This window comes from Saccopteryx bilineata, chromosome 4 (assembly GCF_036850765.1).
Source record: "Saccopteryx bilineata isolate mSacBil1 chromosome 4, mSacBil1_pri_phased_curated, whole genome shotgun sequence".
NCBI classification, from domain to species: domain Eukaryota; kingdom Metazoa; phylum Chordata; class Mammalia; order Chiroptera; family Emballonuridae; genus Saccopteryx; species Saccopteryx bilineata.
The window spans coordinates 224,848,454-225,111,145 of NC_089493.1; the positions used below are offsets into that span (position 1 = coordinate 224,848,454).

A 262,692-nucleotide genomic window follows, 5' to 3' on the forward strand; every position below is an offset into this window, starting at 1 on the left:
TATACAATGGAATGGAATACTACTGAGCCATACGAAATGATGACACAGTGAGGAGTGACGTCACGGAAATGGCGCCGTGAGCAGCGCGTCCGACAGCTCTCCCCTAAATCACAACAAATTTATCAACTAGAAACAGAAAAATTTATCCTCGGAGCATTCCGGAGTTCCACACAAACTGATAGCGAAAGGACTGTTATCACTTGAATCTGAGAGACGAGGGTGTGGAAGAATCTACCACAGGGACGTTCTTTCAAACCGCAAGGAAGTGCGCCTGTGGTGAGTCAGCCCATATACTTGGGAACCGCGAGCGACCGCCGCGAGCCGCTGCGAGCAGCCCCGCGCGCACCCGGTCCGGTTGAGCACCGCTGACGTTCCCAGCGGCCCGCACACTGCGAGTGGGGGTCGCCGGCCACCCGTGCCCGGAGCGCCCCATTCGCGCGCGTGCCTTGGGCATTCCACGCGCCCAGGGCGCCCTGCTGGCCCGCACACCCAGGGGGCTCCATTATCCTGCGCCTGGTGCGGTCCAGCCACCAGCGGCGGGGCGAGCGGGAGAGGCTTGGGAGATTCTCTCCGTGGGCGGGGCACCTCACCCAGCCATTCAAGCTAACAATCAAGCGTTGGGGGAGGGGCGCGCGCAGGCAGCCTAAAATACCTTCGGAAGCACAGCTGCAACCCAATCACTGAAATTAGCTTAACCCATAAAATCTGCGCACCCTCGGTTCCAATTGATAAGATCTCTCTCAGTTCAGCGATCCAAGACAAGAGGCGTGATATTTTTTAGTGCCTCTCGCTAAAGGGGCGGGGGCAACTTCTGATTGATAGAGCCTCCATATTCAGGAATAAACGCTAACAAGAAGGACTTGGCAGATAATAAGGTCTATACTACACTAGTCGTAAGCAGAGACTAGTGCCTCTTCTTCCCTGCAAAAACAGGCTACAAAGTGTGGAAAGCCTGGGTTGAGAGGTCCAACTAAATGATAGGCGCTGAACAGTCACCTTGACAACAATTGACTCCCACCCCCGCCTGATTACACTGGAGGCCCTGACTCTCAGAGCCTTTCCCAAAGCCTTGCACTGAGTGGGGATAGAGTGGGGATTTCCCAGCTCTTTGAGCCTCTTACTCCCCAGGCAGAAGCAGTTGCAGCCTTATAGCTGGATCACCAGGCTGCTAATTCAGAAAGGGGGGACTAGGAGAGAGAATCCAGGAAAGCAAACTCTCTCATCGTTGGACCCTGCAAACGCCAATAAGCCTTTACTTCCAGCAAGACTAAAGCCAATTATATGACATTGCCATAGAATCCCACCAACTGCAAATCCCTACCTAAGAGTGACACAGGGGCAGAGCCTGGGGTACAGAGTCACCGACCAGGAAGAGGGAGAGAAAAGAAAAAGGAAGAAGTTAACCTCTCAAAATCAAGAAAAACCCACAGACTTTACAACTTAATCCACTAATTTTTTTTTTTGTTGTTGTTGTTGTTTGTTTCTTCTATCTTTTTGCCTTTATTTCCTCCACCTCGGTCCTTCTATTCTCTGCCCATCTTATGCTTCCCCTTTCTTGAACTACACTACCCATGAGTGTTGCATTTTATTTTTCTTCTTCATCCTCACCCTCCTTTAAGGTTATACTCCAAAACACTTAACTCTCACTCTCTCCTCTTTTGTTTTTTGTTTTTTTGTCTTGCTTTATTTTGTTTTTTTCTCTTCCTATTTTATTTCTTCCTTTGTTTTTCTCTTTTTCTTATTTTTTCCTTTCTATTCGTTTTTTCTTTTCTCATTTTACTTTCCTCCTATATAATCCTCAATCACGAACAAATTAGTTAATTTGGGACTCAAGGCTTTTTTTTGGCTTTATTTCTCTTTTTTGCTTTTGTTTTTATTTTTTTTCTTGTTTGTTTATTTTTGTGGCATTTTGGGTCCTCCCAACCCAAGGTCTCCATTGTATTTAGTCTTCGCTCCACTTAATACAACAGATTTTTACTTATTATTTTTATTTTTTCTTCTTTATTATTCTTTTTTGGTCCTTTTTTCTGGTTCCCTCTTATCCCTCTCATTATATCTCTTAGTTGACCATCACTTACAAGCAAATCATCTTATGCTTGTCTAAGATTTTCTTCCTTTTTTTTTTTGCATTTAGTAGGTCCCTACTCCCTTTTTTTGCCCCTTGAACTCTTCACCCCAAATCAGGCCCTCCATTATAGGCATGATATTTCCCTGAGGAGGGGAGAGGAGGGAAAGAGAAGAGAGAAAAAAAGGGGGAAATAATAAATTATTACTGTTTTTTTTTGTGGGGTGTTTTACCTTTTTTTTTTTACTTTTTACTCTTTATTAATTCTAATTAGTGCTATCAATAAGATAAGACCACCCTCAGATGCCAATAAGAAAGAGGAAATCAAATATTATGGATATAAAAGAAAGAGAGGTAACACAAATAGATGTGGAAAAATCTATGGAGAAAAGACTTAACATATTGGAAGCCTTGGAGCTAAATGACAGAGAATTTAAAATAGAAATCTTAAAAATACTCAGAGATATACAAGAAAACACAGAAAGGCAATTTAGGGAGCTCAGAAAACAACTCAATGAACACAAAGAATATATGTCCAAGGAAATTGAAACTATAAAAACAAATCAAACAGAAATGAAAAACTCAATTCATGAGCTGAAAAACGAGGTAACAAGCTTAGCTAACAGAACAACCCAGATTGAAGATAGGATTAGTGAAATAGAAGACAAACAACTTGAGGTACAACAGAGAGAAGAAGAAAGAGACTCAAAAATAATAAAAAACGAGAAAGCCCTACAGGAATTGTCTGACTCCATCAGAAAGAATAACATAAGAATAATAGGTATATCAGAGGGAGAAGAGAAAGAAAATGGAATGGAGAATATACTCAAACAAATAATAGACGAGAACTTCCCAAGCCTGTGGAAGGAACTAAAGCCTCAAATTCAAGAAGCAAAAAGAACACCAAGTTTTCTTAACCCCAACAAACCCACTCCAAGGCACATCATAATAAAGATGACACAAACCAATGACAAAGAAAAAATTCTCAAGGCAGCCAGGGAAAAGAAGAGTACAACATATAAAGGAAGGCCTATTAGATTATCATCAGATTTCTCAGCAGAAACTCTACAAGCTAGAAGAGAGTGGACCCCAATATTTAAAGCCCTGAAAGAGAGGAACTTTCAGCCAAGAATACTATGCCCATCAAAGCTATCCTTCAAGTGTGAAGGAGATATAAAAACATTCACAAATACAGAAAAGATGAGAGAATTTATCAACAGAAAGCCCCCACTCCAGGAAATACTAAAGGGGGTTTTCCAACCAGATTCAAAGAACAAAAGAAAACAACACCACAAGTAACAGCTCCACCAAGAACACAATAAAACCAAACTTAAACTGTGACAACAAAGGAAAAAAAGGGGGGAGAGGATGGAGATTAACAGTAGCAAAGGATGATGAAGTGCAGAAATACTTATAAGATAGGGTACTACAATGAATATGGTAGGTACCCTTTTCATTACTTAATGGTAACCACCCTTAAAAAAAACCACCACAAAAACACTTGACTTAATAAAGGTAGCAACAGAGGAAAGAAGTATGGAACACAAACAAACAAAAACAAATGATAGAAAAACAAAAGAGAAGAATCAAACTAGATACAAAACTAACAGAAAGCAATTTATAAAATGGCAGTAGGGAACCCACAAGTGTCAATAATTACACTAAATGTAAATGGATTAAACTTACCAATAAAAAGACACAGAGTAGCAGAATGAATTAAAAAAGAAAATCCAACTATATGCTGCCTACAAGAAACACATCTAAGCAACAAGGATAAAAACAAATTCAAAGTGAAAGGCTGGAAAACAATACTCCAAGCAAACAACACCCAAAAAAAAAAGCAGGCGTAGCAATACTCATATCTAATAATGCTGACTACAAGACAGAAAAAGTACTCAGAGACAAAAATGGTCATTTCATAATGATTAAGGGGAAGTTGAATCAAGAAGACATAACAATCCTTAATATATATGCACCAAACCAAGGAGCACCAAAATATATAAGACAGCTACTTATTGACCTTAAAACAAAAACTAACAAAAATACAATCATACTTGGAGACCTCAATACACCGCTGACGGCTCTAGATCAGTCATCCAAACAGAGAATCAATAAAGATATAGTCGCCTTAAATGAAATACTAGAACACCTGGATATGATAGACATCTACAGGACACTTCATCCCAAAGCGACAGAGTATACATTTTTCTCTAGTGTACATGGAACATTCTCAAGAATTGACCATATGTTGGGCCACAAAGACAATATCAGCAAATTTAGAAAAATTGAAATTGTACCAAGCATATTTTCTGATCATAAAGCCTTGAAACTAGAATTCAACTGCAAAAAAGAGGGGGAAAAACCCACAAAAATGTGGAAACTAAACAACATACTTCTAAAAAATGAATGGGTCAAAGAAGAAATAAGCGCAGAAATCAAAAGATATATACAGACAAATGAAAATGAAAATACGACATATCAGAATCTCTGGGATGCAGCAAAAGCAGTAATAAGAGGAAAGTTCATATCACTTCAGGTCTATATGAACAAACAAGAGAGAGCCGAAGTAAACCACTTAACTTCACACCTTAAGGAACTAGAAAAAGAAAAACAAAGACAACCCAAAACTAGCCGAAGAAAGGAGATAATAAAAATCAGAGCAGAAATAAATGAAATAGAGAACAGAAAAACTATAAAAAAAATCAATAAAACAAGGAGCTGGTTCTTTGAAAAGATCAACAAAATTGACAAACCCTTGGCAAGACTCACCAAGGAAAAAAGACACAGGACTCAAATAAATAAAATCCAAAATGAAAGAGGAGAGATCACCACAGACATCATAGATATACAAAGAATTATTGTAGAATACTATGAAAAATTATATGCCTCCAAATACAACAATCTAGAAGAAATGGATAAATTCCTAGAACAATACAACCTTCCTAGACTGAGTCATGAAGAAGCAGAAAGCCTAAACAGACCAATCAGCAGGGAGGAAATAGAAAAAACTATGAAAAACCTCCCCAAAAATAAAAGTCCAGGCCCAGACGGTTATACTAGTGAATTCTATCAAACATTCAAAGACTTAGTTCCTATTCTACTCAAAGTCTTCCAAAAAATTGAAGAAGAAGCAATACTTCCAAACACATTTTATGAGGCCAACATAACCCTCATACCAAAACCTGGCAAGGATGGCACAAAGAAAGAAAACTATAGACCAATATCTCTAATGAATACAGATGCTAAAATACTAAACAAAATACTGGCAAACCGAATACAACAACATATTAAAAAAATAATACATCATGATCAAGTGGGATTCATCCCAGAATCTCAAGGATGGTTCAACATACGCAAAACGGTTAACGTAATACACCATATCAACAAAACAAAGAACAAAAACCACATGATCTTATCAATAGATGCAGAAAAGGCTTTTGATAAAATACAACACAATTTTATGTTTAAGACTCTCAACAAAATGGGTATAGAAGGAAAATATCTCAACATGATAAAGGCCATATATGATAAACCATCAGCCAACATCCTATTAAACGGCATAAAACTGAGGACTTTCTACCTTAAATCAGGAACAAGACAGGGTTGTCCACTCTCTCCACTCTTATTCAACGTGGTGCTAGAAGTTCTGGCCAGAGCAATCAGACAAGACAAAGAAATAAAAGGCATCCATATCGGAAAAGAAGAAGTAAAGCTATCACTTTTTGCTGATGATATGATCCTATACATCGAAAACCCGAAGGACTCCACAAAAAGATTATTAGAAACAATAAACCAATACAGTAAGGTCGCAGGATACAAAATTAACATACAAAAGTCCATAGCCTTTCTATATGCCAACAATGAAATATTAGAAAACGAACTCAAAAAAATAATCCCCTTCACGATTGCAACAAAAAAAATAAAATACCTAGGAATAAACATAACAAAGAACGTAAAGGACCTATATAATGAAAATTACAAAGCATTGTTAAGGGAAATCGAAAAAGATACAATGAGATGGAAAAATATTCCTTGTTCTTGGATAGGAAGAATAAATATAATCAAAATGGCCATATTACCCAAAGCAATATACAAATTTAATGCAATTCCCATCAAAATCCCTATGAGATTTTTTAAAGAAATGGAACAAAAAATCATCAGATTTATATGGAACTATAAAAAACCCCGAATAGCCAAAACAATCCTAAGGAAAAAGAATGAAGCTGGGGGCATTACAATACCTGACTTTAAACTATATTATAGGGCCACGATAATCAAAACAGCATGGTATTGGCAAAAAAATAGACACTCAGACCAATGGAACAGAATAGAAAGCCCAGAAACAAAACCACATATATATGGTCAAATAATCTTTGATAAAGGGGCCAACAACACACAATGGAGAAAAGAAAGCCTCTTCAACAAATGGTGTTGGGAAAACTGGAAAGCCACATGCAAAAGAATGAAACTCGACTACAGCCTGTCCCCGTGTACTAAAATTAATTCAAAATGGATCAAAGACCTAAATATAAGACCTGAAACAATAAAGTACATAGAAGAAGACATAGGTACTAAAATCATGGACCTGGGTTTTAAAGAACATTTTATGAACTTGACTCCAATGGCAAGAGAAGTGAAGGCAAAGATAAATGAATGGGACTACATCAGAATTAAAAGTTTTTGCTCAGCAAGAGAAACTGATATCAAAATAAACAGACAGCCAACTATATGGGAACTGATATTTTCAAACGACAGCTCAGATAAGGGCCTAATATCCAAAATTTACAAAGAACTCATAAAACTCAACAACAAACAAACAAACAATCCAACAAAAAAATGGGAAGAGGACATGAACAGACACTTCTCCCAGGAAGAGATACAAATGGCCAACAGATATATGAAAAGATGCTCAGCTTCATTAGTTATTAGAGAAATGCAAATCAAAACTACAATGAGATACCACCTCACTCCTGTTAGATTAGCTATTATCAACAAGACGGGTAATAGCAAATGTTGGAGAGGCTGTGGAGAAAAAGGAACCCTCATTCACTGTTGGTGGGACTGTAAAGTAGTACAACCATTATGGAGGAAAGTATGGTGGTTCCTCAAAAAACTGCAAATAGAACTACCTTATGACCCAGCAATCCCTCTACTGGATATATACCCCAAAACCTCAGAAACATTGATACGTGAAGACACATGTAGCCCCATGTTCATTGCAGCACTGTTCACAGTGGCCAAGACATGGAAACAACCAAAAAGCCCTTCAATAGAAGACTGGATAAAGAAGATGTGGCACATATATACTATGGAATACTACTCAGCCATAAGAAATGATGACATCAGATCATTTACAGCAAAATGGTGGGATCTTGATAACATTATAAGGAGTGAAATAAGTAAATCAGAAAAAAACAAGAACTACATGATTCCATACATTGGTGGAACCTAAAAATGAGACTAAGAGACATGGACAAGAGTGTGGTGGTTACCAAGGGTGGGGGGGGGAGGGAGGACATGGGAGGGAGGGAGGGGGAGAGTTAGGGGGAGGGGGAGGGGCACAGAGAACTAGATAGAGGGTGACGGAGGACAATCTGACTTTGGGCGAGGGGTTTGCAAAATAATTTGATGACAAAATAACCTAGACATGTTTTCTTTGAATATATGTACCCTGATTTATTAATGTCATCCCATTACCATTAATAAAAATTTATTTAAAAAAAAAAAAAAAAAGAAATGATGACACAGTATCATTTACGACATGGATGGAGCTTGAAAACATTATACTGAATGAAACAAGTAAGTCAGAAAAAACTAAGAACTGTATGATTCCATACATAGGTGGGGCACAAAATTGAGACTCGTGGACATAGATAAGAGTGCAGTGGTTACCAGGGGGAGGGGAAGGGAGGAGAGGGAGAGGGAGGGGCATAAAGAGAAACAAATATAAGTGACAGGAGACAATTTGACTTCGGTGATGGGTATACAACATAATCAATTGTCCAAATAATGTGGAGATGTTTTCTCTAAATCTATGTACTCTAGTCAACCAATGTAACCCTGTTAAATTTATCTAAATAAAATTTAAAAAAAAGAAAGTTTATCTTACAGCTGGGAAGAACAGAACTGTACAAACTGCATAAATTAATAACTGTAAAGACAATTTTGAGGATAAGTGTTGGAGAATTGTCCAATTATTAAATTGAATATCAAATTCCAAGTCATAATTTATGATTTCCAGATGCAAAGAGAAAACTATTAATATATTTACTTCCAGAAGCATTACACGAGTCAGGATAGGAGAGGCTGTGCCGTGCTAACTGAAAATCAGGAGCTTCAGTGGCACATCCTGGGAAAACACAGCTCCTTCTCATGCAGAATCCACAGCAGGGCCAGCGGCTCCCGGGCAGCTTGCTGCCAAGTGATCTGGGCTGTTTCCCTCTCACACGGTCATCATTCTAACCTGAGGCGTGCCGCAGAGCAAGGGAGATTGTTTGGAAAATGCATACACACTCCTGAATGCTTCAGCCTGGAAGTTAACCACATCAGTTGCACTTCCAGTCCAGGGGTCAGAACTTACATAGCTATGGGAAAGATAAGACTTGGCTTAACAGGTTCTCTGTATTGAGTGTGATTCCCAGAACCAGGGTATAGGGCCAGTTTAACCTATAATGAATTTCTGGCTCTGTGTCAATGTGAACAAATATCCCTCTGTCTCTTTCTCTCTCTCTTACATATTACATATACACTCACACACATACATACATATATATGTACATATTCACAGTGCAGAAGCACAGAATAAATATTCTATAAATTGTAACTGTTTCATTTATTAGCACTTGTTGAAGTTATCCTTTCCTTCACAGATTTTATCATTTAAAGGAAAGTAACATACAAATACACTAATTTAAGTGCTAAAACTTCAACAAACAGAGGGAAATAAATAGGTTTGTGAAAACAGGAGTGACTGTAAACTTGACATCACAGAGAATTCACAGGTGTTGCTAAGACACCATCCTGAAAGGTTGGACTGGAAAACCAGTGAGGAAGTGAAACTTCAGACATGTTCTGCAGGTGGGTTTTGAAAGAGGGGCAGGAGAAGCAACTTGAATAGAGGATCCAAACCCTCATGAGAAATATAACCTAAAAGGTAGATTAGTCCACTCAGAGAGAAAGAATATTATAGCCTTTCTTCCTAAGAGTGTTGGGGAAACACAACCCAAGTGAAAATGTAGTTACTCTTTCTAGACAAAATGCCTAAATCAGATTTCAAATTCACAAGGGGCATTTCGTAGTATAGGGAAAAAATGGAGGAGGTCTGAGCTCATTTTGAACTGGAGTCTTTTATGCTTGTGTCTAAGTATTCCCTATCCTGAGTGTAATAGTTTGCTAGGGCTGCCATAATAACAGATTAGGGCTGGCTTAGAACAATAAATTTATTCTGTCATGGTTCTGGAAGCTCCAAGTCTAGAGGCAGTGTCGGCCAGGCCAGGGGACGGTCTGGCCCCATCGCTCTTCCACTTCTGATGGTTCCTCGGCTTCCGGCAGCTGACGTCCATCTGCACCTGGTGTTCTCCCTGTGCGTACAGCTCGGTCCCAACATCTCCTTTTTATAAGGACACCTATAATACTGAACCAGGACCCACTCTAAGGACCTCGTTATTAAGTTGGTTGTCTCTGTAAAACCCTGTCTTCAAATAAGGTGCCGGTTTAAGACTCCAACTAATCTTTCTTGAAGGGACACAGTGAAATCCATAACACTAAGAAAAAGGAAAGTGATCTAATCATAAAAGTGGTAAAAAGTGATACTGGCTAGGCAGATTGATACATCTTGGAAAATAATCCAAAATTCATATAAGTAAAAAATCCAATTAAAGCAAAAACAGTTTTACAAAGCAAAGAAACTTCTTTGCAAGAAAGTTGTTTTCACCCTGAAACTGTGTTATGTTGGTGTGAATAACAAGCCACCCTCAGTGTATGATCTTGTACAATCAATGCCTTTGGAGTCTGAACTGGATCTAATAAACAAATATAATGAAACTAAGAGTGTGCCGTTGACCCTGCAGATCTGGAGAACGGAGCTGTTGTTTTTTCTTCACTGTTCTGTATGTCACCCAACCATCTCTATCACACACAGGACAATTGTCCCCAGGAAAAAACTAAGCCACTCATAGAAACAAAAAAGTCTTGTCTCAAAATTATTTCAGAAGACTATGAATGGACAGTATGTTCAATAAAACTTTTTTCTTTTTCTGGTTCACAGCGAGAGGCTGGGTATCAGTTCAGCTTTCCCTTCACTTCCTATAATACTGATAAGTGATTTCTAGAAGCACAGTTTGCTTCAACAAAGCAAAGCTGGAAATTCTGGGAATTTTAAGTGATAAAGTTTAACCTATCAGATATACATACATTTGGTATACATTTCTTTATTGGTTATCTAGAATTACAATTGATAAAAATACTGTGCACTTTTTTAATAAGTTGAAAATAAAAAGGAATAGACAATGAAAGTTATCTTCCTCTCCCTTGCCATCCCCAGCCTCCCAAGGTCCTCCCTAAAATAATCACTACTTAAAATTTTTATGTCTCATTCCAGAAATTGCCAGAACAAGCAATATGTACTATGTGATTATGTAGAGAATTTATAAAATGTATACTCCTTTTTTATTTTTATTTAATACTAGAATGCTATATATATCCTCCACACTGCCTTTTTTAGTTAACATACATCTTGAGCATCCACATCAGTTTCTAGAAATCTATCGTTAAGTGGTGGTGTCATATTGTATGGTTGGTCCACACTGCATTTAATTGTTCCCTACTGGTGGCTATTTAGCTGGTTGCCAGTTTTTTACTATTTTATTTTATTTTTAATTAATTAATTTATTTTTAACAGAGACAGAGAGAGAGTCAGAGAGAGGGATAGACAGGGACAGACAGACAGGAATGGAGAGATGAGAAGCATCAATCATTAGTTTTTCGTTGCGCATTGCGACACCTTAGTTGTTCATTGATTGCTTTCTCATATGTGCCTTGACCATGGACCTTCAGCAGACCGAGTAACCCCTTGCTCGAGCCAGCAACCTTGGGTCCAAGTTGGTGAGTTTTTTGCTCAAACCAGATGAGCCCACATTCAAGCTGGCAACCTCGGGGTCTCGAACCTGGGTCCTCGGCATCCCAGTCTGACGCTCTATCCACTGCGCCACCGCCTGGTCGGGCAGTTTTTTACTATTTTAAACAGTGTTGTAATGAACAGTTCTGTATGGCTTTCTGTATTGGTTGGAGAAATTCCCCAAAGTGGAATCACTAGAGAAAAGACACATTCAATTACATTTTCAACAAATATTTGTCAAATTGCTAACAAAATTTTTGCATCTATTTATATTCCAATCAACAATGTGAAATAGTACCTATTTCTCTTCATTATTGCCAGCTCTGTGTATTGTTAGTCTCTTTTTGTCTTTCCCCATCTAATAGGACAAAAATGGTATTTGAATGAAGTTTTAATAAGTGTGTATCTTGTTTTGAATCAGAGTGGAGTGTCTTTTCACATGTTAATGATCCACTTACTTTCCTTTTTCTGTAAGTTCTCTGGTTAGGTCCTTTGCAATGTGATGTTTCTATTGAATTGTTGGTTCTATTACTGGGGAATAGTAATTTTTATGTTGTCTTTATTTATATACTTATTTTCTTTTTATTATTATTAATTTTAATTTATTGTGTTAACATAGATTCAACTGTCCCACTCAATATAACCCTCTCACCCCTCAACTATGTGTCTCCCATTACAACCCCTTTGTCCCCCTCCCCCTGACTCCCTCCCCCTTTTCCCTCTGGGATTTGCTGTCCTATTATCTGTATATGTATATATAATTTATGTATATATAATTATGTGTTATGTATATATAATTTCACTAATCCCTTCACCTTCTCTGATCCCATCCCCTCATCCCCCTTTCCTCTGACTGCTGTCCCTCTGGTCCCTATGACCCCACCTCTGCCTCTCTTCAGTTCCTCAGTTCACTTTCTTCATTAGATTTCACATATAAGTGAGATCATATGATATTTTTCTTTCTCTGCCTGATTTGTTCATTTAGCATAATAATCTCCAGGTTCATCCATGCCATTGCAAAAGGTAAGATTTCCTTATTTTTCGTGGCTGCATAGTATTCCATTGTGTATATGTACCACCGCTTTTTTATCCACTCATCCACTGATGGACACTTGGGCTGTTTCCAGATCTTGGCTATTGTAAACAATGCTGCAATAAACATGGAGGTGGATATCTTCTCTTGAATCAATGATTTTGAATTCTTAGGATATATTCCTAAAAGTGTGATAGCTGGGTCAAAAGGCAATTCCATTTTCTATTTTTTGGAGAAATTTCATATTGTTTTTTCACAAGTCTGCATTCCCACCAGCAGTGCAGGAGAGTTCCCTTTTCTTCACACTCTTGCCAGCATTTATTGTGTGTTGATTTGTTAATGAGCTCCATTCTGACAGGTGTGAAGTGGTATCTCATTGTGGTTTTAATTTCCATTTCTCTGATAATTAGTGAGCTGAACATTTTTTTCATATGCCTATTGGCCATCTGTATGTCCTCTTGGGAGAAGTGTCTATTCAGTTCCTTTGACTATTTTTTCATTGGATTGTTTACCTTCCTGGTGTTGAGTTTTAGAAGTTCTTTATAAATTTTGGTTATTAACCCCTTATCAGATGTATTGGTGAATATATTCTCCCAGTGTGTGGATTGTCTTTTTATTTTGTTCATGGTCTCTTTTACTGTGCAAAAACTTTTTAATTTGATATAGTCCCATTTGTTTATTTTGTCCTTTATTTCCCTTGCCCCTGGAGATACATTGACAAAAATATTGCTACATGAGATATCAGAGAGTTTACTGCCTATGTTTTCTTCCAAGATGTTTATGGTTTTGCAACTTATATTTAAGTCTTTTATCCTCTTTAAGTGTATTGTTGGCACCTAGGAGCCACCAAGAACTGAAAAAGTTCAAGAGGGATGGTTCTCACAGTGCTAGCAAGTTGTTGGCCTGCAGGTTGTACCAACTCTGAGGATTGAGCTCCTTTCCTGAGACTGTGCAGACAGAAAGTTGCAGACCTGAGGGAAACTAGCACTGAAAACGGAAGGTAGCTGAGGGCTCTGAGAGCTTCCTGGCAAATGGGGGGGATCTTGTCCCAACCTCCTTGGCCTGCTGCCAGACCTTATAAAGCAATCTTTTTTCTTTTTGTTTTAATATCACTAGATAAAACAAGAAAATCAAACATTTTATTTTTATTTCCAACCATTTTTAACAGACACTATTGTAAAATTGTTATTTCTCTTTGTTTAATCATATTAACAGCTTGGCTACTCTGAACATTTGAACAATTTGAAACAAATTGTTCTTTAGTGACCCCTCTTGAAAGCAAAAGTCATTAAAACAGGGAGGGAAATTTAATTGAATGGGTAATATTTTCAAACCTAATGTTCTGTTAAATAGCAATTTCACAACATGTTTTTGCAATATTCATTCCCTCCTCCATTCTATTTGCAAAATCTTATGATGTTACATAGCACTGAGGAGTATAGCGGATGTGATAAGCTACCTGAGTTCCCTTTGGGAATAGCAGAGCCCTTATGTCAGCTTCTGAGAGTGCCACCAACAGAGAGCACTCATCTTTTCCTTCCCTTTGGGGATTGTCACAACTTTCAGAAGTCACCCTCCTCCCCTAAAGCTGTATTTCCTCCCCCCCAACCACATCCAGGGACTGGTTGATTTGGGCTTAGAAAGGCCCAGCCCTCTCTGCCACGCCCGCCATCTCTCAGGGCATCCTGTCCTCATCACTCCCTGCAGGGTTATCTGAGGCTGCCCCTGGGTCTGCAGGGCCGCTCAGCTTCTGCCCATTCCTACCTCAGTTCCTCGGACATTCAACCCCAAGGGCACTCTCTACCAAAGCCCTGAAAAGGAAATGTCATTTCAGTCCTCCTTGAACCACGCAGACAAGAAGCAGGAAATGTTTTCATACTGAAGAATAGGCCTGAAGGTATTTTACAGGTGCTTTACTATCTGAAGAGACCTAAAGGATGAGACATAAAATGTGAGGGCCTGACTATAAGTATGTGGTGACTCAAGATCTTGTCTGGTAGCAATGAAAATTTAAAATTACTTCCTCTGCTGTTTATACTTTTTCCTCTTTTGCCTCCCTCCACCCTCCCATCTGCATTCTTTCTCCCTCCATCTCCCCGTCCCGTCTGTTATCCATGCACAAGCCCATGTGATCTGAGAAGCACAGAGACTCAGTCCAGTTGGGATGCTCTAACAAAATACTATGGACTAGGGAGCTCAGAAACAACAGAAATGTATTTCTCTCAGTTCTGGAGGCTGGATGTCCAAGATCAGAGTGCCAGCATGCTTGAGTGAGGGCCCTCTTCTGAGTCGCAGACTTCTTCTTGTTTCCTCATATGACAGAAGGGGCAAGGGAGCTCTCTTGAGCATCTTTAATAAGATCATTAGGCTCTGCCCTTGTGACCTAATCACCTTCCAGAGGCCCCTACCTACTAACGCCATAACGATGGGCATTGGGATTTCAACATATGAATTTCAGGGGGACACAAACATTCAGACCATAGCTACTAGCAAGGCTCCTGTGGTTAAACATATTCTCCAACTGACTAGCACCTTCCTCTCCTTTGTGCATGGAACCTCACCACTGAAGCTGTTTTTTTGTAGACTGTATCATTCTACAGTCAGAAGCATGAAGTTCCTAGTCAGACACATGCAGATTACAAGGGAAAGGAGGCTGAGGGCTTTGCATATTGCTAATTGGTCTTTGCCTATTCACAAGGATTCCTTATGTATTTACTTTTTCTGGTTTACTAAGGAAAATATCACTATGGAGAGGAGCAAACTTGACTGAGAGTCTCGAGATAGCAGATAGGACAAGTCAGTTTCAGTGGAACTGGAGGACACTGGGCAGCAACCAGAAGTTTCATGTTTCTGCAGGTAACTTTCCTTCCTGGGTGCCCGGTGGTGTAGAAAGATATACCCCCAAACTGGGAGCACCTCAGAGAAACACTTTGTGTCCTTGATTTTACCCACTGGCTGTTACCCAAAACTCCCAGCTCTCAGATTAAAAGGACACTCTTCATACATTTGTCACCCAATCTTTGAGTGACATTTCCATTGTGACCATGCCTCCCTTTAGTGGGCCTTTGGCACCCACTCCTCTGTGAACTTCCTTCTGCCCCACTGAAGCTCTCTCTTTGGCTCCACATCTTTTTCTCATATTATATGCTTCCTGATGAGAAGTGATAAAATCCTGAACAATTATGAGGATCAAGAGGAAGAGACAAAATATGGAGATTCCTTGGAGGGGGCTTCAATTCACTCAAGTCAAACACAGGAGAAAGAAGTGGGCACCCCTGAGCTCACGCACCCCTAGGTCAGAATGAAAGCCCCTCCTCAGGATCCGGCGGCACTCTTGAAATAGCTCTGCTGCCCATAGTCCTTATCCCACAGTCACATGCTTGTGAATTTGTCTTTCCTACTGGACTGTGACATCCTTGAGGTAAGAGGTCTATGGTATCTCCACAGAGTCCGGCACAGCAGGTGTTCTGTTACTGAGTAAATAAAGGAATGAAATTCTCATAATATGTGCCAATAAAACTGTAGCAACAGTACTATACGTATATTTAAAATGAGCTTCCCCAAGATGCTAAAAGCTAGTGCTGGTATTGAAGCTTCAGATTCCTTATTGATTACAAGAGAAAGTAAGATTATCACCTTCTTCTTCAACTTTTTTGAAATTTTTTCTTACCCATAGTCTTCACATCAATGCATTGTTTGGCCTGCAAATGTTCTGCTAGTATGAGTTCTAATTCTTAAGCAAAGCCTGAGACTATGGTTATTATCTCTTACAGATTCTGGTATCAACTATATCACAAACATGGTGTGGCTGCTTAATAAGAAGTTGATAAATGGATGGATTACTCCTGAACTTGGACCAGCAACTCCAGTCAGGTGGATGGGCACCTTTCTATTTCCTGAACTGGCCCAGCCGTTTCTTCTCCTGTACACACCCCACCAGCTGGTCATGCTACTCAGGCCTCCTTTTTCTTCCTATAATCACCCAAACCCACAAAACCCCAAGCTCCCAAAGCACATTTGTACGTACTTAACATTGTATGTCTCTCACTGTGATTGTGTGTTAAAATTATTATAGGACCTCAGCTAAACTGTAAGTCTCGAGGAGCAGGAAATGTGTATTTAAATCTTATTGCCTCCATTATTCCTTTCACAGTGATAAACATGGAAGACTTTCAGAAAATATAAACTAACGGGTTTAAATTCTATTTTAAATATTCCGTTAGAAAACACCTCAAACTTTAATAGGAACCATTCTTCCAGAGTTAGAATAATGTACTCAGGGATCCGAAACCTGACTCTAGGGCCTCTAGTCTCCCGAGTTAGAAAACAGTTCCGTTCCTGGGCTGGAGGTGCAGCTGCCTGTCACTTCACCTTAGAGCTTTCGTGTTCTCTTAATTACTGTAGTTGTTTGGTCACAGTAGTAAAGGTATTTTTTTCAGGCTTATGACATTTTCCCCAATTAGGCATGTAACTGATGCCATCAATCTATTTTTTCTTGAAATGACAATCACAGATCCCACATCCAAGTTGTTTCATTTTTTATGTATATGTACAAATTATTTTTATGTACGAATTCCAACAAACTGTAGCCTGTTTGTTGGAAATACTACATACCTAGAGAGTAACTAGAACCCTTTAAGAGGAAATGCATTGAAATCATTCCTCCATGCTCCCTCCATTAAGAATGAGGCTAGCCAGTCTCTTGAGTAAAGGGAAGTCACAATCCCTAAAAATGAGGGAAAAAAGCAAAGAATTCCATTCTGCCAATGTCCTAGTAGCATGACAAGTCTTTTCCTATAATCTGACCTAACACTGTAGAGAGTGGTGACCCTAAGGCCCAAAGTGTCCATGCCACCGCAGGGTAAGAGGTTTTTCAGTTAGGTCTGCTCACAAACCAGCAGCAACCGCAGGCTGACAGTGTTCTAGGCAGGCTTGTTACATTTCACTTCCACCCCCAAACCAGGAAGTGCTTTTTAAGATGAGGGAAAGACAAAAGCAATCCAGCCTCAGAAGGAAACGCGCCCGGCTCCAGTAAGGCTACTGGGGTTTAAACTTGGGACTGTTCTTCGGTTTGGATTGGGACCTATATATAGCTTCTTCCCCCAAAACGTTATTAAACTTCCAATTTGCCCCACCCCCAAAGTAAAATGACATAAAACATGCACAGGCACGCGCACACACATACACAAACACACAAAGAAAGTGATCCGCTTTCTTTTCTAGACGGTCCAGGCTTGGGCCAGATTCGAGCTGGTAAAACCTTCTAGCTAAGTGAGGGCAGGCTTCAGAGATGTCTATTCTCGGGTTCTTGGGAGGCAGCGTCTGGGGAGACCAGCCACGCCCGGGTCCCGCTCTCCCTTTGCACAGCTGCACGAGGAGTCTGAGCAAGTCGATGAAGGAACCTGGCGACCTCAGCTCGTCTCCGTGTGACCTACAGGGAACCGAGCAGCCCTGGGAGAGGAGGGCGGGGAGGGCCACCGAGGGAAGACGCGGGGCCGAGGGTGTTAAGCTTCAGGCCCGACCGCGACGGCCCGCAGCCCGCAGCCAGCAGCGTGCAGGAAGGGGAGGGCCCAGCGGGGCAGGGGCAGCCCCTGCACGGGCTCGGAGCTGGGTCGGAAAAGCTGCCTCACGGGCGCGCCCGCCGGCCCTGCCCCGCCCCGGCCTCCCTTCCAGTCTCTGCTGCGCCCTCCCGGAGGCAGCGCCTGTCTCGGCCTCGCCATGTCCCAGCCGGGCCCGGAGCCGGCCGCCTCCGCGCGGCCCCGAGCTGCAGCGGCCCGCCACACCCCGGAGGTGAGTGGCTCCCTTCCAGATCGCGGGGCTGTGCCCGGGAGGACCCCGGCCCTGAGCCGTGGGCCGCCTCCTCTGGCACGGCTGGCCTGGCCTGCTACCCGGGTGCCCCTCCCGTTATTGGGAAGGGGCGCCCACCGCAGGGCAGGTGGCGGGGGTGGCCCCGGGGTCCCCCGGCCTGGGCTGAGCGCACTGGGCGTGGCTCGCGCACGGGTGGGCCGCTCCGGGAAAAGTTGGTTGGTGAGACCCAAGTGAAATGATAGTGATGAAAGGGGACCAGAGTGGGTGGGGTCGCTCAGCTGGACCGCAGGAACCTGTCCTCCGTGTCAGGTTGGACTGCAGGGTGTGGCTGCCTGGAGAAATAACACATCTTCCCTAACTAGCCCGGAGCTAGTGGGGGGAGGGGCCAGCCCGTTCGGGGCGGGGTCGCACCAGGCCCTGCCCAGGTGCCCGCCCCCCTGATAACTGCCGGACTATCCGAGCTCGGTGCCAGCCAAGCCCAGGGCAGGTGGAGCGCCAGCCTCGCGCCTCAGCACCTCACCCGGAGTCCCCGTCGGGTCTGCGCCGCTCGGCCCAGAGCGAACCACCATGGCGTTCGCGAGCTGGTGGTACAAGACGGTAAATAGAAGTGGTCATTCCTAGGCAGGACCGGGAAGGGAGTGTGTTCACATTGTCTTTCTGGGCGTGAGGACGAAGCATTGTCCGGGTTTGCCAGGGAGAGGGTGGGGACCGGGTGCGACCTCCTCTCGGATCCTCAGGTTGGGTTCCGGGAGAGGCCGAGACTCACCCTGCAGTGGTATGTGGGAGCGCACTCGGGCGTGCGAGTCTGTGCGCAGAACCGGGTTCGGCGCGCGCTCAGAAGTTGAATGAAACAGGAATTACTGCTGGAGGAATTCTGCCTCAGGATGCTGATTCCTGGATGAACTCAGATTTAGCTCTTAAGAGCTAATATCTAGTGTTTTTTTTAACCCATGATGAGTAAGGTTAATACTTTTAGAGTAGTTTCGTTGGTCGTGCAATATCCTACGCAAAGGAGAAGAGGCAGCTGGGATGGGGGCAAGGAGAAAAACCAAAACTCCAAGGAGCAGAAGCAAATGAGTGAGGTTAAGACCCTTGCGTGTGTGTGGGCGGGGGGGGGGGTGTGAAGTGGAAGGGGAGTAGTGCTGCTCTGTATTTTATTACTTTGGATGAGGGAGAAAGATGTCCCATTTGTTTAGTGCTTTGAATGCCAGGCCAACCAATTTGGCGTGCTATCCAGTCAAGCTGGCACTTGTAATGTGTAGGAACCAGGAAGCATGATTTAACATTAGATTGCTTTACAAAAAAAAAAAAAAAAAAAAAATACACTAAAGTTTTATTAACCAAGAGAGTGAATATATTTATGTCCCACCGATTTATGGTAAAGATTTCTTTTTAAATTAGTTAAGTACACCACTCTGCCAGCACTGTGGTACTGGAACAAGCAAGAATGTTGTAATTAGACACTCTTTAGGAGATATATTGTTTTGGAATTAGTAAACTGTTACTTATTAGCCAGTGGTCATTTTACTGAGCATCTACTATGTGCCAGGCAAAGTGCTAGCCTCCAAGTACACAATGGAGAACAAGATAGAATTCTTGTTCTCAAAGAGCAATGAGTCAACCCATTTGAACCTGTTTCCATAGCTATAAAATGGAAGTGATAATAGGCACCACTTAAAAGACTAATTAGATTCATAAATCAAAGTACCATAGGATATATACCTTTAATATTTGGAATTCCAGTTTCCCCTGATATATATTTTCATGAATGTTTTCCATTATGTATTCTGGGCTTTTAAAATTTAGCATCTTATTGCTGTACTAAAAGCAAAAGTTTTCTTTGAGTCATTATTGTTCTGAGGTTCTTATCAAAATGCACCACATTAATTATCTGCAAATATGGATGTCATTGGTTCAGAGTTAATAGCAGAATTTTTCCAAATTCATGATTCTCTTCAGGAAATTATGTGGGAATATCTGGATGAAAGTAGTTTAAATCTATGCTTTCACTCTTGTTACTTTTAAGAGTGATGTGCATTTTTGCTAAAACCTCTCAGAATCCAGTTTTGGAACTATAGCGTTATAGGAATTGTTTGCTAGTAGCAATCTCCTAAAATCAGCAATATGCCTGTGGCCAAACTTGGACTTCTTTCTAAACCAGTGTTGTCTAATAGAAATATAGTGAGCCACGTATGTAATTTAAAATTTTTCAGTAGCCACATAAAAAAAGCAAAAAGAAACAGATAAAATTAATAATATATTTTATTTAACACACTATATCACAAACATTATTTCAACATGTGACCTTTGGGAAAATCATTTATTTTATATCTTCTTTTTCATATTCTCTTTTTTAAGTGAAAGAGAGAGAGAGAGAGAGAGAGAGAGAGAGAGAGAGGGGAAGGGAAAGAGATGAGAAGTATCAACTGATAATTGCATCACTTTAGTTGTTCATTGATTGCTTTCTCATATGTGCCTTGACCGGAGGTCACAGCCAAGCTAGTGACCCCTTGATCAAGCCTGAGATCTTGGGCTCAAGCCAGAGACCTTGGGCTTCAAACCTAGGTGCTCAGCGTCCCAGGTCAAAGCTATATCCTCTGCGCCACCACCTGGTCAGGCTTATATTAATTCTTCAAAATTCAATTCTCACTTACCACATTTCAAGTGCTCAAAGCTATATATCATATATATATAAGCTATATATATCATATATATATATAAATATATGCATGTATATGTTACAAATTGTCTGCATAGACCTTTAGGAGATTTACTGGTGGGCTTCTATGTATGCATATGTATATTTTGTTATAGAAAAATGATCCTTAACTTTCATTTAATTCTCAAAATGGTCTGGTCTGTGATCACCCCTCATAACCACTGTACAAAACTTGAAAGAGAGGTGTGATATATATAGCTTTTGGTAAATCCTATAACTAAAATATCTTTAGTAGGTTCCTTTAAATACTGAAAAAATTGTGCATGAACTAACTTAAAAAAATTTAGGAAAAATAAAATAATTAAAAGGTATGTCTGTGATATGTTTACTTAAGGGAATGCCACCTGTAGTCATTCAATGAAACATTACAATGTATGTTTCCATATTGTATGACATCAATATCATTAATCTTCTGAAGAATTATGTAAAAAGTTAGAGTTGAAAAACATCTGATGAGCACCATAATGATGAAGAGTAAATATGGTTTACCCCAGTAATCATATTCCTGAGTCCCCAGTTGACTTAATTAGGCCATGTTAATTAAAGGTGTTCCTTAGCCTAATTAGACCTATGGGCCCTGTGGCAGCGTAAGCAAGGAGCCCAGTCACGTAAAACGCTCATCATTGCAGCCACCTTAGGGAGAGTGTCTGTCACAAGACTTCTGTGGCTGGACAGACCACTTTGCTGCAGTGATGTTTAGGAGTAGGAATGCAAATTATAGTGTCTGCTAAAAGAGCATGGGCTTTAAGGTATCAAGAGAATGGAGGTCAGACACGTTAGTCTTTAGGTGGCAATTTCTAAATCAGTTTGCTTCCCATTGCAGATAAGACTTTTAAACTAAGAGTGATGTCTGCTGATAATTTTCTTTAATCATTTTTGAGACTTCCCAGGAAGTTAATTATATTTTACAAGTGCTTTTTAAAGAATGTCAAAGCTTGCTAGAGGTAGAAACATTGGGTGGTCATTTGAGATGCAGAGATGAATTAGTTCTGAGTAGGTTGTCTCAGTGGAATATAAGACTTCTCTAAGCAACCCATCTTTATTCTATTTTTCCTTGACTTTTTTTATTGTGGTAAAATACACATAACATAGAATTTACCACCTTAACCATTTTTAATGTAAAATTCAGTTGAATTAAATATATTCATATTCTTATGAAACCATCCCTACCACCTCTCTCCAGAACTTTAAAAAATTGAAAGTCTATACCCACTAAACAATACATCCCCATTTGCTTTACATACATACGTACAGTCAGATATATAGCATTATATTCATGTATCGGTGTTCTTTACCATTTTCCTTTTTAAATTCTATTGTATGACCATTTAACATAAGATCTACCTTCTTAACAACTTTTTAAGTATACAGTGCATTATTGTTGACTATAGGTACAAGGTTATACAACAAGTATCTAGAGTTATTCATCTTGTTTGACTGAAACTTTATGCCCTTTGATTATTAACTTGCCATTTCTCTATCTGCTCAGTCCCTGGCAGCCACCATTGTGCTTTCTGTCTCTACGATTTTGACTACTCTAGGAATATCATATAATGAAATCATGCAGTATGTGTCTTTTTGTGGCTGGCTTACTTCATAGCATAATGTCCTCAAGATTCATCCATTATAGCATAAGTTAGAATTTTATTCCTTTTTAAAGATGAATAATATCCCATTGTGTATATGTATATGACATTTTGTTTATCCATTCATCTGAGAATAGACACTTCGACTGCTTTCATTTTAGTTATTTTTTGAGGAACCACCTTACTGTTTTCCAAAGCAGTTGTACCATTTAACATTCCCACCACCAGTACACAGGGTTTCCAACTTATTCACATGCTCACCCAATACTTCGCCCACTGAATTCTGACTTTTAATGCTTCTGAGGAAATATCTGCGGTCTTATTGAATATGCCTTGTATGTGACAAGTCATTTTCTCTTACTGATTTTGAGACTTCCTTTCTCAAACTGTTTTTCAACAGTTTGATTATAATGTGGATTTCTTTGAGGTTATCTTACTTGAAGTTGTTGAGCTTCTTTTTTATATTCATATCTTTCGTCAAATATAGGAATTTTTAGACTGTTACTTCTTTAAATAATCTACTGCCTCTTTTTCTCTCCTTCTCCTTCTGGGACTCCTGCAGAGGTCCCTTAGACCCAGTTCACTTTTCTGGAATCATTTTTGTTTCTGTTCCTTAGACTCGATCACTTCAGTTGTCTTATCTTCCAGTTATTATTATATTTCACCTACCTGTTCAAATCTTCCTTTGAAAATGCCTCTAGTGAATTTTTCATTTTAGTTATTACATGTATTTCTCTGCTCTAGAATTTCTTTTTGCTTTCTTTTTACATTATCTATATTTTTACTGACACTGCCATTTATTATATACCATTTTCTTGACTTTCTGCACTCTGATTTTTTTAAAACATACTATACCTCTCAAACTAGCCTTCTCTATGAGTTGGGGTTTTCAGTATTAAAACCAAGTAAAATGACTAGGATATTGCCTTTGGGTGACTAGTGTCCTTGAGATAAGAGGACACAAAATTTTTCATGAGTTTTTATGAAAGAGGAAGAGAGACTAATATAAAGAACTTCTCATGTGCCTGGCACCTGGCTTCAATAATTTTCAGTGTTGTCACATTGTGCCAGTCTTGCTTCATCTATGCAACTTGCAGCCCTACCAACACACACACGTACACATGCCCACACACCAACACACACATACACACATGCCACACACCAAATACACACATACACACATGCCAACACACACATGTACACATGCCCACACATCAACACACACATACACACATGCCCACACCAAACACACACATACACACATGCCCACACACCAACACACACACATACACATGCCCACACATCAACACACACATACACACATGCCAACACACACACATGCCCACACATCAACACACACATACACACATGCCCCCAAACCAACACACATACACACATGCCCACACACCAACACACACATACACACATGCCCACATACCAACACACACACGTACACATGCCCACACACCAAACACACACATACATACACACATGCCCACACACCAACACACACGTACACATGCCCACACATCAACACACACATACACACATGCCCATACACCAACACACACACATGCCCACACATCAACACACATATCACACATGCCCCCACACCAACACACACATACACACATGCCAACACACACATGTACACATGCCCACACATCAACACACACACACATGCCCACACCAAACACACACATACACACATGCCCACACACCAACACACACACATACACATGCCCACACACCAACACACACATACACATGCCCACACATCAACACACACATACACACATGCCAACACACACACACATGCCCACACACCAACACACACATACACACATGCCCACATACCAACACACACACGTACACATGCCCACACACCAAACACACACATACACACATGCCCACACACCAACACACACGTACACATGCCCACACATCAACACACACATACACACATGCCCATACACCAACACACACACACATGCCCACACATCAACACACATATACACACATGCCCCCACACCAACACACACATACACACATGCCCACACACCAACACACACACATACACACATCCCCACACACCAACACACACATACACATGCCCCCACACCAACACACACACGCACATACACATACACACATGCCCACACACCAACACACACACACATACGCATGCCCCCACACCAACACACACACACATACCCACACACCAACACACACATACACATGCCACACACCAACACACACACATGCAACCCACACCAACACACACACACATGCCCACACACCAACACACACACATACACATGCCCCCACACCAACACACACACACACATGCCCACACACCAACACACACATACACATGCCCACACACCACACACACACACACATACACACACCATACCCTTCCAAAGTGCTTTAAAGCATGGAAATCGCACATTTAAATTTCATCCCTGTCACCATTGGAAATGCCTTCTCTATTCCCTGTGTACTTCATTTTCTTATGGAAATGTGAGACTAATATAATATACAGTCATGAGATAGACAAAGTAGTAAACATAAACTTATCAGATGGACCTAGTTCCATCTTTTTAAAAATAAAACCTTTTAACTTTGTTTACATTTCATATTCATTTTGCTGTCTAATAGTTTACCACAATCAGATTGGTGCCAGAGAAAAAGAAGGGAGGGGAATAACTTTTATTGTATTCTTAAAATGAAGCAGGCAATGGGCCAGGTTCCTCATCAACATCAGCTCATTTCATAAACATGCCAGCCCCTGGGAGTAGGGACCATTAGCTCCATTTTACAAGGGGGGAAAAAAAACACAGAAAGGTTAAATTATTAGCCCAAGGTCATATAGCCTTTCAGATCCATGTTCTTTCTGTCCTCTTAGAATTTATCAGGAATGGAATGCAAGGAATTGTTAACCCAGTTATGGAAGATTCTGGGAAGCTAGCTGGAATGGCTGAGGCAAACCAGAGATTAGAAATTGCAGGAAGCTACTACCATTCCTAGGCTGGAAAGATGGAAGGAAGAACTGGATCACCTGGCAGAAGTAAGAACTGCCATTGACCTGTCCTTCAAGAGACCCTACTGCAGAGGCTCCCAGAGGCAGAGAGGATGGGGAAATACCACCTACCCACCACATCCAGTCTCCTGCCAGTGCCTCCCCCTGACCAAAGCCAGCCTGAGGCCATCCATCCAGGCAGCAACATCCCTGCTACCCAACAGGGAAGGCTCAGGGTAGGATGTCGCCTTGAGGTGACTGGCCCACATCTGCTCTAAGGAGACCGTGTTAAAGCAAAACCAGCTTTACATCTTGGTCCTGCTTATTTGCTGAACAATCTTGTTTTAGCAAGCAAAATACATACAGGAATATATTTATTTTTATTTTATTTTATTTTATTTTTGAAAGAGAGAGAGAGAGAGAGAGAGGGAGGAAGGGAGAGAAAGGGTGAGAAGCATCAACTTGTAGTTGATTTCACTGATTGCTTCTTGTATGTACCTTGCTGGAACTGAGCCAGTATCCCCTGCTCAACTTGAACTTTTCATGCCCACAATTTTGGGGCTCAAACAGGCAAGCTTTGGGATTGTGTGAACGATCCTTTCTGCTCACACCAGCGACCCTGTGCTGACGAGCCTGAGTTCAGAGTCGGCAAACTTGGGGTTTCGAAACCGGCGACCTCAGCATTATGGATCAACCCTTTATCCACTGCACCACCACCAGTAAGCATACAGGAATAGATTTTACGAGATTTGGAAGGAAATATCAATTTGCACATTGTCTCTTAGTTTTTCAACTTCTTTTTTTCAGCTTTTGGTCCTTTTATCTAATTTACTGACCTGAGAAGAGCAGAAGTTCTTCACGGGGAACATCTAGAGGTGTGTGGAAGTGTAGTCATTTAATCAAGAATTCTGTCACACCCCCACCGCAGGACTAGGAAAAAAAGAATAAAATTTACCATGTGTTTAGGAAGGCAAAATATATGTTTATGAAGTAATCAGTAAGCAAGAGAGTCTACAATAAAGTGCTAATTTGTTTGCTGTACTGAGAAAATGGAAACGTGCTGATATGAAGATATGATATACCATGCCTAGGGCAAGGTTGTCAGTCAGGAAATGCCGGTGTGAACGTGAGGCCGGTGCGCCTCCATTGAGCAATCAGAGCTTCCCTGGGAGGCCCAGAGCTGCCCAGCCGGCTTGACCCGGAGAAACCCCCATGCAGGCTGACTCAGCTGGGGTGCCGGGGGGAGCAGAAACTTCCACTTCCAGTCGTGGTGCCACAAATCTCCCCGCAACACCAGTGAGTTCCAACCCTAGCTACACATGAAGATCAGCTGGAGAGTTTTAGAAGAATATATCCCTGCCCTGGACCCGCCCTAAACAAACTAACTCCAAATCCCTGGGCTCTGGCGTGTTTCCAAACGTGCCGCAGGTGCACGTGGCCCTCAGGGAAGGAAGGGACCCGCTGCTGACCGGAGGCTTCCCGATGCTTCGCCCCGCCCCGCCCCGCCCCTCCCCTCTGAAACAAGCCTTCCTCCGTAGGTGCAGTGGTAGTGAAGCAGGGGAGCTGAGCTCTGGGCGCTGACAAAGTCCAGAGGGCACCACGATAACTTGCGTCATGGTTTTGACACAGCTGTCGCTGGACATGCAGATATTGATCTCCATGCTTGTCTCCAAGTTGAAGAAGGAAAATTTTTGAGTTCTCAAATAACCTTTATTGTTTTCCTAAACTTCTTTTTTTTGGGGGGGTGGAATAATTCACAAACCATAAATTCACACATGAAAACATACAATTTCATATTTTTTAATATATTCGCAAAATGGTGCAAGCATCACCTCGGTTTAATTTTAGAATGTTTTTGTCACCCCCCCCCAAAAAAAAATCTGTATTTTTTTTTATTATAAAGCAAGGACATTGTAAGGTATTTTTCCCCACCGAGATGGAAGGAAGGGGCCATAGCCATGAAGTGTGGAATAGCAAGGCTTTATTTAGTACAGCGTGCATCCCGCCTGAGGAGGTCCTCGGTGGAGGGACAGAGGCCAGAGGAGTCGCAGGGATTAAACCATGTGAGGGGTATTTAAAGGGGTCCTCTAGGGTGGGCGGGCTAATATGACGTGGTCAAATCTCACTGGCTGACAGACGGTCGCTCTTTTCCCAAGGACTTCTGGGAAGTTTCTTTTGGCGCCCTTTTTGCAGGCAGCCCTAGCCAAAGTTCCCGGGTCTGAGTTCCTCACTGACCGTCCCCCATTTCCGACCACCCCACAGACATTTCGGAAACCAACTAATATTGCATCCTCTTTCACAGCTGCCTTGGACTTGGGGAAGCTCATTTGCCTTCTCTCTTTTACATGTGTAGAAGTTTGTTTGGTTTTATCTTATTCTGTGCAAGGTATAGCCTGGGCTGTGCATGGTACAGGGTGTGTCTGGGTAACAGTCGGGAGGGTGCCCGGGTGCTGGAAGGTCCCTGGCGGTGAGAGCACAGGCTCCGGGCCTGTTGCTCTTGCCTCTTGTGGATTTCCTCACAGGTTTACAGTTTGCTGTGGTAGAAGATTTATCATATAAATGCTACCTCCAAATGAAGACAAACACAGCTGTCTTTGTCAAATATATGGATAGCAGAAGCTGGAAATAGTTTGGAAACTTACTCCTTTTTGAAGGTGAAAGGAAAGCCCTCTGTCTGGTTTGTTTCCCTGCCTCTGGACTCCTGGTGCTCACCCTGTCTCTACCTGCGTCTTTGCGCCATGTCCTCCGTGGCCTGTCTTCCCGGTGAGTTTTGTCCTGCTTTAGGGATGGCCTTCTGTTCTTCCCGTCTTTGGCTTCATCCCCAGCTGTTCGTATCAGCTGAAATTTATAAGTATTGTGTGTCTGATTAGTTTTATAAAACAACCAGTTTTAAAACAGAAAGTTTTGTTTTGCTTTTGTGTTTTGTTGTTGTTGTTGTTGTTGTTGTTGTTGGTGGTGGTGGTGTGTGTGTGTGTGTGTGTGTGTGTGTGTTTTCACTTTAATGCATTGGATTGAGACTTTCTTGATGTGACTCGCACTCTCAGCGTCTCAGCTAGCCTTTAACTAGATGCTGCACAGCTCCTCTCTAGCCAAAGACTGCAGATGTGTTGTGTGACCAAGGAAAACCTCACCTCAGATCCTCTGGTTTTTTGGTTTTTTTTTTTTTAGATCCTCTGTTTCTTTATCCATAGAATGAAGTGGCAGTGTATACCCCAACAGTTGCCATAGGAAGTAAAGGTGACCACATAGGGGGATATCTAGCACCATCTTGGCACAGAGTAGATGCTTAGAACAGGTTAGTTTCTTTTTTCTCATATAGAAAATTCAGATTTATCAGGTTGGTGGTTCAGTTCTCTTTCCTGACCTGTCTCTCCCCACTCATGCTTCTGCCCTCCCACCACACCAGCCTCACATGTAGCAGTAGACTAAGTTTCCACTCGTTGCTCCTATAAAGCCTTCCTGCAGGTTCCTAAACTGGATCAAATTTGACATAGATCCTTCCCAAATATTTCTTCTCACCATCTTAATTTTGTTGAAAGTGCTTGATTATTCTATGAATTAAAACATCAGGCACTTGGAACCTCTCTCAGTGAAAACCTATAACTGATTTTATATCATTAATACAATGCTGAGTGTTGAAAAAAGCCCCAGGAAGTGGTCAGGGCAATGATTCATGTATAAAGTTGCTGTTGGCTGGGAATTGAATGGCATTGTAATTCTTGTTAATCCTCTGAGAGTGGAGACAGTGTTGGAGTTATATATAAAAAAAAAGCCCTCAATTTAAGGATATGCTTGGTCAAGTATTTAGGGGTAAAGTTTCAGGATATTTTTATTTTACTTTCAAATGCAGGTACATATACAAATACAGATAGATCTGTCTATAAAATAATAAGATAGGGGGATGTGATCAGAACAGGGCACCTGAAGCATGACTCCTCTGTTTACAACACATCCAATAGGAACTTGGGTTTACTACTCACAGGCGTCCGAACACTGTGACCTTCCTGTGACATGATACCCTATACATGGAAAAAAATAATAATAAGATAATGCATCTGTCTTCTATATGAAAGTAAGGCAAAATATGGTAACAATGTTAATAGTTCTGGAATCCAAGTGGTAGGAATATTGGAATTCAATGTATTATTCTTTCAACATTTTGTATGTTAGAAAAATTTTAAACTAAAAAACCAGATTAGAAAAACAAAATGAGCCCTGGCCGGTTGGCTCAGTGGTAGAGCATTGGCCTGGCATGCAGGAGTCTCAGGTTCGATTCTCGGCCAGGGCACACAGGAGAAGTGCCCATCTGCTTCTCCACCCCTCCCCCTCCCCTTCCTCTCTGTCTCTCTCTTCCCCTCCCACATCCAAGGCTCCATTGGAGCAAAGTTGGCCTGGGCACTGAGGATGGCTCCATGGCCTTTGCCTCAGGCGCTTGAATGGCTCTGGTTGCAACAGAGCAACACCCCAGATGGGCAGAGCATCGCCCCCTGGTGGGCATGCCGGGTGGATCCTGGTCAGGCGCATGCGAGAGTCTGACTGCCTCCCTGTTTCTATTAATAACTTCAGAAAATACAAAAAAAAAAAAAAAAAAAAAAAAAAAAAAGAAAAGAAAAAATATAATCCATATAGTTCCTAAAAAAACTTTGCCACTTGGTTATGTGATTTTTATTTATGTCATTATACTTTTGAGTATTAAAAAAGCTTCCTATTGAGAGCAAGTTTTTTTGAAATGACAAAATACCAATTTTAAAATACATAATTTTTTATAAATTGTCATCGTAACTCTACCTTTAAAAAATATTGGTTATATATATCCCTCCCAAACTAGTATTTGGAACCAATGTAACTTTGAGGGACTTTGAGTGTTTCAGTGGAAGAAAGTAACTGATATTATTGGTTAATCTGGCAGACTGCAATTTTTAAACACCATCAGGAAGCAACTTTCTAAAAATTGCTAAAGAAAAAATACCTGTATGTCAATATTTTAGAGAGAAAAGGCTGTATTTACTGTAGGGTAATAAATCACAATGTGTATTTGGTACCTGACAGAAAGCAGGATGAGACCTTGTGGAGAACATGGAACCTTGTACTAGACAAGAGCAAACTGCCTCTTGAAGTTTTCTCATTTGTAAACTGGGATAATAATTCCTCTTGGCAAGTAAATGAGACACTAAACCAATGGTAGTCAACCTGGTTCCTACGCCCACTAGTGGGCGTTCCAGCTTTCATGGTGGGTGGTAGCGGAGCAACCAAAGTATTCAATATAAATAAAAAGATAGATTTAACTATAGTAAGTTTTTTAATAAAGATTTATTCTGCCAAACTTAGTGAAAATCCGACATAAAGTACTTGGTAAGTAATTATTATTATATGCTTTAACTTGCTGTAACTCTGCTTTATAAATTTTATAAAGTAAAGTTCCTTCCCTACTTTATAAATCACCATTACTGTGGAACCGGTGGGCAGTTAGAAAATTTTACTACTAACAGATACAAAAGTGGACGGTAGGTATAAAAAGGTTGACTACCCCTGCTCTAAACAGTATGCTCAGTAAAACAGTGGATATTATTGTGTTATTACCTATATTTAATCTGACAAAGATACAGAATTGGAAATAATAAATGAATGTGCTATCACAGTTCTAAATTACCAGTTCTGGAAGAAGACAGATTGGGTAAATATTGCAGATCTGTCTCTCTCATATTCTGTCTTTAAATGTTGAATAATTCTTCCTATTAGTCTGGCCTTTAGGAATCTTTTGGTCACCAGTTATTCTAAAATGTATCAATTCCCACCTTGCTCTGATATATGTGAGCTTTTAAATGGCTTTTTTCTTTCCTCCCCAAGATTCACTACTCAGAACTGATTGCTCCGAACTGTGGACAACAAACTCTGAGCGGGGCGAGTAGATAAAACAAGCCCTGTGGAGGGCTTCATCCACCGAGCTACTGCAGCGGTCGCCTGCTTTTCTGGGAATTCTACTCACAAGTCCTGAGAGCCTTTCTTTTAAGGAAGAAATTTCTATTCATGAAAGGGACTTCTTTCTAGTATTTCACCCAAAAAGACCATTGAAAAGTTTTACCCATGTGTCTGGCATTCCTTGGCCGGCTTTGTTGTTTACTAAAATATCTGTTGATATGATTAAAGGAAATATTATTCCATTTAACCTGGTATAGTGACATACACCAGATTTCAAGTCAGAAGACTTACTTTGTAAACTTTTCTCATTTACTAGGTGTATGCCTTTGGAAAAGCACACCAAATGACTCTTATTCTTAGTTTTTTTTAATCTACAAAATCACATGAATCTCTTTTGTCAAATAAGAATGTATATGAAAGTGCCTTGTAAATAATGGTAATATAAATTATTGTTACTGCGACGCCCCAGAGGGGCAGAGCATCGCCCCCTGGTGGGCAGAGCGTCGCCCCATGGTGGGCAGAGCGTCGCCCCATGGTGGGCGTGCCGGGTGGATCCCGGTCGGGCGCATGCGGGAGTCTGTCTGACTGTCTCTCCCTGTTTCCAGCTTCAGAAAAATGAAAAGAAAAGAAAAATAAAAAAATAAAATAAAAATAAATAAATTATTGTTACTGTTCTTGCCACTCTTCTTATTTTGAATAATTTTAATTACCTACATATCTATGTTATTATTCTGCTCTAGGGAATGTGATGGAATTTTATATTTTGATTTAACTCAAGCTGATTGGGATTAAAGCCAATGATGAGCTTTTATTTATTTATTTATTTTTTATTTTTTTGTATTTTTCCAAAGTTGGAATCAGGGAGGCAGTCAGACTCCCACATGCGCCCGACTGGAATCCACCCGGCACGCCCACCAGGGGGCAATGCTCTGCCCATCTTGGGGCGTCGCTCTACCACAGTCAGAGCCATTCTAACACCTGAGGCAGAGGCCACAGAGCCATCCTCAGCGCCCGGGCCAACTTTACTCCAATGGAGCCTTGGCTGTGGAAGGGGAAGAGAGAGACAGAGAGGAAGGAGAGGGGAAGGGGTGGAGAAGCAGATGGGCGCTTCTCCTGTGTGCCCTGGCCAGGAATCAAACCCGAGACTCCTGCACGCCAAGGCTCCTGCTCTACCACTGAGCCAACCAGCAGGGCTTTTTTTTTTTTTATATGTAGTATTCCTATTCCCACTTTTTGCATATCTCACAGTGTATATAAAATAAAATTATTCTTTGTACACTCTTTTCAGGAACACAAAACTTTTTTTTCAAAAAAAATCAATAAATGACCTTAGCATGAAAGTCAAGTGCCCTCTGGAAGGCCATGTAAATTACTTGAAACTTTTAGGTACGACATATAAATACTTATTTTCATTCCCAGTGTCCTAGTGAGAAAAATAATTCTGTTTCTGGACATAATGAAATTGTAAAGCCATTATAAATGGAAGCTGCAGATATGGTCTTTCTACTTCAGGGTTTATCTTTCTGTATAGGTGACTATTTAACAAGAACTGTAGGGGATTCCCAAGAGCTGTCAGAAGTGATGGTTTACTTGGAAGCTGTGGTCCTCCCTCTTATCCATACTGAATTGAGGCCTAAGTATGGTTTTAGCATGGTCCTTAGACACGTCATCTCCATAAGGAACCAGATATCTCCTTTGTTGGCAATTTGGGCTTTAAAAGTCCATGAGGCATTTTGTAGGAGATGAGATGCCACCTTGGCATCACCATCAGATCTGTGTCGGATTAATTACAGACTGCCTTTCAACATCTCAAATCCATGTCTGAAGTGTCCCTTGATTTTGAAAGCCACCCACATTGGTGGGTGTAGAATTATCAACATTATCAGGAAGAAGATTAAAGAGGTCCCTGTTCTTAACAGTCTGTATATTTAGCCCTTTGGGATTAAAGTCACTAGTATAATATATATTATCTTGTATCATCTCCCTTTATTAAACATTATCTTTTTTTTTCTTATAGCAAGTCTATGACAAAAACAGTGGATCACCTTCCAAATCAGGAGAAAATAAAAGAGAAGATGAGGTAATTTCCACAATACTAGGTTTTTATTTTCTCATGCTTTTAAATTGTGAATTCTGTCTTTTTCTTTCATTCATTTTTTTCTTTTCTTTTTGGAGAGAGAGAGATGAGAAGCATCAACTTGTAGTTGCATCACTTTAGTTTTCATTGACTGCTTCTCATATGTGCCCTTACCTGAGGCTCCAGCTAAGCCAGTGACCCCTTGCTCAAGCCAGGGACCTTGGATTCAAGCTAGAGACTGTGGGGTCATGTCTACGATCCTACTCTCAAGCCAACAGCCCTGTACTTAATTAAGCTGGTGAGCATGTACTCAAGCCAGATGAGCTCATGCTCAAGCCAGTGGCCTCAGGGGTTTCAAACCTGGGACCTCAGCATCCCAGGTCAATAATCTATCCATTGTGCTGCCACCAATCAGGTGTGAACTCTATATTGAAACAAATAATGAGGTAGCAAAGTGCTCCTATGGGAATATTGGTAAATTTAGTTATAACTAAGATGTGATTCAAGAGTATAAGTGGAAATCAGTAAGAAATAAATAAAAAATAAAGCACTCCAGGAAAAAGAACCTTTAGAAATAGAACTAAGTGATTTAGGGTATTTCCCTGTAGGTATTGTAAATTGTAAATGTTTTGTTGTGAACATGGCAGATTGAGAAAGGGAAACCAAATGTTGCAGTGGAAGAGGAAAATTTTTTTATTTTATTTTAATATTTGTTTTTCAACTGTGGTTTATGTTCAGTATTATTTTGTATGAGTTTCAGGTGTACAGCATAGTGGTTAGACAGTCATGTACTTTGCAACCTGATTCCCCCCGATACTTCAGTTGCCTGCCTGTCAGCATCCGCAATTATAATATCATTGACTATATTCCCTGTGCTGTACTTTATGTTCCCCATGACTATTTTGTAACTACCAATCTGTACCTCTCAATTCCTGGCCTTTTTTCACCCAGCCCCCCAATTCCCCTCCACTTTGCAACCAAAAATCTGTTCTCCGTATCTATGAGTCTGTTTCTATTTTGTTTGTTTGTTTCTATTATTCTTAGATTCCACATGAGGACATCTTTTTTCATTAGAGCTCATGGAAGGACAGTGTTGGCCTAGATTAACCGGTCATTCAAGTTCCTAAACAAAAGGAAGAGAGAAAGAACTATTTTTATTTAGACTGAGTCTGTGGAAATACTAGTAAAACCAAATCTCACCACTTTGTGATGGGTTTTCTGTGAGCCTGTGCTTTGTCCTTTCACTGATTGATGCACCACTGTGTGCAGCGTCAACACTGGCCGGCTTCTCCAGGGAGGGTCATGTGGCAGTGCTGGCCTTCCAGAGGGCACTGGACCTGCCTCCCATTTGCTGCCTTTTACCTTTGAAATCTCAGTAAATATGTTCATCTTCATTCAATAGAAATTGTTTCATTTCCAACTTTTAAAATAGCTCCTGAAAGGAACATGCAAATATAGAAAGCATAAAGTGAGATCATTTTATTTTTCTCTATTTTATCAATAGATTTACAGAAAGTTAGCTCCTCTTTCTGCTTATTTTCTGCAGTTTGAACTATTCAATGTATTTCAATATATTCAATATATAAGGACGATGTAGTGGCTGGAACCTGTCGGGAATTCTGCACTAAGGTTTAATTCTCTGCTTTCCAGTACCAATACCCATGAAAATATAATTTTGATTATTTATTAATAATTAAAGATTAGTAGTGAATATTTGTACCCATGGCAAATGTGTCTTGAAAAAGTAAAAGTAAATTTTTACTAATATTTTATCCTATATCTTGCTTAAATTATTAAAAAATAAATTTCTATATGAAAATCTACATTTTTGCTTTTTACAAGCATTAACATCTATATATGCCCGTTTCCGTAGTATAGTGGTTATCATGTTCACCTAACATCTATATAATATCATTGTTTCTTTATCAATCCTACTCTTAAATGTATTCTCAAATAAGTTTTTTATCAAATAATTTTTTGTTTAAAAACTAGTGTTTCTTTATTCTCCAAATCAGAAAATGTTTTTTAGATTTTTTATTCTTTATTAATATTAATCAAGATTAAACCATTCATACAAAAGAGGAAATCTTTTTTGAATAGTCAAGTGGCTAGTAGGCTAGTTCTTTTATTTTTTTCTTTGCTAGAAAGAGAGAGAAAGGGAGGGAAGGAGAGAGACAGGAAGGGAAGAGATGAGAAGTATCAACTCATTGTTGTGTTACTTTAGTTCCTTGGTTGCTTTCTCATATGTGTCTTGACTGGGGGGGGGGCTCCAGGTGAGCCAGTGACCCCTTGCTCAAGCCAGCAACCTTGAGCTTCAAGCCAGCTACCTTTGGGCTCAGGTCAGTGACCATGGGATCACATTGACGATCCCATGCTCAAGCCAGCCACCCTGTGCTCAAGCCAGATGAGTCCATGCTCAAATAGGTGACTTTGAGGTTTTGAACCTCAGTGCCCTAGGTTGATGCTCTATCCACTGTGCCATACCAGTCAGGCAGTAGGCTAGTTCTTATAGGCTCATTCTTACCAATTATGTTATTATTATATGGAAGCTTAAGTATTACATCTGGAGTGTACAGGCATTGTGGGTTTAGCCAACAACTGTTAGCCCAGTGTTAGGACTTCGTCTTCTTTTTATTCTGTAATACCTGCACTATAACATACCTTATCTTCATTTTTATAAAGGGTTTGGCAAAACTGATAAGAAACCTTGTTAGAAATGCAGCCAGAGCAAAATTTGAGATTTCTGTGTCAGTAGAGGGAGATTGTACTTTCCGTTTCAAACCAAAAAGCTGAATGAACTTCTACCCCAAGGAATGGAAAGAGAAGTTTTTCTTCTCTTTATCAGGAATTCAAGCAATTCTGCCATTGATTCATAACATTTTTGAGAAATTCAGATTTACAACTCCTGTCCTGGTGCAAAGTCTGGACATATCAGTCTGTCCTTCTTGTCCTGGCCAAGAGAAGCAAAGATGTGCCAGAGGCTTTTCCCTGCACCCATGGTGTAAATCACTGGAAGATTTATAGAGTCAGAGGTTGAAAACTATTATGTCACCAAATTATGCCCGCATCTATTTAATAGGGTGGACAGACCTGTGGGCAGGATGATTTGGTATTCAAGGTATGTTTCCAGTATGGTCTGTCCCAAGGAATCTCTAATTGTTTATGCCTCTACTTCTTTATGTTATGGGTAAAGAAGTCATTGAGGAGATATTGTGGCTCTGGAAACAGCTCAAGGAAATCCTGCATTAGGCATACTTTTAGCTTTTTTGATTACAGTTATGAGATCATGTACACTGTAGTTGCTTACCATTCTGTTTTCTTCTCAGGATTACCAGAGAAAGACCTCCCAAAATTGATTCTTCATCCTAAATATTTTTCTTACCTACTGTTCTGTCGAACAAGAGGTAAGATTAGGAAGCTTAGTTTGGGTTTTGGTGATCCATTTTCACGCCAGTATTTACCCCAAAGGTGAATACTGTGTTGTCCTCAACACATGTAAACATACCGCTCAGGCTTCCAAGGGCAGACCCAGGCCTTTCAAGCAAAGTCAGTTTGAAAATTTTCTTTCTATGCTCAGGGGTACATCTTGGCACTTCTCTCTCCTCCTTTATTTACTCTGCTGCATTTCATTTGGAGATATAAGAAAAGCAGCACAGAGGAGGACTTTGGGAAGTTACAGCCAGGAGAAAAAACACTGGGTTGAGTAAGAACCACTACCATATTGCTGTTTGTACAGACATCTGGGGATGAATGCAGCTCTGTGAATTTCGGAGCCCCTTCTCTTCTGCTATCATAAATAGGTCTTATTGTTTGGAATATGACCCCTAGTCAGCCACTAAGTGGTCCTTGGGTGTCTTCACCAATTTTAAATTTTTATTTATTGATCTTAGCAAGAGAGGAAGGGAGGGAGGGAGGGAGAGAGAGGCACATTGATCTGTTCCTGTATGCAGCCTGACCAGGGATTGAACTGGCTCCCGGACGACGCTCTAAGCAGCTGAGCTATCTGGGCAACCGAGCTATCTGGACAAGACTCTACATCAATTTTAATAGAATCTTGCAACTAAAATAGCATTGATTATGCCGCATTTGTAATGCAAATGCTTGAGATTGGAGTAGAGTAAATATCTATGAGAATATATTTGTTTGGGGTTTTTTTGTTTTGTTTTGTTTTATTAATTTTACTAGGGTGACATCAATAAATCAGGGCACAAATGTTCAAAGAAAACATGTCCAGGTAATCTTGTCAAACAATTATGTTGCTTACCCATCACCCAAAGTCAGATTGTCCTCTGTCACCTTCTATCTAGTTTTCTTTGTGCCCCTCCTCCTCCCCCTTTCCCTCTCCCTCTCCCCCCACCCCGCGTAACCACCACACTCTTATCAATGTCTCTTAGTCTCGCTTTTATATCCCACCTCCGTATGGAATAATGCAGTTCCTGGTTTTTTCTGATTTACTTATTTCACTTTGTATAATGTTATTAAGATCCCACCATTTTGCTGTAAATGATCCGATGTCATCATTCCTTATGGCTGAGTAGTATTCCATAGTATATATGTGCCACATCTTCTTTATCCAGTCATCTATTGAAGGGCTTTTTGGTTGTTTCCATGTCCTGGCCACTGTGAACAATGCTGCAATAAACATGGGGCTGCATGTGTCTTTACGTATCAATTTTTCTGAGTTTTGGGGGTATATACACAGTAGAGGGATTGCTGGGTCATAAGGTAGTTCTATTTTTAGTTTTTTGAGGAACCACCATACTTTCTTCCATAATGGTTGTACTACTTTACAGTCCTACCAACAGTGAATGAGGGTTCCTTTTTCTCCACAGCCTCTCCAACATTTGCTATTACCTGTCTTGTTAATAATAGCTAATCTAACAGGTGTGAGGTGGTATCTCATTGCAGTTTTGATTTGCATTTCTCTAATAACTAAAGAAGATGAGCATCTTTTCATATATCTGTTGGCCATTTGTATTTCTTCCTGGGCGAAGTGTCTGTTCATGTCCTCTTCTCATTTTTTTTATTGGATTGTTTGTTTGTTTGTTGTTGAGTTTTATGAGTTCTTTATATATTTTGGATATTAGGCCCTTATCTGAGCTGTTGTTTGAAAATATCATTTCCCATTTAGTTGGCTTTCTGTTTATTTTATTATCAGTTTCTCTTGCTGAGCAAAAACTTCTTAGTCTGATGTAGTCCCATTCATTAATTTTTGCCTTCACTTCTCTTGTTTGTTTTTATAATCATTGTGAATGTGTTAAGTCCTTTTTGGTGTAGAGGAATGATAAGACCAAAAGTTGTAAGGATTAACAAGCCAAAGATCAAATGACTTAGAAAGAAAGAAAAAGAAGAATGAAAAGATTTAACATCAGCCCCTTTAAATACAGTGGAACAGGAAGTCTTTTCAAATTTTCAATTGAATCTATTAAAGTGTTTGACTAACACGTCTGGCCACCCTGGGGGCGTGTGAGCATTTTAGGCAGTATACTTCAATGAAGACCTATGCTGTGTTGAAGCATGAGACTGGTACCATTATACAGAGCCAATTTTAAGAATGCAGACTTGCCTGACCAGGCAATAGCACAGTGGATAGAGCGTCGGACTGGTAGTTGGAGGACCTAGGTTTGAAACTCGAGGTCACTGGCTGGGGCACAGGCTCACCGGCTTGAGCACAGGTTCACCGGCTTGAGCATGGGGTCCCTGGCTTGAGCGTGGGATCACAGACATGACCCCATGGTCACTGGCTTGAGCCCAATGTCGCTGGCTTGAGCAAGGATCACTCACTCTGCTGTAGCCCCACCTCCACCCCCATTAAGGCACATATGAGAAAGCAATCATTAACAACTAAGGAGCCACAACAAAGAATTTATGCTTCTTGCTTCTCATCTCTCTCCCTTCCTGTCTGTCTGTCCCTATTGGTCCCTCTCTCTGACTCTCTCTGTAAAAAAAAAAAAAAAAAGAATTCAAACTTAATAATAGATATATATTTATATGTAAGGAAAAAGAAATAGAAATTGAAAAGAATAGAAATTGTGCCTTAAAGGAAAAGGTATTTGATATTTCCATTAAGAAAAATATTTTTTCTATTAATAACATTAGTCTTTTTTAAATTAAAAAATATGTACTTGTGGGGAAAAAAACAGTATTATCTAAAACCAGTATTGTCTTACCACCTAGTTATAACTACTGAGATGATATTATATGTTCATACTTATTATATATACCGACTTTAGCAGCTTACCTGAAGTTCCAGACTCGAGCAGCCAAGCCGGAATCCACTGGCTGGTTTGGAAGGATAAACTGACTAAGGGAAGTTCCAAAATTCTCTTGTACTTCTGTTTCCCTGGTTTTTGTTTGCTTGTTTGTTATGGTAAATTTTGATTTATTTTTCCATTGACTAGAATACTTTTTAAGATAATTTTTTCAGAGAAGGAGGACAAAAGGTGAGTCTGTGTGGATGTAAGCATGTTTTTCTGTTTGCTTTGTGTAAAAAGAAAAAGAAGTCGAAAATTGTATAACATTCTTGGATAACAGTTTTATTCCCTCAAAAGTTCTGTACCTGTTGCTCCATGATTTGCCAGCTTTTTGTGCTACAGAGAAAACACCTGGGAAAGTCTACTTCTAATTTATTTTAAGAAAGCTTGTTTTCTCTGCCTTGGTGCATACATGGTTTTTTGTTGTTGTTGTTCTTACCATTTAAAAATATTGCCAGGATGTGTCTATGCATGGATTTTATCAGTGTCTATTTAATTATTGCTCTTGTTTTAATTTATCTGCCTCACAATTTTCTCTCTGACCTTTACCTTTGTATTCTGGGAGAATTTCTGAACTTTAGCCCCCCTATTTTTACGTCTATCATCTAAATTCTGCTCTTTGAAACACACTACAGGCTTAAATTTTGCCTTTTTAACTTCTGGGGTTTATTTGTACTCTTCTCTAGTGTTCCCTTATCTTTCTTTTTGTCTCACTCTGTCATCTTTCCATCTCAGTCTGCTCTACATCTGTACTTCTCTACTCGGGTTCCCTGGAGGTAATACCATCTTGTCTCTTATTAAAAATGCAGACCTTCTTCTAAAATTTTCTTCTTGTAGCATATCATTTTGTGAGAGCTATTATCTTTTCCAGTCTTCAGGAAATGATGCTCCCTTTCTTTCTCTGCAGTGCTTTTTAAAGACCAGGTCTCTTTGTTCGTTCATTTCTACGTAGAGCTTTGTCTACATCTCGAGCTTGTCAGTAGTCAGGGCTTGCCATCCACAGCCCTGCCTGGCCGTGTTCAGGCTAGCTGAACTGCCTCAGATCTACGTCTGTTTGGCAGGTAGATGTGTACACTACCGGTAAAATCCCCATTATCTAACAGGCTTTCATTCAGCACAGAACAATATTATCTACATGAAATGAAATGCATAGAAATGCTTCACTCCTTAGCGTGTAATGCTAATGGGGCTCTTCTTATCCCGCCCCAATAAGACTGTTGACCTAGGACAACTACTCCCCCAGGTTGCAACATACCACCTCCACACCCTTTCCACAACCCCCCACACCCTGTGCCGCTCCACTGAACTGCTTAGTTGCTGCTAAATTGGTCCTCAGATTTTGTGACCTTGGTTTAGTTTAGAAAGAAGAAACAATGGTGTACAAAGAGAGGCACCAACAGGGAGTAAAGGTAGAGTGCCTCATGAGGAAGGTTTTCTAGATTGTTGCATTTCTGAATAAAAGGTCTTCCAGGTGTGTAGGCTTGCTCTGTTTCACAACTCAAGTCACAAATGCTTCACCAATTGTGTTTTTCAATACAGTTCCATTGGCTTTCATTAGAGTAGAGATTTTGGCTGTCAGTTGACTGTTCTGGTGTTCAGTGAAGTTCTTTCCTCTTGTCTGAGAAGAGTAGAAACTGCTAGCAAGAGTATTTTATACTAGAAGCCTTGGGGTTTTCCAGAATGGTACCGTTTAGCTTCTTGAATCAAGTCTTCTCTGGTTTCCTTTGGTGAAAACCATTAACCTGTAAAATGGGTTTTACTTTTAGACTCTGTTCTGTTGTGTTTAATTGTTCCTGAATTGCAGCCGAGGTACTTGGGGTTTCTGAGTTTGGAGATATTTAACCATCACAGCATTTCACGTCTCCTCTTTTCTGGAGTCTGTGCATGGTTTCTCGTGCATTCACCTTCTTCTATCTGTATTTTGTGAAATAAGTTAGGTTGCTGCTTACCTTCCTGGGATTGAAACTTGTATGCATAGATGCTAGAATTATTTCTTATGTGGAACCTGTCTAATAGGTCTTCATGAGCAGTCCATAAATTTAGGTTCAAAATGAACAATCAAAATACAAGGTATTATGTCGACATTCAAACAGCCTATTTATCCTAAGATGATACATAATCAGGTTGAATTCTGAGAAAAACTCAGGAAATCTATGAAATTCAGGAAAAAATATTTTGTGCCCTTCTGAGACCAGAGAGACAGCACCTTCTCTGTCATCTGTGGAAGTGTTGAAGAGCCACAGACACCACTCAGTGTGTCAGCCAGCAGTCTGTGATGTCCATGTAGTCAGCCTCTTACAGCTGTTGAGTGCAAGCTCCAGAGTCCAACTGCCTAGATTTAAATCACAGCTCTGTCCCCTCGTAGCTCTGTGTCTGTAAGCAAATTACTTTGTCTCACTAAGGGCACTTTTCCTCAACTGTAAAATGGAGATACTAATAGCTCTACATGAGTTAATGTGAAGATCAATGAGACCATTTATTCAAAGTGTTTAGAACAAGGCCTGGGATATACAAAGGGCTCTGTAAATGTTAGCTGCTATTGTTGTTATTATTATTACTATTACTTTATTATTATTACTATTCACTGGGGCAGTAATTGTTTCTGTGAAGATTGTGAGGGTGCAAAGTAAGTAGAGATCCTACCCAGATGGCTCTTCTTTCACTGTCATACGTGGATTTATCTAATGACCTCAGACTAAAAAATAAAGAAGTTGAAATCAGTGTTTATATACAAAAAGAGATAAGTGTGTCTAGGATGCATCACATGTTAGATTTCTTCATCCGTTGTCCAGTTGTTTATAGGTAAATGGTTTTATTAACTAACTGAACAGTTGCAAATAAGCAAGGCATTATTTGGAAAGAACTCATGAATTAATTCTAATGATCCCAAACTTTAGGGCTCTGGACTTCTGGGTGGGTGATTCACATTAATGGCGCATCCCCGAGCCTTTTCTTTTGCAGATGGAGCCTCTGATTCCTAAGTGGTCTAATGTGAGCTCAAGGAGAGAATTTTTGGACTTGAGTACAGTCCAGAACTATATCACTCTGAAGTCTGCCAATATAGTTTTGAAGAAAAACATTTCTCTTATAGGAAATTGAGAGCTGAAATGATATCATATTCACATTTCAGTTTTAGTTTCACTTAGTGCTTGAAGAAAAATTGCTTCTCTGAATATAATTTTGTTATTCATTTTCTTTTTCTGTTTCCTTTCTTAAAACAGAGTTAGACTCAGTAAATCTGAAGCCATGCATCCATTTCCCTTAATAGCTAAAGCTGAACAGAAGCTGAATGACTAATGAATTTTTAAAATAATGCATTTAAAAGATAACAAAGGTTCTTACCCAGCTACATAGATGAGAGGTTGCTGAAATACTTCTTAGATATGATATGGTGTATCTCTCTGCTCAAATGCTAACCATATTGTTCAGGGGACACCCTGAGGTTAAGAAGAAGAAATTCCTTGCTGTGGTACAGTGTTAAAAAACTGTTAGGCTCTGGCCGGTTGGCTCAGTGCTAGAGTGTTGGCCTGGTGTGCGGGAGTTCCGGGTTCGATTCCCGGCCAGGGCACACCGGAGAAGCACCCATCTGCTTCTCCACCCCTCCCCCTCTCCTTCCTCTCTGTCTCTCTCTTCCCCTCCCGCAGCCGAGGCTCCATTGGAGCAAAGTTTGCCCGGGTGCTGAGGATGGCTCTGTGGCCTCTGCCTCAGGCGCTAGAATGGCTCTGGTTGCGGTAGAGCGACGCCCCAGATGGGCAGAGCATCGCCCCCTGGTGGGCGTGCCGGGTGGATCCCGGTCTGGCACATGCGGGAGTCTGTCTGACTGCCTCCCCGTTTCCAACTTAAAAATACAAAAAAACCCCAAAAAACTGATAGAATAAAGTATTTCTAGCCACCGCACAGGTAATGCACTGTTGATTTTGTCTTTCTGAATTAGCATATGTTGGGGGATGTGTATTTTAAGAAAAAGGTTTGATTTTGACTTCTTATGTAAAATTTCTTTAAATATTTGAAAATTTATACATTATAAGATTGAAATGTTAGAAATAAGACTAAACTTTTCTTTAATAAAAAGATAAATCATCTTTAGAAATGTGAAGGAACTGAGAATCATGCATAAAAAATAATTAAACCTTTTGAGCCCGAAATTCTAATTCTAGGAATTTGTTCTAAGTACATAATCAGAAATGCATTTGATGGCTATATACAAGTATGTTTATCATAGCCTTATTTACCATAATAAAAAACTAAGGGAGAAACAATTATACAGCAGTAACGAATTGGTGAATTTCTGGCACAGACATTGTGACTGAGACATCTTTTAATACCATGCATTAAAAACATTTAGTGACAAAGGAAAATGTTTATGTTTACTTAAAAAAATGAAAGACTTACAATTTATATAATATTTATAACATTGTGCATATTTTTATTTGCATAAAATAGTTGTCTTTTTTAAAGTATTTAAATGATTTTATTTATTGATTTTTAGAGAGAGGAGAGAGAGAGAGAAAGAAGGGGGTGAGGAGAAGTGGGAAGCATCAACTAGCAGTCGTCGCTTCCCATATGTGCCTTACCTGGGCAAACCCACAGTTTCAAACTAGCGACCTCAAGTCAGGCAATAGTTGTCTTGAATGGCAAGATTTTAAGTGATTTACATTTTCTTCTTTCCACTTTTCTCTTTATTATAAATGTATTTTTTTAATCAGAGGGAAAGAGCAATAAATAATATAGTAATAAAACAATAATAGGAGAGAGTGTTTTAACAGTTACCAGAACTACACCTATGTCTTTGTCTTCTTAGACCTTAAAAGGGAGAAGTATTTTATATGTGAGCCATTTTCCCTGGGAACTCCGAGGAGACAAATTCCAGAGCAAGGCTGCCGCCACTGCTGCTGCTGTGTGTGTGCACATTTGAACGTTAAGTGCATCTCTTAGATACGAATAGAGAATAAGCATTTAAACACACTACGGCAGCTTAGGAGGCAAGGATTCTGAAATAGTTTTAGTGCATGCTCCCTTTGACAGCTGATGAAAACTGTCATCTTTCCCTCTGAAAAGTACAGATATATGTGAATGCAAAAAGAAATACCCCCTAAACGTGACCGTAATTTAAAGAGGCTTACAAGTACAGTCCCACCCCTGAAGGGGCAATCTTATCAAGTAGAGATATTTAGGAGGCACCATAAAATAATATTTTCCCTGTTGGCTTGTTGTTCATGTCTGACATTCCACCATTAGCAACTTCCTTAACCTTTGAGTTGAAACATCACCTTCCCCTGGGTCCTCTTTTAAATTGTCACTATTCCTAGAAGGGTTAATATTACATTAATTATTCATACCTTGGTAAGAAGTTGGCAAGATAGAGGAGAATTATGTAAATAAACACTATTTTCTATAGGTTTGGCAAAGGTAGTTGAGAAGTAGAAATTATTTGTTGAGAACTAGAAATTAAGAATAGCTAACACATATATAGGCATACACACACTCTTCAACAATTGCATTCTTCTGAATAGGAAATTGAGGTAGAGTTTGATTAAGTAACTTGTCTAAGGTCACAGTTACTTAGTAGCAGAGCCCAGAATTTACTGACTTTACAGAGTCTGTGCTTTTAACTAGTATCTGATACTATTACATAATGTTACCTATTTAAAGAATTCTACCTAAGGCCAACTCCATAGATTTTCTTTTTTTACTACTGTTGCCCTGGCTGGTTGCTCAGTCGGTTAGAGCATCATTTCAAAACACCAAGGTTGCAGGTTTGAGTCTCAGTCAGGGCACATACAAGAGGTGACCAGTGAAATGCTCAACTAAGTGGAAAAACAAAATGAATACTTCCCTCTCTTTTTCTCTCTTCTTCTCTCTGTGTCTCTAAAATCAATCAATAAATTTTTTTTTTTTAAAAAGCTATTGTCAATTTTTATAACTCCCTTCTCTAATTCTTCTTTCTTACTTCCTTGTTTTCATTCAAAAGATCATAAAGCAAAATTAAGTCATCCCAATTCCCGGGAATGTACAATGTAAGAAAGTGTACAGACATTCCCTCTTTGTAGCTAGAAAACATAGCATGGAGGAAGGCAAGTCACAGCAGAGGCAGAAGGATAGCATTCTTCTGCTCCATCAATGCAGCCACCGTGAGACTAGAGAGATTTGGCCTGGGTTGGAGACGAATGAGCACTGAGTAAGCAGAAGAAGAAAACTTCACTGAAGTGTAGCTACCATAGTGTGTGTCATTAAGGCATATATTTCATTTAATAGGTTTCTGTGTAACTTACTTGTTATGACTTATTTATCAGTGTTTCCGAGGGACAAAATATCCAATTTATTGCATTGCAATTGTGGTAGTAAACACAATTTGTACTTATTTGTAGATTATTTACAACCATGGTGTACAGGAACATTTGAAAATAAGAGTCACAGATTTATAATTGCTGGGAAATCTGCTCACCATTTGGCAAGACGATCTATTTCTAGCTACTGGTCTCCAATAAAGCATGTGTTTTCATGTGGAAAAAAACCTTGTCATTTTTATAGGAGGACTATTAAGTAATGGAGCTGATTTGTTAACAAATATGTCAAAATATGTATTTTAATGAGAGCTTTTATCCTGAAAACTGCTACATTTCATCAGGCCTAAGATATCACTGACCTAAAAATATACTGATTAGAAAATGCTAAGAAAGAAAAAAAATTATCAATTAATCTCTGACCAAAGCTTTCTTATACTGATTTTAAGATGCATCTGTATGTAAGAAGTGTGAAAGGAGAGAGAAAAGTGATTTTTTTTTCTCTTTTTTTCTGAGAGAGTCAGAGAGAGGGATAGACAGACAGGAACTGAGAGAGATGAGAAGCATCAATCATTAGTTTTTCATTGCGACACCTTAGTTGTTCATTGATTGCTTTCTCATATGTGCCTTGACCGTGGGGCTACAGCAGACCAAGTAACTCCTTGCTCAAGCCAGGGACCTTGGGTCCAAGCTGGTGAGCTTTTACTCAAACCAGATGAGCCTGCGCTCAAGCTGGAGACCTTGGTGTCTCAAACCTGGGTCCTCGGCATCCCAGTCCAACGCTCTATCCACTGTGCCACTGCCTGGTCAGGCAAAAGAAAAGTGATTTTAAGTCAATAAAATAAAATTCAGTAGTAATCTGAAATTTCACAGAGTTAAGGTGTTATCTATTGTTCAAATAATTTTGAAACTAATTACACTTTTACATTCAAAATACAAAAGAGTTTTATCTTCCCATCAACATTTTTTTCACTAAAATCAACATTACTCAATTTAATAGTCTTGCCATATTTATCAGGTATGAGTCTGGTTAACTTTTGGTAGTTTCAAAAAAATGTAATCTTCATTTAGAGGGTAAATATTTGTTTTCCCTCTAAGGATAATAAACTAATATGCTGAAGTTTTTGAAGACAGTTAAACAAACAGGGTTTCAAAAATATCTTGAGCAATTATTTGAGCATGCCTGCTGCCAAGTTGAACCTTTGAGGCTTTCAACACTAATTGAATGCAGAAATGCAGAAGTTGTATATTCGTGTGCTCAAATATCTTGCCACATGTAACATCTGCTCTGTTACTTATAGGTCATTGCCCGCAGAGAATCCCTTGGCCTGCCTGCTCTTGAGAGCTCTGTAGGGAATATTTGCTAGTACTCTGATGGAAAAGTGGACTAGCTCCTTTCCCTGCACTTTGGGGTGGATAAAAACAGCCACTGGATTGGCGGCTGCTGTCTCTGCCTACCCTCATGGCAGAGAAAGATACCATATCTTACCTGGGGCAGGAGAAGGAGCTCTCACCCCACAGATGGATATTTCATTGTCCCTGGAAGTCTTTAAATGGGGATCTAAAAACCAAATTTAGCCCTTTCTTTATACTCAGACCCTTACTCTTACTTGGGATTTGTTGAGCTTCTTAGATTGGTGGGTTTATAGTTTTCATCAGATTTGGTAACTGTTTCATTTCCTCAGCTGTCTCCTCTTCTTTGGAGGCTGCAGTTATATACATATTAGCTGCTGGAAGCTGTCCGACTGCCCACTGATGCTCTGCTCCCAACTCTGTTTCATTCTGAGTAGTTTCTATTGCTCTGGCTCCAAGTTCATTGGTCTTTTCTATTTCAGGGTCTCATCAGTTCTTTATCTCATTGTAGTTTTCATCTCAGATCTTGCACTTATTTAATCTTTAGAAGTCTGGTTTGGGTGTTGTTGTTTTTTTAAGTACCATCTATATCTCTCCTTAACAAACTTTTTTTTAAATTTTATTTTATTTATTCATTTTTTTTAGAGAGGACAGAGAGAGGGAGAGAGAGAGACAGAGAGAGAGAAGGGGGGAGGAGCTGGAAGCATCAACTCCCATATGTGCCTTGACCAGGCAAGCCCAGGGTTTTGAACCGGCGACCTCAGCATTTCCAGGTCGATGCTTTATCCACTGTGCCACCACAGATTAGGCTTAACAAACTTTTAAAAAGCTTTTAATTTTGAAAAATTTCCAGGACATTGCAAAGATATTATGGAATGTTCCATGAGCCCTTCATCCAGTTTCCCCATCAGTTGTACCTAACGTAATTACAGTACAATATCAAAACTAGGAAATTGACATTGATAAGTGTATGTAAGTTCTGTGCCTTTTTTTTTTTTTTTTTTTTTTTGTATTTTTCCAAAGTGAGAAGCGGTAAAGAGACAGACTTCCACATGCGCCCAACCATGATCCACCTGGCATGCCTACCAGGGGGTGATGCTTGACCCCTGTGGGGCATTGCTCCACTGCAATAGGAGCCATTCTAGTGCCTGAGGCAGAGGCCATAGAGCCATCCTCAGCGCCCGGGCCAACTTTGCTCCAATGGAGCCTTGGCTGTGGGAGGAGAAGAGAGAGACAGAGAGGAAGGAGAGGGGGAAGGGTGGAGAAGCAGATGGGCGCTTCTCCTGTGTGCCTTGGCGGGGAATCGAACCTGGGACTTCCACATGCCGAGCCATCGCTCTACCGCTGAGCCAACTGGCCAGGGCCATGTGCTATTTTCTTACCTGTGTAGATTCAGGTGGGCAGCCCTGCAACACAATCCAAATACTATAGTTTTTGAACATTGTATTTTCCTGCATATGAAAAATAAAGTTGTATTTTCCTGCTTCTATGCATGCCTTGAAATTTTTTATTAGATGCCAAACAGATGTGAATTTCATCCTGTTGGGTGCTTGTTATTGTTGTTGCCTTAAGTTCTCTTGAGCTTTGTTCTGGGATATAGTTGGGTTATCTGAAAACAGTCTGATCCTATGGGGTTCTCTTTGAAGCTTTGTTTGGCTGGACCGGAGCAGCCCTTAGAGGAGGACTGTTTTCTGTCTGTGTATTCCACCTGGTAACTCTGACTGCTGGAAGCGTGGCCCCTTCCGGGCCTTGGGGGGCCCCAGGGATTGTGCCTCTGCTCCCTCGGGGTTCTCTCCCCAGACGCAGGGCAGGCCTGTGCAATCTCGGAGCTCTTTCTGCAGCCTTCCTCCTGGTGCTTGGCCTCCCCCTGGCCTGAGGAGCCCCACGTAGCCTGGAAGCCCTCCAAGCAGTGGGCCGTGACAGTCCGCACTCCCTTGCTTGTTTCCCTCTGGGGATCACTGGCCTCTGCTGCCTGGCTTTCCCGTGTCTGAAAACCACTGTTTCATATCATTGTCTGGGTGTTTTTAGTTGTTTAAGGGAGGAACACTTCTCACTTTTGAAACTAAGTGTCCTGACGTAAGAACATCATTAATATAACAGAGGAACAAACCTGTGCTTGAAAGAAGGATGTGGCCAGCTTGCAAATATAAGCTCCTTCATTTACTTTTACAGAGGTTTGAAAATAGTTGTGGAGTTGGGTTATTAAATTTTTCTCAGGCATAGCCTGTTCATTGACTTACTTTTTTGTTCATATACTTATGAGTTTTATTGCTTTCCAGATAGTGTGCTAATGTTTAAACGTGCCACAAACTGTTGAAATCACCTCCGCAATATACTGACCTGGCACTCTGTGTACCTCAGAAGAGCACTTGCAACTCACAGGAAACACTGAGGTCATGTCTATTCTTGTAGATTGTAATGGCCCTGAGACACCCCCCACCCCCACCCCAGACCTGTGTGACAATGTTGGCACCTAGGGGACCCACCCGAGCAAGGTTCAGAAAGCCATCATCTTTGCCATCCAGGGCAGGACCCCCAGGACCAGCTGCTCTGCCCAACAGGCCACGCTCATCATTACTCCTCTGAGTGGTTCTGGGCTCCCCTTAGCCAGGATGTATTGAACGATCACACTAGGTCTGTCTGTGGGCTGCGTCGATCGCAGCTGTCGCGTTATACTGTGAGGTAATCTCCAGAGCTCTCCTAGGGCTAGGACAGGCTGTGTCCCCACTAGTCAGAATCACTGGGGAGAGGACTCAGACGGAAATCCTCTCTGTCTTGGAAGGAAGGTACTCCTAGTCTGAAAGCCGCTCTTATTCAATTTAACAAGACTAAAGAGCAACCCTCAAAAGGATCAAATCGTTTCCAAGGAACTGAACTGTGTCCCTTCTTAGAATCATGGTTTATCCTAAGTAAAAATAATTTTTTTCTTCCAGTGGAAAAACAATGATTTTTTTTTTCTAACTATGGAAATAATAAAATCTCATAGAAAATTCTCCACATCCACTAAGACTCCTCATGTACTCCTGGGCAGGTCAGTCTCTGTTCCATTGATGTCAAGGACTTTGGGCCTCTCTCTTTAAAGTGGGGATTTCCAACCTGAGGGCCACACCCCCTCTCATTTCATCCTCATATTTTCCCTCTGAGATCTAGGTAGGGCCATTCCATTTTTCAGGTGAGAAAGTTAGTGTTTAGACATGTTCAGAAACTTGTCCAAACTTTCATAGCTGACATTTGGTGGAGCCAGGATTCTGGCCACATAGATGGGACCATTATTCTAGAGAATGCGGTACTTGTCTTTGCAGTCTCTAAGTCTCAGGATGACGAGAGGCTGCACTCTGGGGACCTTTCCCGAGATTTTTAGATAATAGCAATACAGCAACTCTCTGCCTGGCTCTTGGAACGTCACTGTTACTTTGAAAACAATTTTTTAAGATTTGAATTCTCTTCATTTAATAAAAAATTTTTTATTATGAACTACAACGAACATACAAAAAGAACGCAATTAAATTCTTTTCATGCCTTTCTGTAACTTCAGATAGAATCGATCTAATCTAGGCCTCTTTTGCGGATCGCTTGGCTGTCGGCCTGAACCACCGTTGTGAGGGTGTGGCTGCCAACAGAAGGTGTGGTTTCACAGCCCGTGGAACCAGGGCCTCTGTACACTCCGTCTGTGCCTAAGGAGGGGAGATGACACATGGTCTCTGTAAATGGACCAGACTTGGTGTCCTGGAGTTTGAGTCCAGTAGAGGCAAATAGGGTGTGGAGGATTGGACTTCTGTCCCTGTCAATCAGTAGGACTGAGGCCCTGTGACATGATAAACTGCTAGGAGGACATGACTCAGCCAGGCCTGTGACTTTACATGTAGGAATGAGAGGCAGGCTGATCCTATTTCCTTTCTACAAAACTTCAGTTAAACAAAGAAGACCTAATAATAAAACGGAATATAATTGGTTGGCAAGGAAAAATCTGTTCCATAAGTTTTAGTCTATAGGTTTATGGAAAACTGATTTAACTCAGAATTTGAATTATCATAGTGTTGGCATCCTCACTTAACATTTTAATCTTTTAGAGTCTAGAGTTAATCTGTATGTTAGGACAAATGCAGAGTCATGGAAAAATGAGTTTACTTTAAGAGTTTCTACCTTCTGTCAGTAAATTAATCAATTCTGTTCTGAGGTAGATCCAGCCCCATTACTAGTTAGTGAATATGCATACCTGGCTAAGTGAGAGATGTGTCCGGGCCAGAGGGGGACTTCTAAGGACCTATGATGACAGTAAGGAGTTGGGGGAGTGAGGATGAGGAAGACACTTGCAGAACTTAGCAGGAGGTGACAGAAAGCCCGAGGACTTGGAGAACTTTTCACTTGGAGACCAGGGAGGACTCACGAGGGCTAGATGGCACCCAGAAGAGATCAGGAAGCCAGCGTAAGCTAGAAGAAACTGATGATCTCAAACACACTAGACTGTGGGGCCATCCTAAACCTCGGTCACTTCAAACTAAATATCTTGATCCAGCGCCCTGCTTGGTCTCATACCATATGCTTGTGCCCAACATGCTATACCTGTACTAACTTCTGTTTCTTCCTCCATCCTGCCAAGCTCATTCTCACCTCAGGGCCTTTGTACATGCTACAGGGGTCTACCTAGAATGCCTCCCCTCCCTGATCCCATGTTTACATGATTGGTCTGTTTGCAGTCAGTCTCAGTCAAATAGCACTTTTGTCTATCCTGTCTGAAGCAACCCTCAGCCAATCACTCTGTTATATTTCCCTGTTTTAGTGTTTTTGCAGCACTCATGATTTACTGAAATCATCTTGTTTGTTGTTGACTTACTTAGAGTCCTCTGACTGGAGTGTAAGCACTATAAGAGTAGGAACTTTTTCTGTTTAAATGTTCCTTATATTCCTACTACCTGGAGTAGGACCAGGCTTATAGCCAGGGTTCAGTACATGTCTGTCCAATGAGTTAGTGAATAAATGAAGGAATGCATGAAGTCAGACACAACTGGAGAAAGAGAACAAAGTCTTATATATCAGCCAACCAATCAATCTATAATTAAATTGTTACTAACCTGAGAATAAAGAGTTTGTGCTCTGGCATTTGTTTTTATTTCTAAGCTTTTCTATTGTCTTTTAAGTGCCTGACATTGACTAAGGGCTTACTAAATACTAGAAAGTCCAGCGGTCATACAAAATGACTGCTGTTCTAGATATTATAAATTGTAATTAAAATGATTTGTGCAAAGGTGTCTGCTAATTCAAATTGAATTACCCAGGGCAGGCGGCGTGGACGCCCCTTTGCTTAGTGCCCCACGGGGTTTCCCCCTTCTACTTGCTATCCATGTACTCTTTGCTATTTGGATGCTGATTAGTCAATAATTTATTCAAGAGTGGTAGATAATTCTCAATTAGTGGAACTACAAGGTTTCCGTACTTGCAACATTGAGAAAATCCTTTCTTGCCACGGTCAAATCGATTAGTTTCTAACTTGAAGTTTAAGGACTGACAGTGTTCACATTTAATATTCATGTCACCAGAGGAATGCTCAAAAATTAAAGTTTCTCCGTTTGAAACTGTTTTAATCCTTTTTGCGTTTCGGTCAGCATTACTCTGTCATTTTTTTGCATTTCTCTCCTGCCTTTGTTCAAGGGACTCATTTTGTCGAGACAAGCTTTTTTGTCTTGCATCTGAGGCAAGCCTTGTTTCTCTATGCTCATCAGTCTCATTTTGCCGAGAAAGACGCATTTGCTCTGCGACTGAAGCAAGCCTTGTCTTTCTCTGCTCAGTGGTTTCTTTTTGTCGAGAAAGCCGTTTTTGTGCAGCTTTAGCACCTTTTCTCTCCTCTTCAGTGCTGTATTTTCTAGGAGGCATTCTTAAAAGAAATTACGTTAAGACGTAGTTTTTATGTAAAACAGATGATTGCCAATGCAAACAAATGTTCACCTTCCCCCTGACCCGCTCAATTTGTGTTTAGCCGTGGCAACTTCACCGCATTGGCTAGTACAGTTACGCAAGCAACCAATAAGCTATCAGCATATAATAAAGCTTCATATAATAAAGATTTGCTAGACAAAAATTTAATGAAAAATCATTTTTACAAATTCTACCCTTGTTTCCGCTAAATTAAATCAGTCCTTTGTAGACTAGGTAATCCAGGTGGCTCAGAGGACAAGGCAGACTTTGGGGTGATAGGTCATACCCATAGGAAAGCTGAGAGAACTTCAACTTCTGAGTTAATAGACATTAAACTTTTTAGTAAATCATTTTTTTTAAAATACAGTTTGAGTTGATTATAGAGGTAAAATAAAAATCAGCATGTGTTTAATAGTTATTATTTTTAACTTAATAGTTCTATAACTCAACTAAAAGGCAAGTTTTTTCATTCTCCTGTGTGGCAGTGGAATTCATGCACAGATGAGCCAGGGCTCAGTATGTGGGCTTGGATGCAATGAATGGGAGCTGTAGTTAGCACAGCATAGGAATGTGACCTTACTTGATTGTTGCTGAGACCAAACACTGGTGATAGCTGGAGTGAAGGGCAGCTGGGGCACCCTGGGCAGTGATGTGACCCCTCTGAGTTTCAGCCTCTTCCCTGGAAAATGAGGAGGTTGAAAGGGTAGCAGAGTTAAGATGAACAACCCCATTGCTGTGTTCTTGTCTTTACTTCTTATGTTTGGTCCCTTACACCGAATCCATGTATACAGTGTGGTTATCAGAAGCTATTTGCTAATAATACACTTTACATTTTGAAAAGAGACTTGTGATATAGGTAAAATTTAGGCTATTCCCTCTTTTCACCATCTCCCATATCACATCTGCATTATAGCTTTTTAGCAGCCTCTTTTATTGCTATCACATTTATCTAGGATTTTTCTTCCCTTGGGTGATGATGGTGCGCATGTGCTTGGAGAGACCAGTTAGCCTGCTGGCGATGCCCAGGAGCCTGAGAGTCCTGCAGATGCCCCTGAGGTCCCTGGATACCCATTTTATAACAGGTGCCACTCTGCCGTTTCGGAGATCTCTCTTCCCGAAGTGCTCTGAGAATGGTCAGCCAGTGGACACGTAGAGATTATACTGTGAGGACAGCCAGCTAAGGTCTGGCTTTTCTTCTTGCTAAGGCAGCATTTACCCTGAGGGAAAGAAGGCTTCCACTCAAGCTTCCATGGCAAGCATTTTCAAAAAAATTAAGCACTGTAAATTTTGCTAAATATTTTCATTCCTCAGTCTTCTCACCCATAAAATGGAGATAACAATAGTACCAGCTTTATAGCCAGTAATGTGATGATGAAATAAGTTATATGTAGTATTTAAAACACTTAGAGCACTTATAATAATTCTCTCATAGGTTCTATTATTAGAGCATTATTATTCTGGTATTATCTACAATTTTATTATTATAATAAAATAATTACCTGGCAAGTGGAAGGTATTCAACAAGCATTCATTATCATCTATATTGTTTTCAAATTTCTGATGTTGTAATACTGTGATGCATATCTTGGAATAAAAAAAGGTTTTTGGCATTTTTATAATATTTTCCTAAGATAAATTTTTAGAAATAGAATTATTGAATACATCTTTGCTACTTCCTGCTAAATCACCCTCCATAGAGGGTATACTTTCTATAGCACTGATTTTCAACAGGTATGCCACAGGAATTTTTAAAACATGTAATACCTGAGTATTTCAGGGGCACTGACCTCTTTTCCCTTAGATTGTCATATAAAATAATGACAACATCCTACACAACAAGAGACAAAATTATACCTTTTTATTTTTATTTTTTTGTCAGACCGGAATGCTGCAAAAATTTTAGTGATTAGTTTATGTGTGCCATGAGATGAAAACGGTTGAAAACACTGCTCTATAGCACAGTAGAGAGAGCGACTGCCCCTTCGTTTCTGGAAATGCATTGTGGGAGAAAATGGCAAAGGCCTGCGTGAGGATTTTTGCTGTTCTCCAAAATCATTGAACAATTGACATTTATTCAACTTACTCTTCCTTTTCAATATTGATATATGATTTAGTCTTCAGGCAAAGATATCACAAATTAAAAGACTAAAATTTTTGTGTACTTAGTACCATATTTCCCCATGTATAAGATGCACCTTAATTTTGGGGCCTGAAATTAAAAAAAAAAGTATTACATACACTTTTTGTGTGTGTGTGTGGCAGAGACAGAGTCAGAGAGAGGGATGGACAGACAGGAAGGGAGAGAGATGAGAAACATCCATTCTTCGTTGCGGCTCCTTTAGTTGTTCATTGATTGATTTCTCATATGTGCTTTGACCATGGGGCTACAGCAGACTGAGTGACCCCTTGCTGAGCCAGCGACCTTGGGCTCAAGCTGGTGAGCCTTGCTCAAACCAGATGAGCCCACGCTCAAGCTGGCGACCTCAGAGTCTCGAACCTGAGTCCTCCACATCCCAGTCCGACATTTTATCCATTGTGCCACTGCCTGGTCAGGCTACATAAAGTTATTGAACTCAAGTTCTACTCATCATAAAATTCATACAACTCCTCATCACTGTCAGAACTCCCATCTATTAGCTTGTCCTCATCTGTGTCTGATGAAAATTCACTGTTTTCATATATTGCCTTGTCCTCAGTTTCACATATGGTATTTGAAATGCCACAACCACTGTATAAGATGCACTCAGTTTTAGACCCCAAATTTTTCCAAAAAAGGTGCATCTTATACATGGGGGAATACGGTATGTTATAATCTGATTTTTACTTGAGAGGATATTTTATTGGTATGAAAATTTGCAGTTGGTTACATTGTTGTTTCCCCCACCTTGAAACAAATACTTTTATTTTCTAGAAAAAAGCAACAAGCCACGGAAGCAGTCAACCCTCCAGAATTCATGCTGTTGGAACAGCCTCGGCCGCCAAGGTCAGTCATTTCCTAAACACCAGGAAAGACCTCTCTGCCAAGGTGTATCGTTCGTGGCTGGGGTCTACAGGGAACACAGATGCCATCAGCATATCGCTGAAAGGTTTTGAACAATCATTTCTGTGCTGAGGGGATGTGATTTCTTAATGATTTGGTATAATACTTAGAAAATCCATTTATCTATAATTTTTACTGGCATGTATTAATATGTACAATTAATGTTATTTTCATAAATATCTCTAAATAATATTAGACATTTGAACACACTTTGAATAGAAATATAGTTCTCCCACTTCAGAAAATAATTCAAATTGTCTTACTGAGCATTAACCATAGCAGGCTATCTGCTAAGTATGCTATATAATTATTTTCTGTAATCCTTGCATAACCTTATAATTATTATTCCTTTGTACCTGAGGAAATCAGGGTTCAGAGAGGTTAAATAACTTTGACAAGATCACAAAGCCAGTAAAATGGAGGTAGAGTTTGAATTCAGTTTTTCCATTCACACAAGGTCTGGGCACTGCTTGCTGAGCCTCATAAGATCTGATGGAGCATTCTTTGGTAATATATCACTTCAGAGCTTTGCAACTTATAAAAATTGCTGAAATGTCACCTTTCAAGACAAAAAACTACAATTTTAGATAGTTTTTAATAATATATAAAATAGTTCTGTTCTGCCCATTTCATCTTGTGTTCTTTCAGTATGTCCAAGATTATTAAAAATCTTAACCTGTTTCAAGACTGTTCATACAACTTGTTTTTTCTTAAGTAAGAGGAAGGGAGATAGAGAGATAGACTCCCATATGCACCCTGACTGGGGTCCACCTGGCTCAAATCAACTGAGCTATTCTCAGCACCCAGGGTCACACTCTAACCAATTGAGACACTGGCTGCGGGAGAGGAAGAGAGAGAAGGGGGAGAGGGTGGGGAAGAGAAGCAATGGTTGCTTCTCATGTGTGCCCTGACTGGGAATCGAACCCGGGATGACTGCACACCGGACCAATGTTCTAGCCATTGAGCAAACCGTCCAGGGCCTACAACTTTTTAAATAAACATTTTTCCATTGGAACTGGTGGCTCTCCTAAGGAGGTCTGTGGACTTTCTCATGTAGATTACTTACTTGGTGAAGAATTAGTATTTTATTACCTCTCAGAACCCTGGCTGCTTTCCAGGCCCCTAAAAGGTACCAAAATGAAAACTCAGCTGAGAAGTGAGAAGAGGCCACACACAGTTGAACACCATCTAACTAAAGATTTTCCTAGACATACTCTGTCTTTTATGGTATTAGGACCTTTATTTAACCTTTATTTAAATTATGCCTCTAAAACTGAGAAGCCTCATTGGCAAAACCATACGCCACTGAGATTTAGTAAATCATTTGTAAATGGTTTCCAGAATTATTAATTCCTAAACTCTTGGAAGGTATGTACAGTTTCTCTCTTGAACTTAGTCATAAGAAGTCGCCCCTTTCCATCTTTTTTTTATTTTATTTATTTATTTATTTTATTTTTTATTTTTTGTATCTTTCTGAAGCTGGAAATGGGGAGGCAGTCAGACAGACTCCCGCATGCGCCCAACCGGGATCCACCCGGCATCCCCACCAGGGGGCGATGCTCTGCCCATCTGGGGCGTCACTCTGTTGCGACCAGAGCCACTGTAGCGCCTGTGGCAAAGGCCATGGAGCCATCCCCAGCACCTGGGCCATCTTTGCTCCAATGGAGCCTGGGCTGAGAGAGGAGAAGAGAGAGACAGAGAGGAAGGAGAGGGGAGGTGGAGGGGTGGAGAAGCAGATAGGCACCTCTCCTGTGTGCCCTGGCCGGGAATCGAACCCAGGACTCCTGCACGCCAGGCCAAGGCTCTACCACTGAGCCAACCAGCCAGGGCCTTTTTTTAATTTTTTACACAGAAAGTTATCATTTAACCATTCTGAGGTGGAATGGTTATAAAGAATTTGGATGTGCCCCCCAAAGCCAGCTCTATCTCAGGAATATGGGGGAGGGTCTTAGCTGGGAAGTAGAGACATTTTAGCCATGTGTTTGTTGTTTTAGCATTTAATGGCAAACTTGGCAGTCTTTTCTTGGCTTCTGAAACACTGTCCTCTCCCACCTCCGTTCTTCTCTTCCTGTTACTCTTTCTCACTGTGGTTTCCTGACTCACTTTGCTTCACCAGTTTCCTGAATATTGGTTTTCCCTGGGTTTAATTCTTTACTCCTTCCTTTCTCATATCTTTAACTCTTATACAGATTGGAAGAAAAATATATATAATATACTTTCTCATTTCTTCTTTTGATCCAAGATTAAAATGGCTTTGACTCTGTGTCATCATCAAGAAAAAAATCAATCCCATGCCTCATTTAGAGAAATTGGGAATAATAGTATTTGTGACCAGTTGAAGCCTTTATTACACAAGTAATTATTATAACTCACAGGCAAAAATAATATTTTCTCAACACATTCAAAAAAGTATGACAAAATAGTAGATATAATTGGCAGTGAGAATTAATCCTGGTTTTCTTGGTTCTGAACATATTCTACTTGAAAGTTAAAATAAGTGGTAACTTTACAATTATTAAGAAAACCCAGTTTGTCTGAAATATTAAATATTTAATTTGAAGCTTATGCAAAAGTGTATTATACAATATGTATTGCAGGATTGTTTTATAAGAATTCTTACAAAATAAATAATTACATGCACAAATCTTATCACTTCTGCCATGGAGTGCTGGTTTTGGAAGATTCGCAGCACTAAGTGGCATAACTATTTCTAACTCAAAATAATTATTGCAAGATGTTTAGGGTTTAAAATTCAATTTTTGAAAAATTAATAATGAGTACTAGTGAGGCTGCAGAAATTATCTAGGCTCTTACTAAAGCCCATATGAAAATAGTTGTGATATATAATGTCATGCAATTTTATTGCTGGAATAGTTCTCAGGCATCTTCTGCCATAACGACCTCCCTGGTCAAGTGAGGAAGTCAAGGTGAAGCTGCATTAGGAATCTCTGTAGAAGACCACAGCTATTGAGAAGATGTATCTGTTAAGGTTATTAATTTCAACTGGAATCCACTCTGACTGACTAATTCAAGCCAAAAAAGAAATTTTTAAGGATAGCAGGTAGCTTGTAGAGAAATCTAAAAAGCTCCTGCAGAAGGAACCTAAAGTTTTGCAGCCAGAAACTATGCCCAGACACATCATGGGAGCGTCTCCTGCTGCTCCACAGCTCAGAACTTGTCAGCTTTCAGACCAGAGGCCAGAAACTCTGCCATTGCCCGCCTGTCTTGAAGACTGACAAGGCTTATAGTAACACAGATTTACTGGTGGGCCCTCGCATCCTTACACTGCTTTCCTCCAAGCACATTCTTTTTGGCACATCTGATTGGCTAACACACGTCACGTGCCTCAGCCTTCTAGACGGAATCTGGGATTGTGAGTTGTCTGGATTCTACTTTGGGAAGGCATGGATTGATTAGGTGGGAAATTATCAATCACTGTATAGTGAGGGTTTGTAAAGGTCTGGTCAGCTGCCATCTGACAGATACATACTACAGATACCCACTACCAAAAAGAAAACAGAGAATTACCTAATTGAAGGAAATCACTGGTGATAGTTTGGTTAGTAACATTAGGCCTTTGAGATATAAGGTAGAAACAGCTATTCTCCCAGCTAGAGGGGAGAAAAATCTAATAAGCCTCCTACAAAGGAACACTTTGTGATTTTGGCCCTGGGTCTGCCAAAAATACCGTGTTAACTTTGTCAGCACAGCTGTCCTCTCAGAAGCGCTGACTTTTACCTTTGTCACCTAGATTCACATGAGTGAGAGGCTGGATGCACACTGTGTGTTGTATAAGGTGTTCCACCTTCACATCAGCCTCACCCTCAGCACTTAGTGACATGACTGTGTGTGTTAAATATGCAAACATTTTTATTTTAATAATTATGCATATATTTTAATGTACTATCAAAAGTAAACTAGAACTTCAAACTCATGATCCCTTGACTAGTTTTGCTTAAGACAAGGCTAAATTAAAAGTTAAAAAGTATATCTCTTTTTCTAAATACTAAGTAAATATAGTATACTAATTATAGATTGAAAATATGTATTATAAGTAACATACAAATAACAAGAGCTTGAGAAACATGAATGAGAGCAGTAATTCCCATATTTTAATGTGCTTATTGACTCATTGGGGTTTTTAATTAAATGAAGATTCTGATTCAGGAAGTCTGGGGTGGAGCTAAGATTCTGCTTTTCTAATAAGCTTCTGGTTGATGTTGAGGCTGCTGGTCTAGCAACCACACTTGAGGAGCAAGGATGCTTAGTTGTGCTGAAAGTGGGTAGTTTAGAGTACCTATACTTCAGATTACCTCAACATTGACTGGAGAATCTGGTTAAAACACAGATTCTCAGGTCCCAAGCCAAGGTATTCCGATTCACCAGGGCGGGGTAAGGCCCCGGATTTTATATAGTTAGTATGTTCCCATTAGGTGTTTCAGATGCAGATGCTATGCGGACCACACTGGGAGAAAGGATGAGCCTTGGGGACTGGATAGCCACATAATATCAGGGTACACTAATGCCCTCTTCATCTCTTAGGAAAGGAGCCACTACCCTCCTGTTTTATAGGATATGAATCTTTGGAAAATTTACTACATACATGTAATTACTCATCTGTACTCTGCAGGAGCACAGGAATACTGTCCTCCATTGTAGGAGATACGCTGCCTGTCACTGGGGACTGTGACAGAGTTCATCCCGATTGGGGTGTGGCCCAGATAATCACTGTGTGCTGCTTTTGTCACAGGAGAAAAGAATATCAGTGAAACCCAGATGAGCTGAGATTTAGTTAAAAAAAAGAAGAAAGAAAGAAAGAAAGAAAGAAAGAAAGAAAGAAAGAAAGAGAAAGTTAAATAGAAAAGGAGTTTTTAAGCTATATCTTGATTAAAAATATTGTAAGGACAAGGTCTTATGCTCAGAGAGTTATAAAATATTAGAGCTAGAAGGGCTTTTACTCCACCAGCTTTATTTTCCAGAAGCAAATGAAAAATGAAAAGAAGTAAGTGGCCATGAGGCCTCGTAGGTGAGTCAGAGGGACCCAGATGCTCTGACTACCTGGTAGGTGTTGGGTACAGAGCTGTGCAGTGAGCTCTCTGTCTTCTGGATGCCAGCTGACGGTCACCGGTCACCTCTGCCTCGGCTGAATGCAGCACTGAGTCACTGCTCAGCTGTCGCTAGGCGGGTCTGTGGCCTTTGCTCCTCAGCCACTGACCACCACCTCCTCCACTCACTCCCAGAGCTGAGTGGCCATAGTCTTTATTGTCATTGGTTTATGGTTTTGGAAAAAGGTGACTTTCCATTTCTTTTGATAGTGCATAGCTCTTTTCTCTAACCCCATCATTCAGTCTATATTTATTCATTGGCATTCTTCTCTAAGAAAGAGCATTTATTTACCCCCTATTTACTTAGTCATTTATTCATAAATTCGTATTTTATTCAATAGATTTAATTTTTTTTTAGTCATATATATAATTTAGGAAAATTCTGACTGTTAAACTGCTCATTTAAAAAAATCTATTATACAATTTGAAATGTATTTTCAAATCCCTGGTGGTGGTCGTTACTAATGCGCTTTATTATTTAAAAAGATAAAGACTGAGTGTTTTTGCAAAGAGCACCCACTGGTTTTCCTTTACTTCGGTAGAATCAAAGTGACAGCTTAGGAGCGGCAGGCCTCTGCCATCAGCCTGCAGTAGGGCCTGCACCTCAGGCCCAGTTAGTTACTCAGTTAGCCAACCCCCCCCACCCCCGCCCCCCGCCCGAGATGAGTCACCGAGGGGCGGGGGAGGGCAGAGAGCAGCTGGTACCGCCCCTTCGCTCTCTGCGGGCTCCCGGCCGGCCGCCAGATCTCCCAACTGAAACCGCGGGGGCGAGCCCAGGCAGGAATGCAAACATCCGGAAACCCCAGCTGAAGCCTCTGGGTTCGGGGGCTGGACGCAGAGTGAGTACTGCTTGCAGGCCCTTCCCTCCAAGGCTGCGTCCGCTTCCCAGCGGGCAGCCTGGACGCCGCCTCCGCTGCTGCCGGCTGGGCCGCGCGTCCCGGCTTCAGCCCTGCCCCTGGCTTCCCTGGGCTTGGATATGCGCTCGTCCTAGTCTCCTGACCCTAAAGAGACGTACTTCTCCCAATGGGTTCTAAGTAAAAGTGTGCTACTTGACCCTCCTTTCAGTCGGTAACACGGCTGCTTGCTCTTCAGCTGGGAATGCCTGGTAACCAGACTCAGCTGGGTTACAGTTACAAAACCAGGGATTTGGGTGATCTGGGAAGAACGCTGAAAGAATTAAAACAGCAGCTATGCCTATTTGGTTTGGCACTTTTACTTCTAGAGGTTGACACCCCCCCCCCCCCCCGTCCGTCTCCCCCTACCTGCCCGCACCACTGTGATGACCTCGGTTGTAGAGAAGGAGTTCACAGTCAGTGTAAACTCTGCGTGTACTGATACATGCTGGGTGTGGCATATATGCTGCAACACGTCTCTGTTCTACTTCCTTGAACACAACCTGAGACTGTGATCAGATAACATCACTGAGGGTTCCTTTATATCTATCTTTCAAGAATGCTAGTGTTTTTGTTTTTTTCATTTCCATTTTTTCAGTCAACTGAATGTGTTGGGATGGCACTGGTTCACAAAACAAGAATGCTGAATGCTTTCATTAGAGATGTAACAATCTCTTCTGTACTTTTAGGGTCTCAGCATTTCTCAGTTATAAATGCGTGAGACGCAAGTTCTTTATTCCCATTTTATATCCTGAGAAAATGAGGCACAGTTTAGGAAGCTTCCTTAAAATGCGGGTCCTCAGGACCTCTGCCTAGTAATGTAGGAACGCACTTACACAGCAGAGGAACAGTAGTGCTTAGTCAGCAGCTCCGTCAAGTTTTGCCTTATTGAGATTGCTTTCAAGAGCGAAACCTCTGCATTGCAGGGCAGATCAATAAGGAGTGGCCTCCACTTTTCAAAGAGGGAAATTTTGTTTTCTGATGAATAACTGTAGAGTGACTCATCCTAATGTTTTGTTTGTGGGCACCGAATTCAACTTTTGCACACTGATTTCGCAACATCTATAAGGATAGTTGTTGCTGGGAATGTAGTGGGAAGGGAGTGCTGTGTGGGTTCTGGGAGACAGTATATGATTAAAACAAATTAGTGACATTTAGCAAAATCATGAGGTGCTAGGAAGGGCCACCTTAGCTGACTGATGGAGAAGGTGTAGGCGACCAAATGCAATGAGGACACGTGTAGCCATGATCTGTGTATGCAGCAAAGGCTCTTGGTGTCTGTTATAAACAAGTAAGCTTTGCATAGTGCACAACAATATTTATAAAGCAGCACATTAAAGTTTAAATGTTGGTTGTGGTTCAGTTCACAGGCTTTGAGAGAAGATCCAGGAATTGATTACATAGTATTACTCCTGAGCTCATTTCCTTCATTGTCTCTGAATTGACTGAGTATAATTCCTCTCTGATAAGAAGAGAACAGTTGGAAAGAATGAAACTAAGAGAAAGAGAGGGAGCCAAGGAGAGAGAGAGAGAGAGAGAGAGAGAGAGAGAGAGAGAAAGTGAGAAAGCCATTAGGAAAACTTGAGGAATTTGAACTAACTTCTTAAAATCAGTCAAATATATGTGTTCCTATTCATTGTATATAACACATATCTTTTTTTTTTACCTCTACCCAAGTCTTTATAGCAGTTTTATTAATAACAGCTACAGCCAAATGATCATCAACTAATAGTTGGATAAAAATCCAGGGCACATCCATAGAATGGCATACTACTACCTAGGTAAAAAGAAGCTACTAACATATGCAAAACATGTACAAAATCTAAAAATCAGATAGCAAAGATCAAAAACTGTAAGATTACATTTACTTGAGTTTCTGGGGAAGAAAAAAACTGTTGAGACAGAAATCAGATGAGGGATATTTGAGGTGGGGATGAGGCTAGGAGACAGAAAATTATAAAGGAAATTGGGAGGTGATGGTAGTGGTTGCACAGTTACATGCATTTGTCAAAAGAGTATCCTTTTAAAAATCTACGTTTTTATATTGCTGCCAGTACTGAGAAATAGAATTGATTTTTGTATATTTATCCTAGATCAAGCAAACTTAATGAACATTGCTCTTAGTATTAATGATTCCTATGGAGAGAATTATATAATTTGTGAATTATATAAAAATTGTATCTTTTCATTTCTGATATTTTATTTATTCTTATTTAATTATTCTAGCTAAGCTATTTAATAAAATGTTATCCCTGAACTAAATAGGAATGTTTCTAAGATTTTTACCATTAATTATAACATTTGCTATACTTTTTCAGAATATCAGGTTCATAATGTTTTTCTTATATTCCTAGTTTGCTTTGAATTTATATTATAAGTGGTTGTTAAAATTTTATTTTAGTTTTATTTTTTAGTTACAGTTTACATTCAATATTATTTTGTGTTAGTTTCAGGTGTACAGCATAGTGATTAGGAAATTATATGCAAAGTGACCCTCTCTGATATTTCAGTTACCCACCTGGCATTGTACATAGTTCCTACATTATTGCGATTATTCCCTATGCTGGACTTCACATCCCCGTGACTATTTTTGACTCTCAATATGTAGTTCCTATTCTCTTCATTTTTTTCACTCAGCCTCCAAACTCGCCCCCCTCTTGCAATCATCAATCTTCCCTCTGGCAACTGTCTCTGTATCTATGAATCTGTTTCTATTTCATTTGTTTATTTATTTCACTCTTTAGGGTCCACATATAAGTGAAATCATATGGTATTTGTCATTCTCTGACTTATTTTACTTAGCATAGGTCCATCCACGCTGTCATAAATGGTAAGGTTTTCTTCTTTTTTATTATCAAGTAATATTTCATTGTATATATGTACCACCATGTTTTTACCCACTGGTCTGTTGATTGTTTCAGTTTCTTGGCTATTGTAACAATCCATGAGCACATGGATTGTTTCATTTTCTTGTCTATTGTAACTAATGCTGCAATGAACTTAGGGATGCATATTTTCTTTCAAATTAGTGTTTTGGGACTCTTTTGATATATTCCCAGAAAGTGAAATTGTTGGGTCATAAGGCAGTTACATTTTTTAATTTTTTTGAGGAATCTCCATACTGTTTTCCACAGTGGCTGCACCAGTCTGCATTCCCACCAGCAGCGCAGGAGGGTTCCCTTTTCTCCACATCCTCGCCAGCACTTCTTACATGTTGAATTTATTGATGATAGCCATTCTGACAGGTGTGAGGTGATGTCTTATTGTGGTTTTAATTTGCATCTCTCTGATGATTAGTGATTTTGAACATCTTTTCATATGTCTGTTGGCCATCTGTATATCCTCTTTGGAGAAATGTCTTTTCAGGTCCTTTGCTAACTTTTTAATTCCATTGTTTGTTTTTTTGGTATTGAGTTTTGTAAGTTCTTTATAAATTTTGGATATTAGCCCCTTATCAATGTACCAGCAAATATGTTTTTTATTCAGTAGTTGGTGTTTTCATTTTGTTGATGGTTTCCTTTACTGTGCAAAAACTTATTAGTTTGATATAGTCCCATTTGTTTATTTTTCTTTTTACCCTTGCCTGAGGAGATATATCAGAAAAAAATATTGCTACAGGAAATGTCTGAGATTTTACTGCCTATGTTTTCTTCTAGGATTTTTATGGTTTTGAGCCTAACATTTAAGTCTTTAATTTATCGAGTTTATTTATGTTTATGGTGTGAGAAGGTGGTCTAGTTTCATTTTTTGCATGCATCTCCAATTTTCCCAGCACCATTTATTAAATAGGTGTTCTTTACCCCTTTCTATGTTTTTGCCTTCTCTGTCAAATATTGACTATAAAGGTGTGGGTTTATTTTTGAGCTTTCTATTCTGTTTCATTGATCTATATGCCAGTATCACGTTGTTTGGATTACTATAGCCATTTAGTATTGGTTAATATTCGGTAGTGTGATTCCTCCAGCTATGTGTTGTTGTTTTTTTCTCAAGGTTGCAGTGGCTATTTGGGTTGTTTTTTGTTTTTTGGTGGTTCCATATAAATTTTTGGAATATTTATTCTAGTTCTATAAAATGTGCCATTGGTATTTTGATAAGAATAACATTAAATTTATAGCTAGCCTTGGGTAGTATTGACATTTTAAAGATTTTAATTCTTTCTAGCTATGGACATAGTATATATATGCTTGCACTTATTTGTATCTTCCTCAGTTTCTTTTTTCATTGTCTTATTTTCTGAGTACAGATCGTTTACCATCTTGGTTAAATATATTCTTAGGTATTTTATTCTTTTTGAAGTAATTGTAAATGGGATTATTTTCTTAGTTTCCCTTCCTGATAGTTTATTATTGGTATATAAAAGTGCAACTGATTTCTGTATATTTATTTTGTATCCTGCTACTTTACTGAATTCATTTATCAGTTCTAGTAGTATTTAGTGAAATCTTTTGGGTTCTCAATATACTGTATCAGGTCATCTGCAAATAATGACAGTTTGCTTCTTCCTTTCCAATTTGGATGCCTTTTATTTCTTCTTCTTGTCTAATTGCTATGGCGAGGACTTCTAGTACTATGTTGAGTAAGGGTGGTGAAAGCAGACATCCCTGTCTTGTTCTCAATCTTAAGGGAAACACTTGTCATTTTTGCCCATTGAATATGATGTTGGTTGTGGATTTATTACATATGGCCTTTATTATTCTGAGGTATGTTCCCTCTATTCCTACTCTGCTGATGGTATTTATTATAAATAGGTGCTGGATTTTATTAAATACTTTTTCTGCATCTATTGATATGATCATGTAGTTTTTATCCTTCATTTTGTTTGAGTGGTGTATCACATTTATTCATTTATGAATATTGTGCCAATTTTGCATCCCCAGAATGATCTTTTTAATGTATTGCTGGATTAGGTTTGCTAATATTTTGTTAAGGATTTTAGCATCTATCAACCTGGAGAGCATTATGCCAAGTAAAATAAGCCAGTCAGAAAAAGACAAGTACCATATGATTTCACTTATATGTGGGATCTAATGAACAAAATGAACTAACCAGCAAAATAGAGACCAGTTCATTGATAGAAATCAGGCTGACAGCTGTTGGAGAACCTGGGAAAATGTGGGGGGATTAAGAAAAGATTTTAAAAAGCTCATGGATACAGACAATGGTGTGGTGAGTGCTGTGTGGAGAGGTCGAGGGAAGGGAGGAGGGTATAGGGGGAATAAATGGTGATGGATAGAGACATGACTCCCGGTGCTGACCACACAATACAGTGTACAGGTGATGTGTTGTAGAATTGTGCACCTGAAACTCACATAATTTTGTTAACCAATATAATCACAATAAATTCAATAAAAAGGGAAAAAATAAAGTGACTATTGATAGGTACGTATTTTTTTTTGTACTTTTATTATACATATCTATGTTCCTCTTCTTTGTTCTAAAAGATATCCATTTAACATTTTCTATTTATTTATTTATTTATTTATTTCATTTTTCTGAAGCTGGAAACAGGGAGAGACAGTCAGACAGACTCCTGCATGCGCCCAACCGGGATCCACCCGGCACGTCCACCAGGGGGCGATGCTCTGCCCATCCTGGGCGTCGCTATATTGCGACCAGAGCCACTCTAGCGCCTGAGGCAGAGGCCACAGAGCCATCCCCAGCGCCCGGGCCATCTTTGCTCCAATGGAGCCTTGGCTGCGGGAGGGGAAAAGAGAGACAGAGAGGAAAGCGCGGCGGAGGGGTGGAGAAGCAAATGGGCGCTTCTCCTGTGTGCCCTGGCCGGGAATCGAACCCGGATCCTCTGCACGCTAGGCCGACGCTCTACCGCTGAGCCAACCGGCCAGGGCACATTTTCTTGTAATACTGGTTTGTTGGTGGTGAGCTTCTTTAGCTTTTTCTTGTCTGGGGAGCTTTTTATTTCTCCTTCAATTTTAAATGATAGCCTTGCTGAGTAAAGTAGTCTTGGTTGTAGGTCCTTGTTTTTCTTATTTTGAATGTTTAATACCAATCCCTTCTGGCCTGAAATGTTTCTGTTGGGAAATCAGCTGACAGTTCCTTGTGGGTAACTAACTGTCTTTTTCTTGGTGCTTTTAAGATCTCTTTTTGTCTTTAACCTTTGCCATTTTAATTATGATGTGTTTTGGTGTAGGCCTCTTTAGGTTCATCTTTTTGGGGACTTTCTGTGCTTCTTGGACTTGTTTGTCTTTTTATCACCAAGTTAGGTAAGCTTTCAGTTATTATTTTTTTCAAATAGGTTCTCAATCCCTTGCTCTTTCTCTCCTCCTCGTGGTACCTGTATGATACAGATGTTGTTATGCTTGATGTTATCCCAGAGGTCCCTTTAACTGTCCTCATTTTAATTTTTTTTTTCCTGCTCTGGTTGGGTGCTTTCTGCTACCTTGTCTTCCAAATTGCTGATTTGAACCTCTACTTCATCTAGTCTGCTGTTGATTCCTTCTATGTATTCTTCATTTTTGACTTGTTCTTTTTTATGGTTTCTATGTCCTTTTTTATGCTTACTATTCTTTATTGAAGTTCTCACTGAGTTTATCCATTCTTCCCCTAAGTTTCTTAAGCATCCTTAAAAGCCTTGTTTCAAACTCTGTATCTGGTAGTTTGCTTGCCCCCATTTCATTTAGTTCTTTTTCTGGGGATTTCTCCTGTTCTTTCATTTAGGACATGTTTCTTTGTCTCCCCATTTTGGCTACCTCTGTGTATTTGTCTCCATGTATTCGTTAGATGCTATCTCTCACAGTCTTATACCAAGGGTGTACTTTGGGACTCTGGTGTAGTCCCTTTGAACACCTGAGCTATGTGTTCCAGGGATTTTCCTTGTGTGGGTTATGTGAGCCCTCCTATTATAGTTGAGTTTTGATTGCTACTGGCCCTCAGGCTGATTGCCTGTGAGGAGTGACCCCAACCACAGTGTATGAGTTGCTGTGTGGGGACTGATCCCATGAAGCAGAATTTGCCCCAGCAGCTTCTGGTGCCTGCTGATACCTCCCTTTGGCTATGCCACTCTGGAACTAATTGAGCCATGCTCTGATGTGGTCTGCAGTGAGCCACCTATTGTGTTGATTTTGTTGCCGCTTGGGAGGGACTCTGGTGCTGGGCAATGTCAGATACTGCCTGTGACAGGCCTGGCTGTGTCTGCTGGACCCGGTGTGTGGGGGAGAACACAGCTGCATATTGAGGCCAACTTTCACCTGTACTGAGCCTGGAGCATGTCTGCAAAAGGCCCAAAGCACATGGGATTGCCTCCACCTGCAAGCTACCTCTTAAGTTCAGTCAGTGAAAGAGACTTTGGCGGTATGTGACTTGTATAAACAGGTTCTCAGTGAGTCATCTTGTAGGGGCAAGTGGTGTACACCAGGTTGATACAGATTTAAACTCTGCACCAGTGCTGGGTTTGAGTCTAATGGGAAAAAGTCTTTGGATATACCAAGACCAGCTTCCACTCACCTGGGGGATTGCTGATATTTGCAGTGGGTCAGGGTGTCAAAGAGTCATCGGAATGAGGCCAGTGGAGTTCATCAGGCTAAAACAGATTAAAATTTGGCCATGTGAAGAAAGACTGCACAGGAATGGTGATGCTGGCTGGGGCACTCAGGAAAAATGGCCCTTGCCCTAGAGCCACACAACTCAGTCTTTCCCTGTGTGTCTCTTAGTTTGCCTGGATTTCCTCACAGGTTTTTCAAGAAAGACTGCCACACAAGTCCAGGCAGGTCATAGCCAGCATATCCCTCCACAGGATGTGAGCTTGGCTGGTGGGACCTTAGGAAGTCAGCTTGGTGTAGCGAGTGTATCTCCTTAGGCCAGTGCTGTGGGGATGGGGGCAGTGCTGCTGGTATGCATGGGGAGGGGGAAATGGCCCTCTCCCTAAACCTACCTAACTCAGTCTTTCCCTGCTTTCCCTGTGTGTCTCTGACACCCCAGGTCTGTCTGGATCTCCTCAAGAATCCCTCAAGAAAGAAGGCCTCAGGGAGTTAGGAATGTGGGGGTGGCAGGGCCGGGTCACAGGAGTGAGGCAGGAGGGGCTGTTGCATTCTCCTAGGTTGATGTCTGTGGAGGAGAGTACTCACCCAAGAAAGACAGCATCTGTAGGCAGAGTGGGAGAGGGCCTCTGCACAGGGACACTGGTGGCTATCCCTCCAGCCCTGTCCCCAGGACCATACAACACAATCTCTCCCTGTATGACTTTCGTCCCCTCTGAGCTGCTTTCCCTCCACTGGAGCTCAGGCTGAGTGCCCATGAATGAAGTTTTGTGCACTGGTCTTTTAAAGGGTGCGTAGGTTTCTAGCAGTCTGCTTCACCCTGGCGGATGGAATCTCCTCTGATTTTCACAGTCGGATGTCATGTGGACTCCTCTTCCCAGAACAGTGCTCTGGGCTGGAGATTCTGGCCTGGGGTTGAGACCCCTCTCTCCTTGGTGGGTTATTGCAGCGGAGTTATCCCTCCAGACTTTCAACAACCTCACATGGGTGAGGAGCCAGCCCTTTTCATGTCTCTGCCTCTCCAACCAGTCTTGGTGTGGCTTCTTCTATATAGCCTTAGTTATAGGAGTTCAGTTAGGCTGTCTTCACTTGACTATTCAGGTTGATTGCTCTATAATTTAATTATAATTTTAGTTTGATCCTGTGGGGAGGTGAGTATAACTTCCACCTTCTCTGCCACCATCTTGGATTGCTTGATTTTTTTACTATTTTTTATTTTTAATTATATCTGCAAGGCACCACTACTTTGTAAGTAGAACTATTTACTTTTCCCAAAAAACTAACTAATTGGTAGTCCTGTTTAAATAAAAACCCCACAACCCATGTTCCCCTATATACATGTATAGCAGTTTGTATCTCTTCTTTCATTATATCTTACAGTGTCCTCATTTTAGAGACTGTATGAATCTGGAATATATGCACCAATGTGCCTGACCTTATAAGAGGAGCATATTTTATCCTATGCTTTTTCTGATATACTGAGTTAACAATCTGCATACTGGGACAGTACAATGGGTTTCCACAAACAATTGCATTTTAGTTTTTCTCTGTGAATAGCTTTTAACTTAAAAATGTCAGCTATTCAATGTTTCCCAACAGGGTATTAGTGGGTGTTACTGACATCTGGGGTGACCGTTCTTAATTGGGCAGGTCTGTCTTGCTCCCACTGAATGCCAGAGCGTGACCAAAAGTAATCTCACACATTTGTAAATACTTTTAGATGGATGGACCCTCCCCTGGGTGAGAACAAATGAGCTACACTATTTTTATGCAAAGTCATAAAAATAATTCCTCAGTCCCATTATTTCTAATTTTTAAGGGCACTTTACAACATCTTTAGAACATGCTGACTTCTGAGTGAGTCCATTTATTTAGACCCTGGAGATTCAGGTGGAGGTTCTGTGTAATCCCGCTAGCAGGTGACGTTGCTACTCCTGTTCTCTCCTCTCTAGGCTAGGCAATAGTAGTAAATTATTAGAAAGTGACTGAAAAAGAACAGCTCACCAGAATCTGTGTCAGAACCGAGTATTAATGATTATAGCTTCATTTACTGAAAATGACTGTATTCTTGGCATTTGCTGATCACTTAGCGTGATATGATGATAATGCAGTGATGAGGTAGGTACATACTCTTATTATAAGTCTATTTTACAGATTAAGAAAGAGCCTAATCTCTTAACTACCACACTGAATTGTTTCTTGGGACATATTTAATAGCTCTCCATCAAATATTTCCCCTCAAAATGACCTTCAGTGCATGAAATGTTATTACATACTAAAAGTCTCATTTGCTTACATAGTCTCATTTAGCTATGATTGTTTTTGTTCTTAGAGTGCCAGCTTTTTACTACACTGTGAGCCTCTTAAAAACAGAATCCACATCTTTGTACCTTTACCCTATAGCCCTAAGATGTTATTGCATTAGTATAGAGGTTTGACCTGGGTAGGTAGAGAAGGTAGAATTATATTTATTTTTATTCTCTGGAATTGACAAGTAGAGTTTTGAAGCTTAATATCTGTTTGTCCTTTGGACAAAGATTAAAGCGTGGATAATTAAAAACAATCAGTGAGGAACACTTTTTGTTCTTTCATTTTTTTGTGGGGTGCTTAGACAATGGGTGCTAGTGATATAGTCCTATCCCTTGTATATGGATTGGATTTCCATCAAGGGTCAGATGTATCTGAGATTTCAATTTTGACTGGGGCTCTATACCATTTAATTAGACTCCCACAACTGACTGGTTTATGTTGACAGTCCTCCATGCCAAATATAAAAACATTGTGGAAAGTGCTAAATAGTATTGCTATCAAGGTGCTATATAAGAGCACAGGACAAGGTTGAGGGAAAGGGAATGAGGTTAAGCTTGGGGACTTGTTTTTATGGCAGTAAACATTGGATATATGAGTCCCTTAAAGGAGAGCTACAACCAGGGGGCCAGTCTAAAGCAAAAAATAGCAAAGGCCAGACCCCAGGGACTGGGATATTATCCAAGTGGAATACAGGTAGTCAGAGGCAGGACGCTTACAAGTCTGATACACATCCAACTTCTCAAACACTGCCTTTTCTCACTTATTATTTTCTTAATCTCTTCCTTCTATACTTGTGTTGAACTACCAGTTGAGACATTATAGCAGGGGTTGGGAACCTATGTCTCGTGAGCCAAATGTGGCTCTTTTGATGGCTGCATCTGGCTCGCAGACAAAACTTTAATAAAAAAAATAATGTTAAAAATATAAAACATTCTGATGTATTACAATCCATTCATTTCCTACCGCTCATGTTCATGGTTGCGGGTGGTTGGAGCCAATCACAGCTGTCCTCCAGGACAACACAAAATTTTTATTGGGTAATGTGTAACGTACATGGGTTGTTGTGAGGTCAGGAAGTAAACTTCCCTCCTTTTAATCAAGTAGTCAGCTAGCTAATTGCAGAAACCCTTTTGATGAAGAAGATGGCTAAAAGAAAAAAAGATGAGGAGTATAGTACTTTTCAGCAGGAATGGACAGAGGAATTTGCCTTTGTGGAGAGGACAGGTTCTGCAGTGTGTCTAATATGCAATGATAAAATTGCATCAATGAAACAGTCAAATATAAAGCAGTACTTCAACACATACCATACTACATTTGCATCGAAATATCTAGTGGGGATCAGCAGGAAGAAAGCATGTCAAGAGCTACTGTGCAGAGTGCAAACCAGTCAGCAGCAACTCTGTGTTTGAACCCAACAAGGTGACTGGAATTCGGCTAGCTTTGCTGGTGCTTTAGCAATTGTGAGAAATGGAAAGCCATTCACAGATGGGGAGTATGCCAAAACATTCATGCTTGATGTTGCCAGTGAACTTTTCGGATAAAGACAAGATAATCAAACAAACGACATGTCTCTGTCGGCAAGAACTGTTCATGATTGTACCATCATGATGGCAAATCAAATTGAGGCAACACAAGTGAAGGACATAAATGCAGCACCATTCTTTTCTCTCGCTTTGGATGAGTCAACAGATGTAAGCCATTTATTCCAGTTCAGCATGATTGCAAGGTATGCTGTCGGTGACACACTATGTGAAGAAAGTCTTGCTGTTTTTCCTATGAAAGAGACAAGAGGGGAGGATTTATTCAAGTCTTTCACTGAGTTCGCTAAAGAAAAAAATCTACCGATGTATAAACTTATTTCAGTATGTACTGATGGTGCTCCGTGCATGGTGGGGAAAAACAGGATTTGTAGCACTTCTTCGTGAACATGAAAAGAGACCCATCCTAAGTTTTCACTGCATCCTACATCAGGAGGCGCTTTGTGCTCAGATGTGTGGCAAGCAGCTTGGTGAGGTGATGTTGCTGGTCATTCGGGTGGTCAACTTTATTGTTGCCCGAGCTTTAAATGATCGCCAGTTTAAAACACTGCTGGATGAAGTTGGGAATAACTATCCTGGTCTGCTTCTGCACAGCAATGTGCGTTGGTTGTCAAGAGGGAAGGTGCTCAGCTGTTTCGCGGTTTGAGCGAAATCTGGACTTTTCTTGAAATGAAAAATGTCGAGCATCCTGAGTTAGCTAACATTGAGTGGCTCCTGAAGTTCTACTATCTTATGGACACGACGGAACATCTGAACCAGCTCAGTGTGAAAATGCAAGGCATTGGAAATACAGTCTTATCCCTCCAACAAGCAGTGTTTGCATTTGAAAACAGGCTGAAACTCTTCATCGCTGACATTGAAACAGGTCGTTTACTACACTTTGAAAAACTGGGAGAGTTTAAAGATGCATGCACAGCAAGTGACCCTGCTCAACATCTTGATCTCCAGCAGCTAGCGGGCTTCACATCTAATCTCCTGCAGTCATTCAAAGCTCACTTTGGAGAATTTAGTGAGTGCACTCATCTTTTTAAGTTCATCACCCATCCACATGAGTGTGCAGTGGACAGCGCTGACCTGAGTTACATCCCCGGTGTCTTTGTCAGAGGTTTTGAGCTACAAGCTGCTGACCTGAAGGCCAGCACTGCAGCGTGTGAGTATTGCTGTACTGACATTGTTTGGCTCTGTGTATGCATGTGAGCAGTCTTTCTCACATCTAAAGAACATTAAGACCAACCTACGATCACGTTTAACGGATGGAAGTCTCAACGCTTGCATGAAGCTTAATCTGACCACATATCAACCAGACTACAAAGCCATCAGCAAAACCATGTAGCACCAGAAGTCGCATTAATGGTAAAAAGTACTGTATTCATCATTGGTTAGCAACAGCATACAATGTCATTAAAAAGAATTCAGAGACTTATTGTACTTTAAAAGTGTTGGTCTTACATAAAATGCACACATTTACTTGTATTTAGTGTTAAACATATTGTATGGCTCTCACGGAATTACATTTTAAAATATGTGGCATTCATGGCTCTCTCAACCAAAAAGGTTCCCGACCCCTGCACTATAATCTCCCCCCCACTTCTACATGTGCTGTTATTTGGGATTGAGAGTTCTGATTAATTCTCACTTTCTCTGATGACGTGTTCTTGACCACTATCCCTTGTATATGGACTGGATTTCCATCAAGAGTCAGGTGTACCTGAGATTTCAATTTTGTCATGGGCTCTGCACCATTTTACTGGAGACCCCCACAGGTGACTGGTTTATGCTGTTAGTCCTCCATGCCAGCTTTGAGGGGACAGTTTCCTGCTGCTCACCTTCCTGTGTGTTTCTTTACTGCCCAACCCCAGGTGCAAGAGAGAATAGGCAAGCTCATCAACATTCAGAATAACCTTCCCCTCAACTCCAGGCACTTGGTATCTCTAAGCCGCATTTGTCTCAATCTAGTTTGTTACTGCGTGTTTGGCAGCTGTCACCTGGTGATTACATATCTGTAGCAAGACAGGAAGAACCTCAGATTCCAGTGTCCTCATCTTTCATCATTTTCACTGGCTCCTCTCACGGGAGTGATTGGCACGCCTTAGTTACCAAGTTGCTGCTTGGTCTGTTTGTTTGTGGTGTTTTATTTCCCTATAGATCTCTTTTCAACACTTAAACCCTAACATTTAATTTGTGGGGGGGACATTTCTTATATGTTGGAAAGAGGATATGGGTCTGCATTTATTGATTAATGAAGTTAACTTTGGTAAACATTTTAAAAAATATTTATATATTATCAACACAGTTTTTCTTGGTACTGGAGGCTCTACTGGTACTTACTGTTCATAATGGATGAGATGTTGGTAAGCAGTGACTAGAGTACTTGTTAACATTGACCAGAGTTTTCCACCGAGTCTTGTCATCGGATTCCTAAGGAATGAAGACTAACTGTATTCTAAGCAAGGCCTCCTAATTGCAGATAATAAGCTTTAACAGTTGGGGTCTCTTTAGAAAAGAGAAGGTTCTCGGTCCTCGAATAGAGAATGTTGGCCAGTAGGGTAATTCCAGACTAACCCACGGCCCTGGGCTCTCCCTGTATCTCTTTGGGATTCTCCAAGACAGTGTTTGATGATGTGTAGTCTGGATAGCATCTGCATCAAATTCACCCGGGATACTTATTCAAACATGGAGATTTCCCAAGTGCTACCTCAGACCTACCCAAAAAGAATCAGTGAAAAATCCATGGCTGAAGCAGCTCTCTAGATAAATTCTTACACTTGTCCAAGTCTGACAACCACTGCTGTACAAAGTGACTTGGACTATACAGAGCCTATCTGCAAGTCGTCTTCATCTGGCCTCGGACGTGCAGTGCAATCTTGGGGAGAACTCTGGCCCTGCGGGGGCGCAGGCTGCGGAAGCGTGCTGCGGGCGCCTGGGGGACGGAATGACTGACGTTCACAGCCACTTCTGAGCAAGGCCTGCCACTCCCCTTCCACTCAGAGTGGCCGTAAGAGGGTGAGACCAGCTTAGTATGCAAGCATGCTGTCTGGACTCTGGAATGGATTGACGTCCCCTGCACAATTCATTATATTTAAATATAAATAAAGACCTAATGAAGCGTCTAGAGTTGCCCACAATAGAGGTGTTCCGGGAGGGATGAGAGAGACTTTGCTCCTACAGAGAAACCAGGCTCAGCCTCCTGCTTTATTAGCTATTATTCTAAGAGAGTGGTCAGAAAAAATCACAGAGAATAGAATTGTTTGTACATTTTTCAGTTACATATGCTTTTTAAATTTCCTCATTATTATGAACATGGAAAACTGTTAATGTCCAACAGGAAAAAATCCTTTTATCTAATTCCATTGCTATGGCTAGTCATCTTCAGAGTCCTAGGATATAAATAGTCTCAGGCTAACAATTTATCTGAACCAGTGCCTCACTGGCTTTTAGACTTTCATCATTTCATAATATTGTGTTTACAAAGATATATCAGGTTCAGAGGGCTTGGTCTACAGCAGAAAATTGAAACTAGTAGCGAGAATATTTTATCTTCTAGGATTCTTAGCCTCTCTTATAATCATCATCTCTTGAATCATTTATTTATTTAAATTTTTATGTTAAATTTTATGCAGTGTTTCTATGTGTCTAGAAAAGAGTAGAGTACTTCCATCAGTGTTCAAGCTAATTGTGTTGGGCCTGCATTATGCAGTAATACATTTGAAAGCCTTCAGATGAAGAATGCATGCTCAGCTTTGTCACAAAGCCCCTTCGTACTGGCCTAATATACTTCTCACATCACCCAACACGTATTTCCATTTTCATTTTAGACTCCTGACCTACACAGATAGACAGATACTATTTTCTGAAAGTTCAGTTATACTTGATGTGTGTAGCATTACATGTTTCTTTAATGGTCCACACTACTATATCTGCCCATAAAATAACAGCAGTGTTGGAATTGGTGATGTCTATGATATACTGTTTCCTTATGGTGTAAAAACGATGTGGGCTACAGGCATAACCACAAATATCAAGAGCCTCGGATTTTAGGGCCATCAGTCTGGAGAAGACAGATATTCTAGAGGCACTGCAGGAATATCTTTTTAGGGAACACCTGGGCCGGCAATATTAGCACTGGAAAAACTGGCCTGAAAGTACAGGTACTTTTGAAAAGTAGTTTTGTGAATTTATCCTAATGTCTTATGTGGTCTGGTTCCTTCCTTTTGACAAATGAAAGTGTGAAGAGCCTGAGTTTGTCACCAGGAGGAAAGTGCTAATGGATGACAATAGATGGCAGAAACCAGCTGTCATTCCATTGACCCACTGTAAGGCCGTCTTGTTTAAACTACCAAAAGCAGTGCTTCTTAGTGTCAGGGAGTTTCAGATGATGGGAGGGGCTTATAACTTGTCAGGCTTCAATGCTTCCTCTTCCTCCAGCCCGTTCTCCTTTGTATGTTTCTAAGTGTCCCACACACTGCCTGTGACTGACTATTCCTTGGCCAACAGCCATTGAGCTAAGGTGTTAATGCTTGGCCAGTCACATTGCCCACTGGCATGATATAACATTCATTGTCAAATCATTATGTACATTTTTATTGTAAAATGTTTAAATAATCATCAATTTATGAATATTTTGCTTATAATTTCAATGATTAGAATTAATGACATTTTTTCCCTAGCAGTGTTAGAAAACTAAACTGTCTTCGATGGAATGAAATTTTACTCCACCTTGATTTTTAAGTCAATCAATCAATTAATTAATCATTAATTATTTGGAATTTTTGCCACGTCGCTAAGAAACAATGTACCCAATCCCTTGCTAAATATTCAGAGACCAAAAAAGAAAGGTTAACCTCTTCTGGCTATTGAGTTTGAATCTTCCCGTGGTTGGTTTTTTGGTTTTTTTACAGAGACAGAGAGAGAGTCAAAGAGAGGGATAGATAGGGACAGACAGACAGGAATGGGGAGAGATGAGAAGCACCAATCATTAGTTTTTCGTTATGACACCTTAGTTGTTCATTGATTGCTTTCTCACATGTGCCTTGACTGCGGGCCTTCAGCAGACTGAGTAACCCCTTGCTCGAGCCAGCGACCTTGGGTTCAAGCCAGTGAGCTTTGCTCAAACCAAATGAGCCTGCGCTCAAGCTGGTGACCTTGGGGTCTCGAACCTGGGTCCTTTGCATCCCAGTCCAGCGGTCTATCCACTGCGCCACCGCCTGATCAGGCAAGTCTTCCCTTAGTTTTAAGAATTTTTTAAAATTATTGCAGTAAGAGTGCTGAGTTAGTCTCAATGTTTTGTGGTAGGCCAGTATTCCTAGTCCAGCAAATTAGAATTTTCTTTTTCAGTCATTCTGACAATCATATTCTTATACATCTCCACATGTTTCTAAAAATTGGATATGATGAACACTGATCTACATATATGCAATTAAAATCTTGGCAAAATGTACCAGTTAATTTCCAGTTGAACCAATGGTCAAGTATATCTTCTCTGTGTATGTGTAATTTCTCCATATTCTCTAGAGGCCAATGCACTGACGATTTGGTTACTATTCAAAATGGAAAGACAGCCAATAGGAAGCAAATCAAACTTGACAAAGGACATTCTAGCTAGTTCTGATAATCTGAAAGTAACCATGGAAGCTCTGGGAGACGGAGGTCCAGATGCATGCTCGTAGTTTGGATAAGCTCTCCGGGACCCAGATATTTGAAAATACATGGAAAGAAGAAAAAGAAACCAACCATTTATTAATTCATTACACAACTGCTGTGCTAAGTGATATACATAGAATTTTATTTAATCCTTTTAAGGGATGAATATTTTGCAACTAGGTAGGTATTAGGACAATTTTATAAATGAGAGGACTGAGGTCCAGAGAGATTAAATAATGCACTCTGGCTCACACAGCAAGGTTCTATTTAATTCAAAAGCTCTTTTCAGTAGACTGGTCTTATAAAATCCTCCACTCAGTAATTTATATCTAGGCAGTTTAAATAACTGAGAGAGGAATTTGTATCTAATTAAAAAGGGCACTGGAAACCAATATTGTGCTCTCTATTGTTATGCTTAATATCTTCATACTGTTGGAATTCTTCTCTCTGATGGATGAGGTTTCCTGCTGTGTGAAAGAGAGTATTGTACACTGATTGGAATTTACAGATAATAGTTTCACTGACGAAGTTTTAAAAGATATTTTAATAGGCAGTAGAGACAGGATAAATTAACCATCCTTGATTATGGGGAAATTTTCAAATAGCAGGATCAAATAGTAAATAATGAAAAACTCCCTTATCACATAGAAATATGGAACTTTTGCTTAGATTGAAGGATAAATGGCAATGTTCAGATTTTATATCAATTTCAAATAAAGTGTACTTTAAAATCAATTATTCTATTCCATTGTATTTTTATCCTAGAGGAAAGTGGAATGAAATGCAATGGATAATACTATTATTGCTCCCATTTTACAGAAGAAACTGCGGCACAGAGCAGTTAAGGAATTTGCTCAAGGTCACACAACTGGCAGCAGGGTCGGAATTCAAACCTAAGTGGTCTGGCTCCACAGCCATTCTCTTTAACGACCACAGAACACTACCTCTTTAATATTTGCAAAGATTAAACTTGCTATTAATATACATTTGTGAATTTGTTATTCTTATATGGTTTCTGGGATGAGATTTTATTTCACTCCATATTTTCATTTTGATTATTTAAAGATCAGCTTGGACAAGGGAGCCTTGTTTTAATTCCTGTCATGTAAGCCTTCTTATTAAGACATGCTTCACGGAGAAGCTGGCTGCAAGAATGGGCAGCCGAAAGGCCTCTGTCTCAACCACCGCTTCACTGGCTGTATCCCAGTATTTCCTTGTAAATTCCCCCTCGCTTTTTGTTAGACACTTTGAGTCTGTCTTCCCGGCAGAGATTAGGCTGGCAGTTGGCGATAGCACAGGACTGTAAGAGTTCTCATGTTCTCTCACTGTCCATTAGGTCTGCACCAAAGAAAAGAATTTGAATGTACCATGGAAGCCAAGCTGAATGGCTCTGAGACAGGTGTTCACCAGAGCTCAGAATTTTTTATTCCTATGCAGTCACATACCAAGCATATCAATAACCATGTATGCTCTAGGTAAGCTCATAATTTTTTAGGATTTGTACAAAACTGCTGCTGCCAAGATTTCTGTTCCCATATTCACTGGAACCTAGCCCTAAGGAAGCCATGCATTTGAATCCAAAGAAAATGAAATAATGTTGCCCTTTTTTCTTTAGTTAGAAGTTAGTGTGTAACTTCTCAAAGCAGTGACCACTACAGAACTGCTCTTCCACTCGCAAACTGAGGAAAACTTTTGAGGCTGTTGGTATTCATAAAATAAAAAGCACTGCCGTTCATTGATTTACCACATGCCAGGCACTGAGCCAAACACTTTAGAAACACGCCCTCACTTAATCCTTGCTGCCATCTTAAGAGGTGGCATCACTTTTATACCCATTCAGCCCATATAAAAACTCAAATTCAGAAGAGGTAAACAGGTTGCCTGAAGTTACGTAGCTAAAATTAGACCCCAGGTCTGTGGGATTCCAGAGGCTAATCTCCTGTGTTTACTATTTGAATATGTATCATTGGGTACCTTATTTAATAAGCTTCACATAGTTACAACACATAATATTAGAGGTGCAGAACTACAGAATTCTCAAGCCTGACTGTTGACAGATGAGGAAGCTCATCTGTAAATCCAGAGAGGTTAAGACTCAAGGGCACATTGCTTGTCAGAAGCCATCTTCTTCATTGTTCATTATGTATCCTCTCTTATGCTGAAATTGCTTAACTCACAGGCTTAAGTAGATCCTCACTGTACAAACTTTTTCTAGGGGAAAAACCAGAAGAGGAAAGTAGGCTCTTTCCCAGGTCTAACTTCTCTCTGTTGCTTTATCTTGGGTAGTCGACGTCAGACATAGTTTGAATTATTTCACGTGTCAAGAAAAGCAACCAGGATCCTTAGAGGCAGGAACATAACTTCATGAAAATAGCTGTTTTTCTCCTCTTTGATGACTAATCCAGGCTGTGGCTTTCTCTTTAAGTTGCCCACAAAATAATTGTCAGCCCAGAAAACCAAACCAAAACGCTGGAATCCTGGAGTTGGCAAAGCCATGAAAGTGAAGCAGTTGCCAGTAGTTCCAGAAGTTCATCCTTATGCCTTCCGTGGGTTCTTTCTAAGCAGCTAGGGTGGCCCAGTGTCAGAGCTCATAAACAGACACTCACAGGGTGTGGGAACGAGCTGCAGCCTCTCTGGCTTGGGTTGAATTTACAGATCAGCTGTGGTTGTTGTCCCGTTTGCCAGGCAACGTTTGGATGCTTAGTTTGAGGTCTGCCCACATGTTGCATCAGAGGCCAAAGCTTCCTGTGCTTTCCACTTGCCAGAGCAAGCAGAGCCTAGGCACTCTATTTTTAACTTGCGTGTGTGTCCCTTTTAATTGTATTTGATGAATGCACAGCATACTCGGCTGAGACAGAATCAGCCATCTTCCCTTCCCTCAGCTGCTGCTCCGGGCGGCTCATTGGGCAGGGTTCTTCATCAGCCAGCTGTACTCTGGACTGTGTCTCTGAGACTTCCCTACCCTACGTCTAGCTCACCTGGAATGACAAACCCATCTTGGCCTTCATCTCCATTGTTTTTTTTTTTTAATCCAAATATTTTGTTTCAGTTTTTGAAGGTAGGGGAGTCAATTTGTTATAGCAAAAAGTGCATGAGCATTATTGTCATATGTGTTCACATCCAGGCTCCACTGCTTCTTAATGGTGAGATCTTCTCTGTCACATTCTATGGAACATGGAAGGTTCTATAGTCCCCACCCCTCTGTTATCACACAATGAATAAAAATACTAAATAAACAGTTCCCATCTCCTCTGGGAAATCATTCCTAACCATCCTCCAGACCAGCATCTCAGAAAATCTCCCTCTTCTGATCTCCTATAACATCATATTGCACTTAAGATCCTATTGTAATCAACCTTATCTCATATTTCGTTTCGTACGTGCTAAGGTGCATATTGCTGCCCGAACTGGATCTGCTGGCACAGAGCCGTGTTCTCCCTGAAAGGGATGACTCAGCTTCATTTATAGACGGTCCATTGTTTATCTTTCATCAGAACCATGTCTTTGTTATGACACATATGATATTTTGTTAGGTGACTGTATTGTAGTTCTCTTTGAAAGCACCCTTATTATGTCATGTTAATGATGGAAGACATTACAAGAATATGTATCATGGTGTCACAGCATGAAACCATGGACAAACCCAAATATCTGAATATTTATTTCCTGAACTGAATAATTCATCGTTACAATAGAGAAGGTAAACCTGTATTTACTGGGTCCATGAATGGTGTTTGGGAAGAACAACAGTGCTTTCCTTAGAAAGCCCTCAGCCAACCACCTATTCTTTGTTCCCGGTGTCTTAGCGGGAGCAGCTGGGGTGCGGATGGAGTGGTATATATGTATTTCTTTAAGTTGTACTACTACCAGATTGATGACCATAAGAAAATAAGTGGCTAGATATTCAGACTGTTATCCTAACCAGTTGTGCTTTGAACAAAAATTTTGATGATTGTAAACTCATAATGTTGTTTTTGAGTTAACTTAGATAATACTTTTGTATTTATTCATGCACAAATTTACTCATTTATTTAACAAGTACTTGTTAAGGTCCGTTGCGTGCCAGGCTCGTGGATGAGCAGCAGCTGACACAGGTTGACTCCTGTCCTCATAGAGTTCTGCTCCTGTAAGAAAGGAACTCAAAACAAAATTCATGATTTCCTGTTTTTCATTATTTGAGGTGCATTATTAAATAAGAATCTTATTATGATTCAGAGATAAATTATTTGTTTTTCTCTTGTGCATCCAGCAGAGCTCGTTTTAAAAGTTAAAATTCAGTTATTAATTTGTCAGGTGTTTTTAATTTAGAAAAATTTTACTACTCATTTTGTGTTTTGCCCATATTGCCCAATTATTTGGTATCTAATCAGATTCTCACAATAATTCTGTAGGGTGCACGCTGTAACCATTGTAGGACACTAGATGCTTATCAGATTTAATCAAGTTGCTTGTGGACTCGTGGCCCCTAAGAAACAATCAGATTGAAGCTTAAGCATTCTGATTTATTACCTATATCCTTGAGTCTACCTTTTAAAAAAATAGGTATTAAAATGATACTTCATTCTTTGTTTAAAAGAAATTTTAATCGATGATTAGAAAGTGGAAACAAAGATTTGGATCACCAGTGATTTTAGAGCTCCTTGCTGCCACAGTACACTCAGCACCATGGTAGGCACTGTGGGGTGTACAAAGGGCCCCCGTCTCTTGATCAATTTATAGCCCATTGACAAGGCATGACATACATACTCAGTGACCCTCCAACACAACATATACAATTAAGTGTTCAAGGGAGAAGTATGAACATATATGAGTTGAGAAGATAATACGAGCCAAAGCAGATACAGCTGTTGTATCTTGAGCTAAATCCTCAAGGGGAGGGGTAGGTGGGACATGAACAGGAAAAGAGCTTCGGAGGTAGGAATGGCAAGATGAAGGGCTCAGAGGTGGGAGGTGGTATGATGGTGATGGTGGTAACACTAGCTGTTGCTTAGCATATATCATTTGCCAGCACTGTTATAATTGGTTCATTACATGAACTTATTCTTTAAACAACTCTGTAAAGTAAGAATTGTTACTCTCCCCATTTTACAGATGAGGACACTGAGGCACAGAGAGCTTAAGTACCTTGTTTGGGGTTATGCATGAATTCAGTGTTGGCTGGAATTCCACCAGACAGTCTTGAGTCCAGACCCCTCTGACACTCTTAACCAGTGAGTTATGCTGTCCGCTGAGGTTCCCACAAGACGGGAAGACCCTGTGACTGAAGGGGATTGTGGTATGGGCAGTACCAGGAGAGCTAGTGGGATAAATAGATTAGGTCAAGTAATAAAAAGTCTAAAGTTCAGGCGGAAGACATTGGACCTTATCTAGGACACAGTGCAAAACCACAGAGTTTAGTACAGTGGTCCTCAAACTTTTTGAAGTTGGGGCGCATTTAAAATCCTACAAATAATTGTAGGCGCACTATATACAAATTTCTGAGAAATATGTTATAATAATTAAGTCAAATAATAAAGAAAAAAATATAAAGACCAAGCATACTTTTATGGTAATTAAACAAAATAAACATGACAAAATTAAATTTATTCTGACATTAAAAAACATTTTTATGTTACATTTTTTGAGTTATGCTTTTTAGAATTCATAAAAAAGAGGGCTTAAAAAATAAAAACACAACAAAAAAGTTATCTTTTTATATATAGATACATTCTTAGTAAGATTTAGTAACTTTGGCACGTCCCAGCGCAGATATGTTGTTTTTTCATTCTTGTGTTTATGAGAAAAATGAGCCTGATGTGTCCTAGCAATTTCTTCAGTGTTTGGGCATATATTTGAAAGGCAAACTCTCATTTCTTTGTCAATACATTGAAGAATGTCTCTCTTTTTACTCTTAATTCTTAACTGTGTTGAGTGCAGAAAACCTCCACCATACATATCATCTTAACTTGACACCAAAGAAAGGATAGAAGAAACTTCCCTCCAGTCTTTGGGGGTGGCTGGGATAGTGTAAATAATCCAGCACAGGGGTCGGGAACCTATGGCTCGCCTCCTGAGCCAGATGTGGCTCTTTTGATGGCTGCATCTGGCTCACCGACAAATCTTTAATAATAAAAAAATAATAACATTAAAAATATAAAACATTCTCCTGTATTACAATCCATTCATTTCCTACCGCTCATGTTCATGGTTGCAGGTGGCTGGAGTCAATCACAGCTGTCCTCCGGGACAATTCCAAATTTTTATTGGATAATGCGTAACATGCACAGGTTGTTGTATGGCTCTCACGGAATTACATTGTAAAATATGTGGCGTTCATGGCTCTCTCAGCCAAGAAGGTTCCCGACCCCTGATCCAGCACCACAACCTAACAGCCTTTTGCAACCTAATCAGGCAAGAGAGGTGGCGGGCTGGGCAGACTGTCAGCTTACAGCTAATTCCCCACAGCTAATTCCCCACAGCTCTGTCCTCCAAAAATCTAAACTCCAAAAGCCCTACTGGTTTTTTGGTCCCCAACAGGCACATATTTCTCTGGAATACCGTAGGGCGCACCTGGAAATCTTCTAGGGCACACCAGTGCGCCCTGGCGCACACTTTGAGAACCACTGGTTTACTATTTCCTGAGAATGGGAACATGGTAGAGATTTATTTCAGATAAATTAGACAGCCACAGACAGAAAGACTTGGGAGCTAGAGATGGGTGTTCAAATGGAGGTGGGAAAGAACCAGACATGGAAACTATTAGAAGGGCCCTGGTGTAATGAGGTGTGGGAGATACATGATTAGACCGGGAGTGGCATGGTGATGCAGACAAGAACTGGCACTGTGCCCAACTCCAGGTGCTTCAGGGCCAGTGAGTTCCCCACATTTAGTCATTTGAGCCATGCCTCAACTCCAGAGGGAGGTGGTGTTACTCCCAGTTTAAAGGAGCGGAGGCTCCAGGGGTTAGTTAATGTGGACTGGTAAGTACTGGACAAGGGATATGAGCTGCATCTGTCTTTCTTGGCTTCCTCACTTTAAGGTAAAATAATGTAGTCTGGTGATAAAGTAGGGCTGTTAATAAGGTATGGAGAATTATTCACATAAGGGATTGAGTCATGGGGAGAAATCAGCTTTTTGAGGATACAAGAGAGAAGGAGAATGTTCATGACCAAATAGTAAAGAACACAGAGAAGAATGAGGCAGGTGGAAGAGGCTTCCAGAAGGAAACGGGGTAGAGGGCTGGGGAAGAGCCTGTAGTTCCTAGTGTCACTGTAGCCACTGGGAGAGGGTGTTCTGTGATTCACACTGAAACTGCTGATGGATTGTCAGGTGGAAAAGGTGAGTGTATGAACACAGTTGGTGTTTCTAGTAACCCTCCATAAACACAGGCTGATGTGTGTGTGTGTGTGTGTGTGTGAGAGAGAGAGAGAGAGAGAGAGAGAGAGAGAGAGAGAGAGAGAGAGGAGGTGATTGCACTGCAGGTGGGAGGACCCGGGAATGCTGCCGGTGATGTGCAGGGAGAACACAGGTCTGGCTGAGAAGGAGCGGCTCTGCCTCACGGCCTGCTCTGTCTGAACAGGGCGGCCCATGGCACGCGGAGAGCCCAGGTGAGGCTGCCGCGGGTCTGGAGGGGAGGAGTGTGGATTCCTGTCAACCAGATGGAAGTTCCCAGAAAGAAGCTGAAAGTCATCTGCAGGACCAGGCGAGTAAGGGGCTCTATTATGTGGAAGACATAATCCTATCTGTGGCAGGAGCTGAGGGAATGACTCTTGTCAGCCAGATTTACTGGCAGCAGAATGGATGAGTAAGCCCTCTAGGACCCCACCCTTTCTAAGGGAGCCTTTAGCTCTCCCCCCTTGGCTGTTCACCAGGACCCATGTGTGAGCTCACGCTCTCTCCACTCACACCCAGGGTGGTGGCATGGTGGAGGGTGGTCCTAGGTCTTCTATCTCTTTTTGTGAAGCCTGACAAGACACCCTGTATGAAGAAGAAAAAGCCCCAGATGGAGGCCTGCTGTAGGAGTGGGCAGTGAGCAGATTGGTGTACCCAATAGCTCTTTAAAGGGATCCCATCAGGTAGAGACCATTCACGATGACCTGCCTGTATATGGCACCAAGAGTGAGTGAGCTGGGGGGTGGGGAAGGAGGATGCCCGTTAAACACTGATTGCAGTGGTTCAGCTGTTACAATGCCAGGGCGGAAGGTAGTGGGATTCTCCTGAAAGGAAGGGCATATAGGATTGGGCTATTTGGGGAAGAGAAGCCTCTCAAGCAGTGTCACTTGTGTGGCAACAATATAAGGGATAAGGTGAGCTCTGAGACAGGGCTGGGGAGTTGCATGGAGCAGCTGTTCTGAATTGGGAGATGGGGCGGGATTGGAGCCTGAGATCTTTAAAGGCAAGAGAGTATTTTTGTGCGATACTGTGGGCAATGGGAGTCGTCATCTCTGGGTTCTACTTCAGAGAGAGACATGTGCGTGAGAATGACATGTGGGAAAATTAATCTGGCCACAAAGGGTAAGAGAGTTAGAAGGCTGTTGTCTGGGAGACCTTTGCAAAATGTATGTAGAAAAAGAGAGCTGTTTCTATTTCCCAAGGGTCTTGAAAGTATACCATCTTTCCCTCATACCTCTAATCATTTATGAAATAAACTTCCAAATTCTTCCTGTAGCAAATAACCACATTTAAAGAGATTGTGTTGAATAATGCCAGAAAATAAGATGCTACATTGAGTAAGTGCAGGATTAAATATTAATTTTTTCTAACTGTAGTTCTGTTTTATCAATATTGATTTCTCTTTTATGTAACTTGATAATACAGCAAGATTATTTGAGGTGGGCCTGAAACTGATTTAGGACTCAAACATTTGCTTTGTCACATAGGATTCTCTTTATATCTCTGTTAGAGCTCTTCAGTTGTAAAGTAAACCTGCTTGGTGTCTATTTATCTCAGTGAGCCATGAACTCTCTCAAGGCTGTGATGGTATCTCATTCATTGTGTGTCCTCAGCCCCTAGCTCATTGCCTTTCAAATAGCAATTGCCAGATGGGTGTGTGAGTACAAAAGGTAGGATTTTTTTGTTTTGTTGTTGCTTTTTACTTTGGCTTATGCCTTAATTCCAGTTTATAAATGACAAACAATACTCTGAATGTTAAGAGATTTGCACAGGTCATTTGGAAAGGAAAGTATTGTTATAGCTGCAATTCAGTCTGATTTATATCTGTAATCCCAGGAGAGCTATTTTCTTACATAGAAGTGTTAATGGTTATGTTTTAAAATTGGCTGCATCTTGTTAACAGGACCAGTCAAGCAGGCAGCAGAGGCACTGGTTCAGAAATCAGGCAGCCTCGGCCCCAGCCTTGGCCTTCTGCCTGGGTGATGCGTCCTTGTCCTTCAGTTGCCATATTAACCGTCACTTCCTCAGCATCACTGCCCCTACTACCTCCTGAACTAACTCTGGTTGCCTAGTTTGTGTTCTTGTGGGACACTTTATAGTACTAACCACAAGTAGGTAATTATTGAAGTGATTATTCTATTAATGTTATCTCCAACGAGGCAACGACTTTTGCAAGGCTAGGGACCCGTCTATCAGTGTCACCTGTGTTTTCATCACTAAACATAGTACCTGGCACTACATTTGTATTAACTCTTCAGAATTTTTAAGTTATTCACACTCATGATTAGAAATTCAGTACAAAAGTTTTAAAATGAAAGTTAGGCCCTGGCAGTTGGCTCAGTGGTAGAGTGTCAGCTGGGTGTGTGGAAGTCCCGAGTTCAATTCCCAGTCAGGGCACACAGGAGAAGTGTCCATCTGCTTCTCCACCCCTTCTCCTCTTCTCTCTCTCTCTCTTTCTCTTTCTCTCTCTCTCTCTCTCTCTCTCTCTCTCTCTCTTTCTCTCTCTCTCTCTCTCTCTCTCTCTTCCTCTCCTGCAGCCATGGCTCTATTGGAGCAAGTTGGCCCCAAGCACTGGGAATGGCTCCATGGCCTCCACCTCAGGTACTAAGAAGGGCTCGGTTACTGAGCAACAGAACAATGCCCCAGATGGGCAGAGCATCACCCCCAATTGGGCTTGCCGGGTGGATCCTGGTCTGGGCACATGTGGGAGTTGTCTCTGCCTCCCTTGCTCTCACTGAATAATTATAAAAAGGAAAGTACAGTATATTCAATCCCTCACTAGAGGTACCAAGTATTAGAAGTTCCTGGTCTTTGCAAACGGAAGAAAAATCGAACAAACTACAGTTGGCAGAAGTTGAGTGAGTTTACAGTGGGATGGATTACTTTCCTTACTTCCACACCCCATGAAGCAGCCTGCCTACTTCAGTGTCAAAATATTTAGTGCCCTAGTGACGGGGTGAAACTTCTGTGGAGGAATCTGTGCTGGGAACAGCTGGGCTAGGGCCTGAGCTGAATTCCCATGATAAGCTGCTCCCTGCTTTTCATACTATTCCTTGTAGGTTTTCGTGTTCTTGGTGGGCCTGTGACAGTCTTTTTGTAGGAACAGAGGACTACATCCAGCTATTGCTCAGTAAAGGAAGAAGGCATGTCGGAAACCCAGTGGTATGGGAAATGTTTGAATAAATTTGGATGTTTAGAAAGTAAATTCATGTTCACTTGAAAGTTTGCAGCTTAAAAAGTATTTCCTGTGGAGTATTTGGTCTTGGGTGGTTTTGTGTGGTGAGGGAATTCACTGAAGGAGTGGGATATATAGCAAAGTGGAACTTCCTGAGTTTGGGAATTTGTTCAACCAATTCTAATTGTAGTGAGACAGAATTTTATACATAAAGGAATATTAATCCTCACAAATTAAAAAAACTCTCAAGGAAAAATGAGTATACATATATTTATTCATCAATTCAGTAGGGGGATTTATCTTCACACATCTAGTTTTTTATCCCAAAGAGAATGTGAGAGAAACCACTCCCTGCCCTGCTGCAGAACCAGGTGTCTGTGTGTGTATGCGGGGAGGTGCTTAGTCGGTGCCTCAGGAATAAATTCATATGATTATTTTATACAATCAGTATATTAAAGCTGTAGGCTCTTATCTGTAAATTGTAACAACGGATAGCCAACATGTTGTAAATTAATGGAGATCCATAGGGAAGGTTATCGTGTTCATGGGCCATGGGTTGTAGTGGTAGTGTGTGGAGGTGGATGAGGGCGACCAGCAGGGACGGGCTCATCCTGCTCTGGATCGCAGCCTCCGAACTTGCCTCTGGCCAGACATCAGAGATGGGGTTCTGGGTGTCTTTGGCAGGGCAGCAGCTGCCAGATGGAACGCCTGGGCTCTAATCCTAATGGACTCAAATGTGAAGGAGGTTTAACGAACCTGGGTTGGAACTCCCAAGGATAGTAATTGTCTATTTAATATTAACCAGTGTATTGAAAAATAAGTACCTACTAGAGTAGGACTCAACCCCATGCACATATCACTGCACAGCCCACAGCTTGGTGATAAGATTGCAGGAGCAGATTCCACCACCTCCTTGCTTCCCTAGGAAAGGCGTTTCAGTTACCATTCATTTTGTCTTTCAGGGAGGAGCCTACGTGAGACAGATATTAGAGCAATATTCCCTCTGCAACCCTGTCCCCCACCTTCTCTTCCTCACATGGCACTGCAAGGACAGTTCTGATCTCCCCAAGTCTATTTCCTAGAGTTATGTCCTGTTCCTTCCATCTTGTATAATATAAATAACGCACGAGCAATTTAATAAGTGGCTACAATGTGCCAGACATTTTACACATATGATCTCAAATGCAACCCTATAAAACTGACGTTACAGGCCCCAGTGTATATCCTTGGGAAACTGAGACTCAAAGTCACAGAGCTAGTAATCGGCAGGCCTGGCATTGAACAGTTCTTTCCACTTTCAAAGTCCATACTTTTTCTAAAGAGAACACAAACAATACTTATAATAATATTTTCTGAGCCCTTATGTACTAGTCAGTAATAAACTTAGAAGGTTAGTTGTTACTTATTGAAGAAAAATTGAGAACGGGAAAACTAAAGATCAAAAAATGTAAATAACTTGCCCAAGATTATTTAGTAAGTAGCAAATCCAAACTTTGAACCCATTGGTTTTGGTTACAAAGGGTTTTACCCACTGGGCAAAACCACCTACTGGACTTTTATGGGGGTGATACTCTAGATGAGGTAAAAACAGGTAAGTAAGAGCAAGGTGTGTTTAAGAGGAGCTAGGATGAAGTAGGTCGTGGGTTAACTAGAATCAGACTTTCTGTTTCTTTCTCTCCTAGGTGTCTGCTACCTCCATGTCCACCAGCAAGTCTTCCAGTATGAATCCCACAGAAACCAAGGTATGAAGAGTCTTCCAGGGTGAACTTGGGTGAATGCCTTTAAGTTGATTAATGTAAAGCAAAACAAATGTAGACGAATACATACTGGTGTTGTATGTCCTAGGAAGCTTATGTTATAGAAATAAAATACAGTGTGTCCGTGAAGTCATGGTGCACTTTTGACAGGTCACAGGAAAGCAACAAAAGACGATAGAAATGTGAAATCTGCACCAAATAAAAGGAAAACCCTCCCAGTTTCTTTAGGATGATGTGGCAGCATGTTCGCATGTGCAGATGATGACGTAACATCATGTATACAGCGGAGCAGCCCACGGCCATGCCAGTCGAGATGTGGACAGTACAGAGGAAAGTTCAGTGTGTTCTGTGGCTCGCTAAATTCGAATCCGTGACCGAAGCACAACATGAATATCGGCGCGTTTATAACGAAGCACCACCACATAGGAATAACATTACTTGGTGGGATAAGCAGTTGAAAGAAACCGGCAGGTTGGTGGAGAAACCCCAGTCTGGTAGGCCATCAGTCAGTGATGAGTCTGTAGAGGCTATACGGGATAGCTACCTAAGGAGCCCTAAAAAATCTGTGCGTGAGCCCACATTGAACTGCACTGAATAGGTATGAAACTGGGAGAGTTTTCCTTTTATTTGGTGCAGATTTCACATTTCTATCGTCTTTTGTTGCTTTCCTGTGACTGGTCAAAAGTGCACACTATGACTTTACGGACACACTGTATTTCTTCCTAATTTATAGAGGTCATTCAAACTCAGCTTTTCTTTCAATATTTACCTCCAACATCATCTATATACTTCTACATCATTTTAGAATGTCTAGAAAAGAGTGGTCACCCAGAGTGCTTTTGGTCCTAGACTTGAGTGAGTTTTGTTTGTTAGATAATCTAAGTGCACTTCTCTGGCTCTAAATAAAAATATGAATTCTTAACTTCTTACTAAACTTGTTCGATTATTACAGTCATTTAAAACTAAATATAAGAATAAGAAATGAATTGAGTGAACATAGAAGTACAACAGATACTGGTTATTTTTAGGTGCTTTCTGAAGTTTCTTTCTGGAGTTTGAGTCACGTGGGACATCATACTATTGACAAACCTTTGTTGAGCTCTATTCGGGATTTATCCTATTAATCATTTCTTGTAATTTCAGAAGAATGCCCTCTAGTGGGATTGCCACCTAGAATAAGCCTATTTCTGAGGAGCAGCCAAAGCTGCCTCAAACCCTCTTCCTTAGTGACCACGTCTCAAGCTCTGTTTCTCAGGAATATTCCTGAGTGGAGGCTTAGAGGGAGTCTTTGCAAGAGCTTCTCAGCAAATTCTCATTAGGCAATATTCTTTAGTGCCTCTAAGAGCTACTCCAGCTCTATTATTATTATTAAGTTGCCTTTGTTTAAAGTCTCAGACATAGTGTTGCTTTCTCTCTTCCATGTTGCTTTGCCATCCCAGTGGGATCCTATACAATAATTTAACACTGCACCGTAACTTAGTCCTGTTGGGGGAACTCATGGCCTCTTTTTGAACTGTTTTTAAAGGACTTTGCAATATCTTAAAACACACTGTCTAATCTAAGGTCTTATAAATGTCATTTAGCATTCATTTTAATTTTAAAATCTACTGATCTAAAATTCTTAAATAATATTTCACATTTGCACAAATTTTTTATTTTCAAATTATATACTATCAAACTCTCATGATAAATCTATTAGCTGTCACTACTTATTTATATCAAGCTTAATCTTAAAAAAATCTGATCTTAATCTTAAAATAATCTTAAAACCATAGTAGCATCTACCAAAAAACAATTTTAATTGGCCTCAAGAGTCCATGAAAACTTAAAGTGAATAGAAAGCAGAACCAGAAATGAAGGATTTCCTTTGTATTATATTGGTTTGCATTTGACCCATTGCCTGATTCTAATCTATTCCCCGTCACTCTCAACTTGAAGACCAATGCTTCTTCCACATGTGCCTGTTTTCCAGGGCAAGTATCAGCAAACTCTTCAGCCATCAGTAACATTAAACATGAGGTAGCTGGCACTGATGGAACTGGAGGAAGGGAGAGGAAGGACAGGAGGAGAGGGAGAGACAGAAATGGAGGTGCACGTGATGGAGTATCGCAGTAGCTGACGCAGGACCACCTCTGGTCTCTGTTCTCTCCCTGGTGGCTTTCAGGCACACTGTACTCGTGAATCATCCTTGTGTGCTTCTGATGTTTGGCTCATGACATTTTTACTAACCTCCTCTGAGAAAATTTTGTGAACTTGATGAGCATATTTTTCCAAATTTATGAGCTTTTAGAGAAAAGGTCTTAATTCAAGATAATACCTATACCAAATCCTTGTCATATTGTACAGCTTTCAAATAAAAGTCAGCCTAGCTGTGAAGGGGGGCAGTATGTCTAGACTGAAGTTGTCTCTCTCTCTTGCTCCTGGCACATTAGAATTGGTAGCCACACTGCTATGTATGAGATTGAAGGTCAGATTATTTCTAATCAAATCATCAGGATGAGCTACCTCAGAGGATATGCAGTGTGGACACTGGAGCCAGATGGTCTCACTTGGAATCCTGGTTCCACACCAGCTGTGTTTCTGGACAACTCTGCTTTGCTTTGGTTTCCTTATTCTGTAGGAATACACAGATATCACTGGAGGAGAATGATAATAGGACCTATCTCACGAGACTGAGGAAGGAATCAAACATAGAAGGGTATTGGACAGTGCCTGTCCTAGGAAGCTTGGGTTAGAAAACTTACTTCTCCTGGTGCCCAGTAGGAACTGCAGGCACTCCAGAGAGGATGCATTAATCAAGAACACTGTGGATGTCTTCAGGGAGTTATTTAACTTCTCTGTGCCTCAATTTCTCATCCCTGAAATGGGGATGGTGGTGATAATACTTATCTCACAGGACTATTACTGGGACCAAATGAGTTGGCACTTGTGAAATTTAGAATAGTCCCTGGGACTAAAGGTGATTAGGAAACATTACTTATTATATTCATCATTATTTTGTTCAGCATCACCACCACCACCAAAAAATAAATTTAGGAAATGTATTAGTGATTACTGATTAAAATGTACATTTTATTATAAGCTGCTTGCATCTGTGACTGTACGTTCTTTATTGTAGAGTTCTTTTGTGCAAAATCTTTATTGCCAAAATAGAAGCTATTAATAGATTCAAACTGCTACAATACCAGCTGGCTTATTTTCCTTGTTAATCATTAAAAATATTAAATTTGCGCCCTGGCCGGTTGGCTCAGTGGTAGAGCATCGGCATGGCGTGCAGGAGTCCCGGGTTCGATTCCCGGCCAAGGCACACAGGAGAAGTGCCCATCTGCTTCTCCACTCCTCTCCCTTTCCTTCCTCTCTGTCTCTCTCTTCCCCTCCCGCAGCCAAGGCTCCATTGGAGCAAAGTTGGGCCAGGCATTGAGGATGGTTCTATGGCCTCTGCCTCAGGCACTAGAATGACTCTGGTTGCAACAGAGCGATGCCCCAGATGGGCAGAGCATCGCTTCCTGGTGGGCGTGCCCGGTAGTTCCCGGTTGGGTGCATGCGGGAGTCTGTCTGACTGCCTCCCCGTTTCCAACCTCAGAAAAATAAAAAAATTAAAAAATATATATTAAATTTGCATAAACACAGAGAAGCATAGTAACACATATGGAAACTCATTAATAAAAGATCCAGTTTGAAAGGATCCAAACTTTAAAATTTATTTAAAATATTTCTTTGAACATAAACTTGTTTCCTTCCCAAAACCATAAGTGTGTCAGCATAACAAGGGTGCCTTGTGCGAGCAATATATATATATATATATATATATATATATATATCTTCATTATTGATGTAGCACAAGACATGATAAATTAAGAGGATGTTTGGCTTTACCCTTTTCAGAAAATAAAATAAAAAATAAAAGTTTGTGCCAAACAATTAAAAAGAAAAAAAGATGACAAGAAGCATCAGGCCTAATTTTTAATCTCTTTCTTTGAAAAGTTCATAAAATGTTGAATGATGTTTTATTCCTGTTTCCATTTCATGTCTATACTGAGTATGCACGTGTGGACAGAAGGGGCCTATTTCGAAATATGAAAGCAGTGAACTCCAGTGTAATTGAGATTTTATCTTTTGAAATTGACAGCTACCTGAGGTTCATGAGAAGAAAACTCCAGAACTAAAACCAAAGGAACACATAGAGGTAAATGATCGTCACTAGGACTTGATATCATAAGGTGAAGCCTTTTGTGTGTGTGAGGGATAATATACTAAACTCTTCATCACTCAAGACTTAAGCCTCCCGGGGGGATCAATTTGTAAGTTATATGAATGTCTGCCCACTATGCTGTATGCCTGAAACTAATATAAAATAATATTGAATGCCAACAGTAATTGAAAAAGTTTTAAATGTAAATTGCTATAGAAACAAGTCCTATGAGGATGGCTAGTGTTTGGCTTTTTTGTTTTGTTTTGTTTTGGTTAAAATGACACCACCTTGTGGCAACAGAAGGATTTGCAATTTTCTTGTGATTCTTGTTAAATTTGGGGGGAAGGATTTGCGTTATTTAAAATTTTGTACCTAAGGTGAAATTTTATCACATTTATACCACACTAATTTAAATTTGCACAATTTAAAAATACATGAAATGCAACTGATGTGAACACTTTCTACTCTATTGAGAAAAGTATCTGTATGTGCCATCTTGTTAACAGTGTGGTGTGTGTGTGTTTTCAGCCAAAAAGCCTACCCAAACATGCTTCAGATACAGGAAGCAAGCATGCTCATAAAGAAAAAGCAGTTTCCAGCTCAAGTGAGCAGCCAACAGCAGGGAAATCAACCAAACCGAAGGTAAGTAAATCAGAGTAATAGTTAGGAAAGCACTAAACTCAACTAGGGAGTTAAATACAGGTACAGGGCTTCTACCTCACTGGCACCTGCAGACCTATGCTGAATGTATCTTGTATTGTAATGTATCTTGTGTTGCTATCATTTTGCTGGTTTTACAAATAGCCTTGTGGAAATGTAGGCCTATGAAAGGCCTGAGAAGAGTACCAGATGGGCCTAGAGATGTTCCATTCAGCCTTCTGCTACTGCCCAGCAGTGCCCAGTCATGACAGCAGGGCAGCCGGCTCTGGTGCCTCCCAGACAGGAAGTGTGGGATTAAAGCTGCCTCCTGGACCCCTCTCCATGGGTTAGGGGAGCATCAATGCCCTACATGACCTGCTGTTTACATGGAAGTCTTATAGAGTTTTGAGAGTCTTGTTCTAGAAGAGATGGACTTATAGAGCCAAAAATCAGAAATAGAGTCCATATTTCTAGAGCTGCTAGAGACCATCTATTAGAAGAGTAAACAAATAGGAGAGGAACTTTTCCATTGAGAGCTCTTAGAAGACAAGAACTAGGCCTGCTTAACAATGTGCTTTCTATCAGAGGTTGCACATTGGTGGCCCACCAGTTAAATGCAGCTCATGTGTGTTTTGTTCAAATATATTTTGTTTGGCTTATAATATTATTTAAATTCTTTTTAACTAGCCACCAACCGTTAAGGTCACAATATTTCACATTAAATCAAAATGTCTAGTTTCTGTTGAATGTCTGGCAGCAGTGGGCTCACATGGCGAGAACTGACTCGGCTTTCCACCTGGTGTGTGTGCTCTAATTTACCACAGCCCCAGCTGGCCCCCTTCACTATTTGTGTTGCCTGCACAGACCGTGGACGCTCTTAAGACTAGCCTTATGTGGAGCTCCGTGTTGCATTATGTTCAGCAGAAGCTAGTGACCATTTCTACACAAGATGCCCACAGGGAAAACTGCCTCAGTAGTGGCATTAAAAATGCATAATCTCGAGAACAGTTATTCAAAGAGACTTAGTCTTGTTCATCTTTTATCCCCACCCTTAGACTAAATCACAGGACGTGGATTCTGCTGCAGGAAAGAGTGCTGTTGCTGGTGTAGCTGTGGTATCCGACAAGTCGAATGACAAGGTGAGCACGCGGCAGACACGGAGTGCGTGTGGGCGCGGGCCTCTCCGCTCTCACGAGGAGTGTATGCTCAGCGGAGCCCCATGCTAGCTGGGCTTCACACCTGGTTCTCATTAACCACTTAGGGTTTCAGTGCTACTGCACTCAAAACTGAACACTGTTCATATATAAAAATGTGTGAAGAGGTTCATGTAGCTAAAAGATATAGAGTGAGCAAGATACCAGAAGTGATTTTAAAATCCATTTATTCAATAAATATTTATTGATCACCTGCCATGTACAGGGGATCCTAGGGTTACAACAAATGACGTTTCGAGTTTACAGTGCTCATTCCCATAAAAACTTTAAAAAATTTAGATGTGAGTGTTTCAGCTTACGCCGTTGGCGTTGTACTTATTATGGACTACATGGGCGAGCTAGTTTGGTTGGTTGTGTGCAGAGGAAGAATACGCAGTATTCTTTGTCTGTGGCTTAGTTGTGTTTTATGTTCTAGAACTTTACAACTGTGTTAGGATAGGTAAGTGGCTTAGGCTAGTGTGTGTTTTGACTTACATCAAAATGTATATCACTGTCATAGGAATGAGACTGTGTCGTAACCTGAGGACCCCCTGTGTGAGGCCCAGTATCAGTGTTAGGGAAATTAACATGTGAGTTGACTGAAACCCTGTCTTCAAGATATGGGTTTGAAATAAAGCAAATAAAGTTCCTGTGAGCATTTGACTAAGCATTACTCTCAGCTTTCAACAAGTTTGCTACTAGTAAACCATGAACAGTTGTGACGTCTAATGAACTGATGTGGGAGGTTTTCAAAGGAGACATCACAAACCCCTTCAGAAGAGAGTATACGGTATATGCCCTTCTGGCAAATTATGGGCAATTAAGTCTTCCATAGATTCTTTGATGAGTCAGTGAAGAGTCTAGCCTGGAAATGTGAGATGAGCAGTTTGTTCCGACCCATAGCAATGCAGAGTGAGTCTCAGTCTGGAGCCACGGCTCCTTAGAACTGCTAGTACTTCTTCTCTGGAAGCCACAAGGAAGTCACCGAAGCAATCATGAGAAGATGGGCATGAAAATAGAAGTAGCACGTACGTGTCTGTTTTCCTGCTTCTCAGGATGGGAAAGTATCCTCCTGCAGGCTAGGCAGTAAGGAAAGTCATAGGATCAATTATGGTACCGCTCCCTGAAACATCTGATTTTTTTCTGATTTCCTGAGAAAATGTATATTGTTTTTCTTCAAACTAATGCAGACACCTTATGGAGTAATGGTAAATTTTATATAAATCTTTAAAGAAAATACTCAACATTAGTTAAAAAAAATATTTCCTTGCAGCAGACTGCTTGAGACCCGCACCCCACCCACCCCACCCCATTACTCTCTTGTGTTAATGAAATGAGTGTATTTAAGATAGAGGGTTAGGGCCCTGGCCGGTTGGCTCAGTGGTAGAATGTCGGCCTGGCGTGCAGAAGTCCCGGGTTCGATTCCCGGCCAGGGCACACAGGAGAAGCGCCCATCTGCTTCTCCACCCCTCCCCCTCTCCTTCCTCTCTGTTTCTCTCTTCCCCTCCTGCAGCCGAGGCTCCACTGGAGCAAAGATGGCCCGGGCGCTGGGGATGGCTCCTTGGCCTCTGCCCCAGGCACTAGAGTGGCTCTGGTCGCAACAGAGCGATGCCCCGAGGGGCAGAGCATCGCCCCCTGCTGGACAGAGCGTCGCCCCCTGGTGGGTGTGCCGGGTGGATCCTGGTCGGGCGCATGCGGGAGTCTCTGACTGTGTCTGTCTGTCTCTCCCCGTTTCCGGCTTCAGAAAAATACAGAAAAAAAAAAAAAAGATAGAGGGTTAGCTCTGTTAGAATCAATATTAAAATGTATCAAAATTTGAAATTTTATAATAGGTATAAAGTAGGTTTATCAATGCAAGCAGAATAGTAAAATTAGGACAGGCTTACATGGAATTCTGGTTTGTGTTGACTTGAGCTAGAAATGGTGGCAAATGCCTTACTTTTTCTTTGCCTCTGATTTGTTTCCCATAAAATGGGATTGCTCAGATCTGCATTTTTCTACGTAAATCCCTGTGTCTGATTCTCCCAGCCACCCAGGCTGCAGGCTGGCTCCCTAGGGCTGGGAAGAAGACACTGCATGCACCTCAGCTGCAATTCACTAAGAAAGGGAACTGTCTGGTGAGGAAAGGCTTCTGTCTGCTTGCGGGATCCACAAGGACTTTGAGTAGATAAGTTTGAGGCATGGAAGGATAGCTTGGATCACAGGCTTGCAAAGGCATCAAAGTGAAAAAGTGTAAAGTGTGTCCTGGCCACGAAGTGCATTCCAGTGGTGGGCGAAGCACAGGAAGGTGAGTGTGGGTCTATGACACCAGAAAGAAGGGCTGAGACATTGCTGTGGTGACTGCTAAGGTGAGTTTAGTGATTCAACAAGCAGAGGATAGTCGCTGAAGGTTAGAGAACAGATGGAGTGGTGCGAATAAAACCAGTCTGCGGAAGGGTTATTAAAGTGACTGCAGGAAGTAGGATAAAATAGAAAGGAGATAGAAAGGTAGGAGGTTGGTCAGGGGCTGTTCTAGTAGTCCTGGTGAGTCCTGATTTAGTGTCGATTAGAGCTGAGATGGAATAAGCCAGTGGGGAGCAATGGAGGAGCCATTGCAGAGGGAAAGCCTTCAGGTTTGGGGAAACAAGTGGCAAAGGTATACGTGAAATCTCAACAACCTGGGGCTTGAGTCTGAATGAATGAGGTTGGTAACCCTAAGGTGCAGGCTCATGCCAGTGTGGGGCTGGCACCCGTCAGAGAGCAGGTACTCGTCAGAGAGCAGGCCTCCATAAATTGTGAGCTCAGTGCCCGGTAGCAGCTGGCAGGTGCACAGAAGTCACAGGAGGAGTTGTTTGAGGAGGAAAAGTGGTGTCTGATTCTGGACAGGCTCAATTTAAGTGTTTAAGGTGTCCTCGAGGAAGGTGTGTAGCAAGGCAATGAGAATGTTGTTTTGGAGTACTGAAAAATGGGGAGAGAGAATTGGGGGGGAAGGGTAGAGGGAATGTGAATGAATTTCTGCATAAGGTTGTGGTTCAATCAGGGCAATAAATTGAATTGCCCAGACTCAGGCTCACACCTTGGTGACCCCCACAGTATTGTCAACATAATTGCACTGTCATTTGTTGCCACTTACTTATACATGAAGTACTTACAAAGGGCTCAGTGTGTACCAAACACTGGCTTTCATGCTTTCATAGAATCATCGATCTGACCCTCCCCACCCCTGGGGTCGGTGCAGTCCCCCTCCCAGCCCACACGTGAGGATGCCAAGGTGCGGCGACATGACCGGAAGTCTTGTGCAGCCGCTGTCAGTGTACAGATCCAGGAGCCCGAGTCTGACTCTCTGTCTCCAGGCTCTGCTGCCCAGACGGTGGGGGCCTGCAAGGGGAATGTGGTGTTGTATTGTTTCAATCCTGGCACTTTTACCCACCGAGTTGCTGCCCGACCCTGAAAGCGCTTGGCCTCTGGCCCTAGAGAATAATTTCGAATAGGACCACCAGCACGTGGCAGAGTGTGTAGTGTGTGTGCAGCTGGGGCAAAGCTGGAGAGCTGCCAGAGGCAGCAGAGGGCAGAGGGCACACGCGTGAGCAGAACCGACGGTGCTCAGTCGTGGCTGCTGTGGGAGGTGTGAGTCGGGAGGGATCCTCCCGAGGTCTGGGTAAAGACATGAAACCACAACCAGGAAGTTATTGGCAATCTTTGCTAGAGCAACTGGAGCAGTGGTAGGAAGGAAACTTGTTTTAGGTAAGTAAAGAAAAGAGTGTGTGATGGGCCCTGGGAGAGGCAACCAAGAGTAGTGAAGAAAAGAGATGGGCAGTTCTTGATTCAAATCTTGGTTCTCTTTTTTGCTGTGTGACCTGGGAAAAGTTACTTAACCTCTATGAGCCTTGCTCACTAATGTATTATTTTTGAATATTATTTATGTTGTTCTGAAAAGGTGTAAACACATAGAACACAGAGCAGATTCAATATATAATCAATGCTATTAGTATTATAATGAGTTCATTTTAATATATGTAACATTACTGAATTTTATAAATGTATGTGAGTTTTTATTTCTTTCTAAACCCCGCCAGAGAGAAAAGAAAATAAATTATTAACATTGGCTGTACCAGTTGAGCTCAAGTGGGTAAATCACCTGGAAAGTATTTGAAGAGAGCAGTGCATTTCTGCATGAAATATTGTTCATAGTCTCTATCATGATCTGATTTCTTAAACACAAACAATGTAAGGTGGGGGTAATGAAAAGGGCCTTTTGATTGATTTGTACCTAATTTGAACCTAATTTAACTGGGTTGAAAGTGTGATTTTCCTGAAAACTTCACTTACATCCCATGAAGTTTACATCCCAGTTTCTCTCCTGCAAACACACCATCCTTAACTAGAGGTGTCAGTAAAGAATGTCAGGTACTTCTTTATTCTAAAAGTCCCAACTGAATTAGTCTAAAGCTAGCAGGCCCCAAATTCTATTAAATTAACAAGGGAGTTCCTAAAATTGTGGTGTGAATATGGTAGATGGAAAAAAAATCACTTTTAATCAGAGTTAAATAGTAAAAGGTCTTTCCCCAAATGGTTGTTTCCCCTTGTAAATTCAGTGTATTTTTCAGAATGAGTCATTCTTAACCTCAGAGATAGGATGGCAGCATTCTTTCATTAAACTGATTTAAGCCCATATTGACAATCTGTCACATCTTGTAAGTTTAACATCCCTTTCAGGTAATTTCTGTTTGTGAACATCTTTTGGAAAACAAGTGAACAGAAAAATGCCACAAATGAATGAAGAACACAGGGCGATCCATTTTTGACATAGATTTTATTTGAAAGAGCTGTTATATTGTTGGGATTCTTTGTATACTTAACTTTGGAAACCTGGTCAGCAATAAAACAAACATTTCTTCTGTTGTACCTAGCAGCATGGTCATACTTTTTGGTACTTTGTTTATTCTTTTTTTCATGTTCAGGACATTGTTCTGACAGCTTTAATGAACCCTACATTTGTTGATGTAGTCAATGTCTTCAGACTTAAGAAAATTGCAACTCTAACCAGAATATGGCTTTTTATCTTTCCAACCTAGAATCTGTACTCTGAGGCTTTAAATAATAAAGTTTAACTGAGACCAGATTTTAACTATTTTGATATTTGAAGAACTTTTAGTGTTTGATATTTTTCTACACAGAAATGGTGCTTTAATAGTTTTAAAAGATCCAAAGTGAAGTATGTATAACAAAGCGCATTTACACATCTGCTCTGTTTTCTCTCCAGTCAGACCTGGATGCTGCTCTGGATGACTTAATAGACACTCTAGGAGAACCTGAGGAAACGGAACAAGATAACAGACCATATACTGGACCTGAAGTTTCGGTGTGTGATCTTAATATCTGCAAAGATTCATTCTTGATGGGTAGAAGAGCAAAATAAGGTCACAATGCACAAAAGTCAAACTAGTGTTCTGTTGTTTAGAGAGAAACAGGATGATGTCCGTATCAACAGCAGTGACTGAAATTAGTGCTGGGGATGGATTGGTTTCTCCTGTGGTGTGCTGTTCCCTTGGTGCAGGAAACACTGATGGTCTGTGCTGAGATTCCTGCTGGCATACAGCTGATTGGGTCACAAAGACTCTTCTGTCCTTGAGATTTGAGTCCTGTAAATTTGAACTTATTTTAATTACTAGATATTTACCATCCTCAGTTCATCCATATTCCTAATTCCTTAAAAGCAAAAAAAGTTGTATGATTTAAAGAAAAAAAAAGAAAGAAAGAAAAAGACGTGCCATAAACTGGAAGGAAATACTTGCAATAGGCACAATAAAGGACTTGTGTCAGAATTTATGAAGAATTCTAAAAAGTGAGAAAAGAACCCAATAGAAAATTAGGAGAAAAGTTAGTGGACTAATAAACAATGCAAGTTTCCCAAGTAATTAGGAAAGTGGTATTAAATCATGGAGAGGTATCCCTTCACACTGATCTAATTGGCAGCAGTTATAAAAGTCTGACAACTCGCCCGAGCTTGTGGATGTTGAAGACTTACATCCCCTTCAGCCAGCAATTCCACGTCTGCACAGGTCCCGCGGGAGCCTTGCAAACCTGTACAGGAGTTGTAAGAACAGTGAAACATTTGGAAACAACTGCGTTCAACAGCAGACGAGATAATAAATGGGAGACTTTACAGTGATTAAAACAGATTATTCATATATAAACATGGATACATTACAAACACATAATTTTGAATTAAAACACATTACAGAATGATATCTGGAATATGCCATTTATCTAACATTTGAAAATATGCAAAGTAATGGTATATATTGTTTGTGGATACCTACATGCAGAATAACCGTTTTAAAATATGCTTAGCTTTAAATGGGTGGATATGATAAAGTTGGTCGCTTCCTCTGGTTAACAAGCAAGGGGATGGGATTGAAAAGGGCTAAACAGGAGACATCACTCTATTTCATTCTTTTTGTAGAAATTACAAGAAATAACTATAGATCTGATAGAGTTGGGTATTGGGTTATATACAAATTTATTGTTATTAATTACACATTTTTGTGAATTGGTAACATCAGATGATGAAAAACATTTAATAAAGGAATCAATTTTAATATAGTAATTTGAGTGTTTTCTAGCATTACATATAGGTTAAGCTGATTAAGGGAAAGCATTTGTGTAAACTTAGAATTTCAGAGTTGTGTAAAGCAGTGGTCCCCAAACCCCGGGCCGCGGACTGGTACCGGTCCGTGGGCCATTTGGTACCAGTCTGCAGAGAAAGAATAAGTAACTTACATTATTTCCATTTTATTTATATTTAAGTCTGAACAATGTTTTATTTGTTTTTTAAATGACCAGATTTTCTCTGTTACATCTGTCTAAGACTCACTCTTGACGCTTGTCTCGTAAGTTCGACGATTATATTTAAAAATACCACAGTTTTTACACCGGTCGCATAATTTTATTTTATGCATTTATCCGTCCCACCCTAAAGGCCGGTCCGTGAAAATATTTTCTGATATTAAACTGGTCCATGGCCCAAAAAAAGTTGGGGACCACTGGTGTAAAGTATTGGCTTTTTAGTGATTTACAGTTTATTTCAATAGTTTCATAAATTACTATGGAATAGTACTCTGGTTTCAGACTATGCATATAATATTCTTAGCTAATTAATTACATAATATTTATATATGTGTGATTTTATTACAGGATCCCATGAGTTCTATCTACATTGAAGAATTGGGTAAAAGAGAATCCACAATCCCTCCAAAATATAGGGAGCTTTTGGCTGTAAGTTAAATAACCATTTACTTTCACTTCACTGTTTCCTTTTTGGAATGTAATCTTGATCACATCAATATAGTCACAGTTTTTGAAATTTAGGCAATGAAATGAGTCACAGGAAATAGCCATTACGGTGGTGCTCACTGTGTCAACTTGCCAGGGCTGCTATAACAAAGAATCTCAGACCCCGCAGCTTAAAAACAGAAATGCACTGTCTCTGTTCTGGAAGCTAGAATACTGGGATCAAGGTGTAGGCAGGGTTAGTTCCTTTTGAAGGCCTGAGGGAAGGCCTGTTCCCAGCCCTTCTCCTTGGTTTGTAGATAGCTATCTTCTCCCTTATCTCTTCTCATGGTCTTCCCCCTCTGTGTATTTCTGGTCCGTATTTCCCCACTTTATAAGAATACCAATTATATTGGAGTAGGGCACATTGTCATGTCCTCATGTAACCTTAATTACCTCTCTGAAGGCCCTGTCTCCAAATATAGTCACATTCTGAGATAGTAGGTGTTAGGACATCAACAGTAGGATTTGGGGAAGGACATTAATTCAGCCCCTAATAGTCACCAAGTAATACATTTTGCTGCTTGTCAGGATAAACTGTGCCTTCTCAACAATATCAAATTAACATTTGTTTCAGAAACAAGAAGGGGTCACCGGGCCTCCTCCAGACTCTTCGGTGAGTTTACATAAATGTCTTCTAAGATCCAAATGGAACATGTTTTATATCTTTCCTTGGCAGATAGGATGTCAGTGCTGTGTTATAGCAAAAGTAATCTCCAAATCAGATGTTTTCATGTGCTCAGAGAAGGGGGTGGACATGAGAGTTGTCTCTGTGCTCGTTGGTTTATATGGAGTTTTTTTGAGAGGAAAAAAAATGGAGCCAAGAAAGTTCTAGGATAAAATAAGTTTTAGTAAGAATAGAATAGGATTATCCTAAGGTCATACATTTGGAAGAGGGAACAGAAAAACATTGCAAAACCCATTCCCTAGCAAACACAGGCTTTCATCTGAGTTACTTGAACATCTCATCTGGTAGTAGAGGAACAGCTTCCTCCCTTTGCTGGGTTTATGATCTGCTCTTCCGTTTCAATGATTCCCACATGGCGCCATCGCGGTGCCTGTTTCTTTAGAAACCCGCGGGGCCTGACGATGCCATCGACGCCTTGTCATCTGACTTCACCTGCAGTTCTCCTACCGCTGCTGGAAAGAAAACTGAGGAAGAGGTATTGTTTCCAAGGTTATTAGGGGAACTTGTTAAGAACCCTGTCAAATTTAAGAACAACTTTCTAGCCTGACCAGGCAGTGGCGCAGTGGATAGAGCATCGGACTGGGATGTTGAGGACCCAGGTTCAAAACCCCGAGGTCACGGTCTCAACTGGTTTGAGCAAAGCTCACCAGCTTGGACCCAAGGTCACTGGCTTGAGCAAGGGGTTGCTCGGTCTGCTGAAGGCCCACAGTCAAGGCACATATGAGAAAGCAATCAGTGAACAACTAAGGTGTCTCCACGCGCAACAAATAACTAATGATTGATGCTTCTCATTACTCCATTCCTGTCTGTCTGTCCATGTCTATTCCTCTCTCTGACTCTCTCTGTAAAAAACAACAAAAAAACAACAAAAAAACCTTTCTAGTTCTGATTGTTATCTTTCTCTCATCTATAAGTTTAATCATTTTTTTCCCCCCAGAAATCTACAGGAGAAGTTTTAAACGCTCAGTCAGCCAGGGTAATCAAAAGTGCGGCTCCACCCCATGAGAACAGAAGAAAGGAGAAGGAGGTATAATTACTTTTTTGAAAATACCCATGGTCCCTGGACAGCGGTTGCTTTCCTAAGGCTGATCTGGCCGATTGTGGAGGACTGTCCCAGCCACACACCACACACCCTGAGGACCCCCTTCCAGCCACACACCACACACCCGGAGGACCCCCTTCCAGCCACACACCACACACCCGGAGGACCCCCTTCCAGCCACACACCACACACCCGGAGGGCCCCCTTCCAGCCACACACCACACACCCGGAGGGCCCCCTTCCAGCCACACACCACACACCCGGAGGGCCCCCTTCCAGCCACACACCACACACCCGGAGGACCCCCTTCCCCCCGAGGTCCTGTGGGGTAGTGGACCAGTCAGGGAGATGCAGTCATCTCCAGGCAGCTCTGTTTCTCAGATGCTTATGGGAGACTTCAGCCCAGCCTGCTGGGCTGTGAAGTCAGACTGTCTCAGCATTACAATGTAGGGGGCAGGACGCCAGAGAAATTACACTCTTGGAACATAAAATTTTCAGCATGGTTTCCTTTCCGTAGGGAGTTTGAGCCCTGTGAAATCACCAGAGGGGTGTTGTTTTAGGGGCTTTTCTCCACGTGTCTTAACCACAGTCAGCTCTAATTCTCACAAATCCGAAAAGGTGGCCCTCCAGGTCTGGGCTGGAAGAGGAAACAGGGCCCCTCTGGCAAATGGTCCAGATAATACAAGGAGCACTTACTGTGAGGGCTGCCCTGCCTCTCCCTCCTGAGCAGAGCAGACGGTTTATTTTTATCTGCTGGCTGGGGTAGTCTAAGAGCACCACACCCCTGAGAGTGGGAGTTCCTGCAGGAACAGCCTTTGCGCCTTCAGAGAAGAAGGCAGCGGGGCCCCCTCAGGTTTTCCTGCTTCCTGGGCTGAGCGGGTTTGCTAAAGAACAGGGTTGCCAGAAGTCATTTTTAGAAAAAGAAAAACAGGGTGGTGGAAGTTTTACTTCTTGCAGCTTTATTTTGATATATTTTATAATGCATAGTTAGGATAATAGTTATACTTCTAGCTTACTACACAATAGTTGCCATGTGCCCTGGGAGCTCTGTCACTGCAGAAACGTGTCTGAGCCCCACTGTCCCTCACTGGTAAGTTCTTTATTAGTTCTCTCTTGCTAGCTTCCAGATAAAATTGTCTTCCTTGAGTCCTTCCCCAATCTGTTGATTCATCTTGGAGATGTAACATTTGTATTTGACAAAGAAGTGGGTGGATTGTTCAGGCTGAGGGGATACTCTCTTTCCTAATGGACAGGATTTTTCCTTCCTAACAGGACACAATGAGCGACCAGGCGCTGGAGATGCTGTCAGCCTCTCTGGGCAGCCGGAAGTCAGAGCCGGAGCTCGACCTCAGCTCCATTCAGGAAGTCGACGAGGTACTGACCTTGGGGCTCACATACAAAGCATGGTAGTCTTCGGGTTATAAAACTAAATGTGTTGTGCATTTTAGAATTTTTGCACAACTTTTGTTTTATTGGAGATTTAAAATCTTCATTCTGCCTTATTTACTCTCGGGGTCGCTGGTTGATTTAGGTACTTATTGCCGGAGGGTTGGCAACCAAGAAGAATATTTGAGTTTTTCTTATAAACTATCTAGAATTTTAGTATTTAAAATGAACACTAATCTCCTTTGCCAGCACTTAAATAACACCTGACTAAACAAGATAACACGGAAGCAGTGGCCTGGGGAGAAATAGGTTTGTCTTCTCCTCGGGAAACTGGAAATTCTATTTTCAGAAGGGTTTAGGGTGCTATTTATAAGGAAAGAAGGAGATGACTGTAGGTGGGTGGGGAGATTCTTCTTTTTATAACTATGGGGAAAGATGTTGAAAATTTGTCTCAAATTAGAATATAATCCAGCAACAATTACTCTGTAACCGAAGCTGCCACATGTTTAGAGCTGATGCCTGGGAGTTTTTTCCCATTGCACTTAAAAGGAGTTTTACAAGCCAAGCTTGTGTTTGGTGGCTTTACAGTTTTTAAGGAAATTTTTAACGGAATCCTCTGGAGGAGGAAAAAGGAAGGAAAGAAGAGAGGTGCCAGGGACATTCCCAGCAAGGTAGTGAAGGGAGAGGTAAATGCGGCCGGGCGCCACCAGAGCCGTGCCCTCTCAGCTCGGGCTGAGAGCTGGCAGGTGCTGCTGTCACAGTGCCACTGCCTCCTGTTCTGAGTCACCGGGAAAGGTGAGTGTCACTGACTCCCAGGACCCTTCCTGAGACTTGGTCCAAGATGGGCCAGTTTCTATCTTCGACTTTTCTCGAGGGCTCACCAGATGCGATGTGGCACAGCTGGCTTTGCGAAGGCGAGCACCAGGGAGCAGGGGAGCGGCCCTTGTCCTCCAGGACCAAGTGATGTATTGGGAAGAAAGGGACTTTGATGAAAACACAATGCGAGATGCACATACCTGAGAGCAGCCAGGTGGAAGCCGATCTAAAGGGAGGAGTGGCCCTGGCAGACCCCGGGAGGGTGGCAGTGGACCGAGAGGGCCTGCGTCCCACCACCAGACAGCCACACAGTGGGGTCCAGCTGCACCTCCCCTCAGGCTTTTTACAGATAATTGAGGTGATTTAGTGAGATAGTAATTAGGGGAGGGAAGGTAGAAACATAAATTCCAGGACAAAAAATAATCTTAGAGTAACTAAAATCAGATAAGTAGATATAAAAATTTAAATAAAATAGCTTATTCTGCTGAATTTTTACCATCTGATGGGAAAGTCATTACTTCCTGGATAGTCTGATATGATGAGACTGACAAAGGTCAGATTCTATAGAAGTTCACAGCCACTCCAGTGCATTCTATGCTAGATAGACAGCTCTCTGAGAAAAAATTACACGCTGCTTCATTTTTATAAAGGTATCATAAACATAAAATAATATTTATAATGATACCTCATTAGTAATCTCTCCCATTTCTCTGTGTAGCTATCTAGTCTGGTGCTATTTCAATTAGTAGACATTTACTCCCAAGGCCTACAGCACAGGAATTAAAGAATGGAATAGAAAGGCTCTAGCTGTGCGTGTCACTCTCATTGTGGGCAGGTCTGAGTGGGATGGAGAGCACAGTCTTATCAAACAGGTGACCTTAACTTTTATGAAGGCTAGTGTCTGGGCAGAGACCTCACAAATCTATGAGTTGAGGAATACCACTACATAATACAGCTTTCTCCATACTGGCAGTAGAATATAACTGGAAATGTTAAAAAAAAATTTCATTCCTCAATGAGAGTTGTTATTCTATAAAACAAAAAACTAATTCCAAAGCCTAGACAAGTGCCTGGTGCACTAACATTCTTAGTAAGTATTTTTTTAACTAATGAATTATCCAACTGAGAACTACAAACTTAGGCTGAGATGTGGGTGGGAGCAGTGGGTTGGGTTGGGATTTGCTAGGGGACCCTGGCCCACCCTTGGTGCCCAGGAGTTCCCTGGTTTAGGACAGGGGTTGGGAACCTATGGCTCACGAACCAGATGTGGCTCTTTTGATGGCTGCATCTGGCTCGCAGACAAATCTTTAATAAAAAAAAAATAATAATGGCCCTGGCTGGTTGGCTCAGTGGTAGAGCATCATCCTGGCGTGCAGGAGTCCTGGGTTCGATTCCCAGCCAGGGCACACAGGAGAAGCACCCATCTGCTTCTCCACCTCTCCCCCTCTCCTTCCTCTCTGTCTCTTCCCCTCCTGCAGCCAAGGCTCCACTGGAGCAAAGTTGGCCCGGGCGCTGAGGATGGCTCCATGGCCTCTGCCTCAGGTGCTAGAGTGGCTCTGGTTGCAACAGAGCGACTCCCCAGATGGGCAGAGCATTGGCCCCTGGTGGGCATGCCGGGTGGATCCCGGTCGGGCGCGTGCGGGAGTCTGACTGCCTCCCCGTTTCCAACTTCAGAAAAATACCAAAAAAAAAAAATAATAATAACATTAAAAATATAAAACATTCTCATGTATTTCCTACTGCTCATTTCCTACTGCTCATGTTCATGGTTGTGGGAGGCTGGAGCCAATCACAGCTGTCCTCCGGGACAACAACAAATTTTTATTGGATAATGCTTAACATACATGGGTCATTGTATGGCTCTCATGGAATTACATTTTAAAATATGTGGTCTTCATGGCTCTCTCAGCCAAAAAGGTTCCCGACCCCTGGTTTAGGATTTAAATCTATGCCTTGATACAGGTACAAGCTGTTACATAAGGAACTCTGCATTACATGCCAAGCATTTAAAATGAAAATGTTATATCCTAGAAGCCAGAGGTCTATTACAGATTTACTGTACATTTTTACTTTTTTTTTAAAAGATTTTATTTATTGATTTTAGAGAGAGAAAGTCAGGGTGGGGTGTTGTGTGGCAGGAGGAGCAGGCAGCATCAACTCATAGTTTCTTTTCATATGTGCCTTGACTGGGCAAGCCCAGGTTTAAACCAGAAACCTCAGCATTCCAGGTCGACGCTCTATCCACTGTGCCGCCACAGGTCAGACACACTTTTATTTCTAGTGGAGTTGGTTGTTCATGGTTCACCAATCCAGTGAAGTCCCTGTGTTACTGAAGGGGGTCCTTATAAAAGAGGTAAAGCCAGCTGTCTGTGGGTCAGCCAGGATTTGTGACAGGTGGCTTCTCCCATTTCTGCTTGTGGTTAACATCCATGAGAATTGGTTTTCTCTCTCATAGATAACTGCCTTGTTGAGTCAGAGGGATGAGGCTGTTAAAATAATTGCTACTAACTTCTGTATGGTGCTTCACTATCTCACGGGATAGTTTATGTACCTTTCTGTGGTGATCCTTACAAGTCAGTAACTTGGTAAGGTTTATTAGTAACCCCATTTTGTAGCTGAAGAAACTGAGCCAAAGAGAGGACAGATGGTCTTCCCAAGGTCGTAGGGAGCCGGGGAGCTGGGCCAGGCACCTCCGCAGGCCTGGCTGTGTCGTTTTCCTCCATCACCCGCTTCCACTCCTCAAAGCCAGTCTGTGGTTTACAGAACCCAGGCAGACACACTCATCTGGTCCAGTCTTTACAACACCCATGCGGCGCACGAAGTGATACCACCTTATTTTACGTGTATTATCCAAATATTAATTAATTTTTTTCTCCACTTTCATCAGGCAAAAGCCAAAGAAGAGAGACTGAAGAAGTGTGGTGAGGATGAGGAAACGGTCCCGTCGGAATACAGATTAGAACCGGCCACGGTACTTTGTTAGCCGCAGTGCGGAGTGCAGCGCACACCCCTGGCCTTCCATCCTGCTTTGGGTGTCCGCCTCCATGGGACATAGGGACATGTCCGCCCCAGTTTATATACTAACTCTGCAAACCCTGCACCCTTTCTCCTCTGCTTGCTACCATTGGACCCTGTAAGGGATGCTTTCCTAAGTCATGACCAGGTGGTTATTGAAATTCCCACAAATTCAAGTGTTTCTACTCTTAACAAGGCTTGACTTTATCCTTACCCTTAAAGCAGAAGAAACAATTCGGGAATAATTCTTTTTCTCTAACTGCTCAGTGGAGAGGAGCACCACAGAGCTAAGTGGGCGATGGGCACGTGCGCTGTTGATCAGCATCCTTAGTTAAGGTTGTTGGTTTGGGTTTGAGATGAGGATGGTAGACTAACTTCCTGTAATTACATCTGTAATTTATCTTAAAGAGTAAGCTACATAAACATGTGATGGAAAGTAGTCATGATTCTCATATATAGGCATAGATAGAAAGTTTTTCATTTTTAGAAATATTCTAAATTGTGAAACCTCATATTCAAAAATATCAAAACTGTATTTTAGGAATAATATCTATGTCTTCACCCTGGGTTGGATAATCAAAACTTAAAAAAAAAGCTTTTATTGTAGCTGTACTTTTCTTGCCAAAGATATTATAAAATTCTATTTTCCTACTGATTAGATGCAATTTTTAAAGTAACTTTTACAGAAGAGTAAAAGTGCATTATATTTGATAGTTGGTCTCTTGATGTTTTTTTCAGCCCGATCCTTTATTCTAATACTGTAGAAAAGATAAATCTGAAATAGAAATTTGCGCACACATAAGGAGGAGAAAAGCTCTCCTCTCATATTTTGGAATTCCCCAAGACAAACTTAATGAGACATGAAAGCAAATTTTTCTATTTCATTTTCAATGAATTTTTTAATTCTGTTTACAGGATAAAGATGGAAAACCACTGTTGCCAGAGCCTGAAGAAAAACCCAAGGTTGGGAAATAAGTTCTCTCCTGTTACTTACAAACAGTAGAATCAGAACTGTAAAGCATACCAGTATATTGAGGAAACTTTGACAGACAGGCTTTCACCATGGAGACTTTGACACACCAACCTGGTATTAAGGGGAGGGGAAACTTCGGACAGCAACACTTTTCACATAGTTTACTTACTTTCCTCATGGATTAACACTAGACTATTATAAGTTTCTAGATGACATTCAGTGAGCATTGAGAGCTAATGCCAAGAGGGAATTAAATTAGATTGGTAACACTTAGAGTTTGGTTCTAAAAACAGGAACAAGTTTTCTAATGATTCTACACTGCCATGTCTTCAATTGGTATTAACCAGTACAGTCACCTGTCATGATAATTCTAAGCAACATTTATGAATCACTTCCTGTGTGCCTGACACTGCACTGGATGCCTTTTGCATGCTGTCTTTTTGAGTCTTCACTGAATGAGGAAGGTGCTGTTATTCCCATTTTACAAGTGAGGAAACAGACACAGAAGCATTATGTAAATAGCCAAAGGTTATACCGCCAGCAAATACGAAAGCAGGAACTCCAGTCAGGCTGCCCACACTGGGGCCCAGCTTTGGAATCACATGTGATCTGTCATAGGCTCCTGGTATTAGTCCAAATCTCCAAAAGCGCTAAACAAATAACCCAGTTCACCTGAGGGAACTAGGGGTAACAGACATTTCCTGCCAAAACTCCATGTAGTTATAGGAGTACATGATCTGTTCTCTGACTTAGTCAGAAGGGAGTAGAAAAAACAGTCACAAAAGAAAAAAACTATACACATCTTCATTGGAAAGAACAATTTTATTTAAACATAATTGCTCTGTAATTGAAGTATCAGGAAAACTTTAAATAAACCATTAACATTTGTGTGGTACTGAAGTGTTTATTTAATATTTCTTATTTGTTATATAACATTTATCTTACATTGATGAATGAAATGCCCCGTATAAATTAGCTATTGGTTTTAGATCCTCAAATATAGGGGTGAGCAAAAGTAGGTTTGCAGTTGCGAGTAGAAGAAAAACAGAGTTTGGCTCTGGCCGGTTGGCTCAGTGGTGGAGCATCGGCCTGGCGTGCGGAAGTCCCGGGTTCGATTCCCGGCACACAGGAGAAGTGCCCATCTGCTTCTCCACCCCTCCCCCTCTCCTTCCTCTCTGTCTCTCTCTTCCCCTCCCGCAGCCAAGGCTCCATTGGAGCAAGGATGGCCCGGACGCTGGGGATGGCTCCGTGGCCTCTGCTTCAGGCACTAGAGTGGCTCTAGTCACAGCAGAGCGACGCCCCAGATGGGCAGAACATCGTCCCCTGGTGGGCATGCTGGGTGGATCCGGTCGGGCGCATGCGGGAGTCTCTCTGACTGCCTCCCCGTTTCCAGCTTCAGAAAAAATACAAAAACAAACAAACAAAAACCAGAGTTTATTCTTGTATTATTAGTTATGAATTATTGTATTCTCCATAGAAACAACTGTAAACCTACTTTTGCCCACTCCTGTATGGCCTAATATGTATTATCCAGAAAACATTATGAAAACTTTTTTTAACAAAGTAGAACATAACCACTTCATAATACACAATCTCTCTTCTATTTCTATTACAGTCCCTGAGTGAATCAGAACTCATTGACGAGCTTTCAGAAGATTTTGACCAGGCTAAATGTAAAGAAAAACAATCTAAGCCAAGTGAAAAAACAAAGGTATGTTTCTAAAAATAAGTCTCTAGTTTTGCTTGGTTTTCTGTTTGTTTTTTGTTTTAATGTTTTTCTATGGTCCTAACAGTGTGAGACCAAAAGTATTTTAGCATGAAGTGGTTGATAAAAAGGCCCCTTAGGCTGTCTTTTTCTACACGCAGGTTGGTTTTGCCTTTTTCTGCACGGTCTTTCTTTCCCCAAGCTGACCCTGACTTTCCTGCAATCCAAGCCCTAGAGTTACTCCTTCAGGGAAGCATTCCCACGCACGCTGTCCTTCCACTCCCGCCTGTGACTGACCGAGGGAAGGTGGGCATCACCACTCACCTCAGGACGGCAGTGGCCTGTCTCCAGGCTCCTTCCAGGCCATCCTGTATGTCCCCGGAAGTACTCATTCTTAAAAATGCTTCATTCCCCTGCTCCAGTGGCTCGGGCTTCCTGTTTCCCGCTAATGTGTTCCGGCCCCAGCTTCCTTTCCTACCGAGGCATGTCCCCACACCACTGAGCTGTGACACTGTGTGTCTCCATGCTCCTCTCATGTGCTTCCTCTGCCTGGAATGACCTTCCCACCTAGTTCTGGATGAGCTAAAATCTTAGTCACTCTTTAGGACTGTGCTAAAATATGCCTCTGTTCCTGCTCTTTCCTCTCCAAACCTGATCACTTTTCCAACTCTGATTAAGCAGAATATAAAATGCCTGGAGGTCTGTGGTCTTTGCTTATATATCCCTGTTAAGGTGTTTGCTGCAAACAAGTTTTTAGCTCTTAGTCATTTCCATCATACATTTATATGTTGTTTTAAATAGTATGTTCCTTGAAAGAAGAAATCATACCCTGTTAATGATCATCTGGTAAACACCTTGCATATAGGATAGACTTCCATAAATACCTGGATTAAAAAGAGTTTATTTGAAAATTTACCTTGTGATGAAATAAGATGGTACAGTGGTTCTCAAACTTGAGCATGCCTCGGGGTCACCTGAGGTTTGTTAGAACAGAATGCTGAGCACTACTCCAGAATTCTGATTTAGTGTGTTGGCCTGGGCACCAAGGGTCTGCATCTCTAAGAATCTCTGGTGGTGCTGAGGCTGCTGGTCCAGGGACCACACTTGAGAGTTCCTGGGATGGTCTTCCTACTCTGCATTTGTACACAGCTATTTACAATGTACTCTTAGATATATAAAAATGATGCATTTATATAAAACATTACATTGCATTATGTAATTGATATAAGAAATGAACATAATAAGAAATAAGAAATAAATAATAGTTACTAAAATTTATTGAGTGTACTATTTCTAGGTACTGTGCAAAACACTTCACATTTTATATCATTAACGGCCCATCAACCCTTGAGATGTAGGAACTATTATTGTTCTCATTTTTCAGCCATGGAAGCTGAGTCTCCGAGAGGTTATGTAAGCTACCTAAGGTAAGAGGTAAAACTAGGTGGAAGTCGTGGTAGCCGCAGAGTTTTAATATGCCTTGACTTATTTATTATTCAGCAATGTTAGGCGTCAGAGAAAATCCTGCTCACAGCGTGTAACATGGCAGGGTGTACTGCTGATCCATCCTTATTCAGTGTTTCTAACCAGATATTTTTTAAAATTCTCCACTGTGCCCGCTTCTTTCCACAGGAGTCTCAGGCGGCCACCCCGGACCCTGCGGGAGAGGACGTGCCTCAGGCCTCCGCGTGTAGTATTCAGGCCGCGCCCCCCGCACTGGCGGCGGCTGTGGTGAGTGACCCACTGGCCCCTGGGAACTGCCTCAGTAAAGTAATACTCTTTCTCCCGTGCACTTTCTGCTCTGTGCACCAACGTATTATTTTATTCTGACAGAATAATTAAATCTTACAGAGCTGGAATGTCTACTATTTTGGGACTTCAGGGTATGCTAGAAATCAGGCTATATTTACATTTTTAATTAAATTACTACAAGCTGTGTTTTTCTTTCACTTTCTGAAGTTCTTTCTGGTTCCTGAGCTATTGTGCATAATCATGCTTTTTCACATTCCTGCGTTTTTCCAGTCTCTTTGGAGTTCCCCCAGCAGCCCTGCGTTTCCTTTTCTGGCCTCCTGGGGGAGTGTTCTGCACAGTCATCACGGCCAGCCCCAGCCCCGCTGAAGTGGAAGGGGTTTACTCAGTTCCTTTCCCTTCTTCATTTCTTGCCTTTCTTTTACTTTGTTTTTTTTGGGGGGGTGGGGGGGTCAATTATGATATTTAACTGGTTGAATCTTTGTTTCCTTTTGAGTTCATTAGCCAATAGAATCTGACTTAGAGAATAACATCAGTGGAATATGTTTCATTACTACAGACTTGGTGACTCTATACTCAGAATCAATAACTTGTTCTAGATGCCTTACAGTATATTCTCATTAAATTTTCATAGGAACACATTAAAATCTGATCATCTCTCTATTTTAGATGAGGCAAATGAACCTCTAAATTGACCTTGAACAATTTACTTAACCTTTGAGAGCCTCAGCTGAAATGAAAATATGGCTCGTACCGCTACCTTTGAGTCTAGGATAGCTATAGGTCAGCTCTCAAGCTTACAGCACAACTTGATCACTCATGGAAGACGGGCAGAGGGACTGTGGGTGCCTCCAGGGGGAATTAGGAGGAATTAGGAGAAGCTTGCCGGTGATGGACAGGATCACACTGAGAAGTAGGAGTAGCACTGTTTTCATGGGGAGACCTGTGAGCCAAGGACAGGCTAAGCACAGAGGTGTGGGGCACTTGGTGTACCTGGTGTATGTGCTTTTAGTTGTTTGAGAAAAAGCAGCCTTGAAGAAGGTGGAAGACCAGTGTCCTGGGTGCCCTGAGGTAGCTGCTCCCTGCCAGGGAAGTCCATGGTGCCAACTACAAATCCCCTCCAAGTCCAGGTCTCTGCCTTACCTGACACAGGACCTGACCCCCTTTTCTGAGGTTTCAGGGTATTCTCAGAAGCTCTTATATGTGGAAGCCAGGCCACAGGCCACAGCGGCCACGCCCAGGAGAGAGGCAAGAACCTGTGAAAAGAATGGTGGAGGAAGTAGGAACAGAGGCAGTGATTGAAATAAAAAAGATAATAGCCAACATTCCAGGGCAAAACTCTTGTGACCTAAGTAGGTGTCATCTACTTCTCATGCCAAGTGTGGCTGCCAGGGCCTTAGAGGGCTCAGTTAGTTCCTTCCAACTTACCCTGACCAGAGAGAGTCAAGCATTGGATATTCAGTGGGCAGAAAAAAAGAGCTCTGGCTTCCCATTCTCTGACCTCCATTCCTGGGCTTCTGCCCCACCAACTCTGCTTACCACGGTTGCCAAGATTACAGGCACTGAGATTAGTAGGAATGTCTAGGATTGTGACACCCTGCAAAACCCAAGAGAATAGTTTTAGAGTGTGATGAAGGTCACCGAACTCAAAAAAGGCTTGAGGATTAGTAAGCAAAAGGTAACAGAGACCAGAGTCAGGAGGCAAATAATGCTCTTGTTTGTATAAAACGAAAGTTTATTGAGAAAATTCAGAGACCTGTGTCCTAATTCTGATTTTGACATGAAATACTAGAGAAATAATTTTTAATCCTTTGTCCTATTTCCTGATCCCTTGGTTTTTAAGACTGCTGCTGCTTTTCCGAGCTCTTCTGTTTCTTTTTTTTTTATTAGATTTATTAAGGTTACATTGGTTAATAAAATTGTATAGGTTTCTAAGTGTACAATTCTGTGATATATCATCTGTATATTGCATTGCGTTTACTGCCCAAAGCCAAGTCTTCCATCACCATCTGTTTGACCCCCTCTACCCTTTCCCACCCACCCCGCCCCTTCCCTCTGGCAACCACCATACTGTTGTCTGTGTCTGTTTTTGTTTGTTCATTTGTTGCTTTCAGTTTTATATCCCACATATAAGTGAAATCACATGGTTTTTGACTGTTCCTGATTTATTTCACCTTAGCATGATATCCATCCATGTTGTTGCAAATGGCATTGTTTCACTTTGTTTCTATCGCTGGAAATCACTTATTTCTTAAGCCAAAAGGTACAGGCTTGGGAGGCAGTGCTTTCCCAAGATCCCCAGCAGAGAGGAGTAGAACACAGAAGCAGAGTGTCAGAAGGGGTCTGGGATCAGGTAGCGACTCGGATTACTTGGCTAAGATTTAGGGATCACTGCAGCTCTTGCAATTTAAATATAACCCCAAACAAATTAGATACATCAGAGTTTTTTGTTGCTCTTGGTGTCCCAGTAGAGCCCAAGCTCTATGTCGATCAGGCGTCCCTGATTCGACTTCCCCGAGCAGTGGGACACTCCTGCTTATCAGCAGGAGGGCAGCCTCTTCGAGACTACTCTTGAGGCGGCTATGAGGATGCTATTGTTAAGTGCCACCAGAGGAAAGACAAGACTGACACACAAATTAGTTGCAATAATCACACAGGCAATTTATTACTCACAAATTCTTTTGGCGTACCTGGGTACAGCTTAAGGGGGCCCCGTCGGCGTGCTCCTCTCGGCTGTCTTTGGTCAGAGCTCAGAGTGGCTGGAGACAGTCCACATCAACGTTGGAGTCTGGCTGACTACTGCAGCAGGGGTCCCTCAGCTTTAGTACCTTTTCTGACCAACGACTTCTAACAGGTGTCAATCCACAGGATTATCACCAGGTTGCTGGTCAACCTGGTCCCTACTGCCCACTAGTGGGCGGTCCAGCTTTCATGGTGGGCCAATCGCAGCGCTGTTTGGTTGCGGGGTAGGGACTAGGTTGACCAGCACTGCAAAAGTGGGCGGTTTTTATAAAAAGTTTGAAGACCCCTGCATGCTCGGTGTTTATCCAGTGTCTTTCTAAATACTAGCGTGGCCAGAGCCCACTACATCACGAGGGGAGCACATGTCATTTTGAACAACTGCACTGCAGGATGTCACTGTGCCCCTCAGGTTAGTCAGCCACAGGCATCCACCTGAATCAGTGAGACCCACTTCAACCGGTAGACGCCAGTTAACTCAGGCTCCTGTGCTCAGTAGACAAGGCGCTGCTGAGCCACCTGTAGGACGGGCCAGGCTGTTCCACAGAGTACTGGGAAGCACGTCCTTGCCTGGCCTTTTCTGGAAGCCTTCCCTTTGCCACCTCGAGAACAATCACCAGAAGATCCCTTCTTCCTTCTTGCGTCTTTCCTGGCTCTCGGCTTCTCTGCGCTACATGCATTCCTTTGCCTCCCTGTGTCCAAACCAAAGCCCTGGGTTAGATCTTGTAAGTTACACAGGGTTACTGTATCAATTGCACACACTTAATGCTTAATATAAGAAACTTGCTCTAATTTTTAACATTTTAGGTTTTTTAAACATAGATTCTAATTCAGTTGATAATCAGATTATAAAAAGATAACACGTGCTTCTTATCTAGACCTGAAATTAGGATATGCTTTTGTGAGTTGTTGGGTGCAGTCCCTCGAAAAGGAGGCACGCACCACCCACTGAGCCTGTCCCCTGCTCTGCTCTCAGCAGGGCCGGGGGCCCGAGGATGCTTTGGAAGCTCTGGCCGGCAGCCTGGGCACACGGGAAGCGGACCCAGAGGACAGAAAACCTGTGGAGGACAAAGTCAAGGTAATGGCAGCTCAGGTCCTTCTAGAAAGGAACTGTCATTGATCGCCCGAAGTCCCCAAATAAGTTAGTTGGGGTTTATGTAATTATTATTTTTTTAAATTTACCACAATACATGACCAACTGGCTGTCCCTATTACTGAGCTAAACTGGAGTGAGGGTCAGGTCGGAGCACAGCAGAGCGTGGACGGCTTACACGTGTCCGAGTTCTGAGTCTCCTCTTGTCCACCTGCACTCCTGTGGCTGAGACCTCAGGAGAGAGTGCCCATTGCCTACTGCTTCTCGGGACTTACTTTTAGCCCCACAGGCTTAGTGCTGGGGTCTGAGCCTGCTAACCTAGGACATAGTGTTCAAGATTACGGTGCTGTAGGACCGCTACACATGCGGTCATATGTACATTCTGACCTGACAATGGATATACCTGTAGTTACCTCAACTTTAGTCATTCAGGACGAAAGAGGCACTAACAATGAAAATCATATAATTTCTATTTAGGAGAGAGCCAAAGAAGAGGGTCGTGAAAAGCTTGGTGAAAAAGAAGAAACAATTCCTCCAGACTATAGATTAGAAGAGGTCAAGGTAAATAGGCTGGGGCCTTTTTCTACTCTGCTTTAATTCACACAGAATTCTAGCTACATAAGGAAGGGGCACGAGAGCAGACCTGGAATATAAAGATCTTGTCTCTTAATGTATTAGACACCAGATAGTGTGAGTCCACTAGTCGCCTGTCAGTGCACCTGCTAGGAAGCTAAAGTATTCCCAACTGGCTTTTTATTCCTCCCTGGAGTGAAAAAAATCTAATATCTATAAACTACTTAATTTTTCCCATCTAATACATGGCTTGTTTCAATGCCAGAAATTAGAAATCCTTTATATAGACAGGAAAATGAAAATGGAGAACAGTTGTTTTCAATAAGGAAAAATGTGCAACTTTTAGACTTAAAGAAAAATTAAGAGCACTCTTTTCTTTATTTTGACTGTATGATTGTTCAGAACAAGTGACATGGGGGAGACCCCGTTAGGAACCTTGAAGTTACAGGACGGCCCCTGAACCGCAGCAGAGGCACGGGCAGTAGAACGAGGCCAGCCATCTTCGTAGTGTGCCAATACTTAAAGGGTATTAAACTAAACAATTCAGGAAAAGCAAACTGATAGTCCTCTTACTCCTCCATGTGCCCTGGTCCATTTGTCTGGCAAAGATGGGAATTGAGCTCTCCCAGAACAAAAGTTTATTATTCCTCTTGCTTCTGCATTCCCAGTTCAGTCCATGGCATTTCTATTAATTTGGGCCTTTGTGTATGCTATTGAAAGTTTTCAGAGAGCTTCCATTTCTCTTTAATCTTTACTTTTAATTTATTGTGTAGACATGGTTTCAAGTGTCCCACTCAATATAACACCCTCCACCAGTGGTAGTCAACCTGGCCCCTACTGCCCACTAGTGAGCGTTCCAGCTTTCATGGTGGGCGGTAGCGGAGCAACCAAAGTATAAATAAAAAGATAGATTTAACTATAGTAAGTTGTTTTATAAAGATTTATTCTGCCAAACTTAGCAAAAATCCAACATAAAGTACTTGGTAAGTAATTATTATTGTATGCTTTAACTTGCTGTAACTCTGCTTTATAAATTTTATAAAGTAAAGTTACTTCCCTACTTTATAAATCACCATTACTGTGGAACCAGTGGGCGGTTAGAAAATTGTACTACTAACAGAGATACAAAAGTGGGCGGTAGGTATAAAAAGGTTGACTACCCCAGCTCTGCACCCTGCGTTCTGCCCCTCCCCCCCCCCGTGCCCCAGGCAGAGTCTCTTTCCCCCCATCTCCCCCGTCCCACCTTCTCTTCCACCCCCTTCCCTCTCTCTGGGTATGGCTACCCTGTTGTCTGTATATACATGTGTTATGTATATATGTTTTTGACTACTCCCTTCACCTTCTTTGACCTAGTCCCCTTCAGAGAGCTTCTTAAGTGCCATAGTGTTTTGCCATTACTAACTGCCCTCCCACCCCCATTTCGTGAAGGCAGGGGACTCTCTTCCTAGTAGGATGCTGGTTGCTTCCTCGCTCCCATTGCTGAATTTTAGTAGCAGTTTTGAAGGAAGCAGTCAATTGGCTTCCCCTGACTTTACTCTGGCAGATCCATCCTCTTCTGGACTTGTTGATCTCCCATCTGAGTGCCGATCACTTTATGACATTTTCATGGGGGTTGGCTCGATCTCTGTTTAGACCCAGTACAGCTGTTCGTCAGCTGTGCTCTCATCAGGCCTCTTCAGTGAGCTTCCGCTCCGAGGGGAGCACGTGTTCCCCCTCCAGATGCGGGTGATGGCAGTTTGAATGTGGAACCAGTGGTCCCATGTGTCACCTGGGTAATTTGCTGCCTTTGCAGCTAAGAGATGGTGGACAACAAGCCCAGGATGTGCTTTTTCCCTCCAAACTGAAGACTAGTCAGAAGGTACAAGTGAACCTGGGAAAGGGGAAAAGGAGCTTTCCAGTCAAGGGCAAGCAGGTGATACTCTAACCCGTCACCTCTTCACACTTTATGTAAACAAAACAACCAAAAGTCACCTTGACCAGTATATCAGGAGAAATACATATAGGTAGCCTTGCGCTTGTTTTTGTGTATGTGGATATATAGGATTTACCTTTTATTTATAAACCTTCTTTTACTAAAGAGCCACAACAGCTTTACTGATTTTGTCCTGTTACCAGAGTGACACTTAGAGTCATTAGAAGCTTGGCATCATCTCAGCAGTAAGTTTCAGAGCATCCCGTCCACAGGCTCAGCTGCCAGTGGGCAGGGGCTTTTTGTCCACGCCAGATTCTGTGGTCCTACCATGTCTGCTGCAGGGCTCTGGGCACAGGATCAGTGCGTATTGATTGGACGTGTCACCTGTAAAGTAAACCAGCCTTATCCAAGTAACTTCTGCAAAGTCCCCAGCCCCAGGCTCATCCCCATGCTCCCTCAGTGTCCTTCACGTGTCCTGCCACGGCCCCGTGTGCCGCACACCAGGCGCTGTTCTCGTGTGTTTGTCTGGCACTAGTTTGTAGGCTTCTGACGTCACAAGCAGCTCTGCAGCCAGTGTGCCTCGGGACTGCCCGGTAGATGGGAGCTGTCTGTTCACATGAACTAATTAGGACACATTCTCCAGTGAGAGACTCTGTTTCCTGAAGTGATGACTCTAATTAATAATGTATAGTAACATCAGCTATAACCTGGTTCATATCGAGGATAAATGTGAAATGACTCAATGCCATGTCTTTCTGCCCCTGGATAGGACAAAGATGGAAAACCACTCCTGACAAAAGAATCCAAGGAATCACTTCTAGTAAGCAAGCCAGCTTTCTCTGAGTCTTTCCTTCTTGTGTGCCCTGATGGTAATTCAGTAAGGACAAAGCTTTCTTTCTGATAAGTTGATCAGCATATGAACAATGACAATGCTTTGAAGAGGAGACAGATGGGGTGAGGTTTGATACATTTCCTGTTTTTTGCAGCCCCTGAGTGAAGACCTCCTTCTTGATGCCTTGGCTCAGGACTTTACTGGATCCTCAAGCACTTCATCATTTGTAAGTCTGAAACTCCTGGTTTTATTTCCTTACTTTTAGAGTGAAGAAATAAATGGAAACTTGTGATGTAGAATCTGACTTGGGAGCTAAGGAAACAATCACAAAATTAATGGCCCTAAACTCATTGTAGGTATTAAAAATGTGCTGCATCATGAAATACTAAGTACTGTTCCAGCACAGTGAGTAGCTTCAGCAGTATACCTCATTAAAATCAGTGCGCATGTACTCTACCAAGTACACCTATGAGAGGAGAGGTTAAAACTGAGTTTATCTAAAACTACTTCTTAGACAACTTTACCAGTTGTTATTCTAAAATTTGGTCATTTTCCAAATTACCTCAAGGGACACTTAGCTTCCTGTGGAATAGATAGTCCCTTAAAGGGAATTCTGTTCGCAGAGAGTTTGGAAACTGTTGAGTAACAGTAAGTGGATTTCTCAACTGTAAGTCTGTTGGAGTTCCCAAACCTATATAATAGCAGAACCTTTTTGTGGGGTCTGAGATATTTAGTCCTATGTGGACAATGGCATGGAAAATATGTATCTGTTGAGAAATAAAACAAATGGCAAGTAGAAAAAAATAATGATTCCTTGGAGTTGCCTGAAGTTATATATACTACATTATGTAGAACATTACATATATAACATTATATATACTACATGTTAGTAATAGGATAGAAAATATAATTGTAGGCCCAGAAGGCGCGGCCATCACAGCCAGGCAGGTGCAGGTGCCCATTAGATTCAGATAGATGGTAGAGAAACAGCGGAGCCAAAAAATGCTGGGCATTCCTTCACTCTAGCCTCGCAACCAGCAGGTGAGAAACACACAGGGCACCTGTAAAGCCAGTAGCCATGGCCACCATCACAGCCGCCTGGCCTTTGCAGGTTCACATTGGATTCGGACAGACGGTAATGGAACAACGGAGCCAAGAACTGGTGGGCCATTAGCTTTAATCCTAGCTTGCACCCAGTGGGCAAGAAATACACACAGTGAGAAGTCACTTCCCTTTCCATTCAGGGCTCCCAAAGCCACTGACTCATCCGAGTTTCCTAGAATCAAAGGTTTCTAGCTCACTAGCCTTTTTCACCTCTGTTCCCCATCTCCTTCCTTCCCTCTGTACAAACTGGCTTCTCTTTCAGCACTCTGCCATCCTGGCTGCTTCTCCTGGCCTCCTCCACGTGGCCTTTTTCTGCTCTCCTATAGCATGGGCTTCTCCTAGAATGTAATCACTCTTTTTTTTTTAAACCTTTTGGCGCGAAAGCCCTCCCCCAACACATATTAACATAACCACGCCCATCCCAAGCAATCACCTGGGCAACGGGCTTCCACAGGGACAGCACCATCTTTAACAAAGTGAGCATAATATATTTTATCTGCCCAACAGCACCAAAACCTACTCACACATTCTCCAGTTCCACAGCCAGAAGAATCTTTTCTGGTTTTGCCTAGAATCAAAGGCCCCCACCAGCTCAGTCACCTCTGGTCCCCCATCTGCCAACCTTCTCCCTTCTCATCTCTGCACAAACTGGCTTCTCCTTCCGCACCCTGCCATCTTGGCTGCTTCTTCCTTCTCCTTCTTCCTCACAAACTTTCCTTTGCGTGAAAACCCCTCCTCCAGCACACATTAGCATAAAAAAGCCCCTTCCCACCAGGAAGGTAATTAGCAGTCTCACCTGGCAGCACCATTTATGTGGGCAGTGGCCATTTTTAACAATAAAAGTGAGCAAAGTGAAATAACACACATTTTACAAACTTATTTGCCCAACAATAATTATCTAATGAGATGTCAGGCTTATGTAAAGAAGACTGCAATAAAAGAAACAACTAGATAAACAAGAACATGAAATTAAAACCCACAAAACTAAGACAGTTTGACTAAATGTCTTTGACAATTATTTCCACTCATTTTATGCTATTGTTATTAAATAGCAATGTTACTTTATATAACTCAAAATTATTCTGAAATATATTTGCAAAATGAGTGCATAAAAATAACAATGAAAAGCACTTTTCTCTCTTTTTTTTATTTTTATTTATTTATTTTTTTTTCATTTTTCTGAAGCTGGAAACAGGGAGAGACAGACAGACAGACTCCTGCATGCGCCCGACCGGGATCCACCCGGAACGCCCACCAGGGGCGATGCTCTGCCCACCAGGGGGCGATGCTCTGCCCCTCCGGGGGGTTGCCATGTTGGGACCAGAGCCACTCTAGCGCCTGAGGCAGAGGCCACAGAGCCATCCCCAGCGCCCGGGCCATCTTTGCTCCAATGGAGCCTTGGCTGCGGGAGGGGAAGAGAGAGACAGAGAGGAAAGCGCGGCGGAGGGGTGGAGAAGCAAATGGGCGCTTCTCCTGTGTGCCCTGGCCGGGAATCGAACCCGGGTCCTCCGCACGCTAGGCCGACGCTCTACCGCTGAGCCAACCGGCCAGGGCCTCTTTTTAAGGAAGATAAACCTAACTAGAACACTAAGCCTTATTATACAATAATGGTAAAAATATACAGTTCTGATTGAGAAAGCAAAGCCACAGGTCAATGGAAAAAGAAATCGAGAAGTGAATATAAATGACTGGTTTAGTATATTTTTTAAATGAGAGAAGAAATTATTTAAATTATTTCATAAGTATTCTGGAATAATATTCTATTTAACATTAAGCAAAAATAAAACTGAAACCTCATACCATATAGCAAGTAACAGTAGTATATGATTATACCTAATATATTATCAGAATTTAAAATATGTGTTAAATACCCAATTTAAGTGAGCAAGGCCATAGGAAACAGGCATGCTCATTTATTGCTTTTAGCAATATGAATCCCTAGCCACTTTTGAGAGGGCAGTTTGACAGAATATAGCTAACACCATGAAAAGAACCTTCTAGAATTCTGATTGAGGGCAACTAATTACAAAGAAGAAAGCTGAAAACTGCAAGCAACCTAAATATACAAGAAATGTTTAAACAAATCATGAAGCTAAGTCATTAGATTATTGAACAATATTTAAAATAAGAAATAAGAACAGGAAATTGTGGAGATTACCATGGAGTAAGAAAGAGAATAAAAATTGCTCTTAAGAGTCTGTGTTCCCTGTGCATCTATTTGGGTTAAGAGAAGTAACAATCATAAAACTATATTAAAAATTGTATTTGCTGATCAAACTTTCTCTCTCTCTCTCTCTCTTTTCTTTTTTACAAAAGCCATTTGAAGATGCTAAACTTTCAGCTGCTGTCTCTGAACTGGTTTCCCAAACCCCAGCTCGAGCCACTCACTCCTCAGGTCCTCCCCCTGACACTGCGGTAAGTAACATATTTATAGTATTTTATAAACATTTTTACAGCAGCAACAAGAAAATAGGATTCCTGTTTAGGGTAAGTGGAAATAAACAAAAATTGTTAGGAAGACTGGGCACCTTCAGAAGACGTAAGATGGGCGATAGGGAGATGACAAGAGGACTGAAAATGACTAAAAGACACTACATGTAAACTTCACATACAGTACAGTTATAGGAGTTCAGCTGTTGCTTTATTAGAATTGAAAGTGCAGTATGCATTGTGTATATATTTGAAATACTAGATTTTAAAAATTAATTTTTCTCATAATTTTTTGTTATATTTTTCTTAACAGTGCTATAAATGCTATCCATTATTTAACCTCTGGTTTATTTTATGGAATTGTTCAGTGTTTCAGCTTCTCCCACCAAAATATTAACAAACATGTCATGGAATAGAATTGTCTCCCTCCCATTCACACCAGTAAAAATTTGTCATTTTCATGCTAGCAATGGAAAACCCTCAGCATCAATATTGTTTTAATTATTTACTTGTTCTGAGGCAAGGCTGTGGGATCAAAGTTCTTCCAGACTTCCTTGATTAATTTTCTATGCATTACCAAATGTGAAATTATGGAGGAGACCACGGCACATCAAAAGATAGAGCTTGCCCTAAACCAGACCCCCGTCTCCTTTGGTGCAGAAGTGTCTGGTTTGCTAGATGGAGATGAAGTAGCTTTAGTGAAGTCAGCGATGCTTCCTTTCCTTTTGATGTAGCATCAAAGCTTACTTAGTGCTGCAGTCAGAGATTCTGAATGAATTTTTATCATGTTGGGTCAGCCTCAGGAGCACCTGAAAATATCCAGAGGCACAAATGACAAAGCCCAGACCCGGCTGTGGGCAGCTCCACCATTAGCCACTATAACCCTGGGCTCTCCTGAGCACTTAAAACTAGGAAAATGCTGCAGGTGTGTGTCACCCACAGTGATGAAAGCCCCTGTGCGACAGAAAAGAAGGGTCATTAATAACCCAGGCTGCAGCTTACTCTTCATTTATTAATACTCAGGTGAGGGGCTCTGCCCAGCTTGAGGCTCTTAGTAGACATCCTCAATCAAAAGCCTTTTTTTTAAATCAGAAGTTCCTGATTTTTTTCAATTACAGTTTACATTTAATATTATTTTGTATTAGTTTCAGGTGTACGGCAGCGTGGTTAGACAACCCTATACAGCAGTGGTCCCCAACCTTTTTTGGGCCACGGACCGGTTTAATGTCAGAAAATATTTTCACGGACCGGCCTTTAGGGTGGGACAGATAAATGTATCACGTGACTGAGACAAGCATCAAGAGTGAGTCTTAGACGGATGTAACAGAGGGAATCTGGTCATTTTTTAAAAATAAAACATCAGGCCCTGCCCAGTTGGCTCAGTGGTAGAGTGTCGGCCTGGTGTGCAGGAGTCCCAAGTTCGATTTCTGGCCAAGGCACACAGGAGAAGTGCCCATCTGCTTCTCCATCCCTTCCCCTCTCCTTCCTCTCTGTCTCTCTCTTCTCCTCCCGCAGCCAAGGCTCCATTGGAGCAAAGTTGGCCCGGGCACTGGGGGTGGCTCTATGGCCTCTGCCTCAGGCGCTAGAATGGATCTGGATGCAACAGAGCGATACCCCAAATGGGCAGAGAGCATCGCCCCCTGGTGGGCATGCCGGGTGTATCCTGGTCGGGTGCAGGCGGGAGTCTGTCTGACTGCCTCCCCGTTTCCAACTTCAGAAAAAATACAAAAAATAAAATAAAAATAATAAAAAATAAAAATAAAACATCGTTCAGATTTAAATATAAATAAATGGAAATAATGTAAGTTATTTATTCTTTCTCTGTGGACCAGTACCAAATGGCCCATGGACCAGTACCAGTCCGCAACCTGGGGCTTGAGGACCACTGCTTTACAGTACTTTACAAAGTGTTCCCCAGGATATTTCCAGTACCCACCTGGCACCTGACACAGTCATTACAATATTATTGACTATTCTCTATGCTGTCCTTGACATCCCCATAACTACTTTGTGACTACAAGCTCTACTTCTCAATCCCTTCACCTTGCACCAGCCCCCAGGGCTCCTCCCCTCTGGCAGCCGTCAGTCTGCTCTCCGCATCTGAGTCTGTTTCAATTTTGTTCATTTATTTTGTTCCCTGGATTCTGCATATGAGTAAAATCACACAGTACTCGTCTTTCTCTGGCCCCTTTCACTTAGCCTCGTCCCCTGTAGGTCCGTCCGTGCCGTCACAAATGGTAAGATTTTGCTCTTGTGATGGGCACTTTTGCTGCTTATGTGTCTTGACTATTTAACATAAAGCTGCAATGAACAAAAGGTGCATATGTCCTTAAAATTAGTGTTTCAGGTTTCTTCAGATAAATTCCCAGAAGTGGAATTCCTGGGTCATAAGGCAGTTCTATTTTAAATTTTTTGAGGAACCCCATACTGTTTTCCACAGTAGCTACACCAATCTGCAGTCCCAACAACAGTGCACGAGAGTTCACTTTTCCCCACGTTTGTTTGTTGACTTATTGATAGCCATTCTGACAGGTGTGAGATAGTATCTTTGTGGTTTAGTTTGCATTTCTCTGAAGATTAGTGATGTTGAGCATCTTTTTATGTCTATTGGCCATCTGTATGTCCTCTGTGGAGCAGTATCTTTTCAGATCCTTTACCCAGTTTTAAACTGGATTGTTTCTCTGCTGTTGATTTGAATGAATTCTGTATAAAACTTTAATATTAACCCCTTATCAGATGTATCATTGGCAAATATGTTCTCCCATTCTGTAGGTTGGTTCCTCGTTTTGTTGATGGTTCCCTTTGTTGTGCAAAAGCTTTCAGTTTGCTGTAGTCCCATTTGTTTTTCTTTTGTTTCTCTTTGCCCTATGAGCTGTATCTGAAAAAATACTGCTAAGAGAACTGTCCAAGATTTTACTATCTATATTTCATTCTGGGAGATATATGGTTTTGAGTCTTACATTTAAGTCCAGTGTAAAAAGGTGGTCTAGTTTCATTTTTTTTTGCATGTATCTGCCTTTCAGAAGTATGTTTTAGAATGATACCTTTCTTATCAATTTTTCCACCAGAGGGTCTAGTTTTATTTAATATTTTATTTAGGGTCTAGTTTTAGTTAATATTTTATTTAGAGCCATCACTAAATCTAGGCATAACCTTTATTTAAATGAATATACTGTGGAATCAAAGAGTAAACTAAGCTGTAATAATTCATGTGAGCTCTCATTGCTGGGGACATTAGACTGCCACCAGTAGTGTTACATACACTGAAAGCATCTGATGATATATTTCCCAGCAAATCAAACCAGGGAACCCCATCATTTTATGAGGAACCTGTTTTCCTGGAAGTTGAAAGACATCTGTGGATGGGCAGGAGTGACAGGTGCAGAGAGGCACTGAGAGCCACAGACGGGGAGGAAAAGCACCGACCAAGGGTTGGCAGGCCAGTGCTTCCCACCCACCCCGTCCATCTCCCCAGGAAAATCCCTATGCAAGTCTTAGTGGCAGTATCGGGGTTCACTCTCCAACAGGTTGACCTGATTTGGCCAACCAGTGACTAATTCAGGTTTACTTTTTTAACAGAGTAACGACAAAGAAGTCGATGATGCCCTCGATCAACTTTCTGACCGTCTAGGGCACAGGCAGCCTGATCCAGATGAGAACAAACCAATGAAGGACAAAGTCAAGGTAAAGGGGAAAAAATTAGTGAAAATTTAAGATTTTTTTCTCTATAGCATAGTATACCGTACCCTCCACACAAGAAGACAAAACCACTTCCGCCGTTGTCTGGAGGTCATGAACAGTTGGATAACTCGTCTCGTTTTCTCCTGTATTGTACGTCCTTGGTGAGGACTAGGCTTTGTCAGAGATTCAGGCAAATGTCCTGTTTGTGAGACCAAACCCTGTTATGATGCAAAAGCACAGCTCTGCTTTGTTCATTTTATTCTCTTCCCTCACTGACTTTTCTTGGTTTTGTCTGGTAGGAAAGACAGCAGATATGTGATACCCTTAGACAAGCACTTTTTAGGTTGACACGTTCTGTGCATGCAGGGGCAGGGTTTCCCCAGCAGCCTCCTCTGCTGCCCTCACTGTGTGCAAACTCAGCCTTCTCTGCTGCCCACACTATGTGCAAACTCAGCCTTCTCTGCTGCCCTCACTGTGTGCAAACTCAGCCTCCTCTGCTGCCCTCACTGTGTGCAAATTCAGCCTCCTCTGCTGTCCTCACTGTGTGCAAACTCAGCCTCCTCTGCTGCCCTCACTGTGTGCAAACTCAGCCTCCTCTGCTGCCCTCACTGTGTGCAAACTCAGCCTCCTCTGCTGCCCTCACTGTGTGCAAACTCAGCCTCCTCTGCTGCCCTCACTGTGTGCAAACTCAGCCTCCTCTGCTGCCCTCACTGTGTGCAAACTCAGCCTTCTCTGCTGCCCTCACTATGTGAAAACTCAGCCTCCTCTGCTGTCCTCACTGTGTGCAGACTCCCACGAAAGAGAGCTTTGGCCTGGGAGTCAGCACTGTGCAGAGCTGTGTCTCCCGGGCAGCCACGGCAACCTCCGTGTCTTATACAACACGTAGAGGTACTTGTTTACACCTCACAGTCCCTCCAGCTTGGAACCAGGAAGTCGTGACTGACCGTCCAGACTGGTGTGCGGACAGGGCATGACAAAGAACCATTCCTGAGTCTGCCGTTGTCATAAGAATATTGATGTGAACTTAACCCATATTTGAAAAATGATATCTAAAGCAATTAATCGCTGGTTGGGGGAGAGTTAGTGTCACTGAATTTGTGAGAGAGGGAGACTAGCCCCGCCTCCTGAGGGTGGTGGGCGCTGCTCACCGAACAGCAGGTGTCTCGTCCCTGCAACTCCAGCACTGGGCATGTCCATTCAGATTCGCTGTGTGTCCTGGTCGTTCAGGGTTGCTTAGAAATAGTGCTTGCTATTATTACATCTCTAACTGCCAAAGTATACTGACTTGATTCTTTTATTTGAAAATTGAAACTCAAAGAAAAAGATGTTTTCTGTCCTTGGGTTTTATCTCTTTACATGGTTTCTGAGGATAATTAATCATTTATTTCACTTTAAAATACAAGTAGAAATAAAATAAAATACAGGTAAAAAACTTACTGATGTAAACTGACCTATAGAAGCAGGTGGGGTTTTTTTCCTTAAACTAATAGTCTGTTCAAGTCATCGATTTTGTTGTTCTCTTGCTTAAAAAGTAAATAGACCTGGGGTGACGTCACGGAAATGGAGCCGTGAGCAGCACGTCCGACAGCTCTCCCCTAAATCACAACAAATTTATCAACTAGAAACAGAAAAATTTATCCTCGGAGCATTCCGGAGTTCCACACAAACTGATAGCGAAAGGACTGTTATCACTTGAATCTGAGAGACGAGGGTGTGGAGGAATCTACCACAGGGACGTTCTTTCAAACCGCAAGGAAGTGTGCCTGTGGTGAGTCAGCCCATATACTTGGGAACCGCGAGCCGCCGCGAGCGGCCGACACAAGCCGCCGCCGAGAGCGGCCGCCGAGAACCGCTGCCGCGAGCCGCCGCGAGCAGCCGCGCGCGCGCCCGGTCCGGTTGAGCACCGCTGACGTTCCCAGCGGCCCGCACACTGCGAGTGGGGATCGCCGGCCACCGGTGCCCGGAGCACCCCATTCGCGCGCGTGCCTTGGGCATTCCACGCAACCAGGGCGCCCTGCTGGCCCGCACACCCAGGGGGCTCCATTATCCTGCGCCTGGTGCGGTCCAGCCGCCAGCGGCGGGGCGAGCGGGAGAGGCTTGGGAGATTCTCTCCATGGGCGGGGCACCTCACCCAGCCATTCAAGCTAACAATCAAGCGTTGGGGGAGGGGCGCGCGCAGGCAGCCTAAAATACCTTCGGAAACACAGCTGCGACCCAATCACTGAAATTAGCTTAACCCATGAAATCTGCGCACCCTCGGTTCTAATTGATAAGATCTCTCTCAGTTCAGCGATCCAAGACAAGAGGCGTGATATTTTTTAGTGCCTCTCGCTAAAGGGGCGGGGGCAACTTCTGATTGATAGAGCCTCCATATTCAGGGATAAACGCTAACAAGAAGGACTTGGCAGATAATAAGGTCTATACTACACTAATCGTAAGCAGAGACTAGTGCCTCTTCTTCCCTGCAAAAACAGGCTACAAAGTGTGGAAAGCCTGGGTTGAGAGGTCCAACTGAATGCTAGGCGCTGAACAGTCACCTTGACAACAATTGACTCCCACCCCCGCCTGATTACACTGGAGGCCCTGACTGTCAGAGCCTTTCCCAAAGCCTTGCACTGAGTGGGGATAGAGTGGGGATTTCCCAGCTCTTTGAGCCTCTTACTCCCCAGGCAGAAGCAGTTGCAGCCTTATAGCTGGATCACCAGGCTGCTAATTCAGAAAGGGGGGACTAGGAGAGAGAATCCAGGAAAGCAAACTCTCTCATCGTTGGACCCTGCAAACGCCAACAAGCCTTTACTTCCAGCAAGACTAAAGCCAGTTATATGACATTGCCATAGAATCCCATCAACTGCAAATCCCTACGTAAGAGTGACACAGGGGCAGAGCCTGGGGTACAGAGTCACCGACCAGGAAGAGGGAGAGAAAAGAAAAAGGAAGAAGTTAACCTCTCAAAATCAAGAAAAACCCACAGACTTTACAACTTGATCCACTAATTTTTTTTGTTGTTGTTGTTGTTGTTTGTTTCTTCTATCTTTTTGCCTTTATTTCCTCCACCTCGGTCCTTCTATTCTCTGCCCATCTTATGCTTCCCCTTTCTTGAACTACACTACTCATGAGTGTTGCATTTTATTTTTCTTCTTCATCCTCACCCTCCTTTAAGGTTATACTCCAAAACACTTAACTCTCACTCTCTCCTCTTTTGTTTTGTTTTTTTTTGTCTTGCTTTATTTTGTTTTTTTCTCTTCCTATTTTATTTCTTCCTTCGTTTTTTTCTTTTTCTTATTTTTTCCTTTCTATTCGTTTTTTCTTTTCTCATTTTACTTTCCTCTCATATAATCTTCAATCACGAACTAATTAGTTAATTTGGGACTCAAGGCTTTTTTTTGGCTTTATTTCTCTTTTTGCTTTTGTTTTTATTTTTTTTTCTTGTTTGTTTATTTTTGTGGCATTTTGGGTCCTCCCAACCCAAGGTCTCCATTGTATTTAGTCTTCGCTCCACTTAATACAACAGATTTTTACTTATTATTTTTATTTTTTCTTCTTTATTATTCTTTTTTGGTCCTTTTTTCTGGTTCCCTCTTACCCCTCTCATTATATCTCTTAGTTGACCATCACTTACAAGCAAATCATCTTATGCTTGTCTAAGATTTTCTTCCTTTTTTTTTTTTTTTGCATTTAGTAGGTCCCTACTCCCTTTTTTTTGCCCCTTGAACTCTTCACCCCAAATCAGGCCCTCCATTATAGGCACGATATTTCCCTGAGGAGGGGAGAGGAGGGAAAGAGAAGAGAGAGAAAAAAAAGGGGGAAATAATAAATTATTACTGTTTTTTTTTTTGTGGGGTGTTTTACCCTTTTTTTTTTTTACTTTTTACTCTTTATTCTAATTAGTGCTATCAATAAGACCACCCTCAGATGCCGATAAGAAAGAGGAAATCGAATATTATGGATACAAAAGAAAGAGAGGTAACACAAATAGATGTGGAAAAATCTATGGAGAAAAGACTTAACATATTGGAAGCCTTGGAGCTAAATGACAGAGAATTTAAAATAGAAATCTTAAAAATACTCAGAGATATACAAGAAAACACAGAAAGGCAATATAGGGAGATCAGAAAACAAATCAATGAACACAAAGAATATATTACCAAGGAAATTGAAACTATAAAAACAAATCAAACAGAAATGAAAAACTCAATTCACGAGCTGAAAAACGAGGTAACAAGCTTAGCTAACAGAACAGCCCAGATTGAAGATAGGATTAGTGAAATAGAAGACAAACAACTTGAGGCACAACAGAGAGAAGAAGAAAGAGACTCAAAAATAATAAAAAACGAGAAAGCCCTACAGGAATTGTCTGACTCCATCAGAAAGAATAACATAAGAATAATAGGTATATCAGAGGGAGAAGAGAAAGAAAATGGAATGGAGAATATACTCAAACAAATAATAGACGAGAACTTCCCAAGCCTGTGGAAGGAACTAAAGCCTCAAATTCAAGAAGCAAACAGAACACCAAGTTTTCTTAACCCCAACAAACCCACTCCAAGGCACATCATAATAAAGATGACACAAACCAATGACAAAGAAAAAATTCTCAAGGCAGCCAGGGAAAAGAAGAGTACAACATATAAAGGAAGGCCTATTAGATTATCATCAGATTTCTCAGCAGAAACTCTACAAGCTAGAAGAGAGTGGACCCCAATATTTAAAGCCCTGAAAGAGAGGAACTTTCAGCCAAGAATACTATACCCATCAAAGCTATCCTTCAAGTATGAAGGAGATATAAAAACATTCACAAATACAGAAAAGATGAGAGAATTTATCAACAGAAAGCCCCCACTCCAGGAAATACTAAAGGGGGTTTTCCAACCAGATTCAAAGAACAAAAGAAAACAACACCACAAGTAACAGCTCCACCAAGAACACAATAAAACCAAACTTAAACTGTGACAACAAAGGAAAAAAAGGGGGGAGAGGATGGAGATTAACAGTAGCAAAGGATGATGAAGTGCAGAAATACTTATAAGATAGGGTACTACAATGAATATGGTAGGTACCCTTTTCATTACTTAATGGTAACCACCCTTAAAAAAACCACCACAAAAACACTTGACTTAAAAAAGGTAGCAACAGAGGAAAGAAGTATGGAACACAAACAAACAAAAACAAATGATAGAAAAACAAAAGAGAAGAATCAAACTAGATACAAAACTAACAGAAAGCAATTTATAAAATGGCAGTAGGGAACCCACAAGTGTCAATAACTACACTAAATGTAAATGGATTAAACTTACCAATAAAAAGACACAGAGTAGCAGAATGGATTAAAAAAGAAAATCCAACTATATGCTGCCTACAAGAAACACATCTAAGCAACAAGGATAAAAACAAATTCAAAGTGAAAGGCTGGAAAACAATACTCCAAGCAAACAACACCCAAAAAAAAGCAGGCATAGCAATACTCATATCTAATAATGCTGACTACAAGACAGAAAAAGTACTCAGAGACAAAAATGGTCATTTCATAATGATTAAGGGGAAGTTGAATCAAGAAGACATAACAATCCTTAATATATATGCACCAAACCAAGGAGCACCAAAATATATAAGACAGCTACTTATTGACCTTAAAACAAAAACTAACAAAAATACAATCATACTTGGAGACCTCAATACACCGCTGACGGCTCTAGATCGGTCATCCAAACAGAGAATCAATAAAGATATAGTGGCCTTAAACGAAATACTAGAACACCTGGATATGATAGACATCTACAGGACACTTCATCCCAAAGCGACAGAGTATACATTTTTCTCTAGTGTACATGGAACATTCTCAAGAATTGACCATATGTTGGGCCACAAAGACAATATCAGCAAATTTAGAAAAATTGAAATTGTACCAAGCATATTTTCTGATCATAAAGCCTTGAAACTAGAATTCAACTGCAAAAAAGAGGGGGAAAAACCCACAAAAATGTGGAAACTAAACAACATACTTCTAAAAAATGAATGGGTCAAAGAAGAAATAAGCGCAGAAATCAAAAGATATATACAGACAAATGAAAATGAAAATACGACATATCAGAATCTCTGGGATGCAGCAAAAGCAGTAATAAGAGGAAAGTTCATATCACTTCAGGCCTATATGAACAAACAAGAGAGAGCCGAAGTAAACCACTTAACTTCACACCTTAAGGAACTAGAAAAAGAAGAACAAAGACAACCCAAAACCAGCCGAAGAAAGGAGATAATAAAAATCAGAGCAGAAATAAATGAAATAGAGAACAGAAAAACTATAGAAAAAATCAATAAAACAAGGAGCTGGTTCTTTGAAAAGATCAACAAAATTGACAAACCCTTGGCAAGACTCACCAAGGAAAAAAGACACAGGACTCAAATAAATAAAATCCAAAATGAAAGAGGAGAGATCACCACAGACATCATAGATATACAAAGAATTATTGTAGAATACTATGAAAAATTATATGCCACCAAATACAACAATCTAGAAGAAATGGATAAATTCCTAGAACAATACAACCTTCCTAGACTGAGTCATGAAGAAGCAGAAAGCCTAAACAGACCAATCAGCAGGGAGGAAATAGAAAAAACTATTAAAAACCTCCCCAAAAATAAAAGTCCAGGCCCAGACGGTTATACCAGTGAATTCTATCAAACATTCAAAGAAGACTTGTTCCTATTCTACTCAAAGTCTTCCAAAAAATTGAAGAAGAAGCAATACTTCCAAACACATTTTATGAGGCCAACATAACCCTCATACCAAAACCTGGCAAGGATGGCACAAAGAAAGAAAACTACAGACCAATATCTCTAATGAATACAGATGCTAAAATACTAAACAAAATACTGGCAAACCGAATACAACAACATATTAAAAAAATAATACATCATGATCAAGTGGGATTCATCCCAGAATCTCAAGGATGGTTCAACATACGCAAAAACAGTCAACGTAATACACCATATCAACAAAACAAAGAACAAAAACCACATGATCTTATCAATAGATGCAGAAAAGGCTTTTGATAAAATACAACACAATTTTATGTTTAAGACTCTCAACAAAATGGGTATAGAAGGAAAATATCTCAACATGATAAAGGCCATATATGATAAACCATCAGCCAACATCCTATTAAATGGCATAAAACTGAGGACTTTCTACCTTAAATCAGGAACAAGACAGGGTTGTCCACTCTCTCCACTCTTATTCAACGTGGTGCTAGAAGTTCTGGCCAGAGCAATCAGACAAGACAAAGAAATAAAAGGCATCCATATCGGAAAAGAAGAAGTAAAGCTATCACTTTTTGCTGATGATATGATCCTATACATCGAAAACCCGAAGGACTCCACAAAAAGATTATTAGAAACAATAAACCAATACAGTAAGGTCGCAGGATACAAAATTAACATACAAAAGTCCATAGCCTTTCTATATGCCAACAATGAAATATTAGAAAACGAACTCAAAAAAATAATCCCCTTCACGATTGCAACAAAAAAAATAAAATACCTAGGAATAAACATAACAAAGAACGTAAAGGACCTATATAATGAAAATTACAAAGCATTGTTAAGGGAAATTGAAAAAGATACAATGAGATGGAAAAATATTCCTTGTTCTTGGATAGGAAGAATAAATATAATCAAAATGGCCATATTACCCAAAGCAATATACAAATTTAATGCAATTCCCATCAAAATCCCTATGAGATTTTTTAAAGAACTGGAACAAAAAATCATCACATTTATATGGAACTATAAAAAACCCCGAATAGCCAAAACAATCCTAAGGAAAAAGAATGAAGCTGGGGGCATTACAATACCTGACTTTAAACTATATTATAGGGCCATGATAATCAAAACAGCATGGTATTGGCAAAAAAATAGACACTCAGACCAATGGAACAGAATAGAAAGCCCAGAAATAAAACCACATATATATGGTCAAATAATTTTTGATAAAGGGGCCAACAACACACAATGGAGAAAAGAAAGCCTCTTCAACAAATGGTGTTGGGAAAACTGGAAAGCCACATGCAAAAGAATGAAACTCAACTACAGCCTGTCCCCGTGTACTAAAATTAATTCAAAATGGATCAAAGACCTAAATATAAGACCTGAAACAATAAAGTACATAGAAGAAGACATAGGTACTAAAATCATGGACCTGGGTTTTAAAGAACATTTTATGAACTTGACTCCAATGGCAAGAGAAGTGAAGGCAAAGATAAATGAATGGGACTACATCAGAATTAAAAGTTTTTGCTCAGCAAGAGAAACTGATATCAAAATAAACAGACAGCCAACTATATGGGAACTGATATTTTCAAACGACAGCTCAGATAAGGGCCTAATATCCAAAATTTACAAAGAACTCATAAAACTCAACAACAAACAAACAAACAATCCAATAAAAAAATGGGAAGAGGACATGAACAGACACTTCTCCCAGGAAGAGATACAAATGGCCAACAGATATATGAAAAGATGCTCAGCTTCATTAGTTATTAGAGAAATGCAAATCAAAACTACAATGAGATACCACCTCACTCCTGTTAGATTAGCTATTATCAACAAGACGGGTAATAGCAAATGTTGGAGAGGCTGTGGAGAAAAAGGAACCCTCATTCACTGTTGGTGGGACTGTAAAGTAGTACAACCATTATGGAGGAAAGTATGGTGGTTCCTCAAAAAACTGCAAATAGAACTACCTTATGACCCAGCAATCCCTCTACTGGGTATATACCCCAAAACCTCAGAAACATTGATACGTGAAGACACATGTAGCCCCATGTTCATTGCAGCACTGTTCACAGTGGCCAAGACATGGAAACAACCAAAAAGCCCTTCAATAGAAGACTGGATAAAGAAGATGTGGCACATATACACTATGGAATACTACTCAGCCATAAGAAATGATGACATCAGATCATTTACAGCAAAATGGTGGGATCTTGATAACATTATAAAGAGTGAAATAAGCAAATCAGAAAAAAACAAGAAATACATTATTCCATACATTGGTGGAACATAAAAATGAGACTAAGAGACATGGACAAGAGTGTGGTGGTTACCAAGGGTGGGGGGGGGGGGGGGGAGGGAGGACATGGGAGGGAGGGAGGGAGAGAGTTAGGGAAATGGGGAGGGGCACAGAGAACTAGATAGAGGGTGACGGAGGACAATCTGACTTTGGGCGAGGGGTTTGCAACATAATTTGATGACAAAATAACCTAGACATGTTTTCTTTGAATATATGTACCCTGATTTATTAATGTCATCCCATTACCATTAATAAAAATTTATTAAAAAAAAAAAAAAAAAAAGGAACCCAGATGATATCAATGTGCAGCAAAATTGGGATCCTCTGGTATAGAAATTTCTGAAACATGGAAACTGTTATATTTTGATAATCCTTACTTCATTAAAAATGTTCCAAACTAAAAAAAAAAAAAAAAGGAAATAGACCTTATGTTTTGCCTCAGGACAGGACAGTAAATGCCGAATGCTGCATCTCAGAATGTATTCTATAAACAAAGGACAAAAGGAATATTAATTACATCTATTCACTGTTTCTAGGAAAAGGCTAAAGCTGAACACCGAGACAAGCTGGGAGAGAGGGACGACACCATCCCCCCCGAATACAGACACCTCTTGGATAACAATGACAAGGTAAAAGAACTAACGTCTAGGCAGGATAGATATGACAGGGCTCTTTAAATTCAAACCTCGTTTAAAATGATCCAGAGGTGCACTTTAACAATGGCATATACATGAAATGTGACTATTTTTAATGTGCCCCGTCAAGCAGGTTGTCTAGGATTCTATTTAATATTTATTTGAGCCAATATCATTTGATACCACCATGGCATAAAGAGAGCTGAAAAATGTTCAGTCACTCACTGATGCCCAACAGTGATTTCAAGGCAGGTACACAGATGAATTCTTTTTATAAGAAAAGGCTATAAAAATGATATTTGTAATCCTAACGGAAGCAGAGCCTCTCTGTTTAAGGAGAACAGTAAAGGAGCTAGTATTGGGCAAATAAGCCACATCCAGTCCCTGAGGGTTCCCCTCTCCTCCACCACCACTGGCGCTGCCGAGACTGACGACAGCAAACCGTGTTCTCAGTCACAAGTCCTGTTTCTGTAGCTAAAGATACTCTGTCAAGAGGGCTCTGCCTTTTGTCTCCAACCCTGAAGCCAGTTATTTATGGGTCAGCCTGGCCTGTACCTCGCCCCTTCTTCATTGGTTCCTAGTTGTAAGCCAATTAGGTTATAAGTAACCCTTTCCAGGCCTGTTCATCAAATAAACACCTGGAAGTCCAAATTATATCCTTCTTTCTGTGTTGCTTCATTTGGTTCAAAGGGAGTTGTTACCAGCTTGAGTGTCTCTTGCAGGAACCAACTCTCCTTCCTCAAGGTAGCGACTCTGAACCTTGCTAGACTCCACCCTGCTGGTATTCTTTGGGAAATGTATTATTTCAAGTCCTTGCCTTTGTAGATGGAAAAAATCCCTGATAAGCTGTACTCATAATTCTGACTGAAAAAGACCTAATATATCTGTAGACTGTCCCAGTGCCTCAAATCCATCTGAAATATAATAAGCTAGAGTAAGACATAAATCCACAAGTTACTTTTTTGTAACATTTTAAGTAGAATTATAACACATGATGGCAGAAAGTTCTGGTTAGTGTTTCTTTCACTTCCAGGGACAGACTCTCACTCTTGCATTTTCCCTAAGGATAATTATGCAAAACTGACAGAGCAATAGTAGGGACCCAGGTTAATCAGTTGTTGCAAATACATACCCTGTTTTTCCAAGTCAAGTCATTGGATAGTATAGATTATATAAATGCTGATTACACCTAAGTAAACCTTTGCAAAAATTGTTTTCTAACCAATAGTCTGCTTTGTTTTTAAGAGCAAACCAGCAAAGCCACCTGCCAAGAAACCAAAGGTAAATACCAGAGCTGCATGTTTCTATTAAATTTCTTTTTTTAATTCTAGCTGCAACTTCTGCAGTTTAGAAATCAAGAATTTATTGAATGCCTACCTTGTGCTTAGTATGATGCAAAGCATATTTAAGAGTGTATTATTTCTCTTTCAGTCTTTCTAAGAACACTTTAAAATATGCAGTTCCTGTTAGAAAAATCAAGGCTCAGAGAATACTAAGCATCCTGTATAAAAGAGTAGAATAAAGTAAAGCTGTCAATATTTTCCTGGGTTTTTTTTTTTGTTTTTTTTGTTTTGTTTTGTTTTGTTTGTATTTTTCCGAAGCTGGAAACAAGGATAGACAGTCAGACAGACTCCCGCATGCGCCCTACCGGGATCCACCTGGCACGCCCATCAGGGGCAACGCTCTGCCCACCAGGAGACGATGCTCTGCCCCTCCAGGACGTCGCTTTGTCGCAACCACAGCCACTCTAGCTCCTGGGGCAGAGGCCAAGGAGCCATCCCCAGCGCCCGGGCCATCTTTGCTCCAATGGAGCCCTGGCTGCAGGAGGGGAAGAGAGAGACAGAGAGGAAGGAGAGGGGGAGGGGTGGAGCAGATGGGCGCTTCTCCTGTGTGCCCTGGCCGGGAATCGAACCCGGGACTTCTGCACGCCAGGCTGACGCTCTACCACTGAGCCAACCGGCCAGGGCCTTTTTTTTTTTGACAAAGACAGAGAGAGATTCAGAGAGAGGGACAGACAGGAAGGGAGAGAGATAAGAAGCATTAATTCTTTGTTGCCATACCTTAATTGTTCAATGATTGCTTCCTCATATGTGTCTTGACTTGGGGAAGGGGGGAGGGGCTACAGCAGAGCTAGTGACCCCTTGCTCAAGCCAGTGACCATGGGGTCATGTCTGTAATCCCACACTCAAGCCGGCGACCTTGGGGTTTCGAACCTGGCTCCTCCGCGTCCTAGTCCGACACTCTTATCCACTGCACCACTGCCTGGTCAGGCAATATTTTCCTGTTTTAATAGCTCTATAACACATTACTTCATTAGGAAAAGAATGCAAGTTTTAAAATAAACATTTTTTATTTTCAGTGATGTGGTAAAAGGCACCATATAGCATTTTTGCCTTGCATTCTTCACTAATGGTTCTTTCTACTAATATCTCAGAAACCTGCAGATGGTAAGGATCCCATTGACGCCCTCTCAGGGGACTTCGACAGCTGTCCTTCAACCACAGAAAGCTCAGAGAACACAGCAAAGGTACTGTGCTTTTTCATATTGACTTTGAATGTGTGTTCATATAATTTTAGACTATAGTGAATTGAATGATGCCATAGAGAACTTAAAAATAGAGAATATACAATAATTATACTACCGAGCAAACACTATTTTGTACATTTTTTGTCTTTTTTTCCATATGTATATGTTTTATGCAATTATACTTAGAGTCCATATAGTACATTGCTTAACATTATTTCATAAATGCTTTCCCTGTTGCTTCTCCGTTGCCGTCTTTTGATTGCCGCACCATAATGCTTTGTCTGTGTTCATTTAAAATGAAAGCAACCCTTGACTATACCTCGTCCTCTCATGCCCAGTGTCCTGAGATATCCTCCCCAGCTGCTGACTGTTCTTGTCCTTCAGAAAGCCCTCCCTTACCGCCTTTCCCTCCCCAGGCCGCAGCTGGAAGCCTCTCCTTCCCTGCCATCTGGGCTATATAGTCACATGTGTATACCACCACCAAGCTGTGGACTTTATGTAATAGTGATGTGTCTTTTACCTCTGTGTTCAGCATTAGCAAGATGTCTGGCATATAGCAGATGCTCAAAAGGTGATTATTATTGAATGAAAAAAGCAATGTGTAAAAAAAGTGTGTGTATGTTGCATTTTACCTATAAATGACAGCCTTCCATAAATCAAATAAAAGAAAAAGTAAATGGCTGTCCTTCCTTGTCCTTTTCAGAAGAATTAATACTGTAGATCTCAGTTTGCTGTTGCTTTGGCTGTTATTCAGCTTGTTTCTCAGTCATTGCACTGTCAGGCCGTCCCCCACTGGCTGACTTAATTTCTTGTCTGCCCAGCATCCGATTTCTCACTCCTGGAAACTCACAATTCCTTTTTGGTGAGTGGACTGGATTTTTCTGTATGTCTTGCCCCAGCTGTCTGTTGTTGTCTCCAGTGTTACCTTCTCTTCCATAACACTGAAAACAATGTCCTGTTCTTATTCTATGGCACATAAAAACTAATCCCAAGAGAAGCAAGCTCTGTTTTGATGAAGGAAATAAGGTCTGGGTGAATCATGAATCGTGGAAATCGGCAGAGCATCAGAGTGACCCACATTTTCCTCATTTTTATCCTTTTTACCTCCTACCTTAATCACATCTGTGTACATTCACCATGGTTCAAAAGATCATGACTGAAACACCCGAACTTTTTCCTTATTTAATTAAATTGGAGATCTCCAGGCTACTACAAAGAATAGTTTGAATTGATTTAATTGCAGCCAATACTTAATTGCTAGGTAGATTAATGACAGCAATAGCCTCATTACCTTTCCTTTGCTTTAGGACAAAGACAAGAAGAGTGCTTCCAATGCCAAAGCAGTCAAGCATGGAGGGAAAGCAAAGGATTCTGCAAAGGTAAACAGAGCAATTAAATATACTGCAGATTCATTTAGCAATTATATGAAGTGGTATTTATCCTTATAGCCATTTAATTTCTGATTGGAATCTATTTAGAATAAAATAATTTAAGTGTTAAACACTATCATTTAGCCTGTCTTGGTAAAGAAATTGAAGTTTTAAAGACTTATTTTTTTTTAAACTAACTGCTACTTAGGAATCTAAATGAACATTTATTATTAATACAATTGTTAAAACACAAGCAGAGTCTGTGCTTTGGAGAAAAACTGCACAAAAAGCCATCCGTGCTGGCTTGAATCAGGGGCCTGCAGAGACCTTCTTCGCCTCCGTCACCAAAGCTCACAGTCTTCACACCCACTTCCAGCCACATTCCCCCACACTCTGCAGATGATGGCCTTGCCTTCTACTTCAAAGAGAAAAATTGAGGCCACCCTGCAGAAAATCCCTAAGGCCCTCTTCCCACTTTCCCAGTGACAAGCCTTCTCCCCACTCCTTACCCTTCAGCCTCTTCCTTTCTCTCATTGGTCAGAAATCAACTCTCTCCAAAATCTTTAATCTCTTCATCTTAATTTTTTCTCCTTATAGTAAATGGGTTTAAGTTCTTTCACCACTTTGAAAGCAATATTCAAACTCAGTAGCCCTTCTGCCTATTTCCCTTCATCCTTGAAAGAGCTAAGATCGCTGCTTCCTCTTCTTGAGCTCTGCCTGAGATCAGCAACTACATGCTGGTTGCCACAGCACTAATTCCTCCCTACTTTAGTTGCTCTCTCAGTAGTATGCTTTGGGGCCTTAGAATTGGTGCTGTACCATGACAGCATTGGGGAATGCTGGGACGGGTGAATGTGTCGTGCACCTTCACCTGTCTTAAAGATCCAGACCGCCACTTCCAACTGAACGTTTCCATTTGGAAAACACATTGACAGTACAGGTGCATATACTCATTTCATTAAATCATCAATTACACAATAAACTATTACTTTGTATGTCATTAAGGAAAAAAGTCAATTTGATATGCTATTCATTATAGGAATCACTGCAAATTGAGATATTTTAAAAGGCGGTGGAGACCACCACCAAAGAATGTGGTTTATGTCAGTTTTAGAATTCATAAGTAGTGAATGGAATTAGAAAGAATCTTAGAGTTTCTGTGTTGAAAATATTAACTAGACACCAGCTGAAGGGAAAGACTATTAGCACATAATTTTCCATGCTGCTCTAGAAAGCAGTACTAAGGCTAATGAAAGAAAGCTATAGGTTCCAGTTTCTTAGAATTAGGCATTAATGACAGAACAACTGGGAGCTTCTCCTTTTATTAAAATTATTCAAACTGTGGTCACGAAAGGAATAGAAGTTAGATTAGACAGCTTTCAGATGGATCCTTCCAATTCCTAGAATGTATGATTCAGATGGTTATTACTATGATCTTCTAACTAATGATAAATTAAAGGTAAAGCTTTAAAAATAGTCCAGCTGAATCAAAACTCCTTAAAACAAGAGAGTTCCAATTCAAGATGGCATTACAGGAAGAGTCTGAACTCACCTCCTTCCAGGGACATAGTGAATCTCTGGCTCCAGGTGAAACAAACTAGCTGAGTGACTCTTACTTATGAGGCAACTTAAAAAAAATAAACCCACATCAAAGCAGGTGGGAGAGGTTGAGACACAATCTTGCCATAAGGCATACCCCCAGTGTGGCAACCCTCAAGTGGGGGTACTCAAAACCCAGAGCTTCTCCCTAAAGAATGAAGTTTATAGCCCACATCTGGCACCTCAACCTTAGAGAACTGCACCTGAGAAATAAGGCCCCAAAACATGTAGCTTTGAAAGCCAACAAGGCTCACATCCACCAGACCAACAAAGCTATAGTGAACAGATCAAGTGGTCCTTAAAGGGTTAGCACGCATGGACTCAACACCCAGAGCCCAGCACAGAGGCAGCCAATTGAGAGACTCCAAGGCTTTCTATGAAAGAGGCTTAAACAGCTGAAGTGCCAAGCCTGAAGGACAGGCATCTAATTTAGGACACAGTAGGGGCCTGCTGAATTACTTACCAGGAACAAAGGCTGATGGTGGCACCTCTGCTCTAGCCAGCGGGTGCCATCTTTGCGCTTACCTGCTGCATCACTCCAGTATGCTGGCACCCCAGAAAGGAGCTTGTACCCTCTTCTGGTGCCTCAGTCTTTGCAGCTCCCAGGGGACAACCTAGATTACCTGGTTCTGGTGGCCAGTGGGACTTAACCCCTGTGGTCCCACATAACTATATATTTACATACTTTAAAAGCTTCCAGTTGCCCTGGCTGGCTTGCTCAGTGGTAGAGCGTCAGCCCGGCGTGTGGAAGTCCCGGGTTCGATTCCCGGCCAGGGCACATAGGAGAAGCGCCCATCTGCTTTTCTACCCTTCCCCCTCCTTTCTATCTCTCTCTCTTCCCCTCCCACAGCCAAGGCTCCATTGGAGCAAAGTTGGCCCAGGCACTGAGGACAGCTCCATGGCCGCCTCCTCAGGTGCTAGAATGGCTCCGATTGCAATGGAGCAACGCCCCAGATGAGCAGAGCATTGCCCCCTAGTGGGGTTGCCGGGTGGATCCAGGTCTGGCGCATATGGGAGTCTGTCTCTCTGCCTCCCCACTTCTTACTTTAGAAAAAAAAAAAAAAAAAAAGCTTCCAGTCAGCCTGAACCGATGTGCTGAGCCCTCCCGACTTTGGAACACTGAAAGATCTCAGCACACCAACAACTACTTGGAGCCACTACAATTAAATAACTGCTTGGACAATCACAGAGGTTTCAGACACCCGAGAGCTAAGACAAGGTTGAATGATAAGCTTCATCTCCTCCATAAGTCCACTCCTTCAAGACTGAAAGAGGTGGCTGTTTTAGCTAAAGCCTAGAAACCAGCACAAAGTATCAAAAGCAGTAAGAAAAAACAACTTATGTACAAGGGAACCCCCATAAGACTATCAGATTTTTTAAAGAAACTTTATGGGCCAGAAGGTACATTATATTCAAAGTGCTGAAAGAAAATCAAACTTCCAACAAAGAATACTCAGCCAAGTTGTCATTCAGAATTGAAGGAGAACCTGACCTGTGGTGGCGCAGTGGATAAAGCGTCGACCTGGAACGCTGAGGAGAGCCTGACCTATGGTGGTGCAGTGGATAAAGCGTGGACCTGGAAATGCTGAGGTCGCCGGTTCGAAACCCTGGGCTTGCCTGGTCAAGGCACATACGGGAGTTGATGCTTCCTGCTTTTCCCCCTTCTCTTTTTTTCTCTTTCTCCCCTATAATAAATAAGTAAGATCTTTAAAAAAATAAAATTTAAAATAAAAATGAAAGAGAGATAGCTTCCCAGACAAACAAAAGCTAAAGAAGTCAATCACCACTAAACTTGCCTTGCAAGGAATGTTAAAGGGACTTTTTAAAGATGAAATGAAAGGGTGCTAGTTAATATCAGGAAAACATATGAAAGTACAAATCACTGGTAAAAGTATCTAGTAAAATTCAGAGTAATCTAATATAACATTTATAGATTAGTTGCTTAAACTAGTATAAAGGTTAAAAGACAAAAGATAAAAAATAACTATAGCTGGATAATTATAGGATATACAATATAAAAGAATATAAAATATAACATCAAAAATATAAATGGGTTGGGGGTATAGAACTTAGGAATGGACCGAAATTTAAGTTACCAAATTAAAGCACTTTTATAAAGGTAGGTTGCTATTTGTAAGCCTCTTGGTGAATATAAAACTAATTGGTATAGTAGAAACACAAAAGATAAAGGAATCTGAGCATACCACTACAGAAAATCAGAAAATCACAAATGAGATCAATAGAAAGAACAGAAGAAATGCAAAACAACCAGAAAACAATTTAAAAAATAGCCATAAATACAAACCCATCAGTAATTCAAGAAAATATATATTCTCCAATCAAAAGACAGAGTGGCTGAATGGGAAAAAAGGAAAAAAAAAAACCCCCATCAATATCCCGCCTACAAGTCTCTTCACATCTAAGGATACACACAGACTGAGAAGTGAAGGGATGGAAAAAGATACTCCGGGCGGCGGAAACCAAAAGAAATACGGGTAGCTATCTTTAGAACAATCGGCTTTAAAACAAACTGTGCCTGAGAGTGGTGTCAGCACCATGGAAGCTTGGGGTGTTTTTTTCTCTCCCCCTCATTTACAACTATTCAGACTTCTAAAACTGAGCACAGGTGACTTTGCACAGCACAGTAGGGTGCCTGTGGGAGCCTACTGTCTGTGCATCTGAAAAGTGGGTACAGTGGACCTCAGAGGAGGTGCAGAGCTGGGAGAATGGTGAGAGAGGCAGTGGCGACTTCGTTGACAGAGGAGGTGAGTGGCCATCTTCCCAGCCACGTGCGTTGTAGCTAGAAGACCCAATGCTCTTTGAGATGAGACTGAAGTGACTGGAGGAAGGGAAAGAAAAAGGGAAAGGGGCAGAGAGCGAAATGAGAGAAATCATTTCTGTCCAGTGATTACAGTAAGAAGTCCACCAACAGACATCTGAGACTCCCCAACCCGAAGATCCCCCTACTGGGCCATGGGCACACCCAGAGCCCCATGTGCAAAGCACACGTCTCTCCCCACACTGCCACCAGCTGTTTTATTTTAAAGACAGCTTGTTTATACAGGCACGCTCCCAACTTTAGCAAATCATCTCCCGTATGAGAATCCAAAAACTTGTGCTATACCACTACCATCTGGAAAAGTAAAAGTATTCTAGTTGCCAACCTGTTAAACAGAATCACAATAAACAAAGCCTTACCTAAATAAGGAAGGCATTTGCTACTTCAAGGGCAATGGCAGACACATATTGCAGCAAACACTATGAAAAATCATAGTACAGTACTACAGGCACAAAAAGAAAACCACAATTTTGGAGTAACCAAACTCAAAGACATATGGAATATTACCACCTGATAAAGAATTCAAAATAGCTGCTATGAAGAAATTCAATAACGGACAAGAAAATTCATGCAATTCAGTGAATCAGGAATGAAACTAATGAACAAAAGAATACTTTACCAAATAGATAAAAATTATAAAAAAGAACCAAACTAATTCTGGAGCTAAAAGAATTCAATAAATGAGATGTAGAATGCAATAGAAAAGCACTGCATATTGAGCAGATGAGACTGAAGAAAGATTAAGCAGTCTGGAGGATAGGAGTCTGGTAATAATTCTAGTGGAAAAGGAGAGAGAACTAAGGCTTCTTAAAAGTGAAGAAACCCTCTGAGAGCTATCAGACTTCATTGTAAACACCAATGGAAGAATAATGGGCAAAGCAGAAGGAGAAGAGGGCACAGTTCACTTAAAGAAATAATAGCTGAGACTTCCCAAACCTGGACAAAGAACTAGATATAGTTTGATAAATATAGATGCAAAAATTTTCAACAAAATATTAGTACTGAATTCAAGAATGCATTAAAAAAATTACACACCATGACCAACTGGGATTTATCCCTGGAATGTAAGGAAAGTTCAACATATGCAAACATAAATGTAATGTGTCACAAATAAAATGAAAAATAAAAATCACATATTCATCTCAATAGATACAGAGAAAACATTTGACAAAATACAGTATCCTTTCATGATGAAACATTTAAAATATAGGGTATAGAAGGAACATACTTCAACATAATAAAGGCCATATACAACAAAACTAGAGCAAATGTTATATTCAACTGAAAAAAAATTAAAAGTTTTTCTTGTAAGACTAGGAACAAGACAAGGATGCCTACTCTCAATACCCTTATACACTGTAGTAGCGTAAGTCCTGATGAGAACAACTAGGCAAGACAGGTAAATAAAAGACATGCAAATTGGAAGGGAAAAAAAAAAATTATTGCTATTTGCAGGTATGATTTTGTATATGGGAAATCCCAAAGAGTCAACAAAACAGTGTTGGAACTAATTAACAACTTCAGTTAACTTGCAGAATAAAAGATCAGCATACAGAAATCAATGGCATTCCTTTACACTAATGATGACACATCTGAAATAGAAAGTATCTCATTCACAATAGCATCAAATACTTAGGAATAAATTTAACCAAGAAAGTGAAAGATTTGGAGCCTGAAAACTATGAGACTGCTGAAAGGTATCAAAAAACAGCATAAACAAATGGAGAGACATTCTGTTTATGGATCAGAAGAATTCACATTATTAGAATGTCTACACTACTCAAAGCCATCTATAAATTTGATGCAAATTCTATCAAAATTTCAATGGCATTTTTCACAGAAATCGAACAATCTTGAAATTTGTATGGAATCACAAAAGATCCTGATTAGCCGAAGCAATACTGAGAAAGAAGAACAAAGCTGGAGGCATCACATGACCTAATTTCAAATTATACTACAAAGCTTTAGCAATCAAAACAGTATGCTACTGGCATTAAAATAAGTCATATAGACCAATGGGACAGAATCAAGAGCCCAGAAATAAACCCCCAAATATATGGTCAACTAATATTCCAGAAGGGAACCCAAAATACCCAGTGGGGATCCCAGAACACCCAAAGGGTCTCTAAAAATTGGTGCTGAGAAACTGGAGAAATATATGCAGAACAATGAAATTGGACCCCTATCTCACCCCACTCACAAAAATTAACTTGAAATAAGTCAAACACTTAAACATAAGACTTAATACCATAAAACATCTAGAAGAAAATGTAGGGAAGAAGCAGTTACTTCACATTGGTCTGGGCCATAATTTCTTTTTATATGCCAAAACTCAAGTAACAAAAGCAAAACTCAACAAATGGGACTACATCAAACTCAAAAGCTTCCACACAGCAAAAGAAACAAAAGACAACCTATACAATGGGAGAACATTTTTGTAAACCATATATCAGATAAATGGTTAATACCCAAAATATATAAAGAATTCATATAAAACTTAATGAGAAAAACAAACAATATGACTAAAAAATGGGCAAAAGAGCTAAATAGGCATTTTCTCAAGATGACATCAGTATAGTCAATGAGTACATAAAACAATCACTAATCATCAGGAAAATGCAAATCAAAATCACGAGATACCACCTTACACCTATTAGAATGGCTGTTATTGAAAAGACAAGACAGCAGATGATGGTGAAGATGTGATGTAAAGGGAACTCTTATATACTACCGGTGGGAATGTAAATTGGTCCAAATACTATGGAAAACAATATGATAGTCCTCAAACAATTAAAAATAGATCAACCATATGGTCCAGCATTTCCTTTTTTGGGGTATTACCCAAAGGAAATGAAAATAGGATTTCAAAGAAATAGCTGCACTCCCATGTTTACTGCATCATTATTCACAATAGTCAAGATGACCCAAAATACCCCATGGTATAACCTAAATGCCTATCAATGGAGGAATGGATAAAGAAGTGGTACATATAAACAATAGAATATTATTCAGGCATGAGAAAGGATGATATCCTGCCACTTTACTACATGAATTGGCTTTTAACACATTATACTAATTCAGGCAAGTCAGAGAAAGATAAGTTCTGTATGATATCACTGATATGTGGAATCTAAAAAAGTCAGAGTTGTTAAAAAGAGTAAGCTGGTGGTTACTGAGGATATGAGGATAAGATTGATGATATTTAAGGGTACAGCTGGCAGAGTAGTAAATAAGACAAAGATCTAATTTACAGTTTAATGAATATAGACAATATTGTAATGTAATTATGCAATGTGACTGAGATCCAGTATTGTTACAGTAACAGTCATACTTCAATAAATAAATGTATTAATATATAAAGTGTGACATATATACCTTAAATTTACACAATGTTGTAAGTTATATATTGAGTAAAAATAAAACAAAAACTTATAAAAGACAAAGGACATTAATTTCATAATGATAAAGGGGTCGATCCAGCAAGACTATATAACATTTATAAATATTTATACTCCAAAAACAAGAGTATGTAAATATATAAAGCAAATATTACCAGACCTAAAGGGATAAATATACAGCAATACAATAATAGTAGAGGACTTGAATATCCTACTTTCATAAATGGGTAGATCACCAAGACAAAATCAGTAAGAAAACATCGCCCTTAACTGACACATTTAGTAAGATGGAATTAACACATGTCTTTATTCAAGAGCATTCCATCCAAAAAACAATAGAATATACATTCTTCTCAATCACATATGAAACTTCCTCCAGGATAGATCATATGTTAGGCCACGAAACAAGTCTTAATAAATTTAAGAAGACTGAAACTTACTGTCTTCTTCAACCACAATGGTAGGAAACTAGAAATAGTTATAAGAAGAAAACTTGGAAATTAACAAATATGAAATTAACACTCTACTGGAAAAACCAATGGTAAAAAATATATTAAAAGAAAAATTAAAAATACCATGAGACGAGGGAAAATGGAAATGAAATATACCAAAGCTTATGGATGCAGCAAAAGCAGTTCTGAGATTTACAGTGATAAATGCCAACATGAAGAAACAAGAAAAGGCTCAAATAACATTATACCTCAAGGAACTAGAAAAAAATAAAAATCCCAAAGTTAGTAGAAGAAAGGAAATAATCTCTATTGCATTTATTTCTGCAATAGAGATTAGAAATAATCTAAATGCAATAGAGATTAGAAAGACAATAGGAAAGATCAATGATACTAAGAGCTGGTGTTTTGAAAAGATAAATGAAATTGAGAAAGCTTTAGCTAGACTCACCGAGATAGGACTCAAAATCCGAAATGAAAGTGTAGACAATACCACAGAAACAGTTGGATCATAAGAGACTACTAGGAACGAAGAAATTGGAAAATCTAGTATAAAAAGATAAATTCCTACAAACATATACTCTTCCAAAACTGAATCGACTGATTATTAATAAGGAAAAATCACTAACCAAAAACCTCCCAACAAACCAAGGCCCAGGACCAGAGAGCTTCAATAGTGAATTCTACCAAATATTTAAGGAAAAACTCATACCAGTCCTTCTCAAACGCTTCCAAAAACTAGAAGAGGAGGGAACATTTCCAAACTCATCTTACAAGGCCAGCATTACCCTTGCACCGAAACCAAACAAGGATACCACAAGAAAATAAATGACAGGCCAATGTCTCAGATGAATAGAGATGCAAAAATACTCAACAAATTGTTAGCAAGCTGACTTTAACAGTACATTAAAAGGACCATACACCATGATCAAGTGTGATTTATTCCAGGGATGCAAGTTTGGTTTGACATCTGCATACTAATAAAATGAAAGATTAAAACTATATGTTCATTTCAATAGATGTGGAAAAGCATTTGACAAAATTCAACATCTATTTATTATAAAAACTCTCAACAAAGAAGGTATGGAGGGAATGAACCTGAACATAATGACAATATATGACAAGCCTACAAGCTAACATCATACTCAGTTGTGAAAAACAGAAAGCTTTCTCACTAAGGTCTGGGACAAGACAAGGGTGCCCCCTCTCACTGTTTTAATCCCACATAGCACTGGGAGTTCTAGCCAGGACATTAGGCAAGAAAAAGAAAAAAAAGTTATCCACATGGAAAGGAAGAAGTAAAACTACTATTTGCAGATGACATATTTATAGAAAATCCTTAATACTCCACCAAGTACTATTAGAATAAATGCATTAAATTTGCAGCATACAAAATTAATGCACAAAAATTTGTTGCATTCTACACACTAATAAACTATCAGAAAGAGAAATTAAGACAATTCTACATATTTACAAGTACATCAAAAAGCATAAAATACCTAGGAATAAATTTAACTAAGGAGGTAAAAGACTTGTACACTACAAGACATTAATGAAAGAAATAGAAGAAAACACAAATAAATGGAGATTTCACACTCATGGATTAGAAGAAATAACATTAAAATGTCCATACTAGCCAAAACAGTCTACACATTCAATGTAATCCTTATAAAAATGGGGATTTTTCACAGAAATAGAACAAACAATCCTACATTTTGTGTGGAACCACGAAATACTCCAAATAGCCATAGCAATCTTGCAAAAGAAGAACAAAGCTAGAGGCATCAGACTCCCTGATTTAAAATTTTAGTGCCAAGGTATAGAAATCAAAACAGTCTAGTAACTAAACAAAAATTAAAATGGATTCTAGAATTAAATCAAAAATTAAAACTAGAGTATAAGACTTGAAACAAAATACATAGAAGAAAACATAGCTAATAAACTTACACACCTTGGTTTCAGAGAGTGTTTTGTGAACTTGATCCCAAACACAAGGGAAGTAAAAATAAACTTAAATGAGTGAAACTATATCAAACTAAAAAGCTTTTGCACAGCAACCCCCCCCCCCCAAAGTGCAATAAATCAAATAGGAGAGAAAATACTTGCAAACCACACTTCTGATAAGGGGCTAATATCCAATATATATTAAGACCTCATGCAACTCAACAATAAATAATCCAATTTAAAAATGGGCAGAGGAGCCTGAGCAGGTGGTAGCACAGTGGATAGAGTGTCGGACTGGGACACAGAGGACCCAGGTTCAAAGCCCTGAGGTCGCTGGCTTGAGCACAGGCTCACCAGCTTGAGCACAGGGTCACTGGCTTGAGCCCAAGCTCACTGGTTTGAGCCCAAGGTCACTCACTTTGCTGTTACTCCCCCCACCCTATCAAGGCACGTATGAGAAAGTAGTCAGTGAACAACTAAGGAGCTGCAGGGAAGAACTGGTGCTTCTCAGTTCTCTCCCTTCCTGTCTGTCCCTATCTGTCCCTCTCTCTGACTCTCTCTCTCTGTAACAAAACAAAACAAAAAAATGGGCAGAGCACCTGAACAGATTCTTTTCCCAAGAAGACATACAGAGAGCCAACAGATATATGAAAAGATGTTCAACTTCACCAGCTGCAATGTAAATCAAATCAAAACCACATGAGACACCCACCTCATACCTGTTAGAATGGCTATTATCAATAAGACAAATAATAACAAGTATTAGAGAGGATGTGGAGAAAATACCAGTAAAACCCTCATGCACTGCTGGTGGGAATATAAATGGATGTGCCTTCTATGGAAAACGGTATGGAAATATTTCAAAAAATTTAGAGCTACCATATGGCCTTAAAATCCCTCTTCTGAGTATCTACTCCAAAAAAATTGAGAACACTTATTTGTAAAGATATATGTACCTTATGTTTATTATTCACAATAGCCAAGACATAGAAACAACCTAAGTGTTCTTTGACTCACACACACACACTAAAGTATTATTCAGCTATAAAAAAGATGAAATATTGCCATTTGCAACAACATGAATGGATCTTGAGTATCATGTTAAGTGAAATAAGTCAGAGAAGAACCATATGATTTCACTCATGTGTGGTGTATAAAAGGAAAGAAAACCCTCATCAACACAGACAACAGTACGGTCATTACTAGAGGGGAAGGGAAACAGAGGGAGTATGAAGATGGCAAAGGGGATCAAATATATGGTCAAGGAAGAAGACTAGACTTGGGTAGTGAGCACACAGTGGAATATTCAGATGATATATTATAAAGTTATACACCTGAAACTTACATAATGTTATTAACCAGTTACCCCAATAAATTTAATTTAAAGAAACAGTATGCTATTAAAATAAGCAGACACATAGATCAATGTAACACAACACAGAGCCCAGAAATAAACCCTCGAATATATGCTCAATTTGTGACTCAAGAGGTAGGAATATACAACAGGGAAGCATAGTCTCTTCAATAAACATTGCTAAGAAAACTAGACACCCATTCTCAAAAGGAAACTGAACTACTATGTTATATCATAAAAAATTAATTCAAAATGGATTATACTTGAATGTAAGACCTGAACCATAAAACTCCTAGAAGAAAATATAGGCAGTAAATTCCTTGACGGTGGTCTTTGTGATGACTTTATGTATTTGGCACCAAAAGCAAAAATAAACAAGTGGGACTACATCAAACTAAAAAGCTGCACAGCAAAGTAAACTATCAACAAGTAAAAAAGACAACCTACTGAATAGGAGAAAATAGTAGCAAATCATGTATCTGATAATGAGTTTATAGCCAAAATACATAAAGAACTCAGCTCAATAGCAAAAACTAACCATTTGACAAATGGACAAAGGATGTGCATGGACATTTTTTCAAAAAGACATACAGATGGCTAACAGGTACAGGAAAAAGTTCTCAACATCACTAATCATCGTGGAAATGCAAGTCAAAACCACAGTGAGGTATATCACATTACACATGTTAAAATGGCTATTAAAAAGACAAGAAATAACAAGTGTTGGCCAGGAGAAAAGAAAACCTTTATACATTCATGGGAATATATATTGGTGTACTCACGTTGGAAAACAGTATGGTAGTTCTTCCGAAAATCAGAAAGAGCCTGACCAGGCGATGGTGCAGTGGATAGAGCATCAGACTGGGATGCGGAGAACCCAGGTTCGAGACCCTGAAGTCACCAGCTTGAGCACGGGCTCATCTGGTTTGAGCAAAGTCCACCAGCTTGGACCGAAGGTCACTGGCTTGAACAAGGGGTTACTTGGTCTGCTGTAGCCCCCCCTCATCAAGGCACATATGAGAAAGCAATCAATAAGCAACTAAAGTGCCGCAAGGAAAAGTTGATGCTTCTCATCTCTCTCCCTTCCTGTCTGTCTGTCCCTATCTGTCCCTCTCTCTGACTCTCTCTCTGTCTCTGTCAAAAAAAAAAAAAAAAAAAAATCAGAAAGAGACCTACCATATGATACAGCAATGTAACTTCTGGGTATTTATCCAAAGAAAATGAATGCACTCAAAAAGATATATGCACCCCTATGTTCACTGAAGCATTATTTATAATAGCCAAGATTTGGAAACAACCTGTGTTCATCTGTGGATGAATCGATTTTTGAAAACTGATGCATAACACAATGGAATACTACATGGCCATAAAAAGGAAATAAATCTTACCTTTTGTGACAGCATGGATGGACCTGGAGAGTATTACCGTATGCTAAATGAAGTAAGCCACTCAGAGAAGGACAAATATCATTTAGTCCCATTTATGGAATCTAATGAACAAATTAAACTGACAAAACAGAGACATGGATACATGGGACAGACTGACAGCTGTCAGAAGGGAGGAGGATTGGGGGACTGGATGATAGAGGGTGAAGGGATTAAGCTAAAAACAAAAAAGCAACACTCTATCTGTGTATAACAGGGAGACACAGACAGCAGTGTGGTGCTAGCCAGAAGGGAAGGGCGTGGAGGGTACCCGGGGGCGGGGCAGCGGGGATGAAGAGACACTGCTTGGGGCGGTGGGCCCACGAGACTGTGCAGAGGGTGTTCCAATGAGTTGCATGCCTGAACCTGTACCACAATAAATTTAAAGAAAATATAAATTAAAAATTTTTTAAACTGATTTATATATATATACAGTGAAATATTATTCAGCCATAAAAAAGAATGAAATCTTGCCATCAGCATCATGGGTGGACTTTGAAGTCATTAATGTTAAATGAAATAAATCAGAGAAAGAAAAATAACATATGATTTCATGTGGGATTTTTTTTAAAAAAGCAAAAAAAAATTAAGCTCATATATTAAAGGTGCTAAGAGAATAGATCTTAAAAGTTGTCATCACAAGAAAAAATTTTGTAATTATGTATAGTGACAGATGTTAACTAATCGTGATGATTGTCTCGTAATATCATATATACAAATATTGAACCATTATGTTGTATATCCGAAACTAATATACAATATCAATTATATGTCAATAAAAAAGGTAAAATACACAAAGAATACAAGAAACCAGACTGATAATTAGGTGTTCATACTATTGTATCTCAAAGAGATTAATTGGCTTATTATTTAACTTGTTATATAAAGTACATGACCAACCCTTTCACGTAAAGGAGAAACCGTAATAACCTGTGAACTGAGTGGATTAGCTAGCCAGCAGTGCCCCATTACAGGGAAAGAAAGCACCGTAGAATGAATGAACAATACCAATACCATTCAAGAACACCTCTGTATTTCTTTTTTTCAATTACCTTGACCTTAAAAAAAAAGTCTAGAGTAAAAAGGATAGAATCATTTAAAGTTATTTTTAGTTTATAAATTTGAAGGGGAAGCTAACCAATTGACGAATGGACAAAGGATCTACATGGACATTTTATTCATAGTGTTTAGAAAAAAAATCTTATTTTCCACAACTGGCTACCAAGCATCTTTTGCCCCTTTAATTCTGAGAGCCCACCTCCTCATAAGAATCTTCTGGGTGATCAGTTTCATGATACTTAATCCAGAGAAGAAAGCTCATTAATGGTTTTGCTTTCCCTTTTAGGCAAAGGAAGAAACTTCCAAGCCAAAAGCTAATGAAAAAAAAAAAAGTTAAAGTTCACACTGTTCGGTAAGTTGGGTGTTTGTTGTAAATGAAGGCCGCCGTACCTTCTAGCAACCTGTGTGTTAACGGCAAGAGGAACTAAGTCTGCTCCTTGAGTACAGTATTTCACGTTCTCTCCATACTATTGGTATGAAACGCACACTGCAAAACCTATAGAGCAACTCCCTGAAAGCACTGAATGTGGGATGATTGTGCTATTGGAATGTTAAAAAACATTAATCTTATAATTAAGAGCTCTTTAAATTATTAGGCCAGGCTTTTCAAGAAAATGACCATGTAAATCTAGTTGACTCTCTGAAACCCAAATGCTCATAATTGCAGGTTACTGCAGCAAAGCAAAATTAGCATGTTGTGTTACCTCTAATAGTGAAATGTCCTTATGTTATTGCTACCAACACATGGTAGGCACAGAGAAGTACCCCTTATGGTCTAGTAGTGGAAAGTACAGAGGTTTTGGAACCAAGGGCAAAGCAAAAGATTGACCACTTTTGTCCACTTCAGTTTGGGAAATGAAGTACTATGTCAGATTTTATTTTATGTGACTTAAGAGCTCACATGGATAAAGGAATTTCTAAGATCTATCTTGAAAGCTGGGTCCTTGTTAACTTCAGAAAGAAAAGAGATCTTATTCTAAGCCATAAAAGCTTGTAACTGTTTGCCAACCAAAGCCTAAAGGAAATCCAATGAAGGCTACATTGGGTTATCCTCTCTCACTATGGTCCACTTCTATTTCCTAAAGAGGGAGGTATGCTGATTAGAACTGCTCTAAAGATGTTTCCCCAAATTAAAAACATTAATAATCCACTCTCAAATTTACTTATAGGAAGTAAATTCTTATCTGTTATACAATGCTTTTGCTAAATGTTACACTTACCTTTATGCCTTATAACAACAAAAATTTTACATACCAAAGTAGTTCACTTTTTGTTTCTTTGAATTTTTTAAGATATCTGCAAATAAAATCTTCAGCTGGTGGATGGTGACTTTTGAAGAACATGAGGCTTGACAACAAATTTTTCTGGGTGGCTTCAGACAGTGGTCTTTGTTGAGTTTTTTGACATCCTAAACATTGGTTTGTTATTCTTTTCCCGGAAAGAAATTGAATTTATCTGGTTCACCTGTGCTATTGTATTGAGTATTGATGAACTTTAAATTTTTAAAAATTGCCTTCACTTGGGAGAGATAGGAACTTTATATTTTTAAGAGATGTATTTGATAGTTTCTTAAAGCAACACATACAAAAAAGAAACTTTGCAAACTTTTGCACATTCTACACACAGTGCCTGTAAATCTCAATAATATTTTTATTTTGCACTTAATTTTTTGTTGTTGTTAGCATTTGGAAAACAATGCTTTAAATGCTCTTCAATGTTCTGATTTTGCATTACCCCTTCCTCTTGGGCTTTCGAATTGTATTTGATGTTTCTTTGGGTTGTTTATAAGTCCAACATAAAACATTGTACATTGGACACATATCTCCTTTGGGGCTGCTAATATTAATAGGTAACCTGGACAGACCAGGAAGCACCAAACCCCTTTTCAGATTAAACTCTTCTTTACCAGAGGTTAGGACTTCTGTACCTTACAGCCAGCACAAAACATATTGAGACTTGAATCCAGTCAGAAGAACAAGGTACAGACTTAGATGTCACTGCATAGCAAGTTGCAAGAATAAACTCTACTTACAATATTCACATGGCTTGACTTCTGTTGTTTACTGTGTTGAGCTGTGCTTTCCGTTCACTCTGTATAAAACCTGAGCAGCAATTGTTTTCTCAGCCTCAGAGCATTGCCAGGGCAGCACTGGTCTTGCACTGTCTAGTACCCGGCTTTATGGAAGTTAGGTTTACCAAACACAAAACCAAACTACTGCTTTAAAAAACAAGTCTAGAATTTAAAAATGTGCTTCCCTCCTCCTCACAGCAATTTAAGAACTAGGCTTTGACGTCCTGTAACTTTGAATGGTTCCTCAGATCCTTCTGAATGAATTGTTTATGAACCTAGCACTGATGTCGTTGATATGATTGATAAATATTTCATTTCATCTTTACTTCCTGGTAATGAATTCAGGGGAAAATATCAGGCACATATCATAAACTAATTTGGAATTTCGTTTTAGAGAGCATACCTTCCTTAGCATCTGTTTGAAGGTTTTATTTATTAGGACTTTGCTGACTTCACTAAATCTAGTATCACCAAGCCTGTCTAATGTGGGGGGAGGGGCAGGCAAAAATAATAATACTGCTTATAATGGGTCTCAAAGTTTGTTAGTACTCTCTACAAATTTTCTTTAACAGTCATGCCTATACTCATGGATTTCAAACATCACCCACTTTCAAGGCTCTGTCTATCCCATCAGAGATGGCAGGCGTTTTTCTGTTATTCTGAGTCTGGGAAATATAAGCCAGTGTTATGATTACGAAACAGACCTTTTCAAGGCACTGACAAGAAAATAAAACACACAGTTCCTGGGGGATTTTAACTATGTATCTAATTCTTCCATTTGGGTACTATAAAGTTGGGGGTGTTTCTTAAAAAGGTAAAGTGTTGGACATTAACAGATGTGTTTGCAGTATGTGGCTGCAGTATTACTGACTTCCGTGCATATACAGTATTTTTAATGCCATACCAGAATCCAGAGATCTAAGAAATGCCTATAAAAATAAACATTTATTTAAGGTGCTCGGAATATGCCTTTTTGTTTATTAGAAATGTCTTTAAGACTTGGGTATTTGCTAGAAATTAATGATGACGAGTAAACTACAGGATCAAAATCAGCCCTTTTTCACCCTTCTAATGAGGAAGAAATAAGTGCAAATACTTGCTTAGAGGTAAATTATCAGACAACTTTTATTACCAGAAAGGGTTTGCACATGGTTATGACAATACTGCATCTATTCAGAAAATGGATTTCTTCAAAGAGCAAACAAAAATAGGATCCTTGGGTGACCAAAACTGAAAATCACTATTTCCATGTACATTAATCAAGATATAAAATACAATTAAAGGAAAATATTTTACATTAAAATCTTGACTCTGTATGTTTTTTAGAAAGAAAATACATGGGGGTGGAAATTACCAGTGATTTCTGTTTGTTTTTATTTCTCAAACCATTAAACCATGCATTGTATATAAAAATGGAATTGTAAACACATTAATGTCCAAAAAAAGTCACTATTCCTAGTGTATCAGAACACATTTTGACATTTTTCATACTTTAGCTTAAAAATTCTGCAATATGTTAAAAACTTCTTAAACGACTTCTCACATAGAATAATAGAAAGAAATATTATCCGTTTCACAATACATTATCAAGTACTGGAGACTGCAATGACATTGGCAATAGGTGCCAATGAGTTACGGAGGAATCACAAGGCAGCCAGATAAGAAGCAGGGAGAGGTGCTGCACTACCTACCTACGGGTCAGCAGCTGTCAGGTTCAGCTTCACACGAAAGGTTTCTCCTCTAGACCTAAATGTACTCTGCTGTTCCAGAAGGGACGCTCTGTTAGTCAGGGTCCCTGAAGAAATAGATGCCACACTCAAATTAGGATTATCTGAGGAGGGTTGCATAAAAGGTGGGGTTTTTTGTTTGTTTTAATTATTATTTATGGATTTCAGCAAGACAGCAAGTGAGAGAGAGAGACAGGAACATTGAGCCATTTCTGTATGTACCCTGACCAGGGATCGAACCAGCAACCTCTGCGCTTCGGAACAACGCTCCAACCAACAGAGTTATCCGGCCAGGGCATGTTTTTTAAAAAAAAAGTAGGGGCAGGAATGCATGGAAACCACAAGTACAGCCAGGACGAGTAAGAGCCAGGCTGCCATTCCACCCTGGTCCTAACGGAGAGAGAAGGAAGCAGGTGACTAGAACGCAGAGACAGGGACAGCTAGGTGGGAAAGAGAACCACCCCTCCAGAGCTGAGCCCTTCAGCGGAGGCCAGCCCGAGGCAACAGGCAGAGGAGCTCAGGGAATCAACACCGCCCCTCCTCTCCTCGGGCCCAGCTCCAACCCGCCCTCCTGGGGGCTGACAGCAAGCAGAGGACCGGGCAGCCTGAGGCGTGGCTGGACAAGGTGGCCGGCCCCAGAGCCCGCAGCAAGGAGGAGAAGGTAGAAACTGACTAGGCTGTCCTGGCTTAGTCAGAGACGCCCAAAACACTCCGAATGACAAACACATGGGGAGGAGGGTTTGGAGACTGGGCTGACATATAAACTATAAAATGAGAAGACTAAGGTACTTGACTCCTCGGTAGTGGGGAACCCACCACTTGGGTTCACACTGAGGGATAACACCTGTAAATGAAACATGACAGCAGTACCCATTCAGTTCAGTGACCCAGAACACTTGGCAACAAAAAGCCTAGTCAGGCACACACACTTTAGACCTCAGTAAAGGAGGCCAACCCATAAAATGAATAATAGTCCAATTATTTGTCCCTAAATTTTTCCTGAAAAAAATTAACAGCCAAGCTTTCCACAGGACTGGTCAAATGAGTAAGAAGTCCAAGGAAAAGGAAGGATCTTCAGTGGGAGCCAAAACAGCCATCTCTAATTTGAAAATATTCACACTCGGCACGCTTTGGAGACGGCAGACTGCAGGGGCCCACGAGGCGCCAGTTGTCACGGCAGCCCCAGCTGTTCGCTCTGAAGCCACACTCTGATCTTATCAAAATTCTTGTCCATCCAGCGGATGTTTTCCTCAATGGTTTCAATCGTTTGTTGGACACAGCGGAGCTGAGAACCATTTTCTTTCAAAGAGCTGAAGAACCCTTTTACCTTTTGAGGAAAAAAAATGGGTTTTAAAAATTTCGCTTTACTACATTATACAAATTAAGTTCAGGCTAGTTAAAAGAAAACTGAAGCCAAAATTCCAACATTTGTCAAAATTCTGTATGAAAAGTAGTGCCAGGTGTCTGGATACGATTATGTACACAAACTTAAGCTATATGAAATGAGCTCATGCCTCATTATGTCAGGTTTTGTGTTTTTTCTCTGCTTTTTAATGTATTCACAGTTGCCAGATTCTAAAAGACTTCACTGTTTACCACTTTATAATCAAGGTTTAATTGAGTGTGTCTATTCAATGTGTATTCTGTTATACACACACAGATGCAAACTTAATTTTTTTAAAACATGATATCTAAAAAGAAGAATATGCTGCAGAGTATCTTCTTTGCCAAGCAAAACAGTTTCAACCGTGTCAGTGTAGTTTTCCTCCGTGGACCTGGCCTGTGTGTTACAGAAACACTGCGGGAAATGGGGCTCTTAGCAGGTCATGGTGATAACACTCCACACTCGGCCAAGGGTTTGTTATCCTAATCCATAATTCAGGTATTTTATTCCCTCAAGATAAAAGCCACAGAAAGTTCCCCATGTTTTGAGATAAGAAACTCTTGGCTATCTCCTCGAAAATAATTTTGTTGTTGCTGGATATCTTAACCCCTTTGAGTTCACATGAGGAATGGGCCGGCTTTGCCACGGCATTGATCGTTGTGCTGCTGCTCTGTGTCACTTTAAAGAGTTCTTAACCTTTTCCCATAAATTTTCACAGCATTAATCCATCAATTTTTGATTCTGTAGACAGGAAGCAAGTCTAAGCCAAGATGTATTATTTATTCAGCATGGATTCCATACAGTTAATTCCATTTAAAAAATCCATAGCATGTTATGAGATTTAAAATAAGAGGGGGGTAAGAATAGGTTTTTGAAAGACCAAATTCCAATTTTAAATGACACAAGGTAGTTTTAAAATTATACCTTGGTGCAGCTTAGAGGCAGGCCCTCCTGCTGCAGCAACCTAGGAAATATTATTCTGCTTCTCCACCCCATCCTAAGTTGTAGGATGGGACCAGGAACTTCTTGCATCCTCAGAACCCAACATTAATTGATATTCAATTAAAAATAACTCAGGGTGGCCCTGGCCGGTTGGCTCAGTGGTAGAGCATCGGCCTGGCGTGCAGAAGTCCCGGGTTCGATTCCCAGCCAGGGCACACAGGAGAAACGCCCATCTGCTTCTCCACCCCTCCCCCTCTCCTTCCTCTCTGTCTCTCTCTTCCCCTCCCGCAGCCAAGGCTCCACTGGAGCAAAGTTGGCCCAGGTGCTGAGGATGGCTCCATGGCCTCTGCCTCAGGCGCTAGAATGGCTCTGGTTGCAGCAGAGCAACGCCCCAGATGGGCAGAGCATCGCCCCCTGGTGGGCATGCAGGGTGGATCCCGGTCGGGCGCATGCAGGAGTCTGTCTGGCTGCCTCCCCGTTTCCAACTTCAGAAAAATACAAAAAAAATAAATAACTCAGGGCATTTTTCAACAATCAAACCACATAATAATTTTACCAGTTGGTCAAACTGTCTAATCCTAAAGGAGCCCATCATGACAGTACCTCTAAAAAACAAACCTACCAGACTTGAGAAAAGCTGGTTGTAAGCCCTTGCCCTTACATTTTTCCGGCACCAAATCTCACTCCTATACTATCTGCCTCGGGAAACGCAGCATGTCATCCAAGTATTTGATTCAAAACTGGCTCCTTGAGAACACTTTCTATGCCACAAGCAGCACGGCACAGGGATAGAAAAACAGGTTTACCCTACTGACGTGTTTGACCTTGAGCAAATGATGCAACTTCTGTGGGACTGTCTCCTCACGTGGTAAGTGAGGGTCTTCCCTACATTGCAGGGGGGAGGGAGGGATGTGGGACTCTCTCCTCACGTGGTGAGGGTCTTCCCTACATTGCTGAGGGGAGGTAAAGATGTAGTTATACAGTGTGGGTGAGGTGCACAACCTACAACCCAACAGGTAGCAGGGTCTGAACTTCATCCCCTTATTCGGGACATTTACACTAGCCCTTAATTCCTCCCCAACTTAGTCGCTGCACTTGAACTGAGGATGAGGCAGTGAAGCAAGCCAGCAGTCTATGCTCCTGGAGCTTACAGGCCACCTGGGAAGGCAGACAGTAAACTGATTACTGTAACTAGACTGCTGTGAAAACAAATCAGGGCCACAGCAGTAAGGGGGGTGGCCTGCTGTACACAGAGTGGTCTGGTAAGGTGGCCCTGGCGCTGGAACCCTAAGGGATAGTGAGCCTTCCCAGCAAAAAGCTGAGGAGGAAGCCCAGCCGAGGAGAATGTGCAGGGGCTTCGAGAGCAGGGAAACAGCTGGTGGCCCAGGAGCAGGAGGAGGCTGAATGGCCGTAGTGTTGACAGAACAGGGAGAGTGAGCATTGGCCAGAGGGGTGGGCAGGAGCCCGGCCCTCACTGTCTCGTGTACCCGGGAAGGAAAGGTCTGGGATCTACTGCGAGAATAGGCAGGCTTTCAAGACGCGTCAATCATGGGCTGATATTTAGTTTTAAATGTGGGAAATGGTTTGGTTAATGGCAAAGAGGTAGAAGGGAGGCCAGATCAAAGGCTTTTGGTAGAGACCAGGCAAGAAAATAAGAAAGACTTGGATAGGGTAAGGGGGCAGGGAGAAACACACAGATGTGGTGCAGACGCCAAAGACAGGCTGACAGCGGTCGGGATGAATCGTGGGAGGGCAAGGGCGGGCTCAGGATGACTCCTGTGTTTGAAATGTCTGTAGGATGCTCTCCAGGATGACAACATCTCAGGCTCCTTCATTTCCATGTCTGCCTCAGAGTTTTTACATCCGACGTTTCCTATGCACAGAATATTCTAGATATCTATCTGCATTTCCAAGCCTGCCATATTCTAAGAATAGAATGTCTTGAATGAATTAGTGAGAAAACAAATGAATGAACAAGTGAGTGAGTGAAATGTTTTATTTCTACCAATCCAGTCTGTGGAGAGCTACCCAGCTAGTCACAGCCTTGGACTACTCTGCTGTGGGCCTCACTGGCGTTCAAGCTTGAGATACTATGTGCAAGTTAATTTTACAAGCCTGTGTGAGAATACTGAGAATTGAACAAACACTAAGGGACATGACAATTCTTTTGCATTTTCAAAGCACTCTTCCTCTATCAAGCTAGATCATGGTGTAACCAGACTACACATGAAACTGTTCCTTTAAAAATTAATACCTGTCCTGAAAAAGGGGCTCCAAGAAAATTGATTTGGCTCCTCTGATTTTGCCAATTGGATTTTAAAAAAAATAGGTCAAGAATGCCCTGAAATGGAACTAACAATACATGGGCATAAATTTAAAGGACGTTTAGATACTGGAGCTGATGTATCTGTTACTGCTAAGCTACATTGGCCTCCTTCCTGGCCCACTCATGCAGCAGCCACAGAATTACAAGGTATGGGGCAGAGTAAATCCCCTCAACAAAGTTCTAGTTTTTTACATTAGGAGGATTAAGAAGGTCATTCTGGATTTTTTTTAAGCCTTATGTGCTCCCTGGATGGCCAGTTAATTTGTGGGATAGAGATGTTTTGAAAAATATGGGAGTGTTGCTTGTCAGTTCTAAGTACTCAGATGCTTGATAGGGGGGTTTTGCCCACCAAGGGACTAGGGAAAGAACAGCGAGGAATTCTCACCCCCATAGAAGTGGCACCCAATACCAGAAGGTGTGGATTAGGATATCAAAATTTAGCATACGGGCCTTGGTAGCTCCTGCTACCCCAATAATGCATTGTGCAGACCCAATTACTTGGAAATCAGATAATCCTGTATGGGTAGACCAATGGCCCCTTTCTCAGGAGAAACTTAGGGCAGCTGCTCAATTGGTACAAGAGCAGCTACAGCTTGGGCACATTGAACCATCTAATAGCCCATGGAATACACTTCCCTATTTTGATCTTGTTGCCTCCTGGATTATCAAGGGGCATAGACGACCCTTACAGCTTATAGGTTTTGAGCCTCAAAATTATTGTTGTTTCTTTTTTCAAAGGATCACCAACAATACTCTGGGAAACTGCCACTAAATGGCAAATCGTTCTTGCAAATCAATGGACAACTTTATACTGAAGCAGTCAACTTAAATCAGCTCAAAGACTAGAATTATATGCCGTTATCATGGCTTTTCAGCATTTTCCATATTCCCCCTTTAATCTATACACAGATAGCAAATATTTACTTATGGTGTTTCCACTATAAAGACTGCTGTCTTAGGGACAACTGCTGATGAACTATTTCAGCAGTTCCTCCTTCTTCGAAGACTTGTATGTCAACATAGAGCTCCATGTTTTATAGGACATACTCGAGCTCACTCCCTGCTCTCTGGAGCTTTAGCACAAGGGAATGCCCTTGTTGATCAAGCTACTCAAAAGAAAATTATTTGGAGCAACCATGACAGATGGAGCAAGTCAGTCTCATACTATTTATCACCAGAACGCTGCAGCCCTGTGTAAACAGCTTCAACTTTCTCAGGAAGCAGCACGGCAGATTGGGAAATCCTGTCCAAGGGGTCCTATACTATAATCTGTCCCTTCATTTGGAATTAACCCTCAAGGACTCCTACCAAGACAACCTTGGCAAATGGATGTTACTCATATACCTTCATTTGGCAAACAGTCCTATGTCCACGTTACAGTGGATACCTATTCTGGATTTATAGATCAGGAGATCCCTCTGTCAGAACAGGAGAGGCTGCTAAGCATGTTACAGCTCATTGTCTGTATGCATTTTTCTATTATTGGATTTCCTAAACTGGTTAAACTGACAATGCTCCTGCATATGTAGCAAAAGCATTTACTGTATTTTGTCAAACCTTTCGAATTATGGGTATTTCTTACAATTGTTAAAGTCAAGGTATTATTAAAGTGTACCCAGCAAATATTTTAAGGTCAATTTAAAAAAATTTAAAAGAGGGGAGTCATATCCTGGAACTCCTATGGGTCTACCATATCATGCTTTTTACTTAAAAAATTTTAAATTTCTTTTGTATGCTGATGAACAGGAGATGCCAAATCTTTTTCTCCTGCAAACTTCTACCTTCTTTTATTTGATCCAGCTAATAACACTGTTTTGTCTTTTTCCAAATAGCTCCACATATATGGAAAAGGTTTATATAGGCGGATGGGGATCCTTAAACCCCTCAGTGAGATCTTCTGAGCATGGCTTTTAAGGTACCTAGAGGCAGAAAAAGCCCAATATAGATCAGGTGAACTACCAGCTTTTAGGATATGCCCTTAAAGGCTCCAATGCCCCAAAGGGGTCTCATAGGATTCCATCTGGGTCCTGCTTCAATAGTGAATAGGAAGGTCATTGAGCTAAAGCCTGCCAGGCTTACATGCCTCTGCTGTGAGGAAAAAGGGACACTGGAAGGTAGGCTTCCCCCTCGCTCCTCTAAGGGAGGGTTCAGTCTCTTCTAGCCCTGCTCCAGCCACCTATGACCCAACCTTGCCTAGAATGCTGGGGTTTGCCACTGAAGGCTGAAGGTGCCCAGGGCCGTCGGCCCCATCTACGACACTGTGGACAAGCCTAGGGTATTTATTCCAAGAAGCAGGTAAACTGATCTCATTTGCACAAGGGCCACTTAACTATGTCTTGCCTGAATAGTCAGGTTTTTATTCTTCCCTCAAAGATCTCTGTTGTGGGTGTTCATAGTCCTATTTTCTGCTGCTTTGTTTAATATATAATGTTTCCTTTATTCCTCCTACCTCAATGCCCCACTCATATTTCAGGCTGGGACCTACTCCTAATTTAGAGCTCTCTTTCCCCTTTTTGCCAACTTCTATTATGAATCTACCTTTGCCACCCAGCTTAGTGTATCCCAAGGTTCTCTTTACCACGCCACAGTCACAGAGCTCCAGGGAAAAGCACCCTGGTCTCATCTCTCCAGGCAGAGGAGAACAGAGGCTCCATCTCCACACATGCTGCAGACGGCTTTTCCAGTCTACCTGAATCATTACCAGCTATGGAAAAGTTGTATAGTTCCCTCTTATCCGACAACAAGAATAATTCGTACTGTTTCTCATTTTTCCTTAACCGCAATAAATTTTCCTCTTTCTATTATGCAGTTTTCTGTCCTTTATTTTAAAATTTATTTTATATATGACCTTATAAGTTGCCTAAAATTCTTCCTGCAAGGAGATGGCACATTGATAAGTACCAGGAAACCAGACCTTGGGTAGTCAAGAGCCTTGATTCCAGACTCCCTCTTTCACAACAGCTAGGTGATCACTGCAGTCATTCTTATCTCTAGTGATCACTTTTAACATCTGAAAACAGGCATTAAGTCTCTAAAGTAATTTTTAAGCTCTAAAATTTGTAATGACAAGGCTAAGGCTTCTTAATGTGTTTGGGAAGAGGTCGTTTTTACTAGTTCATATATAACTGATCTTATGTTAAAAAACACCACAGTGTCCAAAAAGAACATCTAAGTGACAAAATCTATTTCTAACTTATCACACCTTTAAAATGTTTTATCTACCCCATATTTATCAGCTAATTGTCACTTAAGCTTAAAAAGACTTTTTTTGGGTTTTTTTTTACCTCTTCAAGCTGTGCTCTTGTGGAGAATTGATTCGTTGTTCCCATTACCATGAAGGCTATAGACGGTGAGCCAAGTTCAAACCTAGAAACGGAAACTGTCGCGTTTATACTGTGAAATATTTATTTTTTCAACATATATTTTTAAGTGCCTCATATGTTATACCATTCAACTAAAAACTGGTTAGGCATGAAAAACATAAACATGATCTCTACCCTCCAAAGGGTTAAGATCTAGTTGCAAAAACCATATAGCAATAGCTGAATAAAAGAGGAAGTGCCCCCCCCCCAAAATAATAGCGGTAGTAATTCTTTACGAGTTAGACAAAGGCCGATGCAAACCGGCAAAAGTGCCAAGCAGGAAGACTTCAAGTAGGTCAGTGGTGCCGGAAGCGGTTATTCCGGTGGACTGGCGCACCTGTCTCTCCAGATTCATAAGCTAGCAATCCAAGTTTTGTATTTCTTAAGGATATTTTAAGGACCTCTACTTCCTACCTTCAATCAAAAACCTAGAATGATCAGTCAATGATCACTGTTGTTTCACAAACAAAGCAACCCATAGCAAGCTTCCGGAACTTTTTCCGTCACAGCACAATTTTTGGCACTACTTACTTTTGTACAATTTTATTCCAATTTTTCCTCAGAAACTGCCAGGCCAATTGATATCCCACTGGATTCCTGCCAACAGCTCTAAGAATACCTGGAAACTCTTGAGTCTTTATTATATCTCCCTTTAAACTTTGGTCCAGGAGCCTAGAATGATTAAGAGAAGAAATGTTAGCAATTAATAGGCCCTGAAAGAGTTATGAGAAAGTTATTTCAAAAAATTATTTGTGAAAGAAAGCCAGTCTGCCAATAACAAAGGCAGAAAAGATAAATAGGTAAACCAGAGCCCTCATAAATTCACTATAGCTCTGCAATAATAAAACTAACATAGTATTTACAACACACATTCTCACATATTCTTTCATTTGTTCATTAGAGGAGCTGAGAGGGTATATATTTCTCAATTTGGTTTTTTTGTTGTTTTTTAGTTTTTGTATTTTTCTGAAGTGAAAAGTGGGGAGGCAGAGAGACAGACTCCCACAGCGCCTGACCGGGATCCACCTGGCATGCCCACTAGGGGGCGATGCTCTGCCCACCTGGGCTGCTGCTCTATTGCCACTAGAGCCATTCCAGCACCTGAGGCAGAGGCAATAGAACCCTTCTCAGCGCCCAGGACAACTTTGCTCCAATGGAGCCTTGATTTCAGGAGGGGAAGAGAGAGATAGAGAGAAAGGAGAAGGGGAAGGGTGGAGAAGCAGATGGACGCTTCTCCTGTGTGCCCTGACCGGGAATCAAACCTGGGACTCCTACATGCTGGGCTGACGCTCTACCACTGAGCCAACCGGCTAGGGCCTCATTTGTTTTTTTTTCTTTTTTGTATTTTTCTGAAGTTGGAAACGGGGAGGCAGTCAGACAGACTCCCACATGCCCCCGACCAGGATCCACCCGGCACACCCACCAGGGGGCGATGCTCTGCCCATCTGGGGCGTTGCTCTGCTGCAACCAGAGCCACTCTAGCGCCTGAGGCAGAGGCCACAGAGCCATCCTCAGCGCCCGGGCCAACTTTGCTCCAATGGAGCCTCGGCTGCGGGAGGGGAAGAGAGAGACAGAGAGGAAGGAGAGGGGGAGGGGTGGAGAAGCAGATGGGCGCTTCTCCTGTGTGCCCTGGCCGGGAATCGAACCCGGGACTCCTGCACGCCAGGCCAACGCTCTACCACTGAGCCAACCGGCCAGGGCCTCATTTGTTATTTTTAAGATACTCAAATATATACTCCTTTAAATATTGTTCCTAACACCTGTTTCCCTAGAATTATTTACTCTATACCCGTTAGATGTGTGCCCACTAGTGTATATGTTCCCAGCAGAATAGGCAATTCCTGGCCAAAAGAACAAAAATAGATTCTAGAGGATCTGATCTAATTCAATTCCCTTTGGTCACATGAATGTATTTGAAGTACTCACCACTGAAGCTTTTCCTTATTTTGGCTAGTACAGAGGGCAAATTCAATTTGTTCTTTCTCAGTACTGGACAAAGAAGACTGATATTTACTATAAAGATAGTCCCATCCTTCAGTGGTCTGGGCCCCCACAGCAAACACTGCCGAGGTCACGTCATTGGGCAGCCTGTGGAAAGGAGCACGCGGTGAGAGTCTGAAATGTAGGGACTGTGTCTGCATACAGAATGATAACCAGTTAGGAACCGATAAACTGACTCCATGGTCAGAGAAGCATGCCTGGAAATCTAGACAAAAATAACCTCTTTAGTTAAATTTTTTGAAGAAGGCAAGAGAAAATACTTAAAATTAGTTGTGAGTATCCTTCTCAGAAATGTACTGTGAAATGCTACTTTTATAAATACATATGTATCTAACACACTTTAATGATGCTGGGTGACTCACTAGGTGGTCACATTCCAAGTCAAAACAGGTTCAACCTAGGCTCCAGATGTAGTCCCTGAACAAACGTCAGAAGTCCAAGAGGACCACCGTTTAGAAGCACTTCTTTAAAGGGAAAGATTTATTCCACTGGCTTAATATTTCCCAGAGGGGATTAAGCCCCCAAAATATCTCTATATAGCAAGAATTAAATTTACAAAAACAGGAAGATCCTACTTTACTTATACAGCATCAGCAACTACTATGCACCCCTGTCAGGGACACTGGACACCAAGGAGCTACTGTATCCCTGTCCAGGGCAGCTGTCTCAGTTCTGATAAGGTTTAGTATCCTTGGCTGCACAAAGTGGGAATTATTCTAATCCAATTCTAACTCTCCAGATATCTGACTTCTACATATAGAAGTAGAAGTTCCCTCCTAGGATTACCTCAAGTTAAAAGATATAGATAAATTTTAAAAAGTAATTTATTCTCCTAAAAAGGGAGGCAGGGGAGATTCATCTGTCATTGGTTTAGCAGGGATTGGTTTTACTCCCAACATTTAGCACTGATGATAAGAGAAAAGGTACCCCACCCCTTCCATGAACAGACTGGTTGTTTGTGAAGGACTGACCTCAGGTTTTCATCGGCTTCCCTCCAGTCTCTGAAGTAGCCTTCTGCCCTCTGCACACAGGGCTGATACTTGCGCACACAGGCAAGGAGCAGCAACTGGCTCCGCAACATTCGCTCTGAGATGGAGCCCTCGTCGTTCCAAGTCTGCTTGTCAATCAGGTCCCTCAACAGCCTGATAAGAAAGGCCTGAGGGAGAGCCACAGTGTTACCAGGGCTGCCCCAGGTCCTCTCGTGTTTTACATGACCCAGTACACACTCAGGTAATGGGGAATAGATGTATATTTGTGTGTGTGTAACAGAGAGAGAGGGACAGATAGGGACAGACAGGAAGGGAGAGAGATGAGAAGCATCAATTCTTTGTTGTGGCACCTTAGTTGTTGTTCATTGATTGCTTTCTCATATGTGCCTTGATCGGGGCTACAGCAGAGCGAGTGACCCCTTGCTCAGGCCAGCGACCTTGGGCTCAAGCCAGCGACCTCTCATAGTGCCATGTCTGTGTTCAGTGCTAAAATAAGCCCAATATCTTTGCTAGCCAATCCAAATACTGACTTAATTTTGATTTACTTTTTTTTAATATATATACCAAGACACACACACACACAAACACATAACCATACACACACAAAATGGTAAGAACTCTTCCATAGCCAAACAAGCAAACCATGTATATAACTACTCAATTTATTTCAGGCTTTTACCTTGAATTGAGTTTCTACTTCATTCATATCTCTTTTCTCCATTAACTTATACATAGGTATCAGCTCATTCAAAACTTGGAACACGGGCATAATTTCAGTTTCATGTTTCAAGTAGAGGGTTAAGTCCAAGGCTTTTTCAATCGGTAGCTTTCCAATGCTGGTCAGGAGACACCACAGTTAGCAGTTTAAAAGGAAATCAACTTTTTGTTTCAAAAAATATTTTAACAAATATCTTATGTTATTTTAGATATTTGTTAAAAAGATATTTTAACAAATACCTATTTGTCCAGCAAAAAATATCAATCGGTTATTAATGCCCCTGATAAACAACGATCTTTATATTAGTATCTTTCCGTGAGATATCACACAACATTTGGTATGAAGTTTCTCAAATAACAACAGAGCTAGGGCTAACTTGTGTTAAGACATAGTGGAAGCGTGTCAGTATCCCCCTATGAGACCTCGGATTGTGTCTGGAACTTCCAGGGTAAGATGGGGATTTTGATCAAAGATCCTTCAGAAAGCCTAGTCAGAAAGACTGGTACTCAGTCAACTGTATGAGTTTCTGGAGTCAGCACATCCTATTCTCCATTCCAGAAAGAAACTGAATATAGATATACACCCTTCATTATGGAGTGTTGAGGTTAAAAGCCTCCGTGGTGAAGTATCTGCTCATATAAACACAAGCCCTCTAACATTTAAGCAGTATGCTATAGAGGGGGTATTTTTAGGCATGCAGAAACAACTAGCTAAGCAATGCCTTTCTTTATTCACCCATTGCTTTTTGTCACCTCAGAGGCCCAGAAAAGGAAGAACTTGACACTTAGAGCAGAGGGGCATGGATATGAGGAAAATTATAGATTATTCCTTTTGGCTCTGGCCAGTTTGTTCAGTGGTAGAGCATCAGCCCAGTGTGTGGATGTCCTGGGGTTTCATTCCCAGTCAGGGCACACAGAAGTGACCATCTGCTTCTCCATCCCTCCTCCTCCCCTTCTTGCTCTCTGTCTGTCTCTCTCTTCCCCTCTTGCAGCCATGGCTCAAATGGTTCGAGTGAGTTGGCCCCAGACACTGAGAATGGCTCCCCTCCACCTCAGGCACTAAAAAAAATGGCTTGGTTGCTGATCAGCGATCCCAGAAGGGCAGAGCATTGCCCCCAGCAGGCTAGCTGGGTGGATCCCGGTCAGGCACGTGTGGGAGTCTATCTCTCTGCTTCCCTACCTCTCACTTAAAAAAAAAAAAAATTATTCCTTTCAACCTGGGTGATTCCCCTTAGGACACCTGTTCTGCCAAAACACTAAGGAAGTATAAGTTTTTGAGTTGTGGACCATTTCCTTAAAAACCATTGTCACAGGGCAAAAAATGAAAGTAAAAGTTACCCTCAAGGTTATTTGTTTGGGCAGCATTTTATGAGCAGTATTCCATAAAGCTGCTGTGACATTCAGGGATCCTTTTGGGGCTGCGAGGTTGGCGTAGGGGGAAACCCTCTTTTAATCCAAAAGATGTAGTGAGCAGCTTAGGCCTGGGCCACTCACTCTGCGAAAGAACAATATGTGTAAAGGCCTGGCGGGAGACCCCCGACCCGCCAGAGCCGCCAGAGAAGGGGCAAGGCTTCCAACTGGGCCAGGGGCTTCTCCGGGGTGGTCTCCTTATTCTCTACACTTTGCTTCCATGTGATCATAGCTGCTAACGGAAAAGATTAAAATACAGTTCTTTCCTTTACCTTACTTAGCAGACACAGACAGGAGGTTAACCATAAGGCTAAAAGCAACCTTGGGCTGTGAGAAGAACTTAGGGGAAAGCACCCTTCCACTTATTAGCAATCAATCATTTTCATCTTTGGAAATCACGAATTTGAGTGATAACAGCTGCTTTCAGAAATAAACCAAGACTCTGAGGAGCCTGTATTACCTGACAAGCTGAAATGCATTGTTAATGAGACTGGCCCGATCATTACTGCTGATTGCTGTGTGTGTTCCTTTTAAAAGGTCAGTCAGAGACTCCCATCCATCATCCTCATAATGCACAATGTAATAGCCATTCATTCCCACATTAAACTTGATCCATTCCACCTCTTCTGGGAGGATGAGCACATCTAGAGCAAATAAAATAAATCAGAGCTCCATTTTCACTCTTGACTGATGAAAGTTTTCCCGATCAGAGACTAGGCCACGAAACTAAAGGCAAGTTTAATACCAAACAATTTTAATACTGAAATGAGTTTCATATTAAACACATTTCTTTTAGAAACCAGAAAATAGCATCACAATAGGCAAAGCCAACACTAGTTTTAGACACCAATTTTATGAGATTTACAGTCTGTGAGAAGAACGCAGCCACACTTCAGGCCGTGCGTACGACATAGCCAGCGATGTTAACCAAGTAGTGGGGAACTGTCACTAATAATCCCTTCATTCTTAGCTTTACATAGCTCAGCAGTTTTCATCTATCAGGCAAGATACTGGCCTTTTTTTGCCACTGGACAGTATTTTCAAACCTCCAGTCTTCACTAGAAAATGAAAGCCTGAGATTTGCCGAAGATTAAGAGTGACCTGATCCTTTTAGTTTTAACCAAGATAAACAGCAAAAGAAAGGTGATATTTAAATCCTGCACATTCCCATAGTTCCTTCTTGCATTAACCGAGTCACTTCCGCAACAACTTACCTGTTTTTGTCTTCAGCAAAAATCTCTGGGCCCAGTCCGATTTGCTGGTGATGTACGTCAACGGAACATGCCACAGGTACCTGAAAGAAGGGGAGCTGCTCATTGTTGATGCAACCGAACAAGCAGTACCAAACCACCTATCATGTGCTAGGCACGGGCTAGTTTAAGAAAGGAAGAAGGCTCCAGAGCTGCTCTAGCCAAGAGCTCAGAACACCCCATCCTGCTTTTTCAGGCACCCTTCCTCCATCTTAGGCTCCTCAGGTAGTGAGAAACCTGGGCTCAGTGAGCACTGACAGCCTTTCCCGAGCTCGGCTGGGAGCTCAGAGGGCCGAATGCCGACACTGCGACCACTAGTAATGGCGCAAATTGACATCATGTGCCTGCTATCATACTAAGAACACGTCGCTCTTAAGGAATCCCTACTAATGATGCATAACCTGAATCTGATCTGAAGAAACAGCATAAAACACAAACTGGAAGACATTTCATAAAATAACCGGCCAATTCTCTTAAAAAAATATCAAGGTCAGGAGAGACAAGACTGAGGAGCAGTTTCAGAGAAAAAGGACTAAAAAGAAGTGACAGTTAATACAATGTGATCCTAATATTGAATCCTGCCTGAACCAAAAAAAAATTTTTTTTCTTTTACTACAAAGACATTATTAGGACAACTGGAAAAATCTGAAAAAAGTTTTGTTTTGTTTTTTGTAACAGAAACAGGGAGAGGAACAGATAGAGACAGACAGACAGGAAGGGAGAGAGATGAGAAGCATCAATTCTTTGCTGCAGCTCCTTAATTGTTCATTGATTGCTTTCTCATATGTGCCTTGACCGGGGGTCTGTAGCAGAGTAAGTGACCCTCGCTCAAGCCAGTGACCTGGTCTCAAGCCAGCTTCCTTGGGCTTCAGGCCAGCAACCTTGGGCTCAAGCCAGCGACCATGGGGTCATGTCTATGATCCCACGTTCAAGCCAGTGACCCCGTGCTCAAGCCGGATTAGCCAGCGCTCAAGCTGGTGACCTCGGGGTTTCAAACCTGGGTCCTCTGCAACCCAGTCCGATGCTCTATCCACTGTGCCACTGCCTGGTCAGGCTGAATAAAGTTTTAGATTAGATAATAGCATTGTATCAAGTTTATTTCATAAGTTTGATAATTGTGCTATGGTTATATAAGTGAATATTCTTACTTTTTAGGAAATACCACACTAAAGTATTTTGGGTAAAAAAGCATCAAGTCTCCAAATCACTTTCAAACAGTTAAAAAATATATAGTATATATATAGAGAAAAAACAGATACAGAGAAAGCATATCTTATTGAACTCTGATATATATATTATCAAAGAGATTATATATGTAACAAATACATATAACTGATGTGTGTGTGTGTGTGTGTGTGTGTGTGTAGAGAGAGAGAGAGAGAAAGCAAATGTAAACCGTTACATAGCTGGTAAACAATATATGGGAATTCTCTGCACTCTTCTTGCGACTTCTCCATCAAGTCCAAAATTCTTTAGAAATAAAAAATTTTTATATAGTGTTCACCTAGGGTCAATCAGGTTGTAGTGTGTCATTTCCAGTGATGTCCTTCTGTAGTGTTAAGCTGACAAACAAGTTACAGGATCTAACTCATATTGACAAAAGAACTGAATCTCATTAATTCCCAAAAATCATAATTTCCAAGGCCTATTGTAATTTAGTGAAGGTTACTTAGATCGGAGCTTATTTTAAGCCAATAACTGGAAATCAGCATCCAGCAAACTACAAAACATAAGAATGCCAAAATAATCATATATCATCAGCTTTACTGAGATGAACCAAGGTGCAGGCATCCCCAAACTACAGCCCGTGGGCCGCATGAGGCCCCCTGAGGCCATTTATTTGGCCCCATGCCGTACCTCCGGAAGGGAAGGGGCACCTCTTTCATTGGTGGTCAGTGAGAGGAGCACTGTATGTGGCGGCCCTCCAACGGTCTGAGGAACAGTGAACTGGCCCCCTGTGTAAAAAGTTTGGGGACCCCTGGAACTTAGAGCCACCTCAGCCTCTTGGGGAGATGATGATATGTAAGTTAATTTCCTAGGATATGTCAATTTGATTGAAATATTGTAGCAATAAAGGTAAGGGCACTATTTCAAAAATAAGGTTTTGTCCTACAAGGCTGATGTTACCGAGGCAACAAAACGAGTTTTTCTCAATGAGCCTTACCCAGTTTCTGGGGAGTCGTCTGTCCCTTTCATATAGTGCTCTTGCTTCATATGTACGTTCCTCCCCCTCACTGTGACGGTTATCAGGGGGAAGCCCTTCTGCAGTGTCCAGGTGTTCATCATGGCTCTCACATCAAGGCCTTCCTGTTTCCAGTGCTGTTTTATACAGAAGAAGACAGGTGCATGACCCCCTTAAACCCAGCGCTAAGACGGAACCCAGACTTGAGCGCACAGAGCCGCAACAGTGACCACCACCTCTGTAAAGCTCTTCCTCATCCTGTCCTCTGCTCCCCAGCCCCTGACCCCCCCTACTGTCTCCAACCACAGCAGGCTGTCCATTAAAGCATGGACTGTTCACTTTCTATTCTCTTTTTTAACACATGGTGCCTTGAGAACAGAGACTATATCTCATTCTACTGGGCATACCTTGGGCTTGGCACTGGGCACAAAGTGGGCATGTGATAAAATGAAAGTTGCAAAGGAAAAGTGGCCAGATGTTCAACATTTACATAATTATGCTGGCTCTCAGACAGGCAAGGGGGGCAAAAGTGTTCATTCAAGAGCCTGTACTTCCAAAGTGATAATACCCAGATGGCCCACACCTGACAGGCAATCATGACCTCTAAAGAGGATACAGTCTTTGATACTAAAAAAAGCTTTTAAGAAATATTTAAAAGCTAGTAAAAAGAATAAAATATGCTACTGAACAAATCTACAAACTACTGAATAAAGCCATTTCTAAAAACAAAAATTCCAATAAAATAAAAATATGATGGATAAAATTCTGGCCCTGGCTGGTTGGCTCAGCGGTAGAGCATCCACCTAGTGTGTGGAAGTCCTGGGTTCAATTCCCGGCCAGGGCACACAGGAGAAGCGCCCATCTGCTTCTCCACCAACCCCCTTTCTCTCTGTCTTTTTCTTCCCCTCCCGCAGCCAGGGCTCCCTTGGAGCAAAGTTGGCCCGGGCGCAGAGAATGGCTCTGTGGCAACCGCCTCAGGCGCTAGAATGGCTCTGATTGCAGCGGAGCAACGCCCCCTGGTGGGCATGCTGGGTCAAACCTGGTCGGGCACATGCGGGAGTTTGCCTCTCCCCTGCTTCTCACTTCAGAAAAATAAAAAATAAAAAATTCTGTTAAATCTCCAGACTAATCCACAGCTGCCTTTGAAAATAGTTCACAAGTCCAGATAAACAGAACATAGATTGTTTTGTGATTCAGATGTTATGAATTTTTTATAGCTTGTTAGTTAAAAACATGAGTTATATCTAGATTCAACTCCCGGCTCTGCAATTTATATACTAACAATATGCCGTTGGATTGCATATTCCCACCTGTAAAAATAGGGGTAGGAGTGCCCCACTCATAGCTTTACTGTGAAGAGTAAAGGTGATCATACACATGAGTGCTTAGCACGTTCCTGACATGTAGTAAGTGCTCAGGAATGCTCACTGCCATTATTTGCTTCCTTACAAATGGAGAGCTATAGAGATGATCGACATTGCCTGCCTGGTAAAGCCCTGCTCTCCTTCTCTCCTTCAGAAACCTGTCATAAATTTACTGCTTTACAGAGAGTCAAGCTGAAGAAATCAGTATCAGTGAGATGTGTTACCAAAGAAGGCTGGGCAACTCCCTTGTGTAGATAATTTTTTAAAAATTGTAAAAGGCTGTCACAGTCTAGCATAGTTTAAATGCAGTCTTATCAAGAGTGAGAGTGATATAATCAAGGAACTCGGGAAGCTTGGAGCAGAGCCAACCTTCAAGGGCTATGGTGTTACAGAATGTGCAGAGGGGTAATGCGTACAGATGTAAAAACTTACTGAGGATGAAAATGAATGTTGACCCCTAGCGCAAAAGCCATCCATCCTTTGTGGGCCATCTGAAGGGCAAATCTAAAAACCAAAAATATACACATCACTCTCAGTTCTGTGGAAAACACTCATGATTCTTCTTAGAGGGATTAATATAATACAGAAAAAACAAAAACCTAAAACGATAAGCCTGTCAATCCCAAATGTAAAGACACACAAAAATATACTTACATTTGCCATACTATTCCACAGGTCCTCATTTTGTGTGTTTTTATAACTATACTTCTGGAGATATTGTACAATACCACTTTTAAATGCATCAGCACCAAGATAATCCCTGAGCATATTCAGAATACAAGCTCCCTGGAAAGACAACACAAATAAGCATTAGGTATACTTTGGCCTCAATCTAATAATCAACCATCACTTTATTATGAAATATGTCTTTTAAAAGTCACCTTTTTCCCTGGCCAGCTGGTTCAGTGACAGAGCATTGGCCCAGTGTGTGGAAGTCCCGGGTTCAATTCCCAGCCAGGGCACACAGGAGAAGCACCCATCTGTTTCTCCACCCTTCCCCTCCCTTTTCCCTCTGTCCCTCTCTTCCCCTCCCACAGCCAAGGCTCCATTGGAGCAAAGGTGGCCCAGGCACTGAGAATGGCTCCATGGTCTCCACCTCAGGCGCTAGAATGGCTCCAGTTGCAACAGAGCAACTCCCCAGACAGGCAGAGCATCGCCCCCTAGTGGGCATGCTGGGTGGATCCCAGTCGGGCGCATGCAGGAGTCTGTCTCTTTGCCTCCCCACTTCTCACTTCAGAAAAATACAAAAAAAAAAAGTCACCGTTTTTGAAAGAATTTTTTAGGTTCCTTCAAGGTAGGGGTAGTCTTCCTCTCTCTTTGGCTCTAGGGGATGGTGGGGTCACAAGATGGGCAAAGCCTGGATCCCTGAATGTTTAAAGTGCATATCCCTGCCAACAGGACTAATACTTCTTTATTTTATTGAGATATAACTGACATAGCATTTTATGAGTTTCAGGTGTACAACATAATTCAATATTTGTATATAGTAAGTCCCTAAGTTACAAACATGGACTTACATACAACTCATACTTATGAACGGAGCACCATAAGGGCTATTGGTAATCAGCTGCAGTTGGACATCAGTAAAAATGATATCATAGTTATTGGACTCCCATGGCAAAGAACTAACCAATGAAGACCTTATGGAACCAGAGCAGCAGATGATAGCATTTAGGGAAGAAAACAGGGTCCTAGAAACTCCAGAACCAAAAAAGTTTTCTACAAAAGAGCTGATGCCTTTCATCTCACTGAAGCAAGAATGGCAGTTAGTGGAGCAAGATCCTGACATAGAGAGGTTCACCAAAGTTTACAACACAGTTACCAAAGCCCGAGATGGAACTGAACATTTATGAGAAAAAGAAAAGCTCTGTACAAACCTCCCTTGATGCCTCTTTCAAGAAGAGGACTCCAACCCTGGCCAGTTTGATCAGTGGTAGAGCACTGGATCAGCATGTGGATGTCCTGGGTTTGATTCCTGGCCAGGGCACACAGGAGAAGTGCCCATCTGCTTCTCTACCCTTCCCCTTCTCCCTTCTCTCTTTCTTTTCCCCTCCCTCATCCATGGCTCCACTGGAGCGAGTTAGTCTGGGTGAGAGGATGGCACCATAGCCTCACCTCAGGCACTAAAATGTCTCTGGTTGCAACAGCACAATGGCCCCAGATGGGCAGAGCATCGCCCCCTAGTGGGCTTGTGGGGTGGTTCTTGGTTGGGTGCATGCAGGAGTCTGTCTCTCTGCCTCCCTGCTTCTCACTTCAGAAAAATACCAAAAAAAAAAGCTGACTCCAGCAGCAGAATCAAATGCTGACTCGAACATCAGCCATCCTCTCCAACAAGTCCATCATCTTCTGCATCATCCAAAATAGTTTAAGGCTGTAGTTGAAAATGTTGAAGTATTTATATGCACAGAAAGGTAAAAATACAGAATATACTATGTTAAGACAAACATCTGTCTAAGTTGCATTTAATAGATAAATGCACCTGTTCCAATACATACACAAATTCAACTTAGGAGCAATCCTACAGAACTGGTCTCATAACCTGGGAATTTCCTGTACATACAAAATAATCATAGTAAATCTACTCAACATTTCATTGCTATAGTTAAAAAAATGTTTGTGTGATGAAGACTGTTAGGATCTATTCTTGGCAACTTTCAAATATGCATTATGTTATTAACTACAGTCACCATGTTGTATATTATATCCCATGACTTTTTTCGAGAGGAGAGAGAAGCATCAACTCATTCCACTTTAGTTGTGCCACTGACTGCTTCTCATATATGCTCTAACTGGGGCTCAAACCGGTGACCTCGGTGGTTGAATAGGGGCCCTCAGTGCGCTAGGGCTGTGCTCCATCCACTGGCCTGTGACTATTTTTATAATCAGAGGTTTGTACCTTCTGACCCCCTTCATCCATTCTGCCCACCTCCCATCCCCTCCCTCTGGCAACCACCAATCTGTTCCCTATGAACTTGTTTTTCGATTTTGTTTTTTTAAAAGACTGCACATATAAGTAAGATAATATATTTGTCATTCTCTTGCTTTGCTTACCATAAAGACCTCAAAGTCCATCCATGTTGTCACAAATGGCAAGATTTTTTTAATGGCTGAATAATATTCCAGTGTGTGTGTGTGTGTGAGAGAGAGAGAGAGAGAGAGAGAGAAAGAGAGAGAGAGAGAGAGAGAGAGGGAGAGGGAGAGGGAGAGGGAGAAAGGAAAAGAGAGGAAGACAGAGAGGGAGAGAGAGAGAGATCACACACACACACTTTATTCATTCATCCATCAATGGACGTTTAGGTTGTGTCCATATCATGGCTATTGCAAGTAATGCTGTAGCGAACATGGGAGTGCATAAATCTTTCAGTCAGTGTTTTCATTTTCTTTGGATAAATATATAAAAGTAAAATTACTGAGCATAGGATAGTTCCATTTTTAATTTTTTTGAGGGACCTCTACACTGTTTTCCGTAGTGGCTGCACCAATCAACACTCCCACCAACAGTGCACAGGGGTCCCTTTTCTCCACATCCTTGCCAACACATTATTTCTTGTCTTTTTCATAGTAGCCATTACAAGGGGTATGAGATGATACCTCTCTGTGGTTTCTGATTTGTATTTCCCTGATGATTAATGGATTAATGTACCTGTTAGCCATCTGTACATCTCTGTAAAATTTCTATTTAGTTTCTGTGCCCATTTTGTAATCAGATTAATTTTGTTAAGTTGTATGAATCCTTTACATATTTTGGATATAAACCCTTTATTAGATATGTGATATGCAAATAATTTTTCCCAGGCCATCTGTGGTCTCTTCATTGTGTTTCTTTTGCTCTGCAGAAGCTTTTTAGTTTACTGTAGTCCCACTTGTTTGTTTTTCCTTCGCTGCCTGTACTTTTGCTATCATGTACAAAAACCCATTGCCAAGACCCATGTCAAGCAGTTTTCCCCTATATTTTTCTTTAAGGATTTTTACAGTTTCTAGTCTTACATTTAAGTCTTTAATCCATTTTTAGTTAATTTTTGTGAATGTTTTAAGATAGGGGTCCAGTGTTCCCAGCACCATTTGTTGCCATTTCCTAATTGTATATTCTTGGCTCCTTTATCGTAAATTGACTATCTATGTGTATATTTATTTCTGTACTCTCTATTCTTCTCCATTGATCTATGTGTTTGTTTATATCTGTTCTCTCCAGTACTATTACAAAAACACCCAAGTAAGAAATACTTTTCTGTTTGCTGCAAATAAAACAATAGCCAAGCACAATGGTAAATGACACATTCTATGCCTCAATGCGAAGACAATAGAAATGGTTGACATTGGAAGGGGAAGTGGAAAAGCAGAAACTTGATCTCTTAAAGGAGCCATTACTTAGCTCCAGCCTATGTTGTCAAGGAAACACAGGCCCACTGTGACCAGAAGCCTCCCCCCTTTCCCCAAGAGAAGTCAGAAATCTGGATTTCTCTGTAAAATCTCCCAATCATTAAATGTTGGCAACAATTTTCAATTCTGTTATTAAACACATTGTGCAGGACAATACTTTGCAGTTCAACAATGCAAACCATTCCTAATGGCACTGGAAGTTAAGCTGTACAAGGACAGGAATTTTTCCTTATACAAAGTGAATGTTCAATCAAGGCCTATTTGTTAACTACGAAATAAATGGCAGAGTTTTGGTAGGCCATGAATTTTCAGCTTACAACAGAATAAATGAAAAATGTACCAAAATTTTATCTAGGGTTACGAGACACCTTGCAAGTTTGACCTAAAAGAGTGAACTCCAGCCACCACAGGTCAGAATAGAAGGTATTCAGTCTGGCATGCTCCCTATGGAGACAGAGTCAACCCATAACCCTACCTATAACCTCTCCACCCCAGTATTTGTAAGTTTTAGTGTCCAAACTGTACCCTTATAATCCATTTTACCTTGTCATAAGAAACATCATCAAACATCTCCCGAATCTGAGCAGGATTCTCCACAGGTGTGGATACGGGGTGTGAGGAATTCAATGCATCTACCTCCATTGCATTAAAACACTTTTCAAAGAAATAATCTTCCTATTGAGACAAAAAAAAAAGACAACATCACTTATAATTGATATGTAGATGAAAAACAAAGAAGGAAAGTTTTATCTGGGACAACAGGTTTATACTTCAAAATTCTAGTTCAATATATTCCATATTTATAGAATTGACAAAATAAAACAGAATTACTATCTCCTAAAGAACATCCAAGAAACTGATTTTCGATAAACATTCTATATTTCTTTCATCTTAAATGTTTACTTATCACTTTAGAATAAAGAAAATTTCATATGAACTTAAAACAAAATTATTATGCCTATAGCCAAACAGCAACAAAACAAGAAACTAAAATGTACAGTCATTTCAACATTTCCAATCATCATTTATACTATTTTAAAGCAAAGAAATTTAGCTTTAAAACAATGTAGTGAAAGAGAAAATTAATGAAGGACAAATTCCAACTATAACCTGATTTATTAAGGCCTATTAACCAATAGAATAATACACTGACATAATCATTTTTAAAGATTATGTGGGAACATAGAAAAATATTTATGATCTATTATAATATAATAATTATATATACAATTATAACTATATATAAATTGTGTACAGGTAGATGAAAATAGAAAATGAGTATGAACAAATGAAATTATAGAAGAGTAAAGGACTTTTTCTTACATAATGTTTACATAGTTTCTTTTAAATTTGACTGCATGGGATTTTCACAAGTTAAACACATGACTTCTAAAGTAAATCTATAGAGGTTCCAAAGCATTAAATCTGTAACCTATGCATCTAGGTTCATATACAATCAAATGCAATTACCTTAAGCATAATTCATTTGATTTAGCAAATAGAAGTCTACTGAAATAATAGCAGTTTGTACCTAATACCTCTTCAGTGAGCGATCTGATGGTTGGAGAAATGATATAGAACAAACAAGCTATCATTATTTGTATTTCTTTGATATTAAGGAAGGAAAAAATTTAATGAATTTTACAACAATCATAGATTCACAATTTTGTTTGGAAATAAGCCTTTGTAATATATATCTTTAAAGTTCACTAACATTTTGGGAACATGATTCACATCTAAATCCCCAAAGAAGTTATTAGTCTATGAATTCTGTAATCAAAATTCAGTAAATATTTTCCAGAAACACTGAACTTTAACCTAAAATGTACAAAGTAAATAAATAAGTAAATACTTCTTACAACTTTCAGTTCTGGATGAGTCTCACGGACAGACACGAACTCCATAAACTTGGCAAATCCCTCATTTAGCCAAAGATCATTCCACCATTCCATAGTGACCAGGTTCCCGAACCACTGCAAGGAAACCATCGCTCAGATTATTCACACATTTCTATGGAGACTGGATGACTATAAAGCCGTAAACATGAGGCTTTCCGAAGGAAGTATATTTTATACATGTAATGTCAGTTACATGAATGTTAATATTTTATATAATATTTTATCAAAATAAAAGAAAAACCTTTTAATATGAATTATAAAACATGGTACCTAATGCTTTAAAGAAATCATTTTTCCTATAGAAAAGAAGACAGTAGAAATTATCAATGCAACATGTGAATAGCCTTGTATGTCCCATAAAAGCAATACAAATGCAGTTTATGCTTTTTAAGAAGAGTGACTGAGCTTTTATACCTGGTGTGCGAGTTCGTGGGACACGGTCATCGTGATACCAAGCTTACTTGATGCAGAAGACTTTTCAGCATCAAACAATAGAGAAGATTCCCTATATGTTGTCAGTCCCCAGTTTTCCATAGCACCAGACTGAAAGTCAGGAATAGCAGCAAGATCTTGGGAAAGAAACAATTAAAATAAATTAACCAATCTCTAAACTACACATTGCCCAAACATACTTTCAGAATGGATAGATTTAGTAATCAAAGAAAATCTTAGCTGCCCATGCAGTCATGGAATTGTAGACTGGAAGAACCTTCTACAATGGAGAAAAGGTGCTTGGTGACTCACTCATTCAGCGTCACTTTACTACTGTGTAACCAAGCCAGACTTGGGTCTCAGGCCTCTGACTCCATTTATAACATTCTGATGAGTTAAGGATTGAATCATTTTAACAACTGCCTCAATAATCCACTCTACTTTGAATACCCAAGACCCTCACACACTTAAAAACCTCAAACGCAAAATAGTTTTAACGAGTCTTATAAGAAAAAGCAGATTTTCTTCTGTGTTGTTGGGCAGATAAAATATACAGTGTGTCCATAAAGTCATGGTGCACTTTTGACCGGTCACAGGAAAGCAACAAAAGACGACAGAAATGTGAAATCTGCACCAAATAAAAGGAAAACCCTCCCAGTTTCTGGAGGATGATGTGGCAGCATTTGCGCATGCACAGATGATGACGTAACACCGTGTATACAGAGGAGCAGCCCACGGCCATGCCAGTCGAGATGTGGACGGTACAGAGGAAAGTTCAGTGTGTTCTGTGGCTCGCTAAATTCAAATCCATGACTGAAGCACAACATGAATATTGGCACGTTTATAACGAAGCGCCACCACATAGGAATAACATTATTCGGTGGGATAAGCAGTTGAAGGAAACCGACAGTTTGGTGGGGAAACCCTGTCCTGGTAGGCCATCAGTCAGTGATGAGTCTGTAGAGGCTATACGGGATAGCTACCTAAGGAGCCCTAAAAAATCTGTGCGTGAGCCCACATCGAACTGCACTAAATAGGTATGAAACTGGGAGAGTTTTCCTTTTATTTGGTGCAGATTTCACATTTATATCGTCTTTTGCTTTCCTGTGACCGGTCAAAAGTGCACCATGACTTGACAGACACACTGTATTATGCTCGCTTTGTTAAAGATGGTGCTGCCCACATGGAAGCCCGTCGCCCAGGTGATAATATTAATTGCCCTTCTTGCTTGGGATAGACGTGATTATATTAATGTGTGTTGGGGTCAGGCTGTGGGCAGGCAGGATCCTTGTAGCCTGGGGCTTGGTTTGGGGACTAAGCCTTTCCCACCCTTTTTGATGTGGGGTGGTGCACTCTCATGAGGAATCCCATTATGCCTCAGATAAGTGACTGTGTCAGAGACTCCCTTGTTTGTATACTGGATTAAAGGTTTTGGTTTCTACACTATAAAGTGAGGCAGACCGGGTGCTTGCTCTCTCTCAGTTCCTGAGATTAGCATTAGAGGAGAGAGCAGAGAAAGGAGAGGAGGGAAAGGCCATGTGGAGGAGGCCAGGAGAAGCAGCCAAGATGGTGGAGTGCTGACGGAGAAGCTAGTTTGTGCAGAGTTTGTGCAGAGAGAAGGAAGGAGATGGAGAACAGAGGTGAATAAGTCTGGTGAGTTAGAAACCTTTGATTCTAGGAAACTCGGATAAGTCCATAGTTTTGTGAGCACTGAATGAGTGGGTTTTGGAGCCCAGTGTGTGTTTTTACTTGCCTGCCGGGTGCAAGCTAGGATTAAAGGTGATGGCCCACCAGTTCTTGGCTCTCTGTTGTTTCATTACCATCTGTCCGAATCCAATGCGAACCTGCATGAGCCAGGCAGCTGTGATGGTGGCCATGACTACTGGTTTGACATGTGTAATTAAAAAAGTATATTTGAATATCTTCTCTGTTCCTATCAAGTATGTGTCAATAATGAAAAAAAATGCACCATCTGTCCTTTGCTGTCTGCCCACAAATATAGTTGGTTTTCTCTTTGAAGTCCAAAGGTAAAATGATTTCCATGCCATGTGCCTCAAGAACTGTATCAAGATCTGCTTTTATTATCAGCAGATGTTTATTGAACAGATCAGTAGTGAGTAGGATCAACCCAATGGTTGACACCTGCCAGGGTTTCAAAGACGAGGGGCTGGTGCAAGAACCATGGGGATGCTAATCAGGGGAGCAGAATCTAGGGCCGGGGTCATCAAGTGCCACAATTTGTAATATCTGTGCAAAATCTCTACCTTGTTTGGGTAAGGGATATGGAATGCTAAAATAATCCTCATAAAATTCTAGAAGAGTCACTGCAGCATCCAGTGCATAATCTGCCTGATTGATCTTGTCTGGCACAGCATACACGGAAACCTGAAGAGAAAAGCACAAGAAAGTTATTCAGAGGCCGCGGAGGCTTCTCTGCACAGCTGCAAAGACCGATGTAACAGCTGCATTGTGTGGAACACGTGGTGGCCAATATTAAAGAAGGCAACTGGACGATGTAGTTCTTGTATTAATATTGACTGTTCCTGATCAACTCCCCCTCTGAAAACAACTACAAATGCTGGATAACGTATACAAAAATGTCCTCTTTAAACATTTTCATGAGATAATGATAAAGGCAGTTTAGAGGCAGAAATGAAGTGACATAGTAGGATGCTCAGAAGTGAGTAGAACAATGCAGCCAGCCTTTGCCCTGAGGACACTAGCCCAATACACTTAGACTGGAGCTTTGGTTTTTTCATGGCATTGAAAGACTAAGGGATAGGGGACAAAGTGCAAAGCCTGCTTACGACAGGCAGTGTAATAGGACAGGCACCTAGGCCAAAGGCTGGGCCCCAATGGACCCTGCCATTATAGTATGGGAACCAGAAATAACCACCCTGATGGGCAAAGAGGTTTGTAACAGGTTTGCTCACCTATATTTTACCTAATTGTTGCATTGGGCGCTGCCCTGTGTATGCAGTCTGTGAAAGGCTTTGGTTGCTGCCCTCAAGGTGGCAGACTGCAAATTGTGGATTACCTGCCTCAGTGGTGAGGGGAGATTGTTATTGTTTGCTGGAGAGGGTTTTTCCCCCCAATCTGTTTTGCAAGAGGGGAAGAAGAGGGGAAGGAACAGTGGGGAGGAGAGAGTGGGGCGGGGGAGAATGGGGAGAGGGGAGAGTAGGGAGAGGAGAGTGGAGAGAGGAGAGTGGGGAAGGGGAGAGTGGGGAAGGGGAGAGTGGGGAAGGGGAGAGTGGGGAGAGGTGAGTGGGAAAGGGGAGAGTGGGGAGAGGAGAGTGAGGAGGGGGAGAGTGGGGAGAGGGGAGAGTGGGGACGAGGAGAGTGGGGAAGGGGAGAGTGGGGAGAGGAGAGTGGGGAAGGGGAGAGTGGGGAGAGGAGAGTGAGGAGGGGGAGAGTGGGGAGAAGGGAGAGTGGGGAAGGGGAGAGTGGGGAGAGGTGAGTGGGGAAGGGGAGAGTGGGGAAGGGGAGAGTGGGGAAGGGGAGAGTGGGGAAGGGGAGAGTGGGGAGAGGAGAGTGAGGAGGGGGAGAGTGGGGAGAAGGGAGAGTGGGGAAGGGGAGAGTGGGGAGAGGTGAGTGGGGAAGGGGAGAGTGGGGAAGGGGAGAGTGGGGAAGGGGAGAGTGGGGAAGGGGAGAGTGGGGAGAGGGGAAGGGGAGAGTGGGGAAGGGGAGAGTGGGGAGAGGAGAGTGAGGAGGGGGAGAGTGGGGAGAGGAGAGTGGGGAAGGGGAGAGTGGGGAAGGGGAGAGTGGGGAAGGGGAGAGTGGGGAGAGGGGAGAGTGGGGAAGGGGAGAGTGGGGAGAGGTGAGTGGGGAAGGGGAGAGTGGGGAAGGGGAGAGTAGGGAAGGGGAGAGTGGGGAGAGGAGAGTGGGGAGAGGTGAGTGGGGAAGGGGAAAGTGGGGAGAGGAGAGTGGGGAAGGGGAGAGTGGGGAGAGGAGAGTGGGGAAGGGGAGAGTGGGGAGAGGAGAGTGGGGAAGGGGAGAGTGGGGAGAGGAGAGTGGGGAAGGGGAGAGTGGGGAGAGGAGAGTGGGGAAGGGGAGAGTGAGGAGGGGGAGAGTGAGGAGGGGGAGAGTGGGGAGAGGAGAGTGGGGAGAGGAGAGTGTGGAAGGGGAGAGTGGGGAAGAGGAGAGTGGGGAAGAGGAGAGTGGGGAAGAGGAGAGTGAGGAAGGGGAGAGTGGGGAGAGGAGAGTGGGGAAGGGGAGAGTGGGGAAGGGGAGAGTGAGGAGGGGGAGAGGAGAGTGGGGAAGAGGAGAGTGGGGAAGGGGAGAGTGGGGAAGGGGAGAGTGGGGAGAGGAGAGTGGGGAACGGGAGAGTGGGGAGAGGAGAGTGGGGAAGGGGAGAGTGGGGAAGGGGAGAGTGAGGAGGGGGAGAGTAGGAAGAGGAGAGTGGGGAAGGGGAGAGTGGGGAGAGGAGAGTGGGGAAGGGGAAGTGGGGAAGGGGAGAGTGGGGAAGGGGAGAGTGAGGAGGGGGAGAGTGAAGAGGGGGAGAGTGTGGAGGGGGAGAATAGGGAGAGGAGAGTGGGGAAGGGGAGAGTGAGGAGGGGGAGAGTGAAGAGGGGGAGAGTGAGGAGGGGGAGAGTAGGAAGAGGAGAGTGGGGAAGGGGAGAGTGGGGAGAGGAGAGTGGGGAAGGGGAAAGTGAGGAGGGGGAGAGTGAAGAGGGGGAGAGTGGGGAGAGTGAAGAGGGGGAGAGTGGGGAGGGGGAGTATAGGGAGAGGAGAGTGGGGAAGGGGAGAGTGAGGAGGGGGAGAATGAAGAGGGGGAGAGTGGGGAGAGGGGGAGAGGGGGAGAGTGGGGAGAGGAGAGAGTGGGGAGGGGGACAGTGGGGAGAGGGAGAGCTGAGGGCCTTGGGAGCCCAGAGATTTCAGCCAGGCCTATTTGGCTGAGCCCTGCTAAGGCTGTTGGAGGACCTGGGAGTTGGTGTTGTCCAACCAGAGACCAAGTCGGGGCTTAGGAGCCCTGAGAGAAAGGGAAACAGATTTCCCTTCCTGATTGCTCGACTGCCATTATGAGACTCTAATAAAGGAATGGCCCATCATTTTCTGGCTCCACTGTTCCTTTACCACCTCCCTGAATTCAATGGGGACCTGCATGGCCACGGTGGTGGCCCCTGGCCCGACACCCCCCCTTCTGCAAGAAGACTGCATTAAAAAATGTGCTTTTCAAACTCAGGTACTACATAGGGAAGAATGGAAGACCTCCTCAGAGAATTTGTAACTAAAAGCTAACCTTCATGCTATTTAGCAGTTGGAATTGCAATAACCAGGCGGTCCAGAACCCAAAGTCAGTAATTTGATTTAAAGTGGTATCTGGGCTGCTAAATGCTTCCAGTCACCTGACAAGAGCAAATGCCAATTCTCTCTGGAAGAACCCACTCTCAACTCAGGTGATACCAGTTCACAGACATAATTCCAGTACAAGAAGTCCCCAGCTTATGAATGAGATAGTTTCCGTAGGTTTAAAAACATTTTAGTATTCCTATGCACGGAAAGGTAAAATAAATACTAATGTTAAGACAAATGTGTCTAAGTTGCATTTAATAGGTAAAGGTACCTGAGGAGCCATGAGAAGCCACTGCGCCACCTCACCTGCAGGTGTTGTAAAGTAACAAAAGCTAAAGAATCAATATTTTAAGAGGCTTAAAGAACATTTTATTAATTTGGGTTAAGGTGTGCAGAGAGATTTTGTGAATAATCTCTGTACGTGTGATTGGCATAACCAGGATGGCCCTTGGCATTGTATTGTAAATGCAAAGGGAAGGAAAACATGGATTCCCAGACATTCCACCACACCTGTGGGGAAAGGGGTGAGTGGCTAGCCAGGTGCAGGAAGAGAAAAGCCAAAATAAACCTTTTCTTATAGCAATGAGCCATTTGCGGGCATTTGTCCCCACGGAAACTACCTCTCCCATATGAATGCATATAGTTAATGTGTGTGACTCTGGACAGTGAGATGGCGGATAAACACTAAAAAATATAGGAATGTCTCTTAATATGTAAAGAGACATCTTTCTACCATTGTGTTGACTTATAAATTTTGTTTTCTCCAAAATGATGTATGGCTTGAAAATTGAACATGGTCCTATCATGTTAAAGGGCATATGACTATAATCAATAGTGGTAAAGGGCACTTAATTGCAATTTTTGTTTCTATACTTCCCGCTTGCAAAACTATAAAAACTAGGTAGAACAAAGGGCCAGCACGCTCTCCCTCAGATTTCTGTCGGAGTTGCCGCCGCTTGGCCAAGCTAGACAATAAAGCTTTGGTGTGTAATCGACAGATTTTGTTCGTGTCTTCAATGTTTCGAGTTCCTCCGGATTAGGCTTAACAGTACCTACAATAGTCCATCTTACATACCAATTCAACTTAAGAACCTACAGAATCAGCCTCATTCAGAACCTGGGTACTGCCTGTATACACAAGACACTGAGCAAGAGCCAGCAGAAACCAAAACCACACAACAGACAGACACTCAAAGACCTTAGCCACAACAGTTACTAAACATAGAATATAAAATGTATGTTTAATATGTTTAAAGAAATAAAAGGACTAAAAATATGAGTATGTAACGGAGTTCTGGCCCCGGTGGTGGTGTGCTGCGGGGGAGTTTCCCCTCATCACCAAGCCCTTCTCCAACACCAGCTGGGCGCCCTGCAGTCTAACTCAATCCTACACTATGCAACTGAGAAAGGGGCCGATTCCACAGGATAAGGTTTCATCCTAAAGACTGCTCCCTTCGCTACTTCAAATGCCATTCCCAAGTTCAGACTGTCACCTGTGCTTCTGAACAAGCAGATATAAATGAGAGATTTCAACACCCCTTCCTGGGGTTTGAGTAATTTGCTGGAGTGGTTCACAACCCCAGAAGTTCACTTACTAGATCACCAGCTCACTATAAAAGGATAGGACTCACGAACATGGGACAGATTCGTAGGACCAGCATGGGAAGAAGGTGCAGCCCTCTGGTGCCCTCTCCTAGCACGCCACGGCCCAGCATCTCCACCTGTTCACCCACCTGGGAGCTCTCTGAGCCTGTCCTTTGGGTTTTCACGGAGGCACAGACTCAGGCACGGTTGGTTAAATCATCAGCTATTGGTGATGGGACTCGACTCAATCTCCAGCAGAAGTCAGGGATTGGTACTGCAAGTTCCAGCCCTCCAATCACCTGCTTGATTCCTGGCAACTAGGCCCCATCCTCAGACTGCTGAAGCTTTCCAAAGGTCACCTCATCAACAAAACAAGAGGCACCTTTATCACTCCCTTTGCTTCAGCAACTTGAAGGGTGTTGGGAGCTGCATGCCAGAATCAGGAGGAAGCCCAAACATGTATTCCTTATCAATCACAATATCACAGTATGGAAGAGACATCATAAAGAGACTCATTCATAAAGGAATCACAGAAAGGGGAAATCAATGAGTGGGTGTGCTTGTGGCTAGTTTCACTGCTGCGTTTAGATTGCTCCCTATAGTCAAGTCGCAGGCATCACCTCCAAATCCCCAGGTAAGGAGCTGATAGCACCACAAGGATAAGAAGCCTCAGCCCTATAGAACAAAAGGCAATTAGCAGAGAAACCCTCAGGATTCAGGCCTCGGTGAAAACCAGTGAAAATAAATGAAGTATCTCAAAGTGAAGTGTACTGTAGCTCCTTGCCAGACACTTCCTCGCGTTCAAAGCCAGAGCACACAGTTGTACAGGCTGTTCGCTCCACAATGGAGCTCCTTGGAACAAGATTTTTCTCTCCAGTATCTCAGTGGTATTCCCTGACCCAAAGGCTCTCCATACAGCCACTGAATACTCCAAACCAGGGGTCCCCAAACTATGGGCCTGCAGCTGCATGCAGCCCCTGAGGCCGTTTATCTGTCCCCACTGCACTTCCGGAAGGGGCACCTCTTTCATTGGTGGTCAGTGAGAGGAGCACATTGACCATCTCATTAGCCAAAAGCAGGCCCATAGTTCCCATTGAAATACTGGTCAGTTTGTTGATTTAAATTTACTTGTTCTTTATTTTAAATATTATATTTGTTCCCGTTTTGTTTTTTTACTTTAAAATAAGATATGTGCAGTGTGCATAGGATTGTTCATAGTTTTTTTTTATAGTCCGGCCCTCCAACGGTCTGAGGGACAGTGAACTGGCCCCCTGTGTAAAGAGTTTGGGGACCCCCTGCTCCAAGCAGACCGCTCTATCTCACACCTCTTATCCAGGGCCAGAAATCCCCTGCTCAGAAAGTAGGTGGCATTTGTTTCCAATTGCAGAAAATTATAGCCAGAAACAACCTTAGAAACCAGTGTGGGATCGTGTCCACTTATACATTGTAAAGAAGCATAAACAAGTTCCAAAGAGAGGGTGCAAGGCCAAGGTTAGACGCTTCTCCACATGTCTTTGTTATTAGACCCTCACTATAAATACGAGCATCTGTGACAGCAGGGTCACCAGCCCTGGTCTGCCTGTGACTGAGGGGGTTCCCAGGAGGTGGACTTGCAGTTTTAAAACCAGGACAGTCCCATGCAGACCAGGACAAGTTGGCCACCCTATGCGACAATCACAGGTTCACCTTGACTCCGCTCTTGGTCATCTTGCTGATAGACTTAAAATCTGAAATAATGAAGGCCACCAGGTAGGTGCTCATCTTGAGAGTGACATCAAACTGGTCTTCTATGAGTCCTTCAGCAATGGCCACAGAGTTAACCTAAAATCAGAATAACTTATATCATCAAATAATCCACATTGAAAACACTTTATAAAGAGAAATTTCCTACCATATTATTGAAAGTATATGGCATGACATTTGCATAATTGTTTTAAAATTTCTCTAATAGCTGGTTGTAATACAGATATAAAGGCCAAACCATTCTATTCAATTTCTTTTTAATTGAGATATAATTCATATACCATAAAATTCACAATTTTAAAGTATAAAATTCAGTGGGTTTTTAAAATTATATTCACAGAGTTGTGCAATTATCACCACTTAATTTCTTATACGTAATCGAGACGACCACAGGCTGACTCATATTTGGTACATGAAGACAGTAACAAGGAGGGACAAAGCAAAACCGAGACTGCTCGTTTTGCCAAGACATAATCCACTTGTCCTTAAACACAGGTAGGAGAATTATCTGGAAATGCGATGTCTCATTTATTTTCTATACTGGGCAAGAATTTTAAAAACATGCAATACCTGACTATTTAGTCAGGAGCACTGACCTCTTTTCCCTTAGATTGTCAAATAAAAAGTGACAACAGCCAACACAATAGCCATCTAGTGTGATTGAATCAAAATTATACCTATATTTTTTTGTCACATTTGCAAAAAATATATTTTTTGGTATGTTGCAGAATTTTAGCAATTAGTTTATGTGCCATGACATGAAAGAGGTTGAAAATCACTGCATTAGAGTTTCCTATGCTCAACAAGTAGGTCTGGGATATCCCTGGATTTAGACTCCAGCATCTTCACAAAGCCTCAGGGACTCCAGGCCTTCTGTTGGGTAAACACGATTTAAGTTTGCTCACTTGTATTTTGCATTGTGTGGGGGCAGCTGCCCTGGGTGTACATAGTCTATGGAAGGCTGCCAGTGCTTGGCCTCAGGCTGCAGATGGCAAATTGCGGATGGCCTACCACCCCTGCCCTAGGGGGCGGCGATTGTTTATATTGTGTGCTAGAGAAGGGTTTCTTCCCCCAGCAAGTTTTTGCAGGAGTGGAGAGAGAGAGAGGAGAGAAGAGAGGGAGGGAGGGAGGAAGAGAGAGCGCGCGCGTGTGCAGGAGTGCAATGAGATTTCGGCCGGCCTGTTTGGCAAAGCCCTGCTGAGGCTGGTGGAGGCCTATGAGTCTGGAAGAGTCCGGAGAATATGCTGGGGCTTTGGAAGCCCTGTGTGAGAGGGCCACGGTCTTCCCTGCCTGTTTGCTCGTCCACCGTTAGGAGACTTTAATAAACGGAATGGCCCACCATTTTCTGGCTCCACAGTTCCTTTACCGACTGCCCGAATCCAACGGTAACCCACATGGCCACAGCTAAGACCTTACATCTTCCTACTGTAAGCCTACGGATTTCTCCACCAACCTTGCTAAATCAGTCTCTCCCTGTTTCTTTATTCTCCTGAAGCTACGATTCTCTATTTAGTGAACGCATTCCCATCCTGGGAGTAATACCATAATAATAATGGAAAGAGAACTGTAATTTGAAAAAGCATATTCTCTACCTCAAATTTATATAAGTAAAAGGACAATGTTTTCCTGTTTTCATATATGAATGTGAGGAGCAGGAAGACAATTCTTGGCGGGCAGGGATTTTCAGAAGAACGCTTTTCACAGAGGACAGTCCTCTAGACGGGGCTGCCAGAAACTTGTCTGAGGAAGAGATCCTTAAGGTATTTAGGGGGGTATATAGTTTTAAAGGTTGAGAAATATTGTACTAGAGATTGGTCTGTGGCACTCTGAGTCTCTTCATGGGAAGATACTGCACAGGGATGAGGCGGAACACACTTCAAGACTTGGAGCAAAGCTTTGTCACTCTGAGTCTGATCCTCAATGAGCCTCCAGACAAAGGAAGGGTGCTCCAGAGCTGGTGTGTATCTGCTACGGAATGACAGCTTCACCTGTGTTCTAAGCTACCAGAACCATAGGCTGGTGGCACTTACGGAGTAGTTTTAGTCATTTGGCATAGTCATCTTCACAGCCACTATATAGCCAGTATCTGCAGCCACCATCAAAGCCGCCTGGCCAATGCAGGGTCAGGTTTGATTTGGACCAATGGTATTGAAGCACAGAGCCGAAAACTGGTGGTTCATTTTTCCTTAATCCTAGCTCGCACTCAGCAAGCGAGTAAAAACAAACACACTGGGCTCCAAAACCCACTCATTCAGCGCTCACAAAGCTACTGACTCATCCGAGTTTCCTAGACTCAAAGGCTTCCACCTCACCAGCCTTATTCACCTCTGTTCCCCATTTTCTTTTCCTCCACAAACTGGCTTCTCCTTCCCCCATTCCACCATTTGGGCTGCTTCCTCCACGTGGCTTCCCTGCCCTGCTCCAGCCTGTGCTGCTCCTCCCTACAAGAACGTGGTCTCCTAGCTCCTCCTTTTAAGACCTTTTGGCATGAAAGCCCTCCCCCAATACATATTAGCATAACCACACCTCTTCCCAAGCATGAAGACAATATCACCACCTAGGCAATGGCAATCCACGTGGGCAGCTCCATCTTTAACAAAGTGAGCAAAATATATCTTTTCTGAGCAACTGCCTCTTTGGAAAGTCAGATGAAACACTGTTGGCATCAGCTCTGAAATTGAAGGCTAATGGTTTCTTTAAAGGAGACCGAACCACCTATCATTACTACCTTCAGTATTGTAATACTCTAGAAAGATTACTTTTTCCTTTTTTGTCTACCCAGTTTTGTGCACATTGTTACAAAGTATTTAGTTAATATTAGTATATATGAACTATATCAAGCTAAAAAGCTTCTGCACAGCAAAAGACAATATGAAAAAAATAAAAAGACAACCCACACAATGGGAAAACATATTCACCAATATGACTGATATGTGGTTAATAACAAAAATTTATAAAGAACTAAACTAAAACTCAACACCAGGAAGCTAAACAATCCAATTAAAAAATGGGAGAAACGCCTGACTGGGCAGTGGCGCAGTGGATGGAGCGTCAGACTGGGATGCAGAGGGACCCAGGTTCGAGACCCCGAGGTCGCCAGCTTGAGCATGGGCTCATCTGGCTTGAGCAAAAAGAGCTCACCAGCTTGGACTTAGGGTCGCTGGCTTGAGCAGGGGGGGGTGTTTGCTCGGTCTGCTGAAGGTCCGCGGTCAAGGCACATATGAGAAAGCAATCAATGAACAACTAGGGTGTCGCAGTGAGAAACTGATGATTTATGCTTCTCATCTCTCTCCGTTCCTGTCTGTCTGTCCCTATCTATCTCTCTATCTGACTCTCTCTCTCTGTCCCTGTAAAAAAAAAAAATGGGAGAAAGAACTGAACAGACACTTCTCCAAAGAGGACATACCGATGGCCAATAGGCATATAGAAAAATGTTCAACATCACTAATCATTAGAGAAATGCAAATTAAAAACACAATGAGATACCACCTCTTACCTGTCAGAATGGCGCTCATTAACAAAACAACACACAATAAGTGCTGGAGAGGGTGTGGAGAAAAGGGAACCCTCCTGCACTGCTGGTGGGAATGCAGACTGGTGCAGCCACTGTGCAGAACCGTATGGGGTTTCCTCAAAAAATTAAAAATGGAACTACCTTTTGACCCAGCTAACTTTTAGGAATCTATCCTAAGAACACCAAATCACTGATTCAAAAGAAGAAATGCACCCCCATGTTGATCGCAACATAGTTTACAATAGCCAAGATCTGGAAACTGCCCAAGTGTCTGCCAGAGGACGAGTGGATTAAAAAGCTGTGGTACATATACACAATGGAATATTATGCAGCTGTGAAAAAGGACATCTTTCCTTTTGTGATGGCATGGATGGACCTGGAGACTATTATGCTAAGTGAAATAAGCCAGGCAGAGAAAGACAAATATCATATGATCTCACTTATATATGGAATCTAATGAACAAAGTGAACTGAGGAACGAAATAGAGGCAAAGGAGGGATCATAGGGACCAGAGGAATAGTGTTCAGAGGAAAGAGGGATGAGGGGATGGGATCAGAAAAGGTAAAGGGATTTGTAAAACTACATATACATAACACAGAGATATAGGTAGCAGGACAGCAAATCCTAGAAAGAAGGGGGGAGAATGTTGATGGGAGGGGGGCAGAGGGGGTATAAAGGGGGTGGGGGTGAGGGAGTTATATTCAGTGGGACACTTGAATCCATGTAAATACAATAAATTAAAATTAATAATAAAAAAGACAAAGATGTTAGAAAAAATATTAGTACATATTATATAGAAATTATAAAAAAAGAAGTATATACTAGAAATGTGGCCTTATTCAACAAAGCATTCTCCCTAAAACCCTTTTAAAAGATCATGTGAAAAAATGAACATGTGTGTGAAGGGCCTGGCCCTGTCAGTGCTGATTTCCTCCTCCCTGCACTGATGACCTCACATGTCATTCTTATTGAAATCCTGCATGTTTTAAGGAATAATTTTTTCTATGACTAAAAATAAATTGTTGCTTGAAACAAAAGCATAGATTGGAAAGAAAAAAAAAAGTTAGCTGTCTGGCAATAAAACAAACAAAACAGGTGACCCGAATTACAGCTACCATTGGGGTGAAGCCAGTCCCAGTGACACCCTGGCTGTGAAGCCTGACCTGAACAGGGGACCTGAGTAACAGCTACCATTGGGCTGAAGCCTGTCCCAGAGAAGCCCTGGGTGTGAAGCAGGGGTTTTCCCATAAGCAGAGGTGGTGGAGTGCAGACTCACCAATGGCATGTTGGAGAGAGCGAGGTGCCGTGGCTCCCTTCTGACCTTGATTGAAAAAGTCGCTTTGAAGGCAGGTTCATCAAAACAGGGAAAGGCCATTCTGGCTGCAGTGGGTTCAAATTGTGTAGATGCAAGTATCCTAAAAATACAACAAGCAAAATAAAAACACAGCATGAAGGACCAGGGACTCTAAAGTGTGTGTGTGTGTGTGTGTGTGTGTGTGTGTTTAATTTTTAATGTTACTATAAGATTGATGAATTTCACCACTAAAAAAAATCTTTCATATGACAAAAGCTATCATAAACTAAGTGAAAATACAAGTAAAAAACTGAGAAAACTGACTGAAAGGTATTTGACAAGAGTTTAATAGCCTGAACGAATATGAGCTCTTAAAATAAGTAAGAATATACCCAGCAACCTAGTGGAACAGCAGACACAGGTCATAAATAGGCAATTCACAAAAGAAGATCCTGCAAATAGTACATATATCGAAAGCTGCTCATCTTCCTCAATTACCAATGTAATTTAAATTAAAAGGAGATAGCTGTTGGCTTTTTGGCTCAAAAACGATTGCTGATACACAGGGTTAGTTAGAGGTGAGCAATATGGCAAGAGAATCAAATGTATGTAGACCCTGTGACTTAGCATTATTTTTTAAGTGAGAGGCAGGGAGGCAAACAGAATCCTGCATGCGCCCCAGGATCCACCAGGGAGGCCCCTATGGGAATAGGGAGGTCTTCCTATTTGGGGTCACTGCTCCATTGCTCAGGCAACTGAGCTGTTTTAGCACCTGAAGTAAAGCCACAGACCCATCCTCAGCTCCCAGGGCCAACCTGCTGGAACCATTCAGTCATGGCTGTGGGAGGAAAAGAGAGAGTGAAAGAGAGATGGGAAGAGGGAGGGGTGGAGAAGCAGATGGTTGCTTCTCCTGTGTGCCCTGACCAGGAATAGAACCCAGGACTTCCACATGCTGATGCTCTACCACTGAGCCAACCGGCGTGGGCCATTAGCCATTTTAATTCTAGGTATTTATTGCAAAGAAATAATTTACAGTTGTTCACCCAAGTGTTGCTGATGCTGTGAAGTTGGAAACAACCCAATCTCCATCAATGAGGGATTAGTAAATAAATCAGTGCACAAACATACAGTTTAATAGTCATTAAAATGATGTATAGTTACAGCTATCCATATAAAACATCTTCTCAACACATTTTAAAAACTCTTCTAAAGCAGAAAATATAATGTAGCTCCACTTACATAAAATATGAATATATATATATATAAAGTCAGAAAAGTAAATTATTATAATCTACTGAAACATAAAACTTAATTTTAAAATTCAGCATAAAATCTTCCAAAATAAATTTTCTCCTAAAAAAAAGAACCAAAGCAAGACAGGTAAGGATCCTCTTAAAGTTTTAACTGAGAGAAAAGTATTCCCTCTAATAGACTGTAACGGGTTGAATTGTGTCCTCTAAAAAAGAGATACAAATCCCTAGTATCTGTTAATGTGACTTTATTTGAAAACAGGGCCTTTGCAGATGTAATCCAGTTAATATGAAACCATCAGGTCAGGCCCTAACCCAACAGGTCCTTAGAAGAGGGAAGTTTGGAGAAAGGCCATGTGACACGAGGACAAAGCTGGGGTTGCCGCTGCTCCAGTCCAAGGAGTGCTGAGGACCACGGCCACGAGCGAGGAAGGGAGAGAACCCTCCTTAGGACAGAGACTTGGCGCACAGGCCACTGACTCCCCAATTTTGAACTCTCAGCCTTCAGAAAGTAAACTACTGTTGTTTTAAGTCACACAGTTTTTGGTACTTTGTTATAGCTACCCTGAAAAGCTAATGCATAGACCAAGAGAATTAAAGATGTTTATTATATCCTTGAAATCTAATTAAATAAACAAACAGGTATTTACTCTGATAGAGCTGAAACCAAAAAGTTGTTTGAAACAGAATAAAAAACAAAATCCAAAAAACAAAGAAAACAAACTATTGCCAGTTTTAACTCTACCAAGAAGATGTAAAAGCCAAACCAAAGAGATAATTCAACATTCAAGGGAATTTTAAAAGACAATCAATTTGAAATAATAAATGTAGTGTGGGCAGCACTTGAAGCTTAAGAAAAAATAGAAAAAAAATACCTCACTTCCCCTTCTTTGGTTCTGTAGCTACTTTTATAAAATCCGTGGAAGTTCTCAGAAAGATTGCCGGCATACTCAATGACCACCGTGTATAGGATCCCAACCACCAGAGGCTCGGAAGCCAGAAGTGCGATCTGCTCATGAGCTGAGTGTTCCAGGATTCTCATCGGCTTTTCCGACAGCCTCTCCCCAGTTCCCTTCCTGAGGGTGGCCTTGGATACTTGCAAGTGCTGACTATGCAGGATGATGGCACTGGTGGGCAGGAGGGCTATGATGTCTATTGCTGTGCTCCCCTCAAAAGTCAGAGTGCTGAGATTTGCATGGATCATGAGATCATAATGAATTGGGATGATGTTCTCAGGAAGTCTCATTTTAGTCCAAGGAAACGGTGTCCCTGTCCCGTCATTAGCTTTAGGAGATGTAGTTTCACTGCCCTGACACCAGGAAAGAGTTGACACAATTAAGAGAATCAACAGTGAGGAAGGTCGAAATGACATGGTTCCAAATGGCCATGTGCTGAACAGCGATATCATCCTTTTAGCTCAAATTACCCTTTAAAAAAGAAAAAGAAAAAAGTCATTAAAATATTATCAAGACAGCATGACTTTGAAATGTATCCACCCAGAATTGGCAAATGTAGATATAAACTTTCAAAAGTACTAGATCTTTTCCTAAAAATAAAATTACCTTACTGCTGTTACTGATTCATAGAAGGAAAAAGATTATGGTTTAGCAACAATCATTAACGCCTTCTTAAAACCATCACCTGGTTTCAAAGTTTAAATTAATTTTATCACTAGGGTTCTTGGCTGAAAGCAACAGAACAAGCTCTGGCTGAGGCGCTTGAATAGCTCACTACACAGGCTGCAGCGCTACCGGACATTTGGAAACCAGGCTCACTGACGGGCAAAGAGGGATGACAAGAACCACATCAGAGAAGCACCTGACCAGATGACCACTCCCCACTCACACTGGGCCTCGGAGGAAGCTGCCCTGCTGCCCTGGACACAGCTGCAGCCACCACTACATGAGTTCCCCACCGCCCTGTGCTGTGCACTACTTCTTTCAGCGTCAAAGACGATGGTCAGAGCTGAGGTGAGGTGTCCACACTACCAGGCAAGGAGGCGGAGAAAGCAAGAATCAGGACTTTGCAGCTTCTGCAGTGGGAAATAAGTTTTACTTCCCACAAAGCTTACAAAGTAGAGAGTTCAGAAAACATAGGAAGCACAGGAAGTAGATGTAGATACTGAGTAGCAAGGAGGAGAAAGGCAAGTATCCATAACAGTAACTTTTAATAACATTGGTATCTTTATCAAATTGTCTGCCAAAAGTTAACTTTATATTTATTTAGCCAGAAATTTCTTCAAGAGTTTATGGTGAGTTTCACCATAGTGTGTGGCAAACAGAACAGTCAGGTGGATTCTTACAATCAACCCAACAAATATATGTTGAATGCCAGCTACATAGGTCATGTGCTGAGCACTGTGTGGAACATAAGAATACACAAGACACAAACCCCGTAATCAAGGATCTCTGCCCTGTAAGGGCAGAAAACACTGATACACAAATAATGAAGCACAGCAGGAAGTGTGGAGTGCTACAAGCATAATAAAAGAGGGTGCTGGGAAGAATGGAGTTGTTTCTAATGGAAGAGTGTTGGGCAAATGAGTTTGTAAGATTTGTGTTTTTTGAGTGTGCTCACTTTTCTTGTTAAAAATGGCTGGGCAGCGCCAGGTATGTGATCTGTGACATTGCAAATTACCTTCCTGCTTGGGAAGGGCCATTGTTATGCTAGTGAGCGCTGGAGAAGCAGAGTTTGTACTGAGAGAAGGGAGAAGGTGTGCAGATGGGGAACCAGAGAGGTGAGGGGCTTTGCGAGCTCCACTGAGACTGGTGAGGCCTTTGATTCTAGGAGAAACCGGAGAAGATTCTCCTGGTTGTGGGACCAGATAATGGATCAGTAGCTTTGTGAGCTCTGAGTAAAGAGGGAAGTGTTTTTCCCTCTGTGTGTTGCTCATCAGCTGGTAAGAATCTTGAATAAAGGAATGGCCCATCATTTTTTGGCTCCACTGTTTCTTTACCATCTGTCCAAATCTTATAGGAACCTGCATGTGCATGGCCGCAATGGCGGTGATTTCTGGCCCTACAAAGAGTGACCCAGCTGCAGTGAGTCTGGAACGCCTCCATGCAAAACCAGCTTTGCAGTGTGGTCTGAAAGGTTAGGTCAGATCTGGAAATGCAGGGAGGGTATTAAAAGCATTCACTGCCTGTGGGGCAAGCCAAGGCAGGAGCTAAAGCACAAAGGGAGAAAGTAGAGGGATGTTTTTAGGGCAACTGATGTGGACCAAGGGAGCCCCAGGAGAGTTGATGGAGAATGATCTGATTTTTCCCAAGCAAGGAAGAGAGTGACTCCAAGATTATGCTCTGAGCATCCTGGGAGTCGTGTTGCAGACCATATTTTGTACTTTATTTTAAAAGCCATAAAACACAAAAGGAATGTGAATCTTAAGGGAGTTGGCAATCCATGTCCTAAGAACCCAGTATACTTTTCTCTTTAGACAAAGACATCTCTCTGATGGGTGCTTCCAGGGAGGGGTCCCTGCCAGGTGAGCCCAGGTAATTGGCTCTAATTCATTCAAACCCCTCTGTCTCTAAAACATTTGGATCAGATGAGAAATGCAGTAATGATGTAATGTGAATCCCCCAAAATGGTCATAGCGCACAGGATTCTCCCTACATGTCAGGGTCTTCAGCTCTGGCTGTGTATTAGCATCACCCTGGAAACTTCTAAATTAACTGTTGACTGTGTCCCTATCTAAAACAATTAAACTAGAATCTAGGCTGATGAGGTCAAGGCAGCAGAATTTTTAACTTCCCGGAAATTCTACTGAAGAGCCAGGTAGAAAAGCTCCTACATAATCCTTGCCAAACTCTGGTCCTATCCCTTGAACTGTACATGAGGGGTACTAGTTCAAGGTAATCACTCATGTGCTCTCTCCCACCCCTCACCTCCATCCTGTTCCTTTCCCAAACACACAGCTAAAGGCACCTACCTCCCCTTCTCCATGAGCAGATCTTCAGGATAAACAGAAAAGATACCAACACAATAGATAGTCAACCATGAAAACACCATAATCCCAGTTCAAAAGGCACCACCCAAATAAGACAAAAGATATGTAAAGAGAAAAAACAGGTGTCTTTCTTTCCTTTCTTTCTTTCTTTCTCTTTCTTTCTTTCTTTCTTTCTTTCTTTCTTTCTTTCTTTCTTTGTTCTTTCTTTCCCTCTTTCTCTCTCTCCCCCTCCCTCCCTTCTTTCTTTCTCTCTCTCTCTTTTTCTTTCTCTCTTTCTCCCTCCCTCCCTTCTTTCTTTCTCTCTCTCTCTTTTTCTCTCTCTCTCTCTTTCTTTCTTTCGGTCTAAGAACCAACTAAACGATGCTTCCAGCCACAGAGGACTGGAGAAATTTGGAAAACAATAAAAATTAAATACCCAATTATGAAGAGTCCTTGCCCCTATATCCTTGGCAGAATCCCTGGGAGGGAGGGAAATAATGAATTTCCCTTAAAGTCTGGGTCCCAGAAGTAAAGGGAATTTCTGATGGCAATAGATTAGAGAGTGTGGCCAGTGACCGAAGATGGTAGAGAGTGCAGTGAATGCAGCAAGTTCAGGCCTGTGAGGACTCTGGAAATCCCCAAGTGTTCTCCAGCTAAGAGGAACTGTGAAAGTTCCAGCTGGTTCTGAGTTACAGCAAAGCCCACGGACTGCTAAAAAGGTTGGCAGTGGGAATGCACACCAAAGCATTTGCAGGGTTGAGTCCATGAGAGGTGGGGGCCAAAGAGAGGCTGCATCCCAAAAAGGATGCAGTGCCAGGAAACCAAAATGAAATAGGTAATACAGACAGTTTTAAACATCAGAATACACACCTACATATACAGGGTGGGCCAAAAGTAGGTTCATAGTGAGTATGTGAAACAGAGTGTATTCTTATATTATTATGTATTCATTATTGTATTATTTTCCATACAAACAACTATAAACCTACCTTGCCCACCCCCATACATATATAATTATAGCTATATTAGTAATATATATATTAGGCTTACAGTCAGAAAATAAAACCTGGCTTTGAGGTCCTGCTCTGCCACTTCCTATGTGACCTTGGGCAGGTGATTTAATCCCAGTTTCATTTTCTTCATGTGTAATATGAAATTACAGGTAGTTGTGAAGATTAAATGAGTTAAAATATTTTCAATCATACATTCCAAAAATATTTATTGAGGCGCTATTATGTGTCAGGGGTTTTGCTACAGTGTAAAGATAGCACATGTCCCTGACCTTAAAGAGCTTACAGTGTGTGTGTGTGTGGGGGGGTAACAAGTTGACACAAAAATATATATAGTTTCCAACAGTGATTACATATGAAGGAAGAAGCACACACACACTGAAAGAGAACAGAGCAGCCCAATTTACACTGGGTCTCTGATATTTTTAGCTGAGATTTAATGGACCAATCATGTTGGCTAAACAAAGGAAAGTGAGATTCCCAAACAGAGGGAACAGAATCATATCTGCAGGCTTGGAGGTAGTAGAGCGCTGCTTACAAAGGCCACTGTACAGCAGGGGAGATGCAAGTTGGAGAGGTGGGCAGAAGCCAGACCACTACACAGTCTTGTAGGCTGAAGAATTTTAAATCCTAAATGCAATGAGAAGCCTCTGGGTTTTGAGCTAGAAGGTCTTAGGATCCAATTCACACTTTAAGAAAATCAACCTGATTGCTGTGTGAAGCAGGGAGGACTAGAAAGGAGCAAGACTGAGTGCCAAGAAACCAGTTAGAAAGCAGTCTAGACAAGGTAAGCTAGTGGGTTATACTGGGGTGGTGTCCACTAGGAGAGAGAGGAAGGGGCTGGGGGAGGGGAGACACACAGAGACACTGGGAAATGGATAGATTCAACATTCTGAGTCCAGGATAAGGGAAAGGATGCATTAGGATTGCTGCCAGGTTTCTAGAATGAACATCTGAGTAGCCATAGCTGCCCTTTGCTGAGATAGAGGAGAGGTGGAATAGATTTAAACGTGAGGAAAGGAATCAAGGTTCATTTTTAAGTTGGTTTAATGTGTGATGTCTATGAGATAGGAAATACCAAGAAGGCAGTTGTGTATACAACTTTGGGGCACAGAGAGAAGGGTGTAAGGGACTTTGTGCTGGACTCTACCCCTTAAAGTTTTTTTTTCCCCCCTTTGGCATCTGATTTTACTACAGAATCTTTCACAGCCAATGTTGTCAATGGAAACGCAGCAGTAAGAGTGCCTAACCTGACTTGCAGTCAAGAAAAGTTCAAGCTACTTCAGGAACTTCGTTCAGGCTCCCGTTAGTGATTCTGCCTTTTCCCACTCACACAGCAAGGCAAGTCAGAGGTGACTGGTTCTGGGTTCCTCGCCCTGTCCTTTAATGCTAAGTCAATCTTCAAGAGGTAACAGATTTTCTTCCCAAGTGTTCCAAACAAGAAGTTAACTAGCGTGCGGGTAAACAATAAAAACGTAGAATTTGACTTTTTTTTAAAAACATATTAGAATTTTTTTCTCACTCGAAAATATGCCAGGTGTTAGTACAATTCCAACTCCTTATAATAAATAGTTATGGCCAATTTTTTTAAAAGTATTTTTTTTTATTGTTGCCCACATGCTGAGTTGAGTTAAAAGCAAAAATATTTGACAGAAAACAGCTTTTCTTTCAGAACCTGGCCTACACAGGGTACCCCAATGAAATCAGGAAGGAAGTGTCTGCTATCTTCCTTCCTCATGAAATTATTTTGCAGGCCCACGTGGCGAGTAAGTCACCCAGGCAGAAAACGTGAATTTACTCCAACACCAGAGCTTTATCTGAATAGAAGCCAAAGAAGCCAGTGTGAAGTGAGGACACGCAACTGCTGGCAAGAGGACAGGAGAAGGACGGGGCTTGACCCTTGAGACAGTTACGCACGCTGATCCCGTCCGGCCACCCTGCAGTAAACCCAAAGCCACGTCCGCTCCCCGGCAACTAACCGCCAAGTGCCCTCGTCGCCCTCACCCCGCCACCCACCCGCCCCTCCATCTGGCCCTAGGCGCAGCCTGGCGGGCGCGCGGCTGGCAGGAACCCAACTGCGGGGCGGAGCGCGCCGGGAGGCTCCGGCCTGCCGCGAAGTGGCCGCGACCCGGGAGCGCGCGGAGGACGCGCGCCGGCCTGCGCCTCCTGCCTTCTCCGGATGGACAGAGGCCCAACGGGGCTGGGCCGGCCGCCGCCCCGCCGCCCCACCGCCCTCCCCGGCGACCGGGGCCCAGGCTCCATGACTACCCGCGCCCCGCGTCTCAGGCCGCGGCCGCCCTCCTCCCGCTGTCGGGGCCTTCGCGGGGGCCTAGCGAGGGCGCCGGGATCGCGCCTCTCCCGCCACGCAGCCCTCTCCCCGGGGACGGGCCCGCAGTACCTGGGGGTCTGGGACCAGCTGGCTCTCCCTCGCGCCGCCGCCGCCGCCCGCGTGGCCCGCCCCCAGACCGAAAGTGAAAGCGGAGCCTCGGAGCGGCAGGCGGCGCCGGCCTTGCGCGCCGGAACCCTCGCAGCCGGCGCGGGGGAGCCCGGGACTGATGCCGGAGCCGGGGAAGGGAGACCCGGGTGACGCGCGAGGGAGACTGGGTACCCAGGCGGGGTTGACCAACGCGTGTCAGGGAAGCAGTGGGGTTACAGCACAGGGGATGAGGGGGGAGGAGCACCCTTTCTGAGCGGGGACCATCTCTGCGTGTGTCTTTGGAGGTATTTTTCCATTGGTAGTCTTTGTCGCAGCCGGGTTTGGGGCGGAAGGAGGGGACAAGTGCTCCTTTAGTTTAGGAGATTGTGGCCAGAGGGGAGATGACTTCTGCACACGGCCTGGACCGGCTCTACCTCCCTCCGTTGGACTCAAGGGGTGTCGATCATCTCCTCTCTGCAAATGGGCTGAGAGCTTGGCCCGCCTCAAAAGAATTGGAACCCAGGCCAACTCTGCTCCAAATTGCTAAACCTTCTGGACTTTCAGTGGAGAGGGCACCCGGTAGGAGGCGCCTCAAAAAGGAAGGTTATGGGAAAACAGCTGTGTTAGACTTGCTCACTGGTTTACTGGCTGCAAAGCACTTTGTGCCATTGGTGCATGAGCCCTTGACAGCACTATCATAAGGATATACTGTAAGTGCTTTCCCCTCAGGGGGGTTAAGGTCAGATTGTGCTCAGGTGATATGGTTTGTTTCCTGATCCCTTGCCCTCCACTGGGAAAAGCAGGTTTTCCTTTGGTTTTTGGTTTTTTTCTCCCTTTCTTTTGGCTTGTCTGTCTTAGCTTCCAATAAATAGGTATGGCTCACCGCTTCCTGGCTCCACAGTTCCTTTAGCATCTACCCGAATTCAATGTGAACCTGCATGGCCACAACCACCAGCCTTACAAGGTGATACAGATGGCTGCTGAAACCTCCCCCTCTACCCAGGGGGACTTGGCCCCAAAGATTTGCTGCTCCCCTCGTTAAAATGTCTCCCTTGCTGTTTAAAACCAAATAACTATTCTTATGTTCCCCTTAAAACATTAAGAATGGATGAAATGTCCCCCACAAAAAGGCCATGGGCTAACATAAATGTTTGTACTGGGCCCTGGCAGGTGGCTCAGTAGATAAGTGTCTGCTAGGAGTGGGGACAGTGTGCAAAGCTCCTGGGTTCTCACCATCTGTCCCCCCCCCCCCCTTCTTTTCCCACAGCCAGCAGTTAGTTTAGGAGATTGTGGCCATAGAGGAGATGACTTCTGCACACATTGGTTGACTGGTCAGAGCATTTAGCCTGGGCCCCGGTGCTTCTGCTTGTAAGGACCAAGAAAAGATCAAAATGTTAGATTCAGGAAAGTGTACTGGGATTGCCAGAGTGTAAGAGCAGAGACAGGGAGGTAATGATAGGGACCTTGTAAAGGCTGAGAACAAAGGAAGACAAACGTTTGCATTCCATTGGTTAGAGACCCTTATCAGAAGTTTATGTTTGAAATTCGCCAATAAGCTAGACCCAGCCCCTGTTGCTATGCTGTGTGCGCCCCCCTTAGCGAATAGGTAATTGCCACATCTGCTTCTGTACAATGCTTGCTTACTTAGGATATATAAGGACCTAGCTGTAAGCACCAGGCATGATTCCCGTTTGTAGCTCCTTGTGGGTACGGTGTCTCTGGACACCTGGGAATTCGCCCCTGCGCAGGTTAAACTGGCCAATAAAGAAACATCTATACTCCTGAAAGTCTCAGACGTCTGTTCTCGTACCCGGTGCATGCTACACTGCTGATTAACAGGTGGACCCATCTGGGTGTATGGAGAAGTCTGTCTCACTATCTCTCATCTTCTAAAAAAAAGAAAAAAAGGTTATACTTACCAAATGCTACAAGTTGGTGAGGGTACTGTACCACTGTGTCTCTGGGTCCTTTTTCTTACTACACTCGGCGTTCTCCCTCTTAGCCTCCTTACCTTTCACAATTAGTCACTGAAGCAATAAATCTCAAACCTTTTTCTCTAATCTTATGTATCTTTTTGAAAAATATATTTTGTTCTGCTTATTCTCTCCAGTCAGTGGCATTTTGTAATATAAAATTAACACCCTGTCCCCAGGTCCCGCCAGGATCAAAGGATTTTTTTCATTAATGTTCAACAAGAAACAGGGCTTCCAGATCGGGTAATTTTACAGTTACAGCAGCAACCTCAGTACATAGCTATAGCCTCCAAGGCCGCCAGGTGTCAGTGGTGATCCCAATTTGCTCAGATGAAAGCTTCTATCTCTGTATTCCTTTGCTTTTGTATTTACATTTTTGTATTTAATGGTTCCTCTTTAGTTTTGAATACGGTTTCTTGAGAAATCTTTCTTGAAGGTCAGGATGGAAGGAGCTAAATGCACCAAAGAGACTGAAGGCTGTTATAAATTACAGCTGAAAAGGCAAGAACAAGGCGGTGCCTTTCTATGGACATGGGCAGAAGGGAGCCTAAGTGTTAGTCAGGAGAGCACTTCACTGCCATGGGCCTCTAGTCTCTTTTCTCACCAGCTCTCTCTGGCTCAGACTTTAGACTCAGTTATATCAGCCATGTTTCCTGTTCAGAATCCAAGGGCACTACAAATAAAGCAATAAGACAGACAATTTTGCAGCATTCCCTTCTAACATCAAAGCTCTAGCAGGGATATGAGGGATGCAGACCTTGCAGTGAGGACTTGAAACTTGAAGGAGTCCCAGTTGTAGAACCTGTGAAACTGAAACAGCATCTAGCAAGCTTAGCAATGCAGTGGTCCCTCGTCTGTCGCCTGGCTTAGGTTTCAGAAATAGGCAAAAATCGTGAAGTATGACCTTATATTTATTTTATTGTTATATATTTTTAAGGCTTTATAAACCCTTCTCACACTCTTATAAACCTTTCCCACAGTTATTAGCCTTTCCCATATTTATTTTGCTTATTTTTACCAAAATAATAATTAAAATAATAAATCTATAAAAATACCTGTATACTGCCAAATCCCGCAATATAATGAAAAATCCACAATACAAAATTAGATATATACAATTTAAAAATCCGCAATACAGTGAAACCACAAAAAGTGAACCGCAATATGGCGAGGGACAACCGTAGCTTTAGGGGAAAGCAGACTAAGAGAAGGGGCACCTAAGTTTATTGATTACTTGCTATGTGTTACATACTGTGTTAACTGCTAGCCATAGGCATCTATGTATATAAGTTACTGTGTTTTTTGCTTCATAAGACACACCTGACCATAAGACACACCTAGGCTTTTAAGGAGAAAAATAAGAAAAAAATATTCTGAACCAAATGGTGTGTTAAAATATTTAATAAAATATACCACAATAATATTTCAACAATGTAAACTCAACAGCAGTATTAACAACCATTAACGCTGCTATTAACAAATCAGAAGAGACTTTAATGTTCTACTTGTCAGGGAATCCGCAGCAGCTAAAAAAAAATGAACATTCGCTCCATAAGATGCACAGGCATTTCCCCTCTACTTTTTTTGTAATGTAGCTATTCTGCTTTATAAGTAAGAAAAGTGAGAGACATTGGCAACGTGGCCAAAGGCAAAGAGAAAATAAAAAGTGAAACCTAAACATGAACCCTATTTGATTCCAAAGTGCATGCTTTTTCCACTGAATCACATGGCTTCCTCAGCTAGTTTCTCCCTTGCTCCCCTCTCTGCCTCACTCTGTGTCTCTGTGCACTCCCAGCTCTGCTCTTTTTCAGCCTGAAAACTCTTCCTAGAGCCTCCAGATTTCTTCTCAGAGGGTATTAGGTTCTGCTGCTGTAACAGCAACCCTGAGATATCGGTGAGTGAAAAGCACAAAGCTTTCTTGCTCTCTCAGGGCACACAGCCCTTGTAGATAGACAGGGTACTCCGTCCTGCATGGCCACTGGAGTCTCAGGGTGACTGACTCATTATCTTATAGGTGCATCCATCTAAAACTATTGGCCTTCTAGATCACCATGGCAGGAAAGAGAAAGTCCTCAGCTCTTTGCCACCTCAGCACTGAATAACACATCACCTCCACTCACGTTTCACTGGACAGAACTATGAAGGCCATAACTGCTAGTAATAATGTCTACCACACAGTGTAGAAGTGTCACTGGAGCTCATCTATTACCAAAGTCTCTCAGAGTCCTTAGTTCTGGATGTGAGCAAAGAGAAAGAGGGAGAGTCCCTTAGGCTTAAGCCATTTAAGCATGAACAACCTTGGGCTATTACTAATCAATTTTTTTTATACTGGATTCCAAATGTGATAAGTGGGGTTTAATTTTGCTTGGATTGATTGAATCAGTTCTGGCTTCATTAGCTTTTAGTCAATTAATGTCAGCATTTGGCTCATTTCTTCACTTTTGCGCCAAAGCTGTTGTCCTTTCAATCATACTACTTACACTCCTTTTCCATGTAAAATCTTTCCGAGAATCATGATGCAGAAACACACGAGAGCACAGCTGCTCTGATTAAGTGGGACAGCCCCACCCATTCAGTCCTTGCCAGCTGCCTCCCAGCCCCCTGCCCTCCCCGTTTACACTGTGGGCCCTGAGACACCGCCACAGGCTCCTAGGGCCCCGAACTCAATTTCTAAAATGTCAATTTATAAAGAAATAGTAATGTCTTTCATTCTTGGTTAAGAGAATGATACTTTCCCCCCATGTGCCAAACTGCAGGACAGTCCTGCTCAATAAAACCTATGCTGTTTTATTAATACTCAGAAACCGGGAAGAAGGTATAGCTGCTGAGTTAAAAGACTGACTGTTCTTGCCTGACCAGGCGGTAGCGCAGTGGATAGAGCGTCGGACTGGGATGCAGAGGACCCGGGTTCGAGACCCCGAGGTCGCCAGCTTGAGTGCAGGCTCATCTGGTTTGAGGAAAGCCCACCAGCTTGAACCCAAGGTCGCTGGCTCCAGCAAGGGGTTACTCGGTCTGCTGAAGGCCCGCGGTCAAGGCACATATGAGAAAGCAATCAATGAACAACTAAGGTGTTGCAACGCACAACAAAAAACTAATGATTGATGCTTCTCATCTCTCTCCGTTCCTGTCTGTCTGTCCCTGTCTATCCCTCTCTCTGACTCACTCTCTGTCTCTGTAAAAAATAAATAAATAAATAAATAAAAAAAAAAAAAAAAAAAAAGACTGACTGTTCTAAAGTGGACCACTGAGCTCAGAACGACGAGTGAATTCCTCTAAAATGTTTCATTTGAAAGCATTTACATATGCTCCATCTCCCTGGGTCCTTGTGTAGGTGGCTTGTAGCTCCACTTCTCTGGAATAAGGAAACAGGATTTGAGATAGTAAGGGACCTACGGGGCCACCACATGAAGAGAGCCTGCTCTAAGCCATTCACAGGAACACAGAGGTGACAGAGACAGAATAACCCCTGAAGGCCCTCATACCCAGGTACCCTTAGCAAACCCTGATCTCAGGCTTTCCAGTCAAGAGAACCAACAAACTACTTTCTTGATTCAGCCAGTTTGAATCAGGCTTTGAGAAGAGTCCTGAGTTACCATTATGAAAAGCACTAGAGGAGGGAGCAATGGATCCCAGCTTCTGTGGGAACAACCTAAGTTCTTACCAGGTGACCCAAACTGCTGTTAGACCACTAAGACAGCGAGGTCCTGAAGAACATTCTGGATGACTTGAATACTGATTACATTTCCTGGTTTCCCTCTCTTCTCAGACATCTATTCAATCAAGTCGTGCCACCTAAGGTAACCTGAGCATGTCTCCAGGTGTGCAGTCTGGTGGACCCCTGGGGACGCATGCCCCTTCTCCTCTTCAGCAGGTGAGAGGCCCACCCCTGCCCTCTTGCAGGCACTCTGTATTCCCAGTGCTTTCCCTTTGCTCATTTCAGCAAGGAGGGAAATCACCATAATGCTTTTTTAAAAATTTGCATCTTTTTCATTAGTAATAAGACTGAACACACACACTGAATATATGTTGATTAGATGTTTTTACTTATGGCATTTCCTCTTTTGAGAATTATATGGTTATGCTCATTGTCCATTTATCTACTGGAAAACCATTGCTTAGTTACATAAAAATTATCTATAATACACAGGAGAAATTCATAAATTCTATTAAAAATGTAAAATATCACAGTCAGCAAAGCTCTATTGTTTCAAAGCAATCCCACAAATACATTTAGATGACTCATGTCAATTTCTTAAGAATCCAGACATAAGCCTGATAGGTTATGTTGGAGTTTACCTAATATTGTCGATTGGAACAATTCATCTATTCATTGAATGCAACAAATAATGCCAGCCTCACTTCATGTTTTGCATCTCTATAAATACAAAGATGGAAAAGAAAAACAAAAAGGCCAATGACATTTAAAGAAACAACAACTAATTTCTGTGTTGTATCAGTCAGGGTTCAATCACAGAGGACAGAATTCATTCAAGCCATTTAATCAGAAAAGGATTAATTGGGTAGGCTTAAAAAAATACATGCTAGAGGGAGCTTCCAGGAACAATTCCCAAAGCCATGATGTAGAACTTGGCCACCAGTGAAGCTGCTTCTCTTGCCACAACTCAGGAGCTATCTGCTAAATTGGGCACATGCTATCACAGCTGCTGGCTTCAGATGTAGTCACGGTTGCGCAATCTGTCCGAACAGAATGAATAACTCAAGCCCTGCCTCTCTCTCCACTTAACTCAGTTCCAAATTCAAGTCTCCCACCAGTGCTTCTGTTCAGCAGAGCCTAACTCCCATCCCGAACGAAGGAGCAAAGGAGTCTGGAAAGTGGAGTATTTGTTTCCCAGACTGCAGTGGAGTGAAGAGTGCTGACAGGAGGTGGGCAGATGTACTGAGGGAGCCAATCACAATGTCCACCACAGATGTTACACTGTATTAAAGCTGAAGAAATAAAACAATTATGAAGAGGCCTGGAGTAATTTTGAATGTTTTCATGCACAGAAAATAACAACTGGGAGGTGGACTATAGATTTAGATTATGGGAGGCATGGGGTGCTTGCAAGTGTAGGAATATTTAACTTTGTGACATAGGTACATTGCAAAGCAGCATGGTATTGTTGAAAGGTCTCTAGGGGCTCTTCGCCCACACCGAAGTGAGAAGGGGGTGTGGGAGTGGAGAGGCAGAAGGACAGACTCCCGCATGCGCCTGACCAGGATTGACCTGGCATGCCCACCAGGGGGCGATGCTCGGCCCCTCTGGGGTGTTGCTCTGCTGCAACTGGAGCCATTCTAGGGCCTGAGGCAGAGGCCATAGAGCCGTTCTCAGCACCCGGGCCAACTGTGCTCCCATGGAGTCTTGGCTGTGGGAGGGGAAGAGAGAGATAGAGAGAAGGGAGAGGGGGGAGGGCGGAGAAGCAGATCGGTGCTTCTCCTGTGTGCCCTGCGGGGAATTGAACCCAGGACTTCCACACGCGGGCCAACACTCTACCGCTGAGCCAACCGGCCAGGGCCTAGGGGCTCTTTTTTCTCGTTGCCTGTTCAGCACCCCTTCTTCACAACCATGGTAAATGCATAGTCACATAACTCAATCTCAGTCTTGATGAACACAGCATCCCCATTCTCAGGCTGCAGTGATCCAGCCATGGACTGGTACACAGGCAAAGCCAGGACCGAGGCCTCGCCTGGATTACTCTGGCTGAAGCTGATAGGAAAGCCTCTTTTTTTCTTTTTCTTTTTATAATAGTATCTTTTTTATTTTATTTATTCATTTTAGAGGAGAGAGAGAGAGAGAAGGAGGGAAGAGCAGGAAGCATCAACTCCCATATGTGCCTTGACCAGGCAAGCCCAGGGCTTTGAACCGGCGACCTCAGTGTTCCAGGTCGATGCCTAGTCCACAGCACCACCGCAGGTCAGGCCTTCTTTTCTTTTCTTGTGTGTGTGCGTGTGTTCCCAATACTGTAAGCTGTGGCTTTAGAGTTCATGGGCACGCTCCCACTCTGGGCAATGCCTAGGAAAGTGAAAGTGAGACCAACACCACAGAGGGGAGAAGAAACGAGAGGCAGAGCTGGAGAGACTCCCGTGTTCAGAGATTTTCTGATTTCATCTTCAGGGACCACAGCTGCCTCCTCTCTGCAGTTATTTCTTCAGTTTCTATCCAGCATCCTTCCAATAAATATTCCCTTTTGGGTTAAAATCGTTAGATTGAGTTGGGTATTAGTCACGTGCACTTTCACGACTCCATAACAAATTACAGTCTCAATTTTATAACCTCCTAGTTCCACTAGTCACTTGAAGGAAGGTGGTGTCCTTTGTCTAACGGGGAAAATGAGAATTTATTTTTTTGCTTCACATACATGGTTTGAGATTGACCTAAACATGAACTACATTTCTAATCAATCAACTAGATGTAAGTAGTATTGATAACGTCACTCCACTTCAGATAAGCAGACTCTCAGAACTACTTCATTTTTAAAAAGATTCATTGATCACCGCTGCAGCACAATCCCCATATCTTTTCTCTGTAGTCACCAGCTGTGTAGTCTGGAGAGCCCCACAAATTTCACTGGCAATGGGGACGAGCCAAAGAAAAACCACTGTGAGAGCAAGAAAGGAGAGAGCTCATGTCTCCACAGGGCAGGCTTTGTGAGTGGTGTGTGTGTGTGTGTATGTGTGTGTGTGTGTGTGTGTGTGTGCGCGCGCGCGCGCGTGACAGAGGAGAAGAAAGAGAAATCAAAAACTTTTCCTACCAATAACACTCACGTATGTGTGTGTGTGTGTGCGTGCGTGTATACATGCTTTTAAGCTTCCTCAAAGCTCTGTTATACTCTAAGTTTGAAATGAGTAAAACCTGTCCTATATTTGTCTTTTCAAATACTACAGGACCAAATTAGGTGGGCATTAGAAATATGGCACACAAAATAATCACTCTCAAGGAAGGTTTAATTAGGTTGAGTGCTCAGGATTAATGTGCACCTCTCCAAGCACTGTGTTTGTTTGGCATAATATTCTAATATTTTGTGGACGATATAGTCACCTTCTAGTACATCATCAAAAAATTGACCATATGTCGACTTTAATCAGTCATGGATTTAATATCCACATTTTTTACTATTTGGGTATGACCTGACTGTCTAGACCTTGAGTAGTATGTAATTTTTCTGAGGCATACATTAGAATTCCTCAAACCGATGAGACAGAAGGAGCCACTTGATCCTTGAATGGGCCTTCCCAGCAATTCAGAATCCACACCCCAAACCAACTCTGTTGTTCTCTGTTCATCATCACAGGCACAGTCAATTTCTCAAGTGATAAAACCTAAAAAAGATGTAGTTGCACTTCTAGAATTTTATTAAGAATCTTGAAAGGGTCACTTAAAGATTTCTTTTTTTTGTATTTTTCTGAAGTTGGAAACGGGGAGTCAGTCAGAGAGACTCCCGCATGCGCCCGACCAGGATCCACACGGCATACCCACCAGGGGGTGATGCTCTGCCCATCTGGGCATTGCTCTGTTGCAACCAGAGCCATTCTAGCGCCTGAGTCAGAGGCCATAGAGCCATCCTCAGCGCCCGGGCCAACTTTGCTCCAGTGGAGCCTTGGCTGCAGGAGGGGAAGAGAGAGACAGAGAGGAAAGAGAGGAGGAGGGGTGGAGAAACAGATGGGCGCTTCTCCTGTGTGCTCTGGCTGGGAATCGAACCTGGGACTCCTGCACGCCAGGCCGACGCTCTACCACTGAGCCAACTGGCCAGGGCCTGAAATTCATTTTACTGCATTTTATGGGAGAAAATATGTAATCAAGTGTTATTCAAAATGGGAGTCTTGAAAAATTCTTGCAAAAGTCTGCTATAATCTAAGCATTATTACTTTTTCTTAAACTGTTGAATATAGTATAATTCAGAAGTATGACCACATAAATTTTTGGAGTGAGTCCTATAAAATCACTACTAATTCTGAAGAATAAATTTTCTTTATTTATTTTTAAAAAATAAAAGAAGCCATGTCCTTTGTAAAACTGCAAATAACAAATGCTGATTGGTTAGTTGCCAAAATGAGCTTTTTTAATGTTTAAGCTGTTGTTTTCTGTGCAGTATTTGATGTATTATAACCTCTTCTTTCTTGCTGTATCTTACCTCCCTTGGCTTTAGAGCTACCACTCTCATTAGTGACTCCAAATTTACTTCTAGTCGCCCCTTGGTATCCTCAGGGTACTGGTTCTAGGATTCCCGTGGATACTAAAATCCGTGGATGCTCAAGTCCCCTACATAAGATGGTGCAGTGTTTGCATGTAGACTACAGCAAAGTATGGCTACAATCACTTCATTCATGTGGGTCAGTATAGTGCTTGGCTCAAGGGAGTTTAAGTTTTGCTTTTGAAACTCTCTGGTATATTCTTCATCTTTTGTTTTAGTTTTGTTTTTCTTTCTTTCTTTTTTAGTAGCATTTCAATCTGTCTTTGGTTGAATTTACAAATTTGAAACCCACACATACGGGAGGACGACTATACTTTGATTTCTTTCCTGAACTCTAGATCTGTAAAATACTACTTACTCTGGAAAGTTCACTTGAATTTCCTATAAACAGACTCCAAAAGAAACCACCCTTATCCCTCACAAACTCATACTCTCCTTCCGTCTTCCCTTTCTGATTCTCTCCCTCGTTGGCAGATCTAGAAGAAAGGCAGACCTGGGCGTTTAGTCCCATGGACCCCCGGGAAGCACAAAGTGAAGAGAAGGACAAGGAGCAGGGGGCTCCTTCTCTGGCTGCCATGTCCTGCAACTAGGCCAGTGCCAAAGTCAAAGCATGGAAAACAAGTCTAACATAGGAGCTCAGTGAAAACTAGGAGATAAAATTTATACAGTAGTCCCCCTCCCCCAGTCACAGTTTTGTTTTCTGTGGTTTCAGTTATCTGGAGTCAACCACAGTGTAAAAATATTAAATGCAAAATTCCAGAAATAAACAATTCATAAGTTTCAGTTGAGAGCCATTCTGAGTAGTGTGAAGAAATCTTGTACAGCATACTCCATCTGCCCGGGGGTGAATGAGCCCTTGTCCAGCATCTCTACGCTGTGTATGCTCTCCACTGGCTAGTCATTTAGTAGAGAGAGAGAGAGAGACCCATGCACGTAACTTGTTACAGCATGTCCTTATAATTATTCTATTTTATTTTATTTTAGTTGTTTTTAATCGCTTACTGCACCAATTTATAGATTAAACTTTACCATAGGTATGTATGGATAGGAAAAACGTAGTATATACCAGTGTTTTCCAACAGTCAGTCGGCAGACCTGTCCACCAGAAATTTTGTGTGGGTCCATGAAAGAGTTAACCACCCTGATATCCTATGAAGATTATAGACCCAATGATCTTAGTCAAATTCACTTATTCTCAGAGTGATTTCTGCCTTGGTAGTACCCGAAATAATTCTCCTATTTTCACCAGTCCCTAAGTGTCTGTAAGGAGGCTGAAAACCACTGGACTGTATACAAGGTCTGCTGCTACCCACAGTTTAGGCATCCACCGATGACCTCGGCACACACTCTCCTTGGATAGGGAGGACTGCTGTAGTTAAAAAAGGAGCTCTCAAAGCAGTAGGAAATCTGGGGCTGATGAAAGCTTAACTAGACCAGAGTAGCACAACTTCATAATAATAATTGGCATATATTGAGTATTTCTGTGTGCTGAGCACTTTACATGAAGAACATCATTTAATCCTCACACTACAAAGTACTATATTTTCCCATGTATACAATGCACCCTTTTCCAAGAAATTTGGGGTCTAAAACCTGGGCTTATCTTATACAGTGGTTATAGATATTTTTACTTGCATTTCCCACTCATTTGCAGGAATAAATTTTATGATGAATAAAACTTGAGTTCAATAAAAGTATGTAATACTTTTTTTTTCTGAAAATTTTGGGCCCCAAAACTAAAGTGCGTCTTATACATGGGATCGTCTTATACATGGGGAAATACGGTATATACCATTATCATTTCCACTGAGAAAACTGAGACTCTGTAAGGTTAAGTAACTTGTGGGATAAATGGCTAGGAATTGGTAGAGACGGGTTTGTGGTGGGACCAGGAATAATTCTAGAGATGAAGTACTTCTGCTTTTCGAATCCTTCTTGGTGCAGGCTTACTTGTGTGCCATTTTAGTTTAAGAGGGATTGGTGCAAGTTAGTCTGTTCCAAGTGTGGCTATGATCTTGCCTTCAACCTAGTCACCAAAGCAATTCATTAACATGGCATTATCATATAGGAACCTTCATTCCTTAACCACTCAACCTTACCAGGTCCTGTCAATATTACTTTTAAGGGAAGGGTGTGTGTCTTGAATCTTTCCCTTTCTCTCCATTGCTATGAACTCCCATCACCTCTCCTGTGCTTTTATAATATCCTCTTAACTAATATTTTAACTTCTAATCTCTTTGCCTTCTTCAATCTGTTTTACATACTGTTGTCTGTCTAAATCACCATGGTAGGCAAGCATGGGGTTCGGAAATCTATACCAGGAAGCCAGAATTTGGCAAGGGATTATGACAGAGCAACTACTGTGATGACAAAGGTGGGAAGGGGGTTGCGGTTAGGGGGGAGTAGAATCAAAAACATTGTACAGGGAAAAAGTGGCCAGGAAACCTAGAAAAAGTTCAAAGAAGGTATCATTATAAATAAGAGTAAGCAGAGATTTAAAAATTGGGTCTTAAGCTGAGAGGACAACTGGATACAGCTAGATGAATACGTTAAGAAATAGTGTAAATAGAAGGCAGAATTTCTTATGCGGGACTTTAGATTTGCCTGTAGGTGGGACAAGACAGGTCCTCCTCAGAACAAAGTATAAGTTTTCTATGCTACGTAGCAAACTTACCAATTGAGACAACACGTATTTGTTATCTCAGAGTTTCTCTGGGTCTGGAGTCCAGGCACAGCTTATCTGGGTCTCTACTGAGAGTTTCACAAGGGTTCCCCCACCCTGGAGTCCAAAAATTCAACTTAGAAATAGTCAGTGTTGCTGTAGTAAGTCTGTTCCCGGAAGAAAAGGGCCATGGCTAAAGTTACTAAAATGGACACATCTGGGCTGGTTACCTTTGCTTATGTTGGTGACCAGCCACTCCTTACATTTCCCTATTTTGGCCATCATTAGCAGTGGAGGGGACATTCAGGATGAGCTTGAAGCAGATTGTGGTACCAAATTTTGCTTCTGCCTAAATCTATGGATATTAGAAGTTGCAAGTAAGACAGTTCTGTGGGTCGCTGTCCTCTGTACCAGTGCTTGCCATGACTAGGCCATTGCAGGTAGTCTTGCCAGCCTTCTAGATTGAATTTAAGAATTAATATGCTGGATGACGTCAGAGTAATGGCGGGGTAGGAAGCAATACCGATAAATCTCCCCCAAACCTCAACAAGATCTTCAACCAGAAACAGAAAAACCTATACTTGGAGCCTCCAGGTGTTTCGCAATACACCCAAAGGTATGATCGAGCGAAAAATTGGCTAAATATATAACCAAACCCCAAAAGAAATAAGGAGTAAGAAATGCTCCGCCTTCCTCACTAACCTAAACAGGGCGATTTTCACTGGAAACTGAGAATATAGAAACTGAGGCGGGCTAAGGGGGTGAATAGAACCAGGCCGCGGCACAAACGGCCGAACCAGGCTGTGGCACAGAGATCCAAGCCAAGGAAAAACTGTTCCTGTGACAACCCAGGCGATACAGCTAACACTCGCGCCAAACCCAGACAAAGAAAGACTAGTGGGGCAGCCATTTTACCCGATCTCCTGGTAGGCGCATAGTGGGCGAGAGATTCCTTCCAAAGCCCCCCGGAGGGTGCGCCCGTGTTACTCCACAGAGAGGCAGAGTCAGAGGCCTTTGTGTGGGCCGAAAGCCTCCGGGCTGCCCCAGCACCCAGGGAGAGCCACGCACGGGGAAGAAGCCAGAGCTGATTCCAGCACTGGAACTTTTCAGTGCGGGCGGGAGGTTTCACTCAGAGGGAAACGCGGCCGGCCTCATATCCTGGTCTGCGCGCACGGAGAGTGGGAAGGAGACTCCTCCCAGCACCTCCGGAGTGGGAGCCCGTGTTGTCCCACGGAGGGGCAGAGTCGGGGGCCTTTGTGTGGGCCGAGGGCGGAGTCACGGGCTGCCCCAGCACCTTGAAAAAGCTGCACACGGGAACGGAGTGAGAGCCAATTCCAACACTGGAACTTTTCAGTGCGGGCGGGGGTTCACTCAGAGGGCGAGACTTCCGGCCTAACATCCTGGTCTGCGTGCAGACCCGCCCGTGTTACTGGACAGAGTGGCAGAGCCAGAGGTCTTTGAGCGGGCGGAAGCCCCGGCTGATTATGCTAGCGGCTCTGACTGACTGAGCCTTACCCAGAGCCCTGTGCTGAGTGGGAATAGAGTGGGGAGTTGCCAGCTCCTTGAGCCTCTTACTATCCAGGCAGAGGCAGCAGCAACCCCATAGGTGGATTCTCAGGCTACTAATTGAGGAAGGAAAGACTAGGAGAGAGGCTCCTGGAACACGGACTCTCACTGTCAGAGCCTATAAATGCTAATGAGCCTCGACTGCCATCGAGACTGAAGCACAATACATGACATCGCCATAGAGACTTATCAACTGCAAACCTCTACCTGAGCGTGCCAAAGGGGCAGAACCCGGGGTACAGAGTCACCGACCAGGAAGAGGGAGAGAAAAGAAAAAGCAAGAAGATAACCTCTCAAAATCAGAATAATCCGCAGACTTTATAACCTATCCCATTTTATTATATTTGTTCGTTTGTTTCTCTTATCTTCATCCTTGATTTTTTTTTTCTTTTTTTTTCCTCCTCCAATTTGGTCGTTTAACTCACTACCGGTCTTACTCTCTCCTCTCCTTGAACTACACTACCCATAAGTGTTACATCTCCCATTATCTTTTCTTTCCTCTTCCTTTCTCTCTATGAGGGTTGCACTCCGAAACCCTTAACTCTCTCTCTCTCTCTCTCTTTTTTCTTTTTTCTTCTTTTAGTGGTTCCCTCTTTTTTTTTCTCTCTCTCTTTTCTCCCTCTATATTAGTTTCTTCCTTTCTCCTTTACGTCTCCTCTCATTCAAACCTCAATAACAAACAAATTATTTTATCTGGGACTCAAACTTATGTTTGTGGCATTTTGGGAGGTTTTTACTTCACCTTTTTAACTCACTAGCAGTGCTCCCATCCCTGGCTCTCCATTTTATCAAGCTCTTGTTCCACTAAATACAATAGTAATTTTTTAATTTGTCCCCCCATTTTCCTGTTTCCCTTTTACTCCTCTCATCATAACTCTTAGTCAACCAATACCTAAACGCAAATCATTTTATTCTTGATCCAAATTTTTTCATTATTTGCTTTTTGTGGGTCCATACCCCCCTTATTTTTATTTATTTTTTATTTTTTTTATTATTTTTTTCTTGCCCCTTTATTACTTTTCCCCAATTCAGGCCCTCCATTACAGGCATTGTTTGTTCTATTAAATACAATATAATTCACAGTTCACCACAAGATTTTCTCAAGAAAGAGGGGAGAGGAGAGCAGAGAAAAAAAGGAGGGGGGGAATAATTTCTTTTTTTTAAATTTTTATTTTTATTTTATTTTTCTTTATTTCATTATTAATTTTTTTAAAAAAACAACTTTTTTTGATTTTTTATTTTTTTAACTTTTTATTTTTTATTAAATCTCATTAATACTATCAACAAAACCACCCTCGATTTTCACTAAGGAAGAGAAAATCGAATATCATGGATACAAAAGAAAGAGAGGTAACACAGATAGATGAGGAAAAATCTATGGAGAAAAAATTTAATATATTGGAAACCTTGGAGTTAAATGACAGAGAATTCAAGATAGAAATCCTAAAAATACTCAGAGATATACAAGAAAACACAGAAAGGCAATTTAGGGAGCTCAGAAAACAACTCAATGAACACAAAGAATATATGTCCAAGGAAATTGAAACTATAAAAACAAATCAAACAGAGATGAAAAACTCAATTCATGAGCTGAAAAATGAGGTAACAAGCTTGGCAATTAGAACAGGCCAGATAGAAGAGAGGATTAGTGAAATAGAAGACAAGCAACTTGAGGCACAACAGAGAGAGGAAGAAAGAGACTCAAAAATTAAAAAAAATGAGATAGCCCTACAAGAATTATCTGACTCCATCAGAAAGAATAACATAAGAATAATAGGTATATCAGAGGGAGAAGAGAGAGAAAATGGAATGGAGAACATACTCAAACAAATAATAGATGAGAACTTCCCAAGCCTGTGGAAAGAACTAAAGCCTCAAATTCATGAAGCAAACAGAACTCCGAGTTTTCTTAACCCCAACAAACCTACTCCAAGGCACATCATAATGAAATTTGCACAAACCAATGGCGAAGAAAAAATTCTCAAGGCAGCCAGGGAAAAGAAGAATACAGCATATAAAGGAAGGCCCATTAGATTATCATCAGATTTCTCAGCAGAAACTCTACAAGCTAGAAGAGAGTGGACCCCAATATTTAAAGTCCTGAAAGAGAGGAACTTTCAGCCATGAATACTATACCCATCAAAGCTATCCTTCAAATATGAAGGAGAAATAAAAACATTCACAGATACAGAAAAGATGAGGAAATTTATCATCAGAAAACCCCCACTCCAGGAATTACTAAAGGGGGTTCTCCAATCAGATACAAAGAACAAAAAAAAAAATAAAGCCACAAGTAAAAGCTCCAAGAAGAACACAATAAAACCAAATTTAAACTGTGACAACAACAAAAAGAAAGGGGGGAGAGGATGGAGATTAACAGTAGCAAAGGACGATGGAGTGCAAAAGTACTCACAAAATAGTGCGCTACAATGAACAGGGTAGGAACCCTTTTCATTACCTAAAGGTAACCACCATTGAAAAAACCAGGCAAGGATGGCACAAAAAAAGAAAACTACAGACCAATATCTCTAATGAATACAGATGCTAAAATACTAAACAAAATACTAGCAAATCAAATATAACAACATATTAAAAAAATAATACATCATGATCAAGTGGGATTCATCCCAGAATCTCAAGGATGGTTCAACATACGTAAAACGGTTAACGTAATACACCATATCAACAAAACAAAGAACAAAAACCACATGATCTTATCAATAGACGCAGAAAAGGCTTTCAATAAAATACAACACAATTTTATGTTTAAGACTCTCAACAAAATGGGTATAGAAGGAAAATATCTCAACATGATAAAGGCCATATATGATAAACCATCAGCTAACATCATATTAAATGGCACAAAACTGAAGGCTTTCCCCCTTAAATCAGGAACAAGACAGGGTTGTCCACTCTCTCCACTGTTATTTAATGTGGTACTAGAGGTTCTAGCCAGAGCAATCAGACAAGACAAAGAAATAAAAGGTATCCATATCGGAAAACAAGAAGTAAAGGTATCACTTTTTGCAGATGATATGATCCTATACATCGAAAACCCCAAAGAATCCACAAAAAGACTACTAGAAACAATAAGCCAATACAGTAAGGTCGCAGGATACAAAATTAACATACAGAAGTCAATAGCCTTTCTATATGCCAACAATGAAACAATTGGGAATGAACTCAAAAGAATAATCCCCTTCACGATTGCAACAAAAAAAATAAAATACCTAGGAATAAACATAACAAAGAATGTAAAGGACTTATATAATGAAAACTATAAACCATTGTTAAGAGAAATTGAGAAAGATATAATGAGATGGAAGAATATTCCTTGTTCTTGGTTAGGAAGAATAAATATAATCAAGATGGCTATATTACCCAAAGCAATATACAAATTTAATGCAATTTCCATCAAAATTCCAATGACATTTTTTAAAGAAATAGAGCAAAAAATCATCAGATTTATATGGAACTATAAAAACCCTGAATAGCCAAAGCAATCCTAAAGAAAAAGAATGAAGCTGGGGGCATTACAATACCTGACTTCAAACTCTATTATAGGGCCACGACAATCAAAACAGCATGGTATTGGCAGAAAAACAGACACTCAGACCAATGGAACAGAATAGACAGTCCAGAAATAAAACCACATATATATAGTCAAATAATTTTTGATAAAGGGGCCAAGAACATACAATGGAGAAAAGAAAGCCTCTTCAATAAATGGTGCTGGGAAAACTGGAAAGCTACATGCAAAAGAATGAAACTGGACTACAGTTTGTCCCCCTGTACTAAAATTAACTCAAAATGGATCAAAGATCTAAACATAAGACCTGAAACAATAAAGTACATAGAAGAAGACATAGGTACTAAACTCATGGACCTGGGTTTTAAAGAGCATTTTATGAACTTGACTCCAATGGCAAGAGAAGTGAAGGCAAAAATTAATGAATGGGACTACATCAGACTAAGAAGTTTTTGCTCAGCAAGAGAAACTGATAACAAAATAAACAGAAAGCCAACTAAATGGGAAATGATATTTTCAAACAACAGGTCAGATAAGGGCCTAATATCCAAAATATACAAAGAACTCATAAAACTCAACAACAAACAAACAATCCAATAAAAAAATGGGAAGAGGACATGAACAGACACTTCTCCCAGGAGGAAGTACAAATGGCCAACAGATATATGAAAAGATGCTCATCTTCTTTAGTTATTAGAGAAATGCAAATCAAAACTGCAATGATATACCACCTCACACCTGTTAGATTAGCTATTATTAACAAGACAGGTAATAGCAAATGTTGGAGAGGCTGTGGAGAAAAAGGAACCCTCATCCACTGTTGGTGGGAATGTAAAGTAGTACAACCATTATGGAAGAAAGTATGGTGGTTCCTCAAAAAACTGAAAATAGAGCTACCTTATGACCCAGCAATCCCTCTACTGGGTATATACCCCCAAAACTCAGAAACATTGATACGTAAAGACACATGCAGCCCCATGTTCATTGCAGCATTGTTCACAGTGGCCAGGACATGGAAACAACCAAAAAGCCCGTCAATAGATAACTGGATAAAGAAGATGTGGCACATATACACTATGGAATACTACTCAGCCATAAGAAATGATGACATCGGAACATTTACAGCAAAATGGTGGGATCTTGATAACATTATACGAAGTGAAATAAGTAAATCAGAAAAAACCAGGAACTGCATTATTCCATACGTAGGTGGGACATAATAGTGAAACTAAGAGACATTGATAAGAGTGTGGTGGTTACGGGGGGGAGGGGGAAAGGGAGAGGGAAAGGGGGAGGGGGAGGGGCACAGAGAAAACTAGAAAGAAGGTGACAGAGGACGGTCTGACTTTGGGTGATGGGTATGCAACATAATTGAAAGACAAGATAACCTGGACTTGTTGATCTTTGAATATATGTAACCTGATTTATTGATGTCGCCCCATTAAAAAAATAAAATTATAAAAAAAACTTCTATAGATTAAATATATAATAAAAACACATATAAATATTAAAAAAAAAAGAATTAATATGCTATTATCACACCCAAAGCCCAATGTTCAAATATGCAGCCAAATCCACATGAGAACACGAATTACCTCAGAAATTAGGTTCCTCAGATGCTCCACCGGCAGCCTGGTGTGGGGGCCCAGGCAGCTGCTTCTGCTATGGCTGTTAGGCCTGAGCCAGTACCCAAACGCCTCTTCTGCTGGCCCTGGAGTTCTGTCTTCAGTTAAATATCAGATCCTATTTTCCTGATTAAAATCTCTAATGGCTTCTCCTGACACTTCCCACGTTCCACAAGGCTCTGTGTAATCTAAGCCCTGTCTACCCTTACAGATCATCCCTTATCCCTCTTCTCTTCCCTGGGTCACACCATACTGACCTTCTTTCCTTTCCACAAACATGCTGCACAGTTTTCTGCCCACACATGCTGTTCTTAGCCTGGAAAATGTTCCCCTCTTCCGAACCATTGGATTTCAACTTTAATATCACCTCTGACAACTTTAACAAAGGGTACTCACATACTCTGTATTCTTTCACAATTTTTTTTTAGTTTTTACAAATTGTTTTCTGTTTCCTCAGTCTTTAGTCAGTCTCCTCAGCTAGTTTGTAAGTTCTGTGAGGCCAGACCTGTGTCTGTTTTTTTCCTAAGCACTTTTTTTACTGCATTCTACAAATTTTGATAGGTTGTAGTGTTACTTTTATTTCATGTAATACTTTTGATTTTTCTTAAGACATCTTCCTTAATGTATGTGTTATTTAGAAGTGTTATTTGGTCTTCAAAGATTTTAAGATTTTCAGCTTTCTGTTACTAATTTCTTGTTTAATCACACTGTGGTCTAAGAACATACTTTGTATGATATTGATTCTTTCAAATTTGCTAAGGTGTGCTTTATGGTCCAGAATGTGGTTTAGTTTGACAAATGTTCCATGTGATCTGGAGAAGAATGGGGATCTGTTGCTGTTGGCTGAAGTAGTCTGTAGGTGGCAATTAGATCTAGTTGATTATTTCTCTTTTCTCCATTAAATTCCCAGGGTTTAACAGAGAACTGGCCTATAAAATGTGCTCCATAAATGTTTATTGAAGAAGAGGAGAGAGAGCAAGCCAGAGGAAGGGAAGAACAGATAACACATTCTCACATTATTCCCCTGACTAAAAGTTTTCAATATCTCGCTATTATCTTTATAATACATTTTAATTATTATTCTTCCTTCTCAGTAGTAACATGTCAAAATCATTTACTGTATTTCTTTTGTTGTAGTGCAGAAGTATTTTATGTACCACCATAGAAGAGGAAATAAGAAACACTGGCAATAAAATTGTGAAATGCCACCGATTTCAAAGACATTTAAATATTTTAAAAAGCAAGTTACAGAGTTGATCAAATATTGTAGCTTGCTACCAGTCTGCCTTCTGTGCTTATTCAGCTTTGTATCCCCAGCACCAAGCACAGCACATGGCCTGGGAAAGATGTTCTTTCACGTAACTTATTTAATGTGTCACTCGCTCCCCCCTACCACCAGCTACCTGGCCATCCATTCTCCAGCTTGGGTCATTACAGTGCTGTCAGTGTTCTTAACTGGCCAGAAGTTTTCATTTCTTTTGAGATACATTTGCTGCAGTGGTGAGACTCAAGTAATTTAACAACCAGTTCTCTGCTTTTATGACCATTTTAAGTATAAAAAAATGATATACTGAAAGGTAATTTATTATTTTATGCATTTAATACTTAAATAAGAACAATAAAAGAGGGATACAAAATTAGATTATGTTATAAGACAGACTTTTAAAATATTAATGAAAAATATTAAGTAATACCTGACAAAAAACAATAAAACTATTATTTAAGATATTTCCAATGACAACTTGTCACCCCCTGGTTGTTTGGCACTTTTTCTCTTTACATTATATGTAACAAACACAAGGGAATTAAAATGTAGTATTTCATCAAAGGTATAATGAGTTTTATGAAATGAATAAATATTACAATCATAGTTCCGTCAAATTTTTTCACCTATGGACAGAATGAACACTACTATGGACACTTAGAATATGCTGTTGTACATACAGATGAACGTTATAAAAGAATGAGGAGTGTACATTTGTGATTTCAAGTGCCATTTTAACAACCGGTTCACCAAACTCAACAAAAAATTAGGTATCAGTTCTGCCAAATCGTTGAGAACCTGCTGAATCTCACCATTGATTGACTGCCCCCAGATCTGGTGCTTTTCCATATTTCTCATGAGCTGGCTGCAGGCAGTCAGCTACATTACTGCTAAGTATATACCAAGCTCACGTGCGTGTCTGGAAGCTGCTGTGCTGGATGCAGTTCTCGCTAGCACAGCTGCATTGAGCTCAGTGACACCAGATGTGAATGCCACGGCAAACCGGTCAGGAAGAGAATTTGGGCTGGGAGAAATTTGGGAAGCTGCAAATAAATTGCTGTTTAATCCTTGTCTCTTCACTGGCCTGATTTTTCCTTAACTTTATTTATGTTTAATATTTGTTTAAGAGGCAAGAAAGAAGTAAAGCACAGGGATCTTCACCCCAGTCAAATAAATCCTATTCCTTTTCATTCCTTGTGTATAGGACTTCTTTAAAATTAGGACCCCAAAGGAGTATCACAGTTTAGCCAGCGTGGTGTTTTTTGAAACTTGAATAGGCTGTGGATTCTCCAGTTGACCAGCACGTCGCTTCCCAACCATCTCACTGCAGTGGATTCATACATTTCTGTTACCCACTGGGCCCTTGAAAGTATCTGGCTTTTTGATCCTCACCTTGAATGTGTGGCTTTTCTTCTCCAGGAGGTCTTCCAGCTCACCACGTCCCCTTAGTTTTTTTACCCTCATTTTGAGATTAATTGGCCGTTAGAGATGGGTCAGTTTCCCTAACTGTAAAGAAAACTAAACCCTGAAGTTGGAATAAACTGGTTAGAGAAATGTCTGTTAGATATATTATTGGTGCAGGGTGTGATTATAAAAATCCCTGCCTCTATCTCCACCAGGCTCATATACCCATTGTGTTTATGTGGCAGTATTGGAGAAGGTTGGGGATAGGCAGAATTTTAAAAATGGTCATAATGTTAACATTTAAAATTGTATCAAGAATTTTGGGATCTAAGACCTCCCTCTAACCCCAGCTCTAATTCACACCTTCTAAACAGATCTTTCCTGTGTTTTTGCTTGGAATTTACTAAAAGCCAGGCAAGGGAAGATAGGGTTGGATCAAACAGTGAAGACGTATGGTAGTTCTAGCGTGCCCTGTACTGCATGGCCACAAGGAATAAATGTTTTTGTTTTTGTTTTTTTTTATTTTTCTGAAGCTGGAAACGGGGAGAGATAGTCAGACAGACTGCCGCATGCGCCCGACCGGGATCCACCCGGCACGTCCACCAGGGGCGATGTTCTGCCCACCAGGGGGCGATGCTCTGCCCCTCCGGGGCATCGCTCTGCCACGACCAGAGTCACTCTAGCGCCTGGGGCAGAGGCCAAGGAGCCATCCCCAGCGCCCGGGCCGGGCCATCCTCGCTCCAATGGAGCCTTGGCTGCGGGAGGGGAAGAGAGAGACAGAGAGGAAGGAGGGGAGGGGGGTGGAGAAGCAAATGGGCGCTTCTCCTATGTGCCCTGGTCGGGAATCGAACCCGGGTCCCCCGCATGCCAGGCAGACGCTCTACCGCTGAGCTAACCGGCCAGGGCCAGGAATAAATGTTTTGTTGCCTCCTTGATGAAATCAATTGGGCATAGAAGACAAGTGATGAAGTTAAAAATAAATAAAACTGAAATGCTTCCCTCTGTTTATGAAAAAATAAAAAAAAAATGTTTCCTGGAATTAGCTGCTTTGAATCTTTTAATAGTGTACAGTTTCCACCTCACTTCTCTCCACTTCACCTTTCCCCTTCCTTTTCCCCCTGCAAGATATTCATTCCCCTGAAAAAAACTGACGTTCCCAAATTCTTATCTGAAATATGCTGAGACCCTGTACTGAAGGAAACCCCATTAGGATAATAGGAGAGTAGTGCGTTCTAAAACAGTGACCATTATTTTTTCATCTGGGCTAATTTAATGTCAAATTTATTAGGTTTCATAATTATTTTCCAAATAAGACTTTTTAATTGACAGACTAACCTATTTAAAGCTACTGTGATAAATGACGCCTCCTAGAAATGAAACACACTCATCTTATAAATTGTTTAAAATTTGAGCCTGGAATTTTGCTGCATTTATGTAAAACTAAAAATTTTTTACTAAGCACTACAGAACCACAAAAACCATAAACACCATCTCTGCTGCCTTTTCGTGATATCTAACCCCAAGTACCTTCTATTTCTATTACTGGACCTAGCCTTTAATTTATAGGTCTTGTTTTATGGAGATATAATTGACATATAACACTGTATAAGTTTAAGATGTATAACATGTTGATTCGATACACTTTTATATTATGTATTGCTATAGTAGTGTTAACTGACATCTCTGTCATGTCACATAATAATCATTTCTTTTTTGTGGTGAAAACATTTAAGATCTAGTAGTCTCTTATAACTTTCAAGTATATAATAATACAGTATTTTTTTAATTTTTTTTATTTTTGTGTGTGACAGAGACAGAGAGACAAAGAGAGGGACAGATAGGGACAGACAGACAGGAAGGGAGAGAGCTGAGAAGCATTAATTCTTCGTTGTGGCACCTTAGTTGTTCATTGATTGCTTTCTGATGTATACCTTGACCAGGGGGCTACAGCAGAGCAAGTGACCCCTTGCTCGAGTCAGCGACCTTGGGCTCAAGATGGTGAGCTTTGCTCAAACCAGATGAGCCTGTGCTCAAGCTGGCGACCTCAGGGTCTCAAACCTGGGTCCTCCACATCCCAGTCCAACACTCTATCCACTGCGCCACTGCTTGGTCAGGCCTCATTGTGATTTTGATTTTCATTTTCCTTGTGATTAGTGATGTTGAGCACCTTTTCATGTATCTGTTGGCTATTTGTATGTCTTGTTTGGAAACATGTTTATTCAGTTCCTCTGCCCATTTTTAAAACATTGATTTTTGTTGAGTTGTATGAGTTCTTTATATATTTTGGATACCAACCCTTTATGGGACATATGGTTTAAAAATATTTTCTCCCATACTGTAGGTTTCTTTTTTATTTTGTTAATTATTTATTTTTCTGTGCTGAAGCCTTTGATTTGGATGTAGTCCCACTTGGTTTTTGCTTTTGTTGCTTGTGCTTTAGGTGTCTTACAAAAAGTCATGACCAAAATCAGGGTTAGAGGTTTTTTTCTGTGCTTTCTCCCAAGAGTTCTCTGGATCCCAGTTTTAGGTTTAAGTCTTTAATCCATTTCAAGTTATTTTTTGAAAGTGGTGTAAGGCAGGAGTTCAGTTTCAGTTTTCTACATGTAATTATCCAGTTTTCCCAATATCATTTATTGAAGAGACTTCCTATTGCAGTATTCTTGTCTCCTTTGTCAAATATCAGTTCACTGTATATGCAGGGTTTGTTTCCGGCCTTTTGTTTTTGTTTCATTGGTCTATGTATCTATTTTTCTGCTAGTATCATACTCTTGATTGCTTTAGTTTGATAGTATAGTTAGAAATTAGGAAATGTGATACCTCCAGCTTTGTTCTTCCTTCTCAGGATTGCTTTGACTATTAAGGCTCTTTTGTGGTTCTATATAAATTTTAGAATTATTTGTTCTATTTCTGTGAAAAATGCCAACAGAATTTTGATAGGGATTGAACTGAATTTATATATGGCCCTGGTTAGTATGGCTACTTTGACAATATTAACTCTTCTAATTCGTGGACATGGGATATCCATTTGTTTGTATTTTCTTCAATTACTTTCATCAGTCTGATAGTTTTTAGTGTTAAAATCTTTTAGTTTCTTGGCTAAATTTATTCCCAAATAATTTATTCTTTTTAATGTGAATGTAATTGTTTCATTTCTTTTTCAGATATTTTGTTGTTAGTGTATAAAAAGACAACTAATTTTTGCATGTTGATTTTAATATTCTGCAACTTTACTGAATTCATTGACAAGTGTGTCCTTTTTTTTTTTCATCAGTCCTTGAAATAGCATTTGTCTGGCCAGGGCAGGGCTGCTGTTGCTTCTTCCAGATGCCAGGCTCGGAGGGGGTAAAAGTGAAACATGGACAAGCAGAGAAGCAGCTGGCTGTGCCTACCCCTTTCCCACCAAAGACTTCCCTGGAGCAGGCCCAGATGATAGAGGAGGCTCTATCATCTTTATAAAAATGGAAAGAATTTCTAAAATGCATTCCTTAAAATGCACTGTAGTAGCAGATAACTTCATACATACAAAGGGAGAATGATGCTTCAAATATCTTAGGTTTTAGGTATCTTGACATAAATACTCTTCCATACTGCTTCAATTGCACTTGTGATCCCTTTAGGCAGATAAGCTGCTGGATCAATAAAGATTTCCACAGAAACAAAAATTGTTGATTGAATTATTCAATGTTCCAGAGGTGACAGTCTTAGGATTGCTTTTGTTCTATGTAAATCTTTTATGTTCCATCATGCTTCTCCAGTGAATGAAGTTCTGAGCTTTGTAAGAATTAGATTTTCTTTGCTGTGTGCTTTGATTACATAAATATTCCTCAATAACTTATTTTAGAAATGTGGGTTTGTTTATTGAAATTAAAAGGGTTTTGTATATGTGGCTATTTTTTTAAAATTAATTAATTTATTTATTCATTTTAGAGAGGAGAGGGAGAGATAGAGAGAGAGAGAAGAGACAGGGGAGGGGGGGAGGAGCTGGAAGCATCAACTCCCATATGTGCCTTGACCAGGCAAGCCCAGGGTTTCGAACTGGTGACCTCAGCATTTCCAGGTCGACGCTTTATCCACTGCACCACCACAGGTCAGGCTATGTGGCTATTTTTGTTGGTGGTGGCAATTGTGGTAAGATAAAAAGAGACACTTTGAAGGACTTATGTTTGCTCCATTATAAAGTCAATTCAAAATGTTGGTTCATTGAGGTCCTACTATATATAGATCACTATTTTAGAGACTGTGAGTATACAAAAATTAATAAAATTTGATCATGTGGCTCTTGACCTCATCTTGTATAAAAGTTAATTGATAAGATTTTCTTTTTTATAGGTTCAGTCTCCACATGTTTTCCGATATTCTTGTCCATATATCTTCATTGATGTAGTTGTTATTTGTAAATAAAGTAAGATTCTCCCAATATTAATGTGATAGTAATGATTCTTTGCTCATTGTAGCAAAATTCAAGTCATATAGTTATTAATGGGATAACACCAAGCAGTTATGTATAAAAAATTGTAACTGAGAATCTTAGGTATAGCTTCACAGAATGAGTAAATAGTTGTCTTAAATCGTTAGCATCATTGGATTTTGGGTTTCTTAGTAACCCAACTACACCTATAATTAAAGTGGGATTTTATTAAAGAAAAATGTTTTTGGTTGCCACACTCTGTCACAAGAGTCTCCTTCTCCAATAAATTAGTTTTCTTTTTGCCAAGAAATATGTGTACTTGGTCACATGCTTAATTAACTTCTGGGCTTGCAGTTAACAGACTGGGCTTCTATTCCAGCTCTGCCACTTTCTATCTGCGAGCATCTCTTATGCTTTCTAGCCTGGGTATTCTCATCTATAAAGTGGAAATAATAACCCCAGCCATAAAGCATGTTAGCATAATGGTTATAGCATTAATGTTAGTTCTTTCTTTCATTTCAACACAGTTATCAGACCACACTCAATTTTAGGAATTTCAAACTAGTTGTTAAATTGTGGAATAATAAGTGAAGTTTTAGATTTGATATATGTCAACTTACACGAAAGCAGAACTTCCAGGTTTGGCTTGGTTCACAGTAAAATGAACTACTTGAAGAAGAATAAAGAAAGATAGGATAATCAGTGAAATTGATCCAATCAGTGGTAGCTGCAATTTGCTGATATTATTCAGTAAAGATATAGAAAATAGGTCTCATTTGTGATCATCAGAAGTATTTGATGCTGTGTGAAGGGCTAATTCTTCTATTTCAGTTATTACTAAATCATTACTGCATTGTGTTTAACCCATACTGTATAAATCATCTAGTAAGGATTCATTTTTGTTTTTGTTATGAGATACAAATGTTGATAACACCAAGAAATATAATAATTACCTGTTGATAGGTAGTTTTCAGACCTACTGAATGAAAACCTGACTAGGGGATTATAAATGTACATTTTAAAGAAGCACCCCACATGATTCTTATGCATACATGTAGGTTAGGACCACTAAAATAAAGGCTTTCAGTAATTGCTGTATGTTGAACCTTTCTAGATCTTAAGGCAGTGGTTCTCAAAGTGTGCACCCTAGAAGATATCCAGGTGCGCCTTATGGTATTCCAGAGAAATATGTGCCTGTTGAGGACCAAAAAACCAACAGGGTTTTTGAAGTTTACATTTTTGGGGGACAGAGGTGTAGGGAATTGGCTGTAAGCTGACAGTCTGCCCAACCCGCCACCTCACTTGCCTGATTATGTTGCCAAAGGCTGTTAAGCTGTGGTGCTGGATTGTTTATACTACCCCCCATGTTCCCTGGAAAGACTAGAAGCAAGTTTCTTCTATCCTTTATTTGGTGTAAAGTTAAGATGATATGTATGGTGGGGGTTTTCTGCACTCAACGCAATTAAGAGTAAAAAGACAGGAATTCTTCAATGTATTGATGAGGAAATGAGAGTTTGCTTTCAAATATATGCCCAAACATTGAAGAAATTGCTAGGAAACATCAGTTTCACTTTTTCTCATAAACACAAGAATGAAAAAACTTAACACATTCGTGCCAGGACCTGTTGAATTTACTAAATCTTACTAAGAATCTATCTATCTATATATATAAAGATAACTATTTTGTCATTTTTTTATTTTTAACTGCACTTTTTTACAAATTCTAAAAAAGCATAACTCAAAAAATATAACGTGAAAATGTTTTTTAATGTCAGAATAAATTTAATTTTGTTGTATTTCTTTTGTTTAATTACCATAAAAGCATGCTTGGACTTTATATATTTTTTCTTTAATATTTGACTTAATTATTATAATGTATTTCTCAGAAATTTGTATATAGTGTATCTACAATTATTTGTAGGATTTTTAAATGCAAATTCAAAAAGTTTGAGAACCATTGTCTTTCCCCCCCCCCCCCTTAAGTTGGAAACAAGGAGGCAGTCAGACAGACTCCCGCATGCGCCCAACCAGGATCCACCCGGCACACCCACCAGGGGGCAATGCTCTGCCCATCTAGGTGTCGCTCTGTTGCAACCAGAACCATTCTAGCACCTGAGGCAGAGGTCATGGAGCCATCCTCAGAGCCTGGGCCAACTTTGCTCCAGTGGAGCCTTGGCTATGGGAGGGGAAGAGAGAGACAGAGAGGAAGGAGAGGGGGAGGGGTGGAGAAGCAGATGGGTGTTTCTCCTGTGTGCCCTGGCCGGGAATCGAACCTGGGACTCCTGCACCCCAGGCTGATGCTCTACCACTGAACCAACCTGCCAGGGCCCGAGAACCACTGTCTTAGGGTATCCTACAGGGCTATTAGGAATATTCTGGTGGTTGGAAAATTTGCTTTGATATCAGTGGAAAAGGTTGAACTTTATGACATTTTCTGTGGCTTGAAGTAAAATTATGACATCTCCTATTGAGAAAGTCAAAACCCTTTTGTTGACTGTCCCAGAAGGCTCAAAGATAATTGGAGTTGCCAAGTAGGTTATAACAAAAGCTGCTTTGGAATTGCTTTGGGGCTTGCTGAGTGATTCTTGACATGTGATAGCATCTGCAAGGACCTGTAAAGTTTCCTAGAACTGGATACTGCCCCATTAAAATGGCATGAATTGCTACAGGGATCCTGAAAAACACAAATAAAAGCCAGATAGAGGCTCAAATGCTGGTCTCAAATACTAGTCCTGTGGGCTGAATTTCCTACCACAAATCTTTGAACAACAACCACCACAAGATAGAATATCCCTAAGTATGGAGAAGTGTATTTGTACAAAATCCTGTAAAGGAACGCTGGATGCTTTTTATTGCTCATTATTTTATTTGGTATCTCTATGATACTTTTAAAGTAAGTATATCATGTGCTTATTTCCTGCATAACCATGTTTTAAATGGTACTCTTGACAGCTAAATTTAGTTACAGAAACATTAATTAAGGTGACCAATCATCCTCCTTTAGGGAAGACAGTCCATCTTTTGTCCTCCCTCAAAAAGTGCCCTCCTACATGTCCTCCTTTTTGATATTGGAAAATTAATCTGTAAATATTCGTATTTGATCCATGCAGAGTCGATCCATTGTATGTGGTGTGATGTTTTTGTATTTGACATGACGATTGGTCAAGGATCAGTACAGTGTGGTGAGATGTGATTATGAGACGCATGGTCTCTTCAAGGGAGACCTTGAGAGAGCACGTGATATACCAAGCGAGCAAATGGCTTTGTGTACTTCTTACTGAAACATGACACTGCACATATGACATCGTAGACTCATGATTATTTCTTTCTCAGTGAATATTCAATCATAGACAGGTAAGCACAATTCACATAAAATTCAGTATGAAGGATATTTCTTATTCAGATATTTCCAATATATTGTTACAAGATAATACATTGACCAAAAATGTTCATTCAATGGAAAAGTACTCATTTAGATAATATTATCTAAATGAGTATTTTTTTATAATTATTATTAAAAATTAATAGGCATGCAAGCATAATTACAGTATAAAATAGTACAAATGTTGTTATTCATTTATTATATTATAGTGTATTATTGTTGCAATGAATAAAATGTTTCTTTTATTTACGATATTGTTTTTTTAATTTATTTTTGTCCTCCTTTTCATTGTAAAAAAAGTTGGTCACCTTACATTAATAAATCCTTCAAATAGCAAAGCTCCCAAATAAGAAAGGTTAGCCTACTTGTTAGCTACTCCAAACTTCATTAGCTAGGTGAGGGAGTAATCAGGCCCCTGGGAACACGCTAAGACCTTCCAAGGGACACCCAGGCAAATAGGTTTTTCTCAGGGAATCAGTTTCCAGAACCTGAACTTTATTCTACCTTCTCTAAATCTAAGAACACTCATGTGGTTTAAAGTTCATACAGGATTGTCCACTTTTGCTTTTACTTTACAAAGACAGACCACCCCCTGTCCCTGGCTGAGCTTACTATGATGCAATGCCTGCTTGAGAAATCTTCCAAGATGCAAATAAGGAGAGATGTGAAATATTGTTGCTGGCATTGAGAAAGGGAGTGCTTCCAATGACTGGTTAACTAATTCTTTTTCACTTCAAAATAATTCCAAATCTTTTATTTAAATAAAATTAAAAGACCTAATTAATGACCAATTAAAATTACTTCTTATTGATTGATTACTATGTGATTTGGTGCATATTTAAGTAGCAAGAAGTTCAAAGAACTGAGTGACATTACTATAGTAGAACAAAACTTATTAGAGTCACAACTACTAACTTTTGTGCACAAAGTTTCTTACACTTACATAAAAGATAATCAAAAATAGAAATAATTGAAGCTGCATCTTGACTCATCTTAGCAATAAAGAGTTATATGCAGATATATCAATTAAAAATAAGGCTCATTCTTTTTCTTAAGAGATAAATAATAAATAATATGTCAAAAATTTTAATATATTTATGTTGTTTTGATCAATTGTGCATCAATAATGATTATAATAATAGTAAAAACATAAGATTTTAAAAAATACTAAGCCTATGGTCACTGGAAATTAAATTATTTTTATTTTCATCTACATACTACATATTTTGTTTCAGAAAATTACAAGTTAAAGATATTAAGCCATAAATTATATGAGGTTAAAATTCTGGGAGGAAGTAAAGTAGGGAAGAAGAAAAAAATTCAAACTATTAGAAAAAGAACATATTCATTTTTTTAGTGTAGATATGATAGATACCAAATCCTCATGACATTCACATTCCACTGGAAATATTTTTAAATGTAATTTAAGAGCTTTAAGTATTAATTTTTACAAAATGCTGGAAATCATTTTATTTGCTGTTAATCCAAATTTGGAGGGACCCGAAATATGGAAGACAGGAACAAGGTCCATTGTTTACACATCAAAGCTTTATTGTCTAGCTTGGCCAAGTGGTGGGAACGAGCTGGCCCTTTGTTCTACTTAGTTTTTATAGTTTTGTAAGTGGGAAGTACAAAAGCAAAAATTGCAATTAGGAGCCCCTTACCGCTATTGGTTATTGTCATATGTCCTTTAACATGATAGGACCACGTTCAATTTGCAAACCATACATCATTTTGGAGAAAACAAAATTTACAAGTCAACATAATGGTAGAAAGATGTCTCTTTACATATTAAAGGCTTTCCTATATTATCTAGCGTTTATCTGCTATCTCTCTGTCCACATGCATTTACGTAGGAAAGGTAGTTTCGGTGGGGACAAATGCCCGAAAATGGCTCATTGCTATAAGACAGGGGTCTCAAACTCGCGGCCCGCGGGCCGCATCGGTCCGCCCACCAATTTTGTGTGGCCGCAGACTGGCCTGCAGACTAATCCACAAAGTTTGATTAGTCTGCGGGCCGCACAAAATTGGTGGGCGGGCCGCGAGTTTGAGACCCCTGCTATAAGAAAAGGTTTATTTTGGCTTTTCTCTTCCTGCACCTGGCTAGCCATTCACCCCTTTCCCCACAGGTGTGGTGGAATGTCTGGGAATCCATGTTTTCCTTCCCTTTGTATTTACAATACAATGCCAAGGGCCATCCTGGTTATGCCAATCACACAGTACAGAGACTATTCTCACAATTTCTCTGCACACCTTAACCCAAATTAATAAAATGTTCTCCAAGCCTCCTAAAATATTAATATTAATTCTGTAGCCTTTGGTACTTTACAACACCTGTGGGTGAAATGGTTCAGTGGCTCCTCATTTGCCACTATTTATAGTATCAAAGTATTTTAGATAATTAAAATTTAGGTGTAAATAAAAAATTTTTAAATGTTGGGAAAGTACATAGTTTTTCAAAATTACTTGACAGGACTCAGCAGCAAAAGATATAAAGACCATCAGTTGGCCAGCAGTAATCTGCAAATGTCTACCAATGATGTCTGGATCTGCAAATCTGCAAGTTGTCTGCATTGTTAAATGGGTTGTCACAACTACAGAAGGTTCCAGCCCAGCCAGAGATTCTTATCCAGTAGCCAGGAGGTGTACCACATTCCTGAGATTGACCAGGAAGCCCTCAGGGGGATTCTGATGCCAGTAGTCCAAGCACTGTAACTTGAGAAGTACACTTTGATCCAAGCTTTCTTTTTCCGCAGTTTTAGGAAACATGGTGGCTCAGAGGTGTAGATTTATCTATGTGCATGTGTTAGCAATATAATAGTTACTTGCCTTGATATTTCAATTCCTAAATTTGTGAGATAAAGCTCCCCAGTTTTATTACTTCCTTACTGCTGTCCAATTATTTCTTCCCAAAATCCATCCATGAAAACAGCATAAAGCCATGTAAGAAGCCATAAAATCTGTAAAGCCAGTAGCTGCGGCCACCATCGCAGTCGCCTGGCCCATGCAGGTTTGAATTTGATTAGGACAGACGGTAATGAAATAACTGAGCCAAGAACTCGTGGGCTATTAGCTTTAATCCTAGCTTGCACCTGGCAGACAAGAAATACACACAGTGGGAAAACACTTTCCTTTCCATTCAGGGCTCCCAAAGCCACTGACTTAAATGAGTCTCCTAGAATCAAAGGTTTCTAGCTCACCAGACTTATTCGCCTCTGTTTCCCATCTCCTTCCTTCTCTCTGCACAAACTGGCTTCTCCTTCAGCACTCCAAATCTTGGCTGCTTCTCTCCTCCATGTGGCCTTTCTCTGCTCTCCTCCAGCATGGGCTCCTCTGCCCCATTTTATAGTGTAGAAATCAAAACCTTTAATCCAATATACAAACAAGGAAGTCTCTGATATAAAGCCACTTATCTGAGGCATAAATGGGATTCCTCATGAGAGTGCACCACCTCACATCATGCAACAGTCAAGGGTGTGGGGAAAAGCTTAGTTTTGAAAACATCTTAGTATTAAAAGGGTGGGAAAGGCTAAGTTTTAAAACTAAGCCTTAGGCTATAATGACTTTGCTGACTTACAGCCTGTCTTGCACACCCAATGTAAACTATAAGCGAGCAAACATATACATCATATTTGCAAACTTATTTGACCTACACTGTGGAAGTTTATTCAGTGAATAGATATTCACCTGTAAAGCCAGTAGCCAGGGCTACCATCACAGCAGCCTGGCCCATGCAGGTTCGCATTGGATGCGGACAGTTGGTAAAGAAACAAAGGAGCCAAAAACTGATGGGCCATCATCTTTAATCCTAGCTTGCACCCGGTGGGCAAGTAAAAACACACACTGGGCTCCAAAACCCACTCACATTCAGTGCTCACAAAGCTACTGACTTATCCGAGTTTCTTAGAACCAAAGGTTTCTAGTTCACCAGACTTATTCACCTCTGATCACCATCTCCTTCCTTCTCCCTGCACAAACTCTGCACAAACTGGCTTCTCACTCAACACTCTGCCATCTTTGCTGCTTCTCCTGGCCTTCTCCACGTGGCCTTTCTCTGCTCTGCTCTCTCCTCTAATGATAATCTCAGGAACCCAGAGAGCAAGCTCCCGTTCTGCCCCTATTTTATAGAGTAGAAATTAAAACCTCTTTAATCCATTATACAAAATAGGCAAGTCTCTGATACAAAGTCCACCCCACATCTAAAAGGGTGGGAAAGGCTTAGGCCTAAAACCAAGCTCCAGGCTACAAGCATCTTGCCTGCCCACAGCCTGCCCCCAATACACATTAATATCACCTGGGCGATGGCTTCCATGTAGACAGCGCCATCTTTAACAAAGTGAGCATAATATATTTTATCTGCCCAACATCACCTCAATTGCCTTCCACCTGAACATTTATTTATTCATTCATTCATGGCCTTGATTGGGACCTGAGGATCTGAAGAAAAATTAAACATGCTCTCTACTCTCAAGTAAGTCTCAGTCAAATGAGTGATTCAGCCACTTGAACCAATAATTTTAATTCAGCTGGTAAACTTCAAAACAAAGAATAAAAGGCTTTAGAAACACAAGTAATGAGCTACTAACTCTACCATTGGTAGTCAAATAAGTTTGTAAATATGATATATATGTTTGCTCACTTATAGTTTACATTGGGTGTGGAACACAGGCTGTAAGCCGGCAAAGTCATTATAGCCTAAAGCTTAAAACTAAGCCTTTTCTGCCCTTTTAATACTAAGATGTTTTCAAAACTAAGTTTTTCCCCACACCCTTGACTGTTGAATGATGTGGGGTGCACTCTCATGAGGAATCCCATTATGCTTCAGATAAGTGACGTTGTATCAACGACTACCTTGTTTGTATATTGGATTAAGGGTTTTGATTTCTACACTATAAAATGGGGCAGAGGAGCACATGCTGGAGGAGAGCAGAGAAAGGCCATGTGGAAGAGAGAAGCAGCCAAGATGGCGGAATGCTGAAGGAGAAGCCAGTTTGTGCAGAGAGAAGGAGATGGGGAACAGAGGCGAATAAGTCTGGTGAGGTACAAACCTTTGATTCTAGAAAACTCGGATGAGTCAGTGGCTTTGGGAGCACTGAATGGAAAGGGAAGTGTTTTCCTACTGTGTGTATTTCTTGCACATGGGGTGCAAGCTAGGATTAAAGCTAATGGTCCACCAGTTCTTGGCTCCATTGTTTCATTACCGTCTGTCCGAATCAAATGCAAAACTACATTGGCCAGGCGACTGTGGTGGCCATGGCTACTGGCTTTACATTTGGCGTAGTCAGCAGGATTCAATACAGATCGGTATGGAACCACCACCACCTTTGAGTGGTGGAGTAGAGGACTGGCTGCTGTTATGGTTCCCCATGGCTGTCTTTTTGGGGGCCATAGGCTGGCTGACTTTTATAGCCATGCGTGAGGAAACCAAGAGCTCTGTGGATGAGGCTGCCTGAGACCTGCAAACTGAGCAGTAGAAGGAGCTGGAACAAATATGGGAGAAAGAGATGCTGACCCTGGAGCTGAAGCAAGCACCGGAGGAGGCCGACCAGGTTTGCGAGATTCACTTGGAAATGGAACAGCTGCTGGAGAAGGAATCACAGGTTTGTGAGTTGCAGATTGCCCTGGACATTTTGGAGAGCCAGCAGTGGCAGGAGGCCGGGGCTCAGGCTGGGGCCAGGGCTGCAAGGCCCATGGAGCAGAGGCAGTGGCAGCCCGGGGCTCAAGCCCAGCAGTGGGAGTTGGCATTTTCTGTTCCTCTTTGGAGGATGAGGAGAATCAGGCTGGAGTGGTGATCCACAGTCACCAAAAGATGAGAGCCCTGTAGCAAGGAGTGCCTACTACACCTCTGGTAAGTCTGCGATTTTGGGACATAGGGGTGGATGCTATCATTCTCTCTGGAGCAGAGATGGAAATGCTGACTGCCATTGCCACGTGCTCCTCTTTGGGACAGTGTAAGACCTGCCAGAATGGCAGGGATGAAGGGGTTGGCTGAGGCCCCATGTGTGTGGACTGATTCCTGGACTTCGACCAGAGTGGGCACTGGTTCCTTTGTTGGATGGACTTACGGATTTTGGACAGTGTGAAGTACCCTGATGAGGTTGGGGGGCGGCTTTGCTGGAGGCCATCCCTTGTCCCAGAAAGCTTTTCCCATGGCTAGAAAGAAGGCCGAGGACATTTTGTGCTTTTGGCAAAGTGCTCAGAGACTGGTGATGTGTACCTTTGTAATTGTTGAAATTGTATAATTTGTCATGTTGTAATTTGTAAAAATGTGCCTAATTTCCTTGTGCAGGAATACTTGTGCTTTAGATTGTAAGTGAGCAAAAGGGGTGGAATGTTGGTCAAATAAGTTTGTAAATATGATATATATGTTTGCTCGCTTATAGTTTGCATTGGGGGTGGGGGACAGGCTGTAAGCAGTTAGGGTCGTTATAGTCTAAGACTTAGTTTTAAGACTAAGACTTTCCCACCCTTTTCATACTAAGATCTTTTCAAAACTAAGCTTTTCCACACACCCTTGTCTGTTGTATGATGTGGGGTGGTGCACAATCATGAAGAATCCCAATGTGCCTCAGATAAGTGACTTTATATCAGAGACTACCTTGTTTGTATATTGGATTAAAGGTTTTGATTTCTACACTATAAAATGGGGCAAAGGAGCCCATGTAGGAGGAGAGCTGGAAAAGGAGAGCAGAGAAAGGCCACATGGAGGAGAGGAGAAGCAGCCAAGATGGCGGAGTGCTGAAGGAGAAGCCAGTTTGTGCAGAATTTGTGCAGAGAGGTGTAAAGCCAATATCCACTGCCACCATCACAGCTGCCTGGCCCATGCAGGTTCACATTGGATTCAGACAGATGGTAATGAAACAACAGAGCCACGGACTGGTGGGCCATTATCTTTAATTTTTTTTTTATTTTTATTGCTGACATGTAGAAATGTAATTGAACTGTATATTGACCTAGTTGACTGAAACGTCTCTTTCTTTCTTTCTTTCTTTCTTTCTTTCTTTCTTTCTTTCTTTCTTTTTTTTTTTTTTTTTTGTATTTTTCTGAAGCTGGAAATGGGGGAGAGACAGTCAGACAGACTCCCGCATACGCCCGACCGGGATCCACCCGGCACGCCCACCAGGGGGCGACACTCTGCCCATCCGGGGCGTCGCTGTGTTGCAACCAGAGCCACTCTAGCGCCTGAGGTAGAGGCCACAGAGCCATCCCCAGCACCCGGGCCATCTTTGCTCCAATGGAGCCTTGGCTGCAGGAGGGGAAGAGAGAGACAGAGAGGAAGGGGGGGGGGGGATGGAGAAGCATATGGGCGCTTCTCCTGTGTGCCCTGGCCGGGAATTGAACCCGGGACTTTTGCATGCCAGGCCGACGCTCTACCACTGAGCCAATCGGCCAGGGCTGGGCCATTATCTTTAATCCTAGCTTGCACCTGGCGGGCAAGTAAAAACACACACTGGGCTCTAGAACCCACTCATTCAGTGCACACAAAGCTTCTGACTTGAGTTTCCTAGAATCAAAGGTTTCTAGCTCACTAGCCTCATTCTCCTTTGTTCCCCATCTCCTTCTCTCTGCACAAACTCTGCACTAACTGGCTTCTCTTTCAGCACTCCGCCATTTTGGCTGCCTCTCCTCTTCTCCACGTGGCCTTTCTCTGCTTTCCAACCTGCTCTCTGCTCTAATGATAATCTCAGGAACCGAGAGAGCAAGCTCCCGGTCTGCTCCATTTTATAGTGCAGAAATCAAAACCCTTAATCCAATATACAAAATAGGCAAGTCTCTGATACAAAGTCCACACCACATCAAAAAGGGTGGGAAAGGCTTAGTCCTAAAACCAAGCCTCAGGCTACAAGGATCCTGCCTGCCCACAGCCCGCCCCCAACACACATTAATATCACCTGGGCAACGGCTTCCACATGGGCAGTGCCATCTTTAACAAAGTGAGCATAATATATTTTACCTGCCCAACATAAGGAGATGGGGAACAGAGGTGAGTAAGGTTGATAAGGTAAAAACCTTTAATTCTAAAAAACTTGGATGAGTCAGTGGTTTTGGGAGCCCTGAATGGAAAGGGAAGTGTTTTCCCACTGTGTGTATTTCTCGCCAGCCGGGTACGAGCTAGGATTAAAGTTAATGGCCCACGAGTTCTTGGCTCAGTTGTTTCATTACCATCTGTCCGAATCAAATACAAACCTGCATGAGCCAGGCGGCTGTGATGGTGGCCGTGGCTACTGGCTTTACAGCCATGAAGTTGGAAAAGTTTCACAGAGGGAGCAATGAAGCTAAGTTTGAGCTCAAAACAGCAACATGGTGGCCCTGGTTGGTTGGCTCAGCGGTAGAGCGTCAGCCTGGCGTGTGGGGGACCCGGGTTCAATTCCCGGCCAGGGCACATAGGAGAAGCGCCCATTTGCTTCTCCACCTCCCCCCCTCCTTCCTCTCTGTCTCTCTCTTCCCCTCCCATAGCCAAGGCTCCATTGGAGCAAAGATGGCCCAGGCGCTGGGGATGGCTCCTTGGCCTCTGCCCCAGGCGCTAGAGTGGCTCTGGTCGCAACAGAGCAACGCCCCGGGGGGGCAGAGCATCGCCCCCTGGTGGGCGTGCCAGGTGGATCCCGGTCCGGTGCATGCGGGAGTCTGTCTGACTGTCTCTCCCCATTTCCAGCTTCAGAAAAATACAAAACAACAACAACAACAACAACAAAAACAGCAACATGGAGGAGAACTGAGTAAATCACTCACTACAAGCACACACATACTTACACAGAAAATACAATTTGAAATACAATTCTTACACTGTCGGAGTTAGTGCAGACTTTATAAGTTAAGGGCATAGCCTCCCAAAAAACTGCCCTCACTTCAGACCTCAGTCACAAGATTGAGGATTCCCTACCACCCATACTGCTGACCAACTGGCTATAAAGTCAAGCATTCCCACAACCTTCTCAGGTTTGATAATTTGCTAGAATGACTCATAGAACTCAAGAAAGCACAATACTTAAAATTACAAATTTTATTATTGTTGGGTAGCAATGTTTCTTAAGTTTGCTTGATTGTATTGGGGTGGCACCATGTGTGTATAGTCTATGCCAGGCTGCCTGTGCTTGCCCTCAGGGCAGCAGATTGCAAATTGTGGATTGCCTTGGTGCTTGGGAGGGTAAATTGTTTGCTACTGTTTGCTGGAAAAGAGCCTCATTCCCCCCCCCCCCCCTCCAGCCTGTTTTGCTGTGAGTTCAGGGATAGAGAGCTGAAGGGCTTCTATCTTGTGGCTTGTGGGGGCCTGTGAGTCTGGAGAATGAGTTGTGGTTTTGGGAGCCCTGAATATGAGGGAGTGCTAAGGCTGGTGGGGTTCTGTTGGGCAAATAAGTTCGTTTAATGTGTTTTTAGGTTTGTTCATTTATAATTGAAATTGGCCTGGGCAGCACCACGTGTATGTATTCGGTGAAAGGGCAAGGTGCTTGCCCTCAGGGCGGCAGATTGCAAATTGCAGATTGCCTTCCTCCTTGGGAGGGGCCATTGTTTTGCTAATATTTGCTGGAGAAGGGACATTTTCCCCAGCCTGTGTTTTGCAGGAATAGGAGTGCAGATGTGGAACCAGAGCTTAGGGCCTTTGGGCGATCTGCTGAAGCTGGTGGGGGCCTTTGATTCCAGGAGGAACTGGAGAAGATTTTCCAGGTTGTGGAACCTGAGAATGGATCAGGGCTTTGGGAGCTCTGAATGAGAGGGAAGAGGTCTTCCCTGTGTGTTTGCTTGTCCGCCATTACGAGACTTTAATAAACGGAATGGCTCACCATTCTTTGGCTTCACTGTTCCAACGAGAACCTGCATGCCACAGCCATGGCTACTGGAGCTACAATTATGAAGAATACAAATCAGGAACAGCCTAATGAAGAGACACATGTGCAAAGTCTATGAAGGTCCCAAATGTGGAGTTTCTGTGCCTTCAGGACATATCGCCAGTAAGAAAAAAAAAAGCCAGATAAAAGAAAGAATTGAATCAATATATAAATAAATACTGCTTTAATGCATTCCTAAGAACCCCTATGTTTCCAAGAGTGAAAACTCCCTGTTCTGCACTATCTGTCTCAAAACCTTAAGCTTTCTATACAGGGACTCAGTGACTTATTAACCCAACAGGGTGCCTGACACATCATTGCCAAGCTATCAGAGCCCCCTCTTTCTGTTCATCAGCCCCAAATTACACTTTCTTACTCCCCTGGGAGCAAGCTTGTTCTGACTCTGGAGGACATGTCAATTCCTTTATTTCCACTCTTTTTTACCTTTTCCAGAATGAATCAGGGTCCACTTCAGAGCTTATAACATAATATAAAATATTAGTCTGCCATACAAGTTAGTGTAAATGTCTATATTCTGACTTAGCAGCAAGTGACAAATATGGAAAGATTTTACTTCTCTGAGATTTTTAATAATGTTAACTCATAATCTTGAATATGGGATACTTTTAAAACATACTGCTATTCAGTTAAAACAGAATCTTTTTCTGATGTGTTCTGGCACTGGTATATTTTAAAAAGTTCCAGGTGAGAAGTCCCGGGTTCGATTCCTGGCCAAGGCACACAGGAAAAGCACCCATCTGCTTCTCCACCCTTCCCCCTCTCCTTTCTCTCTATCTCTTTCTTCCCCTCCAGCAGCCAAGGTTCCATTGGAGCAAAGTTGGCCCTGGGCGCTGAGGATGGCTCCATGGCCTCCACGTCAGGTGCTAGAATGGCTCTGGCCACAACGGAACAATGCCCCAGATGGGCAGAGCATTGCCCCCTTGTGGGCATGCTGGGTGGATCCTGGTCGGGCACATGCTTCTAATTTCAGAAAAATACAAAAAAAAAAAAAGTTCCGGGCTATTATAATGTATAGTTTTGATCCACTGGAGTAGCTGTAACATTCATCACAGTCTTGGCTGGGTACATAAATTCACACCTATTGAGGGCATGTGTCATATCTCTTAATTTCTTAATTGCCTAACCCTGGTTAAAATACAAATATATTATCTGAAAGGAGGTAGTGACTGTACAGAAAACTCTTGAGTGGCTGCCCAGTTCATGAAAGCCCTTTCTCTTGGGGCACCATTGATATATACATACAGGGTTTGCTATATCCACATATTATAACCCTACCCTCCTGGCCATACATAATTAATACAGAAGTGGATACTTACACTGTATCAGTCCAATGATCTCTCTTTGGAATCTGAAGTTTGGAAAAAAGTCAGAGTTAAGTGGTGGTGTGCTAGTAATGCTTTTGGTAGCATTTGCCAATGCCCTTGGTATAAATACCAAGGAACCAATGTCATCTCATCTGGTGTGCAAACCTCTTGAAAAGTTAACAACTGGCTCTCCCAAGCCACTGTGAACCATCTCCAACACATCTATGGACATGAGTCACTTTAAAGTCAGCCCCTCAGTTAAGACTCAAGCACACCAACTACCCTATTTCCTGCATTTCCCAAGGCTAAGAAATGCAACCCCTTCTTAATTCCTCTGAGACACCCCTCCTTTCATTTTCCTTCCAATAATTCTTTTGGCTGCCCAAGCTAATCACAACTAGTTTTTGATGTGTCATAAAAAGAACAAAAGCACCCAAAACAATATGGTTACTGATTGACTGAGTAACATTGTAGTTTGAGTGAGTTTCTCAGATGCTCAAGTCCCTGGGAGAAGTGGGAGCATTTAGAGGGCAGACCTGGTGGGAGTCCAGCAGGGAAGCACTGAGCATCCAGGTCATAGCTCGAAGACACTGTGCTTTCGGAGAGGTGAAAGAGCCACTCACAGGCAGAGTGGAGTTCAACGGAGTGCTAAAACAATGCTTATTTTCAGAATTCTGCTCAGCGTGGCTTCTGGAACTCTACCTCTTTTGGAGAGAATTGCTCAAACGTTTTAAAAGAACTATTGATCTATAGACTGTGGAAGCTGAGTTTGTTTATTGATAAGTACTCATCTTTTATCTTACAAAGAAGCTGAGATACTGCAGCTTCGAGGAGCAGGTAAGAGAGGCAGAGGAGTCAGGGATAAGAAAGGGGTAAAAACAATAATGCCTGAGCCTTGTCCCAGGTAAACCTGGGCATGAAGGCATTCCAATCCCCAAAGTTTACAAACCTGTCTACAGAACGGTGCGTATATTTAAGATTCCAATCTGTGTGTGTTACTGAGATAAAAGCTAAGCTCTAATGCTGATTATCTACAATAGAGTGCTAAACTGGGAATAGAAAAATAGATAAAAATAAGGATGTCCGTGTAAAAGTAATATTAATTACAGTCATTTATTCAAACGCCTCACCATCTGAGCTTAATTATGTTGCAATTTATTAACTATATACACATTAGTAAATATTCCTTATAAACTTGGCTTACTTATAAAATAATGTTCTTGATATTACTAGTCTAGCAAAAAATCAGGCCACAATTTAATCCCTGGAAGAATCCATGCTTGATACACATTAGCTGATAAAACAGGAAGGTAATAGGTCACAGTGATGCTTTTACCAGGATTCTAACTCAGTCATAAATAAGCAGAACCCACAGGAGATCTCCAGGAACTTCAGAGACCATTAAAGCTGACCAGCGATTATACAAATGTTACTGGTCCAGTGGTTCTTAAACACTGGTGTTTGTCAGAATCAACTGTGAATCATGCCATGTGCAAAGGCTCAGGGTCTGTCCTACTCAGCAGCCTGGTCCTCTGTGTTGCTTTACTGTTTTGTTTGGTGGTAACACATAATATAACTACCCTGGTCTATTTACCCTTCTACTCTCTGTGACCAGTGGTTCTTAAAGTTTTCTGCATATTAGAATGAGCTGGGGAACTTTTATTGAATAAAACCCTGACATCCAAGGCAGACTTCATACCAATTGAATCAAAACCTTTGTCAGCGCGTCAGTCCTTTTTATCGCTACCGAGATGGCTGCTATGTGCTGTCATGTTTGAGAACTGGTGTCCTTTACCTTTTCCTCTTAAACTTTAACGTGCATTGAATGTCCTGGGGGTCTCGTTAATGTGCAGATTCTAATTCAGTGGGTCTGGGGTAGGCATGACGTTCTGTATTACCAACCAGTTCCCAGGAGGTGCCATTGCTCCTGGCCCGGGGTCACACATTGAGTAGTAAAGTTGTGCGTGACGATTTATATTTTGTTCTATTTCTGAAACCCCCAGCATCTCCTCCCAGCTAATCAGAAAATGAATCAAAGTTCAAAAGTCAAACCTGTAACACCAGCAGGACTGATACATGAATAAATGGATTCTGATGAAATTGTAGCAAGTGCAATTGCTTTATGCCGTGTGTCGCTCTATTCTCAATTTTTAACTGTCCCTTTAATGTAAACACCATACTTAAATGTGTTCTGATAATTAATTTTATGACTTCCCAGAATGTGTTCCACAGAATGCCAGGACAAGATCTTCTACCATTCTGTTCAAATAACCCCAGAGAGAGCTGCATGCATTTCTTTTTCTTGGAGATTTATATTGCATATTGGTATGTGACTAAAGACTGATGGAAAACGAAACTTCAGAGTTAGACTTCTCAACCCTTTCTAGGCCACTGCTTTCCCAACTATCCGTCTGTAGAAACCTTCCCTTAGTCTACCCCGCCCCCAACTGCCACACATAATCATCCCGTGTGCAAATTTTGTAAAATGCTGCTCCAGAGTTACAGAGCCAATCACAGAGGTTGAGGGGTCAGAAAACATTTTGGTAGGCTCAATTTCTTTCACTATTTTTTATACTTCATAACTATTTTTTTGAATTTCTTTTGATTGCCTTTATATTCCCTCAAAAACAGATACTTGAATATGTAAATAGCACCCATGAAAATTATTTCTGATAAAAAAAGGGTTTCAGGTTATTAAAAGCCCAGGATAATTAAATCATGGTCTATATTTAATTAATGCTTTATAATAATTAAATGAACTTTTCTTCTAATTAAAGATATGACTCTGATAGTTGATTATGTGAGAGTAATTTCCTAAGCAATAACTCTGTTTCTGTTGAGGCATCAATTTGAGAAGTGGGCGAACTTGGCTTCCTTAATCAGAGTGCAGTAGGCCTTGTATTGTGTGTCTCTTTTCACTGGCGGAGAGTGAGCAGGGGCACCAGAATCTCGAATTAGTTAGATTGCAAACTAATCACCAAGGAAAACAAAAATCTAGAGCCCTCTGTACACTTGGTCAGTGTTCAGCACGGTCTACTACTGGAGTTAGCCTGGACTGCTCCATTGATAGGTAATGTTAAACACTTTTCTGATGCTGCTTCTCTTTCTTTTCCCTGCCTGGCTCCTACAGGTTTGTATCCGAACAACCAACAGGCATGCCACAGCAGACCTACCCACAGATGCTGATTTTACTTTATGGAAGCAAGCCAGGAAAATGAGTACAATCCCTGTTTTCTGGCAATTCGCCTTCTGAACCTTGGAACTAGAGCGATTACGATATAGGCCACACGAGTACTGAAGCAGCACATGCACAGCCAAGAGGAGCCAAAAAACACAACTGTGTGCCTTGTGCTGGGGCCAGCCGTGCATGATTACTCTGGCTGAAAATGGCAATGAAATTTTAATCTTTTTCTCATGAAGGCTGAGGCATGTAAGAAAAAAGAAATACAGAGAAGAAAATAATAGGAAGAGGAAAGGAGACCAATGGCAAGGGCAGCACTGATTAGGAACGGTGATGTGGAAAGCAAGCAGCAAGTTCTTGGAGAGCAAGGAATAAGTAATAAATGCACTCAGCATGGTTCTTTCATGGCAGGGGGCGAGGGGAGGCTGCTGGCCCTCCAAAGTGCAATGAAGGCACTCACTCATTTGTTCATCATGCATTCCCTCATTCCTTCGTTTGCTCATTCAACAAGTACTACTTGCTGAGTTTTCTCTGTGGAGGAAGCCTAAACTTGACTCACTTACAAACTCTCACTTTTTAATTTTTTTATTATTATTTTTTACTGTGAGCCAGGGAGATTAGATTCCCTGATTACTCCTTGGGCATTACAACTTCAACATGTGAATTTTGGGTAGATACAATTAAACTCATCCTAACAGCATTTTTTTAAAAAGAAGTAAGATTGAAGATAAGTACCAAGAGAGATTTAAATTTCATGGATAACATCAAGAAGTAAGAAAAAACAACCCACAGAATGTCAGAAAGTATTTGCAAATTATTTACCTCACAAAGGGTTTTGTTGTCTCGAATATAAAAAGAACTTTTACAACTCAATAATTAAAGACAAATAATCCAATTAAAAATGGGCAAAGAATCAAAAGATCCCCTTTTCCAAGCAAGTTATACAAATGGTCAATAAATACATGAAAAGTTGTTTAATATCAGTAGCCATGAGAAAAATACAAATCGGAACCACAGTGAGGTTCCACTTCATGGCATGGCTAGGCCCAGGAACTGGGTGGCTAGACTAAAAAAGCCAGAGACTAGTAGACGTTGGCAAAGATGTAGAGAAATTGGAAATTTCCCATGCTGCTGGTGGGAATATAAAACAGTGCATAACGCCGGCGAACAGTCTGGCAGTGTTTCCGAAGGCTGAATGTAGAGATGCCAAAGGACCCAGCAATTCCACTCCTAGGTATGTATACAACCCAAAAGAATTAAAAATTTCTCTCCACGCAAAAACTTGAACATGAATGTTCATAGCAGCACTATTCACAATAGCCAAAAAGTATAAACAACACAAGTGTTCAAAGAAGTCAGTTATAGAAGACCATATATTATATTATTTCATTTATGTGAGCTGTGCAGACTAGACAAATCAATAGAGACAAAAAGATTAGTGGTTGACTAGGACTGATGGGAGGGAGGAATGGGAAATGACTGTCAATGGGACAGGGTTTCTTGTTAAGGTGATAAAAATGTTCTAAAATTGTCCCTGATTATAGGTGCACAACTCTGTGACTATACTAAAAGCCAGTGCCTTTGTGACTGGGCAAGATGCTTAAGCCCCTGGGTTTTACTTTCTCCTTTGTAAACTGAGGGGTACCCGTTTTAGGGTTATCCTGAAGAAAAGATGGACGAACAAACTGAAAGTGCTTTGAAAAGAGACTGGCACAAAATAAGCACTTACAGCTTATTTGCTATTAATTTTTTTTTTTTTTTTTTTTTTTACAGAGACAGAGAGTTAGAGAGAGGGATAGACAGGGACCGACAGACAGGAACGAAGAGATGAGAAGCATCAATCATTAGTTTTTCATTGCGCGTTGAGACACCTTAGTTGTTCATTGATTGCTTTCTCATATGTGCCTTGACCACGGGCCTTCAGCAGACTGAGTAACCCCTTGTTCAAGCCAGTGACCTTGGGTCCAAGCTGGTCAGCCTTGCTCAAACCAGATGAGCCCGTGCTCAGTCTGGCGACTTCGGGGTCTCGAACCTGGGTCCTCCACATCCCAGTCCAATGCTCTATCCACTGCGCCACTACCTGGTCAGGCTGCTATTACTTTTAAACGTGAATTATGCAACTTTAATACCATGTAGATTGCACGCAAAAAAGTTTAGACTCACTGCCTGACCTGTGGTGGCGCAGTGGATGAAGCGTCAACCTGGAACGCTGAGGTCACTCACTGATTTGAAACCCTGGGCTTGCCTGCTCAAGGCACATATGGGAGTTGATGCTTCCTGCTCCTCCCCCCTTCTTTCTCTCCCTCTTCTCTAAAATAAATAAAGTCTTAAAATTTTGACTCACAAAGTATAATGCGAGAGCAAACAAGCTTAGATAATGCTGACCTATTCCAAGCTAATCATTTAAAATAGTAATGTCCTGAGAAACCCAAGTGTTTGGTGTTGAGTTGATGTATAAGTCCTGAATCAGATGGAGCCTCCCTGGGCCAGGAAGAGGCAGGGGTTGTGGGTCCTGCTTCAGCCATGAAAACCATAGGCCCTTTTATATTAAAGTCAGAGGGTACGAAAGATATTTTGGGGAATGATATCTAGCTGGAATTTTTTTTGACTTGCTGTTTCTAGGAAGATATTTCCACTCCTGAGGATACAGATTCAGTTTTCATTTTTCTTTATTTCTTACATCTATGCTGAAATAGAGCCCACGGTTCATTCCCATAAAACGTGTCCTTCATGTTTTTGTTTATTTTTGAGCATGAGAAGGTCCTGTAATATTTATGCATAAAATTACACTTGACTGTGATTCTTGGCTGACTCTGGCCTTACACAGATGCTTTTCCCCTTCTGGCTGAGAGCTGCCAGACCAGCGTTTGTGGCATGCCTACTTGTACAGAACACCAAAGAGAACCTAAAACAGGAGCCGAAGTTCTGCTTTCAGGCACTTAAAATACATTGGGCCCATCAGCACAAGCACACAGGATATATACATAATGCATAATCCACACAACAGAGGCAAAAAGTCATGTACCTGCAGGACCAGCCTGGGGCAAAATGGCCAAGTAGGCTTTTCTCTGGGTTCCCCTAGGTCCCATTTTTTATTTTCTACCCTCATTTCTAGGTGCTGCCTTGCACAGTCAACAAATATTTGTCAAATGTCACCTGCATGCAACACCCTAGAATAAGTGACAGATCCTACCCTCCAGAGCTTCCTACCCGACCAGAACTTTCTGGGGTATTGCCCTGACTCTGGAATCCATTCCCCCGCCTGCCCACCCTAATCCTCTCCCCCAGCTACAGGGTCCTCTGCTCTTGTTAGGGCAAAATCTATGAAGCTTTCTTTCTTGACAGCTCTTTTTAGATTTGGATGTGTAAGTGGGGTGTCACTCTTTCTAGGTGAGACGGAGGAGCCAACTGTGTATCCCCTTGGCATTCAAAAACAGTTAGGCTTCCCAAAGATCAAATAATCTGAAACTGAAAGAATAATATGTTTTTCCTATTTGGCAATGACTTTTCTAGAATACGGAACATTATTTTTAAAACGGTGCTTTGATCAGTAGCATCGTGACTATTATCTGTATATAGACAAGGCATCACTTAGAACAAAAATAAGCAAATACCAACCTTTAAATGCTATCCATCCTCTCTCATTAGACAACAACTTATTCAGTGTAGCTATGTGACCCGAATGCAGTCCCTGGGAGTGAGTTGAATTAATTTACTCTAGGCAGAAGGTCTGACAGCTGTGGACTCTGTCAGGTTCACATAGATTGTGCACAGTTGTTTCAGACCAGATCTTTTCTTTGATCCTTATCATAGCCTGTTTACCGTTTATCAACTAAAATTTTCTGTTTGTCCTTTTAAGATTCCTGCTTTTAGTTTTTAAGTCTATATCTGGAAGTATGACTAGGAAGAAAATAAAATTATATACCAACAGCCTTATGCCACGGACACAATTGTTTCTCTTGGAGCAAAAGTTCTTCGTCCCCATTCCACCTCTTCACATGTTTGAGTTTTTAGAATGTTCTACCTATCCCTTTCTCCACTCCAACTTAATGTATCAGAAATGAGTGAGAATTTCCAAACTCAATTTACTAAAAAACACTTTTAAAGGGAATGTTTTCAAAACTTAAATAATGTCCTTTGTATCTTTTAAGTCTTAGATAATATACTCTGCCTACTTCAATAAGGTTTGTAATTCTAACTCAGTTATTGTTTGGATGACTGAAGGGACATGCCAGGTTGTATTAAATGGGAATTCCTTACAGAGACATGAACCTTTATATGTTGTATTAAAAGAAAGGAATATGGCATAATTCAACAGAGGGAGGCATGAACTTTGAAGTGTGGGAAATCATATGTCTAAATACCTAAAGATAAGAATTAATGAGTCATGTACCAAAAATAGAAAACTATTTTTTGGTTTGTTTGTTTTCTTTACTTCATCTCAGAGAATGGTAGAAGATGAGGACTTTTGAGGAAAGAAGAACAAATTGTAAAAAATCTTGAAGTAATTGTGGCAAAGTAAAGTTTGCAGGAGTGATTGAGACATACATAGAAACGTTTTTCTATCTTGTTAGTCAAATCAGCATTTCTCAGACTTTCTAAACCATTTCTCCCTATGAATATTGGAAAATTTTCTTGATTTAAGTTTTGAATAAATGATCTGTTTATACTGCTAGCTTCTTTTTTTTTTAATACTTTTTCTTTTTTTCTTTTTTTTATTCATTTTAGAAAGGAGAGAGAGAGGGAGAGAGAGAGAGAGGAGAGAGATAGAGAAGGGGGGGAGGAGCAGGAAGCATCAACTCCCATATGTGCCTTGACCAGGCAAGCCCAGGGTTTCGAACCTGCGACCTTGGCATTTCCAGGTCGACACTTTATCCACTGCGCCACCACAGGTCAGGCATACTGCTAGCTTCTTAAGTGTGATACACTTTATCCACTGAGCCACCTCACCCGCAGGTGTTGTAAGGTACCAAAAAACTACAGAATTAATATTAATATTTTAAGAGGCTTGGAGAACATTTTATCACTTTGGGTTAAGGTGTGCAGAGAAATTGTGAGAATAGTCTCTGTACTGTGTGATTGGCATAACCAGGATGGCCCTTGGCATTGTATTGTAAATGCAAAGGGGGAGGAAAACATGGATTCCCAGACATTCCACCACACCTGTGGGGAAAGGGGTGAATGGTTAGCCAGGTGCAGGAAGAGAAAAGCCAAAATAAACCTTTTCTTATAGCAATGAACCATTTGCGGGTATTTGTTCCCACGGAAACTACCTCTCCTATGTAAATGCGTGTAGTTAACACGTGTGACTCTGGACAGAGAGATAGCAGATGAACACTAGATAATATGGGAATGCTTTTTTTTATTATTCATTTTAAAGAGGGAGAGAGAGAGAAGGTGGGGAGGAGCTGGAAGCATCAACTCCTATATGTGCCTTGACCAGGCAAGCCCAGGGTTTGGAACCGGTGACCTCACCATTTCTAGGTTGGGAATGCTTTTTAATATGTAAAAGATATCTTTCTGCCATTGTGTTGACTTGTAAATTTTGTTTTCTCCAAAATGATGTATGGCTTGCAAATTGAACATGGTCCTATCATGTTAAAGGACATATGACTATAACCAATAGTGGTAAAGGGCTCCTAATTAAAATTTTTGCTTCTGTACTTCCCACTTACAAAACTATAAAAACAGGTAAAACAAAGGGCCGGCGCGCTCTCCCTCAGATTTCTGTTTGGAGTAGCTGCCGCTTGGCCAAGCTAAACAATAAAGCTTTGGTGTGTAATATACGGACCTTGTTCGTGTCTTCAATGTTTTGGGTTACTCCGGATTAGGTTTAACATAGGCATCCCACAATTAAATTTATGAGAAATCAAAACTACACAGTTCATATGGCAAACAAACTTCCTTAATAAAGAGCCTCATATGTAAACATGTTAGGAATTCAAATATTGGAAAATAAATTACTATGGCTTCTGAGCATATGCTAAACTAGGGAACCTGGCTGACCTTCTTGCTAAAATAACTAAAAATGTAGAATAAAGTATATTTTTTAATTGCTTTAATGCATTGATCTTCTAGAATGTTAGTAAGGAATACTCACGTATCAAAAAAGAAGCGAAGGCAGGAACTCTGAGGGTTAAACAGAGGGTGACAGTAGCATTCACCTTGAGGGCACCTGAAGCTTTAGTTTTAAGTCTTTGAGAGTGGGGTGGGAATGGGGTGGACAAATGACAGAGCCTGGGCCTGCCCAAGTTGGGGAACATAATAGAAACCAAATTCAGGTATCATCTGCTTATAAAAGGCTCAGCTGAAGCTAAAGGATACAGAAAAATTCAAAGTAACAGGATACAAAAAGATTTATCAAGCAGATACCAACTAAAAGAAACTAGTGGCATAGTTATGTAAACTCCTGGGGGAAAAGTATTAGTACATGTAAGAGATTAACATTTGGTCCTAACAAACACATGATATAGGGGCAAAAAGAAAGTGAATTAACACCCCCTTTCAGAAGACAGTCTGGCACTAGCTATCAAAAATTTAGATCATATAAAATCTACGCTTCAGCCTGCAACCCAGTCTTGAATCGTCCTTTTCACCTTTCTTCCTTATGACTGGAAGACATGATTTTGATGATGATGTTGTAGAGTAACCAGTGAGTTCCACAGAGACACCAAGGTAGGTTACAGAAGAAATTTTAGAAGGAGCTTTATTGCCAGCAACATGCACGGGGCATTTCAAACTCAAATCACACAGCCATGAACACAGTCCTAAGATTGCCTTTAAAGACAAAATCACATACTGGTTGGGGAGGAAAAGAGGGAGAAGGTGGTACAATGTCATTAATCTTACTAACAAGATCATTGAATTTTACTGTCTTGTTACAATGTTTACCTATAAGATCTATCAAACGGAAAAAACATTTCTACACACTAAGACCATAAGATAACACAGTAATGATAAATGTTTTGCATACCTGTAAAAGACATTCCCAAACCTCCTAAGATTTACAACCTATCCCTGTCTCCACAATAGTGGGAAATGTTTAGTTTAGGATAAGGGGAGAAGCTAAATGAAGTTACTTTTGCTAAGAGTGTTGGGGTTAGCTTATTAGGAAGTCTAAAGCTAGTCCTTGCTTGCTTATTTTACAAGGTTTGAACATACAAATAATTTCAAAATGATGATTATTAGAAAGCATATAAAATGTTACAGAATACAGGTTTTCATGCAAGGGGGCAGGGCTCTTGATCCCTTTTGCTAGAGCTGTGATGGCGAACCTTTTTATAAAAACCGCCCACTTTTGCAGTGCTGGTCAACCTGGTCCCTCCCGCCCACTAGTGGGCATTCCAGCTTTCATGGTGGGCCAATCGCAGCACTATTTGGTTGCTCCGCTACTGCCCACTGGTCTAGAGGTATAGGTCACTCTCATGACTCCAGGATGGGAGGGTGAGTCAAGATTAGTGTAGGAATTTTTACTTAAGGTACATAAACATTGTGTCCTAACGGCCTTTAAGAAAGGAGAAGAGAAAGGCGTTTTCAGATAGGTTCTATATTCTTTGTTCTGTCTAGCAAATGGCATCAGTCCTTCCAGAGAACTATAGGAAATAGTTAAACTATGACTGACTTTTGCCCCTGCAAGGTCTTGTTCTTGAATTCTTCTTGTTTTTTCTCCCTCAGAAAGGAGGGGTAAGGAGGCCCGACTCTTCCTTCTAAAATACTAATGTTAACAGTTTTGCAGTTCCTGGCACCTTATCACAATATTAAGGTTTTAGGCGGCAAACAATATAATGCATGATAAATAAATTCTGTACATGTAAAAGCTGTAAACAATTCATGTTGAAATAAAAAATAGCAACGCATGGTTAAATGAAAGAAAGAAGTCAATAATGAATGCAAGTAAAGGAGAGTTGTAGAGTAAAAATGTGGCCATTCTAAACAAGCTTGTGCTTGGTACATATTAATGTTCAAGTAGAAAAATAGTTCCTACGACTATTGGAGGTTCCACTTGTGGTTTGGGATAAACTCCTCCCCAACTCCAAAAGCAGAACAACAAAAAAACCCCAAATCCCCCAGGAACTTCCCTCAAAAAATCAAAATCTCTGGCAGTAGTTCCTGGCCAGACTTGCTTCTCTGGAACTTCAAATAGACCCAATGACACTCTGCAAAAAATAAAATGTAGAAGTGTGAACAAGAGATAGGCCAAATTCTTGTCATGGTGGTCAGTTCGACTCTTGAGGGCTGAAGTATTTCCTGTACCCAAACAAAGTCTGGAAGGGAGCAAGTGACTTGTTCCGGGCCTGCTGATCTGGAAGGTTCTCATCCCAAGAAGGCTGCAGAGACCACAGAGTTCCTCGCCGCCCCCCTTGCCCCGTGGTCTCCGTGGGGAATCAGGGACACACAGAGTGGTTATGTCTGCTCACTCTATCATCTATTCATGATGTTGTGTATAACACCTTTTTCACAATTTGTTCATTTGGGGTACAGGAAAGTAAAACTAATTTTAGCTAAGTCTTAGTTGGTGCTGGGTGTCTGGCATCTACCATAAAGCTTTTGAAATATCACACTAATAAGTACAATATAATTCTTACTTTAAAAAAACTATTTATTAAAACATTATTGGTACATCAATTCTCATGTTCATTCTTGTTAAATAATAAAATTGCTTCTTTCTGTACTCAGTTCTTAAGAATCTGAGAAATTACAAATACAGTTAAATAAGGAACAAAAAGGAGGAAAATTAAAAACCTGGAAATTTATGGTAGATCAGGTACTGTACAAAAGAAAGAACTGTGCTTATTTATGGAAATGTTGATGGCACAGTTTCATTGAAACTTCAACACATTTTACTGCTTATTTTACATATTATCTTGGTGGAAAATAACAGTACTCTTTACTCTTTCAGTTTCTGTATGCAAAAGTACGTATAACTCCAGAGAGATATCACTAAGGTGTTACACGGACCTTGATAGAACCCTGACCAGGTCAAATCTAGAGTCAAAGACGTTTCAAAGATTCCAAGAAATGATTTGAAAACAAACTTAACAAAATGTGTATTGGGTCATGCCCATGGTGCATCTAAACTCTACTGTCCCTAACTGAGGAAAGTCTATAACCCTTCATAATGTCACTCCAAAGGGAATTGGATAACACCGCCGTCAAGCCTCTGCCCCAACAACCAGCTTTTCTTAATTACCCAGATAAATTAATCATTTCTATATTGATTCATCTTTCTAGAACTTATTAATACTTTTATACTGATTCATATGTGGGATCATGAATTTATTAAATTTACTACCTATATTTTAAGCGATGTTTTCTTTATTCTAATACTTTATTTAAACACTTAGGAGAAACATTTAGAAAAGCATTTCCAGAGATCGAGGTTTCCTAAAAAATATGAATAAATACTAACACTGGGTTATAAAATATAATGACACATTTAAATATTTACATTAAACCACAATTTAACCCAAATATATAAATATAATTCTGCAACTTTTATTTTAAAATGCAACAGTGTATGGATTAAAACGGAGTAGTATTGTCTTTCTCTCCTGTATCCTCATGACAGACTACAGATTTTATTTCATTTGGAGATGACCTCAAAAGGTGATCTTTGAGGCTCTTCATGAATGGGAGGCTCAAGCCAAGGGCTCTCTGGGCCTCCTTGATAAACCCTGACATTCTA

The 262,692-nt window shown here is 41.3% G+C and overlaps 2 protein-coding genes and 1 non-coding gene across 3 annotated transcripts; 2 read left to right on the plus strand and 1 right to left on the minus strand.

Annotated features, from left to right (window-relative positions):
• Window positions 1-17,702: 17,702 nt before the first annotated feature.
• CAST (calpastatin) lies at window positions 17,703-160,248 on the plus strand. Its single transcript, XM_066276809.1, has 29 exons — window positions 17,703-18,003; window positions 33,285-33,347; window positions 56,060-56,131; window positions 91,396-91,455; window positions 95,600-95,656; window positions 96,191-96,304; window positions 97,357-97,440; window positions 102,737-102,835; window positions 104,671-104,751; window positions 105,383-105,421; window positions 105,876-105,968; window positions 106,431-106,520; window positions 107,808-107,909; window positions 111,625-111,708; window positions 112,668-112,715; window positions 114,341-114,436; window positions 116,063-116,161; window positions 119,895-119,996; window positions 120,489-120,572; window positions 123,266-123,316; window positions 123,483-123,554; window positions 126,749-126,847; window positions 130,442-130,546; window positions 140,147-140,239; window positions 141,491-141,526; window positions 142,680-142,772; window positions 144,080-144,151; window positions 158,495-158,560; window positions 159,501-160,248. The coding sequence occupies exons 1-28, from the start codon at window positions 17,932-17,934 to the stop codon at window positions 158,543-158,545; spliced, it is 2,211 nt and encodes a 736-aa protein (XP_066132906.1). The 5' UTR covers window positions 17,703-17,931; the 3' UTR covers window positions 158,546-158,560; window positions 159,501-160,248.
• On the plus strand, window positions 29,247-29,375 carry LOC136336711 (small nucleolar RNA SNORA11). Its single transcript, XR_010731538.1, has one exon. It is a non-coding gene; the product is annotated as a small nucleolar RNA SNORA11 (small nucleolar RNA).
• A 1,138-nt stretch (window positions 160,249-161,386) lies between the features above and the next one.
• Window positions 161,387-209,240, minus strand: ERAP1 (endoplasmic reticulum aminopeptidase 1). Its single transcript, XM_066273878.1, has 19 exons — window positions 208,655-209,240; window positions 202,197-202,748; window positions 200,054-200,192; window positions 195,206-195,340; window positions 188,908-189,028; window positions 186,626-186,780; window positions 186,173-186,286; window positions 184,857-184,988; window positions 180,588-180,719; window positions 180,366-180,437; window positions 178,552-178,706; window positions 176,352-176,431; window positions 175,598-175,781; window positions 173,690-173,846; window positions 172,993-173,177; window positions 171,947-172,108; window positions 170,552-170,692; window positions 169,943-170,024; window positions 161,387-163,333 (listed from the first exon to the last, which is right to left on the minus strand). The coding sequence occupies exons 2-19, from the start codon at window positions 202,727-202,729 to the stop codon at window positions 163,178-163,180; spliced, it is 2,835 nt and encodes a 944-aa protein (XP_066129975.1). The 5' UTR covers window positions 202,730-202,748; window positions 208,655-209,240; the 3' UTR covers window positions 161,387-163,177.
• Between the last annotated feature and the right edge of the window lie 53,452 nt (window positions 209,241-262,692).

What these genes read in the sequence shown, in the direction of transcription:
- ERAP1 (XM_066273878.1), bottom strand. Translation starts at nt 202,729, where the DNA reads ATGATATCGCTGTTCAGCACATGGCCATTTGGAACCATGTCATTTCGA. An exon ending in ATATCCCTTACCCAAACAAG is followed by an intron (nt 186,781 to 188,907) that starts GTAGAGATTTTG and finishes TTCTTTCCCAAG; the next exon opens with ATCTTGCTGCTATTCCTGAC. An exon ending in TTTGCTGAAGACAAAAACAG is followed by an intron (nt 175,782 to 176,351) that starts GTAAGTTGTTGC and finishes TATTTGCTCTAG; the next exon opens with ATGTGCTCATCCTCCCAGAA.
- CAST (XM_066276809.1), top strand. Translation starts at nt 17,932, where the DNA reads ATGTCCCAGCCGGGCCCGGAGCCGGCCGCCTCCGCGCGGCCCCGAGCT. An exon ending in CCATTCAGGAAGTCGACGAG is followed by an intron (nt 107,910 to 111,624) that starts GTACTGACCTTG and finishes CACTTTCATCAG; the next exon opens with GCAAAAGCCAAAGAAGAGAG. An exon ending in AGCCAAGTGAAAAAACAAAG is followed by an intron (nt 114,437 to 116,062) that starts GTATGTTTCTAA and finishes TTCTTTCCACAG; the next exon opens with GAGTCTCAGGCGGCCACCCC.